This window comes from Panthera onca, chromosome D2, assembly GCF_046562875.1.
Source record: "Panthera onca isolate mPanOnc1 chromosome D2, mPanOnc1 haplotype 2, whole genome shotgun sequence".
NCBI lineage: Eukaryota > Metazoa > Chordata > Mammalia > Carnivora > Felidae > Panthera > Panthera onca.
Window position 1 is genome coordinate 4,619,041 of NC_138349.1, and position 284,892 is coordinate 4,903,932.

General features: G+C 51.8%; 3 protein-coding genes and 3 long non-coding RNA genes across 23 annotated transcripts; 4 read left to right on the top strand and 2 right to left on the bottom strand.

The window, feature by feature from the left end:
• The first annotated feature begins 13,254 nt into the window (after positions 1-13,254).
• On the top strand, positions 13,255-42,103 carry MKI67 (marker of proliferation Ki-67). Of its 6 annotated transcripts, none has more exons than XM_078434966.2 (15): positions 13,255-13,457; positions 13,953-14,132; positions 16,970-17,048; positions 17,159-17,274; positions 19,517-19,583; positions 22,248-22,293; positions 22,770-23,837; positions 25,274-25,455; positions 26,607-26,925; positions 27,013-27,131; positions 27,238-27,409; positions 30,801-30,959; positions 31,922-37,227; positions 38,077-38,517; positions 40,801-42,103. In XM_078434966.2, the coding sequence occupies exons 2-15, from the start codon at positions 14,041-14,043 to the stop codon at positions 40,864-40,866; spliced, it is 8,232 nt and encodes a 2,743-aa protein (XP_078291092.2). In that variant the 5' UTR covers positions 13,255-13,457; positions 13,953-14,040; the 3' UTR covers positions 40,867-42,103. The 6 variants fall into 6 exon arrangements, with proteins under 6 accessions (XP_078291092.2, XP_078291095.2, XP_078291093.2 ...); XM_078434969.2 differs by having other exon boundaries at positions 25,274-25,443; XM_078434967.2 differs by having other exon boundaries at positions 13,255-13,449.
• Positions 42,104-46,943: 4,840 nt separating this feature from the next.
• Positions 46,944-209,529, bottom strand: PTPRE (protein tyrosine phosphatase receptor type E). 13 transcript variants are annotated; one of them, XM_060641199.3, is made up of 23 exons: positions 208,663-208,913; positions 172,840-173,046; positions 145,224-145,246; positions 92,028-92,146; positions 85,725-85,824; positions 85,363-85,436; positions 83,323-83,459; positions 77,295-77,385; positions 73,580-73,656; positions 72,644-72,680; positions 70,774-70,871; positions 66,887-67,006; positions 65,500-65,663; positions 61,515-61,650; positions 61,043-61,192; positions 60,617-60,710; positions 59,273-59,349; positions 58,303-58,437; positions 55,387-55,512; positions 54,507-54,673; positions 52,579-52,714; positions 49,893-49,919; positions 46,944-48,286 (listed from the first exon to the last, which is right to left on the bottom strand). In XM_060641199.3, the coding sequence occupies exons 4-23, from the start codon at positions 92,137-92,139 to the stop codon at positions 48,149-48,151; spliced, it is 2,196 nt and encodes a 731-aa protein (XP_060497182.1). In that variant the 5' UTR covers positions 92,140-92,146; positions 145,224-145,246; positions 172,840-173,046; positions 208,663-208,913; the 3' UTR covers positions 46,944-48,148. The 13 variants fall into 13 exon arrangements, with proteins under 13 accessions (XP_060497182.1, XP_081646562.1, XP_078291091.1 ...); XM_081790436.1 differs by lacking the exon at positions 208,663-208,913 and adding an exon at positions 176,059-176,166; XM_078434965.2 differs by lacking the exons at positions 172,840-173,046; positions 208,663-208,913 and adding an exon at positions 209,428-209,529.
• Positions 142,497-145,216, bottom strand: LOC144613213 (uncharacterized). Its single transcript, XR_013550596.2, has 2 exons — positions 143,154-145,216; positions 142,497-143,054 (listed from the first exon to the last, which is right to left on the bottom strand). It is a non-coding gene; the product is annotated as an uncharacterized LOC144613213 (long non-coding RNA).
• Positions 196,736-197,290, top strand: LOC132684758 (uncharacterized). Its single transcript, XR_009612779.2, has 2 exons — positions 196,736-196,908; positions 197,052-197,290. It is a non-coding gene; the product is annotated as an uncharacterized LOC132684758 (long non-coding RNA).
• A 179-nt stretch (positions 209,530-209,708) lies between the features above and the next one.
• On the top strand, positions 209,709-211,463 carry LOC144613212 (uncharacterized). Its single transcript, XR_013550595.2, has 2 exons — positions 209,709-209,863; positions 210,857-211,463. It is a non-coding gene; the product is annotated as an uncharacterized LOC144613212 (long non-coding RNA).
• A 12,040-nt stretch (positions 211,464-223,503) lies between these two features.
• On the top strand, positions 223,504-237,645 carry CLRN3 (clarin 3). The gene is made up of 3 exons (XM_060641205.3): positions 223,504-223,928; positions 230,259-230,438; positions 235,678-237,645. The coding sequence occupies exons 1-3, from the start codon at positions 223,700-223,702 to the stop codon at positions 235,956-235,958; spliced, it is 690 nt and encodes a 229-aa protein (XP_060497188.3). The 5' UTR covers positions 223,504-223,699; the 3' UTR covers positions 235,959-237,645.
• The last annotated feature ends 47,247 nt before the right edge of the window (positions 237,646-284,892 follow it).

The following is a 284,892-nucleotide window of genomic DNA, read 5'->3' on the forward strand; positions in this document are numbered from 1 at the left end:
TCCTTTAAGCTGGACACTGAAATGAACATGGCACAATTTCTGATCTCAAGAAGGTGAGTTAATAAAATCTGGTGCCTCCCAAAAAAGACAAGAAAAGAAAAGAGAAATCGGGACTTCCTGAGTGTCGAATCTATACTAGGACTTGGGAGAGCCATCGCGTAAGTCTGCTCAGGAACCACAACAAAGCACACAGAGAAGACAAATGACAGAAATGTGATTTCTTACAGCTCTGGAGGCTAGAGGTTCAAGGTCAAGGGGTTGGTAAGGTCGGCTTCGTCCAAGGCCCCTCGGATGGGCATGTGGACAGCCTCTTTCTCCCTCTGTCCTCGCGGGGCCGTCCTTGACATGTGCCTGTGTCTTAGTCTCCTCTCCTTCTGAAGACACCTGTCATACTGGGTTGGGACCCACTTAACCTCGTTTTAACTTAAATTACCTCTTGAAAGACCTTAGCTCCAAATACAGTCACATTCTGAGAAACCAGGAGTTAGAACACCAACGTACAGTGTTTGGAAGGGATACAGTCCAGCTCGTAACAACCGTTTGACACATTTTAGCTCATGTAATTCACAATAAACACCAGAAGTTGCTATTATTTTTGCCTTGAGAAGTGAGTTTTGAGATTCCTTAGATGACTGTAATCATTGTTTTAAAAAGAGGATGCTTCTGGGTCTCAATTGTCCATGTGATGGCCAAGTGCCCCTTTGGTCACCAGAGGCTCCCCTTGGGAGGGAGAAGTCAGAAGACGCACAAGAAATACCTCGCTCTCCTGGCTGTGAGCTCCTGGCAGCCAAGGACACGCCTCCTCCCGCCGCACCCCTGTCCCAGCCAAGGACATGCCTCCTCCCCGCCGCACCCCTGTCCTAGCCAAGGACACGCCTCCTCCCGCCGCACCCCTGTCCCAGCCAAGGACACGCCTCCTCCCCGTCGCATCCCTGTCTCAGCCAAGGACATGCCTCCTCCCCACCGCACCCCTGTCCCAGCCAAGGACAAGCCCCCTCCCCGCCGCACCCCTGTCCCAGCCAAGGACATGCCTCCTCCCCACCACACCCCTGTCTCAGCCAAGGACATGCCTCCTCCCCGCCGCACCCCTGTCCCAGCCAAGGACACGCCTCCTCCCCGCCGCACCCCTGTCTCAGCCAAGGACAAGCCTCCTCCCCGCCGCACCCCTGTCCCAGCCAAGGACAAGCGTCCTCCCCGCCGCACCCCTGTCCCAGCCAAGGACAAGCGTCCTCCCCGCCGCACCCCTGTCCCAGCCAAGGACAAGCGTCCTCCCCGCCGCACCCCTGTCCCAGCCAAGGACAAGCCTCCTCCCCGCCGCATCCCTTGAGAAGGTCCATAGTACAGGTAAGCAGTAAAGAAGAAATGTAAATTCAGGTCCACAGCTCTCCAAAGCTGCTGCTGACTTGTGACGATGCATTTCCACAACAAAAGAAGATTTATGGATATCATGCAGATATGAGAAAAAAAAACAAAAACCTAAATGTTTATCACTTCGATCACGTCTCAGAAATGAACCTGGTCATTATTTGTAATGGGAATAAACATCCGCTTACAAATGGACATTGCTGTTGAAAAAAAGAGTACTTCCAGAATGTTAATGAAGTGGTCATTTTAAACATCAAGAACCGCGCTAGACGTTCTGAGTTTCTAGGTGCCCGTGTCATGGAAACGAAACGGCGGGCTCCTGGGTCCAGCCATTTCCCTGAGTCTGTTCTGAGGCGGGTGGAGCCCGTGACAGGGGGCAAACCCTGGTCCTGGAGGTTCTGGCTTCTCCTCAGTCATATTCTTACCTTCTGGCAGCGTGATTAACTTAGCACTTACTTCCGGTCTTTCCAGCTCACCATGAACCACTTCCACACCCCCCGAGAAGGCTTTAGTGGAGCATTAGCCCAACCACACAAGGCGGATGAGACAGAAGCAGCCTCCTTCCCTTAGGAACGCAAGAAGACAGGGCTCCTTTTACACACATGGGAGCCGCAGCGAAGGTGCCTGGAGCAGTGGTATCCCAGAAAGACCCCCATGTCACGTGCTCTGCCGCAGATTGCTTACATGACGCCGACCGAGTTACTCGCTCTCCGAGCTCAAATGCCCATCTGTGAAATGGGGATCATTCCTCCTGTGTGACGTTGTCACCAAGGCTAGTGAGACTGTGCGTGAAATGGAGTGTTGTCATGCCTGGCTCACGACACGTGGGAGGCACGGCTGCGGTTTTCAACGTTATTAGCATCATTATCTGTAATACATAATAATGGGAAATAAAACTTCAGTTTTTGATAAGCGTCGGAGGCAAGAGCGGCCTCGGTGGGGTGGAGACAAGAGTGAGGACTGATTTCCCGTAGGGCAGGGCTGCTGTGTGCGGCCAGGCCCCGTCCACAAGGCCACAGAAGCCTTAACCCTTAGGTGGACACTCAGCCCCCAAGGCCCAAGCAGGGACTCACAGCTCGGGCCACCCAGGCTCCCCCGAGCTCCTTCCCCACTGCTTTGTAATCAAGTAAGCTTCCAATAGTCGAGATACCTGGGGAGGGGAGGCAACTGAGCCTTGAAACAAAAATAAACACTTCGGGGAGCCAAAAAAACCTAGAGCCACAAGAAGAAACCGCATAGCTGAGGTGTTAAGAGTAAGGTCGCCGAAGTGAAACAAAGCCAGAAAAATTCCCCAAATTCTGTGATGACACACAGAAGCATAATGAACCTCCTCCGTGCTCTGGTTTCCTCATTTGTAAAATCAGGGCTGGATGAGAGAGGCACCTGTGCAGGTGGAGGGTGGGGGGGGGGGTGCAAAATTTAAGGAGGTGCTCACTCTCGGGGTCACGCGAGTGAAACTTCAGCAGCCCCCGAGAGTGAACACATCCTGAAATTTCACGCACGCCTCTGTCCCCTGACCCCGGTGTGGCGGTATCTAGGGCACAGCAGGAACCTGCAATGCTGAGCGGAGTGCCCGACATAGGGCAGGCCCTCAATCAAATGATAATTACAACTCTGTAAGTTCACACAAATACGTTCTATCATCCCGCAAATCTTTCAGTTCAACCTTTCTCCAAAGCTCACCTGGGGATGTTTCTAGCAGCAGAGAAATAGCACTCTAACAAATGGGGTCCACTCCCGTCCATATCGCAGGACATGGCTACTGCTCAGGGTGATTACTGAGATCGTCCCCTAGATGGGTACTGCTCTGTCACCACCTACCATGGGGAAGCGGCCGCGGCATGTGGCATGCTGCATTAGTGAGTCTCTTGGGTATTGTCCCCCAAGGATGGTGTGCTATTGACCACATGGGCTGCCTTATTCACCTTTTCCACATGGTGAAAGCATGAACGGGGGAGGGTCAGAGAGAGGGAGACACAGAATCGGAAACAGGCTCCAGGCTCTGAGCGGTCAGCACAGAGCCCGACGAGGGGCTCGAACTCACGGACCGCGAGATCATGACCTGAGCCGAAGTTGGACGCTTAACCTACTGAGCCACCCAGGTGCCCCTCAAACTAATACGTTTATAATAAAAAGTTAAAAGTTTCCAAACAACAAGTTATTATTATTATTTATAGCAACAGTAAATTGATCAAGACAATTAGCTCCACATCGAAATATGGATTCAAAGGTTTCAGAAGTCAGAAGACGTTCCTCCGAAAACATTTGGAACCGACTTGCGCTTAACTTCCTACAGAGCTTTTCAGATGATGACGGTTTATGTTCCCATCAATCCTACTCCAGCCGTGCTTCGTTTGGGATTTGTTTTGAAGACGATCCGTGATTCCAGGTGTGGTGCAGACAGGACGCTCGGGGTTTCCGGGGCCCCTGCCTGGGCACCGTGCTGCGGGCCAGGAGACACAGTGCGGTCCCCCGCCTCAGCACAGGCTGTCCTGTTCCCATCCGCTGGGCTCTGCAAAGCTCTGCCCAGGGCCGTGCCCTCAAGCACAAAGGTCAGGTGGAAACACGGAACTGTCCTCCTCCTAAAGCGGCACGAACGCTGCGCTCTCTGGTGTGACCTAGGACACAGGGAGTTGGCAGCAACCTCCGCGCTCAGGGCGCAGCACAGGTCCCCGGCCTGTGCACACTTGGAAGTCACCTGCCCAAAGAGCGGGCTTTTCCAGGCGAAGGGCGCGCTGGTCCGACCTGGTCACCAGGTGGCGCTGCGGCCCCAGCCATCGCGCTCCGGGTCCGCGTAGGCTCAGCGGCTGCCGGGCCCCTCTGCTCCTGGGGCGGGCGGGAGGCACCGGGAGGGGACGCAGAGGCGGCGACAGGGCGGCTGCCGCTCTGAACCCTGGGCTCCGGCAGATGGTGGAGGCGGGCCTGCTGGAGGTGGCCTGATGTTTTGCCCTTTTAAAAGAAGCGGAAAAAGCTGAAGTTTTGTTCGAATTGTTGGCAATTAATGTCCTTTACATTTTTAAATAGAAACCCCTTTTCTGAGAGGCGGGCAGGGCTCGGCACAGGGTCCCTCTGGCCGCGCAGGGGTGTGTCCTTGAAGATGCAAACGGTGGGCCTGGGGCTGCCGAGGGGCAGGAAGGGGGTTGGTAGGTCCAGTCCATCGCCCAGAGCCTGAATTTAGCAGAGGACCCAGGCATTTCTTGGTCAGGAAGGGGGTGGGTTTCCCCTGGCCTCTCCAGGCTTCGCCCACTCCTGCCGAAGAGGGACCCCCTCCCCCATGAGATGCTTCCTTGTATTCTCACTGTTGGCTACACTTGATTTTGAATGGATAAAGAAGATGTGGTTTATATACACAGTGGAATACTACTTGGCAATGAGAAAGAATGAAATCTGGCCATTTGCAGCAACGTGGATGGAACTGGAGGGTATTATGCTAAGTGAAATAAGTCAGGCAGAGAAAGACAGATACCATATGTTTTCGCTCATATGTGGATCCTGAGAAACTTCACAGAAGACACGGGGGAGGAGAAGGGAAAAAAAAAAAAAAAGGTTAGAGAGGGAGGGATCCAAACCATAAGAGACTCTTAAAAACTGAGAACAAACTGAGGGTTGATGGGGGGGGGGGGGGGGGGTGGGAGGGAGGGGAGGTGGGTGATGGGCATTGAGGAGGGCAGCTGTTGGGATGAGCCCTGGGTGTTGTATGGGAAACAATTTGACAATAAATTATATATAAATAAAATAAAATGAAATGAAATAAAATAAAATAAAATAGAAAAAAAACCTTTGTCATGGGAAAGCTTACACATATACAAAAGTGGTGATAGTGACATAATGAATCCCCAGTACCCATCCCCCAGCTCCAACAATTAACATCCATGGCCATCTGGGGTCAGCTGTGCCCCAGGACACTTCCACTGGCCCCTCTGACCCCCTACTGGCTTATACTAAATCCCAGATATCCTAGCTCCTCCTCCATAAATATTCCAGTATGATTCTCTAATAGACAAGGACTCCTTTAACACAATACCTCTGTCACAATAATAATACAATTGTCGCAGCACAAATAGCTCCTTAGGACCATCAGGTATTCAGTCTGTGCCTCCATTTTTCCAACCGCCTCATAGAAATGTTATCAGTTTATTTTTCTAAACCGGGTCCAAAAAAGACTCATCAATTATATTTGATTTTACAAACGCTTTCTGGGGGCGTCTGGGTGGCTCAGTTGGTTAAGGGTTGGACCCTTGATTTGGTCTCAGGTCATGATCTCATGACGTCAACACATTTCAGTCGCCATGTGCCGTGATCCAATACCTCGTTCTTTTTTTATCCCTTTGTAGTACGTTCCACCGTGTGAATGTAACACAGCTTATGCCATAACGTATCCTGCGAGGAAATACCCTGTTGATAGATGCTGGAGTGTTCCCAGGTTTTGGATAGAATGAACCAAGCTGCTTATCCGAGTCCTTTTGTGGCAATATGCTTTCATTTCTGTTCGGCAGATTGTGAGTTGTGGAGTTGCCGGATTGTGGGAAAGATGTGTAGTCAGCTTTACAAGGATCCATCCAGGAGTTTTGTGCATGGTTGTGCCGCTATGTTCCCACGAGCAGTGATGAGCTCTCCGCTTTCCCCCCCCCGCCCCCCCCCCCCCCGCCAGTATTTGCTGTGTTTGGACTTTTTAATTTTAGCTGTTTCGGTGGGCATGTAACGGTATTTCGGTGTGGTTTTAAATTGCATTTCCCTGGTGTGTTGGCAATGAGTTCTAGTTCTCTTAGTTTTTATTTATCTGAAAGTGTCTCCTTCACCCTTGCTTTATTTAACAGGATGTGTTCCCTGGATGTAGACGGCTAGGTGGACAGAGTTTTCTTTCAGTGGCTGTGTCCTGCCAGGTCCTGCAGAGTTTCCCTGCACCTGTGCCATCCAGCCCTTGGCTAAGGGCCCAGGGCAGCCCCGTACCCCCCAAATCCACCCGTCTCAGCCTCCCCAGACCCCAATCACTGCTCCCTCCGCAAGGTGAGATCACTCCTCTCCCCCACGCCCACACCTCCCACTACTCTCCCACATGCCCTGCAGGAACTGGGGTGGGACGCATGGGCTTCCTTCTCTCAGGGACAACAGTCTGTGCGGCCCCCTTGGCCAAGTTCCTGCAAAGAGCTGCCTTACATAGTTTGTTCGGTCTTACAACTGTTGGCAGTGGGAGGTCTGAGACCTGTTTACTCCATCATGGCTGAAGCCCGTGACCTTCCAATCCGTTCCTTAAGTATGTGGGGTCCCTCGTCCTCTTTTTTATTTCCTTGCATTACACTAAAGACGCATGTTCATTGTCGTGCAGAGTTGCTGCAGTCTGGATTTCACTACTGCATCCCATTGGTGCTGTTTAAAAGGTTCTGCTGTCCCACCTGTTTCCTGTACACTGAGCGCTCCCTCTGGGGGCCTCTGGGGGACAAATCCCATTCCAGTTTATTTTCTCCGACCATTCAGACAGAAGTCCGGGTTGCAGGCGAGGCTGTCTCTTTTTTTGTGACAAGTAGCCCCGATGATCATTGCCTGGATTTATGTTTTCATTAAGGGTGTGTTTAGTTGGGATATTCTACTATATTTTCCTCTTTTCCATGCATTTATTGTCTGTTATCTACAAAGAGAGACTTCCCATATCCAACCATGTGGTGGCGGTGAGGCACCTTTCACACAAGAGAGGCAGACAAGAGCTTACTTTCCTCCCTTTCTTTGCCGGAACGGGCTGGTCTTCCATTGTCCGAAGGTGTCCAGAGAGTTTCTTTTCTTTCTTTTTGTTAAGGAGTCATTGTGAACTTGAGGAATGTAAGTGCATCTTATGTGTTTCAATCCACTGTAGTTATTTTTTTACTGAAGATCAGTTTCCCCACTGTGGGCCTAGGGGTGGGGCCCTTGCCAGTGGTTCCTGGGTCCTTTAGACATGATCCCAGTCGTCCTTGAGGCACATCTTTGCTTTTCCGGGTGATGAAATGTCCTAGCATCATCCTGCATGGTCCCTGTCCCTCATATGGAGTCTAGCATTTGTACAGGGAACCTGGGTTCCTTTTAGTGGGAAATAGCATCAAGCAGCCACAATCTAGGTGGTAAGGAGACCCATAACATTGAGTAAGTTCAAGGTCTTTTCAGGGAATGTATCAGGAAGTATTACTCTATTCTTAAATTTTAAAATAGATGATTCAGCATGAGTTCATACTGACATATCCAATTCAAAATTTACTTAATGTAACAGGGAGTTGGACTCGTTGTTTGAGGTTTGACTGCTGACAGCTTTGCAGCCCACCCCTCGCTCCCCTCCGCCCCACCTCTGGGTGAGCTGGTGAGAAAGCCCAAGTCCCCCCACCTTCAAAGAGCCAGCCCCTGCCACCAGCCCCATCCTGACCACGATGAAAACCTAGCCAGCTCCTCTCCCTACTCTCTGAAGCAAGCTCAGAGCCGCCCTGCTCCCCACAGAGACCTCAATTATGAGGATCATCAATCTTTTCCTCTTTTAAAAAATGTTTATTTATTTATTTTGGAGGGGAGACGCAGAGAGAGAGACAGAGGGAGAGAGAGAGGATCTCAAACAGACTCCGCACTGTCAGCACAGAGCCCGAGGCTGGGCTTGATCTCACAAACCCTGAGATCTGACCTGAGCCGAAATCAAGAGTCTGGCTCCTAACCCACTGAGCCACCCAGGCAGCCCAGATCGCCAACCTTGTCATACCCTGTGATGGATGGGCATAAAGTCATCAGTCTCTAGATACAAACGAAATTCGGGGTGAGGATCCCTAGTACTTGGTGGGGTAGCCATGGAACTCTTCACTCTTGGATTTCATATTTATGTCCCTTTTTTAGGCTGAAAAAACATTCTTCCTAGTGATCTGCACAAAATGACTTACTTGCTTTATCCTATTGTCATATATAAGCTCGGAATAATGGTGTCAGTGTTACTGCCAATACAATTACTGACTAACAAGGGTTGTACCATTAAATTATTATCCAAATCACTTCCAATTATTGTTTTGTGTGTGACTGTGTTGCTGCCTGATATACGGTTAGTTTTATCTTAACATCTACTTGAAGGGCTTTCTGCTTCTTTGGCTTAATTGGTTTTATATTTGTGTAAATATTAATACGATCACAAGTCCAATCTATCAAACATGCTGGGTTCGGAGAAATCTAGCTTCTCTCTCTGTCCTCTGTCCTTCATTTTTCCATTATATGGTTTATCTTCCTATTGTTTCTTTTTCTTTTTATTATTGTTTTAATGTTTATTTTTGAGAGAGACAGAGAGAGAGGGGTAGACACAGAATCTGAAGCAGGATCCAGGCTCCAAGGTGTCGGCACAGAGCCTGACGCGGGGCTCGAACCCATCAGGACCTGAGCCGAAGTTGGAGGCTGAGCCACCCAGGTGCCCCGCTACTGTTTCTTTTTAATAAGAGGAAATAAACATGCATACCCATAAGCCCATTTCTTAGATAAGCATCACATGCTATACATAACTTTTCCACTCTGTCTTTTGTGTTTGATAATATTTGGAGGCATTCTGTGAAAGCATGTGGAACTGTTAAAACCTTTTTGTTTTAAGAGGTTAATGAAGGCCACTTAAAGGTATTAAACCAACTGATAATAGTTGATACCCGTTTTGTTATATTTAAAAAAAAAGTTTAACGTTTATTTATTTTTGAGAGAGAGAGAGACAGGGTACAAGCAGGGGAGGGGCTGAGAGAGAGGGAGACACAGGATCCGAAGCAGGCTCCAGGCTCCGAGCTGTCAGCACAGAGCCTGACATGGGGCTCAAACTCACCAGCTGTGAGATCATGACCTGAGTGTAAGTCAGACCCTCAACCGACTAAGCCCCCAGGCACCCCTAAAATAATTTTTTTTAATTAAAAAAATAATACAATGTGAAAGCAAAGAGCTGGTGGTAAGACAGGCATTCTCAAGCACGGACCTGGGTGGATAAATTGTTACAATCCTTTTTGAAAAGCAAGCAGTTAGAGGATATGAAGCAAATATTATTTGATCCAGCAACTAGATTTTGGAGGATAGAAACTAAGAACATAATCTATTACAAGGTTTCTGCTCAAGATCTTCATCACTTCATCACGGCATTATTTGTAATAATTAAATGTTAGGAAAAAACCTAAGTGTTGAAACACAGTGGAAATAGGGTTATCAGGGTGATATTCACCAAGAATGAATGAGAAAACGCTTACACGATAAGGCTAAATGAAAGCATCGGAAATAAAATGGAACGTGCATTTGTTTTCTCTGACATATTTCACTTAGCATAATACACTCTAGTTCCATCCACACTGTTGTCAATGGCAAGATTTCATTCTTTTTGATTGCCAAGTAATATTCCATTGTGTGTAGATAGATAGATAGATAGCACATCTTTACCCGTTCAAGGACACTTGTTGTGATGAGCACTGGGTATTGTATGTACATGATGAATCACTAAATTCTATTCCTGAAACCAATAGTACACTGTATGTTAACTAACTGGAATTTAAATTTTTAAAAAAGGTATGGGTACACACAGATATGTTTATTATGCAAAATAAACATTACAGAGACAAAAAAAAACGTGATTGCTTTTTTTGTTGTTCTTTATCTTAGGGTAAATTTTTCTTCCTTCTACATTTGTGTATTATCCAAATATTCTATCATGACACCATATAGTATTAGCTTCTTGATAAAAAAGAAATTTTTCGGGGTGCCTGGGTGGCTCAGTTGGCTAAGCATCCAAGTCTTGATTTCGGCTCAGGTCATGATCTCGTGGTTGGTATCCAGCCCCGTGTCGGGCTCTCACTGACAGCTCAGAGCCTGCTTGGGATTCTCTCTCTCTCCCTCTCTCTCTCTGCCCCTCTCCCTGCTCATGTGCACACTCTCTCTGCCTCTCGAAATTAAATAAACATTTTTTTAAGTTTTTCAAAATTTCTTTCATGTTTTTCGATATCATACTTTGTCCCAGTTTCTTTTTCTAAACTCAGAGAGTAGAGATCAGTGTTCGGGTTCCTCTTTTCTCCGGGTTAGTGGAGCGTAAGGATTACATTGAACTGTGGTCCCACATACGTGCTGGGGCGTAGATGGAACTGGCCTCCCTGACAAGCCAGGAAGAAAGGCCCAGGTGACCCAGTGTGGGAAGAGGTTGGGGAGTCAGGGACCGCCCAACACCATAGGCCACCTGCCCACCCACCTGCGGAATGCGGGCCAAAGAGCTGGTGAGAGGCAACCGGGGTCTTGCTCAGGGGGGCCGGGCACACCTGGCCTTGGGGGCCCTGGGGAGATAGCCCAGCTTTAGAGCCGGTGGTTGAAGCCAGGCAAGCGGCCTGGGGCTGGGTCAGTGCTTGGGTGTCGTGGCTGAAGCTGACGGCCACTGGACGTCTAGGGGTCTCCAGGGTCTCAGTGGTGTAGCTCACCTGTGAGAGGGAAGAACACGCCAGATCCATTTCAGAAGGATCCCAGCCCCACCCCTGGCCACCTGTGCTGTCCCCACCCCCACTGCAAGGCCCTCCTCTGCCCTGGAAACTAGAAAGCTGGCTGGAGGAGGGATGTGATTAAGAGACCTGGAGGGGAAGGGAAGTTAGGAAGGAAGACAGCAGTTCCGGTGATGGTTGGTACCATGACCTCTTCCTGCAGCCTTGAGGGCGCCTGTGGGCTTGGAGCACCTGACAAGGGCAGTTCCCGGGGTGCCAGGGTGAGACTCAGCCAGGACCGACCACACTTATGGGGGCGCAGCCTGCCCGGGGAGGGGCGCCTGGACCTCCCTGCCCTGTACCGCCCTCCCCCCACCTTTTCTCCTGGATGAAGTGTCAGAGATCACAGAATATACTATTTACTGGAACCCAGATGACCAAACAACACACGCATTTCAAAGGTGATAAATACCTTCTAAACATATGCCCCATATTGGAAATACACCCTCTCATCAGGTGGATGGATGTGGAACTGAAAAGGATTGTCAAATGGTCCCTTATTAGATGCCTGGGGCCATCCTCCAAGTGGATTTCAAGAATTTAATTCTTTAAAGTTGATTTATATATTTTGAAAAAGAGAGAGAGAGAGCTGAAGGGGCAGAGAGAGAGGGAGAGAGAGAACATCCCAAGCAGGCTCCATACCATCAGCGGGGAGCCCAGTGTGGGACTCGAACTCAGGAACCATGAGATCACTGCCTGAGCCGAAATCAAGAGTTGGACATTTAACAGACTGAGCCGCCCAGGTGCCCCTCCCCAAGTAAATTTCAGGCAAGTGAAGGTGGCAGGGGGGAGGCACAAGGAGAAGGGGTCCAAGGACAGGCAAGTCCCCTGGAGACACTTTCTTGGCCTGATTGATTTGACCACGGGTGTGTGAGCGCTATGAGCATCCAGCAGGGGATACCCTGACAAGCCCTCAGGCCAAAGCCTTTTCCTGCCCATCTGGGGTGCCCGTTGCTCTAACGGGGTCCCCACTCTACGCTCTATTCGAGACTCTGATGGTGTTGGAGCGGGGCTGGGGGTCCAGATGCCAGCCCTGCAGATGGGGCGTGGGATTCTCCTCACAGGAGGGACATGTGCGTTTTCAAAAAAATCTTAGGTTGTGAGCCAAGCTTCAAACCCAGCCGAAAGCCCCACCGCTGAAGTAGGCCACCAAACGGTTTAAGGGGACTGTCCTGCGGGTCTGGCACTTTGCCAACCCCCTAAGCCTTCCTGTAACTCCTGCTCTGTCTAGAGCGCTGACTCCGTGTACTGCGGAGTGTGTGTAAGATGATTTGACAGGAAGTTCAGCACCTCCCCGTTCTAATTAGGCTGCCCCAGCAAGGTCACAGAGCCGTCCCTGGTAGGAAGTAGTGTTTTCTGGGGTGGTTCAGAGATGCGCTTTCTGTGGTAGTGTAAAGGGGGAGGAAATGGAAACTAATCCCCTAAAGAAGGTTAATAGCATCCATGCATTCAAATTACCTACATCAGCCTTGTCCCAGACAATTAGGAGTTGGAGGTCCTACACATGCACGTTTCCTTCCTAGGAGCGATTCCATATTCCTGAAGGCGGTCCATCTCTGACTTACCCCTCAGGAGCAGGAAGCTTCAAAGTTCATTTGTCAATTCATTTTAAAGCAATGATGAACCCACTTCATGTTCCACAGGAGCGCCCTCCCCCCCCCCCCGCACCCCCCCCCCCCAGGCAGGTGGCTCTAGGAGGCAATCCTGTGGTTATTTTAGAAGCCCTTCTTGTTGTAAGGCACGATTGGAGAATTTGTTTTCTAAGAGGAAAATACTGGGAACCTCAGTATAAATGGAGAGCAATAGTAGTGATTAAGGAAATTATGGTTTCTAAAATCGAATGCTCTGCAGCCATCAAAAAGAAAGTAAAAGGGGAACGTGTGCTCAAGATTAATATCCACGGGATGAAGGAAGCAGAGAACACAAAATACAGAACAATGTGCATACCATGCTTTTTTAGTGTGTTTTTGAAAGAGACTAGTACCTGCATAGCTGGGAAAGGACACAAGAGATTGCTTGTAATAATCGGTTATCATTGGGGAGCTATGGGGACTTTAAAAATTTCCAAACCTTCCAGCAATGAGTCGCATATTGTGTACAACTGTGTTTGTCCTTAAAGAAAATGAGGGAAGACGGGTTTCGCGGCTGTGAGACCATGTCCCACTTCCACCCTTGTTACTCTGTCCCCTGTGTTACTCTGTCCCCGGTGAGGACCCTGAGAAAGCGCCCCAGGTGCACGGGAAGCCCGCCACCCCGCCCTCCCCCGCCCCGCGGAGCCCGCGCCCTCCCCGCTAGCTCCGCCCCCGCCCGCCCTCGCTCCTTGCCCATTGGTCTGCCTCCGCACCGCCGCGTCCAATCGCAGCGCTTAGCGCCAAATTCGAATGGTTGTTTTCATTTGAATCGGGAGAGCGCGGCGGCGGCTTTACGCGCGGAGCTGCTAACGCCGGGCGCGTCCCGGACGCAACTAGGCTGGGCCACCTGGTCGCCGGCGAGGGCGACGGCGGGGGGTGGGGGTAGTGACGACTGCGGCGGAGGTGGCCGCGGGCGGTGTCCGTCCCTGGAGCGCGGGGCGGGCTGTGGACGCCGGTGGAAGAGTCGCTGGCTTTTCCGGGTGAGGACGTAAGTTGCATCTGGAGGAGCAGGGGACTCAGGTGGCGGTGGCCGCGGCGGTGCGGGCGACTGTCCCGGGTGAGCCGCGGCCGGGGCGCCTCGGGGCTCGGGGACGGCCGGTGCGTCTGGGGGCTAGAGCTGTGGGGACTCCTCTGCTCTGCGGGAACCGGCGCCTGGAGCGCGGCCAGGGCTCCGGCGAGCGGGTGTTGGTGGGAACTCCCTGGAGCCTTGACCTTGATGAGCTTCGAGAGTTCTAGCCGCGGGTCCTTGGGGGCACTGAGTGTTGGCAGGGCGGGGGGGGGGGGGGGGGGGGGTGCTCTCCAAGGTGCAGCCCGGGGCCTGGCTGGGGCTCCCCGAGAGCTCCAGTAAGATGTGGGTCAGGGTGGCAGAAGCATGGTGATCCTATAAGCCAGCGCATTTGGTCACTTACAAGTGACTTCCTAGCTCTTTGCTTTCAGAGTAACACCCCACCTCCTCCGCGTGTTTTGTTTTTGTTTTATTCAGTGGTATGTTCCTGCATCAAGTTTGCTTCCGCAGACCTTTTGATGCCTGACCTTCCTATACCGATTACACTCAACATCTTGTTTAGAAAATGGGTCCTACAGGACGCCTTGTTACCATCAAACGGAGCGGGGCGGACGGCCCCCACTTTCCACTGAGCCTCAGCACCTGCTGGTTTGGAAGGTGAGCCCTGCATCGGGGTGGACAATTTCCTTTAAAAGACATTAATATCCTAATCACAGATTAAGAGACTGGAAGCACCCGAGAAGTAGTTCCTGCCCCCAGTTTGCTGGCGACTTTCCTACCGGTCGTCAACCTCTCATGGTTGTTTATTAGGAACTAGGATTTTGAAGACAATGTTTATATACTTTTTTTTTTTAATCAAACACATTTTAAAATTGATTTGATAAAATCTTTAAATGGAGAAAGATGTAGATTATCTTCAAATCCTGATTCACTTCATGCATTCTTTAGAAGGCCAGGATGTTCACCTGAAACCCCTCCAAACTTGGTGTTCCTTGGCTGTGGGGGGACCCTCCTGAGCAAATGAGGGAGAGCCTCCGAAGTTGGTTTGTTGGGGAAATGAAGCTGGGAGAAGTCTTGCTAGTGATTTGAGAACTTCTTTCTCTCCTGTTGCTGTCCTGTGTTGTTGTTGGTAAATAACTGTGGTCCCTGTATAACAGACACCCTCCCGTTTTCTGCCGTGTGACTCTTTTTTTTTTTTTAATTTTTTTTAAACGTTTATTTATTTTTGAGACAGAGAGAGACAGAGCATGAACAGGGGAGGGTCAGAGAGAGGGAGACACAGAATCTGAAACAGGCTCCAGGCTCTGAGCCCAACGCGGGGCTCGAACTCACGGACTGCGAGGTCATGACCTGAGCGAAAGTCGGCCGCTTAACCGACTGAGCCACCCAGGCGCCCCTGACGTGTGACTTTTTATATCAATGATAGGTCACCCTCCCTGTGGAGCCCTGTGAAGTGGGACCCACACCCCGTCCTGTCCTACCAGCCCTCTACCACGTTCTACCCCACCACGGACATTCTACGCTTTTGCTCCTCTGTGTGCTTTTAGCCAGTTTGACCTTTATGACTGGAATGTTCTCTTATCTTCCTGTGTGAGGGATTCCTTTCCACTGTCTCGATAATCATCTGAATGTTACCTAAAGAGAAGCCTTTGGTGAACACTGCTCTTGTCTTCCCTAACGCTACACAGGGCGAGGAGGCTTTGGTTGTGTCTCCCACTCCTAAGCTCTCCCAGGACAGGGACTGTCTAGTTCGTCATTATGTGCTCCGTGCCTAGTACGGGTCTGGCAAGTAAAAGGTGATCCATATAGTTGGCACTCTGTGTCTGATAGAAGCGTGGCCTGGATGTGGAATCATAAGCCACAGTGGTTCTCAGACTAGGATTATTTTGCCCTGCAGGAGACCTCTTGCAAGGCCTGGAGTCATTTTTCTATGTCACGGTGTGGGAAGCCCATGCCACTGGCATCAGTGAACAGAGGACAGGGATGCTGCTGAACAGGGTATAGTGTGCACAGATTACAGGACACGCTCTACTATAAAGAATCATTTGGCCTCAAATGGCAACAGTGCTGAGGTCAAGAACGACCGATCCATAGGGATGCTAGCCGGCGGTTCCCAGCCAAACAAATTCTCAGTTCTAACGAGATAGGCTCTGTGTGTGTGTGTGTGTCTCTTTCTGTCTCTCTCTCTTGCTGGAATATTCAGAAAATCAAATTCTCCTCTTTAGCTTAAAGTGGGTTGCTCTAGCTCCTTTTCGGAGGAAAAAGAATAAACGTTTTGGTATCAGATGTCAGTCACTCTGGTTATTATACAGAAGGGATTAAGTATCTTTTTATGCAAGATTTGACATTTCAAACCCATTCATGGGCGCCTGTCGGTTAAATGTCTACTCTTGATTTTGACTCAGGTCACGATCTCACAATTTGTGAGTTCAAGCCCTGCATCGGCTCTGCTCTGACAGTGCAGGGCCTGCTTGAGATTCTCTCTCTTCCTCTCTCTCTCTCTCTCTGGCCCTCCCTCACTCACGTGTTCTCAAAATAAATAAATACACTTTAAAAAAAAAAAAAACCCAAAACCCATTCCTAAGTGTTTGGTCATATGCCATAGGTAGAAAGAGATATTCTTAGCACCAGAATATTATATTGAGAACAGAGCAGAGAGTCTATAATTGTTCAAACTTTCAGTAACAGGGACACCAGACCCAAGGAAACTTACTAAGGACCGTTTTGATTAGTTTCTATGTGGGTTTGGAAATTCTCCCTCCTGGTGCTCCCTGTTCATGTTCCTTGTGTGGAAAGACAAGTTGAATCTAATAATGTGTATTTGTTGTTTGCATTTGTAGTTTTAATAAGACTTCTGAATCTGCCCATTAATACAGTGCAGTTTTAAAACCATGAAAAGCTCTTGAGTCCGTGGCTTTTACTGTGTGCCAGGCAAACGCCAGACGTGTATAATTCATGTACTGCTTGAACAACACCGCAAGATAGGTGCTGATGTAATTGTAAGCTTTTTGTCTGTAAAGCACGGCTGCACAGACAGGTGTTAGCAAAAAATACAGCACTCGTGATGATTAAACCTCTAAACATACATAACATTACAAATGAACACATATAAACCTTTTTTTATAGAAAAAAAGCACAGAGTATTAAAAATTGTCACCGTTCTCCAGACTGTGCTCTCTTACTTGGGTCTTATAAGCAGGTATTTCAGTAAAAGGCATTCCAGTTTTGTATTCTACTGTTTTCCCTTATAATTATTTCTAAGTACTTGAAGTTTTAAAGGTTTAGTATAGTTGGTTATATACTACTTGTCAATTGTTTGCAAAATGCATAGTTCAGGGACCTTGCCCAAGTTTTTATTCCTTTCTGTTGTTGCATTTAAGGATCAAACATATGGTCAAATGATGTTTTACTTTGAAACGTTAATGTAATTTTTTTTTAAATATGCAGGAGCTTAAAAATCTTATTTATTTATTTATTTATTTTTTTCAATTAAGGGGTATTGAATGTGACATTCGCATCCAGCTCCCTGTAGTCTCAAAACAACATTGCAAAATTGAAATCAATGGGCAGGAGGTAAGTGGGTGTTTGAAGTCTGTTTGTTTTTTTTTTTTTTAACTTTTCATTTCACTTCTTACCCATTTGTGAGTTACCTATTCCCCCCCCCTTTTTTTTCTACCTTGTAGGCAATGCTGTTTAATTTCAGTTCCACGAATCCAACACAAGTCAATGGATCTACCATTGATGGACCTGTACAACTAAAGCATGGAGATGTGATCACTGTTGTTGACCGTTCCTTCAGGTAGGTGAGAAGTCCAAACAAATCAGACTCAACGTAAATGGACCTTTTGATGCACCAGAACTAGCTTTGTAGACTTCTGTGATCTTTCTGTAATGCTGGTGAGTGTCAGAGCATCTGAGGCTGCCATGCTCACCACTGGTTCTCCATCTAAAGTCACAAGAGTCTAGAAGGGATGACGCAGGGGACTTGGGTGATCCCCTTCGAGGATCCAAATGCAGTTAACTGGGCCAAAGAGGAGCGACCAGATCCCCAAGGGGTTTTATTTTGCTGCAAGTGTTGTGAAGCCGCAAACAGTTTTCAGTTTCTCTTTCATTTGAAAGTAAAAGACGCTCATAGAGAAAGATACAAGATAAGATGCCCAGATGGGCTTATCACGAAATGAAACGAGCGCCTTTGTGATTTCCATCTGTTACGGGCTGAATTGTGTCCCTCCAAAATTCATATGTTGGAGCCTTAACCCCCAGCAACCCAGAATATGACCGTATTCGGAGATAGGGTCTTTAAAGAGGTGATTAGGTTAAAACGAGGCCCCTAGGGTGGGTCCTAATTCAATCTGACTGGTGTCCTTGTAAGAAGAGGAGATTAGGACACTGAAGAGGAAGCAGGTGTTCAGAGGGACAGCCATGTGAAGAGACGGCAGGGGTGCCCTAGAGAGCGTTGTACAGCTCGGGTGCGGTGTTCTGTCCACTTGTGTCCATTAGACTCAAATTCCTGGCTGTAGAATCATAGTAATTCACCCCCTTGATTCTTATTCAGGTAGGTTAGTTGAAATCACACATTGAGGATTTTTTTTTCTTTGTTGTTGTTGTTGTTTTTTGTTTTTTTTTTTGCGCTCTTCTGTTTTTGCTCTCTGTGTTTTGAGGCTCTCCTATGTGTGTGTTTAAATTTAGAATTATCTCCTGGTGGGTGAAGCCCTGCCATTTATCTTTCTGAGAGATCCTGTACCTTCACTGATGCTTTTTATCAGTGACTGCATTTTATCATTTTTCTCTGGTACGTTGCTTTCAGCTTTGCATAATCCTTAGGGTTTAGATGGTCTCCTGGAACCAGCTGTTGGGTACATTTTTTTTTTTAATAATTGGTTTATTTCCTCGATAGGTTGATCCTTTTATCATTATAAAATATGCTTGGTCTCTGTGAACAATTTTTATCTTAGAATCTATTTTGCCTGATGTTAGCACGACCCCTCTCTTCTGGTTGCTGCTGGCATGGTGCATCCTTCTGTGTTCGTTCTGTGGGTGCCTTGGGATATACATCGTGTCTCCTGTAAGCAGCACGTGGTGGGGTCATGGTTTTCATCCACGCTGCCAAATGGAACGCTGCCTTCCTTCCTGCCTTCGTTTGTATCAAATAGATAATCTTCTGTTTGTTCCACTGGCTGTTTCTTTCCCGTGCTGTTTCTGAATTTGCCTCCATGTTTAAAGGGCACGTTTATCGAACAGACTTCTAGCTTGGAAGTATTTGATGTGGAGTGGAGACCAGAACTTCTCCCCCAAAATGAGGTGCTGTTCAGACTGAGATTAACTGGGATAATTAAATCCCTCCGACAAAGAATGGGGAAAAGGTCTTAGGAAGAGGCACTTGACCAAGAACTCGACTACCATGAGAAGCAATTCCAGACACCCAGCTGTTTCAGATCAGACCGCCCCCTGGAGACCAAGTTCAGTATGCCCATAAAAGGTTGTTCTGTGAATTGACGCTTGAGGTCTGATGGAGCGACTTTGTATGTTGCTAAATCTCTCTACATATTAAGAAATGTGCCAGTCTTTGCCCGGGTACAGATACAGTAAGCAGGAAACTGAGGAGATCACAGCAGCCCTAAGGTCTAGGGTGGCTCTGTGGTGACCCTGCATTAAATAACATCACAAAGTGACTCAGGCCTCAGGTGCCGCAGGGCTTCCTGGGTGACCTTCCAAGTCCTCAGATGATTTCCAGGGATACAAACCAGTGGAAATCCGATCGGCCATCCTATGCACTAAGTTTTCACATAGGAGGTACTCACACGGGCTCGTCCGTGTTCAGAAATCAACCCGGGCCCCAACCTATGACGTTAGCGTTCCAAAAGAAATTTGAGGTGACCTAAGATCTCTCCTAACTACGTTTATTTCCATGAATAAGGTAATATCTTGAATGAAACCTGAAGTCTGTTCCTCGCTCCTTGGACATTAATCAGATAAGGAAGTTTTACCGTCAGTTACAGATCTTGAATCTGAATATGTGTCTGTCCTTCTGTGCACTTCAGGTACGAAAATGAAAGTCACGAGGACGGAAGGAAGTCGACTGAATTCCCAGGACAAAGACGCAAACAGGTGATGAGCAAGGGGTGGCATCCAACTTTGAGTTCTGATTCCTGTGCACGATACTATGAAATCATTAATGTGCACGTCGATGAATGGTGTCTCACAAGTGAGGATGACTGGCCAGTTGTAAGGAAGGTGTGACTGAGATCTTAAACATGATGAACTTAGACAAACTTGAGTTTGTTTGTTTGTTTATATTTCTTTATTGAGAGAGAGTGTGCGAGCAGGGGAGACGGGCAGAGGGAGGGAGGGAGAATCTTAAGCAGCCTCCATGCTCTGTGTTAGCCCCACACGGGGCTGGGATCCCACGGTCCTGGGATTATGACCTGAACCCAAATCAAGAGTCGGACACTCAACCAACTGACAGACCCAGGAGCCCCATAAATTGAAATAATTTCATTTTTTTTTAACATTTATTTATTTTTGAGAGACAGAGAGTATGAGCAGGGGAGAAGGAGAGAGAGAGAGGGAGACACAGAATCCGAAGCAGGCTCCAGGCTCCGAGCTGTCAGCACAGAGCCCGACGCGGGGCTCGAACTCACGAACTGTGGGATCATGACCTGAGCCGAAGTCGGAGGCTTAATCGACTGAGCACCTGAGATACCCCATAAATTGAAATAATTGAAAACTGTACTTCTTTTATTCACAAAGAGTGGACTAGGTCAGTCTAACATTTTGGCCCAAAAGGCCCCTTTAGCATCTCACGATCTGATCTTGCAGACCTTTGGTTAGGACAGCCCATTGCAAGGAATTAAAATCTGGGGATTACATTATCTAGTGGCTCTTGTTGTCTCCCCGTCACTGCTCTTCTCCATCTTTATGTACCTGAAATCATCACATCGGAGCTCTGGGTACCAAAGGGGTCCTGCACGGTGTCACGTGACAGACGTATTGGCGTATCAGAACGCTTGGCTTATCTCCATCCTTGGAGCTTTAGTAGGACGTGTCCCGTGAACTTCTCTTCTTTATGAAGCTACCCAAGCTGGTCTCCTGTGAGCGGGTTGCGATTCTCTGGTTTACAAGTCAGTACCCGTGCCCAAAATGAGCAGGAAGCCACTCTACCGAAGATCGAGGTGCTGCTTCCCCCCTAGAGCAGTGACCTTAATGTTGACCTTGCCACTCATCAGCTTTGGGGGAAAACTAGCTTTTGAGGTTTTCCACCTACTTGGTTGGTGGGTGTAAGGGAACCAACCAAAACGCTGAACTTTGGGTTAGATAAGTGGTCTCGGATTTTGGCTCAGGTCATGATCTCACAGCTCGTGGATTCGAGCCCCCATCGGGCTCTGCGCTGACAGCGTGGAGCCTGCTTGGGATTGTCTCTCTCCTCCTATCTCTGCCCCTCTCCCACTCTCTCTCTGTCTTTCTCAAATAAATAAACTTTTTAAAACATTGATAAGAGGTCTCAGAGGTCTATGAACTGTTCATTGTTGGGATTGTGCTAAAGCCAGTACTGAAACTAAATACTGAGAACATGTGATAGCAGTTGGGCAGTGACTTTTGTGCTGTGGAATATAATGGTACAAAAATGGGCTTGTATTTTGTACATAACTTTTAAGTTTTAATTTATTTTTCCTGTTTAGTCATAAGACTGTTGGCCAACTTCATATGGGAAATTAGAAACTGATCCCTCACAAATTTGAGAAGCAATTTTGAGAAGCAGCGGGTTAGATACCAAGAAATCTGAAACAGATTGAAGGGAAAAGTTAAATTATTTGCCCTTGGATATATTTTGTGATTTCTTTTTCCCTCTGTAGTAACTCAGATGAGATACTTTTCCTCCTTTGAAGCAACACTGAACTTTTACATCTTGCATAATTGTTATTCTTTGGTTGTTCCTTGCCCCTTAAAAATTTTTCTGACAGATTGTGAGGGCAGCAGTTGGGGGGACGGGGGAGGGAGGAACCCGGATCCGATTGTCGTGCTCTGAGGGTGAGTGCCTGTGGTGTGCTGGTTTCACCTTGGCCTCACCATCCCGGCTCTCGGGTGCACCTGCCAGCCAAAGCACACGTGCCCAGTGGGGCCCCAGCAGGTCCTGTACCCTATTTCTGACAAAGCTGAGTACTAAGTCAATAATTCTGTGCCCTTGGTAGGTTCACAGACGCTGCATGCAGATGATGTCTAATTGTAGCTCTGGCTCTCTCGTGGGGGGATGAGAGAGAAGTTTGAGGAACTTCCCAAAACTCAACTGAGGTTCAGTTTATTTATCTTGTTAATGTTTTTTTAATGATTATTTTTTAGAGATAGAGAGAGTGTGAACAAGGGAGGGGCAGAGAGAGAGAGGGAGACTCAGAATCTGAAGCACGCTCCAGGCTCTGAGCTGTCAGCACAGAGCCCGACGCGGACCTCGAACTCACAAACCTGGAGATTATGACCCGAGCCAAAGTCGGACGCTCCACCGACTGAGCCCCCTGGGTGCTTCAACTGACGTCCAGTTTAAACAATTCTGAGCTTCAAGTTTGTTTCTTATACTATCATTATATATTTTTAAAATCAGCTAAGAAATACTTGTATTACGAGCACTTGCCCCTGAGCGTCTTGGGTGAAAGTCTCTAAAATTCATATAAGGACAGTTTGGTAGGGAAGAGCCTCCCTAGCAAGAATATTTTAATAAATATGACTGCCCATGTTTGAAAAGACACCTAAATCACTGTTTTTTATTTTGCCAATTCACAGGAATCTCTGCATCGAGTCTCAAGATCTAGCCTCTCTTCCGACCCTGGTTAGTAGTTTTGTGGTTTTCTCCTGGGATCCTTCAAGGTCAGCTCTCCACGTAGCGTTACGGCGAGGAAGGGACAGCAAGAACGCCTGTGTTCTGCATTCAGCTTCACAAAAGTTAGGAGGTTGTGTTACTTCCCATGGCACACACGCAGACATCTGAGTTCACTTTTTCCTCAAGTGACTTAGAGGGCACCGTGCTCACTGGAGCATCCAGGTATAAGCAGTCTCGTTCAGTTACCGGTTTAATTGAGTAGATTAACAGCATTCCATGCCTCACATGGGTTATAGGAGGCTGACGTGACCTATTTGTTTGCCTCATAACACCAGCATCAGAATACTTCTGTTACACGTTTTGGGCATTAAATAATTTGCAGGCTAAGTGAAAAGCTAGACTAGAAGACAATTTGAATACTATAGGTGTTCATCACTGAGGAAAGACTGAACTTTCTGTTTCTTATTTCATAACTCATCGCCCAGACGGGAAGCTTCAAGATTCCGATGCCCATTCAAGAGCCTCTGAAGACAGTGTTTCAGGAAAGCCTCTGAAGAATGTCCAAGCAGTGGGCACGGTCTCTGGTGGCTGTGAGGACCGGGTTGCAAGCAGAACGCCTAATGTCGTTCGTCCCTCGGAACTTGCTGGAGGTAACTCCAGAAATACCACGGATCCTACAGGCAGGGATTCTAAGGAAGATTTCAGCATAACGTTAGCGAGCTGTAAAGGAGACCTGAAGCCTTTACCCTCTACGCGGGGTCTGGAGAATGGTGCAAACAATGAATCTCCCTTTAAGAAGCTTTACGAGTCAATGAAGGAAGAGCTTGATGCGAAATCAGAAAAAGGAGATGTGCTACAGAGCGGTAAAAAATCCGGAACGCGGAGCCATCGCCCACCAGAGAAGGAATGTTCTGGTGGTTTACAAGGCAGGACACAAGTCCCAGGGTCACTTAAATCCAGACCTAGGTCAGGTCGGAGCACCCAAATGAAGGCAGATCCTGCTTTGGGAGAACAAGGTATTAGCCAGACCGAGGACAGGAGACAAGGTGAGGAGGCTGTGGAGACTCCCAAGGAGACCAGGAGTCCCATCGTCCCTCCTGAGATGACAGCAACCAAGACCCTGGCACAACGTTCCCCGCAGACCTCGCGGAAACGTCAGCATGAAGACATGATGGTCGCCGGCGGAAGTGTGTCTGTGAATTTGGATCAAAAGGAAGGCTTCAGGACAGATAACAAGACGTTTACTCCTAGGAAGTCCTTAACCAGAAACCAAACACCCGCTAAAGTCGAAAACGCTGATAATTTTGGAGATACACCAGAAAACCTCTTTTCCAAAAGGAGGAGGAGTATTCCTACCAGTGTGGACATTCTTACGCCAGAACCAGAAACTCAGAATCACGCGATTTTAGCTCCGTTGCCCGTTCAAGTTGAAAGGAAGATTCCAAACAGTTCTGTCCACCAGCCTGAGAAAGCGGGCGCCGCCGTGGGGCGCATGCACTCTGCATTACCTGGTCGTAGTTCAGTTGATACAAGCAACTTTGGGGACTCCATCAGTAAGTTTACTTAACTGTGCATTTATCGCCACCCCCCCCCCGCCACCAAGCTCATACCTTGTATCTAGATAGGAACCGATGAGCCCTCCCTTCCGTCGGTGGTGATTTCACCACGGCAGGGAGTCTATGTGCACAAAGCCAGATGCACCGTCTGCTCTCATAGACTCGTCCTGAAGACGCGCACGACTAATCCGGGGCTCCGGAGGGAGGGCGGGTTGTCAGGGACGAACACAGCCGGGGACCTACAGGGGTCCAAAAATGTGTTGGATTCTCCCATTCCACCCACAAGAAGATAGAAAGAATAAGCCTAGTAATAAGCATAATGGCTTTCCAGAAACTTTTGAGTTCCGAACTATAAGCACTCGTATCCTGTGAGTTTGCTCCTATAAACTAAGTCCAGGGAAGTCCCTTGGGAATGTTTAAATACAGGGAGGGTGTCTCTCAGATACTTATACTCTGTTTTCCGCGTCTCCTAATAGTAGTTTGTTGTTGTTGTTGTTGTTGTTGTTGTTTGTTGTTGTTGCTGCTGCTGCTGTTTTATAAACCACTGGACTATCCCCACGGGTTTCTGTATCAGGAGCTGTTGTAGGTGTTTTAAAGACATGGGCACTTTTGATCCTCTATGCAGGTAGCAGGTGGGCCCCTGGGACAGGTATCCCTGTTAACTTCCCTTTTGTAAAACGGGAAACTGTGGCCTCCTGTCACCCAGCGAGCGGCAGGGCTATGACCCCCGAGTGGGCTCAGTAGCTTCTGGGTTTTCTCCCATACTTTTCGGAGGTGGGGGTGGTTCTGTGGGTGTTCTGAAGTAGCAGGCTTACCGTCCGGGCTCTGTTTTGCAGACGGTCCCTCATGCGAGGTGCACCCCTCTCTGCAATTAGACCAGCACGCATCCATCACTGTGTCCCTATGAGTCTCAGAAAGGGGGCATCACTCAGACAAGGGATTCTTGTTGAGTGCCGGTTCATGGGGATGTGCGGTGGGGTTGGGACTCGTGAATCGCCTGTTCGAATCACCTGGAGAAGTTTTCAAGTTCACGACTTCTCACTAGGTAGGCCTGGGCGAGGTCCGAGCTCATAGGTGTCTTTGGAAAAAGCCCTATCCGGTCACCGTGGAAGCATCTGTCTGTCATTCCCCTGCTCCAAAGTGAAAGCTGCCCCATCCACACCGATCCCTTTATCAAGCTCTGTCCACGTGGGCATTTTCAACCTTTCCTAGGAGATCTTTGTACTGTCCGGTTGGGATGTGACGCTTTGTGGGTTTGTCCCTGGGTCTTTTCCTGAGCTCCAGTTCCGTGAGCGTTACAAAAGGATGAGACGCTGTGGTGTTAGTTTTCAAGGGGGCTTTTCCATTGGTTTGTCTTTAACGGCAACTTGAAACACGTCTTAGGTGTCCGTACATCTTCCATTCCTTCTCCACGTTTGTATTCGTTATTTCAGATAAGACTGAGGGAACACCCCTGAAAAGAAGGCGGGTCTCCTTCGGTGGTTGTCTGAAGCCGGAGTTATTTGATGAAAACTTACCTCCTAATACACCTCTCAAGAGAGGAGAAACACCCAGAAGGTCACTTGTAAGCCACACTCCACCTGTCCTGAAGAAAATCATCAAGGTAGGGTCAACGGTCAGTATTCTCACTCCCGCCTAGGACACATCCTTTCCAAACGCCCCACGCCAGCACAATGGCAACGGAGACCTTTTTCTTTCTAAAAACATAGTAAAGACAAAAAAGTGTAAAGGACGGCTCACTCACTGAGGGGTGGAAAATGGACCCCTGGGCTTGGAACCCCGATTCTCACGTGGCTGAGCACAGCGGAGGCCTGTGAAGGCCTCTTCGGGCAGAGGCCTCCTGCCAGCCTTGCTTCCAGAAGACCACTCAGGCTGGGGGAGGGGGCGGGTTTGGTAAAAACTACCAATCAGAGGGGCGCCTGGGTGGCTCAGTGGGTTGAGCATCTGACTTTGGCTCAGGTCATGATCTCATGCTTCATGAGTTGGAGCCCCACGTCAGACTCTGTGCTGACAGCTCAGAGCCTGGAGCCTGCTTCAGATTCTGTGTCTCCCTCTCCCTGTCCCTCCCCTGCTCACGACGTGTCTCTCCCTCAAAAATAAATAGATAACCATTAAAAAACAAACAAACAAACAAACTACCGATTAGAAAGAATCTGGAGACATCATGACACAAACCGTAAGGTGGTTTGTTTGTTTGTTTTCTTTTAGAATTATAAGGTGAAAAGGAAACCCTTGAATGGCAACACGCCCATGATTTCCACCATCAGCTATTTAGAACTTTGTAATCACCTACCCTAGGCTGTGTTGTCCTCCTGAGTTTAGGTCTTTAAAAGGTATGGCCACCCAGCTCACCCCCCTCAGAGGGCCTGGGCAATCTTTCATTTCTTTTCCTACCAAAAGGAGTATAAGGTATGTGTGGCTCCCTTTCCATTTTCTATTGGCTCCCAGAAATGAGCGGCCCTCCTTCCACGTAGACCAAAGGGGATTAGATGCCCACAGGTGGTGTTTTTTCCAATTCAGATCAGAGCATGCTCACTCCTCACTTAAGACTGGTTTGCTGTCCCCCCACCCCCCTCCTTCCTTTTTCTCTTACATGAGGGGCACAGACTCCCATCTCTGCCTTCCACTTGACAGACAGCGCTTGAAACGTTTTGGTGCTTCCAGATTGAAACAGCTAAAATTCTTTAACTGGGCAGGGTTTTCACATCCACTACAGAGACTCTGTGTTGGCGGTAAGGTATCTTATGAACATTTAAATCTCGTCAGGACCGTCCTCAACCATCGGGAAAAGAAGATTCTTCCGGACTCCATTTGGAAGTGACCGCACAACCGCAGTTCGCGGGATCTCCAGCTCGAGATCCGACCAGGACTTCTCCAGGTGCCCGTGACCCACGTCGCAGGTCACCCAAGGCGTCCTCGGTCTCTGGCGGCAGCAAATCTCATCACACGGATGTTCCGAAGAGGGGAGGCAGGAAGAGCGGTGGCTTGCTTTCAAAGAGAACCTCCATCGACCGGAGCCAGCATGACATCTTGCAGAGGATTTACTCCAAAAGAAGGAGCGGAGCTTCTGAAGCCAATTTAGTCGGTTAGTGTCATGTTCGCGGATGTCTTACGGTCGGTTTTCTCACTTACGGGGCTTCGGAAACCTTTCAACACGTTTTCCTTCTGACAGTGGCAAAGTCGTGGGCGGACGTAGTGAAACTCGGGGCCAAACAGACCCAGGCTAAAGCGGTCAAACACGGCCCCCAGCGACAGCTGAGCAAAAGGCCAAGAAAAGCAAACACTCCGAAGGTATGAACAGCTCCTTGGCCACGTGCTATGATGTAAGGTCGCGTTGGGTGGGGAGGTACGCGCTGACGTTTTCTTCATCTTGTTACATTTTTTTTTTTTTTTCCAGAAGCCTGTTAGCGGTGTTCACAGTGAGTTTAGTACAGGCCATGCCAACTCTCCTTGTACCATAATAATAGGGAAAGCTCACCTTGAAAAAGTAAATGTGCCTGCCCGGCCCTACAGAATGCTCAACAACTTTGTCATCAACAAGAAGGTGGACTTCAATGAAGATCTGTCAGGTAAAAGCACAACCTCGAGGCTTAGAAACCGTAGCCCTTTGATCCCCCTACACGTGAGAACGTGGACGGATGCCGTAGATGTGTATGGTGGGGAGCAGACGGGAGGATCAACGATCTAGTCAGCTCCTGGGGTTCTGGTGGTTCAAGGAAGAACTTGCTGGGTTGGACGAGAGCCGGACCTCGACCGTATCGGGGGTCGTGAGTCCCGCACGAGGCAGGTATGAGCGGTAAATGCACAGCTTTGCCTCGGATGGCAGCATCCGTGTAGAGTCCTGGAGTCCGCTTCATGGTGAAGAGAGCAGGCTCGCTCTTATAATCGCCCCTCCCCTGCATTTATACTAATCGACCGCCCCGAGGTTGAACAATATTTTACTGCTTCAAGAGTTCCTTCCTTTCCATGACGCTTAACTGTTTCTAGAAATGAAAGCCTGTGAAGAGGCCTTCCCTTAAGCATGAAAAGTTGAACCAGTGTTTCCATTCTCAGTGACGGTGGGATGTGACTTCCTTATGGTTGTCCTAGATTAGCACCAAGACAGGAACCTAGGGCTGGGATTTCACGCTCCATGGTTTGACCGGTGCTTTCTGCCTTCAACACTTTTGGAGGGAGGGGAGACTTGATTCCACCTCCCATTAGATGGGGTCTTTTTTTTTTCTTTTCCTGGCGTAGTTTTTTAAATGTTTTTGTTTGAATGTTTATTTATTTTTGAGAGAGACAGAGACAGAATGCGAGTGGGTTGGGGTAGAGAGAGAGGGAGATACAGAATCTGAAGCAGACTCCAGGTTCCGAGCTGTCAGCACAGAGCCCAACGTGGGGCTTGAACTCACGAGCTGCGAGATCATGACCTGAGCTGAAGTGAGATCGGATGCTCAACCGACTGAGCCACCCAGGCACCCCTATTTCCTGGTGTATTTTAAGATGGAATAGTTCTACTCCTCTGTATAACCCAAATAAAGTCCCCTCTGAGTACTGTCACAATAGGATCACTACACATAGTTTTTTGGGGCACCTGGGGGGCTGTCAGTTAAGCGTCTGACTTTGGCTCGGGTCATGATCTCACGGTTCATGAGTTCGAGCCCCACGTCAGGCTCTGCGCTAACGGCTCAGAGCCTGGAGCCTGCTTCGGATTCTGTGTCTTCCTCTCTCTGCACTTCCCCTGCTTGTGCTCTGTCTCTCAAAAACATGTAAACATTAAAAAAAATACATTTAGCTTAAAAAAAAAAAAATACCTGTAAAATCGCAGAACAATTGTAGCCCATTTTGATAGCAAACTCAATGAGAAAAAAGTTTCGAGTATGTACCACCCAATATGCAATCATACGTACATACGTGTACATTATGTAAATTATGTTCATGTGTGAGGGTTCTAATGTCCTTATGTTACAAAGCATTAAAAACCAATCCTCAGGGGCTCCTGGATGGCTCAGTCGGTTGAGTGTCCGACTTCAGCTCAGGTCACGATCTCGTGGTTCGTGGGTTCGAGCCCCGTGTCGGGCTCTGTGCTCACAGCTCAGAGCCTGGAGCCTACTTTGGATTCTGTGTCTCCCTCTCTCTCTGCCCCTCCCCACCTTGTGCCATTTCTCTGTCTCTCTCAATAATAAACATTAAAACAGGGGCTCCCAGGTGGCTCAGTCGGTAGAGCGTCCAACTTTGGCTCAGGTCACGATCTCGCAGTTCGTGAGTTCGAGCCCCACGTCGGTCTCTGGTGCTGACAGCTCAGAGCCTGGAGCCGGCTTTGGATTCTGTGTCCCCCTCTCTCTCCGCCCCACCCCTGCTTGTGCTCTGTCTCTCTCTGTCTTTCAAAAATAAATAAACATTAAAAAAAATTTTAAAAAAAACACCGATCTTCAAAAATATTTTTAAGATAAAATTAGTAGAAATTTATTTTTATTTTTTTATTTTTTTTTTTTTTGTGACATTGGGAAGTGATTTCTGCCCAGTGATCCAAGCATCTGACATTCTGATAATCTAGAAACCCTTTAAAGTCTTGTATTCTAAATTTCCTTCATTTCAACATTGTTTGCCTTGGTTCTTTGTTTTTCAGATGCTTATGTTTAATTTTTTTTTTTTTTTTTTTTTCAACGTTTATTTATTTTTGGGACAGAGAGAGACAGAGCATGAACGGGGGAGGGACAGAGAGAGAGGGAGACACAGAATCGGAAACAGGCTCCAGGCTCCGAGCCATCAGCCCAGAGCCTGACGCGGGGCTCGAACTCACGGACCGTGAGATCGTGACCTGGCTGAAGTCGGACGCTTAACCGACTGCGCCACCCAGGCACCCCAAAATTAGTAGAAATTTAAATGCTCAGTACTCAGACAGTGGATTTTCCCAACCTCCCCTCCAGACCCCTTCCTAGAGAGTGCAACAATTTCCACCCCTTGGTGTGAGTAAGTTTCATGACAAAACAGCAGTCTGTACTGAAGCCTGGATCCTGGCTCTTTAAGGGGGGCCTGAGTAGCGGCAGGAGGAGGAGACTTTTAAGTGAAATGGCTGGTTCGAGGGCCTCCGGAACAGTCTTCTCAAAGACAGTTTGCAATCAGATGCCAGACCAAGAGAGCATTTTGATCCATTGCTGGCAGGATGAGAGTAAGACGAAAGCGGGATGACGTGAGTGTTCTGGAAAGATCAATCTTCCCTTCAAAGAACTGAATTGTGCTTTTCTTTGAGATGATGTTAATACTACTTTCTGGCGTTAAAAGGAAAACATGGTGATGTCGCCATTTGACAGTACTATCGATGGGCAGTCTTTTTTTTTTTAATTGGGAAGGTTTTATTTGGACATAAGCCCCGGTCTGCCTCAGCTAGGGCTTTTCAAGGCAGCATGAGCGCACCGGGTTTCTGGATGTCTGGCTGGGGGCGCCCGGGGTGGCCTCTGTCTCCCGGCTGGTGGTCAGAATTGGGGCAACGTTGCAAGACTGAGATGTCCCCTTCCCGTATGTGATTTTCTCACCAAGAGGAAAAGCAAAGAAGACGAGATGCCATCGCAACTTCTCATTGCGCTTCTTCACAAATGAGTTTGTTATTTTAAAAAAAATCTTTATTTATGTTTGACCGAGAGAGAGCGTGCGAGCAGGGGAGGGGCAGAAAGAAACGGGGGCAGAGGATCCGAAGCAGGTTCTGCGTGGACGGTAGAGATCCCAGTGCGGGGCTCGAACTCAGAACTCACGAACCGCGAGATCACAACTTGCGTGGCAGTCAGGCGCTTAATCAACTCAGCCACCCAGGCGCCCCAAAATGAGTTCATCATTAATACATGACTGTCTCCAATGAACTCTGGGGAGTGATTCACTGTTCCTTCTCTGCCACTTCCTCTGGGGTCTGTGCAGACTGGCATGGTTGCTGGCATGTATGAGCGATGTGTTCATTGCTTTTCCCATATTTTCGTATACCAGGGTTAACTGAAATGTTCCAGACTCCAGCAGCGAAAGTGAAGCCACAAACAATGAGCCTGCGTCCCAGCGCTTTCTCAGATTCAGAGGACGTTGTCAGAAAAGAGTTTCAAGTACCTGATTCGGGAGAAAAACCTCTGCTATGCATGTCAGAAACTTTTGGTTGGTTTACTTTTGTTTTTTCCTAGCACTTTAATATTTTCAGTAGGAATTGTAGGTGGTATTTTTTTTTTTTTTTTTACAAGAGATACACTATTATTTGTCTATGACGGATACTCCTGAAAAAGTACCATTTCCAGGCTCTCTGTTTTGTTGTTTTTAGGGGAACTTCCTATTCGCAGTTGAACTAACATTGGCATTCAGCGAGTTGCGTAAAAAAGAGTACTTCTTTAATAATTGTAAACTGCCTGTGCACATTTCTGCTTTCTTTATTTAAAGGGGTTGACCAGCAGAGAAGTAGAGTGATCTCTCATCGTAGTTACATAAATTATTGCAACTCAAAATTGCTATAAATAACCCAAAAGAAAGAGAATGTGTATATTTAGTGCTGCGAATCTTCTAGAAGGCCTGTGCCCCAGTGTGAGCCCAAGATGGGATGCTCTTGCACTGAGTACTGGTTACCCAGGGCCTGGCATGAAGGGAACAGCTTTACTATATGAACAGTGCATCCTGTGCTGAAAAGTAGATGTTTCCTGTGCAGTTAGGACCCCACACGTCCTGACGATAAGCCCTGTTATTGTATTAGTGGTTCCCCAGGAGAAATGGCTGTTTGCTTCTCACGTTTGAAGGAAAGAATGTCTGCATTCAGGTGACTGAGACACGGTGCGGTAACCTTCGGGATCCTCTTCTTAAGGAATTTTTTTTCTTTTATCTGATCTCTGTGGATCCTAATCACCTCCTAAGTGTGAACCCGCCGTATATCACCAGGTAACGATATTCTTAGGTGCGTGTGGCTCACGTGCAATACAGATTTATGGCCATGTAAGTAGCCTCATATGCTTAGCCCAGGTGGACAGGAGGCTGAACTATTGGGTTTTACACAATATCTCATAAGGAAAAAATACCAGATTGGCACAACATACTGAACAGAGTAGATTTCTCACGCGTGTTTTTATTTCCTGTAGGAGAGAATGTATTCCCCGTGACTCAGGATGGACCGCAAGAGCCGTCTGATAAAAGCCTTGCGAGCCCTGTCCTCAGACGTCAGAGTATCAGAGTAAATGTGAACATTGAGAAAACTCCGGGATCGGGGGCTCCGAAGGCCACGTCAAGTGCCAACAGGCTTCGAAGGTCCGTGGGGCCCAGAAGTATACAGATGCCAGGAGCAGGGCGCAAGGACGAAGAAGCCAAGATGGACGCTGTGGAGAATGCTCCGGGACGACTTCTGAGGAAGACCCCGCAACGAGAACAGAAACTGGAGGGAGCAGCGAAGGAACAGCAGAGCTATTTTGAAGCGAGTGAGAACGATACTGAACCAAAGGAAAATTCTGAAGAGGTGGTCGCAGTGAGGAGATCGAGAAGATATTCAGAGCAAAACCAGGAACCAGCTGCAGACCTGACCCCCCTCAAAACAGAACCCAAGGAAGACCTGGGAGGCATCCAAGGTCTCCTCCGCACGCCCATTTGTGCGCTGGAACCAAAGGAGGCTGAGAATAAAACCGCAGAAAAGCGCCAGAAATCTTCAAAGTTGGAACTAGCTGGCACGCCAGCCGCAATGAGCGTACAGCTTGAGACCCCTCCCCAGAAAGTGGACCTGGAGGAAGGGCCCCTGGCTCTCGGGAAGCCCATCCAGATGCCGGGAGGAAGCACACACTCACACGGAGAACCTGCAGGTGGTGATAAAAACAGCGGATTGTTTAATAGAACTCCAGAGCAGAAGCTGAGCCCTGCAGAAAAAGTACCTGGAAGCAAGAGGAGGCCAAGAACACCCAAGAAAAAGAATCATTCTCTAGAAGACCTGGCTGGACTCAGAGAGCTCTTTCAAACCCCAAGCCACACAGATAAACCAATGACTGGTGACCAAACCACCAAAGCACCCTGCCAATCTCCACTACCAGGACCAGGCAACACGCCAGCGAGTCAAAAGAGGCGGCTCGAGACCCCTCCCCAGAAAGTGGGCCTGGAGGAAGAGCCCTCTGCTCTCAGGAAGCCCACCCAGATGCCAGGGGAAAGCACAAACTCACACAGAGAACCTGGAGGTGATGATGAAGACATCAACTTGTTTAACAAAACTCCAGGGCAGAAACCAAATCCTGCAGTAACTAAAAGCAAGAGGCGGCCAAGAACACCCAAGAAAAAGGCCCATTCTCTAGAAGACCTGGCTGGACTCAGAGAGCTCTTTCAAACCCCAAGCCACACAGATAAACCAATGACTGGTGACCAAACCACCAAAGCACCCTGCCAATCTCCACTACCAGGACCAGGCAACACGCCAGCGAGTCAAAAGAGGTGGCTCGAGACCCCTCCCCAGAAAGTAAGCCTGGAGGAAGAGCCCTCTGCTCTCAGGAAGCCCACCCAGATGCCAGGGGAAAGCACAAACTCACACAGAGAACCTGGAGGTGATGATGAAGACATCAACTTGTTTAACAAAACTCCAGGGCAGAAACCAAATCCTGCAGTAACTAAAAGCAAGAGGCGGCCAAGAACACCCAAGAAAAAGGCCCATTCTCTAGAAGACCTGGCTGGACTCAGAGAGCTCTTTCAGACCCCAAACCACACAGATAAACCAATGGCTGATGACCCAACTACCAAAGCACCCTGCAAATCTCCCCTAGCAGAACTAGTCAACACACCTGCAAGTCGCAGGAGGCTGTGCAAGACCCCTCTGCAGAAAGTGGACCTAGAGGAAGAAGCCTCGGCTCTCCAGAAGTCCACCCAGATGCCAGGGGAACGCCCACACGAACACAGAGAGCCAGTAGGCGGTGATGAAGACATCGGATTGTTCAAGGAAACCCCAAAGCAGAAACTGGACCCTGCAGAAAATGTAGCTGGAAGCAAGAGGCGGTCAAGAACACCCAAGAAAAAGGTCCAGACCCTAGAAGACCTGGTTGGCCTCAAAGAGCTTTTCCAAACCCCAGAGCACACTCCAGACCCTGTGACTGTTGACCAAACCACCAGAGTTCCCTGCAAATCTCCACAAGCAGAACCAGTCAACACGCCAGCAAGTAGAAATAGGCGGCTCAAGACCCCTCAGAAAGTGGACCTGGAGGAAGAGCCCTCTGCTCTCAGGAAGTCCACCCAGATGTCAAGGGAAAGCCCACACGAACACAGAGAGCCAGTAGGCGGTGATGAAGACATCAGATTGTTCAAGGAAACCCCAAAGCAGGAACTGGACCCTGCAGAAAATGTAGCTGGAAGCAAGAGGCAGCCAAGAACACCCAAGAAAAAGGTCCATTCTCTAGAAGACCTGGATGGACTTAGAGGGCTCTTCCAAACACCAGACCACACAGATAAACCAATGACTGGTGACCAAACTACCAAAGCACCCTGCAAATCTCTGCTAGCAGGACCAGGCAACACGCCAGCGAGTCAAAAGAGGTGGCTCAAGACCCCTCCGCAGAAAGTGGGCCTGGAGGAAAAGCCCTCTTCTCTCAGGAAGCCCACCCAGATGCCAGGGGAAAGCACAAACTCACACAGAGAACCTGGAGGTGATGATGAAGACATCAACTTGTTTAACAAAACTCCAGGGCAGAAACCAAATCCTGCAGTAACTAAAAGCAAGAAGCGGCCAAGAACACCCAAGAAAAAGGCCCATTCTCTAGAAGACCTGGCTGGACTCAGAGAGCTCTTTCAGACCCCAAACCACACAGATAAACCAATGGCTGATGACCCAGCTACCAAAGCACCCTGCAAATCTCCCCTAGCAGAGCTAGTCAACACACCCGCAAGTCGCAGGAGGCTGTGCAAGACCCCTCTGCAGAAAGTGGACCTGGAGGAAGAAGCCTCGGCTCTCCAGAAGTCCACCCAGATGCCAGGGGAACGCCCACATGAACACAGAGAGCCAGTAGGCGGTGATGAAGTCATTGGATTGTTCAAGGAAACCCCAAAGCAGAAACTGGACCCTGCAGAAAATGTAGCTGGAAGCAAGAGGCGTCCAAGAACACCCAAGAAAAAGGTCCAGTCCCTAGAAGACCTGGTTGGCCTCAAAGAGCTTTTCCAAACACCAAGCCACACAGATAAGCCAATGGCCGGTGACCAAACCACCAAAGCACCCTGCCAATCTCCACTACCAGGACCAGGCAACACGCCAGCAAGTAAAAAGAGGCAGCTCGAGACCCCTCCCCAGAAAGTGGGCCTGGAGGAAGAGCCCCCAGCTCTCGGGAAGTCCACCCAGATGCCAGGGGAAAGCCCACACGAACACACAGAATCAGGAGGTGAGGATAAAGACATTAAATTGTTTAACAAAACTCCAGAGCAGAAACTGAAACCTGCAGACAACGTAACTGGAAGCAAGAGGCGGCCAAGAACACCCCAAAAAAAGGTCCAGTCCCTAGAGGACCTGGTTGGCCTCAAAGAGCTTTTCCAAACCCCAGAGCAAACCAAGAAAACAACAGCTGTTGTCAAAACCGCAGTAGTGCCCTGCAAATCTCCGCTAGCAGAAACAGTCAACATACCAACCCACATGAAGACACGGCTCAAGGTAGCTCTGGGGAAGGTCACCATAGAGAATGAGCTCTCAGCTGTCACGAAGCCCACCCACAGGCCAGAGGAAGCCACACGCACACACAGAGAACCAGTAGGGGAAGATGAAGACATCAGATTGTTCAAGGAAACTCCAAAGCAGAAACTGAAACCTGAAGAAGATGTAACTGGAAGCAAGAGGCAGCCAAGAACACCCAAGAAAAAGGTCCAGTCCCTAGAAGACCTGGTTGGTCTCAAAGAGCTTTTCCAAACCCCAGACCCAGGGACTGGTGACCAAACCACCAAAGTTCCCTGTAAATCTCCACGAGCAGAACCAGTCAACACGCCAGCAAGTGGAAAGAGGTGGCTCGAGACCCCTCCCCAGAAAGTGGACCTGGAGGAAGAGCCCTCAGCTCTCAGGAAGCCCACCCGGATGCCAGGGGAAAGCCCACACGAACACAGAGAACCCGGAGGTAAGGATGAAGACATCAACTTGTTTAAGGAAACCCTAAAGCGGAAACTGAACCCTACAGAAAATGTAACTGGAAGCAAAAAGCAGCCAAGAACACCCAGGGGGAACATCCAGTCTGTAGAAGACCTGGTTGGCCTCAAAGAGCTTTTCCAAACACCAAACCACACAGATAAGCCAATGACTGGTGACCAAACCACCAAAGCACCCTGCCAATCTCCACTAGCAGGACCAGGCAACAAGCCAACCAATAGAAGGAGGCGGCTCAAGACCCCTCCCCAGAAAGTGGACCTGGAGGAAGAACCCTCAGCTCTCAGGAAGCCCACCCAGCTGCCAGGGGAAAGCCCACATGAACACAGAGAACCCGTAGGTGGTGATGCAGACATCGGATTATTCAAGGAAACCCCAAAGCCGAAACTGGAGCCTGTGAGAAATGTATCTAGAAGCAAGAGGCGGCCAAGAACACCCAAGAAAAAGGTCCAGTCCTTAGAAGACCTGGCTGGTCTCAAAGAGCTTTTGCAAACCACAGACCCAGTGACTGGTGACCGAACCACCAAAGCACCCTTCCAATCTCCGCTTGCAGGACCAGGCAACAAGCCTACCAATAGAAGGAGGCGGCTCAAGACCCCTCCCCAGAAAGCTGATCTTAAGGAAGAGCCCTCAGCTCTCAGGAAGCCCACCCAAACGCCAGAGGAAAGCACTCACTCGCTCAGAGAATCAGGAGGTGATGATAAAGACGTTAAACTGTTTAATAGAACTGCAAAGCAGAAACTGGGTCCCACAGAAAACGTAACAGGCAGGAAAAATCGGCCAAGAGCACCGAACCCCAACCAACCCTTGGAAGACCTGGCCGGTTTCAGAGAGTCCTTCCCGAGGCCAGATCACACCAAGCAACGGGGTGATGCTGGTAGCATCCAGGGAGCTCCAAAGCAAACACCAGACGGAGGGAAACCTGTGAAACCCCTAGCAAGAGTCCGTAGGGCCCCTCGAGGAAAGCCCGTGGAAGATCTGGCGGGCCACCGAGACCCTGTAAAAACTCGGAGTGAAAGCAGCGTTTCCCCGTCCCCAAAGAGAAAACGAGGAAACGAGGGAGGTGGCCCAGGAACAAAGAGGCTGCGCTCTGTGACACCTGCCCAGGCCACTGCCGAAGAGAAGCCTCCCCTGAAGAAAAGAAGGGGGGCCCCCAGAGAAGGACGTGACCCCCCTGAGCCCCTGACCGCGAAGAGAAAGCTAAGGATTGTAGCGGAAAGGATGGAAGTCCCGGAGGACCTGACCAGCGGCAAGAGGGAAAGCAGGACAGAGGGGCGAGAAGTAGGAAGGACGACGGCCTCTCCACAACAGGTGATGGCAGATGTCACTTAGTCGCTGTATGCCATCTCGGATGGTGTTCTCCATTCGAGGCTCTTATCCGGTATAAACCGTTCATAGCTTGAATCTATATGCGAATATCTTCTCCCAAAGGGGTCTGCATTCAGCACAGTGAATAACTGCAGACAAGTTAAAGAATCCTTTGGGGATTTATAGAGAGAATAGACTTCGTGTGGGAAAATAACAGGTCAAAATTCTTATGACCAGTTTTGACGAGAGTTTCTCAGGAACTGAGTGAGTTATGGTCATCTGCAGAGGTGCGAAAGGTGTCGAGGAAAGGTAGGAGCTCGGTCCTGTGTTGTCCCAGAGCCCATAAGCAGGAGCGCTGGGTGGGCGGGGTATCGGGGTCAGTCTTTACGCGGTTAGAACAATCTGCGTGGCCGTCCGGGTCCCGAGGAGAGCCCACCTGTCACGGTTGTGAGGCAGAGAGTTACTCCTGCATGGACAGTACTTTGTACGTTCCGTTCCAGAAACCCTGACTCTCCTGTCCTGCTTGAGCAAATGATTGCGAAAGGCTTAGGAATTCATTTACTGCCTGGAAAGGGGGCGTTTTTCTAGAATGCCCACGTAATGCTTGTTGTAATCGAATTTCCCATATATGACACTCAGGTGTTGTGAAGGAAATTGAGCCTGGAAATTCATGGTTTGTCAGTAGAGAGGATTTCACCCTGGAATGAAGTGATTGCTGGCCTCTTAAAACAAACGTGAAGTTTTCACATGATTTTTTTTGGAAATTCCCTTTGATTGTTTTCTTCTCTGTGTTGAAGTGTGAGGTTTGTATTACTCATGATTGGCGTGTGGCGGCTGTCTTGCTATTTTTAGGCGATGTCTCTCCGCTCGAGACGGCCAAATAAAACCAAGCTCGAAGAGCAAAGGCCCGAGCCTGTTAAAGCAGCAGAGAAAGTGAAGACAGACAGAAATGACAAGAAGCCCCGGAAGACCTCCCAACAGACGAAGCCACAAAGCCCTGAAGGCAGAGCCAAGAGTTCTACACCTGCGGGCCGAGTCCGTGCAAGCAGAATGTGTCTACGGTCTACAAGACCGAGGAAGGTGCCCTTGCCTGACGTGGCAGAGGAGAAGCAAAGGGAGAAAGGTGTGGGTGTCCACGTGAAGAATCAGGAGGAAGAAGTAACACAACGTTCAGAAGCCATGTCTTTGAGATCCAGAAAAGTTAAGATCCCTCCTGGAGGAAATGCTTTGGAGAGTGAATCCCAACAGCAAGTAACTCGGAGTGCCAAGAGATGTGCTGGAAATGTAAAAAAGGTACGTAACTCACTGGTCTTCTTTCCTTTTTTCTTTTTCTTTTATTTTGAGAGAGAAGGAGCGAGAATGCCAAGCAGGCTTCGAGCTGTCAGTGCAGAGCCCCACACGGGACTTGAACTCACGAACCGTGAGATCATGATTTGAACCCAAATCAAGAGCTGGACGCTTAACCGACTGAGCCACCAGGAGCCCCTGTTTTCCTATTTTCACGAGCAGAGGATATTTCAATCCGATCTTGCCCCATGTTCAAAAACAAACAAACATTACATATAACTTGCTGCCAGGTCCCAGTTACACTAGTGTGGGAAGCATGAGTGTGAACCACGTATTTTGTCATCGTAGTTGTGTTTAGGGGATTCCACTTCAGATAGAAAACTGACATGAAGATCCCATTCAGGAAGAGGAAGCACTTACTGAAGCAGAAGGGTGGTCCTGTCTGGATCTCCTGGGATTTGCTTTGGAAAGCTAGACCGGGTGAAAGTCAAGAGTGTCCATAAGACGAGTGGTACCACGTGCTTGCTAACGTGGCATCACGTTCAGGAGCCCATGAGCCGTCTGTCATTTGGATAAATCCACGGTGCATGGTTAAATTCAGTCGGTGTTCTTCTGGGGAATACTTGATGTTGTTAGTTTAAAAGTAGGGAGGGGGTTCAGTAGCTCCCTGTTTGCGAGTGGTGTAAATTTCTTAGCACACGGTTGGAGATCTCCAGAGGCCGGTGCCGTGGCCGCCCCTCTGATGTGCGTGTGCGAACTTACAGCTTGACCGGCTGGTCTGATTCAGTGCGAGCGGCGAAGGCAGAAGGGGTCTGTTCACCGCGTGTTGGAATGATGGTGACGGTGCCCGCGTACGTCCCCGCCCGGGACGTCACTGGGTGCCCCCGCCATCCTTTGAGCCGTGAGGGAAGAGGGACAGAGCGGGTGTGTGTGGTCAGCAGAAACCGAATGTATCGCCCCCAGCCCCTGATTAGCTGGTAGAGAGCCCATTCTACTGTCCTCTGCGGTGTGGGTGTCCACCATGACACTTTGCCGATACTCCGGTCATCGGACGGCCATCTGCGCTGGAGTAAGGTGATACCTTCAGTCATCGTTCAAGGGGTTCAGGGCGCGTGCATTCAAACTGAGCCTTTGGCTTTTTTAATTCTTGCCTTTTGTTCTCCTGACCCTTCCCTCCCTTCAGGTGTTAAAGACCACTTGGTAAGGGGGACCCCTGGGTGGCTCAGTCCGTTAAGCGGCCCGACTGTTGGTTTCAGCTCAGGTCATGATCTCACGGTTCGTAGGTTCGAGCCCTAAATCGGGCTCCACGCTGACGGTGCGGAGCCCGCTTGGGATTCTCTCTCTCTCTGTTTCTCTGCCCCTCCCCTGCTTGCGTTCTCTCTCTCAAAATAAATACACTTAATAAATAAATAAATATCACTTGGTAAAGTCACTGGTGGGGTCTGCTTCCGAAGTATCCTCAACATGACATACTTTTTCTGAGGGGCTGTTGGGTTGGGGGACAGCGTAAAGTAGGAGCAGACACCCGACTTGGTTCTGAAAAGGCAGATCGTCCTTTGTTTTATCTCGCTGTCCAGAGGGCTGAGCCTCCTCTCGGCTCCTTCTGGAGCACACACAGCGGGCGGTCTCCGGTCACACGCGCTGAGTGTGGAGAGATTGTGCACCTCACACCAGAGATGAGTTAGAAAACCCAAAAGATTTTGTCCTGTTGATAAATTTGAATTCACTTTTTTGAGTGGCTTTTTTTTTTCTTAAGTTTATTTATTCATTTATTTCGAGAGAGAGAGAGAGCGCGCGCAGGCAGGGAGGGGCAGAGAGAGAGCGAGAGAGAGAATCCCAAGCAGGCTCCACGCTGTCAGCACAGAGCCCAACACGGGGCTTTAATTCACGAATCGTGAGATCATGACCTGAGCTGAAACCAAGAGTCGGACGCTTAACCGGCTGAGCCACCAGGAGCCCCTTGAGTGGTATTTTTTTTTTTTTAATTAGTGAAAATGTGTGTATTTGCGTGGCAGTTTTCTTTCTTTTTTTTATTACTGTCTGAACTTAAAAACAGGTTACAGAGCTTCCTGTTTAAATCTAAAAAAACAGATAGTAAAAACATTTTAAAGGACAAAAGCAACGTTCACGGGTTACCTCCTAAAACTCATTTCCAACCTTAAAATTAATTTCCTAGAACTCCAGGCGTGCATCACACCTAATCAGGCTTTGGGATTTTGCAGAGTGGGGTTGGTTACAAAAATTGTTCTCTTCAATTACTTAAGAGTTCTATTTTTTCTTTCCAAACAGGATGAGGACAATGCGTGCATCAAGAAAATAAGAACCAGAAGTCGTCGGGACAATGAAGATGTTTAGCTAAGACGTTTAAAAGGGCTGGGGGGAAGCGATACATTCCATTTAGTGATATGTTGTAGTAGCATATTTGGGTCAATTTAAAAGGGAGTTGTGTAAATAATGTTATTCGGGTGTTTAAGAAATCTTAGAATTTTCTATCTCCAGATGGCTTATTCACAGAGGCCTCGTGGAGGTCATGGAGAAGACTATCCACCATCACTCACAGAGTGATAAAAACGTAAACCTTGGGTTGGGGCGGGTGGGGGGCTTGGGACCTAGAAATGGCTTTCACCTTGGCAAAACGAGGCCCTGAAGTTTATGACCCGTCCGTCCTTGTCAGCCGTGTATGCCAGCACGTGCCGCACGGCTCTGTAAATGCTTCGCGTGGTCTGGGTCCCACATCAGAATGTGAAAGCAGGGGCTTCTGTCTCTGTGTCCCCAACACTGGGCAGGCACTCAGGAAACGTTAGGGAATGGGCAGATTCGAATGGATTAATGAGACGTGTCAGATATTTCTTTACAATGGGGGAGGCATTTGGCCCCGCTCGCCACGGCTCTTGGCCAGCTGCACAGGACAGCCCTCTCCTCGGTGTCCCCAGCACTGGAGGGAATACAAGTGCGACCTGGAGGAAGCTGGTGGCCCCACCTTCAAGATGGAAGGGGTCACTGAATTTAAGGACCGACTGGGAGGGGGCCTGCCTTCTTCGCTTGAAGAATATTCGTCTCACCTGGGACTGCTCACATCTGATAAGGCCTCCACCCCGAGCCTCAGGGCCGTCGGCCAGGGCGCCCCTCGTCCTTGAACAGTGCGGCCTCTTCCGGCTACTCGTGCTTTCTGTCCCGTCTTTTCCCTTTTCCCAACCTTCTGGATCTGCGCCTGCCTGTGCCTTCTCAGACCGCACCTGTCGGCCTGCCTTAGGGCCCCGCACGCCACCTTGTCCAGAAAACAGCACAAACCCTCCTCCTAAGGAACGGCCGTGATTCCCGGGCTGTCCTCAGACCCAGGCCGCTGGGCATTTCCACCTTCTCGTGTTCTACTTTGTCTCTTTCCTCTTTCTGTGTCCCCTAAGTTAGAAGGTAGCACATCCTCCCTCCGGTCACCTGTCTGAGTCTTCCCCACTCGTCCAGCCGTGTCGAGGCGAGGATGGGACACAAGACAGGGTAGCTGTCCCCCACGGCGTCCCTGTCTGTCCATTCTTCTGTCATTGTGTCTGGCGTGGAGCCAGGTTCACATAATAAAAAATGTTTGCTGAATGAATGCATGAATCTAGGCGTGTCTCTGGGTCACTGGGAGTTGTCTTTGCCGTTGTGGCTGCCGTAAGAACACTCTGAACAGTGTCCAAAATCGCACGGAAGAGTGACAGCTTGGGGAGGGCGGTAGGTTGGAGCGGGGGTAGGGGGACATCCGAGAGTCCACAGACCAGGTGATGGTTGAACTGGGCCAGAAAGGGGTGGAATCTCGGGGAGCAGAAGAAGGGAGAGTAGTTTAGGAAGGGCAGCTCTTTTTTTTTTTCAGAAAAGGCACTTTTTTTTGAAGGTGCGAGTCATAAATGTGTCATTTAGGTAGCAAAACACAAGGAAATGTAAAATAATAGGATTTTCCTATGATTAAGTTGTTCTGCCGACACTTCAGATTTCGTAGTAATTATGAACCTCGCACGTAGAAAAATTTCAATTAGCCATATGCCTGGGGAATGGAATATACTGGTTAATTAAAAACCCCTTTAGGGTTCAATTCTAACCAAAAATCTCACTGCAATATATCAGATTTCCTCACCTTCGTAAGGGTACAGTATTTTAAGAGCACAGTAAGGGTGGTTTTCATTTTACCGTAAATGCTGCGTTAGAAAAGCTCATTCAAACAAGTGTTTGATTAAACATGTCCGCAGGACACAGGTTTCGCTTAGCATTTAAGCATCAGACAAACATTAACCAGCTAGGCCAACTCTGTTTGAAAACAGGGTTGCAAGAAATAAATACCTACTTGCTGTGTGGTTTGGTGACTTCTCTGGGCCTCGGATTCCAAATGAGTAACATCCATCTGACAGAAAGTTCTCGATGAACAGAAAGTACTTTTTTTTTTTTTTTTTGCCTCCAAGCTTCTGCGTGATCTGCCTGCCAATCTCTCTTTGCCTTTCTTTTAGGTTTTTAAATTTATTTTGAGAGACAGACAGAGCACAGGCAGAGGAGGGCTGGGGGGGCGGGGGGGAGAGAATCTCAAGCAGACTCCACACTGTCAGCGTGGAGCCCGATGGGAGGCTTGAGCTCACGAACTGTGATGTGACCTGAGCTGAAATCCATCAGGTGCTTGGGGCACCTGGGTGGCTCGGTCAGTTAGGCATCGGACTTCAGCTGCTTCAGATTCTGGGTCTCTCTCTTTCTGCCCCACCCCTGCTGTCTTTCAAAATAAATACACAATAATAAAAAAAAAAGTCGGACGCTTAACCGACTGAACCTCCCAGGTACGCCGCTCTTTGACCTCCTTTACTCGAGTTTTGTACCAGCCAGCTTTTGACTTCCTTAGGCAAGACCCTTCCACACATACACCCTCCTACACACACTCCTACAACCATATGCTACACGTGCATGTGCACACACACACACACACACACCACTTGTCCCCACCTCCTTCCTGCCTCACAAATGATTTCCTCCAGTCCTGAGCTCAGCTGTGGTGAGGCTCCCTCAAAGAAGCCTGGGTCACCCCTTTCCCAGGCCGGGTTGGGTCCCCGTTTCTTGCTCTGGGGTCATCCTGTGCTAACTTGTGACACGCCGTTCTGTGGAAACTGGAACATTGACTGAGAGCGGGCCTCCTGTCCCAGGACAAAGCTGTGGCCTTCCGTGAAGGGCAGACCGGGTATTTACCATCGCCACGTGTCAGTAGTGACCCCAGGCAGAGGAGGTACCCAGCCGGGTATCCTTGAAATGAAATTTTAAAACCCAGGGGATTTTTATTAAAGGGAGAAAAGGAAAAAGGGGGAAAAGAAAAAAAAAGGCAAACTCAGGAGCCAAGAGGGGGGAGCAGCAGACCGGGGCTGAGTCAGAAGGCCTGTTCTTCTAGACTGTCTCCATTTCTACAGCTCTGACATGAAGGGACGGTTTTCCTCCTGGCCCGTGAGCCATCACGTTAACTCTGGGAGCGGCCCTCACGTGTAGGGGGAGGGGACTCCTGGAAACCCTAGTCATATATCTGATCAGTCTGGGCACGAGTTGTGTCCAGGGACAAGGACTTGACCCAGGGCCACCAGAGATGGCCAGGAAGGCTGAGGTTGCTCAGTCTCTTATCTGGCTGCCCAAATAGGTCCTGGATCCTGGGAGAGAATGTGTGGGCAGGTCTTGGAGATAGGGGCCAGGGGTGAGTGGGATTGTCCCCGGGAGGAGGTTTTCTGTCGGGAGGTAAAGTCAGGTGTCTGGGTGTGTCTGGAATCTATCACCACGTGGAGGGGCTGAGGAAGGAAGGGAGGGAAGGCCTCCCTCAATCCTACACACAGATCAGGACGGAATCTAGGCTGTCACTGCCTGGCCCCTCACCTGGCCCAGGCATCCCGGGTTGTCGTGGAAAGACTCCTTCGCAAATGTCAACTCCATAAATTCTACCTCTTCACTAAAAATGATTTAAGATATGTGGCTGGGATCCCAGGTTTTGCTGGGCTTTCTAGAAGCTTCCTCTAGATGCGCTGCTGGAGTCATCTTCTAGGAAACAGATCTGGTATTCCAGCCGCAGTTCCCGGGACCCCGATTCCAGTGCTATGCAGATGGCCCAGGCCCCCGACGTGCCTCCAGGACATGGTCCCAGTCTTCCCCCTCTCGGTGCCACCAGCACGAAGGGCCATGCTGGCACAGAGCGTTCAACAATCTGTAAACTGGGATTGCATGAATGTTGCTGTTTACAAAGGAACAAGATGCCCATGACTTGTTCCCATGAAGCCCCTACTTGTGTCTACGTTCCTGGGTCCCAGGAATGAAGGCTCGATTTGATCCGTTTATTGGCTATCGCCATGCAAGAGCCACAGAGGGCCCTGCTGTGGGCAGCCCCGCCTTGTGCTCATCAACCCAATCTAGAAGCTGGCGAGCCCCAAAGCTTCCTGGACAAGGGGCTTTAACAGCCAGCACTGACAATCTTTTATCAAGCATGGAAGGGAAATATTCGTAGTAAGAATAACAAAGCGTTAGTGTCCGTGCTATAAAAAGAATCACCGAGGAATCAACAATAGATTGAGGAAATAAACCAATGAGGAAAAGCCAAATGACACAACTTGGAAAATGGATAAAAAATATGAATTGGAATTTGACAGTAAATTTCATATATTAAAAAAATAAATAAATAAAAATATGAATTGGTGATTCGCAGATGAAATATAAATACTAAAAGCATGAAGAGATGCTCAACCCAGTAGAAGTTAGGGAGATGCAAATTGAGATGACGTATTTTTTTTTTTTTTTTTGGCCTCTCAGTTTTGCACAAATGAAAGGGATCTGCTAACACCCAGGGTTAGTGGCGTGTCGGGAAACGGGCACCCCCCGCACCGTGGGCGGTGAGGCGCTGGGGCACTTCTCGGCGGTGGCGAATTGGCAATTCCTATTTCTATCGCACGTGCATTTGCCCTTCGCCCCGGAAACTCCACTTCCAGAAAGCTCTCCCGGAGAAGCGCTTTGCAGCTGAAACGCACACGTGTGCAAGCGTTTTCCTCGGAAAACGACGCGGGGACGCCGTGAGCCGATGCCCACCGTGGAGGAACGGCCACCAGAGCTCGTTAGGTTTGGAGAGGGCCAAGCAGCCCTCGGAGACCGGATGAGGAAGGTGTTCAAGTGCCGACTCGCCCGGATGCCGAGACAGACCTTCGGGCAAACAGGCAATTCACACAACGGCACACCGGTGGCATATATGTCGTCACGGCAAAGACGCCAAGTTTCCATGTATTAATGTCTCAAACATTCAGATGCAGCTCACCGTTGAGCCCTCCGCTGCTAACAGGTGCATTCCTGACCCACACCATTCAGTCCCAGGGAGGTGCTAACCTGCCTCGGAGGTCGTTCAACCCGCCTGTCTGTCCGAGGTCGCTCGCACCTGGTGTCTTGTTCGAAATGTTTCCATTTGATGGGGGGCGGGGGCGGGGGCGGGGGGTTTCCTCTACGGCAGGCCTGGCGCATCTTCCCTTCCTGAGGCTGTGGGCTCCGGCAGGTTGGCTGAGCCACCTGGTCCCTGGTTGGCTGGTTGATGCCCATCTTTGAACCCCCCCACCCTCCCCCAAACCTCCTTTCTTCCATCCGTCCTCCCCTGTCTGCTCTCTCCCTTCTGTGGTTCCCCTCTCCCCAGTGGAAGGGTCCTGCTGTACCTAGCACTGCTAAGGGGCGTGCAGACAGACAGACAGACCCATAAGGAACCGCCAGTAATTAAGCAGTCCGTACGAGCATGTGGCATTTCACAGCAGGTGACATTTTTCAGAGGGAGGAGGGGAGAGGAGAATAAAAGCTTACGAAATCATCCATTTTAACAAATACAACAAGCCTCATAAGATGTATTAAATAAATGCAACCACTAATAACAAGCGTGTGTTTACACTCCACGTGAGGCCTGAAATATCTCGCGGGTGGGTCCGGAAAGGGGGTGGAGGCGGAAGGAGCACAGAGGCAGAGTTGGGGGGTGAGCAGAGACACGCAGATGTGCGAAGGGAGGCCTGACAGGGTTTCCGATTTTAGGAGGGAAATCAGCGTCGGAAGGACTTTGTGACTCCGCCTGGCCGCAGACTTGACGCGGTCTGTCATCTTCCTTGGGGACTCCAAGAAACCACCGCTCAGAGCTCAGATCCCTGTCTGGACTCCAGGAGGAGCACGGCTCCCAGAAGGGCGAGTTGTTAGTCTGTGCTGCACGCACGGCTCACGCCTACTGAGGAGCAGCGGGGAGCTGGGGCCACCCCCGGCCGGCCACTGTGCCCACGGTCGGGGCTGCTTCCAAGCCAGGGCGGAGCTACATTTTAGAAGTCCTAAATTAATGGTCTACATGAATCGATGTCTACCTCCTAATGAATGTCTTGTCTAAAAGGACATAAGGCACAGGAATACAATGAAGAGATTTCATGGAAGAACGAGACGCAGGCTGGAAGTCAAAGTAAAGATTTATCCTTGCATCAGACTGTTTTAGATCTTGCAATTTGCATATACAAAGAATTCAGCAACATTCACTGGCATTATAATCAGAGCAAGATCAAATTACAGATGTAATAAAAGAAACTATGATAGTTGAAACGGGGACTACAGATGTATATTATAAAGATTGCACATAAATTAAACACGATTTAGTTAAACAAAAGTATCAGGAACCACACATCTTAAAAATCACATGGGCATGTCTTCGAATGCTGAAACAGACGTGTCAGGCTCATTTAAAAAAGTTTTTAAAAACACATAAAAATACCTTTCAAAACACTGGTATGCATTCTTCATTCGTCTAGCACATGGAGAGAAACAGTAGAGTGAGTCACACAGTGACCGTACAGCTTGTCGATCAGAACGGTAGGCTCCTAATCGCTATTTGGCATTTGGATGCAGCCTCATGTGACACACAAAAACGTGAAGGTAAGAATGGCCTCGTCAGCCCCGTCAGCGGGGCGCTGTCATGTCCATGGACCTTCTTTGACAGAGGGGGAAGGAGAGGTCAGCTTTCCCGGTTGCACAGAGAGGGTAGCGCGTCCCCAAAGGGATTGTTTGGACTGGGTGGGTCGGGGGGGGGGGCCTGGGCAGAGGCCAGGAGGCTGCAATTCCCAGGCCCCTAGAAAGGCAAGTACTGCCCTCGACTGGGGACAGGGGTCCTGTGCCCAAGGGGTCGCGGCTTCTGCCTTGTTTCCAGAGGCGGAAGGACCAAAGCCGGTGCCAGGATGCCTGCAGCGGACACAGGGAGACAGAACAACGCACAAACGGGGCACTTTCCCGAGGGCACCCCTGGTAAGTTCGACCTGAATCGCCACACAAGAGATGCCAGGTAGACCACTGAGGGCCCGACAGCTTCTCATGAGGGCTCCTGAATTAGACCCAAGTCCATTCCCTTGACTTTGACCCTGAATCCTCGGGTACATTACAAATCACTTTCATCACCACGTAGCCAGCTCGGTTTCTAGGGTTTGGTGCCAAATGAAAAGCTTGGTTCTCTCTCTTCTCCTTCAGTCACAGAAAGGCTTTGGTGGGGGGGGGGGGTTCTGACAATGAAAACATATGGGACCAGCTGGTGCGTCTTGCAGAGCTGCCTCCATTTTCCTCTTCGACCCGAACGTATCCTCATGGTCGCGGGAAGGACGGAAGGATGTATTCAGCACTGTGTGTGCCCAGGGATGCGGCTGGCGGCGGCGGCATCGGTCACAAAGTTGTGCTCTCGCCCTTCCGGCTGGCACCCCTTCTGCCATGGAGTGGAGCTCAGAGGAGCCACGGAGACTTGATCACCGTGAGGCTATCGTTAGTATGCAAGAAACCCTGGGGTCACATTATGCACACCAGAAACAGACACGGGATGAACAGTGCAATAGGAAGGTGCAGTCACTTCTCGGTGGAAATGTCAAATAAGGCCTTTATATTTCTTTTTAAAAGCAAAAAAACCCACTGTACCCCAAATGCACATCTTAAGTGCTTTTAGTATGTTAGAGCAGGTGTCTTTATTTTTTATATATTTATATATATATATATATATATATATATATATATATATATATTGTGCTCATATGCTCATCTGCTACCTAATGGCCACAGAATGATCACCGTCATTAAATTAAACTTTTCTACATTCAACCTCCTCCCTTTTGTCGCCCCATAAGCCAATCCAGTCTGGCAGTGAGATTATTATTATCCAGTGTCAAAGGTCTCAGTAGTATTTCCATTCAAAAATAAGTTAGCCTTTAGATTAAGGATTTCTCTCTCTGTGTCTTTTATTTAAATATTGAGGAGGGGGACTTTAAAAAAAACTGTATAAATCTAGATTTTAAGGTTTCTTTTCTTACAAACAATCTTAGCTTGTACAAGATTTAAAAAAAAAAAAACAAGCCAAAATATTCTCAGAAAGTTGAAAGCATCAGTGCTTGTGGTGGTCTCCCCAAGCGTGTGCTCTTGGCATCTGCGTGAGTCAGACGTTTGGCTCCCTCCGCACGTTAGGATTAGGAAGTGGTTTGTGTTGAGCCTCTAGGTAGCTCGAGACCAGAGGCAAGAGTGAGAAACGCAGTTGGTTTGATTCTCAGAGACTCCTCTGAGCCAAACACTCAGACAGACGGACAGCAAGTGGCCACGTGGGAACGCAGCCTGATAGCTGATTTTGCCGTACCCAAGGCCACGGGTGACCATGCCACCAGCACCGACATCTCCCCACTTCTGGCCCAGACAGCACGGACCCAGCCGTGAGTAAACGCACGTGTATCACTATATGGTCACCAACTGCGCTCGTGCATTTTATACCTGCACGCAGGCTGTGACGCCCTTGATCTTTAAAATGTAAAAAGTAAACCACATGAGTTGAGACGGAGGACTTCACAGGATCCCCTACTTACAGTGTATCTCCATGAACATTTTACCTCCCGCAAAACGCCACTGCGCAGGGCTGTAAAAATCAGCGTCTGGACAGGGAATTTTCAACTGATTTTTGAGTCCTCGACCGCTTTCTTAACAGCGGGCTCTGTGTTTACTCTCCTGCGTCAAGCACACATTGCATATTAAGATTTTTAACATTTAGACGTGCTGAATGTGTGAAATTATAGGATATGATGAATCTAATGCAAAATTAGAATATTTACCGATATTAGCAGAAATGCATTTTACGGGATATTACTTGACCTTAATACATTACTCCCGTTTTTAAAAGGGGTATTTAAGATTTAATAACTTTATAGCAGTGGCCTTGAAAGCGTAACAAAATATATACAAAGAAATTAGGACGGGTATTAATGTCAACTATGAAATAAATTAACATGATTTTTATAAAATATACTGACCATTAAATTAAAAAATATTTTAAGGCAGGAATTTCATTTGAAATTAGCATAATCAGAAAATATATCAATAAAATCTTGTACCACTTTGTAGCAGAATTCATACTGTTCCTGAAAAAAAAAAAAACAAGAATATATTAAAATGATTTTTTAAATTCCATTAATTCAATTAGGAGAAACTCATAAAAAGAAGCCAAAAAAAAAAGTCTGACTAGTTACATACTGGTTACACAGAGACGTTTCCAGGTAAAACTGTTTTTATAATAGAAAAAAATGTCAGTGATTAGTTTCAACTTAGCGTATTTGAGGAGAGTCTGAGTAAAAGGTCTTCAGTTTTCATACTTAAAATGGAAAACAGGGGCGCCTGGGAGGCTCGGTTAAGTGTCTGACTTCGGCTCAGGTCATGATCTCGTGGTTCATGGGTTCCAGTCCCGCGTCGGGCTCTGTGCTGACAGCTCGGAGCCTGGAGCTGCTTCGGATTCTGTGTCTCCCTCTCTCTCTGCCCCTACCCTGCTTGTGCTCTCTCTTTCTCTCTCTCTCTCTCAAAAACTAATAAATAAACATTAAAAAACTAGAAAACAACTATTTTTGAAACAAAATTTAAAAAAACCAGAATATTTAACTTCAAATAAACTTCATAATGTAACAAAGAAGTAACCTATGAAAGTTAAAAAAGATGAAAATCTAGGGTATTTTTAAGCCTCAATTTACTCCAAAAAGGGACATTGTTTTATATAAATTTTAGAATTCAAAAAACATCGCCTTCTATCTAAGGCATCTGACTTATTAAAACACTCCTGTGCATCATTTGACTCTCACCCTCCTCACAAATCGTGAGTTAGTTGAGCATCCAACTTCAGCTCAGGTCACGATCTCACGTTTCATGAGTTCGAGCCCCGCACCAAACTGTTGAGGAGTTCGAGCCCCGCGTCGGGCTCTGTGCTTACAGCTCAGAGCCTGGAGCCTGCTTTGGATTCTGTGTTTCCCTCTCTCTCTGCCCCTAACCCACTTGCATTCCGTTTCTCTCAAAAATCAATAAACATTAAAAACAAACAAGGAGGTGTTTGCATGCTGAGTCGGATAAGAAATGTTCTTTGCTACAATCGCTGGGAGCCTCCCTGGGTCAGGCACTCACGGGGCCCCTGAGGTACAGACATAAAACAAATCTGCATGCCAACTGAAGGCAGGTGCTGTCGCCCCATTTTCCACAGATAGGGAACTAAAGTCCGGAAAGTGGAAGGAGCTTGTCCAAGCACGTCCAGCCATGATGTTGGGATGACCTCCCAAAGCCCAAGCAACAAAGGGACGCCATGACTTAGCTTTTATACTTAACTGGGGGCAAGACAGGACTAAAGCTATTCATTCTGCCTGGGGAAGCCGGGAGTGGACTCAAAAAACAGGAAAGAAACTGAAAGAGTATGGCTCATAGTTAAAAACTGAATTTCTTGGGACGCCTGGGTGGCTCAGTTGGTTAGGTGTCCCAACTTTGGCTCAGGTCATAATCTTGCAGTCAGTGAGTTCGAGCCCCACATTGGGCTCTGTGCTGACAGCTCAGAGCCTGGACCCTGCTTCAGATTCTGTGTCTCCCTACCTCTCTGCCCCTCCTCCACCCACATTCTGTCTCTCTCTCAAAAATAAACATTAAAAATTAAAAAAAAAAAAAACTCTGAATTTCTTTTTGCAGGTATTCCTGTTATCATTATTATTTTCATCTAGAAAATCTTCCACGGAGTGGTCTGCTTCTGTTTTTCCCATGCCCAAAGTCGTTCAAGTTCACGATGCCTGTAGGAGGTATCAGCTGTCAGCAGGCAGGCATAACCTTTAGAAGATGCCTCTAGCATCTTCCAGAGCCCTAGCAAGGACGGTCCGCGCTGGGACCAGGGCTCTAGGGAAAGCAGAGGAGCCTCAGGTTTCTGCCCCAGTCATGGCCCGAAGAGGGGCGTGGCGGGGAGGAGGGTGGGGGGCTGGTAGGCACACCAGTTTTCCTTTACTGATAGTGGCTCTCGAACCTGTATTCACTTCGGGACCACCTGGGAAGGCCAGAGATACGCCGATGCCAGCCTGGCGCCCACCCCCAGCAAGTGTGAGGGCAGCCTGGCAACGGAGCAGGACTGTGAACACTCTCCAGGCCAGGCTGGTGTGCCCTCAGGGTGAGACCCGCGCTCTCGCCCAGCCTGGGGGCGCGAGGCGAACCCCGTTCTGCTCAGGCGATCCTAGCGGCTGAGCTGTCCCTGCGACGGGAATGTGCTGGAGGGGCCCTCCCGGCACCTTCCATGTGACGGCCTGCTTGCCTGGGCACCCTGTGAGTATAGAGAAGGAGCGGGCGAGGAGGGCACATCTACAAATAGGAAGACTTGAGAAAGAGGACGCGTGAGAACATTTCTTGAAATTGCATTTACTGGGGCCGAATGATTACTTGTTGAGGAAGCATGTCTTCTGCAAACCAGGAAGCGTGTGTTTTTGTCACAGAATGAAAGAGGATGGCCCTAGAATCTGGCGGAATGGTCACGTGACACAGAAAGCTGGGGTATTCAGTGCCTCTGTCCAAGGGGTCTTACAGTCTGAAGTCATGGCTGCACCTCTCCTCCAGCGTCCAGCCCAGGGGACCGTCCCCAGCCAGACTCAAGGGAAGGAGAGGGTCCGTGGAGCTTCACCGGGGAGAGTGCCCTGAGTTCCGTCCCCCGAGAAGCTCGCTCTCCTCCCTCTCCCCACACTCAGCACAGACAATTCTCAGCCCTTCCGGAAACACCCTCGACACTCAGTTTCTTACCAGGGTTTGCACCATATGCGGTCTCTGAAGTCGTAAACTCTTCACAGCTTGGAATACGTCTAAAAGGCCCTCGGCTTTCACTCGTTCCAGAATGTTGCTGAGCGCAATGAATGTACCTGTTCGCCCGGCTCCAGCACTGTGGAGGAAAAGTACTTAAGGGAGACGACGGGGCTTGCCCGTGGGGACGAGACGCGGACAGCCTGCAGCCCATCCCCGCACATCAGCACAGAAGCAATCGCCCCCGAAAATGAGCCAGGTTTGGATTTCCAAAGATCATCTGCGTGGAGCGAGAGTCCGCAAACGTGACATTCCTAAAGCACTGGCCCAGGTACAGCAGACAGGTAGCTCATGAGTGGGATCAAGACCCGGCACAAGCTTTCAAGCTGCAACTCGTGTAGGCGGGGGGTTCTCCGGGTGTGGTCCCCGGGACCAGCAGCATCAACGTTGCCGGGGAACTTGTCAGAAATGCGAACCCTCCTGCTTCAGGTCTGGGGAGAGGTAACTCGGCCTGGATTCTCCTTCTGTGCGAGGGACCTGCCTTCTGAGAGGCGGTGGCTCACAAGGTGTGATGTTAAGACAGAGGGCGTCCCCTGCCAGGGACGGTTAGATAAGAGACACTTCCCAGCGATGAAGATCTGGGTCCACTCCACTTAAGACGGTCATTTTCTTGATAAACTGGATAAACCCCACAAGAGCAGAGCCCAGGCAGCCTTAGGATAGACAAGAGGCCAGGCCCAAAGTGGGCGGGCTCAGCTGGCTCCCCCCAGAGAGCCCTCCAGGCCCCAGAGGCACCCCCCACCCCGCCCCACCCCGGGTGGGCTGATTCTCAGGCTCCCGTCCCATTTCAGTGACCTGTCCCCACATCTGCCCTTGTGGGATTTGTTCGTCTTTGCATCCCTGGTGTCCTACACTCAGTCCGGGCCTGGGGAGGCGTGCACTCGTTTCCAGTTTATTCTAAAGGACTTCTACAAAGCCCACAGGAACTGAAACCTGGGGCGTGTGCTCCACCTGCTGGCCAGGCCAGAAGCGCACCCAGGCCCGTCCCAGGCAGAGAGTTCCAATCCCCCCAAGCGAGGCCCAGGCTCTGGTGGCTACAAGGGATGGGTGGGGTGGGGCAAGCGGCAGCCACGCAGAACGGAAGCCACGTGTGGAAAAATAAATAGAAGGGCAGCTTCAGAAGCAAATTAGCACCCCCGACAAAGAAAGCACCCCAAACTCCTGTGAGGAAGAGATTTGCTTTGGTGGCCAGCCCGCCCCCCTCCCCTGCCCCCGCTGCTGGCACGGGGAGGGGCTCTGGCGTAACCAGAAGTGGGTCAGCACAGAAGGAGGGTGAGCCGGCACGTCTTTAGATTGGGCCAGATTCACCCTTCCACACTTGTGATGCTGCTAATCAAGGACCTTGGTGGGGTGCCCAGCTGTCTCCAGGGGCACCCCCAGCCACGTTTCCTTTGGCCTCCCTTGTGCCTGCCTTGGGAGCGGGGCTGGGGTGGGGCTGCAGGCCTTGGGCAGCGATCCCAGCCTGGACATCCTCGAGTGGCTCAAGAAAACCTTCCTGCCTCGAGGGTGTGCTACAGTGCGGACTTGGCTCCCCAAGCCCAGAGGAGAGGACAGGGAGGGGCGGGCACATCAGCCAGAACAATCTTTCAAAAGGAAGGCCAGCAGGCCAGGCTCAGGAAGTGGGTCTGTCAGAGCTGTGCCTGGAGGGGTTTTTGAGGACTTAAAAGGCATACGGAAACGTGTGTTTGAGCGGGTTCCCTGACTCCTCCCCCCAAATGCATCCTGCAGGTACAGCAGATGACGTTTCCGCATCCCTGTGACGCCCTCTGTGTACGGGGAAGGTGAAAACTACAGTCCAGAGCAATGACGGCGTTGGGGGCAGTTAACCGGGCGTAGGGTCTGGCTCGGCCCCACCTGCAGGGGGCGCCCACCTGCAGTGCACAGTGATGGGGTGGTTGCCGGTCTGTTGCTGCTGCTTCTGCACGGCCGCGATGAGGTCGAGCATGCCTTTGCCCTCCGCTGGGATCCCGATCTCGGGCCAACCGTGGAAGTGGAACTGGCGCACCAGTCGGGTCTGCTCTTCCTGGCGGGCCAGGGGCTGCGGGCGGGGAAGGGCGTTCAGGACCCTGGCCACCGAGGAGCGGGACCCGGGCCCACCCGTCCTCCCGGGGACCCGCGCCAAGGCTTGGGTCCCTCCTGGGGCCTTCGAAGGCCAGCACGGTCCCCACCTGGCGGGCCTGAGGGGCCTGACCAGGCGGTCTGTGGGCTGTGTGCACCCTAAAGGGCAGGGATGCCAGTATTTCTTTCCGAGCGGGGGCAAGACATCCAGAGGATGTTCCCTGGAGCCCCTCGCCAGGGCCCGCCAGATACCTTTATGGGATCCCTGGCAACTTTGGAGACAACACGATCATCTCTTTCTTAAGAAGCCAGGACCCCTCCTGTCCTAGGGGCTCTGAACAAGCCTGGACAGGCCTCTGTGGCTTGATCCACGGCCTTTCCTCCTCCTGCCCCCCCACCACTGCCATTTCTCCCGAAAGTGGAGGTGGTGGCCGTGTGACGCCTCTAGGAGTCGGCCACTCTGTTCCACCATCTCATGCAGCAAGGAGGCGGGTGACCCCGAGGGTGCGAACGTTGTAGGAGATCTGCCCCTTTGTGACATGGCTCCCTACTCACCGCACTGAACGTGGGTACTAAGGTACCAGTTAGAGGAGGTGGAAGGAGCAGGACATTCTGGTACCATCGCCAGCAGATCCTGAGGGATGCTGTGGTGCATTCTGTCTACAAGGGTGGAACGCACTCTGGCGACAATACCTGATTGAAAGTGACCAGGAAGTCCCGTATGCTGATGGCTTCGGAAAGCGTGTCACTTTTTATTTCGATTGTTATTTCGCCGTGAGTCACTGAGCCCTCTGTTGGCCAATACTGGTAGCATTTATCCTTGGGGTAAAAAATAACATGTTAAGTCTCATAGCGAATAACTTGCTGTTAGCAGTTTGAGGATATGAGGCAGAATCACTCTCAAACCATTTAACGTACTTCATCTGACCAAGTAAATCACATATGAATACGAACATGAATGCCCGTTAATACCCATTGACCAAGGGAATCCAGAAACAGACATGCATGTGGTTGCAACTCAGATACAGGACATGATGGAAAGAAAAGATTCCATAAGTGGAATTGGAAAAACTGGTTTTCCACGCAGGAAAAGCACTGGGTCCCTGACTCACAACCAACCAAGCTTGATATGAACAGTCCAGCCCTCCTGGAGTTGGGCAGTGCACAACCTACACTACCATATGCAGTAGGTTTGAGTCTTCATAAAAATAAACCCAGATGGGTTAATACTTAAAATTAAAAACAAAACTGTGAAGGCCTTAGGAGACAATGTCTTTCCAGTCTGAGGTGTGCAGAAGGACTCGTTAAGCAAGACCCCGACAGAGCTAACCATCCACGGCGCGAAGACTGCAACATCAGATGACAACACAGTGAACTTCACTCCATCAACAAACATTCTCAAAAGAGTGAAAAGACATGCCATCAGCTGGGACAAGACATCTGCGGTACGTAAAACCCGCCAAGGGTGAGTATCAAGAACATGTAAAGAATTCATGTAAGTCAAGATAAAAAGAGCCAACAACTCACTAGCAAAACGGGAGAAAGGCATGGCCAGGCGTCTTGCACAGAGGAAAACGTCCATCTATACATATATGAAGCGAGGCTTGACCTCACAGGAATCAGAGAGATGCCAATCAAAGCTACAAAGGGATGACAGGTACTCGTATTCAACGAACAAAAGTGAGGGTGCCTGACGGTACTAGGGGCGTCGATCGAATATCTCTCTCATACACCGCCAGTGTCCGCTTTGGGAAACGGAACCACTTGGCAAAGCAGTGAGGAAGTATCTTGGAAACCCAAACTGTCACATGCTCTCCAATGTGGCGTAATGTCCCTCTGGAGTCTGCTCTTCATTGTGCAGCATGAGACACGAAGGAGAATGTACCAGTAGGTAGCACCACGTGTAAAACAATAAAGGGGCATCATCCCAAATTCCCATAGCGGGAGAAGGGATAGAGAAGTGGGTTTAGGATGTCCAGTTTGTATCGTGGAACAAAACAGAATCACGATGAATGAACCACAGCGATACGCATCAGGGTAGGAAAGTGTCAAAAGCATCATTCTGAGCGGAAGGAGCAAGTCCCGGCAGAACACGCGCTGTAATGATACCCTTTGTATGAAGTTCAAAAGCAGTAGTTGCTTCAGACACACACGTACATGATCTGAAAAGATTTCTGGAAAAAGCAAAGAACACATCCACTAGGATGGCTTTAAAAAGACCAGTGACAATAAATGTTGGTAGAATGAGGAGTCACTGTAGCCCTGGTCCACTCCCGGCGGGAATTCAAACCGGGGCAGCCGCTGTGCAAGGCAGTCTGCAGTTCTCCAAAATGTTAAGCTGTATGAGTCTGCACGACAGAGTTATGATACGGCCCGGTAATTCGGCCCCTAGGCGTCTCCCCAAGAGAAATGAAAACACAGGTCCGTGTCAGAACCTGAACGTGAATGTTCCCACCATAATGCGTAACAGCCCAAGAGTGGAAACAACCCAAATGTCCGCCAGCTGACGAACGGATACACAAAACATGGCCTGTCCTTACAATGGAATATTATCTGTCAAGAAAAAAAGAGCTTATTCCTGATACTACACGGTTAAACCTTGAAGACATTACACTAAGTGAAAGAACTCGATCACACAAGACATGTTGTAGGAACTCATCTTCATGAAATGTCCAGAAGTGGCAAATTCATGGTGGTTGCAGAAGCTAGAGGAAGAAGGAATGGGGAGTGGCTGTTCTTGGGTGTGGGGTTTCCTCTGGGGGTGACAAAAATGATCTAGAATTAAATAGTGGTGATGTTGCACAACGCTGTGAGTATATTAAAAACTGCAAGGTGCCTGGGTGGCTCGGTTGGTTAAATGTCTGACTCTTGATTTCGGCTGAGGTCATGGTTCTCATGGTTCGAGAGTTTGACCCCCCAAGTCGGGCTCTGAGCTGACAGTGCAGAGTCGCTTAAGGTTCTCTCTCTCTCTCCCTCTCTTTCTGCCCCTCCCCAGCTCGTGCACACACGCTCTCTTTCCCTCAAAATAAATAAATAAAATTTAAAAAATATCGCCGAGCTCTACCCTTTGAAAGGATGAACTGAATAGTATGTGAATTGGACGTCAATGTGCTGTCTCCAAGAAAGCAAAGGAAACACAGATTCAGGGTAGCGGTTCTATCTGGGGTAACGTACAGGTAGATGTACACTACTGGTAAGGTTTGGCTTTTCAGTCGGATGGTGGGTTCACGAGTATTTACTGTGTCATTCAATAAAAGACACAAGAAGGCCCTGGACGGGTCTCTGGGGAAAGGGAAGCGTTTGACTCATTCGGCCCACCCAGGACAACACCTGTAAGGTACACATATGTCAACGCCTACGTCCTTATGTCTTGAAGACAGTTAAGATAGGTGAAATGAAATGCCGGCTAAGAGCGAAAGCCAGTGGGCGGTCATGGCTGAGCAAGAGTGGAACCTCTTTCATCTCCAGCCTGGCTCCCTCCCCAGTCCCTGTGGCCTCAGCAGCTGACGGCTGCCACGGGGTGGGACCTGTGGGTGGCGGGGGGCCGCCAGGGGCGCCGTGGGTTCTCGGGAGGCCCCCGCAGGGGGCAGGGCGGCGGGCGTCCCTGACCTGCTCTCGCTCCTGGACCTCCGTCAGCATCACGACCGTGTGGCACTTCCACTCCCAGACCATCCGCCAGAAGTCCTCCACCGTGTGCGCCAGGGGCCCCTGGGTGGCGATGAAATAGTCCTTCTGTCGGTAGCCCTTCAAAGGGGGAACAGAGATTAGAGTCTGACTCCCTTTCCCCCTGGCTCCACTATGGACAGCGGGGTGCAGGAGAGGCCAGGGCCCGGCCAGGGAAAACGTTCTCCGGCTTCCAGGGCCGGGCTGGGCCCCAGCAAACCACCTGCACGCAGCGACAGCCCGAGATGCCCATTCCCTCTGCCACCCAGCCACCTCCTCTGCAGCGCCTGGGGTCGCCTCTGAGCGGGTGGCATGAGCCACGCTGGCCCCGGCCACCTGAGAGAGCACCGGTGACTCTGTTCTCGTGTGTTGCTGTGTTTCGGCTCAGTTAGCATCATGGTGGCGGGCTGGGGGCGGGCTTAGAGGAAGTGGATTCAAATCCAGTTCCTCCATGCGGCCCAAGTGACCTCTGGCAACGTTTTCTTATCTGCAAACGGACGTACTAATGCAGATGTGGCCGCAGCGTCCTTCCCCAACCATTTCTCAGCTCGGCGCACCGTGCGTGGAGACAGGCGATGACGGTCAGCCCGGAGTGCACAACCGCTCCATCCACGCGGAATGGACAGGAGGGCACAGAGACTGCAGGACAGCCAGCCGTGCAAGGGCCCATGTGACCCTGGTGCGTATTAGAGACGTCAAAGAAAAAGAGCCGTGCCTCATAAAGCAAATTCCTTAGCAGTGCACCTGTTACCTCTGTTTCCAAAGTTCATTGTTCGTGTTTTTTGCTTTTTAGAAGCAAGTAATTCTGCTAACGAAATGGTTGGGATTTCAGGACTCCTTCCTGATCGTGAAAATGAGTTAATGAAGAGTCTGCGATCACAGATGAAGGTCACAGTCATCTTTGCAAAGCACTTACGTCGATAAAGGAGGCGTTGATGTAGTCTGTGTATTCTTGACCCCTTTTCATGGAAAGGATCACCCGATTGAAGTCATCTGCAAAGCAGTATGATCCCTCAGTCACAGCACAAACACCGCCCTGCCTTGCAAAGCTCACTCTGTGGCTACAAGCTTCCAAAACACAAAACTTGTTAATAAAATCGTGGAGTCGAGTCAAGTCCCTGGAAGGTTTACTTTATAAAGTAGGTTAATTAAATTGGCCCAGGAAATTGTGTTTTGGTAGGAAAGCTCTGAAATTACCCCAGTTATCATTTTCGTGTGCCATGAATTAATGTAATTCATACCAAAATATGAGCATTAAAAATACTGCATTTCAGGAGTAAAAGGAATGTGGCCCGACAGGTGACCTGGAATTATGGCTGCAGCCGCACAGAAGCCAGTGTCTCAGGCCGAAACAGGCTTCACCCAGCATTCATGCACTTTTTTTTTCTAACTTTTTTTTTACTGTTTATTTTTGAGAGAGAGAGGGAAAGAGAGACAAAGCATGAGCAGGGGAGGGGCAGAGAGAGAGAGAGGGAGGCACAGAATCCGAAGCAGGCTCCAGGCTCCGAGCCGTCAGCATAGAGCCCGACGCAGGGCTCAAACCCACGGACCGTGACGTCATGACCTGAGCTGAAGCCAGATGCTTAACCGACTGAGCCACCCTGGCGCCCCAGCCTTCACACACTTCTGATTCTCGGCAATCACTAAAGCATGTCAGGAACCCTGAGTCCACATCTGCAGTGAGGTGCTCTCTCTCTCTTCACCCTCTCCCTTCCTTTCCTGTGGTCCCTCTGATCTCTGTGGAGTCTGTTTCTTTGCCTGCACTCAACAAACATGGGCACCCCTTCCTCTTTCTCCCCCTTACCTGGGACCTCGGGGCAGGCCAGGGTCCCAAATCTACCCCTGCCCATTCCAAGGCCTTTCAGGTCCCCTGGCCTGGAGCAGGGCCCCCTCCTCCATATACAGGCTTGGGGGACTCCTGGATGAGATGAGAACCACGCAGCCCCAGAGTCACGACCAGAGCAAATCTCTCCGCTTCCAGGAAGTCCTCCCTCTGTCTTGCCACCTACATCTCGTATCACATGCTGCCCGCCTGACACACAGGACTGTCTGGGTCGCTCACTGCTTCACAGGTGGGTGTTCTCTCACCTACCCTTGACATAGCCCCCCAGGAGCCCTTAACCCCAGGCCCGGGGGCTGTCCTGCCCTTGGATCCTGGCTTACAGAGGCGGGCAGTCAAAGAATTCTCCCAGCGTGCCAGCCCCAATCCCGTCCTGCCTTGGGGTTTCAATCCCACGGGGCGGCCCCAGGGCTGCCTTACACGGAATGATCTGGATGACTCTGGCCTTCTTCATGTTGGCCGGCAGGTTGCCCGTCCTCATGTCCTCCTTCATGATCCGGACATTTGTCAGTTTCTGCAGTCAAGGAGGACACGGGGTCACAGCTCCAACACGGACTCTCCCGCGTGACTCCCTCAACCCCGGAACAGCACCCCTGTCAAGGGTGCCTGCTGACCCGCAACAACGGCCCGTCTCTGACCCCGGACGCTTCCCGAATGTTGGGAAATGAGAGCCCACGCGTGACGCGCTCCCCCACATGGGCCCCTGCTCAGCTCTGAAAGCCCCCAAGAATTCTTCCCTCTGCGTCACCGGCGGGAGGGCCACCCTGCTTGTTCCGGGCTCAGGCCAGAGCGGGGGTGGTGATTGAAAGGGGACTCCTTTGGCCGGCTGCCCGCCTTCCCACGTACCCTGAACTCCTCCTCCAGCCCGATCTTGTCGAAGTGGGTGGCGGTGCCGTGCAGCGTCTGCAGGTGGTTTTCCAGAGAGGACACGTCCAGCTCGGTGTCCCCGTAGAGGTAGTACTCCAGTAAGGCTTGGTAGATGAACGTGTACTGCATCTGTGGGGAGACCCAGAGCGCCCGCGCCCTCGAGCGTGCCCGGCCACCACTGGCCCGGCCACTGCTCACAGCTCAGCAGCAACCAACTCCACGCTTTGCCAAGGTAGGGAGGTTTGGGAGCAAAAGTCAGATGCATGGCCGTTACCAATGGCCGCTTATGGCCTTGAGTGAGGACCACATGGCAGCAGGCATTACTGAGCACCTTCTCCCCGCCAGGCACTGTTACCCGTGCACCGACAGCCCGGGGGTGGCCCAGGTGTCTGGGTTTGCTCTGTGCAGCTCTCCCCAGGGCGAGGGGCTGGGCTGGGGGAGGGCTACTCACATCTGTTTGAACCATCTGAGGACGCTGGTTGCGGATTCTCGACACGAAGTCGAAGACGTCGACCTTGTGCTCGGCGTGCATCATGTCCATCATGGCATCGATCACTATGAAGGTGCCCGTCCGGCCCACGCCGGCGCTGCCGGGGAAAAGCAAGAGGCCGAGTCGTGAGCCACGGCACCCGCCCCCCCGCCCGCCAAAGCTGACCTGTGCACCCGGACCGAAGGACACGCTGCCCTCAACTGGGAGACACAGCCCATCGCTTAACCGAGCCTTTGCCTGGCAAATGAAGAGCAAGTCTACGGGGAGGCCACCAGAGGGCACCACAATCTTCGTAAAATTATCTGACACTGTTCCTCTAATAACTAGACACTGTTGAAAGGCATGTCGAAAAAATCTGTCGTAGTCGTCTCACGTGAGGTTGTAATCGTCCTCTCTTACCAAATGCCGTCTTCTTGTTGTGTGTGCAAGTGGAGTTTTTCCAACGTCACACTGGAAATGGCTTTTCCAAGTTCGTTATAAAAAGGAGGCTCCCCAGGCTGCGTCTGTGCGCTCTTGAGCCAAGGCCAGCCCTCGTGGGAGGCACTGGGTCTCTCTCTGGCGCCCCGGCCCTCCTCCCGCGGCTGGCTGAAGCCAGCTGGCCCTTGGGGTCACAGCTGAGCAGTCTCCTGGCCAGGAAGCTGCCCCACTGGCTTCCTGGGTTTGGCTTTCCTTGTGCCGCCGGGATCCCGGTCCCACCCTCCCCCTGCCCGCCGTCCTAGGTACATCTCCACCAGACAGTGGGGCCATACGTGTTTGTTCCCCGGCCCCCAGGACTCAGTGGGCACAGAGCTGCACTCAGCCAACATCTGCTGAAGGAGGAACCCCCTAGTGACCCAGACTCATCTATGCAGCATGAACCACTCCCTCCAGCCCCTGCAGCATTACCCTCTTTAAAAAAAGAAAAGAAGGAAAGAAAGAAAGAAAGAAAGAAAGAAGAAAGAAAAGAAAAAAGAAAGAAAGAAAGAAAATGAAAAAAGAAAGAAAAAAAAGAAAGAAAGAAAGAAAGAAAGAAAGAAAGAAAGAAAAAGAAAGAAATCTAACAAAAAGACTCACGACTTAATGAGTCAAGTCCCCCGCTTTCCCCTTTGTTTTTTTTTTTTTAATTTTTTTTTTAACGTTTTATTTATTTTTGAGACAGAGACAGAGCATGAACAGGGGAGGGGCAGAGAGAGAGGGAGACACAGAATCGGAAGCAGGCTCCAGGCTCTGAGCCATCAGCCCAGAGCCCGACGCGGGTCTCCAACTCACGTGAGATCATGTGAGATCACCCGAGATCGTGACCTGAGCCGAAGTCGGATGCTCAACCGACTGAGCCACCCAGGCGCCCCCCCCCCCCAACTTTCCCCTTTGGGTGGGTGGGAGACACCACAACGGGGCTAGGACAGCGGCGAAGACCGTCCCCTTGGGCAGATCCCCTCATTCAGCGGGGAGAACAGGTGAAACGTGAGAGGTCTTCTGGGAGTCTTAGTTCTTTCTCAGATACGAAGTCCGAGAAAATCATCAGGTGCAGGGCCAGGTGAGACACTACCCAACAGGTATGAGAGGGAGGCCACAAAATAACCCCCTGCAAGGCTGTGAGGGTCCCTGAGCCGCTTACAGGACCCCCCCCCCACCTGGCCTGGGGTACATGTGCGAGAAGCCACTTGGTCCCCCATGGAAAGGCTGAGGCCGGCTGACCCGTCCTGGCCGCCTCCGTGGGGACGCTGTTCTCAGGGGGACTCGGGCACAGAATGTCCTATTAAGTGATCAAGAACCAAACGCTGAGGATGAGTGTTTCAGCAAGGATGGCCATCAGGAAGTCAGAGCCCCGGGGCGGGGGCCGTGCGTGGCCGGGAGCTGAGGAGATCCTGTATGAAAATGAACTTGGGGGTGGGAAGGTGGAGTCAAGTCCGCCCTGGGTCTCGGGAGCTGACAGCCAGTGTGAGCCTTCTCCCTAACCCTGCTGGCTTCCGGCACGCCTGCCCTCCTGGCGCGAATTCCTGCCACCACATCACCGCCAACAGGCAGGCGCCCAGAACCGCCCATCTGCCCACACCGGCCTCTCAGGGGGCCTCAGCCCAGGAGGGGAAGGATTCCTTCCCCCAGAGAGGAGGGGGGCTTTGGGAAGCCCGAGTCGGAGGGCGCCACTGCTTCCATTTACTGTCCATTAAAAACCCGGTGACAGAAGACAGGAGAACGTGTCTTCTGAGTGACGGAAGACAGGAGAACCCGGGAGCCCCAGCAGCTGAGCCAAAGGAACACAGAACCGCAGGGAGACGACCAGGCGCTCAAGAGCGAGAGCTGAGCCTCACGGCCACGGAGGGGGCGCCCAGCGCGAAAATAAGACGAACGGCGGACGCACCTGCCCTGGGCACCTGTGGTTGAGGGAGAAGGGAGCAGAGAATGGACAGTGGTCATTCGCTGAGATGTCACAAGCACGACAGATCTGGAGGGACGGGGACAAAGCAGAACGGAGCCAGCTCCCAGCGGCTGCCCTCCGACCAGACACAGAGGCCGTCTCTTTACCTCCCGCCATGCAGGGTGGAGCGGGGCCACCACCACAGGGAGCAGGAGGCAGGGAGCCCGCAGCGGCAGGAACGGTCTTGTAGAGCCAAGAGGACCTGGATGCGGAGACCCCCTGCTACGGCTTCTCCCGCTGAGGGCGTCGGACCCCGGGGCCTGGGGACAGGCTACTGGGGAAGCACCCGCCGTCCCTGCTACGGCAGGGCCCCGGATCTCTGATGGGACTCAGGCCCCTCCGGCCAGGCTTGTTCCCGCCTCCTGGAGGGCAGGCCCTGCTCACTAGGGCGTCCTCAGGATCGTATTCGTTTTCGGCTGTCAGAGCCAGGTTCGTTCTGAGTATCTTGGCACTGACGAGGGACAAAGGGGACGAGGGACGAAAGGCACCTTCACACAGTGATACTGATGCTTGGAACCGGCCACACCGGAGTTCGGCAGAAGCGGCACAGAGACTCAGTTTCACGAAGCCTGGGCAAGCACGGGAGCGGCTGACGGGACCCCCAGCTGCGGCCGCACGGCATGGGCCTCCACCCCTTCCCCTCTCCAGGGCACCTGCTGGGAGGAACTCGTAGGCCCGGCAGGTGTAATCCCAAGGATGCCACCTCACTCGACGCACAGATGCTCCAACGTCCCTCAGCTCCCAAGCGGCAGGTCCAGGAGTCTATCCCTGGGCGGATGACAGGGGCCTCCCCTTTGGCCCCCAAACTGTCTTCAGGTTCTAACTGAGCACCCACCGGGAGGATGAGCAGTTTGGCACTGCTCCCCACTGTGCCTTTGTCTTCAAAAGCAGAAAGGGCACAAGCCAGTCAACCAACCTGAAGTCCGAGGCCTTTTCTCGTACGTGACTTTCTGCACCAGCGGCCACGCTGGGCAGGCAGACATAAGCCCCAGAGGGAGTTAGCCCACCCTCAGAGTCGAGTCCCGGGCCCCTCCAGGACTGTCCCTCCCACTGCAGACCAGGAGATCGCAGCTGGGAGGGGGGACGCCCCGCCCTGGACAGCTGCTTCTGGCCACTATTGGCTGTTCCTGGGCCACGGCCCCCAGCCCCTCTGAGCCTCGCACACTCATGTAGAAAGACTTGTGGGGGGGGGGGGGCTCTCCATAGAAGCATGGTTTCCACCTCTGTCCCCGGAGGTGACCTGGGGTCTGCGGGGGCAGTGAACCTGCCAGAGCCCCAGTAGCACCATCAACCTGGCCCCTCGGCTTTTGTCTGTTTTAAGAATTGGGGATCCCGCTCAGACGCTGCTGACGGACGGGTCCTGCTGTCACAGAGTGGGCTGAATGTCCCTCTGGCTCTCACCCCCAGGGATCCCCCAAGCTGTCACTAGTAATTGTGTTCACAGCGGGCAGGGGGGTGCTTTCACTACGCCCCTACCTGTCCTTCTGCCCACCTTGGGACCGGCCCAGCCACGAGGGCGAGTCCTCCGGGGGCCCCGGCCCGACGTACCTGCAGTGGACCACTATGGGCCCGGCATGGGCGGGGTTGAGGGCCTTCACTTTCTTCAGGAACTTCAGCATCCCGATGGGGGTGAAAGGCACTCCAAAGTCGGGCCAGCTGGTGAAGTGCAGCTGGGAGACCAGCCGCGGGGCTTTGCAGCCATCGGGGAGCTGCTGCGGAGAAGGGGGACACGTGAGTGGGGGAACAGCGCCTGCCCCTCCCCCAGCATCACGTCCTGAGGATGCTCGCCGCCCCCACCCCTGCCATCTAGGCCCCGGGCCGCCGTGGGTCCACCGGCGGCACGATGGCTGCTCGCGGGGTCCGCACAGCAGGACCCACGGCACCCGGCCCAGGCCCCCGGCAGCCAGACGCATCCCTGAAGCCGACCCTGGAGTTCACAGACCCCACTCGTGAGCGGGGAGGCCACATCTGGGTCTGCCTGCGTAACTGCCAGCAGCCAACACTTTCGCTCCCTAGAGGCTCAAGATTGAGGGGAAAGATGTGGCTGGCCCGTTACAGGACACCCCACCCCACCAGCCCCGCTCAGAGCCTCTCAGGTTTCCTCCCCCACAAAGGCCCATGGGTGCGGTTCTCTGGCCGGATCATGGAAGGCTGGATAGTGTATGTGGACGTGCCTTTGTGTGTGTGTGTGTGTGTGTGTGTGTGTGTGTGTGTGTGCATCAGTGTGCCCGGGAGGGACACAAGCAGGGGAGAGTAAACACCATCACCATCAAGCTCATCCTCTTCCCTTCTTTGCTGTGGCTTCTAGGAACCTCAGACTCCTATTCTGCCATCTGACTATGCCAATCCCTCCACCTTTGACTCCTGATTGCATGATCTTCTGGTTTTCATATATCTTAAATCTCTATTTCATCTGCTTTGTCCACAGGCATCTGTGCCTTACATTTTTCTAGGCAGGGATGGAGTAGGGACAAGTAGGAAATAAAGGCAAAAAATACTGAGCAGGTGATAGATCAACTTTTGAGACTGTTAAAAAAAAAAACCTCACTTCATCACTTCAGCGTGTGACATGACATCATGCGACTGAGTGGGGGACCCCAAACCCCGTGCCCCCATGCAAGTGACCTGCCTTCTTCCACCCAAAACAGTGACTGGGGCCCAGGAGCATCCAGAGCTGTCTGAAGACTAGGGGTGCACCTGTCTCCTCCCCTGTAGACCCGACCTCAGTCCACGAAAGCCCAAACCCACCCCCACCCCCACCCCCGCACTTCCTCCCTACTCAGCCCCCCCTCGGCCAGAGCTGCTCCAACACTGCGGGGAGGCTGTGGTGGGGGTGAGGCTCTTCATGCTAAAAATAATGACACGTGTATTTATTCTTGACCCTGCTCTCTCAAAGGGTTGCCTTTCCAGAAAGTTGGTAACTCAGAACGCTTACCGACTGTATGCAGAACTTCCGGATGGTGTAGTCGACCAGAACCACACAGTCCTCCACGCACACGCGGATGTTTCCGTAGGTCCAGCATCCCTGGTCCGGCCAGTACTGATAGCATTTCTCCTACGTGGGGCAGTTGAAGAGAAAGAAATAGGTCTGGGGCGCCCGGGTGGCTCAGGCAGTTGAGCGTCTGACTCTTGGTTTCGGCTCGGGTCACGTCACGGTTTGTGGAATCGAGCTCCGTGTTGGCCTCTGTGCGAGGAGCCTGCCTGGGACTCTCTCTCTCCCTCTCTCTCTCTCTGCCCCTCCCCTGCTCATCCACATGCACTCTCTCTCTCAAAATAAATAAATAAACTTTAAGAAACAGTAAATAAGTCTGTGTGTGCCCTTCAGGCACATCAGCACCCTCACCCCCTCACCCCCCCATCAACACAGGGCCTCACACACACCAGGTTCCCTCAGACAGTTCCGGAGCTGGGAAAGAGCACTAGGAGGTGTGGAAGCTGGGAGACTGAGGCCACAAAACAGCCCTGAGCCTATACCTGGGCCCCTGTCTGCTTTCGACACCAACAGAGGCTGGGCCTCACGGGAGGACGGCGTGTCCCCAAACGCTTCCCACTGGACTCAGCAGGGTGTCCTTCGGCTCGCGGAGGACAAAGCTGGCCAGCCCACCGCGGAAGAGGGGTCAGCTTTACGCTCCCCACTTATCTCTGCCTAGGACAAGGCAGATGCAGAAATCTGCAGAGGACGGGCACCCCGCCACGCAGAGCCCCACCTCTTTACCTTCCCTCCCTCGAAGCTACAAATGGCTCCATCCGGGGACAGAGCGCAAGGGGCCTAAAGGGCAACAGTCTTCCCTGAACACGGGGCACAGGAGTGTGTGAGGACCCACCTATGGGGGCCCAGATGTGCTCAACAAGCCTTCTAAACGTCGGACAGACAGGGTGCCTGGGTGGCTCAGTCAATTAGGCATCCGACCTCGGCTCAGGGCATGATCTCACGGTTCGTGGGTTCGAGCCCCGCGTCGGGCTCTGGGCCAACAGCTCGGAGCCTGGAGCCTGCTTCGGAGTCTGTGTGTGTGTCTCTCTCTCTGCCCCTCCCCCACTCACACTCTATCTCTTTCTCTCTCTCAAAAATAAACATCAGTTTATTCTGGAAGCTGCTCACAAGTGGCACAGCTAATAAGTCACGAGGATTAATAGTCTTATGAAAAAAGGCAGCCTGGCACTTACCAGGCCCGGCATTTATATTACGACACTGCAGGACAACTTCCCCTCCCTACTCCAGGGCATCTCTGAGGTGCCTTGAAGAGAAACAGTTACCCAAAAGTGCTAATCTGGGCCAGTCCTGGCTTCCTGGGGACCCTCCAGGACCTCCTGAGATTCTCCCCTTGAAAGACTTTGGCCCGGGGCCCGAGGGCTGGTTCCGAGGCCCCCATAGGGCTGTGGGTGTGGACACTTCTCCACCCTCTGACCTCTGGTCTCACCCGACGCCCAAGGTGCCCTCCCTCCGGTCAGATCACGAGAAGTCAGGGCGACCGCATTTCACAACGTTCAGCCAAGATGTTGAAGCCGGGAGACAACGAGAAGGGTAAGCACTTAAGAAAAGGGAACTCTACTGAGAAATGGTCTCATCTGAAATGGTCAAAATCAAGATACAGAAGAGGCCGGCTCTGAGTCACAAAAATGGAAAAATCCAGTAGGAGGCTTCAGAGAAAGATCGGAGATAAATGTCGAGTAACATGATGACGGCGGCGGGAGGGGGGTGCAGGGGGGGGGTGTCTGAGTCTCCCTGGGTCGCATGTGTGTAAACAAGCCCCCTCCCCCACCCCCTTGCAAGTGGCAGCTGTGGGGCCGCGGGTCCCAGGGGACCCAGGGCTCCCGCGAAGCTCTGGGGGCCGGGTCCTGCCAAGGCATCTGCTGAGAGTGTGGGAAGGGTTCAGGGCTCCTGCCTGGAACCCCCCGTCTCCTGTCACTCTTTCCATCCACAGGACAGGATTCGCCCCATGAGGGTGACCCTTTCCAGCTCTGTCCCAACCGCCCTGGTAACAAAACAAAAACTCCATCCTACTCAACCGGAAACAGTGACTGGAGGCTTTTTCCTGTGCTTTTTGGAAGGCGTAAAACAAACCAGTGATGGTGGCACGGGGGGAGGGGAGGATTCTGCCTGAGGGCCAGTGTCTGCCTAGGGCCTCAGCTGAGCTGCCCCAGCAGGCCGCCTACTTCCATCCCGGGGGACAGCCCTTCCCCTTTCCCTTTCCCAGAGCCCAGCTGCCTGGGGGTCCCCTGCCACTGTGCGAAGACAGGGCCAGGGTGGAGACCAGCACCACGTGGGGACATGGCAGGCCCAGACAGGGACCAGGAGGACAGACGTCTCCCACCACACAGAGCCTCCCTCGCCCCCGGCCAGCCCCCCCTTGTTCTGGGCCTCAAGCTGGAACATGCTAGAACAGCGTCCCCCTGTCTGGCAAGCTTCCTTCTAGCCTGCGATTCTTTCATGCTGGTGAACACTCACTTCTGAAAACCCAGGCCCTGCTTTCGGCAGAGAAACCCTCCCCGGGCCACCTGCCTCAGACTGTCACCCGAGACCCCAGCCCGAGACCCCAGCCCAGTTCCCTGACCCATTGCCAGCGGTTCTGGGGGCACTAGAGGTGCGAGCCCAGCCGAGTACTCCTGGCTTTATGATCACGTCACCCTGCCCCCGGAGCTTCTCTCGGGCTGGATTTGGTCAAGTTCCCTCCAGCCTTTCAGACATGGTGCCACTCCTGCCCCCACCCTGACCTACACCCAAGGGGGACTGCTCCTCCCTCTGGGGTCCCCTCCTTCCTGCTCTAGAAACCACCATCACGCCTTTGCTCTGCCTTATGCAATACGGGTCTGTGCCCCTTAGGTAAAAAGTCAATGGCTGGAAGGCAGGAGAATGGCTCCACGTGCCCCAGCCCCAGATGCCCCGCCCCTCCAGTGTCCCAGCCCCAGATGCCCCACCCCTTCCCAGTGCCCCAGATGCCCCGCCCCCTCCCAGTGCCCCAGCCCCTGAAGCCCCGCCCCCCAGTGCCCCAGATGCCCCGCCCCCTCCCAGTGCCCCAGCCCCTGAAGCCCCGCCCCCCCAGTGCCCCAGGCCCAGGCCCCTAAGTCCTTGTCTGCCTGGCTCACTTGGCCTCCCTGCTCATCAGCCCTTTCCTCTCCATTATTTTTTATGTCACCTCCTGGCACAGTTTATGTTTATTTGCTTTCTGTTTGGCGCCTGCCCCTCCCAGCGGCACTTAAATCACAGGAGGCGGGGTTTGTGTGCTGCCCCCTGCACACTCCCCTGCGGCCGCCTGTCCAGCAGAGCAGACCAGGAGGAGTATCTGTCCCCTTAGGACGTGAATCCGCTTGACCTTCTTTATAGAGGCTTCAAGTTCCTCTGGTGTCCGTGCATTACGTTTTAAATTAGAAGTAGCTAATTAAATCCACATTCCTTCAGTATACCTTGTGTTTCAAATACAGTTCTCTAGTCTGGATAATAAGCAGGAAATCCACTTTTATTGGTCGGCCGAGGCCCACCGTAGCGTATGCCCAGCACGCTGAGCCTCTGAGTGCTGAGCTGCACACGGCCAGCACCGGAGAGCAGCCACACTGGGGCTGGGGTGGGGGGCTCTCGGCTGAAGAAAGAACTAACCCTGTGACATTTGCGTGTCGCCGCCTAGAGCAGTGAGATGCTTGGAACACAGAATATTTGTTTCGCGATAAAAATGCTGTGAGCCCCTCGTGGTTTTTTTTTTTTTTTTTTCGTCTTTTTCTGCAGCGATAAGAAGGGAGAGGGATAGGAAAAGGATGTGGTGAGCACACCCCCAGCCAAGCCCCAGAAGCTTAAAGAGTAGAGTCTGTGAGTCAGAAGGCTTGGCTCACCTCCTTCCTTTCTTTCAGGTTCGTCAACATGACAATGGTTGCAGACTTCTGTTCCCAGATCATTCTCCAGAAGTCATTAACTGTCTCCTGTTTAGGGCCTGTATGCAGAGGAGGAGCCCAAAGTCAGACCCGAAGAGGGTCTCTGGCCCCTGTCACCCTGGCCTTGGGGCCCTGGGACCGGGCTCCTCCCAGGCACAGAAGGGCCGACTGGCCCACTGGGGAGGGGGTGCGGCCTCCCCGCCCCACCGCCCACACCCCTGGCCACCCCCTGGGGCTGGGATGTCCTTGGGGAGGCACACAGCAGCGTCCAGGGGGTGACCCCATTCGCAGGCAATCAAGGGTATTCAGATGAGGCTGGGGTCTGAGCCTGCCTGTCCAGAGTGCCGTGCGGCCGCTCAGGGGGCCCCTCAAAGCCTCGGCACGCCAGCACCCGCTCCAGAACTGCACGAGGGTCTGTGTGTGCGCGACAGACAGATGCAGACAGAGACGCAGACGGGCTGCGGGCCGACCCACTCACCCTCCACGTCTAACCCCCTTCCCTCATCTCTCAGCTGCCCTCTCAGCTGGCGATGATTCAGTGCCGTCCAGCGGGGTGTGGGCTGAGGTTCCTGGGGAGCGGTCTGAACCAAAGACAAAGCGTCCCCAGAAGAAAGTCCTCTGCCCTTTGCCCTCCTTCCTGCCTGAATGCAGACACAGGGCCTGGAGGCGCAGCCATTTTGTGACCCTGAGGGAGACAGTGACATGCCACGGAGGGCGGAGCAGGAAGATCAAGAGGTCCCTCTCCTTTGAGCCACTGCCTGGGCCCCGGGCTGCCCCCCCTTCTCACGGGAGAGAGACTCCTCTATCTGTGTCAGCTGATGTCTGTCGGGTTCTCTGAGGCTGTACTCTGGGTGTATGCGTCTGTGTGCTTCCCTATTTCCTAAGAGATGTACATTTTTAATAAGCTCTCAAGTGATTCCGACGTGCGCTGAATTTGGGGACCTGTTGTCGGAAAGACTGTCGCCTGCGAGGGAGGAAGCCCGCGAAAGCCGCTGTGGGCTCCACGTCCCCAGCCACCTCTGGGCTGACGGATGGCAGGTCAGACCTCGTCCGTGCAAAGTGGATCGTGTGCAAGGTGAAGGGCGCCTGCGAGGCGCCCCGGGGGTTAAGGCCTTGATCTGATAAGCGACTCCCTCCCTTCCCCAACCGCCTGGAAACAACCGCAACTGGGAGCCACACCCGAGCTCGGCCAGCTGAGAGAGGTTCAGGGTTGTCTAATGAAAGAATCAGCACGTTCAAATGATAACCGTTAACCTACTGGGTGCCCTGTCTTTGCACCATGCATGTGAGGGAACAGGCATGTGTCTGTCTGTCTGTCTGTCTGTCTACACGCATGCTTTGCGTGGATGTACGTCCAATGTGCCGGCTACACCTACTTATAAATGATGACACCCTCCCCTGGCTGCCCGACCGCGGAAGGGGGACCTGGGCTCTCGGGCTCCAACTCGTCTGTTCTTTTGAAGCTCTGTTTGTACAACACGCTTCATCATCTCGTGGGGCAGAGCTTTGCGAACGAAGGCACAGAATGACCCGAGAAGGCCTGCTGAGAGGCAGATGTGAACGTAGCACGTCTGAGCAGCTCCCAGGACATGCTGACACTCAGGGTCAATGGAGCGCCAGCCTCGAATCGCAAGGCTCTGTGAGATTCGGGACACCCCCGCGTGGCCTGTGCTCAGGGACAGCTTGGACAGACTGCAAACAGGCAACACAGACGGGGCCGTACAGGAAGCCCAGGGGAAGCCTCGGGATTCCTGGCAGCAGATAAGGACCAGGTAGCCTCCCACATCATGTTACCAAAATCCCGTTTTGAAAAGAACAGCAAGAAGCTTACCTTGAGCCGCTATGAATTTATTCTTCTCCTTGTAACCCTAGAAACATAAAATCAGGTTTGTAATTCTTCCTCGCTTTCTTGGCTGAAGGCGTTTGCCGTTGTGGTTTGGAAAGTAACGCGTATCAACCACGAGAAAGTTGGAAAACACAGAAATAAGAAGAAAACTCACTAGTCCTTTTGGAGCCAGGGCTACTTTTGTTGGCCCCGCCGTAGATTTTTCCTGGGAATACTTTCCCAGTCGCACACGCACACACACAAGCAGACACACGTTCAGATACTTTGAACTGGTTAGTAAGTACAAATTCTCCTATGTTGTATTTTTATGATAATTTTATAATTTATATTAAACGACATTTTAAGGTTCACTTAAAGTGAACGCTTAAATCTTTTTATCTTTATGTTTATTTTTGAGAGAGAGAGAGAGAGAGACAGAGAGAGGGAGAGAGATAGACTGTGACCTGGGGAGGGGCAGAGAGAAGAGAGAGACAGAATCTGAAGCAGCCTCCAGGCTCTGAGCTGTCAGCACAGAGCTGGACGCGGGGCTCGAACTCACGAACTGTTACATCATGACTGGAGCCGAATTCGGGTGCTTAACCGACTGAGCCCCCGGGCGGCCCAATTAAAATGAATTCTTAATCCATTGCATTATGGTTCTACCATAGTTTGTTTAGCTGATCCCTCTTGTCCTATTTGGTCAGTAATGTAACGAATGCTGTAACAAACATCTTTGTGCTTATCTGTTTCTTGAAAATGAATCCCTGGACAGATGCTAATTCAAAAGCCCCGGGCGACTCTGTGCTCTCTGCGCTGTGGCCAAGCTGCCCAGGAAGGTTGTGACCCGGCCCCAGAGAGGAAAGTCACGATTCACACTGAGTCCCCAAATGGTGCAGGTGTGTGCATCAGGCCCGGCCGGGGACAGGAAAACGGCAGACTTACATCTATGTACGAAGCATTAATATAGTCTGAACAGGGGGCTCCATCCACTTGGCTCAGAATCACCCTGGAATGATCATCTGTTTAGAAGAAAACAAAAAACCATGATATCAGGATAAGGAAATCACACCTGCCATACATTTCTTCCATCTACAGCATTAAACACGGCACCTGACACAACCGGGTCTTGCGTGGTGATCACCGGGACAGAGGACGCGTCCTTTTCAATGTCCTCATGAGCCCCTCTGTGTCATGAGGATGGGAATACACCTGTTTCACTGAATGAGCACTGCATCTCAGCACTGAGGACAGTGCCCGGCCCTAACCAGGTGTCCGGTAAGACCTGTGGGCTGACAGCAAAGGCATGAATTTCAGCGTCCAGGAGTGGGGGCTGCTGGGCCTCACATAGAAACAGAACAGCAGCACGTGCTGGGGCCCCGCAGTGAGATCACCATATTCTCCGAAACCCCAGCTGGGCCCCCGTGTTCACAAGGCCCTTGCGCACTGAGGAGAGCCCCGGACGGAAGGGCTGGGGTCCACGCTCCCGGGCTTTCCAGGGAAGGGACAAGCCGACTCCACACCCCGATCCCCATCCTTCCAGTCGGCCCTAGGGCTGGAAGGTGGGTGGAACTCACGCTGACCTGAGCTGGGCCTGGCGGGCCACCTGCCTGGAAGATTCTGGCCTGCTGTACAAGCAACTCTCTAGTGAGGGGGCTGACCACAGAGAGCTCTGTGTGGGTGTGTGATGTGTACTTCCTCCGTGTGGGGGCGGGTGGTGTGCAGGTGTGCGTGGTAGGTGGGGGTGCGGTGTGTGTTTTCTCTGTGTGCGTGGGTCTCGCGTGTATGTGTTTGTGGAGTGTGTGTGTGTGTGTGTGTGTGTGTGTGTGTGCACGTTTGGGGAAGTTTCAACCAGGGCCCCCACTGTGACCTTGGTGGGTCCTCGTCACTCCTGCCTTCATGGCCCCTTCCTCCATAAAAGAAAAAAGTAAACATTTTATTTTACAACTGTGTTATTAGTTAGTATAAAGCTTACTGTAACCAGACTGGATTATGGTGTTGTTTTTGTTTTTCTGATTTTAAAGGAAATCAGATGGTGTCATGGGCCCTTCAAAGTGTCATGGCCCCAGGCCTGGGTCTCCTACTTCTAGCTGTACAACAGCTAGCGGAAATACTGAGGATGACCAGACCGGGCCCAGGGCCAGGGTCAAGAGTCAAAGCTGCTCCAGGGGTGGCTCACACAACCCCGGGCACGGGGCTTGGGACAGAGTGAGCACTCCATATGTATTTACCGCGTTCTATCGTCCTGCTTTGTCCTGCTTTACCCCCTGCTTGTCCCCACAGGTCTGAAACTAACTGAGACGTGTGTGTTTGCGGGGTGGGTCTGCGGCAAAGGAGCTGTTGTCTTCCGCATTCTTGGAAGGCGCTGCTGACCTCAGACACCTGTTGACTAGACACGGTATCGCTGGGCCCGATCTATCCTGCCCCCAGCAGCAGAGGCCACTGAGGCTTTCAGGGAAAGTCATGGCTCATATGGGGCAGCCAGGGTGTCAAACCCCAAGCGTACAGCCCGATGGCCTCCTCTACGACACCCTCGTGCTCAGGGGCTGACAGCCCTAAAGCAGATACGGCTCCGGCTGAGCATGTGTGAAGCCAGTTGAAAATAATTTGGAACCATTTTACGCTTTGAGAACAGCTATAGAAAGCCGAGGGTAGAAAATAGCATTCTGGTTAGATTTAGAATCTTGCAGTTTCGGAGAGCTTCCTGTCTTTTTATTCTGAAAGTCACACTTCACTGTCAAAACATTATATTTTGAAATTATTGGCTGTTGCTGTTTTTTTTTTTCCCAGAGTAGAGGATGCTGTCTCCCTACCAGTCACCAAGCTTTTCCGAAGCCCAGCCTCATGGACACGCCAGGCATCTTGTTCTCTGTCATCCAAGCTCCCTAGAGCCATTTCCATGCCTGGGTCGAGGGGTTTCTTAAAAATCTAGTAAATTTAGGGGTGCCTGAGTGGCTCAGTTGGTTAACCAGCAGACTCTTGATTTCAGCTCAGGTCATGATCTCACAGTTTGTGAGACTGAGCCCCACATCAGGCTCTGTACTGTCTGCTTGGAATTCTTTCTCTCTCTTTCTCTCTGCCCCTCCCCCGCTCGCTCATGAGCACTCTCTCGCTCTCTCTCGTTCTCTCTCTCTCTCTCTCTCAAAATAAATAAACTCACTTTCAAAGAATTTTAAATAAGGGTTTTAGTGAGTAAGAGGCAAATGGGGGCAGGACCCTAGAAAAGTGCTGGGGCTGGGTAGGTAGGTCCTCAACAGATACATTCAGTAGGTCAATGCATAAATTAAATTAATTAACGAAGCTAATTAGTCAAACTAATAGTAGATAATAATACTAATTTGCAAATATCCCGATTTTTATTTGACACAAAATATTCCAAAGATCCCCAGCCTCCCCCACGGTTCTCCTTTCCCTCGAGCTGCTCCAACCAAGCGGCTTGCCTCCCTCCTTCTCTGATAACCCACCCCAGATCCAGCGGCAAGCCCTCCCGATTGGACCCCCACTGCGTGTCCAGAGTCTAACCCTGGCCCAAGCCCCTCGTCACTGCACAGCTTCGTGTCCCATCTCCCTGCGGCTCCCTTGGCTGCCTACGCAAATGTGTTTTAGCCGAAAGACTATTTGGTTAATTTCTCATCGTAGTTGGATCATAGTCTTATAGGGGCCTTTGGAAAAAAAAAAAAAAAAAAGAGGTGTCAATCCTATGCTTGTAAAGTGCAAAAGAATTATTTCTATTAAGTGCTAAGAGTCCAGAGACCACACAAATTGGGGGGACCACAGCTTCTTGTGCCCCTGAAGAGACAGACTTAATTCCAATCCTAAAAATGCCACCAAGTGGACTGAGGCCCACTGCACAGGCTGGCTCCCTTGCTTCCACGGAGGCTCTGTCTGAGAACAGGGAGATTCTCTGGCCTGGGGCTCAGGATTTAAACCCTTCCCGGCTGCCTTTCTGTTAGCCTGATGGGCAAAGCCCACAAGAGGGGTCCAGCTGAACGAAGAATACTGCAACCCTCCTTGGCCAGCTGACAGCTTGGAACATTCAGGTTTGTCCTGGCACCAAGGTGGGCTGTGAAAGGCACCCCCGGGGCGAAGCCTGTCCAGCCACATCCCTGGACAGATCTGTCGGCTATCTGGCCTGACAGCCTCCCTGGACCCCACACCCCGCAGCCCATGGCCCCGTTTAGCTGCTGGCGTTGCTAAGCCCTCCCACGAAGCTGCCAGATCTCTGCACATTTCTCATTCTGTCATTTCTGCCCCTGGTCTGGGGGACACACGGCTGGTGGCCGAGAGCACTGAGTCTGAGATGCGGAGATGCCCAGGGCTGCTGGCAGCACAAGACTGTGGCTCAGGACTGGGCCCAGGAGCAGGCCCCTGCCAGCCTGTGCGGGGGGCACTCCCCTGGGCCCCTGGGCAGCCCAGGTCTCAACATCGAGCGCAGGCTTGGTGGCCAGACCCACGACAACAGAGGTGGCCTGAGCCCGCTGTGGGAGATGGCCACCTAGACCTCCCTGGACAAGCGCCAAGCAGCGGTGCTGGCCCGGGCCCTCGTCCCCTCGTCCTGGGACTGTTATGCTGCCCGGACAGGTACAGTCCCCAGGAGCTACAAAGGAATGTTGAGTTTACTCCACACGCTACCAATCATGCAGAAAAAGTAAAGTCTTACTGGGAAGGATGTTGGGATATCTGTTTTTTTCTCTATTTTCTTCTTTATTAGCCAGTTCAAAAGTTCCTTGTATGTGTCCAGATGGCAACGACTAGAAGAAAATACACAGTTAGCACTAAACGTGATGAATCCGAACACAGCGTTTACGTCCACTTCGCTAACGGGCACAGGAATTAAGGAAACCCCGGCCTAGCAAACTACGTGCAGTCCACCGCCCTCCCTGCCCGGCGGGCTGTGCCAGGGGCCGGGCAGACACGTGAGGAAGACACAGGCCCGCCTGCCCTCAGGGCGCTCTCGCCAGCGGGCCAAGTGAGCTGTGGACGGGGTGACGACCCCACCGTTGGGCCCTCAGCTGCATGAAGGCGGGGACTTGTCTGTGCACTGTCACCAAAGCCCTGGGAGCCACAGGTCCTGCCCCGGAGCAGGGACTCCACGGATACTTACAGACTGAGCACAGGAGAACTCTGGAGCAGGAGAGGGCAGAGCAAGGGCACCTTGCGGAGGGGCTGTGGAGGCCAGCTGTGCCCGTGGGGCTGGGCTCGGGGATGGGCAGAGGATGTTCGAGCAGCTTAGATGTGGGCCTCCTGCTTGAGAGGCCGCGCGCTCGCGGGCCAGCGGGTAAGGTCCAGCTGGCCTCTTGTGGGAAGCCCAGACTCCAGCCCCAGCCCGGATCAGCGCAAGATCCCCAGGGGTCCTGTGTGCGCACCTGGCTTCAGGAACTCTGCCCTATCCCCCCCGCCGCCTCGGATGAGGACACCGACGTGTGAGACGCTAGCTAGCACCCTGTGACTGATGTGTGGCTCCGTGGACACGAACCCGGCTGACCCTGGGCTCCCTGACTTCTACTGATTCTAGTCGTCCCCCCGCATTCGCTGGCTGCTGGGACGCCCTCCGCACGTAGGCAGGCCCCGTGCAGTGCACTGTGGGAAAGAGCCTTTTGAACCCCCAGATCACGGCCTTCAACGTTAACCTCAACGTTGACTGGACTGGGGAGGGGACACTGGAATTCGAGGAACGAGTGTCAATATTTACCAAGCCGCTGAGATGTGCCAGGCACTGGAGGAGGAGCGGGTCACCTGCCCCAGGCCATAGCTCAACCTATTACAAGAGGACACTAGCATCACCCGTTTTCCAGATGAGGAAACTGGCCCCCAAGGCTGCTGGAGATTTGTCCAGGTTCACCTGGCTGGCAAGCGGCAGGCACCGGGGGAGACCTTCAGTCTGGCCTGGAGCTGGCCACCAAGACTCCCCTTCTTCAAGTGTGAAGTCCCCGGAAGACGGGGGCAGACCTCACAAGTGCTGCGTGGCCCTAGGCTTATTCACACCATGAGTCACGAGGGCCGGACTCACCGCCCACAGGGGCCCAGAGCCTCCCTCTTCTGGGGCGGGGGGCTTCTCCCTCGCAGACTGAGCCCCTGCCAGCCAGTGAGCTCTTTCTTTTGTTTTCAGTTCACCAAACTGGACGGCCACAGGCAGAGAGCCTGGTGGGTGCCTTGGGGTCAATGTCTTCTCTACCCAAAATTCTTGCTTCTCTCTCTATCTCTCTCTCTCTCTCTTTTTTTTTTTTTTTGTTAATGTTTATTTATTTTGAGAGACAGAGGGAGACAGAGCATGAGCAAGAGAGGGGCAGAGAGAGGGAGACACAGAATCCGAAGCGGGCTCCAGGCTCCGAGCTGTCAGCACAGAGGCCGACGCGGGGCTTGAACCCACAAGCGATGAGATCACAACCTGAGCCGAAGTCGGACGCTCAACGGACTGAGCCACCGAGGCGCCCCTCACAATTCCTGGTTCTTATCAAAGCTGTCTTGACACTGATTTTCTGGACCTAACCTAAACAGAGAACCTGTGGCAACATTCTACAGACTTCTCTCTTTCTATACTCAAAAGCTTTTTGTCCTCACCCCTGAGAATAAAAACGAGGTATAACACTGTAATGGTGGGCGCATGATGTCATGCATTTGTCTGAACCCACACAACGTACCACACTGGAACCCCAGCTCTGGACGTCGGTCAGTTAGTGACAATGAGTCAACATCAGTTCTCATTTGGAACACACGTAGGGCGTGAACACGGGACACTGTTGATTTGGGATACTGTGGGCTAAGGGGGAATGCTGTACTCTATGCCCAATCTTTCCCTAAGCCTAAAACGGCTCTAAAAATTAAAATCTATGCAAATGATTAATTGAAAAAGAAAAAAAGAACCCAAGAAACCTCGGAAGGTGGGGTGGCTACGGTGCGGTATGTGGGGAGGTTGGAGGGTTAGGTGTCGAGGGGGGACCCAGCTCTGCCCATTCCCGCAGTGGCCTGAGACCCGGGATATGAAGTTGGGGTGGCGATCCCGGCTTTTTGGGCTGTGCGGGGGGCCACTTGGGGTGAGGCCAGGTGCTCTGTGTAGAAGGCATATCTCCGTCTCCAAGCGCACAGAATGACTGCCACCCCTCACTTTGTCCCGCTGTCAATCTGCCTGCAGACTCGAATCTCCGAGCTGCTCAGTGGGCACAGGGGAAACGGGGCAGCACCCGGGGAGGGCTCTGCCGCGACCGGGTCACCCCCACAGCGCTGAGCGGGAGCCGTGCAGGTAGTGATCGGTCAATAAATACCTGGCAATTGAAGGTGCAATTACATAAATTGGCCGAACAGGGTCGGCTGGTGTGCTTGCTTCTGGAGGTGGGATTTCATCTCGGTGAGCACACACAGGAGCCACAGGTCACGTCCCTGCCCCTTCCTCCCTCCTCTGCAGTGCTGGGCAGGTGGTAGCCAATGAGAAGAACAGAGAGCAGCCGGGTGTGGGCTGGTCCAGCATGCTCCAGGGGTCGGGTCTGGCTCACGCCTCCCCTGCGCCTTTCTACAACACGCATGCTAGGGCTGGGGCAGGGCCCCTGAGCTGGACAGACTCTGTCTGGGGAGGGGGTGTTCCTGCCCTGAATGGCACTCACTGGCCGGGGTTTCACTGGGGGGCCTGGGAGAGCCTCTGCTGGGATGGCACTCTATCATGGCGGGCGGAGACTGTGAGACTGGATGTCCCCAGGAGTCGTCCTAAAATGCATGGCAGCCCCAGACGCCTCTCCTGCAGACACTGGGCGAAGCTGGGCACACATCTGCCTCTTTTACGTGTTCGGACAATCCTACGGGGACAGGCAGCGTCCTTCTGGTACAGGCGAGCAATCCGAGGCAGGCAGAGGTGGAATCAATGGACCAAGCAAGCGCCCCAGGCTGGTAAGAGGCAGGCCGGCCAGCATTCACGCCTCGACCATGCCACCGAAGTGACCCAGGGCCAAACTCCTTCAGCTCACGGATGCTCTGGGTCGGCAATACACAAACGTCCAAACTCGTTTTGAGACTCGTCCGTCCCTTTCATCGTCTCTGGGACTGGAACTCAGGACATCAGGCGAGGAGGAGGAAGAGGGGAACAGCTGTCTAACTCAAGCGGGGTCATCACAGAGCCAAGAGTGGGCGGGTCCTGGAAGTCTCCAGGGCGCTTAGGAGACAGAAGCCACACAAACACGGCTTGAGACACAGCCAGCTGAGGAGCGCATGGGTCGCTTAGTCAGTGAAGCGTCCGACTTCGGCTCAGGTCGTGATCTCACGGACCGTGGGTTCAAGCCCTGTGTCAGGCTCCGTGCTGACAGCTCGGACCCTGGAGCCTGCTTCAGATTCTGTGTCTCCCTCTCTCCCTGCCCCTCCCCTGCCCGTGCTCTGTCTCTCAAAAATAAAACAAACAAAAAAGACAGGGCCAGCTCTCACTGGCGAGAGCAACAAACTGGGGTTCAGAGACTACAAGCAGCTTGTCCCGGGTCCCCCAGCGCCGGAACCAGACCCTCCTTCCCTCTGCAGATCTACTCATCCTTCACTGCCCAGAGGCCTCCAGTGGGCAGCTGGGCAGGGCAGGGCAGGAAGGGTGACGTACTTGCTTCGGGGGCAAACTCTGAAGTGGCACCATAAACCCAGGAATCCAGGTAAAATAATATCCAAATGCAACATTGAAAAAATTTTAAATTCAAAATTGAGGCATGATGTCGAAAACACCAAGCCTTTAAATAATGCCAGGACAGGTGACGGTGGGGTGACAACTCATGGTGTAGCCTGGGACCGCGGGAGAAATCAGTCGGAATGATCTTGTCTTCATTTACTATTTCGTTCGGCATGGATGGCCTGCATTAATTTTGATATTTTGGGGGCGCCTGGGTGGCTCAGTTGGTTAAGCATCCGACTCAGGCTCAGGTCACGATCTTGCAGTTCGTGAGTTTGAGCCCCGTGTCGGGCTCTGTGCAGACAGCACAGAGCCTGGCTGGGATTCTCTCTCTCTCTCTCTCTCTCTCTCTCTCTCTCTGTCTCCCTTTTTCTCTGCCCCTTCCCCACTCTCTCTGTCTCTCAAAACAAATAAACAAACAACACAAAAATTTTTTGATATTTTTGAATAATTGAAATACTATTTATCCCGACTGAGCTGCTCATGCCTGGGGCAGGTGCGTCGCCTGCCTGACCCTACTTCCAGCCCTGCTGCGTTGGAGTCGCCCTCACTTTAGAGATCTCAGCGGAGCTGGCTGGTTCTGACTCACGGTCCTCCTGCTGGCAGAAGGCCGACCCCCACGTCCACACGGGGAAACACAAGCACAAGGGGAAACAGGACAAGACAGGAGGGGACAAAGTCACACCGCTGCCAACTTGGGTAGTTACTGTGAACGCGGAGAATGAACTTCTCTCGCCAGGCTGACAGATTGCAAAACAATACTGCGTCGAGCTGTCTTTCAAGATGACCTAATTTCCCCAAAATAGAAGACACATTTGGAAACAAAGGGAAGCAAGGCAAAGGCGGGCGAGGCTCATGTTAAAAAAATAAGCAAAGTACCGATGCGACGCTCCGTCCCCTCCCGTGCCCTCGCGGGATGCTTCCGTGTGAAAAGCCACGCGTCTGCTGGAGTGCCGTCTCTGGATTAAATAGCTACACCGCACGCCGCTGGTTATGCGGCCCGCTGCCCAGAGCCCCTCTTAGAGGCCGGCTTAGAGGCCGGCTGCCCAGACGTTGGCCCTTGTGCCAGGGCCTGGGGCGGGGGGGGCAGCAGGCTAAGCAAGGCGCGGTCAGCGTCACCGGCCTCTCTTTGGGGCTCAACGCTGAGCACACGGCTGCGTGTGACGTGAGCAAGACGCACAGAGCTCACGAGGAACATGGTCAGGGGTAAACACTGAACGGCTAGACCCCAGATGAGTGTCCCCGGTGTCTCTCTTACCTGCCCCCCCTCCATGTGCCTCCCTCTCTCCCTCCCCCCATCCCCCAAATCTCCGTCTATCCAACAGAGTCACAATTCACAGGACATTGACGGAAACTTGAATCGCACGAGGCGAGGCGTCACGGACGCACCTTCGTGGTTTTTGTGGAGAGCTGGGGGAATCGGCTTGCTCCCGTGGGGACCGTCACAGTTGGTTAAAGCCGTGCTAGTTGGCTGCTGCCGTTGCCAGGTCCGCAGAGGCGATTCGCCCAGAACGGCAGTAGCTGGGTGATGCCCAGGAGAGGCTGGGGCACAGGTCGAACCGAAGCCCGTGGCCCCTCAAGCGGCCCCACGGCTGTTTAAGTCACGCCATGAGGGTGGTTCGCAAGAGGGACGTTTCCTTCACCCGTGAGATGCACGAGGTCTCCAAGGCCCGTTAGAAGGTGGGGGTGGGGGGGGGGCTCCACCGCTTTCCACACAGAACTGTCACCCTGCCGCCCGCTCGGGCCCTGGTCTTCCACATCAGGGAGACCGCCGTGTCCCTATCACGCTAGATTTTGGGACTCGGCACTACTCAGAGTGTCTGCGCTGGAAGGGGCCTTCGGGAGCCTCTCGCTCGACCGTCTCATCTTACGAATGAGCAACGAGGGGCGTGCGTGGACCTCGCAGGAGAAGCCAGGCGTCCAGAAACCCCTCTGGGACAGTGTGGTGACCCACGCGGGTGTGTGCGGTCTTTGGGACTATGTGCCCTGAAATGCGGTGCCACGTTTCCCAGGCCCCGACCCCACGAAAAGAACAGCAAGGAACCTTCAAACTCACGTTGAACTCCTCCCGAAAGCGCTTGCAGTCATCCGCCGACCGGACGCGGATCTCCTCCTCCAGGTGTGCCACGGGGATGGGGAAGTACTTCTTGGGCCCGGAGGGGGACCTGCTGAGAAGCATCACTCTTTGCTGCTCTGTGGGACCAGAAGACACATGGGGGCCACTCAGCCAGGTTTCCGGATGGCTGACTCATGAACCGGACGGACCAAGGGCACCCCGGAGGAATGACACAGCCAGAGGGTGGACGGTGCTCTCCGAGCGGGGCCCCGCGCAGCGGAGCGCAGAGGTCTGCCCCCTGCGATAACATCCACACCAGAGGGGCATCCCTCTGGCCGGTGTGACCTGCTCTCACCAACCACAGTCACCTCATCTTCCAGCTCAGCCCCCAGCCCCTGCTCCCTCCACCAAGGACCCGGGCACTCTCACACTCCAACTCACTTTTCCAGGCTTGAAATAGGGAGAAACGATTGCACGCTAATCAATATGGAAGAATAACTTTGGTTCAGGCGGGAAAGACAGGGAATCGGTTAGGATATGCGTCTCCCTCAGCCCTGTCTCCCTTGTGACAAATAGTCTGCTTGCTGAAACCCCACAAGCTCCAGAAGAAGTAAGAGAAACCCTCCTGGGGGCTCCTGGGTGGCTCAGTCAGTTAAGCATCTGACTTGGACTCAGGTCATGATCTCGCGGTTCGTGGGTTCGAGCCCCGCGTCGGGCTCTGTGCTGTTGGCTCGGAGCCTGGAGCCTGCTTCGGATTCTGGGTCTCCCTCTCTCTCTGCCCCTCCCCCCCTCAAATAAATAAATGTTTAAAAAAGAGAAAGAGAGAGAGAGAGAGAGAGAGAGAGGGAGAGAGAAACCATCCCTGCTTTGCGGGGAGCGGGCAGGGAGGCACTGACAACGAGGACGGGCCTCAGGAGAGATCCTTCCATCAACTCAGAGTGAGACAAAAGGAGAGATCGCTGGCAGGGGCTTCTCTTCCTGCAACGTGACTGATACTCTTGACAAAGTCCACGTGAACACTCTGCTGTCACTCCTGCAAAGGGCCTGTCCCCACCTGCAGAGCCTTTCTGAAGCCCAGCCAAGAACTCCTCACAGGGCTCGTTCCTCTGAGAGCAGACGCGTCAGAGTGAGTCTGGCTGGGCCTCTGGGCCTCGCCAGCCACACCTTCTTCCCTCCCTTTCAGGGCTGTTGAAACGTGCAGGGAGCGAGCTGGGGCAGGAAGGAGGCGCCCGCAGGCCACAGCGGCACCGAACGAGGTTCTCGGTGACGTTCAGGTCCCGCCAGCACCCCAGGACTGCCCTCCAGCCCCTTGCTAGGTCTTTTGGGGCTGACGTTCTTTTTTATCATCTGGGGGTCGATTCTACAATTCTGTTTGAAGGCTGACCGTACGTTTGCTCCCCCAAACCATGGAACTATTAGGTAGCAAGCTGACTAGAGGAAGTTGCAGTCACTGGTGTGAACCAATCATTCTGAAAGTCTCTGCCTCACCGAACTTTCTCAGCCACCTGCACTTGTGGGGAAGAGAAACAGTGTGCCTTGTAAGTAGCATTGAGGCACGGAACTGAGCCCAGAGCCTGAAAGACAAGGCTGGGAATGCCCTCCACGGGGACCTTCCCTGCCGCACACATTGGGGGATCAGCTCTCTTCCAGCGTCAAGATCCGAAAACGGTGCGAATTTCAGGCGAGCCCTTTAGAGCGTGAACCAGGCTGTCTCATCGTAGGGTGATTTTAAAGGGCTTCCTGAAAACTGTTACACGTCAAAACCCTGTCAACAGGGCAGGATGTGAACAGCGTTTCCAACAAAGCCACAAACGGAAAGTCTCCAATGTCTGTTTCATGGCCGAGGGAAAGGAGAAAAGTTTTGAAATGGTAAAATTCTACCATGGCAAACGCCAGCATTACACCGGGTAAAGGGAGACCCAAGTCTCAAAGGCGAAGGGGTTTAACGTTGCAACTAAGAGGCGGACGACGGCCCCCAGCAAACCCTCCCGGCAGCCTCCCCGCCCCCCCCCCCGCCGGCCCCCCGGCCCCGCAGGGTACCTTGTTCTTCCAGGATTCCGTTGGGCACCTTCTTGTCATTGGCGCTGACCACGGCTTTCCTCTGCTTCCTGAACCTTCGAGACACAGACTGGTTAGCCTCGGGCACAGGGAAGGTCCCCGGGACGCGGGGCCCTTGCGCGAGGATACCCACCAGGTGAGCCTGGAGAAGCTCTTTCTGCCGCTCATGGCTGGACCCTGCCACGCCGGCCCCCGGTCGCCAGCCCCGCTCGTCCCCGGCCCCTCCGGTCCCCAGCCCCGCCGCCCTCTGCCTGGGCCCACACCCGCAGTGCGGCCTGGAGGAGATCATTTCCTCATCAGAGCTGGTCGGGGCAAGTCCGCCCGCGCCCCGGGGACACTCCTACCTGAAGAAGTAGGCGGCGAGGAGGAGGGAGACGACTAACAGCAGCAGAGGCAGCAGCAGCCAGGCCAGCAGGGGCTGGGACGCGCGGGGGTCCGGAGGGCCTGCGGGCAGAGCCGGTCCCCATCACGATGGGACTCAGACGAAGGGGAAAAGGGGGTTTGGGCGAGGAAGGAGCCCCAGCACCAGACCACGCTTCCCCGTCGGCAAAGCAGGCCACCGCCCGGTGCCTTGTGCTCTCACCACGGATGAGATGAGCCGCCGTGACATGGGGGACAGAGCGTGAACTGAGGGGCCGGTGACTTTGACCCTGGTGAGGGCTGAGGGGCAGTGAAGGCATGACAGGGAGCTCCCTGCCCCCCTCAAGGAACCTGTTTCCCCGGGCCCGGGGCACCGGGGAGGGGGAAGAGGGTGGAGGGTCAGATGCCCTGCTGTTCTGGGGACAGCGTGGGGAGCTGCCAGGGCCACGCAGGGGCTCAGGGCAATGGGGGTGCAGCCTGGCCCGTGGGCTGGGTGGAGGTCTGTGGCCAGGCCACGACCAGGTCCCCTGAAGCTTCGAGCTCCCGATCTTACGGGTCCAGGCTGACTTTCCTCATTCAGAAGGACCCGCATCCCTGGACCAGGGGCCTTTGGCTGCCCAGGACCTGCCCAGTAAGCCCAGATTCTGAGGGGGCTCTGACAGGCTGGCTGTTCTGACTTAGCCCCTGCCTCCCCAGACTCCCACTCACCAAAATGCCCCCACTCCCAGGGAGATCTCGAATGCCCCCTCCTCCAGGAAGCCTGCTTGGCTCCCCTTCTGTGGATCCCAGAGAGTCTCTGTATGCCTCCAAGCACAGACCCTACTCTCTCGGAATGAACAGACCCTGGGGGCGACCGCCTTCACTCTGAGTCAGTGGACGTTCCTCAAAGACAACAATGGTCCTCCCATAGCTTTGTGTCTTCCCAAAGCTGAGCCCAGTGGGGGCACCGCGGTCCTGCAGCTTCCCTCCCCTGGCACCCCGTCCTCTTGTATCCTAAAGGTCCCTCCCCACCCCCGTCCAGGTTGTAAGCAAACCCCCCTCCGGGGCCTCACACTGGCTCTGGCACCTGTCAGTGGCCAAGGCACGTATTTCTAATAAATGCCAGTTTTTACTGATTCGAGTGACCGTCTGATGTAGAGGTGCACTGACTGAGAGACACCTGGTCTGTGATGAGGTGGCCCTGGATGCCAGAAGCCTGGCCAAACAAGACGCCCTCCTTCCAGGCTGAGCCAATGCCTCTCCCATCTGGCCAGGGACCAGTTCAAGTTGTAGGGCAAAGCCAGGGTGACACCAGGCAGAGCCTCTAAGAGCGTGTGCCCCAGTCCCTCTCCCCTGGCCCTACCTGCTGCAGAGCTCCCCTGGGGAGCTGACCCCGCGGGGGGGAGGGGGTGGGGTTTTGGGGGGGGGGGAGCTTCCACACTCGCCCACCCACGGAGGCCCCGCCCTGCTCTGCCAGGCCCTTGCAGCAAACTCAAGCCCGCCTGATGGGGAGATGCCTGACCCCGGGGGGCGGCGGGGGCCTGGGTGTTCCACTCCCCGACTGGGGTCCATCCCTGCCCTGCCAAATGCAACCACAGGGCACAGGCGGGTGCCCTTCTCTCGCCCCCCACTTCTGCATTTGCACAGACCTTGGCTGCCCCAGGCCAGCGTCCATCTTGGCAGTGACCGAGTGGTGAGCAGCCCGGTCCGAGGGCTGGCTGCACCTGGCTGAGGGTGTGGGCACTACCCGGAGCCTTGACGGGCACCTGGGCCACAGACAGCCCATCTCTGGGGGGCCTCATCAGGAGGCTCCAGGGTCCAGCCTCCAGGCTCAGAGGCTACAGTTACAGATGTGGGCTTTCCACAGCGTGCTCCTGAGGACCAGGCTGAATGACCCGAGGCCCCAGCGCAGGGCTGTGTGCATGGGCAGAATCAGGACAAATGTCAGCAGCTGCCTCTGTTCTCGGGGTGTGGGGGGGGAGGGGGCAGAGAACAGGTAAGATCACTCAGGGGCCGGCAGGCCTGGTGGGGCTGGGAGAACTGGGGAGTCCGTGCCCCGTCTGCAGGGGCGGCCCCACTGGGGTCAAGCAGAAGGTGGGCCCCCCACACCGTCCAGTTCTCCCGGCTCTGCCAAAAAGAAGAAACTCGTAGCTATTGTAAAACTTATCTGATTTTTAAATTCTGATAGGTAATTCAACCTAAATGCCATTTTGTGAAACAAAATGGTCCAGAATAAAAGCTCCGCGGGCTGGGCCGTGTCCCCTGGGCCAAGTGGAGTGTGAAAACACCGCAACAGCAACAAAACGGACGCCGTCCTCTATGGGGCCAGCTCTGTGGCTCGGCCTTGTCGCGCGGTCGTCTGTCTTGGCGAGCCTCTGGGTCAGCACACGCAGCCTCTTCGTCCTGCTTAACGGCTGCTTAGACTTCCACTTTCTGAACAACCCGAGATTTCGACAGACATTTAGGTTCTTTCCAGCTTTTTTTTTTTTTTTTTTTTTTTCTGTTACTTACGATTTCACATCGTGTATCTTTCTCTCTGGGTATCTTGAAAGTGCTTCCGCAGAAAGCTCCAGAAGGACACTTTGTGCGTCAGTGGGCACACACATCAAATCGTCATAGAAACTGCCAAGTTGCCCCCTGCAAAGTTTCCACCATCCGTGCTTACCTAGACTGGATGATGGAGCTGATCCCCCCTGGCTGTGAGCAATGCTTTTAAATTTTGCCAAACAGCTAAATGAAATGATACCACTGCAACCTGCCTTTCCCTACTTTCTACAGAGTAAAGCATCATTTCGTGATTAATAAAACAATCAATTGGGTATTTGCACATCGTTTGGTCATATATGCTTGCTTTGCCACTTTCCTACTGGGCTGTCTTTTTCTTATTAATTTTTAGGAAGCCTTCCTGCAATATGGACAACAGCATTTAATTGTACTGTTTGTGAGTATTTACCTCCAGCTCCTGCGTAAAGGAATGTCTCTTGATGATTATTTGATACATTTTGTTCAAGGAACAAACAGGGCTTCCGGTTATTGGCACATTGTGGCAATGTGCTGTGATCCCACCAGATGATCCTTCTTTCAGGGAACAAAGTTCCAAAGGGCACTTCCCGCGGGTCAGGCTCCCGTCTGGAATTCTAGGCCAATGGAGCCCGTCCACCTGCTGTCACCGAGACCTTGAACTGGAGCCAGCGTGGACTTGCCTCCTGGTTGTGTGACCAGCAGCCACTGCCAAAGCCGTGAAGCCCCGGGCAGAAACTGTAACAAGCTGTGAGGGACACATCTGTTCTCAGGGGCACGAGGTCGCTTCCCTGTCCCCGAAAGGAGCGCCTGACACCCACAGCCACCTTACTGGCCAACCGTTTTCTTTCCAAGTGAAGCGAAGAGGCCCAGGGGTGAGGCTGAGTCACCCTGACGGTGCCCTGGGTGCTAGCTAGGGAAACGCCCACGCAGCTCTCTTCTGGCTTCTCCGCTTTGGGGCAAACGATGCTCTGCCCGGTAGAATCGGGACACACTGTCCTCGGGACAGGTCTGCAGGGTCTCAGGCTGTGGAACAGCACCAGGGACCCAGCACCCAGGGGCCCTGCTTGAGATGAGGACAGTGACACGGGGCACCTGGGTGGCTCAGTTGGTGAAGCATCCAACTTCGGCTCAGGTCATGATCTCGCGGTTTGTGAGTTTGAGCCCCGCACGGGGCTCTGTGCTGGCAGCTCGGAGCCTGGAGCCTGCTTGGGATTCTGTGTCTCCCTCTCTCTCTCTCTGCCCCTCCCCCGCTCGCCCTCTGTGTGTGTCTCTCTCTTTCTCAAAAATAAATAAGTATTTTAAAAAATGTGAAAAACGTACATGAGGACAATAACAAATGCAGCTTCTGTCTGCTAGGGGCTCCTGTCTTTCCTTTTTTGCAGTTCTGGATTTCTCTGGTTGGCAATGTGAGGACAGGGCTGCTCCGGCCATCCTCTCTGGGGTCTTGCACCAATGACTTGAGCCCTACTTCGCCCTTCTCTTGGGGGCCAAGGGTGCATTTGTAGGTCACGTGTCTGGGCTCAGAAAATCACGTCAGGCCCTTGAGCTGCATGGGGGTTGAGTCCCTGATCCCAGCCCGAATGGGGCACTTCTAATTATCTCACTCAAGCTTTTTCTTCTGGAAGGAAGTTGATAATTTTTGTTTACCCAGCGCCTTGTGATAATCAAGTGTGATGCTGAATGCCAACCTAGCTGAGCCACGGGGTTTCAGATACGTGGTCCAACGCTGCTGTTCTGGGTTTCTATGAGGGTGCTGTTAGGATGAGATTCAGCATTTAGATTGGTGGTCTCTGAAAAGATTACACGCCTCCCCATGCTCCACTGTGGGTGGGCCTCACCCAATCAGTCGAAGGCCTGCAGAGACCAAAAAGGCTGGGCCTTTTGTGAGCAACAGGGAATCCTTCCTCCCTCACTGCCTTCCAACTGGGACATCACTCTTTCCGGTTCTGCAGCGGCAGCCTGCCAGCCTTCGAGCTCAAACCGGCTCCCTGGCCCTACGGATTTTGGACTCAACAGCCCTAACAGTCCTGTGACCCTGTTCCTTATAATAAATATAAATACAGACATAGATACAGATACAGATATAAATGAAACTATAAGCACATGTCTTACTGATTCTGTTTCTCTGGAGAACACTAACCGATACACCAAGTAATACCTTATCCGAGATGCCTTGAGTTTTATGCCTGGGAGTCTTGGGGGATGGACAGGGAAGGGACAGGGCAGGCGTGTAGGGACTGGCAACAGGCCGTGATACAGACTCAAGGGACCAGGCCTTGCTGGTTACAGGCTCCTACTAAGCCGGCCAGGGGACAGAGCTGGCAGCCACAGACGGCCTCTGGTCTCCCAGGGAGGCGTGTGGCGTTGCCCAGGGAGTCCGGGCCTAGTCCTTGGGGACCCTGAACTCATCAGTTGGGCACACATCCAAGAAAGAGATACCAAGGGACATTGAAAGGCCGCGTTTCCGGGCTGTAAGCGACTGGCGGGTGACGGGACTCCCCCGACACGTCCAGCCATCCACAGCAGTGGCCCACGTGGACGAGCCTCTGTACCCAGCTCGGCGGTCTCGTTCATGCTCACAGCGTTGCGAAAAGGAGGCACTGTTATTACCTCCGACTCACAGATGGGGATACTGAGGCCCGAAGAGGTTCAGGAACTTACTCCAGGTCACCTGGCCAGGTCAGCAGGAGCTGAACAAGGGTCACGTGATTCAAGAGCCCCTGCTCTCTCTGCCGCTTCTCCTCCCCTTCCCGTCAGCTTCGCACGGCCTTTAGTTCAATTCCGTGACGCCAAATCTACATTCTACAGAACCCACCCGTTTTAAGCAGAAGATCCAATGATTTTTAGTTAATTCCTAGTTGCCACTGCCACCACAATCCAGTTTTAGAATCTTCCCGTCCACCTCTCGTCCACCTGAGGTCACCTGGCCTTTGCCACACACCCCGCCCCCCCCCGCCCCCACCAGGCCGGCCAAGCGCTCAGGTACCTTCTCCTCCGTCACCCTGACTATTCCGGGCATTTCCTGTCAACGGAGATCACACAACACGTGGTCTCGCGTCTGGCTTCTTCCACTGAGCGTGTTTCTGGGGTCCGTCCACGCTGTCACACAGATCTGTTCACTCTTCCCCAGTCTCCACTCTAACTTTCAAACCACGGAAAAGGCAGGAGCACGGAGCGGTGACCCCCACGTATCTGCCACCGACTTTCTGATGGGGACCAGGCAGCTGGGTTGGCCTATGGCCCCGCCTACCTCCTGCTCCCCAGGGGCTCTTTCTCGAGCGGCTCCCCGAGGGAGGGTTGCTTCCCTCAGAAGGACTTCAACATGCATCTCTAGACACGCGTGGACTCTTCTTTTAAAAAAGTGACTCCAGCCACGGTACCAACATCATGCCTGAAAGGACTCACACTGATTTCTTGACTGGATCAACTGCCATGTCAGTGCCTAACTATCCCCTAGGCACTCGTCCACGTCCCCACTTGTTGAGGATCGCTAGAATCGGCTCCCCACGGCGGGGTCGGGACTGTGAACCCCTGCTCCCCCGCTTCCCACCGAAGCCGATACCAACTCTGAGCACGGGGTTGTGTTTGCCGCCCCCCGAATGCTAAGCTTTGTTCTGGTCAAATTCCCAAAAACTGGCTCGTGCGGCCAGCCTGCTTTTGAGAGGCGTTCCGTGTTCGATGCTCCTTCTCCTCCCCCAGCGGGGTCATCACCCCCGGTCTTGAGACCCTACCAGGAGGGTGGGGGATGGCAAGGGCAGGTGAGCGGCAGGCAGCTGGGTCCTCACCTGCGGTCGTAGAGGTCAAGTTGCTCTCCGCTGGGGTGGTCTCGTTGCCCTTGAGAGCCTTGGCGAAAGGCAGGCTAACACCTGCCAGGAGGAGCAGACAGAAGGGCTCCATGGCGAACCTGCAGGAAGCAGGGACAGGCTCAGAGTGCTCCCCGCCATGCGCCTGGGGCTGCCCCTCCTCCCCCCTGCCCCAGCCCAGGAGGGAACCTCACGTAAAACAGGGCAGTGGCGGGGGGGGGGGGGGTGAGGAGGGAGGGGATGACGGTGGGAAGGCTCTGGAGCACTGCTTAGCGAATCTGAGTCCGGGAGAGGGGTCTGTGCACACGGCTGGCACAGTTCACAGCTGTGCCATTTCACTGTAGAACGAGCCAGGTTAGTAACTCCGTGAGCTGCTCCCAGGTTATAAAAGCTCTCGAGGTTCTGGTTAACTTCTTTTTTGGTTTGTTTGGTTTGTGGGGGGAGGGGGGGAGGGGAGGCGAACAAGGATGTGGAGGAACCCGGAGAGGAAAAACCCTGAGCACACAAACAAGGAGATCTAAGATTCTGAGCGGCAGCCTCACGGACACTCAGCGAGGCCCTTGACCCGTTGCTTCTAGGTCGTCGCACGGTCAGGGCACCTGGGTGGCTCTGGTTCTTGATTCTGGCTCAGGTCACGATCTCTCAGTTCGTGAGTTCGAGCCCCGCGTCGGGGTCTGTGCTGACAGCTAGGAGCCTGGAGCCTGCTTCGGATTCTGTGTCTCCCTCTCTCTGCCCCCGTTCTCTCTGCACTCCCTCCCTCTCCCTCTCTGACCCCCTCAAAATAAATAAACTTGAAAGAATAAATTGCCACATGGCAATGATTTGTTCAACATTTGGGGAACGTGGGAACATTCTCTCGTGTCCACTGTGACACAGGTTAGGGTTTCCATTTGCATCATGAGAGCCCAGGGAAGAGCAGCCCCTGGGGAGCAATCTTGGGCTCAGGAGTTAGGCTACCCGGCGTGTGGTCACAGGGCCAGGGCCAGGGGGTTGGGGGTCCAGCCCACCCGCACAGGGTCCACCTCTGCTGTCCCCCTGGCCACAACCCACACCACCGGCCCTTGTTCTGAGTGCCGATCCTCACTGCCTCCCACCTGAGCCTCGGGGCCGGGGGGAGGGCAGGCCCCGGGCCCATGTGTCCCATACTCCGGAACCCGATGAGCCTTTCAAAGGCCAGCCAAGTCCTCCCGTCCTGAGGAGGCAACCACGAGATTGGAGATGGGCAGGCCGGCCTAGTCAGCGTTCTTCCGAGCCTCGCACTTGGCCTGTTCTCAGGAACTTCCCGCGTGGCTCTGGGGTGAAGGCCTTGCCCGTGACTGTTCTCCTGTCTGCGCTCCCAGGTGAGGCGCAGGGAGGCTCCCTCCCCGCCCAGGAGGGGCCACCTTTAGTTAGCTCATCTCTGAGGAGCCTCTTGGGAATGGAAGGAAGTCTTTACCGGGTGGGTGGGGACATGCACGGAGCAAACCCGGGTTGCCACGTGGCTCAACACGGGAAAAAGCAATCTTTCACCCAGGAGACCTGCAGGGCCACCACGGATCCCTGCCTGGTGCTCCAATTTTGCCAAAATACCTTAGGTCCTCGGAAAATGTGGCAAGGACCTCTAGGGGGTATGGGAGAGTCACCTCAGGGCAAGGCGTGCGGCTTAGTGAGATCTGGTGGTGACTGTGACTGTGGGCTCCCTCCCTCCTGACGCCCCCCTCCGTGGTCCCCTGGGGTGCCTGTCCCCTCAGACGTCACTTTCCTGCAAAAAGCCTCCCCGGGGCACATGGATGGACCGAGGCCCAGAAACACTGGTTCCTTGTAATTAGAGGAGACGCTTGAATGAGCACAAAAAGTCTAATCGCATTTCAGCAGTCACCACTGCTGAAATGGAACCATTCTGAGCAGACAATTATCCTAGAGCAACCATGATGGCCACAATCAATGCTTCCAACCTCTTTCCTCTTGTTTATTTCCCAAATACATTTTAGATTGTTAAAGTGAGCCACACACACGCGCACGCACGCACACACACGATAGCTTGTATCCCGTGAGCGCCTACCAGTGCTGGGCCCTTCCTGTGGACACTGCCCCACGACAACCCTCCAGGACTCAGGAACAGGCCCGAAGCGGGGGCAGAGGGGATGGAAGAGGCGTGAATGGAACCCAGGACCACCCGAGACAAAAGCTCTCAAGCCCTGACGGTCAGCTCTGCATAGGCTGCACCAGACAGAATCTGTTCTTGAACGACACTTTTACACAGTTGAATACACTGCAGAGTAAGTGATTAGGAAGTATTAACTGGTTTAATACAACTCAGAAATGCACACTTCCTAGTTGAAGCATTTGTCTTGCGATATGCATTCATTCAAGACCCTCCTCTCCAAATGCTCAACGACCTAAGAGAAAGTTGACACTTTCAGGCCGACAAAGGCCATCTCATCACCCATCAGACACCCAGGGGGATGGGTAGTGCCCCCTGGAGCAGCAGGTGATTTGCCCGCTGTGGCCAGCAGAGGGCACTAAACTTTGCAGAATTCAAACCCCCTTGAGTCCCTTTATTGCGATACTTATATTTCCAAGCCAATGACAACTTTCCTGTCCCTGGCGATTCACCCTCGGAGGGTTTGCGCAAGCTACCAATAAGCACAGACACGAATCGGCACAAAATAGTCCTTGAAGTAGTTTAAACCCGTGGTGAATTTTAAGGACTTGTATTGAACCTACCGCATGTTAAGTACTGTGGGCATACAACACGTTGCGTCTCAGAACAGAGATTATCAAAACAGTTTCCAACAAAGCAGCTTTTGTGTTTATTCTTATCAAAAGTCAGCCACCTATCAGTTTGGTTAGCACTGTTTTCTTATTCCACTTGATGCTTTTTTAATACTCTGCTGGGCCACTCTGGAGCAGGCCGACTGTCGGGTCCCAGAGCCGCGAAACTAAATACGATGCCGGTCCTGCCCCAACGCAGATTTGTGGAGCTGGAAGGAAGAGTGGAAACACAGCATCCCCTAGGACCCCCTGTCCGGAGATGAGTGTCCACAGTGCCAAGGAAGGAAGGTGAGTTAGTGATGATTCACTCCCCCCGGGACCGAATCGAGAAGGCCCTTGAATGTCGCGTTAAAGAGTTTGGGTTGGTGTTACAGGCTCGTTTTCCACAAGCAACCTACATTATTAGAGCCACTCAGAGGTATTATAAGAAGATGCCAATTCCTGAGCCCAACTCCAGACGTATGAAATCCAAATATATGGAGAGCGAAGGGTGTGGTATAGACAACCTTGGCTGTGAGCAGCGAGCTGCCACTGAAGTTTCCAGAGAGAGTGCCGGAAGCCGGTCACAAGCCACAAGAGGCACGGCGTAAGCCTTTGCCTCCCCAGAGTGGTTGGGGGCATGGGCATCCCCTGGGAGCATACTAGGGATGCCGCATCTCAGACACAGCGGGACCTCCTCCTACGCAAGATCTCCAGGCGGCTCCCATGCACATCAAAGCTGAGACGTGCTGGTTACACAGCAGAGTAGGAAGGTCTGGACTAAGCCAGGACAATGGGAACGGCAAGGAGGGAGGGATTTGAAAGGGGCTTCAGAGGTAGAATCCGTGTGAATGGTAGTCAGCTGGACGCGGTGTTGACTGGGGCACCAAGGCACTGGGATTTCCATCTTGGGAGATGGAATGCCATGGGGCATCGTTCGTTAGCTGAGATCTGGAGACTGGGGTCCCCAGTCTGGGGATGGAGTGGATTTTGGCCTGGAGTATACAGCAATAATACAAGCTACCATTTACTGAACTCCCCAGAAGTGTGATAAGCTATCTGAACTTCTGGGATAAGTTACCCTCACCATCCCTCACCGCAATCCTATGAGAGATGCCCTGCTGTCTTCGGAGATGGCCTATTGACTCTCCGGGTCCCGAGAGCACTCTAGCAGAGTGCCAACAGGAACTGTGTCGAGGACCTGGGACCACTCTGGGGGTGTGTAGAAGGGCAGAGGCCAGGCCTCGGTGCCCAGCCAAAGGAGGCCATTACCCTTGGGGACAGGAGTAGAGGAGTTGGGCTGGGCGTCTGGCAAATGGCGGCCAGGGAACAGGAGAACAGGAGGCAGGTGCAGGTGGAGACCCCAAGGCAGGAGAGGGATTCTTCTGACCCGTCTACATCCCCCAGCCCTTGCTCACATGCTTCCCCTCACCGGATGACCCCTGTCCCTTCTGCCTTGATCCCACCAACCTTTGAGGTCCAGCAAGCCAAAGACACTCTCTCTTCCTGGGATCAGACCGCCCGGAATTGTTCAGAGTCATTTGGACATTGGGTCTCCCAACCAGACGTCGAGCCTCCTGGGGACTGGGGACATCTGCCTCCTCCAAGCTGGCTTCTCCAGCTGACAGGGACCTTCAGGGCTTTTGAGGGTATGGAGTCCTCCCTGAGCTAGTGTCTTTGAGGAAGGGCCACCCTGCTGAGCCTTCCGGTGTTGGGTGTCCCGCAAGGACTGAGCCAGACTGCCCCCTGCAGTTCCAAGATGGTAGTGTTTTCTTTCTGCAGCTCAAACCCATCACGAGTGGTTCACACGCCTGCTGCTTCTCAATTACAAGACAGACTCCGTTCCCTCACAAAGGAGCAGAGCTAAATATTTGTTCTACCCTTAAAGGAGAGCCCCTGGGATGGGCCACGTGTAATTTCTCATCCAAAACAGGACCTCCGAGAGCAAAAGAGAGGCTGAAACAGTTAAAGCCATATGCTTTCCTACAGTATTTCATTAGTGGTCAGCATTTGGTTTTATTAAAATGGGAACCCACTAAGTAGTTTCTATGCAAAACCTATCTTTAAAAATAAAAAAAAAACACAAACAACCCTTTCTAGAAAACAAAACTAACCTACCAGTGCACATTAGAGCCATGGTTTATTTTATAAAAAACGTTTCTTGTATTGATTATATGAAAATAAAATGAGAACATGAACAGAACACCTACTCTTGGTACATATTCACCTGCTTCAATTGCCTTCTCAGCCTTGTCTGTTCTTTTAATTTTTTTTTAATGTTTATTTATTTTTGAGAGAGAGACAGAGTGTGAGTGGGGGAGGAGCAGAGAGAAAGAGGGAGACACAGAATCCAAAGCAGGCTCCAGGCTCCGAGCTGTCAGCACAGAGACCGACGTGGGGCTCGAACTCACAAATCGTGAGACCACGACCTGAGCTGAAGTCTGACACTTAACGGACTGAGCCACCCAGGCACCTCACCTTGTCTGTGCTTAATACATTTCACTTTTAATATATTTTCAATATCCTTAATATTTAAATTTTTTCACAAAATTGTCTGCAAAGTTTTCAAAGGAACATCTTGTGAGCCCTCATCATTCTGTTTGCTTTATTCTTTCCTTGCTTTCATAGAGAAAGATTTTAATGTCTTCCTGTTCATAACCTATGTTTTCATCAGTTGTAATTGTAAAACTTTAAAACGCTGAGGGGTTTTTATTGGTGGTTGTATTTTCCGGTTGCATTTACTTTTACTAAATATTTCTGACAAATTCAGAATGACAGGCAACCAATACTTGGAGCCTTGTTTATAGAAACATTTGCCGTCTTTGTAGGATACTTAGATTGATTTACTGAGCGACTTTTTGAAGCCCCAAGCATTTCTGAGCTCTGATGGGGCGGGAATAGAACATGCCTGTTCCCAAGCTAAGTATTTTTCAAAATTCAACATCAGCTTCATTACATAATATTTCAGTTTAATTCCCCTGCAAGCGTAGCTGTTGCTAAAATCTGACATCTACAGCCTCTATCTTCTCTGCCAGAATATTTACTTGGCGTGGGCGCAATTAAAAATTATCTGTACATCACAATCAAGTCCAAGTGTGGGACGTTTACCACAAACGCCGAGGTCCGCCAGCCCTTATATACTTCTATTATCCCACCAAACAAATGCACGCGTCCTCGGTGTTGAATTCTTTCGTGGCATTTCCGGTGACATTAGCAATCAGGTCAGGTGTTCACCTTTCACAGAAGGAGCCTCCCACTCGTCGTTGGATTCCACGAAGCGGACGAAAAACAACGGCGCCACTACGGGAATTAACTCGTTTTCCGTTTGCAAAGGGCACCGATATAAAACCGGTTATCATCTGACGGGTTGTGAAATGCACCTGCTATTGGGAGCACTGATGGCGATCGCTTCACCTCCCGTAAGTGCGCAATGAGACCTGGAATTGATAATGATCTTGACTCGCTATGAATAGTCATCTGATCTAAATAAACAGCCCTTGCTTCCCAGGGCCGTGTGTAAAGCCCCTTCAATCCATCATCCTGGGGCACAGAGGTCGTTGAGTCACCCTTCAGGGGAAGCGGTTGCTTCTCTTAGAGGCTTTTTTCCCTCTCACGGCTTCTCTGTGGTCAGCGGCACCAGTTCGGACCCCGACACAGAAGGTAAATGCTGATGGATATTTTGTGCAAATTGTAGCCTCATCATCAACTTTCTTGAAAACAGAGACTCAGTGCTTAACGTGTGCCCTTTTCCACACTTCATTCCTGACGGACGGGTTTAGGGCAAATTCATAAAGTGTTATTAAAAACTAATTAACGCAAAAAGATGTAGATTTACGCCCGACGGTAAATGCCCAAGCAAGTGTCGTGAGAGTTCAGACTGTTGTCTACAAGTTTTATGGCAAAACTCTTTTGCCTCTGTTTCCTGCAACTATGTCAAAATCCTGTAATCTCTCATTTTCCCCATGGATCCTGATGACCAGTGGCCCCTGCCATGGCCTGGCCATGACCAGGGGCCATGGCAGGGGCCACTGCTCAGCTGGCGGGTACCACAGGTGGCCTGCGGGGGGCCTCAGCCTCAACTACTTTTCCCACCACACAGGGGTCAGAAGGAGTTAGCACCCAACCCACTCTTGTCCAAGCTCATGCCTTCTTGTCCAGCCACGTGGTGTCCTCCAAAGGGCACTGCTGTCCCCACTGGGCTAGGGGAGGGTGGGACAGAGTGGAGAGCATGGCTGCTCGTGTTTCAGAGGTGATCGCCCCTAAAGAGAGCCCATCCCTTCCCGTGGGTCCCTTGCCCTAAGATGAGACCCTGGAGAAAGTGCGATAGCCAAGGGGACAGGCCACCAAGCCCTTCTTGGGCTCCTTCAGTGCAACTTTTCATAACTAAAATTCTCACTTTTAATTGCAATGAGATGGGAAATGTGGAAGAAACGTGAACATGGACAGGATACAGGGACAAGAAGCAAAGAAGCAAAAATAAAAAAGCAAGTAATGAATAATAAGAGGCCGTCGCAGCGAGAGAGGTCACTACGGGAGCCTGGAGAAGACTGTGGAAGGAGCATGCACGGAACGTAGTAGGATGTTGGGAATCAGCCCGGACTCTCCAGGAGTGCGATTCTGAGGCCAGTGTCATAAGGACGAGTCCTTGTTCTTCCTTCTCTCACCAAAATACACCGCGGGGCTCACCCTATCCAACCTCTTCCAACTTCTTTTGTCCTGAAGGTCACAGCTGAGCCGGCTAGTGAACACAACCGTGTTCACACCTGACTGCTGGCTTGACCCCCCCTCCCCCCCCACCGCATCTGACAGTCACACTCACGGGTCCTTCATGCTCCCCAAAGGCCTGTTTGCCCATCACCCAGAGGAGATGCGTTTTATCAGAGGACCACCGCGGCGACCCATCAGGAAGGTTAATGTGGAGGGGGCGCCTGGGTGGCTCCGTCGATTACGCATCCGACGCCGGCTCAGGTCATGATCTTGTGGCTCCTGAGTTCGAGCCCCGCGTGGGGCCCCGTGCTGACAGCTCGGAGCCTGGAGCCTGCTTCGGATTCTGTGTCTCCCTGTCTCTCTGCCCCTCCCCTGCTCGTGCTCTGTCTCTCTGTCTCTCAAAAATAAACGTTAACCAACTTTTTTAAAACACAAAAAATGAAAGGAAGGCCAATATGGAGGGAGAATCCCTGCCCAAAGCACCTGAGCAGGAAAACAGGGGCACCCACACGACAAAGCCCCATCCATCGGACTTTGGGACTCGGCAGTAGTAGCTGAAAGATGGCAATAAAAGTGGGAAACGCGCGGCCCTCTCCCCACCTCTTCTTCTTAATAGGAGAGACACCCACGCTGAGGCTCACCCCCTCCGCCGACCTTCTACTCAGAGGAGTGGACAATGGAGGGGAAGATGGCGGACCCCAGGGGCTGGAACCACCAGGACACTAACACCAGCTGGCGACTGGAGCCACTTGCGGGACGCCAGCCCAGAGGGGTCAGAATCAGAAGGCTGCCTAGGGCGAAGGGGTCTCTTCTCAGGTGAGCAGCCGAGCAGTCCAGGGGGTAGTGGGAGAGGAGGCAGAGGCAGCATGAGCTGGGGGGGGGGGGGGGCAGCGGGTGCCAGGGGCAGAGAACACGGCGCCTTCAGGAAGCCCCCGAATCTGCACAGGAACCGGGAGACCCAGTGTCTCTGGTGGCAGGACTGACTGATGATGGCAGCGTTTGAGGACGTCGGGGTGGAGGGTGGGGGAAGCCTTCCAGAAGGACTGCTTTGAAGCGGAAGCTAACAACACTGGGCAGAACGATCTACGCCCTGGGGCTTCTTGGGGGCGGGAGCCGCTCTCAGGCACGTCCATCTGGCACAGCGGAGAGGCTTGATGAACGTTCTTGAAGGAAATAGGTCATCAGGGGCGATCGCGGCAGATTTCTCTCCATCTCATCAACCCAGGTCGGTTTTCAAAGAGAATGGGGCCTCCGAGGCTGGGCTCGTTGTGCTTCCGTCTCCCTGTCTCTGTCATCCTCTCCTGCCTCCTTCTCTCCTCTCCCTGGGCCAGGTGAGAGCCTTCGCCAGAACACTTCACCCCTGTGACCTTGCTTCCCGATGAGTAAGACAGGAGGACCCGTGAGATAATGTGCATAACTCTTGAAACTGGGCTGATTTTACTTAAACCACTGGGCCCCCCTGTGAACCAGGCACCATCGTGCTGCCAGCACCGACCGAGAAGGCCTGCTCCCCCATCATTTCCTTCTGGAAGCAGCCAGGGCTGTGGGGGAGCACCTGCTGTTTCCACAGTGGAGCCCCAGTCCCAGAGCCTGGGCCCCACTCTGCGGCCCTGGCCGGGAATGTCTACACCCACGTCTGCTCTGTTCTCTTCTGGGGAGGTCGGGTCTTCTTCTGAAGGGTTGGGGGAGACAAGGGGCCTCTCCCTTTGCAGATGAACAATTTCAGAGACAGCCCTGACAGATCTGACCGTGGCCAGGCAGATGCCTGAGAGTCGCCAACGAATGCAGGTCGGTGCCACGATGTCGGCAGCTACGAAAGCCCCAGACCGGCCTTAGAGACACCTTAGACGAGCCCAGGCTCCGAATCCAAATTCAGCCCCAACCTGGACACACACTGTCGCTTCCTCGCCCTTTGTGTGAACGGCTCGTGATTCCACTGGAACACGTGTGTGATTCAACACATTTTTCTGGAGTCAGAAATAGACTAAAGCTTCTGTCGGAATCTGGCATCATGAAGAAAGGAGACGCACAGGCCTTAAGCGGTACACCCCCCAGAAGGAAGTGCACCCAGGGTCCCTCCACATCCATCTGACCTGCAGTGACTGCGGTCAAGGACAGCGCCCTAGGGCAGTGAGCACTCATGTGACAGGTCAGCTGTGCCTCCTTCTTCCAGACGGCCCGTGGGCCCAGAGACTTCGGTGTGAATGCCCACGCCGGACTTCGCTCACAGTAGGTGCTCAGTCAACGTTGGTGGCCGGTGATGTCCCCCAGTACCATGGCCCCACCGGGTGCCAGGAAAAGGTAGAGCTTGGGGAACTATGTGGTTCTGCCGTAAGTCTGACGTAAGTCTCTGAGAACCAGCCTAGGCAACCTCGGAGCTGCTCCCTCTGGCTCAGACACCAAGTCACCAGGCGCTTTCGGCACGGGCACCCTGTGGGCATTCAAGTCAACCATCACACAGGTCCCTGGCCAGGCTCAGCGGGAGGAGTCCAAGAGTCAAGGATGGAGACGGCCAGGGTCTTATCTCTACCTCCGAGAATTTGCCATCAAGAGGCCTGCAGGGTAGATAGAACCGCTGGACGGCTTTTAGGTCAAAAGGGAAAACGGAGTGGAAGCCAGTCCCCAGGGGCAGTTGTGACCAGGAGGAAAGCCTGCCAGGGGCACTTGCATCAGCCAAGGAGAAATGGAGCAGGAAGGGCTTTTCCAGGAGCAGCTTCGGCAGGAGAAGAAGCACAGGGGCAGGGTGGGGGGTGATCCACGCGTGGGCGGCCAGGGCCTGAGGGCCACAGGACGGATGTGACGGCAGCAGGGTCTCCAGGCCTCCCAGTGTCGGGGGCTTTTTCCCGGAGCAGACCCACACTTCCAGCCCAGGTTTGCTGCTCTGTGAATGAAGGCGCCAGAAGCTGACAGCCAGGAACCTTGCCTTTCTGGCCCTGGTCCTCCAGCGGGTCACTTAGCCGTGGCGGGAGACAGTCCCCGGGAGCAGAACGGGCTGCCCCTTCTGCTCGGCGACAAGCTTCTTCCAGCCGGGCAGTGGCCAGCAGCCGTCTGAACGTTGCCCGCATGCGGGGGCAGATGCAGAACCGAGCACATTGTGCGCCCCGCTCCCCCAATCTTTCCCGGGAATGTGGGTCACAGTGACCTCCAGGGGCAGCTGGATAAAGAAGACAATGGCGCACTCAGAGCCCAGGCAGGCAGTGGTCAAATCCCCGAGCGCGGCTGCTGGTGCGCCTTCCAGAAGAGAGGTCACCTCACGTCACCGAACGGGAGGCAGGCACGCCACACGGCCGTGAGATCCCTTATTTACCTGCGGGGGGGGGGGGGGGGGGGGGGGCAGCTCCTCACTCCTCCCCTGAGTCTGCAGAAGTGGGTAAGAATGTCTGCTGCTCCTTTCTAGAAGGTTCTGAGGATAATGTATGTGACAGGCTGGTGAAGCTTAGCGTTCCCCAGGAATCCAAGGATTCACATCGTCACTGCTTCTGGTCTCCAGAGCCAGAGGGAAGCCCCCAAGCTCCCGGTCAAAGTCAGAGGCACTCCAAGGTCGCTGACAGCCCTGACATGTTCCTCTATGCCATGGCTCTCGGCCTCATCATTTCTGCCCAAAGTCCCGCCCCTTAGCAGCCACCTCTGCCTACCTGGCAGGGGCAGTATCTCTGATCCAGGCTGGGCCCTCTCTCTGTGCCGGCTTTTCCAGGCCTTTTCAGAGGAGGGCAAGCAAAAAGAGAAAGACCAACCATTAACCCCTTTCGGGTGGTCTTCAGCTGCTTTACAGACCCTTCAGGTTCATCTGTGGACCAGGAAATGCAAACTGGAGCTACACTTTCCCCAGCCCCCGCCACCCCGCACCCACCCGCTTGCTGAGGCTACTGTAATTAGGCACAGACGCACCCCCACCTTCTGGGTTAGGAAGCAAAGCGAAGGCCAGGAGACCCAGCCAAGTCCTTTTGTTTACTGAGAAATGTCAAGAGCAGGAAGTCAGTCAGCGGCAACCCGGACGATGACAAATGGGGACCCTTAATGTTCCCAGAAAACGGCCAAGTCCTTCTCTGCACCTACAGGTGGGGGTTTCTCCTCGACACCTGTGGGGTTCAGGTCTGCGAGGGGTGAGTCCTGGGGCACGGGAGATCCCTCCGCCCAGCAGGCAGCCGAGAACAGACGGTTCTGGGAAGACAGTCACGGCAGGCACAGACGGGTGGGCGAGCCTCGTCAGCCTGCTCCCTCCGGAAACAGACTGGGAAGGACACTGCCAGTTTGCTGAAACCTTGGCCGCAAACACAAGTCAAGCACGTTCTGCCACCAGGCACCAAAGTAAGCCCCCCCCCCCCCCGCCACCAGGCCCCTGCCATCGTGTCGGCCCCCGGTGAATCCTCCAGGAACCTGGGACCCCCCTGAGCCTCGGGGGGCCTTGCCTGCCCGCATGTCTCGTACCTAATGCCACCGTGCCTGTTTTCCATAAAATCAGGGCAACATTCCTCACAGGGCACGATTATCATTTTGTCATGCACTGGGGAAGCATAAAACCTCAAAGAACAAAGAGGTGTCCTCACGGTAAAGGAGAAACAAATCTAGGCCTCTTCTGAGCTTCAGGTATGAATACACTTACATGGTTGAAAGACTCAAATAATAATAATAAAAGCCCCGAAAGCAGTCAAACTTGCAGCCTCAGCACATTCCAGATGCACCCACGGTGAGCCTGCCTTTTTGGAGGTTTTGCTTGTTAAAAAGAAAATAAAAGATGAGAAGGGCATATGCTTTTTATCCGAGTTGGGGAAAGGCTGGAACTTAATTGCTTTTGAACAATTAAGCAACTGCAAACATCTAAATGTGAAACCATTGAGACATCACGGAAAAGAGAAGGGCAAAGAAGTCCACTTGTTAGGAGAGAAAAAGGGGGAAAATCCAGAAAGAAATGGCAAGGAGATGCCCGCAGGGGTCGGCGTCACCCACGATGCCCTCCAGGGTCCTCTCGTCTGACCCTCCTCTGGCAGCCACCGAGAGAGGCAGGGGCCGCCTCTGCCTTGACAGGCGAGGACACGGAGGGCAGAAACAGTGTGGTGCCCGCCCACCAGCCCCGGGCTGTCAGGGCAGAGAGCTGGCTCCTTTTGGAGACCGAAGCACCCCCCAGGCTCTGAGGGGGTGAGACCGCACAGTTGCCCACCGCGCACACACGTGGAGTCTGGCTGGGGTTCTCTGGCATACGCAGAACCCCCGGGGGGCCAGGAGAAGAACCCTGAGCCCATAGAATTGTGCGGTGGGACCCGCAGAAGTCCTGGGTTGTGGGGTGACCCGTGGAAAGAAGCCAGGGACACCCGCCTCCCTCTCCGTACACCCTTGCCTCTCATACCCCATATACACAGGCCAGGTGTGTCCAGAGATGGCTGAGGTCCCTGGGGAATACACAGCATGCCCTGGAGGAGGGGCCTACCCGGAAGGCTGGGGGAGCTGAGGAGGCGTGGAGCCCCCAGATTCCCTGCAGCAGGTCGTGGGGGAAGTCTGGCTGGACGCCCAGGGCCCTGCAGACAGCACCGCTCTCGGCTCACATGGGCAGAGGAGACCTGGGGAGGCAGGTCTCCAGAGAAGAAGGGGCTGTGACCTGCAGGTCAGCGTGGGGTCCCTCAGGCGGCTGCCGGCCCATCCGGGGGAACCGGTCTCTGCTAGAGACTGTGTGTCCCCCACTGAACCTCAGCTAGCTCCGCCCTGGGCCTGGGACCATCGGGTACCAAACGCACCGAGTCCGGGACAGACACACCAGTGCAGTGACAGCTTAGAGGACATTGAGATCAAGTTCCCTCCTCAGTTAGGAAGCTACGCACAGGCAGTCAAAGAACTTTCCAGAGAACTGCACTTTTGTTTTTTTGTTTTGCACTTTCTCACCATGCAAGTACCAAGCGACATTTTTTCTTAAACGAGAGCCGAGGAGACGCAAATTATTTTCACAAGTTGGAGCCGATCACATTGTACGTAAATCACTGGGCACGACGCAGCAGTGGGATAAACTAAGAACAAACGGTATGTCTTAGAAGGTCTCGGTGGGCCTTCAACGTGGAGCGTTGGAAGCAAAGTTGTTTTCAAACAGGCGGCCTCCCTGGCTGTGAGCCCCTGCACCGGTGCCCCGCCTCCCCTCCGTAACCGCAGGCTCAGTGCTCCCCAGGTGGATGGAGTTCCCAAGGAAGCTGCTGGCCATGTAGTCAAAGCAGAGGTTAAGGGGGGCTCTTTGGGTTCTTGATGCTGCTCTTCCTCAACATGGGGTTTATGAAAAGGCAGTTCTGGAAGCAGAATCATTAGGCCCTCCTCTCCGGGTTCATCAGGACCTCCTGGGCCCCTGCCGCTTCTCGGCACAACCCTGAGACAAAGCATGTCCCGAGACAGGGCGCATCCCCAAGACGAGGTGCATCCCTGAGACAAGGCGCATCCCCAAGACGAGGTGCATCCCCGAGACAAGGCACATCCCGAGACAAGCTGCAGATAACTAAAGTCCCCAGAGGGGCCACACATGGTTCCAAGTGAGTAGACCAGTCTGGGAGGTGGGACTGCCCTCATGGGGTGAGGCAGGGAGACCTCATGGCTGACACTGAGCTGAGACATGAGTCATGTCTCCAAGACATGAGATGGCCTCAGAATAATAGGCCCGAATATTGGGGCCATTAGTTCTCAACTCATTAGGAAAAAAAAAGAAAAAAATGGCTCTGCAGCAAATCTCATTACTCTTCCTTTTAACTGGGGGAAATAAAACCACATCAGCTCATGAAATAGCATCAGAAAATGTATTTTGCCAGGTAAAGGACAAAAGGATATTTCTAGAAGACAAAAGGGCTGCCTGTTTTAGGTGCAAAAGGCCTTACTCCTGTGCTCCCTGTGAGTGGAAATGTGTTTGGAGGTTTCCAAAGTCAAAGGCTTCACGAAGAGAAGTGGCTCCTGGGGAATCGAGAAGTTTTCACTGCAGAACGGGAGGTCTGTTTGAAACATCTGAGGCTTGGTTTTGAGGACTGCTGGAGGTGAACTTAAAGTCTTCAGAGGAATCCTGTTAGTAAGGTCAATAGGATTTGGCATTGTGATTGGACATAGACCTTTATCCACTCAATTTTTTCTTTCCTAACAAGCAGGTAACTTGCTCTCCGTGACGGGGCAGTGGCCACATGGTATTCAATTTCACTTTCTCTCTTGTCCTGGTGGTTACTCTTCTCTGGTGTCCATGCAGTTTTGGGGACTAGAAGGGGGCCAGGGGTGGGGGGGGCATCTGTCGGTGTCGAGGTGGCCCAGATGCACCCCGGGGAGCGGCATGGGGAGGCCCTTGCAGGCGCCGGGGGCAGAGAGTGTCTCTTCACTCCCAGGTCTGCCCCTGATTCGTCAGCTTACTCCTGTGACTGTAGTCTTTCCATTCAAGAATCGGGAACGATTTGTTAAATGAGTGGCTAACTTTTACGAGAGAGAGAGAGAGAGCAGAAAATGTGGAAGATTTGAGTCTGGAAGGTTCAACCTGTGCCCAACTTGACTGGTCTCTTAGAAACTCAAGTTATTAGATTAGGAAAAAAAAAAAAAGAAAGAAAGAAAGAAACAAAAAAGAAGGGGGTGGCTGCAGGTACGATGTCTCAGGTTACTCTTCCATAAAGTAGGACAGGAAATATCTATTGTTATGCCATCCTCAGTTGGCCAGGGGCAGAACCTACCTCCCTTATGGGGGCTGAGAAGCTGGAGAAGGGGTTTCCCTGAGCAAAGGAGGGGTCCGTGAAAGGAAAGGACAAAGCATCCTAAGCAAAGAATCCCCCCTGGGAGTTCCGCTGACCCTCCGCCCCGATGCTGACCTAGTAACAGAGGGGCAATTGGTCTTGAAAGAATTTAGAAAATCCTTTGTGTCTAAGAGTAAAAGCCCTTTATGATTCATTTGAGTGCTTTATTATAAGCACACTGCTAAAGTCCTGTGTGCACATTTCTGGATTATATGCTGAAACTGATTTCACGAACGGATTTTTTTTTTTTTAAACCCCATACCTGCACACGAAAACCATAAAGCCCCAGTGTATCGCAACCTCTGATGTACTGGTCTGCTCCAGGCTCCCTGCCGGCCCCTCCCAAGCAGGGCCCTGGATCAGCACAGGCAAGGGACCCTCCTGAGGACGGGGTGGCACTCTACCTGGGCCCTCGGCAGGGACCTGTAAGAATGCTGGCGTGTCAGTAAGTGTGTTACGGGATAATTTCAGTTTCGATTTCCCATGGACCGTGCACGGATTTGCATCATTCCAATTATGCATCTTGCCCTCTTGAAGCTGAATAGGAAGTAAAGAGCTTATTCTGGAAGAATGAAGTCCTCCCTCACAGTAAAGACAACAGAACCACAGATTGTTAAAGATACAAGGAAGTTTCTCAAAGGCACACTTTCACCCATCCTAACGCCATACTTAACTTTGCTTCATCACCACCAACAAGCCCACCGACCACTCACCTGTTAGAGAACAGGAAACTTACCGTGTTTCTATGGCTGGGGACCAAGAAGACAGAAATGAACTATAGCTGGGCTTGACAGATAAATCTTCCCCCTCTTGAAGAAAATCCACCCTTATTTTCAAAGAACAAATGAAGGAATCCCTAAACGCCTGAAAATGGTAACTCTTCACTCCTGAAAGCATTCACATAAAACCAAAGAGGATGATGAAAGTTTTGTTGCCGAATCTCGAACAGCGTGAATGACGTACAAGGCCTCACAATCACTCATGGGCTCCAAAAAACTACAAAGTACCAATAACTAATTTCTTTACCCTTGTAGGAGCTTGTAGATTTCCATTTGACAGAAGCTAGACCTTCACCGAATTCTTTATTCATGAAAAATTACCCCTCAGCAGTGACAAGACAGTTCTGTTTGGGATAGTGTTTGGATTTCACCAAAACCAAATTACTATCATAGAATAGACTGTAACTCAGACGGAAAAAATGCCCGGAGGACAGCAAGTTAACCTCTGCAGATATAAGTAAACATTAATAGAAACCAAGGACCTGCCTTCAATACGTTATCAGCTCTTGTTACCTTTTCAGCCAGAAATTGCCACGGCCCTGATGGAGGGCACCAGCAATTTATTTGTAGCAAATTTGAATGGTGATCTTTACTCCCTGGGAAAGGCATTCAGATTATTCTTCATTCGCGTCCTGGTGCATTTTAATTTCAATGGAGATGTTCAGACGACGGCCTGCCAAAGCAGTATGACTGAAAGGGGATCCTGGGGCGAAGGTAGCGTCTTTCCATCCCAACTGTCATCTCCTGACCCTTGCTCACAGGCTGCCCCGGAGGCACATGCCAGCCTCGCCCACGTCGCTTCAGGGTCTCACCCACATCCAGGGCCCTGCACCTGCCACTGCCAAGGGAAGCCCTTTCTCCACACCAGTCCCCGGGCCTGGAGGTCTGGGCCGGCACCCACAGCTGGTGGTCCCTGCTCCACAATGCTTTCTAGCTCCTCCTCCTTCTGAACTTGGACGTGAACTCCTAGAGAGCCAGGATCAGCTCATGGCCTTGTACTTCCTGGAGGGGCCCGGCAGGCGGAAGGCAGAGTCTGCAACAGTACCCCATAAGCCTGTAGGGGTGTCTTCAGGACAAGACTTGGTGGAAGGCTGACTGGGGAGGCAGGACAGCCTGGTGTGGGAAAGGACAGGTCCCGTGTATCTCCTTCTAGGGGACCATCCATCCTCAAACTGTCGGACACCTCCTTTCCTGGACCCGGGTTTCACTAAAACCCCGAAGAATGCACGGAAGGAAGGTGGTCGCGGGCACAGATACCGTTTTCACAAAGGCCTGCCCTATTTTCTCACTCGGGCCTGGGGCAAGGAGCAGGTGTGCCGACAGCCCTCGGGCGCGAAGGTCCTGCTGATGGAGGGAGCTGTGCGTTAAGTGTGGTGGCTGAAGAGTTCTCTGGGGCTTCAGAATATGGTCAGAACGCCTTCAAGGGGGGAATCAGACAAATACCTTGTGACTTTCGTCAGGGCCCTGTCGGTAAATCGATTTTTGACATCCTTCAAACAGGATCCATAAATAAACCAACACTCCTATCCCTGCCTCCGGGGGAGAAGCCGAGGTGGGATGCTAAACCAACGTCCTCTGTCTAAATGGTGAATCCTTGTGCTGCAACCTTGGGTGAATTTCTCAGCAAACATGCCAATCGCCTGGGCACGCAGCTCTATCAGAGATCAATCCCTAAATGCCTATTCTGAGTCGTTCCTGAAAACCGAGGCTGATTACAGTGGAAATCAAAGCCCTTGGAAAGGAAACGTGGAATCGACATAAAAGTCAAATAAGGATGCTCAACCTTCACCTGAAAGCAATCTCAAGGGGAAGCAAATGGTAAGAAACCTTGGACCCGTCTCCTCTCCTGGGCAGGAGGCACCTATCACGGGTTGTGCCAAGACTCTTGGGGGGTGGGGCTGACAACAATAGCTTTACCTTCTTACCAGTGCTCTGACTGTGCTAATTCTGGAAACAGCCCACGTGCCTGAGCACCCACTCCCAGGAGAAGGGTGGAGGTGGCCCAAAGACGGGAGGCCGCCCTGAGACCCGCGCGTTGCTGTGGAACACGGGCGCCAGCCGATCCCGGGGCCTTAGCTTCTATTAACTTCAGCCCGACTGGGTTCAGTGAGCCTCCTCCCAACACGTGGGGGTGAGCTCATGCCGCAGAGGCTCACAGGCTGTCCGAGAGCCCATCCTTGCCCACCGGGGTCACAGTCTCCTCGGCGGCCAGGACGGGATGCGGAGAACGGATGGACGCCCTTGTCACTGGAGACGCGGGGTCTGCGATGCTGGCGGGCGTAGTAGCACTGCCTCGTGGGGTTTGCGACAACCTCACCTGAAGACACACGCCACACTGGCAGGGATGCAACGCGGCTCAAGCGCCCCTGTCCAACCACAGGGCTCCCGCTCGAGTTCATCACTGCCAGTGGAGCCCATGCTAAAAGCCTGGAGATGGAACCGCGGCTGCTGCTGTGACGATGCTCCCTGACTCCACCCACGTGACACTGGAAACCCAGGGCACCTGCTGGGTACTCACGGCGGGCCAGGCAGCTGCAGAAGCTACTGGCCGTTTTGTTATTGCAAAACCAAATAGTTTGGTTTTAGGTATGTATTTGAACATATATCTATATATCTATACACACACACACACACACACACACACACACATATTTTTCAAATATAAATTTAGTGGGCGCCTAAGTGGCTCAGTTGGTTAAGTGGCCAATTCCTGATTTGGACTCGGGTCGTGATCTCATGGTTTGTGGGGGTTGAGCCCAGCGTGGGGCTCTGTGCTGACAGTGTCGAGCCTGCCTGGGATTCTCAATCTTTCTCTCTCTCTCTCTCTCCCCCTCCCCCACTCGCTCTTTCTCAAAATACATTAGCTTTAAGTAAGTAAATAAATGAAATGAAATAAAATAAAATAAAATAAAATGAAATAAAATAACATAAAATAAAACCGAGGAGAGAAGAGACCCAGAACTATCTAGCTATGCACGCTCTAAAACCTAGCTACTGAGCCACGGTGAGACTAGCCAGTGTTTTATTTTATCTTATTTTATTCCATTTTCTTTCATTTCGTTCTGTTTTGTTTTGTTTTGTTTTATTATTTTTTTTAAATGCTGAGAAGTCCTGAAGTAGATTTCTGTTGTGGTCAACCAAACGGCAGTAAGTTAGTGCAAAAACTGCTTATATTTGAGATCTGATTATATACTTGAACTTGAGACCCAGAGACCAATCAGCAAAGACCAGAGCAGTTAGAAACGGGTTTGCATCAGTGCAGGACACAGCCCTGGAGCCAGGACCAAGGGCAGGACAGCACACTTCACGACACTGCTCACATTCTGACCCTTCGGTAGGAAGGTCCACGGTCCGCCAGCAATTATCCTTGCTTTGAGCACAGTTTCTCTGCCTCGCCGTCAAACAGCTGCCCTCTGCCTCACAGTTGCACAGTCTCCACCTCCCCACCTTCCCCGGGGAGCCCCAGGGAAGAATCTTCGTCCTCCCGAGAGGACTCTCGTGCGCCCTTGCAAATGGAACAAAGGTTCACACAGGGAGCGTCGCTTGGGGTTTGGGCAAAGGCAGACGCTCCCTCCTGACTGTCCATCCTCACAGCACAGATGCAGCGGGGAGGGGTCCCCCAGGAGGCACACTGCGTGCTGTGCACCCTGCACCCAGGACCCCAGCATGGCACCCCTGCCGATCCCCACCTCGACTCACCACTCTGGCCTTGGTCAGAGACCCCTGCCCAAGAGGGGCCTGGGGGACAACCCCAGGGCGCATGGTAAATTCTCAGGAATGTGTAGAGGACAAGTGATTAGATGAATGAATGAATGAATGAATGAATGGACTGTGCTTGAGCAGGACACCATCAAAGAGCCACAGAACGGCAAGCCCACCTGCCACATCTGCCCAGAAAAATCTGGAACAGGGTCTGGTCCTGACCGCTCACTCCCCAGAGCTGTAGGCCTGCGGGAAGCCCAGGACGAGGCCGCAATCACGACCGGGGAGGCCTTCTGAGCTCCAGTGAGTGGCAGGGCTGGGATGTGAAGCCAGAACACCCAGATTCCAAAGGCCTTGCTTGAACCACTGCACAGTCGTGCCTGGGAGGTGGCAGAGGAAGGAGGCGCCCGGGGACAGGGTGAGGTCCCTAGAGCCTGAGGGGAAACGCCCTCGGTGTGGCACCTGTTAGAGTCCCTGGTTTCAACGTGGTGTCTCCCTGGTGCAGTGTGTATGTTACACAAGTCATCCTCCAGAAACCCACTAAAAATGGTCTGTGTGTGTGTGTGTGTGTGTGTGTGTGTGTGTGTGTGTCTGTGTGAGAGAGACAGAGACAGAGGGACACAAGAGAGGGATCCAGGTGGCCTGAGTGGGACAGCACACCCCGGAGGCTGAGAGGCCCCCACTTTCCAGCTGTCTTGTTTTCTGACTTCACTCATCCGGGAGGAAGCAGACTCTGGGGAGGGCTGGTGGGGGGAGCACTCATCTGGGAGGAAGCGGACTCCGGGGAGGGCTGGGCAGGGGAGCACTGGCCAGGGGCAGCTTGAGGTTCAACCCACAGGGGTGGGGGTCCTGACTGCAGAGGAGTGGGAAGCTACAGGGAGGGCATCTCCTGTCTCATCAAGGGACGCGTCCACTTGGCCTCTCATCTTACTCGGCTTCTAGGAACAGAAGAAACGCATGCCTCACCGAGGCCACCTGAATGCAGATCTTGGCGGGGGAGGTCACTGAGACCCACTCTGAGTGCACCTCAAGATGGGAAATTCAAGAGCAAGGATGGCACGGGGCGCCTGGGGGGGCCCATCGGTTGAGCATCGACTCTTGATCCCAGCGTCGGGTTCCTCACTGAGCGTGGAGCCCGCTTAAGATTCTCTCTCTCCCCCTCTGTCCCTCCCCCCAGTGACTGTGCTCCTCGCCACCATGCAGCCTGGCTGACTGACCTGTCTGTCTCCCCTTGCCTCTGAGCCCCCTGACTCTGTAGTCTGATGGGTATACAGCAGGTGCTCTATCCATGTGCACATGTGTCTGCCTTCCGTTTTTCAGATGTACAGTATTCTCATTCCCTAAACACCTGCAGAGTCAAGAAGGAAAAGGAGGACCTCACAAGACACCAGGCTGTTGGGTCCACGGCAGAGATGGGGCATCATGCCCTTTGTCTCCGTCCGCCCGAGACCCCAGCTGGCACAGGCACCTTCCAGCAACGGATCTTCCCATCAGGAGGACAGGAAGGCCGATGAGCCTCCACCATCTCGGTCTAAACAAGGTGAGCACGTGCCTTTAACCTTGCATTTGAAAAAAAGACCAGGAAACGGCAATAAATGCAAGGCGGTGGCGTTGCAGGGGCGGCTGGGAGGGCAGCTATTTGGTGGGATCAGAGCTTCCTGCTTGCCCACCTGCGCCTGGTCATACCACACAGACACCTGCTAGTGAGGGACACGTTTCTCCACCTGCAAACTGAGGGGCCCGGAGGAAGCAGATCCACACAGAAGTTAGAGATCAGAGCCTACGGACCCAAGGCGACCCACGGACAGCCTGGGTTTGACCTGGGATGTGTTTCGGAAGTTTTTCCTTTTTGAAAAGGTACAATCACACACAGTCCATGTACACGCTTTACGCCTCTGGGTTGGAGCCCCTGCGACCCCGGCTGCCGCGTCAGTCTACCCTTCCCCCGACCCCAAGAGGCGGGCGCTCTTCGGGTCTCCGTCTCCAGGGATGATTAGCTTTGCCTGTTCTTGAACTTCCTATAAATGGAGCCACACCGCACGTACTCTTCTGAGTCTAGTGTCTTTGATTCAGCGGGTTCTGGAGACTCGTGCACGCTGCTGTGTCCACGTCTTTCCGGCGTGAAGAATTTTCCAGGGTATGACTGCCATAACTCGCTTCCCCCGTCTGCTCTCGATTGGGTTGTTTCCCACTTTTTGCTGTAATGAGCAAAGCTGCTGTGAGCTTGGTTACAAGTCTTCTTGTGGACAAATAGTTTTCATTTATTTGGGGCTTAATGTCTGTAAGTGGAATTGCTGAATTCAAGGAGTGGGTGCACGCTTGGGGTTTAAAGGCTTTTAGATTCGTCTGAGATATTGAAAAAGGGGAGAGTCTACATACAAAGGCTGGAGATCTGGCTTCTCGTGGGAAAACCAGGTCCGGTGCGCATTCCTGCGTGGCTGCAGAGGTTGGTCCCGAACATGAGTTTGGATTTGCAGAGTGCCACGTGGCCCCCACTCTGACCCCATTCCCGCTGTGTCAACCCCACCTGGCTCCTTCGTGACACAGCCTGTGGCTGCCACCCCACACGTGGGCACTTGGCCCCAGTCTCTGGATTTCAGGTGGTTCTCCGTCACCGCCACCCTCACTCAGAACCCCACCGGAGGATGCGGACGTGGGGTGGGGGGCAGAGGGGAGGGGAGACGGGGGGGTTGCCTGAATGTTCTCCTGTCTCAAGGCAAGAAGTTTGACTAATTCCAGGCGAGACCTCTCTTCTCAGGCCACCACTCTCCACTTTGTGGGAGGACTTCAATTTGGTTCGTTTTTCCTTAATATGCTGTAGATACACAGGTTTTAATCTTCTTTTATTAAAAATAAATCCACCCCCATCACTCCGGTCTCTTGTGTAAATATCTAATTAGGCCAGAAGCTCAGCCCAGCCCAACAGGGTGTGTCGCTGTCCCTCAAGGAGAAACCGACTTCAAGCGTTGCCCCCCGTCTTCTGAAGAATGTTAATTGGGCCAAACAATGAGCATGAATTATTTATAACCACACCTCTGGTTATTTGGAAGAAAATCTGCCTGCAGATTGCAACTAAGGAAAGAGCTCTCACCATTTCATGACTCAAAAAGCTGCTTCAGACCCTCCTTGGACACCCAACCACAAGGTGGGTACACAACCCCATTTGTGCCTGAAGGGGACAACGGGGGCCAGGGTCCCTTCTGAAGGCCTGGCCCTCTTTAAGTCTGCCCTGGGTGGCATGGCTCATGTTTCCCAGGCAACATGGGAGGTGCACGGGCTCCTGACAACGTCTAGGCTGGATGTTTATGGGATAACTTTGCAAACGGGTATCCCAGGTCTTCCTGGGTGCCAGGAACATTATGCAGTGGGCAATTTCACGCCCCCCTGCCCCCCTGCTCTGCCAATCCGGAAAGGAGAAATTAAGATCCTTCTCCTGGAGCGGAGATGACCACAACCAGAGAGTGAGAGCAATTCGGCCCAAGTCACATGGCTAGAGAATGGCGGAGGCAGGTTCCCACCTGAGTCTCGTGGAAGTGGTCTCCCGTAGCTTCATTCATTCATTCATTCACTCATTCCTTCATTCAACTATTTACGGGCACCTACTGTACGATGGTAAACAAGATACACATAGCCCTGCCCTCAGCGACCTCCCTGTACACACCTCCTCTGTCGGCTGTGGGGCTCTTCACAAGACTGCTTTCCTCAACGGGCTGCACCCCATAATGTTGACCTCGATCAAAATCCTTTCTACTACCAGCGCCCAGGGGCACTCAGAAGTAAGACCTCCTTCCATTCCTAAATTATCCCAACACCTTTCTTCATAGAGCCCCTACCTGCTACGTATTTTGACCACACAAATCCAGACCTCCAGATCATCTCCCGGTCTCCTCTTCTTACAGTTCTGGGGGAGAATATTCTCTTTGCCACCTTCGACTCAGCTAATTGATTAGTTTCCATCTGATAGGGCTAAACGCTTGAAGTAATATAGTTCCAGGGTAACATTTTTCTTTATTGGTGCTCTGTCAGTAAACTACCATCAACACCATATAATTATGGAAAATTATAACAGCAGCACACCAGTAAACCAGAAAAAAGCGCTACCCTTTGGGAATATTAATAAATAGAGACTCTTCTCTTTAATAGAAAATTCACGCCTATTTCATAAAATGCTTTGCTCTCACACTGGGAAACATTATGGCACTCATGAATTTTTAAAGAAACGCTGATTTTCGTACGACCAGGAGCCAGTAATAGAGATTTGTTTGTTTATTCATTCAACAAATATTTACTGAGTATCTTCTGGACAAAAAGCATGGAAGGAGGCCTTGTTTAATCAACAACATTAGATACAGATGCTGCCTTCGTGGGATTTTTTTATTCTGACCAGGGAGACCAGTTGTCCCCTGAAAAGAATTTCACTGGGGTCAAGGTGGGGGCGTGAGCTGTGGCTGGAGCCAAACCACTTGAAAGTTTGCCCCAGTCTTTGCGTCCACATAGATACACCCGGTGCTGGAGATGCCACAGGGACTAAAACCCCATTCCTGCCTCTGGGAAGCTGCCACAGGCAGGAAAGGCTACCTCTCCCACACCTAGCGTGGGGTAAGCGTGCATGACCACCACTGAATCGAGGAGAAACGCAGACGGTCAACGATCCGGCTGTGGGAGGAAGCGGAGTATACAACCATCTTCTGAGGTCGCGCTCTCTTGCTGTTCCTGCCTTGGTGAAAAGCTTTACTTGCTTTCAGCAAAGCAAGGAAGGTGTCATATTTTAAGTGTTTGGGCTCCTGGGGTTGCTGTGTCTGCTCTCAGACACAGGACAAGTTGGGTTTATGGGCCAGGAAACTGCAGAGCTGTTGGGTGACCATGACCTCAGAGTTATCCTCAGGGCCTTTTACTCCCCCCACGATAGCCCTTGAACTCACCGGGAGGTTCCAGAAAGCAGCCAGCCCAGTGAGAAAGGCCTTGACACAGGAGACAGGTGGCCCTGGGTTCACACCTGGGCTCCTCTGCCTGTCACCGGGTCAAGTCCCTTGCTTCCCAGAGACTCTCCTCGCCTGCAACCTGGGGGCACAGTGCCTGCCTGTCAGGATTCATGGGGACACACGTAGATTCTCAGAGCTGCTGGGAAGGGCAGCAAGGCCACAACCCGGTGCTCAGGGCACCGCCTCTGCACTGAAATGTAGGTGCCACCCATAGTCGCTGAACTTCTCCTGCTGCACACCAACCGAGACCCCAGGAGGCTCCCAGCCTAACGGGGCAGGTAGACACATGAAAACGAGCATGCTGTTAGAAAGGGGAAGCCGAGTGGCAGGAGTGTCTGAGAAGGGGGTTTCAGTGATGGAAGTATCATAGTTCACATTTCACGGGCTCAACTCGCTCTCCAATTTGGAAACATCAGGGATGCAGGCCAGCGGAGGGCGGTGGAGCCAGGCGGGCCGGGCCTCCACGCATGCGCCTTCGTGGACACTTGGGTGCGATGGCAGAGATGACCAGCAGGTGGCGCCGTCGGGGAAACCAGAGACCCGTCCACTCGCACCTGCCTCGAGCTCCGGGACCCAGACCAAAATATTCCCGACTCCCGCCTCCTGCAAGGTCAGGCTCTCACACACCCAGCATCTTTCCTGCATCTTCCCGGAGGTGTGGTTTCTGGTCCCCGCACTGCCCCAAATAACAGCCCCGCCGAGGCCAGGACAAACATTGGTTCTCCAGTGACTTCCCTCCCCTTCGTGACGTTGAAGCGATGGACCAGCAGGCAGCATTAGGAGACGCACCTGAATTCTCCCTGACAGGCGCTCTCACACCCACTCTCCAGCCTGGAATTTTATTTTATGATCTGTGGCTCCATTATCTCCACCACAAGCAATGTGACACTCGAACGGCCTTTCCTGGCCTGAAACGAGGGGAAAACTAATAATACATCGGATGACAAGTCACATCCAGGGAGCTGACTTGGTTCTCCCGGTAGCCACCATTCATATTAAAATTAATTGTACCGGACACCGCAACTCAAAGTATGTACAAATAAAGCTCGGCACAAGGACAGAAGGGGGTAAGTAATTAACACAGAAGACTTCCGGGCCACTCTTGTCCTTGGCCTGCCTTCCGCCGAACGGACCAGTTATCAGTCACGTAATAAACCAAGTGATGACAGCTGTGAGGTGTGCCGTTTGCATTCAGGGAGCCTCAGGGGGAGAAAGAAGGAGAGAGAGAAGAAGAGGCAGGAGGGCGGGGAGGGAGAGGGCGTCTATGTGGGGAGGGGAGGCCAGAAGACAGGCTGGGTGGACCGCATGGCCTTTCGCTGCTGTGCTGTGTCCCAGGGAGGGGAGCGGCTCTTTTATTGGTCAAAGGAAAAACGCCAGTGCCCCCAGCCAAGCCTCTCTTGCCCCCAGGGCACGCGGCAAGGACCCGCTTTGGGAGGCCCCTGGCTTTGCCACCCTCCCCCACCCCCCACCGGGTGCAGGAGCCCAGGCAGGCTGCCTCTCCTGTAAAATGCGGAGGGGTCCCCAGTTCAAGGATCACACGAGGTCATGAAGGACCAAGGCCAGGTGTCCAATGTGCCACAAACACAATGGGTGACGGAGGCTGGGATGGGTCGGCCTGTTCACGACCAGCAGAGGACCCGGCACCGGGGGGCTGCCCGGGGCGGGGCGGGGAGGGGGGCTTGCCGAAAGAAAACGGAGTGGATGCATGAACGACCCCCACGGGCTGTGGCGCCTACTTAACAGAGTGACCACGTGCCCACCTGTCCTGGACAGTCTCGGTTCGTGCCTGCTGACAGCACGATCCTCTTTCTCTCACGAAGGCACGGAGGCCTGGATGCTCCACTGTGCGCCCGCCCGCCTGGGACAGATGGGTGGACGTGAGGTCACCGCGCTCAAACAAGAGAGACATCTTGTGCCTCAGTACGAGCCCTCACCAGTCAGAAATGTGCTAAAGGAATCCCCCTCGGCATAACCGATCTGTGTAAACCACTCGGAACCAGAGAGACCCAAGTGTGAACGCCAAATGGTTGAGTTCTTCTCAACATCTCTTGAACTGCAGCAGCTCTCCCGGCAGCACAGGTATTAGAAAGAGCCTTGGTCACCAGTTCAGGGAGAGACCCGGGCTCTGGCCCATTGTCTGTGTGGCCTCGGGTCAGCTCTTGCCCTCTCTGAGTCTGTAAAAGCAGCAAAACGGTGACCTCACTGAGCCCCTGGGGAAAGCCTGCGAGATAAGAAGAAAGCCCTTCACCGCCTTTCTGGAATGTGAATAAACACTTTGAAATATGTTCAGCTCCAAGACAGCCAACCAAGAAGCAAGAGAATCAATTTTATTTCTCTTATAATAGACTCTGCCATTCCCAGTCGGGGAAGGGAATCTGGAGAGACCTCAGGTTTCAGTCCCGGAGACATAAGCCTTCAGAACGACCAGGCGGTTCTGGCACAGTGAGAAGTCTTGGGTTCATACACCCGGTAGCATTTATGGAGCCGTGGCTGGGCCCGTGCCCTCCGCTGGGCCCCCGAGACCCTGCCAGGAAGCTACGCCTCTTAGACACCAGGAGAGGGCTGCTGTGATGGCCTGGATGGGACAGCATCACAGAGTAGGTGACAACAGTGACTCCCTAAGCCACCCCAGATGGAGAAGCTTATGCTGGTAAGATCGGCAGACGACACGTGAAGCGTGGCCATGCCAGGCGGACCAGAGACCTCCCCTGTCTGTCACCTCTGAGCTTAGCACTGTGCCTGGAACTCACACAGGGTTTGCTGACTCGTATGTTGGCTGGACGCGTGAGCCACTTAAGGAGCAGAGGGATGTGGCAGGATGAGACCACAGCGTGGCTGCCTTGTGCCTCTGGAAGCCCGTCTGCTTCTGAGAAAGGGCCAGAATCTTCCAGCCCCTGCTCCTGAGTCTCCCTTGCTCTGTCTCCTTCTCACACCCCTGGCCAGCAGCAGGGGTCAGGACAGAATGTCCGGAGAAGCTGTGACCTCAGCCTGCACGACCTGAGGAAGACGAGACAGCGGCTCCTCCCCACATCGGGACCGCAGGGGGAATCCTTGCCTCCCACTAGCCCGGGCTGGCTGCTGCCTCCACTCCAGAGTCCCCCAGCCCACCGGGAGGAAGGACACTGCACAACTTGATTCAGAGACAACAAGACTGGGTTTGGAGGCCTCCATGTCTTTAAAATTCCCCCTGGCTCCTGAAAGTTGCTAACAATCTCTAGGATTTCTTCTTTCCTTCCTGAAATGAGGCTATTTCAGGCACACACAGAGAGAGCCCTGCCTCATCCCCTGGCAGGTGCCCGGGCCAGCGGACTCTGCAGGTGCCCCTGGCCCAGAGCTAGTGCTGCCTCCCCAGCTGGGAAGGAAGCCTTCTTCCTGGGGAGGCGGGGGGCTGCTCCCACCCCAGTGCATGCCTGCCCCTTGCAGACGATGGGGACGAATGTGAGTCAGCACTGGGATTCAGGAGGTCTACCTACGTAGGAAGTGGGTACCTGGGACAGAACATGCACCCTTATTTCAGAGACAACCATTTCCAGAAGCAGGGCAGGCGAGGACAAGCAAGGGCACTGGTGATCATGACAGTGACATTTCCAGGGCACTTGCTCTGGCGTGGATGGTGCTGCACAAACTTTACATCCTTGGCCATCCCAAGTTCTGGGAGACTCCCCTCATGCCTGTCTTACATTGGGGGGGGGGGGTCAGAGAGGTTAAGAAACCTGTCCCAAACTTGACAGCTGGAAATCGGCCCACCCTGAGTTCCAACCCAGGCAGTCTGAACATGACCAGACTTTAGCAAACCAGGCCTCCACCATCACAGCGAGCTCATCAGACCCGGGAATTATTCTGAAACTCCGTGAGATTTTGCCGGGACAAGCGTAAGGAGCTTGGGACTCTGTGTAAACTGAAAACCAGTTCCTTGCAGGAAAAACAGAACACATTCTGTAAATTCCAAAAACTCACTGAAAATATTTACTTTCACTCCCGCCCCACCCCCCAAAATCTATGAATTGTTTTTGGCACTAACCCACGTTAGCATTTTGTGGGTTTCCGATTCCAAATATCTTTACTCAGAACTTCATTTCCATTCTGTTCTACCTGGGAAACGCCCTTGCCTCGTAAAACAGGCACTTAATAAATATTTGTTTAGTGAGTGAATGGAATGGCAGAAAGGTTTACCAAAAAAAAAAAAAAAAACAAAAAACAAAAAACAAAAAACAAAAAAAAACCCAAAACCACAACCAAAGCCTGAGTTGACTTTGTTTTTCCCCAACCAATGTCTTTATAAACACCAGCTGTGTCTCCTCAAATATTTATCAATATAGAGTCACAGAATTTTATGCCCTTTGAGAATTCCTTGTTGAGTTACCAGGAGGAAAAAAAAAAAAAAAAAAAGGTAAGGAAAGAGACCTCAAAGGAAATCAATGTCACAATCTGCCAGAAAGTCAGGTAACAGGAAAATAGGAAACAGGCCGTGAGAATTTGGGTTTATTTAGCAATGTTCGGGCCAAATCAAGGTTGGCCTCGTTAAGAACAGTCAAACTGGACATCGGCTGTATCAAACCCTTTTGAGTACAGAACGCTCCTTTATTTGAAATCTGATGACGATAAGGGAGGGGCGAGGGGCAGAGCCGTCCCAGAAATGCTTTTTCTGGTGGAAGATTCCTTCATGGGGCCTGACACAGTCTCTGGGGCTGAGGAAGGCTCCTTCGACGGCCCTGGGGTAGGCTTTCTCCATTCTTTTGGCCACCCGAAGGCTGACGGATCTCCCTTCTGCTGTACCCCCAGTCGGGCAAAGTCAGGCCGTCAGAAGAAAAGTCAGCTGCCTTGCCACTCCACGCAGGGAGCCTTTCCACAGGGACGCTTCCCAGGATCAACACGGCCTAAAGACTACTCCGTCTCTAGTTTGTTTCTAGAAACTACGTAAACACAATTTAACCAACTTGAGACACTGTAAGCCTCCCAGTAATTTCTATTTGGCTCAGACAGGAGGAAAGAGACTTAAGCAGTCATTTGCATGTCAAAATCATCGAAGTGTGTAAGGGGCACCTCCACGTTGATTCTGGTGCTCTGATTTAACCTGGCCCGTGAAAATTCACTTTCTCCTTGGTCTGGGAAATTGCACCCGGGGACCCTGGTGGCGCAGACCCCCACTGAGGCCAGAACTCCAGAGAGGAGGTGGAGGCACTGGGTTTGGTCTTAGGAAACCCAACGGTATCATTACTACCCCCCAAGACCTCCAGCAGAAGGGGAGAAACCGCCAACTTCCATGGGTTGAATTGTGTTCCCTGCAAGATTCGGGTGCACTGGGAACGTGACCTGTCTGGAAATAGAGTCTCTGAAGATGTAATGAGTTAAGTGGAAACGAGGTCATGAGCGATTAGGACGGGCCCTGAATCCACTGACTGGTGGCTTGTAAGAAGAGAGGATACGGACGCACACGCACAGAAGGCCACGTGAGGACGAGGTGGAAAAGGGCCAATTGCGGCCATAGGCCAAGGAAGCCAAGGGTTGCTAGCAGCCATCCAAGCTGGAAGAGGCGGGAAGGACTCCCTCCCAGAGCCATCAAAAGCGGTGTGGCCCTGCTGACACCTTGGTGTCACGCTTCCAGCTCCCAGAACTATGACAGAACACGCTTCTCTTGGTTTAAGCCACCGAGTTTGTATTAATGTCTTACAACAGCCCCACCGGACTCATACAGGTGCTGAGCTAAGAAAGGTTTCTAAAAATGCATCTAGTGATCTAGTGTCCTGTCTGCCCATGTCTCCCTTTGTTGGCTGCTGGATCCTTCCAGATCCTTCCAGACCCGCCTCCCTCATGTGCCACATTCATCCGTCACTAGGTCCCACCACATCCTTCTCTCAGGCAAATTTCACAGCCTTCCTGTGCTCTGTCTCTTTTCCCGGAAGGTCAAGACCTTCTTCACCTCACCCAACGGCGGTGAGAGCTCAGGGAGGAACAGGGCCTAGTATAACCCCGGAACGCGGCGTGCAGGAGCCCGCGGGGGCAGGCCTGCCCGGCGCTGTCCACCCCCTCTGCACCCCATCACCAGGCTGGCGGTCCTCACGCACCCCTCACCTGCCGCCTGCTCAGGGACACCCAGGGGCTCTCTCACCGCCTTCACAAGCTTCCTCACATCATCCACTCATTTTTCTGAGAAAATCAAATATGCAATTTTTAAAAAAAATTTTTTTGAATATTTATTTTTGAGAGAGAGAGAGAGAGAGAGAGACAGAGCATGAGCAGGGGAGGGGCAGAGAGAGGGGGAGACACAGAATCCGAAGCAGGGTCCAGGCCCGGAGCCGTCAGCACAGAGCCCGATGCCAGGCTCAAACTCACAGACCACGAGATCATGACCTGAGCCGAAGTCGGACGCTCAACCGACTGAGCCACCCGGGCGCCCCCAAATACGCAATTTTAAAAAGAAACTTTTTTTTTAAGGTTATTTATTTGGAAAGATGGACACTAGGGGGAGGGCAGAGAAGGAGAGAGAGAATCCCAAGCAGGTTCTGAGCTGACAGCCCAGAGCCTGACTCGGCTTGAAGTCACCAACGGTGAGATGGTGACCTGAGCCGAAACCAAGATTTGGATGCTCAACCGACCGAGCCACCCAGCCGCCCCCAGAAAGCAACTCTTTGTCATTAGTGTAAATGGAAGAGGCAGCGTTGCTCACCGGATCCAGAACTGACCTTCACGATAAACTCAAGGACCGTGGGGAAGGGGAACTGTGAAATGAAGGCTCTTGGGTCAAAGCCTGCCGTCCTTTCGTTAACAAGGTAGACGAGCAAGCTGCAGAGATGTCGAGGGCACACTGGATCCAAGGTGAGCCTCTCTCTGAGTCCGAGGAAGACAGCAGGAGAATAAAGAAGGGAAGGACTTTGTCTCTTTGTGATTCAAAGTGTTTCACTGCGGAGCTCAGTTTCCACCGAAAACCCTCAAGGACTTCTGTGCATCAAAGGATACTATCAAGAAAGGGAAAAGACAACCTATGGAATGGGAAAAATACTTGCAAACGACGCAGTGGGTAAGGATCTTGCGTCCAGAATGCACAAAAACACTGTTGTTAGCTCAGCAAGAGAAAGACAAGTAACTCAGGCGAAAACAAAATGGACAAGGAACTTGAGTGGACATTTCTCCAAAGAAAACCTCTGACTGGCCAGCAAGCACACGAAAGGATGCTCAATACCACCGATCGTTGGGGCAACGCACGTCAAGCCCACAATCACATAACTGCTTCACGCCCACTAGGGTGGCTATCATTTTTTAAAAACAGAAACTAAAAAGGGTCGGTGAGGGAGTGAAAGGGCTGGAACCCTCATACGTGGCTGGTGGGAACATAAAACAGCGTGGCCACTGCAGGGGACTCTGGCAACTCCTCAGAAAGGTAAACAGAGTTACGATGGCCCCGGTAATCCCAGCCCTGGGTATACACTGGAGAGAACTGAGAACGGCACGCCCGAACACAACGTGGACCCGAATGGTCACAGCAGCACCGTCCACAATGGGCAGAAGGCAGAAAACTTCGAGATCCACTGGTGGATGAACGGATAAACCGGATGTGGCCCATCACCCAATGGGCTGCTATCCAGCCACGAAAAGGAAGGATGTATGGACACATGCTGGGCCGTGGATGATCCTCAAAAGATACTGCTAAGGGAGAGAAGCCAGACAGAAAGGTCACAGATTGTATGATTTCGTTTCTGTGGAACAGCCAGAATACTAAATCAGGAGAGACAGAATGCGGATTACTGGTTGCCTGGGGTTGGGGGGGAGGGGGAAATGCGGAGTGATGGCTACCGGTTGCCGGGAGTTCCTTCTGGGCTGAGGAAAATGTGTTGGAACTAGGAAGAGATAGAAGCTACACAACCTGACGGATGCACTAAGCGCTCCTTAACTGTTCTCTTTAAGATAGCTAACGTTACGGTACACGAATGATATCGCCGTAAGGACAGATCGTCCGAGGACCACCGCACGCTGTACTTTGGGATAAAAGGCACCCTCCCCCCTTTGGCTTCCAAGATCTTCCTTCATAGCCAAGGACATCTGCAGAAACGAGAGTAAGCAGCATCCACTGAGTACTGTGCACTCAGAGCTAAGTACTAAGTGCTTTCCATCTGTAACCCATTCAACCCCTGCCACAACAGTAAGAGAGTGGGGCCATTCGGATCCTCACTTTCCAGGAAAGGAAACGGCACAGAAACACGGAGTGACGTGTGGCAGTCGTGACACAGCTTCCCGAGGCCGAAGGGGCGCACACCCGGGGTGGGGGCGCCCGGAGCCCCGGAGCCACCGCTGCAGATGGGATGTGCCAGCAGGCACAGGGGGGCCCCACGCGGGCTTCCAAGCTCTAAACCTTTCCCCTTCTGCATTCGTCATGTCTCCTGATGAAATTCTAGTCTGATATTCTGCTGGTCCCTTTGTGCTGAATTACATGGTGAGCAGGTACTGAAAATGACACTCATGATTAGAAGTTACGCGGCGACATTCACATTAATTAAGTTAGGTCTTTTTTTTTTTTTTTTTTTTTTGGACTATAATCAGGATGAATGTAACAAGGTATAGTTTTTTTTTTTTTAATTTTTAAATATTTATTTTTGAGAGAGAGGAGAGAGAGAGTGCATGCGAGCAGGGGAGGGACGGGGGGGGGGGGGACAGAGGATGACAGCAATGAGCCCGATGTGGGGCTCGAACTTACCATCTGTGACACCGTGACCTGAGCTGAAGTCAGATGTGCTCAACCGACTGAGCCCCCCAGGCGCCCCCAAGGTATAGTTTTAAAATCCAAATCTTATAGTCTGCTTCAGAACTGACAGGGCTCATATTCTATAATGCATTAGAAAATATTTTGCAAGTTGTTTTTTTTCGTTTTGTTTTGTTTTGTTTCGTTTTGTTTTTGCCCTAGAGCCTGGCTGGTTTTTAAAATTTATTTCCCAAGGAAATACAAATCACTGCTCTCCGGGGGCATCAGGAGAACAGGAAGGCAGAAATAACAAGAAGGGTAGTAACAGCGATGTTGCCTGGGCCCTGCTCCCAGGCAGGTGGCATGGCCGTGCATCACAAGAGCGGTCTCATCTGGGCCCCCTGGGCCCTGGCTCAAATGAGGTCTCACAGTGACATAGTGACAAGCCAGGATTCGAACCCAGTGTCTAATTCCAAGGCCCATGCTGCTTTTCAATACTCTACATTATGTAAGTATATATGCACGGTGGGTGGAGAGGGACAGAACATATCATATATGACAAACCTTGCAAAAACGAGTTGACGTTGCCTGTCATTTCGTTCACTTTTATTTACTCATAAAATACTTTTTTAAATGTTTATTTATTTTTGAGAGAGAGAGAGAGGGAGAGAGAGCGTGGGGGAGAGGTAGAGAGAGAGAGGGAGACAGAATCGGCAGCAGGCTCCAGGCTCCGAGTTGTCAGCGCAGAGCCCGACGCGAGGCTCGAACCCACGAACTGTGAGATCATGACCTGAGCCGAAGTCGGCCGCTTAACCGACGGAGCCACCCGGGCGCCCCAGGAATGACTTTGTGAACACCTGCTCTGTGCCACGGCGCTGGGAAGACGGGACAACGGACTTCTGCACGCCTGGGATAACGGACTTCTCCTGCCAGCAGCCCCATTGGTGCCTCCTCCCTCCTCAAACCCGTTTCTGTCGCCGGGGCCCCTGGACTCAGAGAATGAGTCCCAACTTACTCCTGAAGCGCATGCTCTTCCCTGTGCTTTTCCTTTGGAGCTGTCCTGCAGGTGGCCACCTGGGTACTAACTTCCTGACCCCGCGGTCACCACCCGGCGCACACCTGGGACAAAACACCCCGCACAGAAAGCTCCGGTTTCACCCGCGATGCGCCCTTCTCCAGCGCACCAGCAGCCCGACGTGAAAGGAAGCAAATGGAAAACCAAACGCTCCTTGAGAACTTCTCACGTGCACGCGGCGCAGTACCCCTGACATTTTCCTGCATGCTGTCCCGTACACGGGCACGCGATCAGACTTCTCTTGAGCCAAGAACAGTCGGGATGGTTCATAGTTGACTTCGAGGCAAGGGAAGCCCGTTCACGTCATCGACAAAGCACGAGTAAGTTTTCCCCCTCGACTTTCTAACATGAAATAGTCTAATGTTCTCTCTGATGCAAACGACATAAAGCAAACATATTTACCGTGAACTGTGGATGCACTTGCCACGCTCTGTGCAGAGGCCCAGATGCACAGGGACCCCTTCTCCCTGGGCTCTGAGGGAAGCTGGCCGGGCAGCTCAGCTTCCTGTCACCTCTTGAGGTACGATGAGGCTCTGCTCTGCTGAGCACTCAGGGGGCAGGGATTCTCAGGGTAATGGGGCGACGACCGTGTCCTTTGAGTGGAGAACAGAGCTCAGGGGGCACCAAGGAAAGACTGACGTTCTGGGATAAACTGGTTGAAATAAAACACCGCATAGGGGCGCCTGGGTGGCTCGGTCGGTTAAGCTCAGGTCATGATTTCGCGGTCCGTGAGTTCGAGCCCCGCGTCGGGCTCTATGCTGACAGCTCAGAGCCTGGAGCCTGTTTCAGATTCTGTGTCTCCCTCTCTCTGACCCTCCCCTGTTCATGCTCTGTCTCTCTCTGTCTCAAAAATAAATAAACATTAAAAAAAAAATTAAAAAAAAAAAACACCGCACAGAAGGCAACCTATTCTTTTCTTCCCAGCAGGAAAGGTGTTCTCACCATACGTATCAAAAATAATTCACAAGTGAGTTGTGTCTGGGTTTACCCAGGTAGTAGCGTTAGTAATTGAAAAGTCATTCGTGCATTTATCAAATACAGTCTCTATGAGAACATGTGCTGCTCACTATTATGATACAGCCTTCGGGGCGCCTGGGGGGCTCCGTCAGTTAAGCGCCGACTTCGGCTCAGGTCATGATCTCACAGTTTGTGGGTTCGAGCCCCGTGTCGGGCTCTGTGCTGACAGCTCGGAGCCTGGAGCCTGCTTCAGATTCTGTGTCTGCCTCTCTCTGCCCCTTTCCTTCTCATGCTCTGTTTCAGTCTCTCTCTCTCAAATATAAATAAACATTAAAAAAAAAAAAAAATGTATATATATATATATATATATATATATATGATACAGCCTTCAACCACAAGCCGTGTGGTAGAAAGAAAGAAAGAAAGAAAGAAAGAAAGAGAAAGAAAGGGAAAAATCTCTTCCTCTGGTTTTATCGTGTAATGTTTCAAGTAATTGGTTAGTCAGCTTTCAGGTCAAATTCCTCCTAAAATGCCTTTATAATTTTCACATTAGTTGAAAGACGCATGTCCAAAATTTTAAGTATGTTCTCGCTGCTTAAAGTACATTTGGTTATTGTATTTCAAGTGAAAGAGAAAGCACTTCTATATTAAATAGCAATTTATACCGAAGGAGGAAGGCATAAGACTGGCGTGAATCACGGAGGGTTGATGGGAGGGGGCGGGGGAGAGGGAGAAATGGGGGATGGGCGTTGAGGAGGCATTCGTTGGGATGAGCACTGGGTGTTGTATGTAAGTGGTGAATCACGGGAATCTGCCCCAAAACCAAGAGCACATGTACATAGTATTATGTTAAAAAAAAAAAAAAGTCCAGGATCTAGTCACCATTTGTACATTATGAAAATGCTTCTTGAATCTGTTCATATTTTCATTCTAAGCCCTATTTGGGGAAAAGAGCTCCAGTATGGAATTCTTTTTCCTTTTATGTATGCTTAGAATTCTTTTAATAAAATATAGCAAAAACAAAACAAAAAAGCAAAACAAAACAAAGCTGCGGAACCAACACCTACAGGGATGTTACGTCTGACCAACTGGTGGCATAAACTCACACAGGGGCTTGGCGAAGAACAGAACGGCCATGACATCCCTAACTTATCAGGGAGAAGCAACATTAGATATTAAACTCTAAAAGCCGGTGGAGAGTGCATTTTTCCTCACAACCTCCATGAGAGACAGGAGGAACTTTCTGGAAATCCCCTTCCGTGTCTGTATTCTGCATCCATGGATACTTACACAGCATTACTTTGTAAGCAGCCCCTAGGTGATCACCTTGCTCAAACCCACGTTCACGGCGCTGGAGTCTCACCGGCTGATAACGTGAACATTTCCAAGCGGGCTACAGATGCGAGAGGTGATACATTATTTACGCGGGGTTTTCCCTTTGCAATTCTCCTCCTGAGGCTGCCGGCCGCAGGCATTCAGACGATGTCATCAGAAACCAGAGCCGAAAATCCAGCAGGGAAAAAGTGACAGGAGAGCGTGCTCATCTCTCGTTGAAATCAATACTTAAAAATAAATTTATAACCGTAGTGGTGTAGTGACATTTTTTTTTTTTTTAAGCTTAAAATAAATCAGTAGGACAGGCAGCATACAAGCCAGTCTGGCTGCTGGCAGCGGAGGGGGCTGGGGGTGGAGGACAGAGGAAGGGAGAGGACCCGGGGCCCGCAGGCAGAGGGGAGGAGAAGACAGGGTCAGCCCCGATCACAAACCCCCACGCTGCACATGCAGTTTTCCAGCAAAAGTCACTGCTCATGTTATACTTTCAAAAGGGTTCTTTCAAGGCAAAAGGAATTTGAAATGCAAATACAGTGGAACCGGGAAAGAGGCTCCCTGGCACATCCATTAGGAGTCCTTTTCCCCCAAATAGGGTGTAAAGGTACATTTTTTTCATTCTAGAGTTTTCCACTCGGCTTAAAGAGCAGTTCTATTTCAGGCACGGTGCTGCTCTGCAGAGTCAAGTCCTATCAAAAATATCTCTGTTTTCTTCCACAGCACTTCCTAAACTAAAAAGGGAAATGTACCCACAAGATTACTCTCTCGTCTGTTATCCGAAAAGCTGAAACTCTCTGCTGCTTGTGTATTGCCTGTTCTTACCAAGTTCCCCTTCCCTTGCGACAAAGTGGAAGCTTCTGGGTTTCACGTTCTGTGGGTTGAACATCCCCGGGGAGGTGGTGGCTTCATACAGAAAGTGCCCTTCCCCGAGGATGGGGCTGTGAGTGCTGGCGTCACAGGTGCACGGACTGTTCTAACACAGGGTCTAGTGTTTCAGGGAGACACTCACATAAACCCACCAAAGTGGCCCGCGACGTTGGAGGATGGTTGGCTGTACTCTCTTACTTTTTTTTTTTTTTTAAATACTTTTACAATCCCTCTGACCAGCCCCAGGCACTGACTTTCATTTGGTCCTGAGCATTTGATCCGAAGTACTGTTTACTGAGTACTTGCTATGTGCCAAGGAGGTGCTAGTTATATACTCAAGTTCCTTGAATTCCCAATTATGTCTGCCTCCCATTAAAAAAAAAAAAAAAAGCCAGCAATGATCCTGCGCGGCAGGGCCAGTGACCAGGCTTCGAGCAGGCACGGCGGTGGGCACGGGACATACCCGTGGTATTCCCTCCCCAGCTTCTCAAATCCCTGCCCTCCTGTCCTCGGTGACTTAGATTATCACATGGGTTGTCTGCAGATGCATTTATTTTCCGAAAACGCCGCCTCTCATTCAGGGTCTGTTGATAAGGACATTTCTGAAACAATCACCGAAGACCATCTCTCCCGCAGACAGCCAGCGCGGCTCGATCGCAACAGGATTGAGATCTCTTTTATTCCCGAAGGGGGCCATTATTTCCATCGGTTGCCATGGTGACGCCACCGCACGGCGGCCGTGGGTTCCGCCCCTCCCGCTGCAGCCACGCCACACGCTTACCCCCAGCCATTTGTTTCACACGGCACGGGTTTTTCATACAACAAACACCTGACTAGGTAAAACTGAGTCAATAGAAGCCCCAGCTCCCCCTCACGGCGGGGATGAGCGGTGACAGCCGAAAGTGCCCTTGACCCAACGGCCGAAACACGCGCCACGAGATCGAGATCGAAAACAAGGAGACGAAACACCTCCACGGTACCACCACGTATCCCCCTCTATGAACTTCAGGAAACGTTTCTCACTATTCCCAGTGACCCGAGGAGAGCTGCTCGGAAAGCAGAAGTGAGAAAACTAGAAATCGGCCAAAATACATTTTTGGGGGGGCAGGAGGAGGGGGGCTGGGAGTTCCCTTTAATTGAACCCCTGCCATGTTCGTTTTTGAAGCATCGGCTGAGCATTGTGTACGTCTCCTGTCTTGCTTGTATTTGTCACCGGTGCACACGCACATTCACACACAAACACATACACATACGCTTCTGTGGGCTCCTGGGGGCTCTCACCTGTGAAGCCTGGCTTCACACAACAACAGCAATAACAATAAAACAAGGCAGGTACTACTATTCGAGTGCTGAACTCCACTTGAACTCGCGGAGGCTGGTTCCCTGAGGCTCCAGCCCTGGAGTCCAGGCTGGAAGAGGGTATCTACCCTGTGACAGCCCCACAGCAGAGCAGGGACGTGAGGGATGGCCTTGAAGACGACAGGTGGAAACCTCCCTTTGGAGCACAGGGGCTTCACGGCTTTACCTTCTGCAGACCCCGAGTTTATCTGGACACTTGGCTGCCCTTAGCTCTTTTTTTCTTTTCTTTTTATTTTTTTAAAATTTAATATTATTTATTTTTGAGAGAGAGAGAGAGAGCGAGCACGAGCAGGGGAGGGGCAGAGAGAGAGGGAGGCACAGAATCGGAAGCAGGCTCCAGGCTCCGAGCCGTCAGCACAGAGCCTGATAAGGGGCTCAAACTCACGAAACGTGAGATGATGACCTGAGCCGAAGTCGGACCCCAACCGACCGAGCCACCCAGGCGCCCCTGCCCTTGACTCTTATAGCAAAATGGTCTTAAGGGCTGGCTTGGCCTCCCAACAAGATGGTGTCAATCAAACGGGGAGAAATAAACCTGGAGTGGACCTAAAGGTGGTAATTAACTAAAGCCAAGCTTCCAGGAAAATGTCAAATCTAAATTTGGCCCCAAGGGGCACCTGAGTGGCTCAGTCGGTTGAGTGTCCGACTTCGGCTCAGGTCATGATCTCAGAGTTGGTGGGTTCGAGCCCCGCGCCCGGCTCTGTGCTGACAGCTCTGAGCCTGGAGCCTGAGCTTCGGATCCTGTGTCTCTGTCTCCCTCTGCCCCTCCCCCTCTTGTGCTCTGTCTCTCTGTCTGTCTCAAAAATAAATCAACATTAAAAAATTTTTAATTTGGCCCCAAATCATGAAGTTAACCTGAGTTTGAGCCAGGTTATTTGTGCATGCAAATGAATGCAAATTCCATCACTCCCGCCTCACCCCCCCCCATCCCCGCCAATGCCCTTTATTTGTTTTTTGGTTTTTGCTTTGCTTTACTTTTTTTTTTTTTTTTGCCACGACTCTATTAAGATTGGCCAGGCTTGAAGCTGAGAAGCTGTTGTTTTAGGAACAGAAGGAAAACTCTCCCCACACAGGAAAGAATGTCATGGGGGCCTTACACCGAGGCTACAACAATGAATAGACACACTTCTCGCAACACCCACTCCACAAAGAAATGGGGGGCGCGGCATTTACAGTAACTCCCAACAGCCAGGACTCGCCAGCCCGGTTTCTGTGACTGCAGAGCCTGAGGGCATGTGGGTTTCTTCACTGGAAGGAAGACTTTTCGTGAGCTGAGCTGCCGACATTCAAGGAAGCGGACAGCGGAAGCTGGGGCCGGGGAGGTGGGGTATCCTGGACGGATGCAGTTGCGCAGACATGGGTTCCATACTGAGGGGCCACACTTAGGAAAACAGGGGTGGCCTCAGCGGTGAACCTTCGGGAAGGGGCTTCTTAGGCCAGAGATTGTACAGTTAGAAACTTGAGCAACTCGATGTGCTTTATTGCTAAGTTAGTATGATGCAGAAGAATGGGGCATCGCTGCACTGCCCGCCCTCCCGGTGCGCCCACCGGTGTCCGACCCGCCCGGATCTGTCCTTTGCTGCTTATTTTCCACGGCGGAAGCAATGATTTGAACAGGGCAGGTGCTGCGATCTTCCCCTTTATGTGCCACCCGTACTAAATGGGCTTTGCCCATTTACCTGCCTTTGGTGAAACACAGGTGAAATTACACGTTGCTGAGCAACGGAAGCTTCCGGCATCGCGTGTCCTCCTCCGGCTCTCTCCCCTTCCAAATCATTAGACATCGTTCATGGCTCCACGTCCACACTGGGAATAACACACGAGACTTCACAGCATCTTGAAACGAAAAGTGAGTGGCGCTGCTTCCTGGCAACAGGATGTCCACGACGTGAATTTTCCCAGAGACACTAGACTCTTTAAACGCCAGGGCCGTCAGCTAAGGCAGACGCAGGTGGGGTGCGCGGCTCGCTGAGCTCTCACAGAAAGCTCCCTGCTTCCTACTAACACACATTCTAGAAAGAGAGGTCACATCCATTTGCTTCAAGGCGGTCTGGGGCTTTTTCTTCCCAGCGTGTGTGCGCACGTGTGTGGAGAATGAGTGTAAACATGGGCAGAGATGCTAAATGGGGGCGGGGCGTCTGGGTCGCTCGGTCGGTTGAGCGTCTGACTCTTGATCTCAGCTCAAGTCATGATCTTGAGGTTTGTGGGATCGAGCCCCTCTGCCGTTAGCAAGGAGCCTGCTTGGGATTCTCTCTGCCCCCACTGTCTCTGCCCCTCCCCTGCTCGTACTCTCTCTCTCAAAATAAATAAATAAACTTAAAAAAAAAAAAAAAAGAAATGACAAATGAGGCATGTAAGAATGATTAGGTTCCTGACCTGACGGTTTTCCCCAACGCTCAGCAAACTCTCAACCACTCCAGGCAATGTTTACTTCAGCCATTCTGCTATGCCATCCAGAAGAACTCACCAAATATTGCAGTGTCACAGGAAAACAAGGCTTTGACGTGTTTATAACAACCTATTGCATGAAGCTATTTATGAAACCCCAGAAAGCCTCGGGGGCCGTCCACTTTCAAACCCCACCGCAGGCTCTGGGCCATTAGCCGAGCTGAGTAATCCCGTGGTGTGATTCTGGATCCGCCGACCCTGAGAATTTAGGGGCCTCGGGGACCCGTCTTAAGTCCTTCAAATGGAGGCCCCAAAAGGCACATGACTGTTTTGCTGTCGTCGGTCTCCTGGCAGGTATGCCCGAGTTCTGGCAAGCCCCCCCACTCTGCACTCTGCATTTCGGGGTGCCAGTTGACTTCATTTGTGTATTTATATCCACCTTGCTCCAAAAAGGATGTGAGGCAGCGTAAGGAATAATAAACACACACTCCCTCATTGTGCCCTCGCTGGTGTGCCTACGTTCCCGCAGGGGACAGAGTGCACCCTCGCACTAGGGCTTGAACGACAACATAAAGAAAGTGAAACAGGGCTGCAGAACGTGACATGGGCTGGGGGTTGGGTAGCGAGGGCTGTTTCAGGGAAGACCTTCCCATGAACTAACGATGCAGAGAGAAATAAAACACTCTTTGGAAATGGACTGCGTTCCTCGGGAACAGAAGTCCCTTATTACAAAATCCAGGAGTGAACATTCCAGCGCTCTGACCATCATTTCTTACGGCCGGGCTGCTGGGGGGGGGGGGGGGGGGGCGGGGGTAAGAGACCAGAGCTGTCGCCCAGAGACCCACACTCAGAAGGGCCCGGTGCATGGGGTTTCACGCCCAGTAGCCGCTGTCTTGAAGTCTGTAATAACTTTACCTCTGAATTTCTGTGTTTTGAAGGCGCAGGCTGATGGGACAACGGTGCAGGGCTCCGGGACCCTGCAGCCTTACACCTGGCCCACCTGCTGCCACCTCCCCCAGGGCTGGTTCTTGACTCCCTGCTTCCTGCCCCCTGATGTGTGCACTTCCTTACCAAGTCGTGGGGCACGGTCTGGGGCATCTGTGACAGTCTGTGCTGCCTAGAGTACCCCCGTACCCCAGGGACCATGACACTGAATAGAAGGTAAAAAAAAACAAAAACCAAAAAACCCAGCATGACAGGTCCAGAGAGAGACCACAGAAGGAAGAAAAAGGCTTTTTGTCCTACACTTTGAACAAGCAATCCAACAGCTTCTGTAGCTGGCCCCGTTCACACTAAGTGCCGCCCAGGCACCGTGGAGAAGGCACAGGTGGAGTTTTCTTTCTGCCCACTGCCTGCTCTCCCCCGCTCCCCGTGCCCGACCACTCTTGCACTCCCCCTCCTTCCACAATCGTTCGTGGACCTGGGGAGCTGCTGGGTCCCAGCGAGGACACTGGCCGCGTCCCGCAGGTCACAGTCAGGCGCGGAGCCAACTCGCTTGGTCTCCGTCCCCTTGTCTCCTAGCCAACCAGGCGACCGTTCCAGCGATGTTTTCCATATTCTACAAATCATGGAGAACAGAAAACAGGAGTTCAAGAAAAGACGCGTTTCTACAGCCGAACCGGGAGCTCTCTTTCATCAGGCCATTCGCTTAATTTGACTTTTCATTTCCCAAGACGAGGATGTAATTAATTCTCTTTTACCCACATCCTCAAAGAAAACCCTTTCCTGTGGATTTAAGAAACTTCCCACCAGGATTGCCGAGACCCCGCCGACACTGGTTCTTGGTCTTTCGCGGAATCTGGATTAGAGACGTCACGAAAAAGCTTCCTCAGCCATCCACTGAGCCTCGCTGCGCTGTGTGACTAGGGGCGACTGCCAACTGTTTCGTATCTCCCAGGGTCACCCCGACTCAGACAACAGACAAGTTTCTACAAACTGCATAGGAGCCCAGCTGAAATAAAAGTTGCCTTTTTTTAACTTTTAAAATGAATTTCAGAAAAGGGGCCACACATTCTAGGGAAAAATGAGGACCCGACATGCACTACAGTGACAAATGCTCAGACGTGGTACTTGGGTTCCTAAAGAACCCTAAAGAGGCATTTGGATTTATTTTATTTTTTTTAAATTTAAACTCAAGTCAGTTAACATCTAGTGTCGTATTGGTTTCAGGAGTAGAATTTAGTGATTCACCTCTTACATACGACAGCCAGTGTTCATCCCAACAAGTGCCCTCCTCAATGCCCACCCCTCACCCACCCACCTCCCTCCATCAACCCTCGCTTTGTTCTCTGTACTTAGGAGTCTCTTGCAGTTTGCCTCCCTCTCTGTTTTTATCTTATTTTTCCCTCCCTTCCCCTATGTTCATCTGCCGTGTTTCTTAAATTCCACATAGGAGTGAAATCATCAAATACTTTTGCACTGTTGACGAGAAGTATTTGGATTTCTTACGTGCTACTTGAATTTCTAACCAGGCACTTGGATTTCTGACCAGGTATTTGGACTTGGAGTACAACACCTGCATTTCTGCCATGGTATCTGAATTTCTAGAAAAGGTACTTGGAGAGCCGTCTTGGGAACTTAGATTCTTGATGTAATATTTGTATTTCTGATGCAGTATTTAAATTTTTTTAATGTTTATTTTATTTTTTGAGAGAGAGAGAGAGAGACAGAACACAAGCGGGGGATGAGGAGGGGCAGAGAGAGAGGGAGACACAGAATCTGAAGCAGGCCCCAAGCTCCCCATTATCAGCACAGAGCCCGACATGGGGCTCGAACCCATGAACCGTGAGATCGTGACCTGAACCGAAGGCGGACGCTCCACCGACTGAGCCACCCAGGTGGACCTGATGTGCTATTTAGATTTCTGGGGGCGCCTGGGTGGCTCAGTCGGTTTTGCACCCAACTCTTGATCTCCGCTCAGGTCTTGATCTCAGGGTTGTGACTTTAAGCCCCGCGTTGGGCTCTATGCCGGGCATGAAGCCTACTTAAAAAAAGCAAAAAAAAAAAAAAAAAAAAGATTTCTGACGCGGTCCGACTCAGTACACAAGCCCCACGCTGGGGTCCTTGGTGCCAGGCGTGGGGCACGAGCTTGGCCGGCTACGCCCAGGCCAGGCAGGAGTGCCTCACTGTACAGATGGAGGCACCCCCCACCCATCTGAAGGAGCGATGCTGATCTGCCAAGGAGTGGAAGCAGGCTGGCAGGGAGTGACCGTGAGACAGGAGCTCAACAGCTCTGGTCCCCAAGATGCGCGCCCCCCACCCCGCCTCCCGGTGCTATTTTCCATTAAGGTTATGGACCAGAGGCGGCACATGAGCCCAGCTGGGTGGACAGAGGCCGCTTGGAGTAAACAGGCAGACGAGGAGGAAGCTTGAGTGAGTGGCAACTGATTATATTACTGGGCTCTCCGGGAGGGAGACTGACCACGTGGCTTTCCAAGCAGAATGGATTTGTAGCAACGTGAAAAAAAGAATTTTTTTTTTTTTTTTAAACAGCTACACGGCATTCAACAACATTTGTAGAGAAAGGAGGGTCTGGGGATGTATAATGAGGTCCGACTGCCTCTACCCTGGAGCAGCATAGTCACAGGATGATTTCATCACTGCTGTTTCATAAGAGTCCCGGGGAGGCTAAATGCCTCCCCTTTGTGGTATCACCATGTCCCCCTGTCCCAAACACGCCAAGCACCACGGTACCCAGATGATAGCACAATTTTTTTTTAAAGGAAACATGTCTTAATTCTCAGCAGGAGGAAAAACAGACAGCCATGGGTTGTGAATCACTCATTAAAAATTAAATAAATCCACCCACAACAGGAAACAGCACAACAGAATGTCGGCGGTGACTTCACGTTGGAAGGAAGCCAGAAACAGGACTTGGAAACAGTGATGGCTCTGAGGGTGATCTTGCCCACACCGCGTGCATTCAGGACGCTAACTTCTTCCCGCGACAGGCACTTTCCAGCCTGTTCTTCTGCTGAGAACTCGCACCAGAGGGAAGCAGAGCGGCCCCAGGGGGTTTCCATGGTTTCTGAAAAGATTAAGCAATCTGCCTTCCCAGGGAATCACTTCTTCGGGTACCACAAACCATCATGCAACCCCCAGAACCATTTGCCAGAACGGGTCTCAGAACGGTGGGGAAAGGGCCTTTGTTTTACTAACTCGTGTTTCTGCTCAAGTTTTAAAATCAGAGCCGAAGGATTCGCAGTCTTTAATTTGTGCAGGTGCACATCATGGGAAGAAGACTGCCCTTCAGAAATGTTTTCCCACTGGGGCACCTGGGTGGCTCAGTCGGTTAAGCATCCAACTTCAGCTCGGGTCGTGGTCTCTCGGTTTGTGGGTTCGAGCCTCGCTTCGGGCTCTGGGCCAACAGCTCGGAGCCTGGAGCCTGCTTCGGATCCTGTGTCTCCCCCTCTCTCTCTGCCCCTTCCCTGCTCGTGCTCTGTTTTTCCACCTCTCTCAAAAATGAATAAACATTAAAAAAAAAATGTTCTCCCACTAATAAGGCCCTGCTTTCTATGCTTCCTGGTTCTTTTGGAGGCAGTGGGAGCGAACATAAACAAGAGCAGAGGCAGAGAGAGCGGCAAAGGACGGCTGCTTTCCTTCCCGAGCGAAGGTTGTAAAACATTTACATCAGGAGGTATAGACAGACATCCTCCAGGGAGGGAAGGAGATGGACGTAACTGGTGGATTCACAGCAGTGGCTCCTTTAGGGAGATTCCTGTGTTAATGCCACATCCAGACAGGCATCGCCCTAGATCATCAACTTCACGTCTAGAAGAGACCTTAAAGAAATTGTCACCCAGCCCTTTACTTTTTTAGACCAAGAAGGTACGGCTCAGGGCATGAAGGGGCGTGTCTGAGTCACTCACACTCTAGGTCTGTCCAAATTCCTCTCCTAGGGTTCTGTGCAAAACGCACAACCCCACCTGCCAAAAGAAAGGATTCCGACATAGGCCCTATCGGCAATATTTGCTCAAGCCGGAAACTCGGACCTACCACTTGGGTTTTGAACACCCGGCACGATTATGGGCCCACAGGGGCCGCCTGAGGCACACCGGCGGAGGGAACAGACAAAACCTGCGAGGAAGCCGGGCAAGTGTGTGCAAAGAGATTAGAAAACTGAATTTGGTCAGCACATAGCATGTGGAAACACTCGGAACGCTGGCCAAGATCAACTCAACTGAGCGTAAAGTCGTTCCAAAATATAATTATCTACCAGCACGCCGTTTGCCAGACCCGTGGGACATGTCCTCATTTATTGCTGTCCTCTATGCCTCGCATAACTGCAAAAGGATAGTTTTTCATGATGGAAAATGTTGCTTTCTTTTCGGCAGGGCTGCGTCCTCACTGCGGGGGGGCGGGAATGAGTGCGGCCCGGCTTTTCGGTTTCAGAGGGAACCTGTGCCCCAGGGCGGGGGCCGCTGCACACGGGCGGGTCCCTTCCCACTGTCCTACCCGCTCACTTCTCCCAGGCGGCCTGGGTCTCTGTCTTCACTTCTTCAAGGCGGAGGTGAGAACGCACGCCCGTGCTGCCTCCAAGGAATCTCGGAGGCCCGAGTGAGGTCGTGAGCCGGAGCTCTGCAAACTGTAAAGTGCTCTACGTGCGTGTGCGTGATTATAAACGGCACAAGGCATTTAACTTATGTGGCAAAACAGGAAATAGATCAAGTCCTGTTTTGGTGAATAATAATTTCCACCAACATGACGATTTTAAAAAATTCATTTCTCAGCAGCAGCAGCAACAACGTGGTAACGGGGTGGCTTTCAACATATTTTTACGTACAGTATTTGAACACAAAACCTCTATCATTGCTGACAGCAGACCAGTCTTGGTGGGGTTGTTTGAGATCAGTTAAACGCCACCAACGTATTTTTAAAAAGTTGTTAGAATCCAATCAGTCCCCATCATAAAAATCACACAAGTCCATTTTTTTTTTTTTTCTGGCTTGTTGCTTATTGCTTGTTTCCACTCAAAACAAGAAGGAAAACTACTCAGAGAATCCGTTACAGGACGGATTTTCGTTCAGCAATTCCACAGAGGGTTTTCCGACATCTTAAATATTTTATACCAAACTCTGTACCATAATAAGCTGTTTAAAAAAGTCACCTCAGAGGGTCAGTCTTCGAACAGAATGGATTTATACTCCTGTTGCCCAGTGTCCCAGTTCACGTGGGGACATCCCCCAGGCCGTGGGACTAAAAGTTGGGGGCCAGCGAGTTCCCGCATCGAATGGGGGTCCGTCCCGGCTCCTAACATTGTGCAGACCTCATTCCCGATTCTGTGGCCCCGGGGGTCTCAGAAATCCCTCTGTAAGTCACACACCCGGGGGGCACCTGGGAGACTCAGTCGGTGAAGCGTCCGACTTCGGCTCAGGTCGTGATCTCGCAGTTCGTGAGTTCGAGCCCCACTTCAGGCTCTGTGCTGACAGCTCAGAGCCTGGAGCCCCCTTCCGATTCTGTGTCTCTCTCTCTCTCTCTGTCCCCTCCCCTGCTCATGTTCTGTCTCTCCCTCTCTCTCAAAAATAAATAAACATTTAGGGGTGCCTGGGTGGCTAAGTCAGTGAAGCATCCGACTTCGGCTCAGGTCATGATCTCGCGGTTCGTGGGTTCGAGCCCCGCATCGGGCCCTGTGCTGACAGCTTGGAGCCTGGAGCCTGCTTTGGATTCTGTGTCTCCCTCTCTCTCTGTCCCCTCGCCTGCTCATGCTCTCTCTCTCTCTCTCTCTGTCTCTCAAAAACAAATAAACATTAAAAAAATATATTTAAAAAAAAGTCATACATCCCAAAAGTTTGATACACCTCCTGTCCTCTTCCCCGCAGTGTGACCGACGCCACCGTCAGGCAGAGGACGCCGTCTGTTTCCACACCGAAGTGCACAGGCTGGAAAGCCCGGCACACAGAACGCCAGCCCTGCCTCGTGCACCTGATCACAAGCTCCTTGAAGGACCAACTCACTGTCCTGCAGACCAGGTCCTTCCCACGTTCTCACTGTGTCATTTTGAACTAAAATGCCACTGCACAAATCTAGCTGATAAGGCAAGTTAGGAGGGTGGGTCTGATTATAAAAAAAAATAATAATAAAAAAAGGAAATGTCCCATTTAGAATGACTGGGATTCTGACGTGTCACCCAGTCAGCCTGGGGCCCCAACAACAAGTGGAGATTGTTTTCCTAAAAGGTGGACCTCACCGTGGATTCCTGGCAGTCGGACAACCCGCCGGCCCTGAGGCAGCCGGCTCTCCACGGCACCGTCCCTGGGCACCACTTGGCCCGGCTGCGGTGGATTAAAACAGTTTCCTGAAGCATAAATCCCAGATTTCCTGCACGGGGCTGGACAAAGCGAACGGAGGCGCTTGCCAAATTTTCCCTTAACGACCGCTTCCTGCTAATACTCTTGCACTGGATTTTTAAACGCCTTAGGAATTATATCACAAACAAGCACGGCCTAAATCCCAAGCGACGAGGAAAGTTCCCCTTTCCGGCGCCCCTTTACCTCCGGTCCTACGGGGATGATGCTGGGGAGCCATCCCGGCCCGCGAGAATCCATGGTTTCCTGTCAGCTGGAAAAAGATTTGTGGAAGAATTCCAGCTCTGAACTGGGTCCCCAGGAGCTCAGGGACGAGACACGAGTTTATATAGAAGAGCTGTGTTCCTATTTCCTCTAAGTGGAAACCATGACCGCTTAATATCCATGGCTTTGGCATATGACAAACAATTACCCAGCGGACCCTTTTAGGTGGTACTTCTTGGAAGAATGTTGAAACTTTCCTGGGGGGAGGGGGGTGGAAATGGAAACAAATGAGGGATGAATCTGTTTGTCACCAGCCGGCCCGCAGGCATTCTTCCAACGTGCCGTCACCTTCCAATCTCAGTTACGGGAGAATAACTTCTTCGCGGTTGGGAGAAACACATTTTGCTCGGATAGGAAACCCAGAGGATCCGCTGATGCCAATAAAAACCCAAGAACAGGGCAAAGGCAGGAAATCGAAGTCAAATATCTGAGAAAGTGTTCAAGTCTTGTGAGCTCTGCACATCATACATCACGCTTGTCATTTCTGAAGACGCAGAGCCCAGCAGAGAAACCACCTGCAGAAACGGAGGCCCAGCTGAGGTGGTCAGAAGGCATGTTCCGAGGGGTCCGCCCTGCCTCGCCAAACACAGGCCAGGCCCCCGCACCTCATTTAAAAACCTTCAGATGCTTCTTTTCTTTTCCTGCCCTGGTGGCCATTTCCGCCAACACCGGAGAAGAAAAGGGACTTCGAAGAGAAAAATCACACATACGGAAACTGATAGAGGAGGAAAGATAGATCACTAAAGAGGAGACAGCTAGCGAATGAATACCGCAAGTTAATTTTAAAATAAAATTCACTGTTAATATCAGCACTTTAATTTCATTGCCTTTTATCCCTTTGGTATTTCCAAGAACCAAAGTGAAACAGCCAAGTTACAGTATCATTTAATTTTCCTCACTGGTGGATACCCTTTGGTATAACAAAACAAGACCTCCCAGAGCCTGGAGAAGATATTTAAACCTTAATTACGTGTCTTGCATAAATTCTTAATTCTGACATTCCACTGCATTATTTAAAGACAAGGCAACGGAGACCCACAGAGTCATAAGCGTTGTCGGGTTGAGGGACTTTGGTCATGTTCAATGGTGGATATGAATTATAGTATTACTTCCCCAGTCTGTATTTACATAGTACAAAGAGGAGAAACAAAAGAAAACCAGGGGGATGGTGGTCATGCTAAAAAGGCCCCTCTTAATCCAGTTTAACAGGGGAAAGTGGACTCTTTTTTTTAAGGCCAGATATTAATATAGAGCGTCTTTTTTTTTTTTTTAATGAAAAATCAGGCTGTGTGGCTAGAAAAAAAGAACTCCTTTGCTCTCTGTTACAGTCCTGGGACATACATCACTACCCACTTAAATGCCCGCTTGGTATTTTTACTTTTTACTTTTAATTGCAATTTTTTAAAAAGTTTATTCATTTACTTTGAGAGACAGTGTGAGCAGGCAAGGGGCAGAGGGAGAGGGAGAGAGAGAATCCCAAGCAGGCTCCACGATCAGTGCACAGCCCGCCCGAAACCACGACTGTGAAATCATCTGTTAGTCGGATGCCTAACAGACTGAAGCAGTCAGGTGCCCCTTATTTTTATGTTTTTATCTTAAGAGAGAGAGAGAGAGAGAGAGAGAGAGAGCACGCATGTGTGCAGGGGGAGGGGCAGAGGGAGAGAAAGAGAGAGAGAGGGAGGGAGGGAGAGAGAACCTTAAGCAGGGTCCATGCCCAGGGTGGAACCCACGGCGGGGCTCCCTCCCACAATCCTAGGATCACAACCCGAGCCAAAATCAAGAGTCGGATGCTCAACCTACTGAGCCACCCAGGCGCCCCTAAATGACATCTTTAAACGTTGGAAACAACTGCCATAATTTTGCGATGATGTTAATTACATCAATTTTATTACCTGCTAACTCGGGGTGAGCTCATTTATACATTACAATGACCCCGGGAAGGGACTGACAGCTGAGAGCAGAGGGGGCGCCCGGGGCTCCTGGGTTCACCCAGCAGGTGTCTACTGGGCTCCTGCAGCCACCCCACCACCTGAGCACCATGGCTTGGGACAGTCACCGACCTCAGGGGGCTTGTTCTCTCCTGCCCTGCCCAAAGTGAGCTGTTTATTTAGTTCTAGCTGACTCCAAACCAAATTTCTAAGCCCACAAATTAGAAATAATTTCTAATTCTAATTAGAAATTAATTTTAGAAATTAATTAAAATTAATTAAAATTAATTTAGAATTTTAGAAATTCTAATTAGAAATTAATTAATTTTCCACTAATTCTGTTAGTGGAAATCCTGAAACTCTGGGACAAGACTCAAATGTTTAGCAGTGAATGTTTAGGCTAAGAGAGCCATCCGATGTTCTAACCCTGATGCCCCCAGCAGCAGATTCCAACAAAGGCTTTCAATGAGGTAGCCACCAAAGCAGGGGCTTATGCTTGGAACAGACTTTCCTCACATCGAAGAGAAAATTCCTAAAATAAGCAGCCCTTGTTACCTAACAACTCATAGCTTCCGAGAGCAACCTTTACTTTCCTCCTGGAAGGGAGGTGAAGCGGGGGCTGGGTGGCTCCATCAGTGAAGCATCTGGCTCTTGACTTCGGCCCAAGTCATCTCACAGTTCTTGGGTTTGAGCCCCATGTCGGGCTCTGTGCTGACAGGGGGGAGCCTGCTTAGGAGTCTCTCTTCCTCTCCCTCTCTCTCTGGGCCTCCCCTGCTCACATGTGCTCTGTCTCTCTCTCTCTCTCTTTCTCTCACAGAATAAATAAATAAACCTTAAAAAAAAAAAAAAAAGAAAGAAAGAAAGGGAGGTGAACGATGGGACCTGGTTGAGTGACATGGCCAGGGAGTAGGTGGAGTTGCCAAGAGGGCAGGAAACTCTGGAATGGGCAAATGGCAAGACTGGGTTTGGAGGAACCGGTGCGGAGTGAAGAGCCAAGGAGGGTAAAGGTCAGATGTCATAACAAATCATAACCCGGATCTTGTATTTGGGGAGGGGATGAGTCTGTGGGATGAGACCCTCAAATGTTTCATTCCAGCAAGATAGGGAGCCCGTGCTCCTGACGAACAGCATGTTTAATATCCATTGAAACCAATATGGATGAGCCAATGCCTCTCGCTTAGGATTCTGAGGCACTAAGGGACTGAAGACTTCTTGTACGTAAGTCTCTACCCCTGGATATGATTCCAGTAATATTCCCGCTCTTGGAGCCCACTGTTGACTTTTGCTGAAGTAGATCATGCCATTGAAAACTGATTCACATCCGATGATGATGGCACAGAGAAGAGGGTCAACGCAATTAGCTTAGCAGGTGACAAACGGAGCCTTCCCCATTCTCTATCTCGATAAACCGCTGGCTGTATCTGCATTCCTCTGAGACGGGGAGCAAGAGTGCATACAACCCACACGCATTCGATCGCACCGGGACCACCGTAAGCATTTACACCCAGACGGAACACTGTCACGAGACCAAAAGGGGGGGAAGCCAAAGCCAAACAATCGACCCAGCGACCTTAGAATAATTCAGGAGGGAGTCAGAGTATTTCATACAAGGTGACGCATGTGAGAAATACAACGTCCTGGCCGCCTACATCCGGTGCACTCACCGAACTTGAGCACACGCACCACCGTGCCCCCAGAGCCACCTGCCCACATACTGCGGCCACTTCAAGAGCTCTTAGATTTTCTTCCCTTGATCTCTTTGGGGGATCTGAACACCAGTAAGTCGACTGAGTAGAACACAAAAAGGCGGTGGTGTTTCCTTCTCTAAGTACTAGGACATCAGGGCCGTGGAACATTGCCTCGATCTCAAAAGGCATAAAACGATGTGACAATGACACTGTTTCTTTCTTTCTTTTTTTTTTAACCCAAAGTGCATTCCAGAAAAGCTCCTTTTCAGCAGTTTCCCCCAAAGCAGATCAATTTAAGAGGCAATTACCATCAATGCAATTACGTGCCTCTGTGTTCCCTAATAGTCATCCAATGTGTTCAGCGAGATAAGGAGAGGCCCTTTGAAAAGTACAGACAAATCAGTGAAAGGAGAGCAGGTTGAAATTGTATTCTCAACAATATAGTTCAGGAGACTGAACAGCAAAGCCAGATTTCAAACACACACACACACACACACACACACACACACACACACACACACTGATGTAACCAAAAGTATGATATGAGCCTCTTCAAGTAGGTTAAGGCGTAACATTCAAATACACCAGCTGATCATACTGGCCCTCTTTCTCTAGAAATAATGCTTCGCTAACAACGAAATCCCATGAAATTCCACACCCCCCTTTTTTTTGTTAACTACACATCAGAAAAAAAATGTTTAAGTTTTGTACTCACCCAGGGAAAACGAAGGCTATAGCCTGAAAAAGAAAGGGGAAAAAAAAAGAGAAAGAATTAGTTTTCTGGTTACCTGTGTTAGTTAGTTGCTCATTCTAGTCACTTCTTGGTCTACAGCTCTAGTTGGATGTGCTCATTTTTGCTTCGTTGTTGGGGTCTTCTTGAGGCCTCTCTATCTATCTACGTGATGATGACATTTTTTGCTACAGTCATCAGCTTTCACAAAGTGCCCTGCCCCAAGCTCTCCTGTGATCTCTGGTTGTCAGTGTTGGGGGTGGGGGGTGCGGGGGCTGACCTGGATCAGAAGCACTGGGTGTCTACTCCCCAGCCTGGGAGCCCCCCTCTTCCGAGGCGGTGCCCTCTGTCCCTCTTCCCAGACACCGCCTCTTAAAACCTCCATGGCTTGGCCCCTCATCCAGGTTTTCCAGCTACATCATTATCCAGCCTGCTCACTCCTCAATAATTTAGCTTTTATGTCCTTTTCGTTTTTAACAGCTCATTAGGATATAATTTACATGCCATGAAGTCCACCTGTGTACAATTCAATGGTTTTTAGCATAACCACAGAGTTTTACAGCCACCACCATACCTAAATTTAGAGCATTTTCATCATCTCAACAGAAACCCCACGCCCATTAGTTCATTTTAGCTCTCCAGCCCATCCTCCCCCCACCCCCTCTCCCCTGGCAACCACCAATCTACTTTCTGCATATGGATTTGTCCCTTCTGGACAGTTCATAAAAATGAGATCCTACAGGACGTGGCGTTTTGTGATTTGCTGCTTTTACTTAGTACATTTTTGAGGTCCGTCCATGTTGGAACATGTACCAGTTCTTGGTTCCTTCCTGTGGACGAACACTCTTTCATTTCCCGTACACCATATACCGTGCTCTGTCTATCCACTCCTCAGCTGGCCCTCGGGTTCGTGGACGTGGCCCTCGGGTTCTTGTGTGAGCGGCTAGTAGGGAAGCCTCACGCTGGAGCTAGAGACCATGAAGAGTTGTCACCATGCATCGGTGCCGTGAGATGTTTCGATCACCACTATTTTTAAGCAGCTAATGAGGTGCCTGGTGCCTTCCACCAAAATAGAATACTTCTTATCTTAGTCATGGCCAGGCTAGATATTTGACACCAAAGACAGCACTCTCCAGCACACAATCATAACAAGTTGTTGCAGGAATTAAGAAGCTGACCCGGGAAGTAGGTCGAAGTCAAAAAAAAAAAAAAAAAGCAGAAGAAATAGTTCTCCTAATGCTAAGGAATTTTAAATCTAGTTGGGCAAGTCTACAGCTAATGTAATCTTCAGTAGGGAAGACTGAATGCTTCCTCACTAATACTGGGAACAAGGCAAGAATGTCCACATTCACCACTCATAGATAACATTGTACTGGTCAACGTAATAAGGCAAGAAAAAGAAATAAAAGACATTGAAACTGGAAAGAAAAAAAAGTAAGCCTTCAGCATTCTCAGATGACATGAGCATCCACATCGAAAATTCCAAAGAATCCGCCAAAAATCAACTGGGAACCAGTCTGTTGGGTAACATATAAAGTCACAGAGTTCCCAGAGTGCAGCAGGGCCCGACATAACACAAAGCGAATGGCGGGAAGGTGAGGGAGGCACTGATTGTTGGGCCGCTGGTGATCATGGGAGGTGAGGGGAACTGCTTTTCGTAAGAATAATTGTAAGAGTCCCCTCCTTCCAATCCCCTAAGAGAGCCTGGGAAAATGCTGGGGAGAGAGACGTGTGTGTTTGTCTGGGGCCGAGCATGGTGAGAAGCCAGGAGCAGAAAGTGCCCTTGACGGTTCCGCCTTCGTTAGAAATGCTCAAAACTACCTCCCAGTGTAATGTTCAGTCATTTTATCATAAAATAAAACCCAATGATATGCAGAAGCAAAGGTGCAGGCTTGAGTCAAACCACACTGAAAACCACAAGGGAGAAAAGCCAAGAGTGTGTAGAACCAGGCGGGGACCCTGCCCAACGATGGTTAAACAAATGAATAAGCATAATTGACTACATACCAACCAAACACACACACAACCATTTTGAATTCAGCTTTGAACTCAGGCTGTTTTAGTTTTTAAACTAAGCAAGGATACACGGAACTGTGGGCTGGTCAAGTAGATCACACACTTCATAGCACAAAACCACAACTATCAGTTTCTCAAAGAACAATTAGAACCAAACCCCAAGCAACCAGAATACCCTCTCCAGTCAACCCTCGGCACACGAACACTTCCTTCAGCCTAAGGCCCTGATGCAGACTGCAATTCTAATACTGAGCACAAGGTCTGAAAAGATGAAACAAGGGCATTTAAAGCTGGGGGTGGGGGAGGTCGGTTCGCGGGAGCAGAGCTGCTCCTCTCGCCAGGAGGGTGTCTCTGAGCTGTTTGCATGGCATCATTCCACACCTGGAAACCTTTCTGGTCGTGGCAGGAATGGTGCCACCCTCCAAACAGGGGAAGGAGAGGAGCCATTGGATTTTGGATCCCGTCCAGGGCCGCTCACGGTGTCTCTCCCGCAGCCCACAGCCAGTCCCACGAAACAGGCCAGGCGAGTCCCATTTGGAAGAAGGGAACACGGAGGCTCGGCGAGCCCCTTGACCAATGTCACACAGAGCAGGGAGGCAGGGAGGCTAACCCAGGGCTGCTGAGACCACTCTTGGCTGGGCCGCACGGGCAAATCCAGCTTACCCTGGAGTTCATTTACCTTTGTTCGCTGGCTGTTGGTTTTTCTTTCTGTGTCTCCGTCCCCAATCCCCCCCGCCAACGAAGCCATAATTCTTTCGGGGCAGGGACAGTTGGCCTTTTCTTTACATTCCTGGCGTCTACCACCAGCTGCCAGCAGGAGGACCCGTGAAAGGCATCGGTGGGGCACAAGGCTGCCACAAGCAACTCCCTCAAATCCCTCCGAGCCCCCAGGGAAAGCTGCGGCGAGGTCTGTGTGCGGAAGACCTGGAAAGGCTCAGGCTGGCCGCACACGTCCCGGGCTGGGGGGGGGGGGGGGGGGAGGGGGGGGAGATGTGTTTCTGTGGGAAGCCTGAGCCAGCGTGACCACGCAAGTGTGGAGGTCTGTCCCTGGGGCGTCCAGACGCGGCCACTCTGCTTCCAGGGCACAGAGGTGGAGGACGCCTGCCAAGCTAGACCCTGGGAAAGAGGAGGTGTGAGGACGAGGGACAGGGGAAATCCACCGAGAAGGGGGGGGGGAGCCGGGCGGGCGAGGTCAGGAGGGCGGGCACGCCGGCAGGAAGTGGCCCCAGGCTGCAGGGCTCGGTCCTGATCGCTCACGAGATATGGAAAGACCCAGCAACGTTACCGTGTATCCAAACCTCACAAAGAAGAAAATAAAACTATGACGTTTAGACTCCATCTGCCGGGGCTGCTTCATTTAGGGAAGGAGGTAGAATTATGCTGACTTTGTCCAGCTCTGAGAGGGACGGAGCCGGACAATCGTAACAAACTCAGAGAAAAGTAAAATGTCTTTTGCACACTCACCCTTGGCCCGAAGCATCCTAAACATCCAAGTGGGTGGCCTGTGTGTTGCTGAGGGTGTATTTACAAGCTACTCTTTCACGTGGGCCGGTGGGCAGCAGCCTTTCAAAGCAATTTGGATGCAGGGGTGCCTGGCTGGCTCAGCAGGTTGAGCCTCTGACTTTGGCTCAGGTCACGATCTCGAGGTCCGTGAGTTCGAGCCCCGCATCAGGTTCTGTGCTGAGAGCTCAGAACCTGGAACCTGCTTCGGATTCCGTGTCTCCCTCTCTCTCTGCCCCTCCCCCAGTTACGCTCTCTCTCTTTCTCTCTCTCTCTCTCAAAAATAAACAAACGTTAAAAAAATTACAACGTTTCCGTTTGTATTTCCACGTGTATAGTCTATCTAAATTGTGAACTTTTATGAAATTTTGCAAAGCAAGGGCACACAAAAAAGCAAACTCGTGCAATCAAACACCATGAATCTGGGCTTGCCGCAGTCTTATCAGCATGGTCAGACCCCACGGAGAGGACGGCCACCCTGGCCGCATTCTCCTGGATCCCAGGGTTTCCGGAGACAAGGAGTTGTCCCAATCGATCAGCTGTCAGAGCACTTGGCACAGCAGGAGTGTCGCTCACCCTCAGGCACAGCGACTCTCAAGACGAGGAGCAGGGCAATCCATTTAGGTGGGTTGCCCAAAGATCCTAAAATCCACTTACAAAGGAGCAAACGACGGAAACCGCATCACCTATGCGGTGAGCAGCGCAAGTGCAGGGCGCCCTGGCCGTGGCACGTCGGCTGCCTCCGCATCCCGTCAAGGAACAAGTGCACTCTGCCTCCACGCGGCAACTCACGCCATGGGACACCGTGCAAAATGCTCCCGAATCACCTGGGCTGCAGATTCTACCTGAGATCAAACGCTGACAAAGTATCACGGTCTCCTTGCCTACCTTCCTTCCAGGCATCCGCAGAGCTGTTAATTTCTGTATTTTGTAACCTACAAAAGAGAGGCTGAGAAGGGCTGCTGACCTCACCCGAGGCGGGAAACCTCCCTGAATGACGAGCTGGGGAGAATCCATGATATTCTGCCCACCCCACAGCAAGCCGCCTGGAAGAGGTGAGAGCAGGGGTCCTTCAAACAATGTTGCTAAGGCTGGAGAAAAGATCTGTCTTCCCAACCAGTTTTGCCAATCTGTGACCAACGAGCTGGACTTCTAAATATCCGGCAAATTTTAAAAATGATTCAGGGACAGCTGCTCAGCAAAGACCCACGTGCGTCCCTGCCTGCTTCTTGACACTGTTTCTGAAGCTGGATCCCCAGTCTCCCAACTGCACAGACGGGCACCTCCCTAATTACCCCACAGTTGGGGGAGGGGCCTCTTTGGATTGGAAAACTATGCCCATTAGGAAGCCAATGACTCCATATTGACAAGTTCAAACGGCTGCTGGCTTCTGAACATCCATGCCCCTCTCTGCCATTATCCTGTGGGAACACAGGACTTTTTGTTTCCTTCTGAGGCACAGGGTGCTCTCCCAGCCCCAGCCTGGAGGGTGGCCCCGCCTGTGCTCCCCTCCCACGGGCCACGTGCGCAGGTTTAGAACAGGCACGTGCCCCTTCCTCTGCCCGGAGCCAGCACGAACCTGGCTGTGGCAGGTGCAGGATGGCACCTGGTCCTTCTGCCCACCTCTTCACCGGCCCACCTCTTGCATTCGGCACAAACGATTCTCAAATAGTGACATTCGTCAATGTCATACTTTAAAAGCCTTTGCCCCAGAAGTAGCATCTTGGTGAAGGTTCTTGTGCTCGAGGGCTAGGACAGTGTGAAAACATCCTTGGAGAAAGTGTCCACTGTAATGACAGGTAGTCCACACCAGAGATCCCGTCAAGTGCACACAGGGATCACTGAAGTCTCTCAATGCTCCCATACAGAGTCTGGTTTAGACCTACTTTGCAGATGGGAAGACTGAGGCCCAGAGAGATTAAGTAACTTGCCACCGGGCATCCCACGACCAGGCGGTGCAGTGGGACTCGGGACCTGGGCACAGGCTTCCTGGAGCTCCCAGGGAACTAAACCAGCTGCACTAGGGACTTAAAGACAAAAGGGCTCTCTGCCTGGACTGTGGAGCTTACCCGGGCTGTGGGGTTTGTCCACGTCCCCAGGTCATTCTACAGCTGTGTGGCCCAACTGGGGCTCTGAGCAGGGCTGGGCGCCCACAGCATGCTCAGCCTCTACCTGGGCCCTGAAGGCGAGAGGAAGGTGCTCACCTTGGGACCCTCCCTCCCCTCCTCCACTCACCCCCTAGCCAGCACCGGGTGGTAGGTTGACTGCCCTCATGCGCGTCTGCTTCCATGAACCTCTTTTTCTCTAACTGTGTGGATTTTGAGCACGGAAGCGGAGGTGAGGAGACAGGGCTCCCCTAATACACCTGTTCCCACACGCCCTCCCCTCCCCCAGCCAGCCCACCTGGAAGAATCTGAGGGACCAAAACAGGCGTCTGAGACTCAGCCTCTGACCCCCCCCACTTCCCCTGGATGCTCAGTCCCACCCGCGTCCAAAATCCAGTCCTGACACCAGGGGTCCAGCTTCCCCCGGCGGGGGGGGGGGGGGGGGGGGGGACATTACCCAGGGCTCCCAGCTCCCCGGGTGTGGGAGGTACGGATTTCACATTTTCCTTCAAAAAATTTCATGAGGGAAAAAAGTCGCTCTTGGTGGAAATGTACTGGCCTCTCAAACCCACGCGACCCCTGCTCTATAAACGATGGCTCCTTCTATTCTGCAGTCGTGTACGAATGAAAATTTCTAATAGATGGAGAAAACCTGGGAGCCCTTGGCTTGTCAGCAGGTGGCACTGGTTCAGCCTCCACGAGGCCTGCTACGTCATACTGGGGTCATCTGTGAGTGTGCCCCTCCCTCGCTCCGATTTTAGTCACACATCGAGCTGCCCTTACTCCACCATTCTCTTCACAGGAAACAGGGTCTCACCTTGAGCCTTGGCCCCAGAGACCTCTCATTCCCTGGCTGCTGGCTCCTGACCCCCCCCCCCACCCCACCCCATGTGGATACAGTAAACCAAGTCATGCTCAGCCACGTTCCCAGACCATGCTGACCAGTTCCCTTCCCCACCCTTGTGGACCCCAGGGTTCTGGTCTGTGAAATGGGCTCTGCACCCAGGGAAACCCGGGCTCCTCACGTCGGGTCCGGGCTTGCTGTCTAGAAACAGCAGACATCAGCATCTTTTTTTCCAGTTTGCAGGAAAAAAAAAAAAAAATCAGTAGGTTAATCCAATCACTTTCCTTTTTCCACTACCGCTTGCTTACTGGCAATAGAAGGACTGAAATATAAATTAACCATCAGTGGGAAAATGGGGACCAGCCAACCCCGGTGGCTCTCTGGGCCTGTTTTGGGGGCCTCACGAGCTTAGAGGTATCCTTCGATGTGCACACGCAAGGCCGTGTCTTTCCTAGCGAACGCGGAGAGGAATAGCCCACGCGCTTATAGCCGTGACTGGCCCAGGGGAGGCATCCACACTGAATGGGCGGATGAATTTCACGGTATTCGGAAGGAGGACCGAAGGACACAGGGACGATAAACCTGCACCTGCCCAGGCATGTCTGAGGACCATCCTCATCATCATCCAGGTGATGCTGTAGGTCGAGTTGGACCCTCAAGTCGGTGCTAGAGGCCAGGTGTATCTGCCAGGTGCCGGCAGAGAATGGAGAGTTCCACAGACCACCTCTGAACACGACTAAATGTGTCCGCCAGCTGGGCGAGGCAGGGAAGAAGGTGGGACTGAGAACTGGCTCAGAGAGGGAGCGAACCTCATCCGAGCACTGCCTCCCCTGCGGGCCCCGTGCTTCTCGCTCTCCGCTGCCAGAGCCTTGATCGCATGTGACCTGACGCTGTTTCTCCTGCCTCGGGCAGGGTGGATGGAGTCCGCAGGGCTCCCTGAAAGCAAGGCCTGTTTCCCTCCTCCCCCTGCCTCCAGCCTGTGAAAGGTACTGCCGATGGCTTACTGGGTGCACGACGCTAATGGCAACTGAAAACCGGATCGGATTCAAAAGATGTCGTTCTTGGTCTAATTAAGGTCCGGTGAGCCTCAAAGAAAACGATTTATCTCTAATATCTGGATCGTTAACGGATGTTTGCAGGTGCTAATTTTTAGAATGCCAGTTTCGAAGGCCCCTGCCTTTCACCAAGGGGCCCCAGGCTTGTGATCAGCCTTAACCGCCAAGGCTTTGGCTGATGACCCTCACGCTCAGCTGTGAACAGCAGCGAGCTGCGGAGGCCTGGGCAAGGCGAGATTTCCCAAGGCAGAGTAAGGGATGAGCCGTAGCGTTAAATAACTCTTCAGGAGGCCCATTATTCCCGTGGACCCAGAATGAGAGGCAACTTATAACGCGCTTCTTAATTTTAAATTATCTATCGTTGCTGTTAATTAAAATGCTAGCTACTACCCGTCCTATACAAATGGCAAAGGGACCAGCAAAACATGCCAGTTCACCAGTGTTAACAAACACAGTTTTATTATCATATAAGAAGAGCTACCGTTCACGAACAGAGAGAAGAGCGTTTTTCCCATCAGACTGGTAGGGATTGGAAGGGGGGAATGTGCCGGAAAACCACCGTCTGGAGAGCGTCACAGAGCTTGGAAGTTTCCGGGGAAGAGCCCCAGCAAGCCACCCACACGCGGTTCACGGGCACGGGCACCCTCCTTCTCCAGGGGGCCCCTTCCCACTTCTAACATCAAACCCCCCTTTTGCAGCCCCGCCAAAGTCACACTTTGGCGCTTCCTCTCCACGGTGTCCGGAGCAGGAACCTTCCAGAGGCGCCTCCCCCACACGAAACCGTTTCCGCTGTCCTCTAGACACATCGTGGTCTCCCCGTCCCCCACTCTCCTCACGCTGCCCCGGCCCGGCAAGCGTTCCATCTCAGCCCAAACAGCCAGGAGCTCATCATACCCACACCGTCCTCGACACCTCGTCCGAGCCTCCGGGCTCCCCTGAGTTTGTCCCTCCTGGGCCGCCGTCCTCCGCTGCCCCATCCGCCTCGGTCTTCCTGCTCCAACCACACTTGCACAGCCACATAGTATCGGCGGGCAGTGGATCAGGACTAAGTCGGACCACCTCTCCGCTGCCCTACGGTGCGGGCAGGCACAGTCCACCGAAGGTTGCCCATGACAACAGCAAGGTGCACACACTCACCCAAAGATACATAACCGTAGCTAGTTTGGTGCTTTCTGCTGGGAAATCCTGTCATCTCTACCTTGAACTTCTTACGTGAACAATTCTACGCACGTATCAGCAACTCAGAAAATACCAGTTGGGTCCATGAATAAATGCACTTACACCGGTGGCTACCGTTCGTGGGGTATCTACTATGGGCTCGTGCTGTGCCAAACGCGGAAGGTCTAGGGATCAAAACAGACACACAGGCAAACAAAACACAAGCATAGGAGCGCTAGGTCACCCCCTCTGGAATTCCCAAAGACTGGCTTATAATCAGATCACTGATATGCAGGGGTGAGTTCTGTGGCCACAGCCAGCCTGGGGGCTTTGAAACGTGGAAGCAGTGAATCTAACCTGTGTTTGGCCAAAGTCAGGGCATCTTCCTCAGGAATGAGATTCCCAGGCAGACAGGGAAGCCAGAGAGTACATGGAACATTCTGGAAATGGCAAATAATTTAAATCCTGGCTTTGAACTTGGAACAAGTCACTTAACCTTTTTGAGCCTTACCCTCCTCACCTGGGAAATAGGAATCATAATCCTCACTGTGCTGGGCAAATAAGAGAGGTAATCCACGCGAGGGACCCGGCGCTGAACTCGGTATACAGAAGATATCCAATAAATCACGAGTACGGGTCTGGAATGTGAGGTGTGCTGGGCCTGGGATGCTGCAAAGGCGTTTGGATTCGGGCAGAAGCTGCAAGGGGGCTGCAGACGGCTGTAAGCCTGGACATCCCTCTCTCTGCCAAAAGGAAGGCCACTGTGGTGGCTGCACAGGGGAGAAAGACTGAGCGTGGACAGCGGATCTGTGAATAAATATGGAGGCCACGCTGAGTCCAGGGGAGGGATGGGGAGGTGCCCCTGGGGCGGCGGCAGGAGGGATGGAGTTGGGGATAGGTGGCTATTTAAAGATCAAGGGGGCTGAGCCCACCAGTCTTACAGAATGTAGAGGAAGGAAAAAATCAAGGGAGACCTAGGCCTGACTTGGGGGCCTGGGTAAAGGGGTGGCCATTCCTCCAGACGGGGTCCTAGTCTCAGAGTTCCAAGGAAGTGAGTTATGTGGGCATCCCGCACAGACACCAGAGGAGGCTGCTGAGAGACTCAAAAAATATATTAGCATCATAATAAAAGGAGAAGAACCACTCTAAAAATGGCACAATTCTTTTCCAGGAACCTGATATCCGGAGCAGAAAAGATGTTAGCTATCCCTAAGAAAGACTTTTTTTTAAAAAAATTTTGTTTGTAATGTTTATTTCTTTTTGAGAGGGAGAGAGAGAGAGAGAGAGAGAGAGCATGAGTGGGGGAGGGGAGGGGAGAGAGAGGGAGACACAGAATCCGAAGCGGGCTCCAGGCTCTGAGCTGTCAGCACAGGGCCCGGCGCGGGGCTGGAACTCGTGAACGGCGAGATCATGACCTGAGCCGAAGTTGGAGGCTTAACCAACTGAGCCACCCAGGCGGCCCTCCCCCCCAAAAAAGACTTTGAAAAGCAATAAACCAAGTGAGGAAAGATCGGTTCATCAACCAGTTATTTTGCCCAAATAACGACAAAAAGAAAGAACAACAAAAAATTTCAAAAAACACACCAAAACCCTGAAATATTTTAGTTTAATAACTTCCCCCAACCAAACTGTCGGATCTGACCCATTAAACCAGGTCAGTACTAAGAATGCATGTAACGTGCGCAGAGCGAAGGCTAGCTTTAAAACATGGTGATGGGGCACGTGGGGGGCTCAGTCGGTTAAGCGTCTGACTTCGGCTCAGGTCACGATCTCGTGGTTCGTGGGTTCAAGCCCCACGTCGGGCTCCGCGCTGACAGCTCGGAGCCTGGAGCCTGCTTCGGATTCTGTGCCTCCCTCTCTCTCTCTGCCCCTATCCCGCTCACTCTCTCTCTCTCTCTCTCTCTCTCTCTGTCTCCCTCTCTCAAAAACAAATCAACATTAAAAAAATTTTAAACAATGTGAGGTGGCAAAGACTACCTTAAGCATCGAGGTAGCATCTTAAAGTAGAAAGACTAAGTATCTCCATCTAGTGCCGAGTTCGTAACGAAAGGTGAGCTTTTGGAGACTTCATACGTCACTGAGCTATTAACTAAACTGTCTCCAGGCTTCCGCATATACTCTGCTGAGGACAAGCACCTATCTCCCCCGGCTGCCGCCACTGAGAAAGTTCCGTGAACTTGTAATGAATCCCTCCTCCACATCGAAGAACACTGCAGTATTCACTCGGAAACAAGAACAGCATTATAGCACAAATATGCCTCACCCCATTCTGGAACAATGCGCCGTAACAGAAGTGTGATGTCGGACCTAGAAAGGTCTACCTAGAAAGGTCAGCCCTCCTCTTCCACGGGGAGGCAGTGCGTCCGTCGTTCTCAGGAAAAAGTTTTCGTTGTTTGTTTGTTTTTTTCTTTACGGCTCACGGAATCATCTTAAAATGCACGGGATTGCGTTGCTTCCGCAAACAGCCTGCGTAGGGTCAGGCATTTGGGCCAACGTGGAGATGTCAGAGGCTGGAGGGAGAGCCGAACTAGGATGTCTGCACACTTTGCAGGGACCCCTGGGGCCTCACCTGCCTCGTGCGGGGCTGGTGGTCTGTCCTGTAGCCCAGGTCCGAAGGGAGGGAGGGAGACCCAGTGTGTGTGTTCCCCTGGCCAGAGCCCTGCACACCATCGCAGTGGAAGGGTGGGTGACCTCGGGCGGGCCTCTACACAGGAGGTCACGGGCAGCTTCAGACGATGGTCCGAGGACACAGCATCGTATGAGCGAGCTTGTGAACCGTGAACGAGAGACGGTGAGGTCCAGAGAAGGGGCAGTTCTGGTAAGGACAGAAAGTCCAGGGCCATCCCCTGGGGATGGCAGGGGGGTGGGGCCACAGCACAGGGGTCAGAATGGCACTGACGATCCGAAGGCACAACACTGGACATTCCTCACACGGGAGCCCATCTATCCTCACAAGGACCGTGAAGCAAGTTGCAGGAAGTCGAGTGCCCAGGAAGAGCGAGGGCCTGAAACAAAACCCAGCAGGATGCGTGCCTTCCGCCCCTGGGCGAGAATGCCCCCAACATTAGGAAAACTCCATACTCCCGGTGCCCAGGCCAGAAGTTACTTCCCCGGGAGACAAGCTGTGTGCAGAGGAGTGCTCCCCCAGGACCACGGTGGAGGAAGTGGTCATGACCCAGCGACCAGAGGAAGGACACTTGCAGTGAAGCTTCCTCATGGTCAAGAAGCACCACTTCCTGGGGCGCCCGGGTGGCTCAGTCAGTTGAGCGTCCGACTTCGGCTCAGGTCATGATCTCACGGCTCGGGAGTTCGAGCCCCGCGTCGGGCTCTGGGCTGACAGCTCGGAGCCTGGAGCCTGCTTGGGATTCTGTGTCTCCCTCTCTCTCTGCCCCTCCCCCGCTCACACTCTGTCTCTCTCTCTCTCTCTCAAAAATAATAAATGAACATTAAAAAAAAAGTTGTTTAAACGCGCCATTTCCTTAAAAAGCCAACGGTTTATCTGGTGTGTCCTGTGAGGACCCCGAGATGTTATTTTCCCCCTAACCCTAAACTCAGCTCTAAGGTTCACGAGCAAATGCAAAGGAAGTCTGGCTCATTGAAAGCAGGGCTGGTTTCTGCAAAGGTAAGATCTCTGGAAGGTGAGTTTGGGAAAACTGCACCGAGCTGGACATCCGCACTCGGCAGGAGCCAAAGGGAGCACTGATGGAAACCCCACGGTCTGGCCATCCCAGCAGGGGTCCCGGCCAGCCTTCTGGAGACACCCGCCCTCCTGGCCCACATCTCTGGCCAGTTGAGAGCTGCGAGTCTCATTGCAGAGCCACCGTATTTCCGACAAGTGTCCTTCCGCTTCGACCAGACTGGAAATCACGGGCTCTTGAGGGTTGGCCCGAGAATCACCTTGCATTCGCCTCACGACTGGATGGGAACCTCCGTACCCAGGTGTTCATTCCGTCAAGAGAACCGAAACGCACCGTAGCCATGACGACAGCAAGGCCACGGCTACCGCACACGGGCTCTCCTGCCACACACACCAGGCAGACAATCATCTCCAAGCTCTTAGCACGGGAGGGGGGTGGGGGGGGCTGGGAATGACCCTCCCCACCTCACAGAGAGGACACAGAAACTCCAACGACGGAGGTGACATCCTTGAAGTCCACGTCAAACCTTGTTCCCACCCCAAGTCTGTTATTCCAACACCTGTGCTCCAACCGTTCCCCGGTCCCTCGGCCTGGGCGGGACTCCCTGTGCCCACGAGGGTCCCTCTGTATGGCGGACGTCAGTGGGGTGCGAATGTCTGCACGCGCCCCAGAGGTGTGGTGAGTGCCACATCAGCAAGGCGAACAGAGCCCACAGCTCGTGCCAGACGGGCAATCTCTGTGACACTCCAGTTCTGTGTGATATACTGGCAGGCCCTCCGCGTGTGACAAGGGACACAGAGCTCTTCGCTGCTGTGTGTTAGACGGTGAGCCCTCCATGCTTGTGTCACAGATAGGGGACAGGATGATGACTCAGTCGCTTTTGCTACCACAATCAGTTTTAATAACATAGAAACCTATCTATCCAACCACTAGCCCCAGATAAGTTTCACCAGGGGTGGGGTGGGGGGAGAGAATGGTTTATTTCTGAAGTGACTAATTATTCAAAATATTCATAATTAAAATGAAATGTCCTTTCTCCAACACACGATTCCTCTAACAAGAACAGGAACGTCATCCGCCTAAAATCTTCAGCAACGAGGGGAAAATGTTCACAAAAGCAGCTCTAATGAAAACTTCAGCGTCCATTGGTAAACTTAGCCCACTGTGGGGTTAATGAAAAAATAGTTAGAATAATCAAGCTTTTGAGTGTAGAATAAAGAGTTTGCGGGCGACATCCTTGCATCTGAAGCTATATAATATGTAATCGGGTGACAGAGGATATTTACGGAATGTCTGCTACGTTTGATGCATTTGTACAACAAAGTACAACACGTCAGTTGTGGATGGTGGTGAGGGGACCCGCCCCCACCGGCCGGTGAGGGGGCAGGGACAGGCAATGAGGGTACAAAAGATCAGCAGTTTTAAAGGGTGGAAATCCAGCCCTGGGTGGTCAGAGACCAGGAGGAGAGCTTGCTCTGGTTCCAAGGAATTCTGCAAATGCAGACCTTTCATTTGCAAAGCGATGGTTATTGTGATGGAGTCCCTCACTGTCCTTGCATCTCAAGGGCCAGCTCTGAGGCCCAGGGTACTCTGGGTGCCCTGTAACAGCTGGGTTCCTGAAGGCCCTTGGAGGACAGGGTCCCCAAGAGCCCCTTTGTGAAGTGGCCCCCTACCCTTCACATCTCCCTGGACTTTGTGTGTGCTGAATTTCCTGACCATTGAGAGCTGGGGAAACACCTTGGTTACATGCTATTCTTTGCGTGTGTGTGTGTGTGTGTGTGTGTGTGTGTGTGTAAGTTCCTCTATGAAAAAGCAAATAACTGGGGCACGTGGGTGGCTCAGTCGGTTGAGCTTCCAACTTTGGCTCAGGTCATGATCTCATGGTTCATGAGTTCGAGCCCCACGTCGGGCTCTGTGCTGACAGCTCAGAGCCTGGAGCCTGCTTCAGATTCTGTGTCTCCCTCTCTCTCTGCCCCTCCCCGGCTCATACTCTGTCTCTCTCTCTCTCTCTCTCTCAAAAATAACTTTAAAAAAAAACATTAAAAAAAGAACAAAAAACTGAAATGCTTTGATCATTCATGTCGAAGTTGCAAACTCATCCAAATTCTGAAGTTTCCAGGCAGGTGAAGAGAAGAGACCGCCATGCCTCCCTAACTCGGGCAGCCCCACAAGGCTCCGGGCTCTGGATCCGACCCCCATGAGCCCTTGGAGCAAAACTCTGCGCTCACAAATCAGAACGAGCACAGTTGCACAAAGCACCCACGGCGTGTGTCAACGGCTCACTCGGCTTTTGATTAATCAGAGTTTACACTCACACTGATCCTACAGACATGTGATTTGATAGCAGAAAAGGCTCCCAGCCTGATCCCTTCCTCTACAGATGCCGATGCCACAGGACACTTGCATGTACATCACCTCCACCCTCACAGACACATGCGCCATCGGGGGCGTCAAAAACCAAGCAAAGGAAGGACTCCCTCCTGTCACCCCAGGCCCTATGCCCTTTTGTTCTAGGTTGTAAAGAAACCGAGAAAGAGAACTCACTCAATCCTAATGGCGACGCATGAGCTCTCCATACTTAATTTATAGCCTCGGGAAAGTATTTTTTAATTAAGGGATTCAAACATGCTATGGAGATAAAAAGGTGATTTCTTCATCTTCTGGCAGAAAAAAAAAATGGTTGCAAACCCCATCAACTGAATTACTCAGGCTTTCAAAAGAGAGTTGCCTTCGAATCTAGCTCCAGGAAAGTGTTTATATTTCCTGAAAAACTGGGAACATTCTTTTAATCTGACCAGAACAATACAAGCCATTGTGTTTTCATTTTTGCCTCGTCAGCCAGGAAGTTTCGGACCGAATTTTAAGGCACAGTTGCAATCACATCTTATCTCCAGGGAAAGGGAGCTGGTATTTATCGGATGCCTACTTGTGCAAGGCGCTCCCACAAAGTATTTTTAATTGAATGCTTGTAACCGCCCCGTTATTATGATTCCACGTTCATGGAGTAGAACACAGGGGGTGATGAGGAAGAACCCCGGAGCTCAGTCATTCAGCTAGCAAGCGGATGAAAAGCACAGAGTATCAAGACATAACAAGGGTCATGCCAGCCTGCAGGCCGGAAACGGCAGAAGCTTCCAGGCACCGGCCGAGGGCTCCCAGGACGTTAGAGGCAGGATTCATCGGTGGCCAGGATGGACAAGCATGTTGTTGGGCAGAGCCCGGGGCTGGAAGGGGACCGTCTGTTGAGACAGCTGTGCCTTCACATCAGGTCCCCGCCGGTGGCTGCCGGGGAAGGTGACTTTGGAAAACCTACCTCCCCTCACACCTACTAGCGACTTCTCTTTATTGTCCTGACTTGTTTGCTCGAGCCCAGAGTGCACAGGACCTCAGCATTCACAAGACCCCCCAACGCAGAGGCCGCATGACTCTGCTGAACTCCGTTACGGTGAGGCTTACATGATTGATTTACCCCGTGGCAATGCCTTCCCGAGCACGCACAGTACGGGTGAGCCGGTCATCGGCGGAGTGTGGTCTTCTAGGACTGGCCTACTCAGACACCTCTGTGACCCATACGGGACACACAGGCTTCCATAAGAGCATGCTGGGATGCACTCGAAGCCAAGCCATTGACAGTCATCGAAGATCTACACAGCTCCTTGTGTATCGTCGGTATTCAAGAAACCTTAAAACAAAATGGACTTTACACCCTCCATGATTCCATTTACACAGAGTTCAGAAGCAGACAAACGGAATGAATGAATGTATGGTGTTAGAAGTGGGGACAGTAGATGTCCCTGGAAGGGACTGGAAGAGAGCACCAGGAGGCTGGGGTGGGGGCCTGGGCATGCGGCATTCCTTCGCTCCGGTGCTGGTTACACAGCTGGGTCACTTTGTGGGAATCTGAGGCGTACACATCAAAAAAAAAATTTTTTTAACATTGATTCATTTTTGAGAGACAGAGAGAGACAGAGCGCAAGTCAAGTCGGGGAGGGGCAGGGACAGAAGGAGACACAGAATCCGAAGCAGGCTCCGGGCTCTGAGCTGTCAGCCCGACGTGGGGCTCGAACCCACGAACTGCGAGATCATGACCTGAGCTGAAGTCGGACGCTTCACCGACTGGGCCCCCCAGGCGCCACTCAAGGTGTATACATTTAAAGCTTACGTGCACTTCTAAGTTTTAACTTGATCGACTGTTTTGGATCATGGCTGGAATTGCTTTTTATCCTGTATAAAGAAACAGACAAATTAACTAATTTGTCTTTAAAAAGTCAACTGAGGAATATTCTTGCATCATGCACTCCTCACACAACAGGGCGACAGACGACCGACCGTCAGCGTCAACAGACTTAAGGCTGGAAAAGGAACCGTGCCGCTGGCCTGACCTTGCCCTGGGAGCGTCTGTTCCTTTGCCACCGAAAGCCTGATTTCCAACAAAACAAGCTTGTGTACCTTTAGGCATGAAACTCTGTTTAAAAATAATTTTCTGGGGGCGCCTGGGTGGCTCAGTCGGTTAAGCGTACAACTCTCGGTTTCAGTTCCGGTCGTGATCTCATGGTTTCGTGAGGGGCTTTGCACTGAGAGTTCAGAGCCTGCTTAGGGTTCTCTTTCTCTCCCTGTCTCCCTGCACCTCCCCTACCTGTGCTGTCTCAGTCTCTCTGAAAATAAATAAACTGAAAAAAAAATTTTTTAATAAATTTAAAAAATCATTTTCTGATTTTTTACCATTTCCTTTTCAAAAGGGAATAGGGATCTCCAATTTGCACTTCAATCTTTCTTAAGATGTTGGTCATATGGATGCCCTTGAGCCTTCAGCTATGGAAGGATTGCCTCTCACGGCCGTGACCTGGGCACTGCCGTCAGGGCGTGAGGATGTGGGGTCTGACCCGTCTTGGTCTTCCTACCAGACGAAGAACCGGGCTGCTGGCCTTGCTTTCTGAGTCATGGGGTTTCCACTTACAGAACGAGAGACGTCTGCCTTTACCCCGGGGTGGTGCGTGGGGTGACCATTCTGCCCCGCTTTGCCCAAGACTGTCCAGCCTCACGCTGAACCCCCCGCGTGCCGGCCAACCCCGGAATGCCTGGCAAAGGGAGCGGCTGGTCGCCCCGTGGCGCTGTGGGATGTGCACGGTGACCTTCCTAACAGGCGCCCTCTCTGGGGTCCGGCACACGTCACGTGCTCAACAAATACGGACGTTTTAGCATTACCACGACCACAGCCTTCTCCAAGAGGCTGGTGTGCATGTGTTTGGCTGTGGTATCTGTCCGAGGAAGCTCCCGCTGTCCCATCTGACCCACCCGGAAACATAAGTGATCGGACCTTTGAGCAAGTCTCCAAGTCCCTCCGGGACACGAGTGTCCAAGGTCCCCGCACTCCTGCCGAGGGGCTGTGCGGAGACCTGAGGCAGCGAGTCCAACCGACTGTAGACCCGGTGCGTCTGGCCTCCCGAGCTTCCACTGCTCGGGTCCCAATGAGGACAGGACGTCCACCCACTTCTGGGGGCTGTTGGAGGTGGAGTAAAGACCGGTGTGCCGGCTCATGCTGCGTTCACCGCCCCGTTCGATGCCTGTGGCGTCCACACCCAACCGGGGACACCCGCAGACCACTGGGGAGACCGGTGACCGCACGGAAGCCTCCGGGGGCCCGGGGACCTCGGCAAGAAAGCCGGGAGGGAGGCGGTGCAGGCAAAGGGGCCAGTGCAGCAAAAACAGCGCGGGTGTGCGGCCGCTGCCCGTGAATTCAGCGCCTGCTGTCCCGAACGGGACACGGCGCGAGGCCGTGGGACCCTGCGCTCGCCTGGGTCTGAGGAGCGGGGGCTCCAGGCTCAGCGCCTCGCTGCACCTGAGGAGGGGTCCCCGAACTTAGCTGAAATGAAGCCAGCTGCGTTCCTTACGTTTGGCCACTCACATACATTTATATTTACGCTCTAACACAAACCGGGAGAGGAATATAAAACAAAATCATTCAGGGGCGCCTGGGTGGCGCGATCTGTTAAGCATCCGACTCTTGACGTCAGCTCAGGTCACGATCTCATGGTTCGCGAGTTCGAGCCCCCATGTTGGGCTGGACCCTGTCAGCACAGAGCCTGCTTGGGACTCTCTCCCACCCCCTCTCTCTCTGCCCCTCCCCCACATGCCCTCTCTCTGTCTCTCAATCTCAAAATAAATAAATAAGCTTTAAAAAATCATTGATATATTTTTGTTCTAATATAAACTGTAAAAGGAATGCAAAGGGGAATCACGATTTCTTCCTATTTTCAGGGAAGGCAAGCACTTCTGATTAGGATCTGGCTCTCGTCTACCGCAAATACCAGGCAAGGTGTGGGGAGACCACGGTTTGTAACAGAAAAACCCCCCAAACTCCTGGCAGAGTGGACGTACCCAATCCACGCTTTTTTCACATTTCCACAGGGACGTAAACCAATTTAATTACTTAAAACAGCCACAGAAAAAAGATCCTTGCCACTCCCGTGACGTTTGGAATGATAACATTTAGGGGATCGGCAACTATTTCCTGCCGTTTGATGAGCATAAACTTTCATATGGAAGTTAAGATTAAAGAAGCTTCTGAAGAAGTCAAACCCACCCGCTGCAGTAGTGACCTACCTATTAAGGAAACGCATCTTAGACCGAATTTCGGAAGCAGAACGCAGGCTCTTCGGAAGGTTCTGAGAACCTGGGACGAGAGGCATTTAAAGCCCAAACGTGTTCACGGCATCTCGGTGTGAGAACGCAGGAAAGGCTGGCTGGCTGCACCTGTCATTTAGTTCCAGGGTGAGCCAGGGAACGCCCCACGCGTCCAGCAAAATGCTGACATCCGGGAGACTGCGGACAAGCCCGTGTTCTGAAAATTATACAACCGACCGTGAGTGCCCGGTGGGAAGGAAACTCTTCGTGGCACTCACTGGTGCAGACGCGTTTTTAAAAATCATGACTTGAACAGGGATCACGGGCCCCAAAGTGACATTCCCGAGCGTCAGCAACCTGTACCTTCGCGAGAAGAATTAATCGCCGTACAACGCGGGCACCCTCGGAAAGAGGAAAGAATCGCCGAGGCACTTAGGTTTCTTAATAAAGAAGTCAATCTTTCCCTTAAAATTGAGAATTGTCCACAGTTGGCCAAGGGCTGAAAAAACGGAATTAAGAGCTTCATTAATTCTTAGAGACAGCTAGAAGCATCATCTATCAAAATACATTCGTGGACGTTTAAATTCAATAGAAGAAAAGGATACCTTGCAGCCAGAGTGGGCGATGGGCTGCAGTTACACTGGGTTCCGCTTCAAATAATTAATTTTGCAAGGAGGAGGGTCTCGGCAGCAAAGAGGCTGACGACACCAGATTTTAAGACCTAGGGGTCAATGCTAACCCTGACTCTTGCTTTACCAAAGGAAAACTGAACACTGTCACCAAGGGATGGAAACTTAGATGAAAGGTATGAGGCCTGACTTCTCCTCCAGGAGGGAGATGCCATCCCTCTCTCTCGGGCACAGAGGGACAGGGCAGCTTGGAGACGGATGCTCGGCCCAGAGCACAGTCTCCTTCCTTCTCTGTGCACAGCTCGTGGCTTTCCCGGAAGGCGAGCACGTGTTGTGCTCAGCACCAGGGCCGGCGGCCACACGCGCCTGCAGGTCACCCCCGGCCCTGTGGCTTCTATGAGAGGCAGGACAACACTCCACTGCACTCACCCTCCACCTTCCCGGGACTGGAGAAGCGTCCCCTGGCCCAGTCTGGATGCGTCACCTTGTTTGGCCGTTCACGCAGTGCAAAGAGGACTCTTTCTTAGGCATCGGGAACAAAGCGTAGTAAGTTACAAAACACTTCCCAACCACCTACTATGTGCCGGGCTCTGAAGATAGATACCCTGATGGGCCAACTCAGAAGCCCTTCTGGCTCTCGGGACGTTTCTAGGGTAACGGGGGAGACGGACATTCATCGCACGTTCTTTGAGAGAAGAAACATGAACACACATAGTTCTTTGAGAGAAGGCAACCCGGGCGGGACTAGCAGTCAGGGAGGGCTTCCTGTAGGAAGCAGCCTTGGCTGAGAGCTAAAGAAAGAGTGGGAGTTGATTAGCTGCAAGGGGGAGCATTCCAGACGCTTGGGCTGGCCAGTGTGTGCGTGCACAGCACGGACAATGGGCTTGCACCACAGGCCTTCAGCTGTCTGCTGGCCCCAGCAGAAGGGCAGGAAAGGACCCTCAGTATCACGGGTCAGCTACGTTTCCACATGGCTCACTGGGGCGTAGCAGCCATCATAATGGTCCTCCGTGGACCCCCTTCCTCTGATGCACATCCTTCCTCCAACATCAGCGAATGTTTCTCGGCCCGTGACCCCCGCCCCTCTTAGTCGAGGCCTCTAGACAAACATTTCCGCCTCTGCCTAGGAATCTGAAGGCACCTCGGTCTGGTGTGTGGCCCCAGTCTAGCTCCTCCCCCAGGCCCTGGTTCCGGTGGACGGCAAGGTTCCGTCCTTCCTCCCCTTCCAGACGTCACCTCAGCCCAGGGTCTCTCGGCTTCGGCAGGGTGACATTTTGCACCTGAAGATCCTTTGTCACGAGGGTACGTCCTGTGCTCTGTGGGACGCTCGGCACCATCCCGGGCTTCCACCTGCTAAATGCCAGTGACTCCGGCCCGCCTCCCCAGCCATGACAATAAAACACGTCGCCAGGGTTGGCAAATGTAACCGCTGCCTTGGGCCGTTCCCGACCGACACACAGCATCCCAGTCTCCTCCCGCTGGTTGTGGGCCCGCTGGGAACCCGCCTTTCCCGACCAGCTCTGGTCTCCGCTCTGGTCCCTTTTGTCTGCGTTCAGTTTAAAGGCCCTCCCTCAAGCCCTCAACGCAAGCCTGGTACGTGATCCGTGTGCGATGGGAGCACTCCTACAGCAGTACCCCAAATCCATTCCACGCCTCAGGCCTTGGCCCGTTGCTACCTTTTAAGATCGGACCGTGCCACGACCTTGCTCTAAAACATTCTGTGGATCCCCACTGACGTCTCAAGACACCAGGCTGGCGAACTACTTTTCCAAACCACGGCCGACTCATCGCTGTGTTTGCCCTCCACTGACCTGAAACCAAAATGAGCTGCACACCTTGTCTTTCGCTGGTGGCAGCTACCTGTGATCCCAGAAGGAGCGTGGGCAGTGGCCTGGCACAAATTTACGGGGGGGTGGGGAACGCAGCGGGGAGGACAGGGTGCCCGATGGCTCTCTAGTGTAAAGCTGTGAGGGCCTCGGGTGGGCGGTGAAGACGAGGGCTTCACCCGCTCTAGCTGGCCGGGTAAAGGGAACGCACAACCGAGGGCGCTTTCTCGGCCTGGACCTGTTACATGGGCAGCATAGACTCTCCCAGAGGCTTGGCCCCAGAGTCAGACTACAGGGAAAAAAAAATCAACCCTCTTAATAACTAGCATCGTTAGTGTCCAGGAGACAATGATGTGAGCGACCAGAGGGCTCCTTGGGGTCAGGGTTTCGTTCCTCCTTCCCTTACAAAATGTGACGAGCCTTAACCCTGGGCACAGCTCCCTACCTGGCTGGGCACTGGAGCAGGTCGGGGCCCTGAAGATGCAACTGTTTGCTCGGCCTCAGGGCCCCCGGTGCTGGGAGACCTAACACAGTCCCCACACCCCATGGGCGCCGGCCTGCGGGCAGGTGCAGGACGCCGTATCGGGGGCCGCCTCCCCCGAATTAGGGGCTGGCGCCACGGGCCGGGATGGCCAGACTGCCCACGACCCCTGCGCCCCAGCAAAGAGGAAGGACCGGACGTTTACCCTGTTTCCCTGTTGTTACGTAGAACTTCAAGAATAAAAGAGATAATGCATGCTTGTTGTTGAATGAAATGAAAACGACCCAATAATTCCTGAAGGACAATCGAAAGTCTCTGTGCCACCTCCCAGAACGAGCATCTCCCCAGCGACTGCATGGGAAGTGTCACACAGGGCGCGTCTCACATCATCTTTCTCCACTCGTTCATCCGCTCATTCATTCACTCGCCCACTCATTCATTCATTCCGCGGCAACCTGCCAGGTCCCCACGGCACGCCTGGCCCTGCCGTGCCTGGACCAGAGTGTGCATACATTCACGGCCACCAAGGGCAGTGACGCTAGGAGGGGACAGACGGTTAGAGACGCTAGGAGGGGAGAGAGAGTCGCACAGCGGTAAGGATGCCAGTCCCAGGGGCCGTGCGCTCTCGCCGAGAGAGCACGTGACAGATAGCACAGAGCACGAAGGGGCGCCCCCCTTGGTCTCCGCACCATGTGCTGGCTTGAGGTCATTGTCAGGAGCCAGGGGGGCCCCACACCCCATCCCTGGGGTGTTGACCAGCCCCCAGTCCACGGTTGGCCTTTACCAAGCAGCCCCCCTCCTAAATACAACCCCTGCCACACAGAGAGGCCTCTGAGGAAGTATTCTCAGTCCCCCCACCCCGGGTGCGCTACGAACGCCCCAACAAGCCGAGCGCTGTTCTCCTCTTACCTCCCGCCTGCCCGGCTCCAAAAAGGGGAGGCTGTCACCAGGAATGCCACGAAGCGGCTACGCTCCAGCTGGGGTGTTTCACTGAATGTCTAATCGCTCGCATTTGTGCGAGCTGAAAAAAGCACTTATGCGCCCCAGAGAAGGCCGCACACACACACTGGGCACGTGCAGGATAAGCAGAGACGCCTCCGAACCCCCGCTCGGCCTGGAGGAGCCGATTCGTTGGCATCGTCTGAATGCACACCCCCAGCAGAGAGGAGAGCTGGGAGAGCCACGGGCTTCTGTAGAAGGAAAAGTCACGTGTGGGGGCTAACGGAGCCGAGGGGTCACACATTCGGGCGAGGCGCGGGTGACGGCAAACTCACGCGTGTGTGGGTTAGGGTTCCAGAGATGATCTGGACCCACTGCAGGCTCCAGGCAGACAAAGTCACGGTGTGTGCGTGTGCGTGCGCTCCCAGGGGCTCAGGGTCAGAGGTGACCCAGTGAAGCCGGGGCTGAGACCAGACCCCCACGAGACAGAACTTCTGGACGTGGATGCAGAGGAGCCAGAAAGAACCCCAGGGGGCCCAGTGGGTGAGGGAAAGAAGGCACGCCAAGGCCCAAGGTCAGGAAAAGTTGATAAAGGACCATTTATTTATTTATTTATTTATTTAATTTGTTTTATAAAGATTTTTTTTCTTAACGTTTATTTCTTATTGAGAGACAGAGCATGAGCAGGGGAGGGGCAGAGAGAGGAGGAGACACAGAATCCGAAGCAGGCTCTAGGCTCCGAGCCCCACGCGGGGCTCGAACTCACAGACCACAAGATCATGACCCGAGCCGAAGTCGGACGCTCCACCGACGGAGCCACCCAGGCACCCCTAAAAAGGACCTTTTAAAGGAGCAGATAAGAAATCTTGGCCCTCAGTTAGAGGAGGCTTTCCTCACTGTTCCTTTCTCTTGAACTACTCCCTCCCTGGAATCCATCCCAGCATTGGCTTATGAGGTGTTTGCTCCGTGTGGGGCACGGTGTAGACGCTGTGGACCGACTGGAGGAAGGCCCACGCTCCTGGGTACATCCCACTTTGCCCTCAGAGTCCACTTCAGAAACCGCCATCTGACTGTGTAGTGACAGGCATCCAAATCCCCAGACGCCAGGATGCAGGACTGGACGAGTCAACACGGTCAAGACATCAATTCTTCCCAACGTGATCTACAAATTCAACGCAATTACAATCAAGATCCCAGCAAGCTATTTTGTGGATAGTGACAAACTCATGCTACCATTTGTGCAAAGGGGCAAAAGACCCAGAGTAAACAACACGATACTGAAGGAGAACAAGGTTGAAGGACAGGCCCTACCGGGTTCAAGCCTCACCATGAAGCCACAGTCATCAAGACAGTGTGGTGTGGGCACAAATATTAACAAATCGGTCAATGGAACAGGACAGAGAGCCCCAAAATAGACCCACATAAATACAGTCAACTGATCTTTGACAAAGGAACAAAACCAAAACAATGGAGGAAAGACGGTCTCTTCAACAGGTCACGCTTAAGCAACTGGACGCCCCCTTGCAAAAAAAAATGAACGTAGACACAGACCTTAAGTCCTTCATAAAACTTAGCTCAATATGGGTCACAGACCTAAATGCAAAACTGAAAACTATAAAACCCCTGGGAGATCACATAGGAGAAAACCTAGATGCCCTTGGGTGTGGCGATGCCTTTCTAGATGCACCATCAAAGGCACGGTCTGTGAAAGAAAGAACTGGTAAGCCGAACTTCGTGAAAATTAAATATTTCTGCTCTGCAAAAGGCAATGTCAAGAGAATGAGAAGATAAGCCACAGACTGGGAGAAAAACATTTGCAAAAGACACATCTGATAAAAGACTGTTACCAACAATACACAAAAAAACTCTCAAAACTCAACAAGACAATAAACAACTTGATTAAAAAACAGGCAGGGGCACCTGGGTGGCACAGTCTGTTAAGTGTCTGACTCTTTTCTTTTTTTAATTTTTAATTTTTTTTTTTTTGAGAGAGAGAGAGAGAGAGAGAGAGAGAGAGAGACAGAGACAGACAGGGCATGAGCAGGGGAGGGGCAGAGAGAGAGGGAGACACAGAAACTGAAGCAGGCTCCAGGCCCTAAACTGTCAGTACCGAGCCCAATGCAGGGCTCGAACTCACAAACTGAGAGATCATGATGAAGTCTGACGCTTAACTGCAAACGCTTAGCCACCCAAGAGCCCCGAGTGTCTGACTCTTGATTTCATCTTGGGTCATGATCTCACGGTTCATGTGTTCGAGCCCCATGTTGGGCTCCATGCTGATAGTGAGGATCCTCCTTGGGATTCTCTCTCTTTCTCTCTTTCTCTCTCTCTCTCTCTCCCTCTCCCCACCCCTCTCTGTCTCTCTCAAAATAAATAAACTTAAAATAAAAATAATAACTTCCAATCCTTAAAGAAAATGAGCAAAAGACCCAAATGGCCACGCCCTGAGGAAGTATACAGGTGACAGATCAGCAGGAGAGAAGACGGTGCACACAGATGTCATCAGGCAAATGCAAATTAAAATGGAGAGATCTCACCACCCACCCGGTACAAGGGCCCAAATCCAGAACACTGACAACACCAAATGCTGGCAAGGATGTGAGGCAACAGACACTTCCGTTCGTTGCTGCGAATGCAAAACGGTGCAGCCACTTTGCAAGACGGTCTGACATTTTCTCACAGAAACCGTAATTTTATCATACGATCCAGGAATCGCGCTCCTTGGCGTTTACCGCAGTGAGTCGAAAACGTAACGCTGACACGGACAACTGCATACGAATGTTTATCCATAATTTTGCCAAAACATCGAAGCAACCAAGAAGCCCTCTGCTAGGGGGATGGATGAGTAAACTGCGAGGCGTCCAGACAATGAACTGTCATCCAGCACTAAACCCAAGTGGGGTACTACCAAGCCAAGACGCGAAGGACCCCACGCCCGTGCCGAGCGAAAGAAGCCAATTTGAAAAGGCTACATACGTGTACGATTCCAACTACATAACGTTCTGGCAAACGTTAATGAAGACAGAAGTCAAAGGCAAAGCCATGAAGACAGTGAAAAAATATTAGCGGTTGCCAGAGATGAGGAGAGAGGGAGGGATGAATCGGTGGCCCACAGGGGATTTTTAGGGCAGTGGGACTATTCTGCAGGACGCTAAAATGATGGATACGTGTCATGTGCATTTGTCAAAATCCACAGAATGGATGTCATCAAGAGTGAACCCTAATGTAAACCATGGACTTGGAGACGTAATGGGGTGTCTGTGTGCCTCTCTGGTGCCAGACGTTGATAGAAGACTTGTGTGTGTGGAGTAGGGGGTACATAAGAAATCTCTTCACTTTCCACTCGATTTTGCTGTGAAAGCGAAACTTCCCTAAAAAATAAAGTCTACTAAAAAAGAGGCGATGGGGGGGCGGTGCATGTTCTCAAACTCTCTGTTGGTGTCCTGAGTCTACCTTCATCCTCCTGGGCTCAAAAGGCACGGTCTCCTGGCCTTCCAGGATAAAACCCAGACCCTTGGGCATGACCATTCCCCTGAACTCCAGGGACCCGCCGTCACCATGTTTCTGCCAATCCTGGTTTGGAGGTCAGGCCGATTCAGTTTACTAAATTTTCGAAGTCAGGTGCTTTTCCTGAACACGTGCGCTGTTGTACAAATACGTGATGACCCACTCTGTGTCTCTGCACACCTTTGTTCTTGAACACATAACCGCATGTTCTGAGTGATCTACGTGGTAACTTGCAACGTGTCTCAGCACGTCGTTCGCCGTGCCCACGATTCTCGACAGCCGAGTGCGCGCAGATGTAAACTCTGGGGACACGACACGCACGAGGCATCTTGCTCATCCCACTGATTAACGAATCGCAGAAATCCCACCCTGTTGGCCCTTATAGATCTGAAGCATGCCTCTGATGGGCTGCAGATCGTTCCATGACCCGTAAGTGGAACCAATCTTTTTTCAAACTTTCCGTCTTGATGGGTCCTCATTTTTTTTTTTTTTTTTTTTTTTGCCACAATCAACATCTCCATGCATATGTCCTTTATTTACTGGCCCTGGAATGAAGGCAAAGTCTGAATTCTCCTCTCCCTCCTCCCAGGGCCCTGAGCAGCATCAGCCACGTAGTAGGTGATCAATATCAGCTGAATGGTAAATGCATGGACGGCCATTCTCCTTCCGTGTATTTTAATGCACGTTTTCTCTTTGTGCTTCGGCCTTGGTGCAGTCTCCAATTAAGTAAATACATTAATTTATTTAATCACTGAATTAAGTAAATACATATATTTATTTTAATTTTTTAAAAAATCTTTATTTCTGAGAGAGAGAGAGAAAGAGAGAGAGAGAGAGAGAGAGGGAGAGGGAGAGGGAGAGAGAAAGAGAACATGAGTGTGGGAGGGGCAGAGAGAGAGGGAGATACCGAATCCGAAGCAGGCTCCAGGCTCTGAGCTGTCAGCACAGAGCCCTACGCGGGGCTCGAACTCACAGACCGTGAGATCATGACCTGAGCCAAAGTCGGATGCTCCACCAACTGAGCCACCCAGATGCCCCCATATATTTATTTTCAATCACTTGAGGGTTTCAGTGCATCTTATGTATTTATCCTTTAGTGTAAATATAAAATCATTTAGAAGGAAAACTATCATTTTCTTTATAGCACCACAGTTGGTCCCAGGGACACATTTCCCAACATAGAACACCAGCAACATTACCACATCTTGGGGATGGAATATTGAGAAAATGGAAATGTCTTTGAGGCAAGATAAGGAAAGTGTGGGAAGTGAAGCCTTACATTGTGGGTTTGCTCAGAACGCTCTGGGCTCGTGGAATGTCTCTAGCTGGAGTCTGACAGAAGCCCTCCACGAACGGCAAACTCCTTCATTTTGAAGGTCGGTCGGGGACCCCATCAGTCGTCTGTGACTGTCTCAGATGAGCGAGGGGAGTGAGCATATTTCTGGAGCGATGGTAAGGAAGAAGAAGGTCCCTCTTTCTTCTGTTCCTGCAGGAGAATTAATCACCTTGGTTCCCCTTCCCAAGCAGGTTGTTGAGGGACCCATTCTCCTTCCTGAGTCTGAAGGGGGAAGCCATCTTCCCGCGCCCTTCGCCCAGCCTCCCTGGTTCTGCTACGTTCCTCGCAGGTCTATCTTGGGCCACCTCACCACAGGGTGATGCCTCACCACTCACTGAGGCCTCTCAGAAACCTGTGGGAAGCGCCACAGGGGACACTCTGTGGAGTCACGCTAGGTCGCGAGCAAACACCCCACAGAGGTGATCTATCACCTTCTCTTCCTCAACTACAAGGAGGACCAGGAGAGAGCCCAACAATGGCAAGCATCTCCCAGGGGTCAGCTAGAGGCGAGACACAGAACGCGCTTCTGTGTTCATGTACCTCAGAGCCAGAGGTGCGGACGCGGTGGGGATGACTAATCCTGGGAAGGAAACGCATCACTGGCTGGAAAACAAAATGGCTCCTGGCCCCCACCCCTTGGAGCTTTGAGAAAAAGAAAGCCCTGCTCAGCGCAGGGCTCCTTGGCCTCTGTGACTCTCACTCTCCTTGGCCTCTGTGACTCTCCTGGGGACACATGACCTACTTCCCCGAGGACATGTTGTAATAGTGAGTCTGGTTGATTGCCAAGCCCTGTTCTCACGGGGGAAGGCAACACACAGTCTGTCCACATCAGCTTCCTTTGCAACAAGGGTGACATTCAGTGTTTGTGACACTTGTCATGAGAAAGGGGTTCCTCAAACAAGAGCCTGGAGCTATGAGACACACAGGTGCCCCGGGAGAAGGAGCCCGAAGTCTGGCTGGCACTTTGCCTTGGGCTTGAGATGCTGCCCAGACACGGAGACCTCTTCCCCACAGCCAGTTTGTTCTGGAAGCTTCTCCACATTGACCTGCCAGTTCCTCAAGTCTCCCTGCCGTGCCCCATGTCACAGGAGTGACACAGCTCTTCAGAGACTGTCCAATCCCAGCTCCATGTTTACCAGTCAGACCAACAGCCTAAATCCGAACCACGAACCAGCGCTGAGCTAAGTTCTGGGGTTGCAGGGAAGGGGCGGGGCCTGCCCTCGGCTCCAGCGGAGGAAGCGTCTTGCAGACAGATGGGTGCCACCAAGGGTCACAGGCACTGTGACTGACGGGATAATCCCTCCCTCTTCCCAAACGTGACCCACTTTCCGTCCCCTACCCTGACGGAAGGTGCTGCCATTCCCCCAGCTGCCTAATCAACTAGGGGTCATCCTCGGGCATTTCCTCTTGTACCCCAAATATCTAGGTCGCTGTTTCCTGAGAACGGTGTTCTTTAAAACTTCGTGGAATTCACCCACTTTCTTTATTCTATTGTCACTCACCTAATTTCAAGGCACTACAATCTCTTCCTGCAGCTGCCTTCCAAACGGTCCCTTTGCATCCAGTCTTGCACTTTCACCAGCCCATTTTCCACATGAAATCAGAGCGATCTTTCAGGCACACAGATCCATTTGTCACCCTCCTCCTTCAACTCTTTCAATGGCTTTCCACACTATGCTCAACTCCTTATAAGGCCTTCGTGGCCTGATCTTTGCTTACTTTTCTAGCTTCATCAACCTAGGCATCCATGGGTAGGTCACCCCCCGCCCCACTCAGCCTCCCATCCATCCACCCACCCATCCACCCACCTTTCCATTCGCCCACCTATCCTTCCACCTATCCATCCCCCAACCCATCCACCCATCCAGTCAATACTTCCCGCCTACCTTCCAGAGTTGCCCATCTGGCCTTGACCCACCAAGTTGTCACTCTGACCCCATGGCTCTGGTCTTACTTTAATCCCCAGTCCCGCTTTATCCTTCAGTCTGTTCCTGGATCCTCATCATACCCTCTGCACAGAAACTTACCCTGCAACTCAGGCTTTCTGGCAGCGGGGCCCCAAATTACTGCCGCCCCCCACCCTGCCCCTGGGGCTGACACGTTTGCCCGAAGGGAGCACTTCACCTGCTCTTGGGGTCCACAGGGCCGAGCTCCCCAACTGTTGTGGCAACCCCGTTACTCCTCGTTAGACTACGCAACCCAATACCAAAGGGAAACTACTCCCTCCTTCTGTCCCAAAGTCTGCAGCCAGGTCAGAGTCCCCCGGCCACCCCTCCCCGCCCACCAACACCACACACACACACCCCAGCCAACACTGCCCAGCCCACTGAGGAGGCCCAGCCCCGGGCATGGTTCCTCCCCGTCCACCTGTCTAATCTGGGACTGGAGAATGTGAGCGACTCTGTGGCAGGCAGGAGGCCACAGGCTGTCCCCAGCTACCCTTCCGTGAGACCAGGAAACTCAGGAATTGAAGAGCCCCAGAGGAATCTCTGACACCCTGCATGCCGGGGAAAAGGACCAGCAAGTCTTCTTCCTCAATACAGAGGTCACAGAGGGGCAGGGGGAATATTTTGAAATCATCCTGATACGGTCCAGAGTTTGAAAGATGAACGTAGACCGCTGGCGATTCAGAAAAACATACGTTTTCAGAAGTTAATAGAGACACAAGCACGTTTTGCTCTAAACTACACTCGTAGCGATGGTTTCCTTAAATACCCTTCTCAAGTTTACAGAATCCTATTGTTTTCCTTAGGACAGGATGCGGTGATGCCTGGCGGGTCAACAAGAGAAGGATAAAATTACGTAAAAATGGCTGTGGTTTCTGTTAGACAGACGAGATAGAGAGATAAGTCACCGGGTATCCTGGCCTGCGTGATAAGACAGTACTTCCGGGTCTCAAAGGTGTCTTGGCCTGCGATCACAGATGCAGTCCTCAGGTTCCTGCTCTTGTAGGACTGTTTAAGTTGTGGGGAAACCTACAGCACATAAAACTTGCCAGTTTCGTGCCTGTGTGAGTGTAGGGTCCAGTGGCCCTCTATCCTGCTCCCAGAAGGAAACTCTGCACCTAGATGAAATCAAACAACGACTCCCCCACCCCCCTCTCCCGCCTCCGCGACCTCTGTTCTACTTCCTGTCTCTGGGGACTTGACTACTTCTAGGTACCTCTTGTGAGTCGAATCATCCAGTATTTGTCCCCCTGCGACAGGCTGATGTCACTCAGCATCACGTCCTCCGGGTTCACCCATGTGCAGCACATGTCAGCATCGCCTTATTCTTTTTTTTTTTTTTTTTTTTTTTTTATTTTTGGGACAGAGAGAGACAGAGCATGAACGGGGGAGGGGCAGAGAGAGAGGGAGACACAGAATCGGAAACAGGCTCCAGGCTCCGAGCCATCAGCCCAGAGCCTGACGCGGGGCTCGAACTCACGGACCGCGAGATCGTGACCTGGCTGAAGTCGGACGCTTAACCGACTGCGCCACCCAGGCGCCCCAGCATCGCCTTATTCTTTAAGACCGAATGATACTGCATTGTTTGGATGGACCACGTCGTGTTGTTCCATTCATCTGCTGGCGGGCACTTTGCACGATGTGGTTTTTCGATCTAAACTGAATTCGATCAAACGGACCTATCAAGGGCATAGGCTCGCGAGCTGATTGGCTTTTCTAAACCAAGGATGTGGTACAACTTAAAGAAAAAGTTTCGTTTTCTAAAATTCCATTTCAGAGAGGCAGGAGCACCGCACCTTAACCCTGACTTCTTCATTTCCTCAATATCCTGTCATTGCTAATGACTTTTCACAGCCTCGGATCGCTGGCAGGTAGAGCAGGGTTCCTCGGTCCCCCTTGCTTAAAATATCTCCCTGGGAGTCAAGACTCTCTTTCCATTCGCACTCATCCTCATTACTTCTGACATGGTGATCGCGAGCTTCCTGGCACGTCAAACGGCCCATCTACACGCTCTTGATTGGACTGCGGGAAAATTGGCCTGCATTTGGGGCGATGCTGACCTATTTTTTCCCTGTGAGATATTATAAAAAGACACGCAGCTTTGCAGAGAAGCACTGACATTCTGCCTTTTTTCTTTGCCTTTTTCCCCACTGGTGACACAACCTGGGATGTGTTGATGAGACCAGTGTGTTTCCACGTACTCGCCATGGCTCTGCCCTCGGCCCGGAGGAAGGACTGGGCTGTCCCATGCCTCACCTCCTCCCTACTCTGCAGATCACCTGGCTACAGGTGAAGGGCTCCGGGGCCAGAGTCCATGAACCAAGGGAGCCTAGACATAAAGACGGAGCCTTCAGGTGCACCCGTGGGGACTTGGCTCACGTAGTTCTGGCAAGACGGAGAAGGTGGCGCTGTGTGGCATTGGAAATGGAGAGCTCTTGGAAGTCAAGAAACGAACCGAGATGCATCAGTTGGGGTGGAAAGCTGCCTGCCCGGAGACCAAAGGCAACGAGAAACATACCCTCTTTAGCCCTTCTGGTGTAAAAAAGAATGTACTTCAGTCATCCACATTTTTTAATTGTAGCATTTCCCAACCCAGTCTAGATGTCCGGTTTCTCTCGAACAATCCGAAGGCTTGCCCACCGGGGCTGCGCTCCGGGCACGGACGAAGGCCGATTCGGAGCAGCAGCGCCCCCTGTGGCCACGGCAGGTACTGCTTCTCCTAGCTGAGGCCTGCGGGGCTCTCCCGGTCCCTGGACGTCGCCTGCCTGGCATCTGTGTTTGTGACTCCCCCGGGGCTGCGGTGCCAGTGCACGGAGCAGAATGGGCACTCGGCAGGCATGTGTTGTTCCCACGACTGCTGCCGGGCAGCCGTCCAAGAATCCCCAGACGGAGGTGGAGGAGGAGGAAGGTGCTAGCTGGAAAGAAGGTGGAATCTGAAGTTCTTGATTTTATCATCTGCAGACCTTCGAGACCGGAGCACCCCTCCACAACCTAGGGCAAGCCCCGCCTTTTCAGTGGCACTGGCCTTGGCCTCTCAAACACGAGAGCCTTGCCTTCGCCAGCGTGGTGCCTCCCCCTGGCTCCACCTTCTGCTTACGTGGGAAGGGCTTCGTTCGTTCATTCCCGAGCACACACTGATGCCCCTGTGAGCGCCGGGGGCCGCCGGGCCCAACAGCCCAGGGAAGAGGGCGCAGACTCTGAGGCGCACGGAGAAGGGCCCCAGAGAAGGAGAAGTGGCCCAGTGACGGAGAAGGGGCGTCAGCTCGTACTCCCTCCTCCCGGCCGGAGGTATAGCAAGACTCACTGAAGGAGGGAATGTCCTGGGTGCAGGGGGAGCACTGCTCCGTGGGAGAGGGAGGAAGTCCCTGAGGGCTTCCTGGAGGAAGGAACGAGGTGCTACTTGAGCAAAGACTTGGATGAGGGGTGCGTGTAGCAGGGACGTGCCAGGCTGCGCGAGCAGCATGGCGAGCAGGTGTGGTTCACCAGCAGGGGTGTGAGCAGAGCACCTCTGGAGGACAGCAGGACGGGAGGCATCAGAGGTAAGCTGGGATCTGGTAGGGGCCTGTGTTCTAGGCTGAGCAGGAAGAACTCTTGCATGAACACAACAAGGAGCTTCCAAGGCATTCAATCAAGGAGGCACCCAAGGCAGGACAGGATTGTCAGAAAGATATTCTGAGGGCAGGTGTATAGAATGGACCAGAACCACAGATGGGCTGGATTGTCAACCCACAGGTGGCCTGCCTCCAGCTGCCTGTCCTTGGGGACCCATCCCTCCCCTCTGCTCATCTGGGCCCTGCCTGCACCCCGGTGTGTGGAATACGTCCCCTTGGGGTTGCTCGTTCACTTCCCATTGTATCTGCCCTTCCCCCCGGACTGGAATCCCAGGGAAGACCGAGCCACGTTTTCTCTCTCCACGCATCCCCCTGCCACCACCCCACATGGCGATGTGGTGGCCTGCACCCAGCTGACCCTTCTAAAATGTGTGCTGCAATCGCTTACAGTAACAAAGAATCCTGTGTTTGGGCCTCCGGCTTGTTTTTTTTCCGGAATAACTAGACCTACAACGCGAGAATCCTGTTTGGAGACGGCAAAATGAATGCATCTTCCAAAGACAAAACTTAACGTTGTTCTGGATGCTCACCGTAGGAAAATAAGAAGTTTAAAAATTTTTTAAAATGATGAAGGAATCCAAAAACGATCCTCGGAAGATTTCTGCAATCAACGGAACGATTGCCAGTACGGGGGGGAACGTCCTAAAGTCCTATTTTACTAAAAAAGCTATAATGTGAACCACAAACAAATGATTTCTCTTGCTGAAACATCTGGAGAGACATTTCACTGGAATGTTATGCTATTTAAAGATAATGAATGATGGGATTGGTTCATAGCCTTTGTTCAGAAAGGCATTCATAAAATTGTGTTCCAAGAGAGGGAAGGAAGCATTTCTCTGCAGCAGCAGCTTTTACTTTTTGGGGTCCTCCAGTTCTTTCTGGAAGATCTGAAACACAACGTCCTAATTCACTCCGGTGAGTTAGCGCCCTGGAATCTTCAGGTCCGGGGGCCGGGGTTGGAGAGGAGAGATTTGGGGCCAGAGGATGGAGATGTTGCCTTCTGGCTCCGTGTCTGTTTTTCTAATTCCAAATAGCTACGCCAACCATCACCCTAATGTACAACGCAGTACAAGTATAGACATTATATACACAGTGGAGTCTCATTCGGCTTTTCAGAAGAAGGAAACCCTTCCACTTGTAACAATATGGATGGGCCTGGAGGCCATTCTCTTGAGTGAACTAAGCCAGACACAGAAAGACAGATACTGCATGATCTCACTTAAACGTGGCATTTTAAAACGTCAAACGCACAGGGGCAAAGAGTAGAATGGGGGTAGCCAGGGGCAGGGACGATGGGGAAAAGGGAGATGCTGCTCGAAAGGCACAAAGTCTCCGTTATAGGACCAGTAAGTTCCGGGGATCTAATGCCCTGCATGGTGACAACAGCTTATCACACTGCACTGGAGAGGCGCCTGGGGGGGGCTCAGTCGGTCGAGTGTCCGACTCTTGATTTCTGCTCAGGTCACGCTCTCACTGTCGTTGGCTCAAGCCCCGCGTTGGTCTTCACACGGGTGTGGAGGCTGGTTAAGATTCTCTCTTTCTAGGGGCGCCCGGGTGGCTCAGTTGGTTAAACTTCCGACTTCGGCTCAGGTCACGATCTCACGGTTCGTGGGTTCGAGCCCCACGTCGGGCTGTGTGCTGACAGCTCGGAGCCTGGAGCCGGCTTTGGATTCTGTGTGTGTGTGTGTGTCTCTCTGCCCCTGCCATGCTCACGCTGTCTCTCTCTCTTTCTCTCACAAATAAAACATTTGAAAAATTTAAAAAAAGATTCTCTTTCTTTCCCTCTGCTCCTCTCCCCTGCTCCCCGACCCCACCAAAAAAAATAAAAATAAATAATATAATGCCGCACCATATACTTGAAACTTGCCAAGAGTGTGGATCTTAAGTATTCTCGGCACACGCACACATAAAGGTGAGGTGACAGTTGTGATGAGCAGCTTGATTGTGTCATCATTTCATAATTCATAAGTGTATCGTGGCCTCACTGAGTAGCCCTCAACCATATGCAAGAAAAGTAACATCAATTCTAAAAATAGTTTGGATTGAAGAAAATACAAACTGACTGTTCTAAAAATGTCTGTTTAAACAACAAATTGAGTCAGGGCTGAACAGTACTCTGTAATTAAGACCAGGAGCACCCCAGCAGCCTGGTACAGGACCCCTCACTGAGGGGCTGCTGTGCCGCCTTGTTCACAATGATTATCTCATTTAGCAGGGGTGGGGTTTTTTTGTGAATTTCTGTAACAGTAACTAAACAGAGTCTTCAACAGAAAAGCGATTTTGCACACAAGTAATGGCAGGACATGGGGAGCGTGCCGGTTTCCTGACGTTACATTTTTTTAACATTTGTTTATTTATTTTGAGAGAGAGAGAGAGAGAGAGAGAGGAGGGGGAGAAAGAGAATCCCAAGCAGGCTCCGTGCTGTCAGCAGAGAGCCCGACGTGGGGCTCAAACTCACGAGCTGTGGGAGCATGACCTGAGCAGAGCCCAAGAGTTGGGCGCTTAACCAACTGAGCCACCCAAGAGCCCCTTTTTCCTTTCTTTAAAAAAATTCTTAAGTTTTTTTCATTTATTGTTTCTGAGAGAGAGACAGACACACAGAGCACAAGCAGGGGAGGGGCAGAGACAGGGTGAGATGCAGAATCCAAAGCAGGCTCCAGGCTCTGAGCTGTCAGCACACAGCCCGACCCGAGGCTCAACCTGACAAACTGTGAGATCATGACCTGAGCCGAAGGCAGATGCTAAACCTACTGAGCCAACCAGGCACCCCTAAAAAACTTTTTAATGTTTATTTATTTTTGAAAGAGAGAAAGAGAGAGAGAGAGAGAGAGAGAGAGAAGGGCCTCCTGACTTTAAACTAGCATTACACCCTACTAGGTTGGTACTCTGAGATATAGGAGAATGAAAGCTTTTTTAAAAACCATATCATATCTCATTAAAAAACACATGAGATAGCATTATCTACTTGAATATTATTCATACATATTTATTAATATGTTTAAGTAAGAGTCACAGGGTTAACACATACACACACACACACACACACACACACACATAAGCAGTTTATTAAAAAGAGTGTAATTCAGGAATCCCCCCTTTTCTCACTACCAAGGTACTGATCCTACTCGAATGAGAAAGGGCCCCAGGACCTCTGTTTTTCATCTGCAAAATGCCATTCCTGGTTTTGGCAACTGCTAGAACCCCTTTCAGCTCAGAGAGTCCGGGATTATAATTGTAAATCACACTCCTGATTTCATTTGGGCAAGTGTAGAGGTGCAAATCACCCGGTTTTCAACGATTCCACAGTGAATGAGCTGTACAGAGTGCTGGAGAGGAATTTTAATCAAATGATTCATGAGAAGGTGCCTTTTTATTTCTTCCTGAGGTGGGGGAAAATGCAGATTTTTAAAAGGGCATTATCACGTGCAGTACAACTCAAGTCACGGATTTAAAACCTCAATCCCCCTAATAAAAATGTTGCGGCCAAGTCACTGGGATCAGTGCCTTCGTTCCTGCATTTTGTTTGTTTTCCAAGTATCGTCAGGAGTAAAAACATCAAGAGTCCTGCCTGCAGCAGAACGTAACGGCCTCTGGACACAGAAGCACGTTCCCGCAGGGACTGTGATCCAGACTTCATTCTCCTGTCAATTCTAACACTGGCCGCCTTCACTGTAGCAAGAATCATTGAAAAGGACGGCAACCACAAACACTTGGTCATCTTTAAACTGAGTTGGCATTAGAGACGCTCGGCTCATTAGCAGCTCGAGTATCAGCGGGGGTAACAGTACGATCGTCCGGTGAGCTGGGATCACGTGGTTCTGGGGAGTCGCACAACACCCACTGGGCTGGCTTTCAGAACCCGTGCTTCAGTAAGGTTACTGACCCGGGCAAGTCCAGGCAGACAGACACACGCATAAACCAGCCACCATTCGTTAAATACCACAAGTGTTGACTCAATGGCTCAAATAATGTCCGATTTCAAAGCCATGCACGCTTACCCAACAGTCTCCACACAAACTTCACTATTGCCTCTGCTGGGCCATGATTGGTGAGGCTCCACACCTTTTTTTTTGTTTTTTCTTATGCCTCTTTATTTTGAGAGAGAGAGAGAGAGAGAGAGAGAGAGAGAGAATCCCAAGCAGGCTCCACACTGCCAGCACAGAGCCCGAAGCAGGGCTCAAACCCACGAACCGTGAGATCATGACTTGAGCCAAAATCAAGAGTCAAACAAACGCCCAGCCGACTGAGCCCCCCCAGACGCCCTCCCCCAAATTTAAATTCTAGCTGGCACACCACATTACGTTAGTTTCAGGGAGGTACACGACCTAGTGATTCAACTTCTCTATACTCTGCTGAGCTCCCCACGATGGAGCCACCACCTGTCGTCCTGCTACGATACCATTGACTCCATTCCCGATGCTGTGCCTTTCATTCCCGGGGCTTATTCATCCCACAACTGAAAGCCTGTGTCTCCCATTTTGCCCTTTAAGCTTAAGGCAGACATCAACCTCTGGGAGGCCTCACACATGGAGAGTCATTTTCAAACGGAAGTGAAAACTGGGGGGGGGGTGCGGCGTTCGGGGGAGTGTGCGGGGCTGGGCTGCCGCTTGGGACGCGGCACCGTGGGCGTGGTTTGCCCCGTGCACAACCTTTTGTCGTGCAAGGAGAACGTGTCCCCGAAGCTGAGACCTGGGACTCAGGGGCCACTGCCGTCTGCACATCAAGGAGGAGGATGAGCAGGGTGGGCAGAGGGAGGACGCACGAGACCGCAGAAGCCATAGGTGTCTGCCTCACGGCCTCAGAAAGCAATTACACGGTTTTGAGGCTCAGTCCACACGACCCACAACAGGAGCTTTTTCCAGGAGCTTCTACCTGGGTGACCGCCTGGGCTCTTAGCAGACCCTGTCTTGGGCCCTGGTGGGAGGCCGCAGCCCTCGGTGGCCCAGCATGACCCTGGAGGGCTGCTGGAAGCTTCTCCAAGGCAGCGTACTTTGCAAAACAGGTCAGAGAAGGTGTCCTTAGGTGGAGATGACTGAAGAAGGGCCCCCCCCCTTTCCCCGGGGCAGAAAGGTGCAGGGCACAGACATCACTCGGGCCGGAAGGGCCTATGTCATCAACAGCTGCCCACAGAGCAGCCGGCTGGGTCTGGACACAGTGAGCATCCGTCATCAGTAGGCAGGAGAAGGAGGGCCCAGGGTATCCTGGCGCAGGCAGGCGGGAGATGATCTCCTGGGCTGCTGTTCGTAACAAAAGCTCCACCCTGCCCGTGGTCAAACCGGGAGCCACCTGCCAGGGGGCCACCCCTGTACGTGGCGGGGGTTGGGGGGAGGCGGGAAGTCTCAGCCACCCGGGCAGAGGAAAGGGGAGGGGAGACCCACACCCTACAGCATTCAGAGGGGCTGCTGGTGGGCCTGGAGACGACACCGTCAGCTGGACGTCCCCGCTGCCAGCCTCTCCATGGAAACCAGAGGAGAGGAGGGCACTCGCAGATGGGAGCCCCAGCCGATTAAAGGGTTCGCAGGCGCCACGGAAGTGCGCGGAGGCAGCAGTGCTGGTGGGGAGGGCGGAACTGGGGGGACGCAGGGTCGGCAGGAAAGCCTCTGTCCGGAGGGGATGTCCTAGCGGGGCCCCAAACACCAGCCCCGCGCTCAGCACTGCCAGCGAGGGGCACGGCGGTCCTCTGCGTAGAGGTCTAAAGGAGGAGGCCGCCTGGGGGTGCAGTCCCCAGGGCCTGGAGGGCCCTCCGAGGCCGTGTCTTAGAGACGGGCCCCACCCGACAGCTAGGGCGGCAGCTCCCCCACTTGTGTGCAGAGCCCCTGCACCCCAGCGCCCCAAACCACCGCAGAGTGCCGGGCCGGGGGGCGGGGACCACGTTGTCCTCCTCCCCCGTGAACGCGCAGGTGGCACAGTGCACAGGTCCCACGGGAGATGGGCTGCGCCACGGCTGAGCCGGGGAAGCGCCAAAGGTCCAGAGTCCGGCGTTTCCGAATAACGCGGTTATCCTTGGGGAGGAATGCAGCATTCTGGGAAACTCCGAGCTCCACAGGGTTAGCCAGGAAGCAAATGAGGCCTGCCCGTCTGGAGAGAGGGCCAGTTGCCATCTGCGGGGGGCACCTCACGTAGTTTCTTGCGGGTGGATTTCAGAGACATGTCCCCAAAGACAAATGTGTGTGACTTTCTCCCCAACGCAAATAAACATTCTAACACTGAAGGACAGGAACATCATCTTCACAGAACAGCACTCACACTCGGGCAGGTGACGGCGAAATAATCAGATGGGGACCAGCGAGCTGAGACTGTGTCTGCAGGAGGGGCTGGAGTGTGGCACCTCCAAAAACCCACCGGCAGCTCTAAGGAAAAGGGGAAGGTGAGGGGCGCCTGGCGGCTCACTCAGTTAGGTATCTGACTTCAGCTCAGGTCATATCTCACAGCTTGAGTTTGAGCCCCGTGTCGGGCTCTGTGCTGACAGCTCAGAGCCTGGAGCCTGCTTCGGATTCTGTGTCTCCCTCTCTCTCTCCTCCTCCCCAACTCACATTCTCTCTCTCTCTCTCTCTCTCTCTCTCTCTCTCATAAAAAAGCCGGGGTCGGGAGGGGAGGCGAGGCTCATCTTTTTTGCTTTTGATTCCAAGATTATCCCTTCATTTCAGAAACCTCATTGCTCTATAATGGTTCCAGAATTTTTCAGAACAAGTGTGAAGAAAGTAAGCTGAGTCCCAACCACTAGTTTCTCTCTCCCTCTTTCCCTCTGTGTGTGTGTGTGTGTGTGTGTGTGTGTGCGCGCGCGCATGTGTGTTTGGTTGTCTAAGTAACCAGTGTCTAGCTCTCCCTAAGTTACAGATTATTTTCTTAGATTATTTTATTCGTTAAATCCTACAAGAAAGATGATCATCCCCACGACAGGAACACAGAGGCTTGGGACCACAGAACTTGCCAAAAATGGCCCAGCTTGGAGGGTGAGGACTGGGGAGACAAGAGACGGAATCCAAACTCTAAGCCTGAGCTTCTGTTCGCCACCACATAGGGTCGATCTGTCTTTCCCGGGCGACAGAGGTTGTCCTGGGCAGCCCCAGGGAGGAAGATAGGACGTGTGTTTAAAATTACTTTCTCTGTTAAAGGCCAGGGAACCTCACATACATTCTTGGTGTCATAATCAAATAGCCTTTTTTTTTTTTTAACATTTATTTATTTTTGAGAGACAGAGTGAGACAGAGCACAAGTAGGGGCGGGGGCGGGGGGGGGGGGGGGCGGACACAGAATCCGAAGCAGGCTCCAGGCTCTGAGCTGTCAGCACAGAGCCCGACACGGGGCTTGAACTCATGGCCCGCGAGATCATGACCCGAGCCGAAGTCAGACGCTCAACCAACTGAACCACCCAGGCGCCCCTCAAATAGCTTCTTAATATTAATTTGTGATGACTCTTGCACAGAAATCCCTAGGAAACCTAAAATATGCTGTACATTTGAGCACGTTTTTATCTCTCGTGCATCTGAATCCTCCCAGAGTTTAACTTGGCTCGTGGTATAAACAATTCCTCGTTTCCATCCAGAATGCGCAGCATGTTGCCATGTTTTCGGGAAGGAGAAAAATCATCTTAATTTATGTAAAGAGAATTCCTAAAGATATGTATAATGGAGTCCGTGAGGCATAAACACCAAATGTGTAAATATCACAGAATTAGCTCAGCACATATTGTCTCAGAAATGGAAACAAATCCCTTTGCTGCAAACAGTCGCTCAGGAGAACCTTGAGTTTTGTTATTTTGCTATTAATGTGCACGTGTAGGGCGCTGATAGGCAGAATTCCGAGCATATCCCCCAAGATTCCCACCCCTCGGCTTTCTCCATCAAACGCTCACCTAGGTGCTGCCGCGAAGGGGCTGTGCAGATGGAATCAGGGTTATGAGGCAGCTCCCCTCGACACAGGGGAACATCCCGGATTGTCGAGTGGCCCAGGGCAGTCCCACGAGCCCTCATGAGCACCAGTGAGAGAGATGTGGCAGCGGGGGGCACGCAGAGACCCAAATAGGAGAGGGCCCCCCAGACGCTGGCCTGACGCTGGAGGACGGGGGCCACGAGCCAAGGAGAGGAGTTGCCGAGACCCGGGGGCCGCCCAGCCGATAGCCAGTGCGGGAACGTGGATCCCACCCAGTGACCTCGGAAGTGACTCATCCCAGAGCCGCCGTCAAGAAGCACAGGGAACCTGCGGATACCCTGATTTCGTCCTGCGAGCCTCTACGCAGGGAACCGGCCAGACGCAGAGGCTGTGTTGGGTGCTGACCTTGGGAACGGGGTGCAAGCCACGGGTATTGCTTTAGGCTGCCACATTTATGGTAATTTGTCACAGCAGCAAGAGGAACCTGATACGGCTGAGTGGGAGAGTGGCCACAAGCACACACGTGTGCAAATGCGCAGACGCGCCTTCCCCACCCTGCTTTCTCTGCAGGCTACGAGCTGAAACCGCCCACGTGAGTTCACAGGACTTGAAACGGACTCAGCGAGAGGCACTTCTTTGTCACCGTTTCACTCTTTGTGCCCATGGAGATCCTCATGTGCCCAGAGGGACGGCCCACAGCTGGAAGGTAAGGAGCTATTTCATATCTCCTACTCCCTACGCCAAAAGCACTTAACATTCGTTTGCATACGCTCAGTGAGCCAAGTATTAAATTTAGGGTATCTACTTATCACTAGCATTCATCCTAAAACAATAATGAACAAATGGCACAGTTCCTCGCCGTGGCATATTTTTATGTGTGTGCCAAACGTGGATTTTCAATATATACATTGCATTTAATTCTCTTGTTCAACTGCTGTTTTCTTTCTGATGGGGAAGAAGAGAATCTTCAGGAAGACCTTTCGTTAAAGTAAAATAATGTAACACAACATTTCTCTGCCTTATATCTTCCCTATATTCCTTCATACAAGAAGTACCAGACGAAACTAATGTATTGGGCATAAATAAGCTTATGGTTCCTGAAAATACTAGGCATTGAAGACTGTATTGAAATTTGACTCATAGATTCGTTTATGACTAAGTCAGAATTTAGCTGTCCACTTAAAAGGGTCCATAAGAGACTTTTTAAAAATATCACAGTCAGATAAAAGGCATTTTTGCCGGGACGTGAGATTCGCTGAGAGGCTGTGACAGAAACACAGAGATCGGGCAGAAAAGATGTTAATCCACGGTGCCATACAGATGGCCCACACACTCACGCTGTTTCCCTGCATTAAGACAGAGCTCTTAATTCAAAATCTGGAACAGGACCATTCTCCTGGAATATGTTGGTTCACATTTTTCCTTCAAATTAAGATTCCTTCCATTTGAGTAAAGAAGCAAAGAGGGCCAAAGAATTTCATAAATAAAAATAGAAGCCGTGCCTTTACCGCTTGCTGAAGAGGAGGGAGGTGTAAGGAAACCCGCCCACACTTGAGAGCGATATCTTGAAAGCGCATTTTATGTACCCGGAACAGAAAGGATGATGGGGGTAGCGGCATGTTCTAGCACGGGCAAGCTGCTACCTTGGAAATGGTGTGTGACAGACTGGGAACCAGGGGATGTTCCACAAGAAGGTGCAAAAGCATCAAGAATAAAGATATTTTAAGGATAATGTGTCTCTCAAGGGCTTTTAACCTTTTTGGTGACGTGGCTCCGTTGGGCCATCTAAGAAAGCTCATTCCCGTAATAATACTTTTAATGACCTGAGAGAAAATACATAGGACTAACAACGTAACTTTGTAAATGGATGAAAGGTTTAAACAGACGCTACCAAAGTTGTATTCTGGGCACATAAGCACATGAACAGACGCTCAACACCACTGGTCACTGGGGACACGCAAATTAAAACTGCGGTGAGATCCCACAGCTCACCTATCATAAAGGCAAAGCATTTTTAAAGGAAAAAATTGACACTATCAAATGCTGGCAAGGGTGCAGATTAAGGGGAACATTCACACTCTGGAGGTGGGAACACAAACGGTGACACCCACCGTGGAAACCAGTCTGGAAGTGTGTTATGAAATTAAACATACGCGACGTGCAATCCAGCAATCCCATCATACTTACTTCTCCCAAGTGAACTGGAAACCTAGTTTCACACAGAAACTTATGTGCACAGGTCGTAACCATTTGATTCCTAAGTGCCCCAAACTGGAACCAGACCGCACGCCCCCCAACTGGGGAAAGACTAAACACACAATGGTCCTTCCATACGACAGAAAATGGGACGAGCCGTGGACTAGAATGATTCTGAAATCCACATGCTACGTGAAAGAAGGCAGACTCAATAGGCTACATCCTGTAGGAGTCCGAGTATATGACATTCTTGAAAAGGCAAAACTGTAGGGATGGAGAACAGATCAGTGGTTGCCAGGAGTTAGGGGTGGGGTTGGAGGGTCTCACTTTAAAGACACAATACAGGAGGATTTTTCTTTGCGGGGTGAGGGGGTAGGCAATAACACTTCCGTGCCTTGATCGTAGTGTTGGTGACACAGCTCTGACGTATTTGTCAAAACTCATGGAGCCATCCCAAAAGAAATGACTTCTACCGTGTGGAAATTTGAAAGTCAAATTCTAAGACGAAGTTGTTTCATTGTCTCCCCCATAAAAAACACTTTTTTAAGGTATGAGGAAAATAAAAGTATGAAGGAAGACAATTATATGGAAATAAAGAGGTACATTTTCTCACCATCTAAATTTACAGACCCTCTGAATTCTACCCGAACACTCACAAGAGACCCCATGTTAATAATTTCAGAGCCCAGGGGCGCCTGGGTGGCTCAGTTAGTCAAGCGTCTGACTCTTGATTTCGGCCCAGGTTTGTGAGATCGAGCCCTGTGTCAGACTCTAGGCTGATTCTCCCTCTCTCTCTCTCTCTCTCTCTCTCTCTCTCTCTCAAAATAAGTAAATAAACATTTTAAAAAATTTCAGGGGTGCCTGGGTGGCTTAGTCGGTTAAGCATCCCACTTCAGCTCAGGTCATGATCTCGAGCTTCGTGAGTTCGAGCCCCGGGCCAGGCTCTGTGCTGACAGCTCGAAGCCTGGAGCCTGCTTCAGATTCTGTGTCTCCCTCGCTCTCTGTTCCTCCCCCATTCATACCCTGTCTCTCTTTCTCTGAAAAGTAAACAAACATTAAAAAAAATTTTTTTAATTAAAAAAAAAAAAAAGAAAAAGAATTCCAGAGCCCAGACCAACATACTCGGGAATGTGATAGAGAGAGTCCTGCAAACAGCTGGTGTTCCTGAACTTCCCAAAGGGTACTCCCTGCAGGCCGCAGCCCTCATTTGACCATGCCTGGCAGAAAACCCTGGGGCGCACCTGTCCCAGGGAACCTTTTGGGAAGGTCATGCTAGATTAGCAGGTTCTTGAAGGCCGTGACCATGTGACCTTTCTGTCCCTAGCACCTGGCCTAGAGATTTGATAAATCCCTGTATTTGTTAGACAGATAAAATATCTTTGCTGATTTCTAAAAAGAAATCAATTTTACCTATTTGCCATACAACTGATACTTCCATGTAATTTACTTAACATACTTTATTGCATTAATACTAAGGATTTAGGTAGCAATTTAAACGTATAAAGGGATGTGTAACTTTGTTATTTACACGGCATACACCGTGGAAGAAATTAACCTGAAAAATTACAGTTGACAGAAGCTAATTACATAAGCCACCATGGACAGATGCCAAGGACCTCCTAACTTTATCTTACGATGTATATTAAACTCCTTCCCCCAAACAGAAATGGCTTAACGTTGTAACCTGAAGTGTATACCAACCCAAGGTTTAATTTCGCTTTTAGGATTAAGCAGCACATGTGTAATTTAAAACTGATGTGAATCAGCAAACAATGTCATCGGGCTTACAACTCATGAGGTTTTGACAACTGCAAACAAACTGAATGCATCCATCTAGTCACAACGGTCGCTGTATTTCACAAACATGTCACTTCGCTGGCTATTCAGCTCATTCTCCCTTCGCAGGATGAAGGCTGATGTGTGCTGACCTTGACCTCTAACACAGCCACTCAGTGTTTTGCTCGGCTATAAAAGTTGGGCTCAAAGGCCGACATGAAACCAAATGCTACAACTGTTTTCTGATGGGGGTGGGGGGTGGGTGCAGCCCTTAGCTACCAAATACCGCGCTTTCCAAAATGTCCTTTTGAAGGGAGACACACATTTCTACCACATACCGCAAAGTCTGCGCCCAGGATGGGACGTTTACCAGTTTTCACTTGGTACTCAGGCAGCCTCGCAGAGGGATCTGGGATCAGACAAGCATGCTCACCTAAGCCAGCGCAGCAAATCTGTCCCACAGCCAGAAGAAATGGTTCTCGGGAGCCTGGGTGGCTCGGCGGGTTGAGCGTCTGACTCTCCATTTCGGCTCCGGTCATGATCTCACTGTCTGTGGGTTCAAGCCCCAAGTCCGGGCTTTGCACTGAGCGTGGAGCCTGCTTGGGACTCTCTCTCTCCCTCTGCCCTGCGCCCCTACCCTCGCTCATGTGTGCGCATGCTCTCTTTCCCTCCGTCTCTTAAGAAAGAAAGAAAGAACGAAAGAAAGAAAGGGGAAAGAAAGAAAGAGAAAAGGAAGGAAGGAAAGAAAGAAAGAAAGAAAGGGAAAAGAAAGAAGAAGGAAGGAAAGAAGGAAGGAAGAAAAGAAGGAAGAAAAAGAAAGAAAGAAAATAAAAGAAAGAAAAGAGGGAGGAAGAAGGAAAGAAAAGAAAAGAAAAGAAAAGAAAAGAAAAGAAAAGAAAAGAAAAGAAAAGAAAAAGGAAAAGAAAAGAAAAAGAAAAAGAAAAGAAAGAGGGAGGGAGGAAGGAAGGAAGGAAGGAAGGAAGGAGGGAGGGAAGGGTGGGTTCTTGGTGCACAGAGAAAGACCATCAAAACGTGAAAAGAGGAGCGGACTCACACTGGAAAACTCTCCAAAGAGGGTGGATGGAATCGATAGGGAGCAATGATCCAGTGTGCACGTAAAAGCAGTTACGGAACCGCGTTATCTGCACTAAGTTTTCTACTATTTCCTTCCTGCTCAGAAAGTCCGGGCTCGGAGGAAACACACAGAGGCCTGTCAGTCAGAACCAGCGCAATTCACAGACAGAGGGAGCAGCCAGGAAGTGGGCGCAGCCCAGACACCTAGATAAGCAGAACCTGAGCAATCAGAGATTGGCTTCTTTGTCAAATCAAGGGGATTTTAAAGTTTGTTCAGATGCTGCGTGTAGTAGGTTGGGAAATAAGCAAAACACCCAGCAAATCTCCCAAATAAATCTTCTCTGAAGTTCCGCTCTACCCATAAATCTGAAGGTTACCACTAAGGCAATACACGAACCTGGAGGAAAAAAGCAATTCAGGATTACTGTCTGCAGGCAATCAATATTCTCTCTAATAGTTTTTGTAGAGTGCATCAATTTTCTTAGCTGAAACAATGATGGTGCTTTCTGTTTTACAGCTAAACACAGTATAAAATATGGAAAGAGCCACCTAAAGGGGAAAAAAAAGCCATAATGCTTTAAATAATAACAGTAATACAATAATAATAGTATGTTAAAATGCACCGGGATTGGCATTTTGTCTTAAAAGTAAAATGAAACCAGGAAAGTGATTCACTTTATGCCCTAGCATGGAATGAGTCAATCTGATGGAAATGACTAAAATAAATCACTGAAAAATGTTACTTTTTGTTTTTTCTTTAGCCACGTATTTTATGCCAAGACGCGACCATCTCAGGATCACGGTCTAGCAGGCCACGAGGAGTCGCAAACAAGCCGCCTGGCCTCTGGGCGGCTTCCCCCCAGGCTGCTCCTCCCCGGCGAGACCTAGCGTCCAGGTCTGGCGACACGCCCCAGCTGGCACGCACACGAACCCGGCCTTGCATCCCAGCTCGGCCACTTCCCGGTTATGTGGCCTTGAACAGCTCCTTTCACTGTCCGAGTCTCAGTTTTACGAACCATAAAATGGGCTGGCATCTCACACACGTGCCGCTCTCAGACGCAAGACAACTCAGCCCCACTAAGGGAACCCGAGATCTCCTCCTATGCCCTCTCCGCGGGGCATCCACAATGAGTAGGATCCTAGTAGTTCAGGGAATATGTTTTTTTAATAACGCAGCCCCTGAAAATATAAGCCACTATTTCATTTTATCAACCAATGAGCCCTATGGGTTCTAGTGCTGGAGGAAGACGTAGCCGAACTGGTCTCCGTGAGATATTAATGCCCTCCGGGCCTACAGTGTGACAGCCCCCGAGAGGCGTGTGCGAACCCACCACGGCAGAGGCCACGCCACTATGCCTGCCTGGCTCTGTGCAAAGAGAGACAAGAGCACCTGACACTTGGAGGTGCCTGAATGGGAGCCATTACTGGGCTCTCTCTCTCTCTCTCTCCCATCTCTTTATTAGGTTTTGAGAGCGGCTGCCCCACTGGTCTCCCTGCCTGCCTCTAGCTCCTCACCTGCTGGTTATCCACGCTCCCGTGGCCATCAGGACTGTTCTGGACGCGCAGAACCTGTCGCCAGACTGGAGCGGAGAGTCTATCTACTCTCTGTCTGGCTCACCAAGCCCACCCCGTCCAGGCTCCTGCCCAGCTGTCACCTCGGGGCCCCGCTCTGTGATCCAGGAAACGTGAGAGCAGCTCTAAGAAATGGAACAAAATATTCCCGCTGTAATGGGAAAGCCTCTCACGGGAGGAAAGAAATGAATGTTAATGGTGAATCTTCCAAATGTGACCTACCAGGTATAACAACTAAAAACGCCTGCTTCCTCCCTCATGCAAATGCTCCAGTTAAGCTGGCTCCTTAAACAGCCTTATAGGTAAGAGAAAATAAACAGAAGCTGATTAAAAAGTTTAATAGCCCATACTTCCTTCCAGACAAGAATCTATTACAGCAGAGGAAAAAAAAACAAACAAAAAACAAACAAACAAAAAAACTCAGCTTCTTGTTTTCACACAGCATGAGACATTACAAGGAGTTATCTACAAACCTGAAACATTTCCTCACTCTGAGCAGAAGAGAAAACCTGGACGCCCGATACTCTGCCTTGAGAAAACCCAACATAGGGGTCTGGATCTTTAAACATAAAATGGCTAAGAAGTGATCATTTGTTCTGTAAAAGGATTAGCTGCTTTACAAAAGGATTATCTGCGTTTTTCTAAAAGGTACTAAGCTTAGCCAGTGTATATAAACCGCAATTCGAATCAAGGTAACTTTTCAGGACTATGTTAATGCTGTGATACTGGGTATATTTGAGATGAAAAATAACCCTGGAGCTCAGCACAAACCAGGTGGCTGAACGCCTGCTGCTTGGGGGCTGCCCTCCGCATCTATACCCTCTTCCTACGTCCTGGCATCCCTCTTACAGGTCCCAGGGCAGGGTCCCACCTGCCGGCCCCGCCCTCCATGCACCTGTAGCCAAACTTCAACAGGGAGGTGATGTAGGCTCCGACAATCAATCCTACCCAAGCCTTCAGCTCTTCGGGGTGAGTCACAGACCCAGGGACGTTTCGGAAGTGTCCGCAGAAGCCACAGCTGTGACAGGCCGGTGCCAGCAATGCCCAGGAGCTTCAGCGCCACGGACCACAGGCCACATCCTTACCAAAAGCTTCCCGCGGCTGGACTTTAATTGTGGTTGAGAGCCTCCCGGGCTCCTGCCCCCTTTCTGAACCTTGTTCTCCAGACTTCCGGTTGATTCTGAGAACTATCCAGTAACTTCTGTCCAGTTCCTTTTCTTGGTAAGTTAACCAGAGTCAGATTCGGTGGCATCCAGCTAAAAGCCACAACCCACACACCCAAGATAATGAAAAATGAGGGTTCCTCACCAGCACGGACCCTCAGGAAAGAGCCGCTCCTTCTTCCCCACATGAAAAGGGCCAACCTGTGTGACCCACAGGACACTGTGGGGAAGACAAGATGACTTCTGAGGTCAGGTCCCAAAAGAGGTTGTGGCTTCTGCCTCACTTCCTCTGGGATCGCTCTCTCTGGGGAAAGGCAGTTGCCGAGACAGGAAGATGCTCCCGCGGTGCTGTGGGTGGATCCCCGTGGAGGGGAACGGAGGCCTCCTGCCCCACCACCAGTGTCACTTTGCCGGTCATGGAAATGGGTCTTCTTCGAGTGCCGGCCAAGCCTGCAGGGGTGCTGGCTTCGGGCAGGTGAGATGAGGGAGAGCCGCCAATTCTGTCCCGGCGCTCGGAAAACCGCATCAGCATAGTTGACAGGAGCAGCCTCTTCTGTGCCTGGGAACGTGCATTTCCAGGAATCCCAGGGACTCCTCCACATGCAGACACATGGTGCCGATGGGTGAGGTGTTCTCGATCTGTTTATACATCACAACAGCGACTCTGTCGCAAGCTCACCTACAGTTGTACCAACGCTCAGTAACTTCTAGATTGAAAAATTATGTATTACCAAGGGGGTGCCTGGGCGTCTCAGTCAGTTACACATCTGACTTCGGCTCGGGTCATGATCTCACGGTTCGTGGGTTCGAGCCCCGCGTTGGGCTTTGTGCTGACAGCTCGGAGCTTGGAGCCTGCTTCGGATTCTGTGTCTCCCTCTCTCTCTGCCCCTCCCCTTATTGCGCTCTCTCTCTCTCTCTCTCTCTCTCTCTCTCACTCACACACACACACACACTCACACAAATCAATAAACATCAAAAAAATTATGTATTACCAAGAATCTTTAGGAAAGCCCCAAGTTATGTGGGGCATGTCAATTCTCCCATGTTCCGTAACCTAATGGGACCCTCTTGAACATCTGCCCAGGTTGTCCTGGGTAATCTTGAAGGTTTTATTGCTTGGGTCATTAAATGTTCCCCAAGTACAGCGAGGGAAGGTGGGCAGAGGACAAACATACTGACGGCAGGGCGACGGCGAAACCCCACTGACAAAGCACAACCCACCTGCTCCTGGGTCTCAACAACATGTCGCCCACCTTCCCTTGGCCTTTCTGGTGACAAATGTCATGCCTGTGCCCCTGTAACTCATCCCCATTAAGAGCACAAACTCTTTCTCAATAAAAGTGCTTCAGAGTTTGTCCTCACACCTTCCGGTAATTTGTTCAGACACCCAGTTTCCCAGAGACATCTTCGGCCTCGCACGGGGCTTAATGTGATTTTTCATGCATCTCGACACAGTATTTAACCTCCCCCCGCCCCCCACCAAATGCACCTTGCACGTGATGTGGATATCTTCCAGCTGAAGCCTGCAGAGAAGTCATCCCCCTCCAGCCGGACAAGATCTGCTCGCTCGGATCCACTCTGCTCATTTAAGGGGCTCAGCCCTCACCCAGCAGAAATCAGGCAGCGGGAAATGAGTGCCAGGCCGTTAACCCCCAACCCCAGACTCAGCCAACTCTTGCCAGAGATGCCCGGAGTGAAATGTTTGGATACCGCATGAAAGAAAGATCGTGATGCCAACAGACGTTGTGGGGTACCTTGAGAGGACTTGGCTCGAAGCAGAAAGTCTCTATGGGGCCCTTCAAACACACTCGAAATGATTTTCGGTCAGAAGCAAAGGGGCAAATCGTCCCATCGTCTGGTTCCTCAAAGGCTTGCACTTCTCCCCCCGGGTCCCGGACAGACCCCTGAGGCAGGGCCAGGGCCCCATGTGATGAGGCCATCGGGCCATCCCCTTGAGACTTGGCAACCGCAGGGGGAAAATACTGGACATTTCTTGGACCAGCTTTGCTATTACTCATGTGAAAAGAATGGCATGCCAGCCGCTCTGACGGGCGAAGCACCAGCTCTCAGGGCCTCTGGCCTGGGCAGGGGCACGTGGTGGGGCGGCCACGGCTGCCGGCAGAGCCGCGGTCAGTGCCACTGGGGCCGGGGGCCGGGGTCACAGCACTCGCTCCACTAACTCGAGCGTCCCCAGCGGACGGGAAGGAGGGAGAGCTCAGTGGGGTCTGGGGCTCTGGAAGAAGAGGCCTTGGTGGTATCTGTGGGTGGGAAAACAAGAGGAGGGTGGGTGGGAAGATGGGAGCCAGGGAGAGAGCTGGGGGGAGGGCAGGCCCCGACCGCAGCCGCTCTGTGTGATGCTGCTGCCCAGCCCCCTCGGCCTGAGTCCAGTCTCCTCTCTACGCCGTAGTCAGGAGCAGACTCACAGGGACCACACGGACTCCGAGACAGATTTCGTCCTGTGCTGCTCGCAGCTCAGTCATCAAGGCCTAAGTAGCAGCAGGGCCTCAACGAACACACGCCCGGCAGGATCCACACAGAAGGGAAGTGGGACCCACACAGTTCCCAGCAGGAAGGCCTTCCCGGTCCCCCGTGGGGACCTCAGGGCCTCGGGGCCACCCACGATGACTGTCCCCGGCCCGCACACCACACACGGTCTCCAGAGCAAGGCTGAGCTGGGCACTGCTGGCTTTTCAGGGGAATCTCAGGGGCAGATGGACAGAAAGACAGGGACACCCAGGCCCCAGGTAAAGGACACAGGGCAGGACCCGTGGATTTTGTTCCTCGCTGAAGCCTCAGCATCTGGTAGGTCTCCCGTTAGTATCTGTTGAATGAATGAATGAATGAACGAACGAATGAAAGGGCTGTGTAAATGACCACGCCCGCAGCTCCCAAGGTCCCACCATCAGCCGACAGAAATCTGACATCAGCTCTCTTATTTGGTTTAGGTCTCGTCTGTCCCAAGCTGTCCTCCTTTTAAAAGCCACCCTTTGGGGCGCCTATGCGGCTCAGTCGGCTGGGCGTCCGACTTCGGCTCAGGTCATGATCTCGCAGTTCACGAGTTTGAGCCCCGCATCGCGCTCTGTGCTGATAGCACGGAGCCTGGAGCCTGCTTCGGATTCTGGGTCTCCCTCTCTCTCTCTGCCTTCCCCTGCCTGCTCTCTCTCTCTCTCTCTCTCTCTCTCTCTCACGCTCTCTCAAAAATAAATAAGCATTAATTTTTGTTTTTTTAAAGCAACACTTTGAGGGGTACCGGGGTGGCTCAGTCCGTTGAGCAACCGACCGACTCTTGATTTCGGCTCAGGTCATGATCTCACGGTTCGTGACTTCCAGCCCCGCCCAGGACTCCGTGCTGACACCGTGGAGCCTGCTGGGATTCTCTCTCTCCCTCTCTCTCTGCCCCTTCCCCTGCTCATGCTCGCTCTCTTGCTTTCTCAAAACAAATAAACTTAAAAAAAGCAACCTTTTTAACTGGCCGAAGTCGCTAACACCAGGTGGCGGACTAGTCTGGCAGCTGCCCGCCTGGACAGAAGGGACAAGTCTCTCTTGGTCGAGGCACTCGGGTGGCGGTTCTGTGCGTCTGCGGGCTTGGTGGCTCTCGGGGAGGGGGGGGCGGGGAGGGGGGGCTAAAATGATACTAGGTCACAGAAAAGGGGTCAAGGATGCTCCTCCTGTCTGCCCGGTCCAGCCACCAACCCGGACAGAAGGGAGGGGCCCCGCCCGTGTGCAGTGCGGGGGTTCGCGCAAGCTTCCCCGGAGGCTGCACCCCAGCCTCAGCCCCAGCCAGTTCTGAGGCTTCTCCGCCCGCCAAGACGCCAGGCCACTAAAGGAAGCATAATCTCCCCAAGACTTGTACAAATCAGTGCTATAGAGAAAAGACAACAACGGAATCCATCACAAAGCAGAATAACCTGAATCGATGCCTTTGATCTCCGCACGCCCCTGACCGTCCATTCAGGGGATGCATTTCAACATGACAAAAAAAAAATCATGCGCTAAACAAAAGCACGCCACGCACGGCACATACACCTGCAACGGCCTTCTAAAATACACCTGGAAGCCAGTTTCCAGGCAGGAACCACACCCAAGGAGAACAGGCCGGCGTGACCCAGGCCAAGGGGACAAGAGATAGGTGCAGAGCAGTGAGGTCTCGCCTTCCGGTCCCGCTCAGGGTCGGGATGCACCTCCAGCCAAACAGACAGGTGAGGTGCTCTCGCCTCCCGGAAGCAGGCAAGGGGCCTCCACGTCCTGAGACCCTGCCACACGGACGGTGCAGACACGGCGGGACGAAGGGGTCAGCCCACCAAGGCGGCCAGGACAGGAAAAGAGGCTCATCTGGGTCAGGACAACGGTTCCCGGGGCAGAGGCTGTGACCCTGGGCCGGTCCCACACTCCACATTACAGCTGGCCACCCGCTCAGACTCCACGAGGGCGGTCAAATTGTTCGCCAAACCTCAGAGAAACCATCTAAAGTGAAAAGGTACGAGTGGCTTTGGTTTTTGGTAAACTGGAAGACTTGTGCAGAAAGCATATTTTTGGTCACCTAAAAACGTACGAGGATGGTTATTAAGAAATACCTAGAGGGGCGCCCGGGTGGCTCAGTTGGTTGAGCTCAGGTCACAATCTCGCGGTTCGTGAGTTCGAGCCACACGTCAGGCTCTGTGCTGATAGCTTGGAGCCCGGAGCCTGCTTCAGATTCTGTGTCTCCCTCTCTCTCTGCCCCTCCCCACCTTGCACTCTGTCTCTGTCTCTCTCAAAAACAAACATTAAAATAGGGGCACCTGGGTGACTCAGTCGGTTGAGCGTCTGACTTCTGCTCAGGTCATGATCTCGCAGTTCGTGGGTTCAAGCCCCGCGTCGGGCTCTGTGCTGACAGCTCGGAGCCTGGAGCTGCTTCTGATTCTGTGTCTCCCTCTCTCTCTGCCCCTCCCCCCATTGAACTCCGTCACTCTAAAAAATAAATAAAACATTAAAAAAGAAAGAAAAAACTGAAAGTGATTAAATGCCTTTTCTTTTTTTATTCGATGATAATAAACTCTAGAGGTTGCTTTCCAGTGTGCAATGAATTCAGTTTCCTGAGCACAAACGTACAGCTGAATTGCCAAGTCCTGTGTCAGTCCCGGGAACTGCTCTGCACAGAAAGGTTGCCAGGGTCCTGCTTGACTGTACAACGAAGGGAGAAAACGGATATTTAATGCAATGGGGGCTAGGCCATCATCTAGGACCACCGTGACGTTCGAGGATGTTCTACCAGCCCGAGAACCCTCAGGAAAACTTCCTTCCCCCAGAATGGAAGACAGAACTGTGATTCCCACTTGGTCCAGGTCACTGGAGTTTGGAGGAAGGCTCGTGCTCGTCGAGAAATCGGCAAAGGGGCTCGACCCGGGTCAGAAACTCCTCCAGTCGCTCCTGCTGTAACTGCGTGACTTTCCCCCCACTCTGCCAGGATGCTTGGCAGACTGGGGCCACGCGGTCGTAAGTCAGCCGTCCCCCGGATACGGTGTGCATCGGGGACCACGGCTCCTTCTGCCCGTCCCCCAGAGGAGCAAAGTCCGTCCCTCTGATAACACATTGTTTCGTACGGATTTTCTCCATTGGAAACGGAAATTTAAACGTGGTGCTCCAATTTCCGAGGTCCGTAAGGCAAGAGTTGTGGGTGCCTGAGAGGGAGCGGGGCGACTCCCAGTTTGGACGTGTCAGAGGCCAATGATAACCAGCCACACTGAGCTTCATAAGCCCATTCTTACCCCACATCCGGGAGAGCTGGCTCTCCCAGTGACACAGCCATAATTTAATGACCGATTCCATGTTACTGTATTGGGAATACTGCCCGATACCCACGAATGTTCTCTGTAACTGAAGTTTTCATAAGAAGACAATAGAACAGATAGCACGGTGAAGCACGGACGTGGTCATGGCCACTCTGAAGATGAAACTCCCACCGGACAGACCTTTTCTAGTAGAGTCAGCCACCTGTATTCAAGAAGTCCATTTGGCTCTGCTAAGGCACCTCAAACTCAGCCCGCAATCTGAGGCCGTCATCATCTCTTAGATCCATGTCTGGCCCGGATGTATGTCGTCTCCTCAGTCGAAAACTGTGGGGCTTTGGTCAGGCAGGATTTTCTGGAAACCGTAAACACCAAACCAAACCCAAAAAACCTGTGTGCCCACATGCAGTTTTCCAGGAACGAATCCATCCATATTCTTCCTCGGAATCTCAAAGGCGGCCATGATCCGAATCTCAAAGGCGGCCATGATCTCAAACGGGTTCAGAACTGTTGGTCCATCAAGTGGACCCACACTCCTCAATGGCTTTCAAAAGCTTGGAGAAAATCTCAAATGCTCCAGCCCTCTTGTCTCTTCCCGTCCATCCCTGGGCTCCAGCTCCACCCACACACCCTCCCCAGACAGAACAGGCTACTTCTCACTGCTGGGCAAGCACATGGAAGGCCGTCCATCTGGAATGTTCTAGACGTGTTGGCTGCCAGGAATACCTCCTTGGAAACCAAGCCTGTTCTATCCGGTGAAGCCCCTCTAGGACTCCCTCTGCAGCCAGCGTTACATTTAACACACCCTGGGAGTGATGCATTCTGCCTCCCACAGACGTGGAGCACCCACAGGGCAGGTGCCATGACTTTTTTTTGCTAACTCCAGTACAAAAACAGAGCACGTACGCTGTGGGTACCCAATAAATGTTTAACATTCCTGTCTCTTCTCAATGACCTTACAGACTTGTAAACACTACGCGCATTTGATGAAAACCAAGAAATATCCTTTGAAAGAATATCATTGGCTAGCTCAGAGCGGGCCTAGCTTGGCACGGTGTGGTACCAAATTATTAAATTTCTGGCTTTTGCATTCTTATATTACATTGGGCCAAAATCAGGCTTTTGCTCAAAGGAATCTAAACGGGTGGACGGATAACATCTCCAAGAGATGACTGAACTTCAGCTGATGCTTGCCACATTAGCAAAAAGTAATTTATTGAATTCCTGATGCACTTAATAAAGTACTGCCACAAGCTTGGGGAGACAGAATGCTGAGTCAGCCTGGCTTCAAAATTAAGGACGGGGCTGGGCTACTGTTTCAAAGTCTCTTTACATCCGGTACTTAACCATTCGGCTGTTTATGAAACCAAGGCTCCTCCGGGAGCCAGAAAAACCATATACTGAAAAAAACGAACAAACAAACAAAAAAGCGTTAATGATAAGAAATTGATTTGACTGGTAACCATGCAGGTTTTGAGATGATTTGAAATGACAGCAGCAAAGGCCAGTTTCATTAACGGGTGTCATAGTTCAGCCGAGATTGCATAGGGGCTTATTCGCACCTAGTTCAGAAGCTGGAATATTTCTACCTCTTTGGGAGATCATTTACATGTTTTCTAGTCATTAAAGCAAGTAGCGCCCGAAGGCAGCATTTTGTTAGCCCAAATAGAGTTCCCGGAGATCCGTGCACGTAATACAGAGACACAAGTTTTCTGGCTTTTTGTTCGTTCACTCTGGTTTTCTCCTGTAACCGTGGGAGACGACAGGTCCTGCGTCAGAGACTCCCAGGGCCTGGCTCTGAATATTAGCTCCATATGCTGACGGCCACTAGCCATGCCACCCCTTTGCCCTCTGAAACTGTCCCAGGCCACACGTCTTGGCCACACGTGTCCAGGATCCCCGGCTCCCACCCGGGGTTTAAAGGGAAAGCGGAGGCAGCCTCAGATGACAAATCCTGGAAGAAAAAACACGTTAGTGTCTGAGAGTCTGTGTGTGTGTCTCTCTCTATGTCTCTGACTCTGTTTCTCCCTCTCCTCTCTTACTTTCTCTTCTGTATGTACCACAGTGGAGAAGTATGCTGAGGACAGGAAAGGTCTGGAAAGAAACACGAACATTTGTAGGAACAGATGCTTGGCTTAGCTTAATTCACTAACACTCATTTCTGGAATCTAGAAAATCAGCAGAGCATTCCGAAGGGAAGATCTATTTGTCTCCATGGCAGGACACGGGGTCTCCGAAGGCCCATCCCCTCTCACCTCAAAAAGAGCCCTGCCTTTCACTGCAAGTGGGTTTTGTAACACGTTTGCTCTTCTCCTCCTCTGTCTCCTTAAACCCTTCACCCCAGGCCCCCCACAGGAAGCGAGTCAGCCCTAGAACTCAAACGTGAGAGCCCACACTGAAGACACAGCCCTTCTCACCGAGGGATTTCCACCTGTGCTGGATTTCAAACAACAAGATAAAAGCTTTATCCCATGACGAGAACCCAGACAAGCAGGCTGCTAGGGGAGGTGGGCATAGGCCTCGGGGCCGTGACATCAGATCGGACAAGTGGGTGTCCACCTTTGAAGCCGGCCTTTTGAACTAGAGAAGAAAGGAAGACCAGAGCGCCCGCGGTTTAATGAGGAACCTGCCGGGGCAGGACCTTCCACTCGCCCGGGCTCTGCTCCAGCGGGGGCACCCCCACCCCCCCACCCCCAGGGCACTCAAGTGTGTTGGCAAAGGAGTACGGGCCAGGTCTGCTGAGAGCCAACGGAACAGACTCACGAAAGTCCTACTACACAGACACAGCCTGAAAACTGCAAAGTCCTCTTGGAATAGGAAACAAAATAAAAAGGCTGCGTTCAAGGATCACGTTGAATAATACATTGTAATCAAGTAGTTATGTGATGGGACATTCTGAAATCTCGGTTGAGGAGAAGAATGGAACTCATTTGCCCCCCCCCCCACCCCCGGTACAAAAATCGGTGACTAACATTCAGCTGGAAACGTCCAAATAGATTTACAGGCACTGATAACTGGAAATTATGTCCGCGTTTATAGAATGGGAATTAAGTGACTTGCCCTGAGGACAAAGCGAATGTGGCAGGAGAGAAATCCAAGCCCAGATTATGCCAATCCTTGGACTGAAGGCCAGCCACCCCCTTGACTCCCGGGCACAGGAAAAGGCCACTGACCGGTTTGGCAGGCACTACACTGGGCTCCCTACACGTGACCTCAGTCCAGCCACACGCCAACCCAGTCTGGGAAGTGTCACAGTCCTCATTAGAGAGACCAGAAAACACTGGGAAAGGGTCAGTCACTTGTCCAAAGCTTCCGTGCCATGAGTCTCAGTCTGACCCCGCCTCTCTGCTCCAAAGTCTGTGCTCCGAGCTTGGTGTGGAAAAAGTAAGATCCTCGCTGGGAGTGCCCTCTACAAGCAGCCTCTTCCGCTGCCCCTGCCTGGCTCCCACTCGGGACTATCATTTGCTTCCTCCAATGTCTACACTTCACTTACAAGAGCTGGATGTCCTGTGAGCCCCAGGCGTCGCACAGGCGTCCCCCCATCCCCAGAGAGGACCGTGCAGCCACACGCATGTCTCGGGAACACGGCTGCACCCTGCACACTCGTTCCACCATAAGCCCACCTACTGGGTCAAATTCAGTGTTGCCGGCACCCCAGCCTGGGGCCCGCACAAGTTTTCCTATCCATTCTCATTCTTCACCCAAGAAACACTGACATCAAAACACCTGCCCAAAACACTTGAGATTTTTAGCGCATAATCAAGGGTCTTTTTTTTCCCCCCTTCCTCACCTCCTGATGGAGTTTTTATTTGCTTCTGGGTGTAACAAGACTTTTTCACCCTTTTTGGTTTTCTCATATAAGATGCACGAATGGGCTATATTAATTGGAAAGTCTTGATTTGTATTGGGAAGATATTTTTAAGATAGACAGCCTTGAAAAGTACTTATTTGGTTCCTATTGCGATAGGAATCGATATAAAAGTTGTTTTTCTGAAACACGGCGTTAAAATTTTTCTATTTCGTAAGCGTGATCAGCCCTTTTGAAGTATTTATGTAGTTGAAAGAAAGGCATTATACCCACATTTCTGGCTCGGAGCCGGGTGCTGTTCAAGTTCAAAGAGGCTGTGAACCACATCAAAACTCCCTGAGTACAACACCTGGATGGGGCAGACTTTGACTAATGACATTTGGGGAACAGCAGCGAGACCAAGAGGAGAAATGAAAGCTGGCTTAGTAAGCCCTGAACTAGGGATCTCCGTGCCCGCGTCCGGCAGAAGCCCCGCACGCTGTGCACCTGTGTTTGCTGGAGAAGTTAGTAAAATTCAGTGAGACCCCATCACCTCGGATGTGGCTGGTCCAAAACCCCAAGCAGCCGGAGTATTATCCAGCACCCTGCTCCGGGGGCAAAACTCCAGACGACAAAGTGACGAGAGGGCTAACCCTCCAAGATACATCTGTGGCGTGTCTGGGGTCCGTATTCGAAACAAAAGCGTGCCCACTGTGCCCACGGGCCACATCTTACTTTATGGAGACCCGGTACCCGGAGCGGAGACAGGCGTGGCTGAAGGGAGGAGCCGAGAACCGGAGGCAGCCGGGGCCCTGGATCCGATCCGATCGTGCACATTGGGCGGTGCTGCCTCCACCGGCTGGGGACAGGGTGAGACTGGTCAGGGCACTGGCGCTAGGAGGGGCTCAGAGACGGCCTGGTGCCACACTTCCCTCTGCGGAGGTAAGAAATGCTAAGTCCTGAGCGTGTCAGGGGCAGTCCACAGCTCCGCGGTTTATATGTTCTAGTCCACAAGCCGTTCCAGTTCTAGATCCAGGATCTAGACCCTGGGTGCACACACCTGGTTCTAGCCCACAGTGCGTCCTGGTGCGGGTTTGGCTCACTTGCGTGTTGTCCCGCCCACAGACTGGCTTAATTCAGTCCACGAGCACAGGTCAACGTGCAAGAACCACCTCTCTGCCTCACAGACCACTCTTAACGCCGCAGCGTCAATGGAGTGCGTTGAAGAACGGGCTTGTTCTTGGAGCACAGGGAAGCGGCGACGTCACGAGATTAAAATACTTCATCACACAACGTTTACATCATCCGCCGGATGATCACCAAAAAATAAAGTTACCTAGCATGTCACACCTTACCCATCTGACCCAGCGCTCCGGATGGCGAGCGAGATGTATCTGTTAATACGAGTTGTGACTTGGTTAATTCACTCCTTCAGACGTCACTGGTTCTTTTACCACACGCAGGGCACAACTTCAGGTGTTGTAGCCCGGCCCAGTTTACTGGGTGCCAGTCATCTGCCTTGTACTTTCCACGTATCATCTGACACTCTCAAAACAGCCCCGTGAAGGGGCGCCTGGGTGGCTCAGTCGGTTAAACGTCCGACTTCGGCTCAGGTCATGATCTCACGGTCCGTGAGTTCGAGCCCCGCGTCGGGCTCTGTGCTGACAGCTCAGAGCCCGGAGCCCGTTTCAGATTCTGTGTCTCCCTCTCTCTCTGACCCTCCCCTGTTCATGCTCTGTCTCTCTCTGTCTCAAAAATAAATAAACGTTAAAAAAAATTAAAAAAAAAAAAAAAAAAAGCCCCGTGAAGTAGAGATCATCGCTCCCATTCTACAGAGGAGAACACAAGGTGTCAATTTTGAAGAGCTCAGCCAAGGTCACAGCTGAGCCAGGATTTATGTAAATCCATACCTGAACTCGAAGCCCAAACTCTCAGAGACACATCCTCTACCCTAGAAGCACTGACCACCTAGTAGACGAGATAAACTATTTGGACAAGCCCATTGGAAATCAAAATAGGGTCTGATAAGTGCTCCAGAACAGGTAGAGTTAACCTTCTGTGGAACTGAAAGAAAGAGAGATTTTTCTTAGGTAGAGGGGTCAGGAAGGCTGTGGGGAGCCCTGAGGCATTTGAAGTGGGTTGTGAGGTATGAGTAGGAGTCCCTCAAGATGGAGACAGAGGAGAAGGAGATTCAGAGCAGGGGTGGAGCAAGGGTCTACCTCCGAGGCTCTGGAAAGCATGGCAGTGCCCTCAGGGAGTAGCGAGCCATGGGTTCACTAGGACGCACCCGCCAAAGAAGAACTGGAAATGCTCGTGAAGCTCACAGTTTTCTCCTTAGTGATAATCAAATATTAAGAAGGCCAGTCTTGATCACAACGGATACATCCGTTCCTGTTTCGACAGCAGGCACTCTGGGGGTGGAACTCCAGTGCAGGAATGAGGAGAGCTGCCTCGGTGTCCCCTCACTGCTCCCAAGCCTGCCTCCTCGGGGGTCATCTGGAGTCTCTGTGGTCCAGCCCCGTCCACAGCAGGTGCGTTCGGCATCACCAGAAGAACTGGCGATGTGACCAGTCCAATCTACCCCAGCAGGATGTGTGGCCGCCTACCAGCCCCGCTGACGCCCACTGAGAAGACACGAATTCACCTGCTTCAGAAGATGGGCTCCTAAAACGTTTCACTTCCTCATGGGTTCATGCGCCCGATGACAGTTATGACCAGCCCACTGTCAGGTGCTTGGCTGGATGCTGAGGGTACGACATCGTCCGCAGGGAAACTACAATCCAGCCTGTCTTTCCATGGCGGTGGGCAGGCTGGTGCCATCAGACGGGTAAGGAAAACAGGGGGACAGTGTTGGGCTGGTGGGGGCGGAGGATCAGAGGTCTGACTTGGGGAACCTCGAGCTGGGGCACTGATATTCCAGGAGAAATGTCACGGGGGCAGCCGGGAAGGAGAACTGCCAAGGGGCGGTCTGGACTAGAAACTCCCCTCTGACCTGCAAGGAGGGAGTCTGATAAAAGGGGGCAGCCTGGGCTGCGATGACCGCAGTGGACACAGAGCCAAGCGGACCCACGGAGGCGCAGTGTGAAGGAGGCCTAGGTTTTGACCAACTGAAATTTGTATTTCGGCTTCATTACTAACCACCCGGCAAATGCCGTCGATTCCTCAGGCATCCGCCCCTCCGACGCGCCTTCCCCCGCGGCTGTGGCGGCCCCTCTCAGGATGGATGGTTTGCACACGCTTTCAAGAAGTGGCCTCTGTGCACAGCATGGGGACCAGGCCACGCTGCTTCCGGCTCACTCTGGGCCTCCCAGGGGCCCCAGGGACTGTAATTCCGTCATCCACTTCCCACACTGACTCAGCTCCGGGGGGAGGGGGAGTGGGGGGGGGGCGATGCCATAGATTTTGATATGTTTTCAATCTAAAACCTTCCCTTCTGTAGGGACAAAACCAGCTCCTGGCTCATGTCAACACGAGGGGAGTCTAGGGTTGTTGTTGTTTTCCTTGCGGGGGGGGGGGGGGTACCGACGCACGGGTATCACTCACCCCAGCGATCGAAGACCTCTCTCCCTGGGGTCACAGTCAGAGGCACAGCCAAGTCTGAGAAGGGCCGGGTGGCCTACAGGCTCCTGACTGAGAACACAGACCCATCTCTTGGGCCCGGTCCACATAACCAGCTGGCCTTTTCCTCCCTGAAGGCCTAGAGCTTGTGCTCAGGGAGCACACACCCCGACGCTATTTGCACACAAAGCTCTGCCCCATCTCAGGAGCCAGCCGTAGCCACCCACGCCACCAGCACCCCTCCCCCACCTCCCCCGCATCGAGGCCCTCCTTGGGCTTATTGCACCGGTTTGGGAGAGACGCCCTCCCCTCCCTGCCCCCTCCACTCACACTCTGGATGGGCGTGGGTCTTTATTTCACAGAGACAGCATTTCACCCATCATGGAGACACAAAGACCTCCAGGCACTCTGGGTCAAGGGGCACCCGGGGTCAAGAGCGGACTGAACAGGGAGGCCGTGATTTCTAAACCAAGCGACCGGCAGCATTCAACTCAACAGCCTTCCACTCTAAAACACAAGCACAGGGCCACGTTCTTCTTTCCTTGAGTTTCCTGCGTTGAAACTCGGCTAGAGTGGTCCTGATTCAAGACAAATTAATATAATTGGGCAAGCATAACGTTAACCTTTCTGGAAAGGCTGGCCACGCCAGGAAGGAATTTAGGCCAGGTCCAGCACGGTCTGGCAGGGCTTGGCTCTGCGTCTCTCCCCGTGGGTCTGCCAGCCGTCCCCAGTCGGGCCCCCCCCCCCGAGCCCGCAGGCGTGGCACCTCGCTGACCTCTGGTCCAGGCGCTCTGACAGGTCACCGCACCGCCACTGCGGATCCTGGCAGTCCTGCCTGGGCCCGCCCGGCCTGCCCGCCGCCGGGGGTGGCCCCGCGGCACCTCTGGGAGCCCTCCGGCCCTCCACGCTCCCCTCCCTGCCAAGGCGAGGGCGCGGGACCCTCGGGGCGGCATCCGCACGGCGGCCCGCGCCCCTCCCAGAGTTGGCGCAACTCCGAGTCACTTTCTCACAAGGCTCCCGTCTCCACGCCTGCATCGTGTGGCCCTCCACACACCCCGTGGGACCCCCTCTCGGTCTCGGCCGCTTTCACCTACGTCCCTGTCGCCGACCCACGGCACTGTCGCCACCCGCAGACACGCGCTCGGGGTGCGGGTTTCCCGAGAGGGAGCGCGGGAGCCGCCGAGGTGGTGGCCAAGTTGGGCGGGGGGGAGGGGAGGGGTCCGAGGCGCCGAGGCCGGGGTCGCGCCGTCCCCAGCCGCCGGCACCCGGCGCGCCGCGGGGCCGCTGGGGACCCGGCTCCGAGACCCGGCGCCCGGGCGCGGCCCCTCCCTCCCGCCGCGGCGGCCCAGGCGGCGTCCCCGGCCTGTTCCGGCCGCCCCGGTCGCGCGGTCCCCGGAGGGGCGCACGGCCCCCGCCCGCACCCCGCGCGCGCGCGCGCGCGCTCACCTCGGGGGGGCCGGTCCGGTCGCGCCGATCGCGCCGCCGCCGCGGCGGCTCCGCATCTCCCGGGCGCCCGCCCGCCGCCCTCCGGGGCGCCCCTCGGTCCCCGCCGGCGCCAAGGAGGGTCGTGGGGACGCGCGGAGGCCGCGGGGTCCGGGCGCCGCCGGCGCAGCCTCCAGCCGCCCGCAGCCGAGCAGGAAATTTGCCGGGTCCCGCCGCCTCCTCCGCTCGCGCTCGGGCTCGGGCTCCGGCTCCGGCTCCGGCTCGGGCTCGGGCTCCGCGGCGGGGGCGGGGGCCGGCGCAGCGAGGAGCGGGGGCGACGCCTGCCGTCCGGCGCGGGGAGCGCACCCCGGGCGCCAGCCCCACCTGGAGGCGCCCCGCCGCGCTCGCTGGCCGTCCGTCTTCCCAGGCTGGCGCCCCTTCCGGGGAGAGACCCTGGCCGGGGTGGGGAGGGGGGGCGCCACTGCCCGGAGCCGCGCGCCCACCGACGGGGACAGGTGTGACGGGCGCTCTTCCGCGCGGGAAAGGCCCTTCCTACCCCGCCTTGGCCCCGGGCACCGGGAAGTGACCTGGCTGGGGACACGCTTTGGGTCACGCAGGGGGTACAGGGGAGCGCGCGGCTGGTACCGCTTCTGGTTCCGAGAAGTACAGAGAGAGCCCGGAAAATCTCCCGAGCCGGTGTCCTCCTTTCGGAAGAGGGGATGGGGTCACCACTTGGTTGGTGAGGGGCTTGGTGGTCCAGGAGGCAGAGCCCGGCAAAGGGAAACCCACCTACACGGAGGAAGAGCCGCTGCCAGGAAGGGTCGGGACCTGCTGCTCTCGGGGACTGCTCTCCAGGCGACCCGCTGTGCGCTAGGTAGGGAGGTGTCAGAGTCACGGGCGTTCCAATCCGGAGGGCAGAAGGGATACAGGTAACATCATTGGGGTTCCGAAGCTTGGCCCAAGACCTGGCCTTCCTGAGGGAGATTGCATCCCTGCCGTGGGGACCTCACTGCTCCGGGTTTGTGAATGCGGGAACCAACTGGAGAAGGTGGCAGTGAGGTCACAGAACCCGACCTTGCATCACAGCCCCCAGGCGACGCCTGGGGCAGTAGGGGCTGTTGCCCACAGAGCTGTCGACCCCAAAGACTGAGGAGGGATGGGGCACCTGCTGGCTGAGACCGTCCACAGTTGACCTGCCCAGAGTAAAGCTTCCCTTGCACAGGAGGTAAAGAGGGTGCAACAGTGGAGATCTTGAACTCTGCTTCCCCTTCCTGTCCCGCCCCCACTGTGCCTGGGGGATCGGGTCCCACTCCAGGGCTCCCTCCACCACCCGTATGCAGAAGACTCAAATAAAGGAGAGCTTCTCCACAAAGCTCTGCCCCTTCTCCCACCATCTCAGGCCAGTCTTGCTCTGACTCAGCCTCTCCACGAGCATCCCCGTCTCTACCTCTCCCCCCACCTCGGATTCACCTCTGCCTGACATCTCGGCTGCTCTGGGCCCTCACCCCTGTGCCCCTTCCCTGTTGGAGCCCAGCTCTTCCCCACCCGGGCTGTTCCCCTCTGCCCCCGGAAAATCGCCTGGCACTCCCGTCCTCTGCTACTCTCTCTGAGATGTAGCCATTGGTCTGGTGTCCGTCATTCTGGTCAGCCACTAGCCCCCACCCCACCCCGATCGCGTCGGGGCTTTGAGCCCCAAGACGGTCCGTGCCATGCGGGACTCCAGCACCTCTCTATCTCCGTCTCAGGCTCCTCACACAGCCCCGATAGCCAGGAGGAGTCAATGAAAGCATGTGGGCTGGCAGCTCAGAGGAGGAGGGGCCCAGCAGGCAGCACCAGGCAGACTTGTGTTCGGAGCCCAGCTGGACAGGCGGCTCCCCTCCCCCTGCCCCGCCCCCCCTCCAGGGTCCCTGCGGGGGGAGCAGCCCAGGTGGGTGGGCCCAGGTAGGCCAGTGACATCACCCAGGTCTCAGTGTGCCTGCTGCGGTGGCCTACAGAGCCAGGCTGGTGTACATGAAGGCCACCGTTTCAAAGCCCCGGGGAGCACGGTTTTGCTTGTTAACGCTGCGGGGCCGTGGAGACAGAGACCGTGATGCAAGAAGAGAGGAACAAGTCGCCTTTGTCAGACATCTGCTGTTGGAAAGTCAACAGCCCTGGTAACATGATGAGGGACAGATGGCTCCTGTCTCCTGGTAACATCCTCTCTGTTGGATTCTTCCAGGAATGAAGCAGCATCCCTTCACTTCTTCTAGAGTCTGAAGACATCCGTCATCGTCACGCTGAAGCATGTTGTCAGAGGCATTGAAGCCGGGGTTGTGCTGGTTCCCGTACGGAAGCCCCTTGATCCTTCTTACCCTTCCCCGTTCGGCTTCTCTTCCCGCTCAAGCTTCTCACACCTGAGACCGCTCCCCTCTTCTCACCCTAGGCTTCAAGGATCTACCCTCCCTCTTGCCATCCTGCCCACTTAGCCATCTTCCTCTTTTAGACCCAGGCCCCAGCGCTTGTTAAATCAGCCCCCATCAGCACTTCCTGTTCAATCCCACCTAGGGAGCCCTGCTCCCCCCCAAACCCTGCAGCTCCCTTCCTGTAACGCGCAGGAGGCTGGAGGCAGTTTTCCTGAGACCGTTACTCTTAACCCTCGCTGTGTGTCTTGTCTTCTGTTTATTTGAGGGCTGAGACTTTGGGCTCGAGTTCAGGGTAACACAGATTATGCTCATTGACCTTAAAGGCCCCGGTAGATGTCAGCTAAAATTAAAACACTCAGGCCAGAAATGCTCTCTAGGAGGATAAACAAAACCAAAAAAAAAAAAAAAAAAAAAAAGGCAGAATTGGTATGGAGGAAGCACATCACAGTTTGCTTTTAAACACTGTACAGAGACATTAGCATAAAATGACAGGACTTTGGGAGATAAAATCGGAACGTCTTGGTGACTGATTGGCCACAGGGCAGGACAAGCAAGGAACACTGACTTTAGGACCAATGCCCACAAGGAGGAAAACACAGGATGGCTATTCTGATCTCTAGAGCGTGCCAGAACGAATAACTCCAAGGGGTACAGAACTTTCTATGTTTACATTACCCAATTATCCTTCCCGCTCTTTCTCCAAGTTATGCCCAAGTATTAACAGTTATTAACCAGTGAAATCGAGAGAATGGGATTTTTGCAAGATTTCTCCAGTCTCCCAGGAAAACAAGTAGTTGTCTCCTCCTTCAGGGGGGTCTCGGAGCATTTTAACTCTTTTTTTTTCTTGCATTACTTTTCATTGATGAATAATATAGGTGAATTATACAAATCTTAAGTGTACAGTTTTATGAATAAAGACAAATACGTAAAAAAGTGTCCCAATCGCATTTCCATCACCCTGGAAAGTCCCCACATGTCCCTTCCCAGAAAATTCCCGAATCCCACCAAAGCAGCCCCTGCTCTGGTACTTTTAACCATGGTTGTTTTTTGTGTTTTCTTTTTTTTAATTTTAGAAAGAGCTAGAGAAAGCGAGCACCCAAGAGTGGGAAGAGGGCATAGGGAGAGAGAGAAAGAGAGAGAGAATCTCTCTGGTGGTAGGCTTGATCCTACCACCCTTGGATCATGACCTGAGCCAAAATCAAGAGTCAGACACTCAACGGACTGAGCCCCCCCAGGAGCCCCACTGCCCAGGGGCCCCACCATAGGTCGTTTTAACTGATCTCGATCTTCACATAAATGGAATCATACAATGAACTTTTTCACTTATGGTTTCTTTCACAGAGCGACATTTGGTGGGGGGGGGGGGGGCATTCATGCTTTACTACCTATATCAGTACTTTAGGAAATGTATCTTCTTCCTCCAGCTGCTTCTAAGATCATCTCATTGTTTTTTGAGAAATGTGATTAAAATCCTATCCCCCCTCCTTCCACAAACTCAGAAGTGTATCATCAGTCACTCCCCACAATCCCAGGGCAGCTCTTTCTGCCCATGGGTCCTGTCCCCGTGCTGTAACAGAATCACCTTTTTGCACAAAAAAAAAAAAAAAAAAAAAAAAAAAAGAATAAATAAAATAAAACGACACGTCTTAGTGTAGTTTTCTTTGTGTCTATCATACTTAGGATGAGCTGGGCTTCTTGGTTTATAGGTTTATAGTTTGCATGAAATTTGGACATTTTCAGCCATTTTTTTTTAATATTTTCTACTTTCTCCCATTTCTGGGACTCCAACTATATGTACGTGATATCTCCCAATACTATCCCATGGGTCACCGAAGGTTTCCAAATCTTTAAGTCCTTCTTTGTCTCTGTGATTCAGTCTGAGTAGGTTCCTATAGCCGAATATTTAAGTTTGCCAATCTTTCCTTCTGCAGTGCTTAATCCTCTGTTCAGTCCCTTCAGTGTTTCCTTTCAGATATTGTATTTTTAGGTCACAGAATTTTTATTTGGTTTGTTTTATGTGGTTCGTTTTTATTTGGTTCGTTTTTATTTCTCTGCCAGGGGTCCCCGCGTTTTCTCATCTTTTCCTTTAAGTTCTCGGATGTACGTCTAATGGCACCCCTGAGCTCTTTGCTAATTTTAACATCCGTGCCATCTTTGCATCTATTGATGCTTTTTGTCCTGATTATTTTCCTGTTCCTTTGCACGTTTAATTTTTTACATATTTATTTAGTTTTGAGAGGGGGGAAGGGGCGGAGAGAGAGGGAGAGAGAGGATTCGAAGCGGGCTCTGCGCTGACCGCAGAGAGCCTGATGTGGGGCTCAAATTCACGAACCGGGACATCGTGACCTGAGCCGAAGTCGGACGCTTAGCCGACGGGGCCGCCCAGGCGCCCTTGCACGTCTAATTTTTTAACTGTCTGCATTCTTGGGAGTCTAGATTCGTTTCCACGTTATCAGCTTAAGCTGCTAGAAGCCCTTCCTCCAGAGCTCCGGTAGCCCCAGTCATAAGCGTGGTTTTTCTGAGCCCAGAACTGAACGCCTAACGCATCTGACGAGGTCTTTCCACCCTAGCTGGTCGGAGCTCCTGGGATCCCCTCCACTCTCACAGCCCCCCGTAGAGGCTTTAGGAAGCAAGGTTTTCATCCTGATGATGCACAGCTCACACGAGAGGGAAGAGTTCAGGGCTCTCGTGCAGAAAGCCGTTGCTTCTTTTCTGCACAACTTTTCTGCTTCGGTACCCTCCTCACATGCTCCAGCCCTCCTGGCCACACACTGGGAGCTGTGTCCTCCGCTCAGAAAGAACGCTGCTCTCTGAGTGACTTTGCTTCTCCAGGCTGCCGTTCAGAGGTCGTCCCTGCCAGCACGCAGGGTTAATGGGACCGTCTCCCACGCCCCGTCCTCGCCAGGTTCATGGTCGTCCATTGACCCAAAAACACCCTTTACCACACACTTTTTTTTTTTCCTGTTTCATGCCTGTGGATGGCAGGAGGCTAAATTTGGTGTCTATTACTCTGTCATGGTTGTAACTGGATTTGCCACCTTTATTTTAACTGCTTACTGCGTTGGTCTCGAGCTGTCTCCATGGATCCCTTCCCCAGAGGCCGAGTCCCCATGAGTGTTGCATCGTCAGCACTCAGCGAGCACCTTAAATGGCACCGAGTGAAAGATTTTTGAAGGAAACGTTAAATGCACGGCGCACACATAGGTAGCAATTCGAGTTCTATGCTATATGCTGTTCAGAATCGCGGTTAGAATGTGGAGTCAAGTTATGTGATTCTGTACTTAAATGGCAGCTGACATCATACCTAAAAAAATAAGGAATGCGCACACACAGCTCAAAATACAAAACGTTTTTAAAAATGAAACTGAAAAACCTAAGTCTCGCTGACTTCCTTATTCCCCTGACAGCCGGTTCGTCTCTCCTGAGACAAAGTCAGTAGCCAGTTTCTTCCCTATCCTTCCAGAGGAACCTTGGACATTTACAAAAAGATACACATAGGGATTTTCTGCCGCCTGAATTGTTGTGCTCTGTGGATATGCTTCATACAAATATTCATTGTAGCCACTTGAAGCCTGTGGGTAGATACACCCACATTTATTCAACTGCGCTTCTGTCCTAAGCCACTTAGGTTGTTCCCAACTCTTTTCTTTTCTATTCTTTTCTTTTCTTTTCTTTTTTTTATGGTTTATTTTTTTATTTGGTTGGAGAAGAGGGAGAGGGGCAGAGAGAAGGGGAGAGAGAAAATCTCAAGCAGGCTCTGCACTGTTAGCCCAGAGCCGGACGCGGGGCTGGAACCTATGAACTATGACATCATGTCCTGATCCAAACCAAGTCACGAGTCGGACGCTTAACCAGCTGAGCCCCCAGGTGCCCCCCACCTGTTTTCTAAGACAACTATGCCGCGAGGAGCATCCCTGTCCATATGTCATTTCACACAGAGGAGAGTACATGTAAATAGGGAATGCAGGTGGTTTCTTTTACAATACATTGTGTATGTGGGGTTCTTTTGGAAACAAGTTCACGTATGTACGTACCAGGACAGGTTTTTGTTCCATTCACAGTAACAAATCCATTAATTACTTTCCTTCTTTTTTTTCTTAATGTCTATTTATTTATTTTGAGAGAGAGAGAGAGAGAGCATGAGAAGGGGAGGACAGGGAGAGAGGACCGAGAGAGTCCCGAGCAAACTCCACACTCAGTACAGAGCCCAACGCGGGGCTCAATCTCATGGGCCAGGAGATCCTGACCTGGGCTGAACTCAAGAGTCAGACCAGACACTCCAATCACTTTACTTCTTGCGTGATTAAGAAAATTTGATTTAAGCCCTTGATAAACTGATGTCCAAAAATTATGGTTGGTACCACTGGGAAGCCAAACAATAAAACAATCCGGCACAGAACTTCTGTGATCTGCTTCAAGTGATCTCGTAATGCATGGAATATCTTTTTACACCTCACTTAAAAATCAAGTGTCTCAGAAATGTTTACGCTTTAGCAAAAGTGTGTTTTTCCTTCAACTTCTTTTAGCAGAAGGGACTGATTTGATTTCCTTGTTTGTCAGCATGAAATGTGTGCGTGTAATCCACTGAACGTTATCACGTATGGAATAGTTTCTTATCCACCCGGCTTTTGCCTCATATGTATTTTCACTTTGCTCTAGGGATGGAGGGAAAAGTTGGTGATAGGACATAACGCGGCACTGAGATACTCGGGAAACACTCTTGGCACATAGGATTTAGGTAGCTATTTCTGATAGTTATTAAGGCAGGATAAAAAATATTAAATGTTTGACTCCTTGAGGCATTGTAATGTCAAGAAAGGCTTTTATGTATTAAAAACTCGCCTCTCTCGTGGAAAATTAGGATCACATCAAAGCAGTCTTTCTCCTGAAATGTCCCGAAGTACATATAAACTACACGCATTTCATAAGAAAAGCATGGATGTACATGAATTAATTCAAAGAGTAAAATGAACGCTATTATACACTGTAGAGGTCTGTGTGACATAAGGTGCCTTTGTGGTTTTTTTTTTTCCAAAAACCACACACACAGTGACCTGCGTGATAAATGGAAAAAGGAGTCAGCAACTTCAAATTGCAGTGAAAAAGAAAAACAAGTTAAGAGCTTGTCCCGCTGCATTATGGCAACACAGGGAGCACGGTCTTCTTCACATCGTTCAGACCGTCATTTCCCAGAGTAAGATCCCATTAGCAGCGATATATGTCGAGGAGGTGAGAGACGACTGTGGATGGCAGATAGTGCAAGAATGGCCATTTTAAACATTTCATATGCAAATTGCATGTTTATTTTCACATACTAGGAAAATATTATTGGTACATCATTTGACATTTTGTTACAACTAAGCTAAAGTAAATGGTGTCATAGCCCATTTATTTAGACACAATTACTTTAGACCAAAAATACTCAGGGATTCGAGATGTTTGTGTTAAGAGTCATAACAGTGCAGCCGAAATGACCCACTCAAAGCCACCTGCTGGCTGCTCTTGTGACCCTCGCCCCGGAGTTTGCTCTCGCCCTGGCCCCCACCTGTAGGGGACTCATGCCCCAGACCGTGTTCTGTGTGCAGTGGCCTCTGTGCCCTGGGCCCTGACATCTCCCTCCCCTGGCCCCTCGCCCAGTGTTGGTCTGCCCTAGCCCGTCCTAGATGTAGCCCCTTTCCTGGAGGGGTTCCGGGCTTCCTTGTTCCCCGGACAGGAACAGGACAGGTGACACTGTGTCCCTCTCACACCCTGGGAGACTCCCAGACATCATTGTGGAAGGTTCTGGACTTGCAGCAAGGTCGCAACTTCCGCCTCCCCAAACTCAAAATGAGTCCAAAGCAATTCCAGTACCTCCTCCCCCAAACACTAGGCCTGTGGGTCACAGCCTGACCACATTCGAGCTACTAAAAAATGCCAACAAATTTGTCAGCAGAGGCACGAGGGGGGTGTCGTCACTGTGTTTTCAGGTTTGTTTTTTATTGTTCTCTTTTGTTTTGCTCTGCTTTGCTTTGTTTTGTCTTGCAGTAACTTGAAGCTGACATGATGAACGTTCTGGAAAAGGAGGAGAGTCTCTGGACTCAGGAGCAGAGCCTCAAGAAACACAACCGGCAGATGGAAACAGAGCAAGATGAGGAGACCGCGTTTGAGGCCCTGGGTCAGGTGATGCGTGAGGCTGCCATTGGTCCAGATTCACACGAGCTTAAGCTGGTCAGAGCTCTCCCTGTCCATTCTTTCCCTCCTGGGTGCATTTGGAGCAAAAAAAGATCGAAAGTCGTCCCAGACAAACACCGAAGCTTGGAGAAGATACAACCAAGTAGCCCAGAGGAGGTGAGCAGGGTGTCAGGGAGAAACACTCGAAATCCGTTAGAACAAACCAACGGTTGGACAGGACGCCCACTTTCAGCATAAGCAGCGGGGGAAAAATGCCAAGGGAACTTTGCAAACATTCAGCAAAAGGAAAGAAAAACAGCGAACCCTCTTCAGGCTGGGAGAACACTCGGTCCCATGAACAGAAGCAGTTTCCCCTGTAAGAACTTATAGTAAGAAGAATTTGATAAAACAAAGGAGTAATAGAGAAATAGTAAAACACCAGAGACGAGATGAAAAGGAAATTTCAGAGCAGAGAAAACAAATTAGAACTCCAAACCACACAATTTCAGATTTACATATTTCCTATTTTTATACAAATTAGAAAAAGGCTTGGCTGAAAGACAAGTTCTCATTATGGAGGGAGGTAACAGTGTATTCAGAGAAAAAAGATCAGAGGCGAAAGCAATCAGAGAGAAATGGTGGGTCAGAGATAACCCAACTCAAGAATGACTGGTGTGCCTGAGGGAAGATTTCAGCAAAGGGAGCTCACAATTCACAGATATGATACAGAAAAATTTCCCCACGATGAACTGAATGGGAAGACTGGAAAGACAACCCATGAAGAAAAAGAAAGAGAAAAAGAATTATACAGAACAATCTATGCAGAAATGTATCCAGGTTACCAGGTGACTACATTTCACCAATGAAGCCTTTTGTTGCTATGCTGTTGGGACAAGTAAGTCCCAATCAGAAGCAAAAAACAAACCTTGGACTTTCCCACAACAGCCTTCAGGGTCAAAAGACGACAGACCCGTATGTACAAAAGTCTGAAAGGAAGACCATGTGGCCGCCATGTTGCCATTCAAGAACAAAGCCTCCTTTGACCATGATGGAGAGTAAGAGCGACCAGATTGGCCCTCCAGGCTTAAAGAATCAATAGAACAGAAAATGGTATACGAAGAAATGGTCTCTGCACACCAGACATCTGGCAGTATAGGACTGTGATTCCGGAGAGAAAAACAAATGAAGGGAGACTGACCACAGCCCCAGGTAAATTCCAAGGAAGAAGAGGAAGCCATAAAGAGCCCAAAGAGAGGGAGATCAGAAACTGGGAAGCCAAAAGCGACTGGAATTTGTGGTATACTCCTGGTGGACAGAGGACACTGTAGACGGATCCCTCGAATCTGTGGTTAAGTACTGATCCACACTTGTTAGAGGAAGCTGCCTGGGGCCAGCAAGAGACCCGCAGAAAAGCAGTGTGACCAACAGTTCCCAGAGCTTATACAGGGCTGGGAAGAAAGACCTTGTAACAGAGAATCCAGAAAGAAACCCACACAAATGTGGTCATCTGATTTTCAACAGGAATGGCAAGGCAATTCGTCAGGAAATAGGCTTTTCATGAAATCGGTTGAACAGTTGCATATCCACATGAGTAAGGATGAGCTGCAGACCTTACCCCATACTCTATACGGAAAGTAATGCAAGATATGCGATAACCATAAACGTAAAAACTAAAATTATAAAACTTCTAGAAGAAAACATAGGAGAAAAAGAATCTTTACAATCTCAGGTTAGACAAAGATTTCTTACATATCTCACTTGAATCACAATTCATAAAATAAAAAGATTGGTACATATGACTTCACCAAAATTTTAAAAAAAAATTCTCTTTGAAAAATACTGTTAAGAAATTGAAAAGACAAGCCAGAGACTGGAAGAAAATAGTAGCAAAGCATGTATCTCATGAAGGATTTACATGCAGGAAACACAATAGAAAGAACTCACAGAATTCAACAGGAAGAAGACAAACCATGGTAAGAAAATGCACAAAAGATTGAAATGGACATTTCACCAGAGAAGGTATACAGAAGTGAGTGAGCACATAAAAAGATGCTCCATAATAGTGATGTTAGCAAAATGCAACTCGAAACCATCGTGAGACACCACTAAGCACTCATTATAATGCCAGATTTTAAGGGACTGATAATAGCAAGTGTTGGAGAGGATATGGAGCCACTGGAACCCCACACTCAGAGCTCGTGGGAATGCACGTTAGCACAGCCCCTCCGGAAAACATCCCGTCAGCTCTTCTAAAGTTAAATATATTTACCATACGTCCCAGCAGTTTCTCTCCTATGAATCTATGCAAGAGAAAGGAAAGAAAATATCTGCACAAAGACTTGTACTCAAATGCTCCTAGTAGCTTTGTTCATAGTAGTCAATAACTTGAATCTACCCAAGAGTCCAATGGCTGAATGGATTAACAAATTTGGGGTCATTCAGATGAATCTCAAAGCAAACCATATACAAAAGATTACATACTATATATATCATTTCTATGAAATTCTAGGAAAGGTAAAACTATAGTGATCACAGAGAGGTAGATCACAGAATTGTTATGTAACAATTACCTGTATTACCGATAACAACGTCTAGAATTTAAAAACGTAATAGCCAGCCTTTCCCAGCACTATAGGAAAGAGAGCTTTCCCATATGTTGTTGTCCAAATGTCCAAAACAGAACATTGTTAAAAGAATGATGGTAGGGGCGTCTGACTCTTGATATTGGTTTACGTCATGGTCTCACGGTCGTGAGATCGAGTCCAGTGTCGGCGTCCGTGCTGAGTGTGGAGTCTGCTTGGGATTCTGTCTCCCTCTCTCTCTTCACCTCCCCTGCTTTCATGCCCTCTCTCTCTCTCTCTTTCAAAACAGATAAATAAACTTAAAAAATAAATGATGGTAAGTCCATAAAATGGAATAGCGTCAAGTGACATGAAATGCTACAAAGGTTTATATAAATGGCTTAGAAATTGACACAGAAAATATCAATAAAATGCAAAGAGTAAACATCGCAAGACTACATTCTTTTATCAAAATTATAGAAAAGCAGAAGTAAATAACAAAAAATAGAAACTATACTATCATATCACTATTTTACAAACTTATTCCTCTTTAAGGAAGAAACAAAAATTGCAATTTCAAAATGTTACATGTCAGTTTGCAAAAGACTCTACCTAAAACCTATGGGACTTGGCCAAAGTCCTACATTGAAAGGAAAATTCAGTATTAAATACTTTCACTATTAATCCCGTAACAAAATAATTAAGGAAATGAAACATTTATTTTTAAAAAAAATTAGGAAGAGGAAAGCAAAATAAGTGTAAGGACAGAAATCTGATAATGCAAAAAATGACACTTAATATAGAAAAAATAAACCCAGAAGAGTGGAATATATGTAGAAAGGAGCAGAGAAAATGGAAATTGCGAGTTTGGGGTGAAGTCCTGAGTTCTCACTGTCCCCCTCCCCTGGGAACTGTGATATAACCATACAAAGTGCATCCCTTTTCCATTTTTAAGAAAACTTGAACTGGTTTGAATATGCAGAAAGCCTCATAACTTGGGAGTTGAGATATCAAATCCAGGACAAATAAGACAAATATTTGGCTGACTAAATAGACATTTTTTTTTAATTTTTTTTATTTTTGGGACAGAGAGAGACAGAGCATGAACGGGGGAGGGGCAGAGAGAGAGGGAGACACAGAATCGGAAACAGGCTCCAGGCTCCGAGCCATCAGCCCAGAGCCTGACACGGGGCTCGAACTCACGGACCGCGAGATCGTGACCTGGCTGAAGTCGGACGCTTAACCGACTGCGCCACCCAGGCGCCCCTAAATAGACATTTTTAACTTCAGGCAACAAAACATTTACAAAGATGTTAAAAAAACAAAAACCCTACAAATATGTGAAATGCAAACACTGAAATGAATGTATGTATGTATTCGTGTACATCTGTGTGCCGTGTGGAGTTGACACGGGTTAATACCCTTACTGTACAATCAATCACATACAAAATAGCATCTCTACATACAATAAATGAACCAACACTGCCAATGGAAAATGTGTGAAAACGAAAACACCAATGAACGATCAACATACTAACATAAGTTAATCATCACTGCTTCTTCTTGTAAAATAACACCGATAACCTCTTTCTCCTCTCCCAGCTTGTAAAAGGTTAAAAGGATCAGTACTAGTGTGTGGTGATGAGGTTGGGGTAAAATGAAGTCCCCACACAAAGTGCACAATGTTTAAACTGGCCCAAACTTTCTGCTGATCTGCACCTATTTGTTGCCTCAACAGCTCTGTGTGTCAGAATTCATCAGGAAGAAACACCTGGAAAGGCTAACAAAATTCAACACGTAAGGGATCTCATCACATCGTGGGTACAGCAGTGAAAATGCAACACAAGTGTCCCCCCAAAAAGACACGTGTAAGTAAATTATGGTTACCTGGTACAAGGATAAACCTGATTGACGAGGAGTCCCATGAAAAATTGCTGAGATTTGTACTAGCACATTTTATTTTTTTTTTTTTTAATTTTTTTTTCAACGTTTATTTATTTTTGGGACAGAGAGAGACAGAGCATGAACGGGGGAGGGACAGAGAGAGAGGGAGACACAGAATCGGAAACAGGCTCCAGGCTCCGAGCCATCAGCCCAGAGCCTGACGCGGGGCTCGAACTCACGGACCGTGAGATCGTGACCTGGCTGAAGTCGGATGCTTAACCGACTGCGCCACCCAGGCGCCCCTGTACTAGCACATTCTAGAGGTCAACAGAGAGTAGAACTTGGTTTTAATATGAATGCATGTATAGACATGAAGGTGTGAGGTAAAAGTCTCTGCCCAAGGCTGACCAGAATTACTTCTCCTAGGGTGAATTTTTAATCGTAATTGCTTTTGTCTTTATTTCCATTACTCCTATTTGATATAGTTTTTGTAATGAGCATATCTCATGTGCATATCCCGATACAAAATTATGTTCAGAAAACGGGCTAAAAGGAAATTCTGTCCCACCCCTTAACATTCTGAAGTTGTAATTTTAAAATTCTGAAATTCTGTCCCATCCCTTAAAAATGTAGTCAAAATAAATAGACTTAATTGGGGGGAAAAAAAACCAGTTTTCCCGATACTGTGCAATGCTGTGAAGCTCAAGTAAAGCGTGCCATTCGCTGTGTGAAGAGGGGGTGGTCAGATCACTGCAAATTTTTCTAATGAGCAGCTGGGCAGCAAAAAGCAACAGCTTCGGTAAAAGTTCACGTGCTCTGATTCACTTCCAGAAATCTAAGCCAGGAGATACCCAGAGATATAGACAAGATTTATGTAGAAGGATGTTCATGCACGGTATAAATATATGTATATATATTGGCCATCGTGAATTAAAAACTGAAACAGCATACGTGTCCACGATAGTGGAGTATTTGTTTTTGTGTCTCCAATAATTCACTTAACCAATATGGGCTGAGTCTGCTCTTTGACAGACCCTGGGGTCTAGTGTTGAGCAAAACAAATACGTCCCGAGTCCTGAAGCCCCCACAGCCCAGTTCCTCTCAGGAGAAAGACAGACAACCGACTCGTTCCACCACAAACAAGTTTGGTGCTATTCAGAATAGCACTGGGCACGAATGTGCCTACACAATATTACTTTGTAATAAGAGAGCACAATAAAAAAGAGGAAGACAGACACGTTGTGGACATCTTTTTATTATCTCGAGAAGTGATCTGCTTGCAGCGTGGGGGAGTGTCTCTGAGAGACAGAAAGGAACATTGGTAAACCATTAGTTGCTTAACAGGGAGGATGGATAGGTGGCAGAAAGCCCTAATGCCAGAATGTTCAGAACCATTTCCATCAGAGCACGCGAGACAAATAAAGATGTACCTTCTCAAGTTATAATTTAATTAACGTGCAAATATAGTCTAGTTTGGAAGAGGAAATTTCAAACGTGCACCTCTCTAGCAAAGTCAAAAACTAAGGAGCTTGTAAACTTTTCTCTTTTCGTTCCATAGAGCCTTTAGCAAAGACTTAATCTTCTTAGGGTTCTTTTTGAACTGTTGTTAGGGTCAAGTCCTTAACCAGTAAAGCAAGTCTATGTTGTTGGCTGCTAGAATCAGCAACATTTTTGAAGGACAGATCCACATTTTTTTAGGGATTCTAGTCCTGTCCTGACATGGTAGGCTGAACTTGCTTCGAGGGCACATGGCAAAGAGTTATAAATTAATTGTGTGATCCAGGAAGTCCTTAGGAAGACCATGCCTAGCCCTTGTTTCCACTGGTTGGCTGTAACCATAGCAACCCCTTACTCCAGACCAAAGTTCAGGTGCTGTAAATCTTTATGGCCATGTTCATAGTCCAATGGTCCTTGGTATATTCCTTCCTATGAAGAGCAAGCTTTCATATTTTATAAGAAGCATTCGACTCCATTTCTAAATACTGGACTCCAAGTGGGTCCAAAATTATTATCAAAAGACCTTTGATATTTTTTTAACCTTAGGACCCCTACTTTCCGGAGAAGATGCCTACGAAGAAGAAAACACTGATGTTTTTATCCAGCTTCTTTACAAGCTTCGGGTCATTCATCGTAGTCTGCTCCATGCTTGGGACTCAAGAATGGGTCAGCAGTCAAATTGCCATCAGTGACTCGTCTTCAAACGGTAGTCTTGTTATCACCTATGGACTTTTTCAAGGCAAGAGTCACCAAGAATTCAGTCATGGACTTGAGGAATCACAAAAAGGCTTTGAAGGTAAACGATAAATTAATCTGAATGGGGTGCAGTGAGACTGTGTTAGCTGGGTAAGACCAAAGTCATCCTCCTTATGGGCCAAAGAACTGTTCAAAAATGGTCTCCTTGTAAGCGTTGAGATGGCTTGCAGGTATGAAAATATATCTTTAATTTTGAAACTTCACCACACTATTGTTTTAGCTTCCTCGGTTCTGGTTGTATCTATGAGCACCGTGGTCCACACAATTCTGGCAGAGGCGAGGTGTAAGTGATATCACCAAGTCTACTGACAAGTAACTAATTAATTAAATATATGTAGCAGGAATATGGTATCCAACATAGGAGGGTAGTAGGAAAAGTGTGTGTATGGATGGTGGATTTTTAGATGGGGTGACAGTCCCTGTCCAGAACTTCGTTAGTGGCAAGGAAAAACTAAAGTGGAAAATGTGATCAGGTTCTCCTTCCTAGATCTCCAGTTCATTTCTTTAATCTACTCGAATTTGAATTTTTACCTCCAAAACATCTCATTTTTGTCGGACCTGGTACTAAATTTCTGTTAATTCTATTAATTGCATATTTTGTAGGAATGCCCCATTTTTTTTCTGATTTCTTATATCGTAATGCTCTCCTCTCTTCATGGGTGGAACACAAAAATTCACTGAGAATGCTAAGTTGAATTCAGCTACCTATTGGACTTTTGAAGATTGAACATATACCACTACGTTTTCAAAAATTAAGAGCGGTCTTTGTAACTTATTCAGCACCTTGACCTTGCATTAAACAGTGTGGCATACAGGTAGACAGGCATTATCAGCCCGTTACAGTCATTACCTCTTGACTTGTAAATGTGCACGGTTTTCTATCTCGTACAAATGTAATATTTAGTTTGAGTTGGAGCCTTAGACTCAAGCCTTTAGTCTGAGTTTGAGCAACGTGGTTGTATTTCCAAGTTATAGAATTTGTCTTTTAAGACATTAGCAAAAGCAACGTCTCCTCCAGCCTGGCAGTAATGCCACCTCCCTCCCCGTCCCCCCCTCCAGCCCTGACCTCAGCTTCTCAGGGAAAGGAGGAATATTCCCTTTGCGGCACCCAGAAGCTAAACTTTCCAAGATTCAGTCACACATTCAGAATGTGCATAGCATTTTCAAAACCAGAATGTGTCATAGTTCCTGAATCTCCAGACACATTTAAAATTTTTTAAAATATGTGATAGCAGCCTGCGAATTTTTTGATTTTCATGCTGTGTCTGTTTGGAATCAGTCGGCTCCAATTTGAGAGACGTGGCTTCAGGGACAGCCCTGCTTCCCTGTGTTAGGGAACCTCAGAGGCCGCAAGGGTAGGTCCCGGCCTGGCTCTGCAGCCCCGTGTGAGGGAAGTGGGCACCATGGAGTGGAGAGGGCAGGGGTGGGCGTAGGCTGGGACAATCCTGAAGGCTCAGGGCCCACATTTGCCTTTGCTTTTCCTGGCTCTCTGCTTTTACTCTGTTACTGCAGAGCCGGGTTCCAATGTTGTGAAGTCACTGCCAGCCTCTAGGTGCCATAGAAGATAAACCATGTCCTGATCAGTGAAGGTACACAGTTCAGCTGCTCCAGCTCAGGTCTGCTAAGGGCTCCCCAGAGCCTATGGGGGCTTCCTTGCTGATGGTTTTTACAACCCTTGAACTTGGAGTACTCAACATTTCTCCAAGATAGGGAAACGTCATGTAACTAGGACATATATCGTGGTGTTCAGCCGCTGCAGACCCAGGGATGTTTTCCCTGGAGAGCAGAATTGGAGACTGAGGAAGGGGTGCTGCTCTGCTGGTTTCTCATGACCACCTGGGGCTCATCTCAAATCAGCAACCAATCATCGGTGGTATAATAGTATCTGTATAGATGCCACTTCCTTCTCCGGCAGCGAAGGGCTAACCTCTCCATTTAATAAGATGTCAACCATGCCAGCTTCTTGGCCTGAAGATCTCCAAAGAATAGTTACTATTGCCAAGCTCTGCTATATTTCTGCATGGGATTGAACATATCGTGCCGACGGGGGCTGTAGATTTGGAAATGACAGCACAGCATAAAGGGACAATGGCTGATATCCACATGCCAGAAGAATCCAGCCACCAATATGTCAACTGGTGGGGGAAATATTCAGCCAAACCTGGAAAGCAAACTCTCCAATGTGTCGCTAGATTATTTGGGCAGCTCAGCCTGACCAGGACATCTCCTAGCTTCTTCTAGTGGTCTCCAGGTTTGTTCAATATCCAGATGAAGAGTTACAGGCCCTGTGTCTACCAGTAAGCACCTGGCTTTTGCTACTCCAAAAGTTCTGGATATTGAATGTCAGTCCAAAACACGTCCCTGAGCAGCTGCTTCATGAGGGAGGGGCGGGGATATGAGAGGCGTCGCACACGGCTGCTGGCCTTGGTCAACTCACCATAGCTTCTATCTAGAGAAAGGCCCCCATCGGTTAAATCAGGTGGTGCAGGTTGCTATGAGAGCAAGGGAGAATCTCACCCAGTCTGCAATCTTCCCCCACCCAAAACAACAACAACAAACAAACAAACAAACAAACAAACAACTGGCCCACCAGTCTCTTTTCTCCACCTACCCAGTTTGTTCTCAGGGGACCCAAAATTGCACTATTGGCCCAAGCTACCAATAAATAGAAAAAGTAAATCCGCTGCAAAAATCAATGAATCGCAAGGAGATGAACAAAAGAGGCTTATTTCTTCCTTAATACTCCTACTCGCCTATATACATCTATGCTTTTCCAAGGACGAGCAACTTGTTACTTGTCCCCAGAGACATGACCACGCTGGGTGATGGAGCATAAGGGTGGAAAATGCCCTCCTTCTCTCCCCGAGAGAACCCAGATACATTTCCCAGAGGCTCGACATGCCAGCTGGGACTTTTTGGAAGATCTCAAAGGCCCAGCTTGTTAGGGGTATGCTGTGGTCCACGGGCTGAGGCGTCCACCAGGCCAGGCTCCCTGATGACCAGGTGTTTGAGGAGCGGGTGGTGGCGGTTCCCACCCACCCACAAAGCCACTGGCTCTCCCCTGAGTTCTGAGGACTTCTAGAAAACCAGAGCTAGAAGGACCAGATGGCTAGTGGGTCCCGAAGGGTTAAATCTCCATGCACAGAAAGCCCGGATGTCCAGATGACCCATTTCTGCACACTGCCCGCGGCCCCCAGCACATTTCTGCCTCCCAGCTGTGGGGGCCATGGCCTCTTTCCTGAGGTTGCCAGAATCTGGGCAATTAGTTCCAATTGTGAGGTGGTTTTCCTGATTCCAACGCTTGGCCCTGAAAAGGAAGAGAAAAGAACGGAATGTATTTGCTAATTTTGTAGGCAGGGAGCAGCTGTCAGATGCTATGGGGGTTTATTCTATTTCGTTCTTGCTAACTTTCCCCAAATTTCCAGCTTCCATTGTCTGAGTTCTGAGCAAGGAGGGGGCTGGGAGATATAGCTGTCATACCTGCGTGGCAGGATATTCAGAGGCTGAACTAGAATTTTAAAATACGGCAGTTAAAATTAAGATAAATTGCTACATCAGTACAAAGAAAAGTCTGAGTCAGTAGGCTCCAAATTGACTCCCTTTTGAAAAATCATGTCTGTTAGATCTTACCAAGAGTCTAAAACAAAGCCTAACCTGTCACTTTGTAGTTTACTCTGAACAAGAGGAATGTTCACCATTTGCAAACGTACATCCATTTACGGCATTTACTAAGTGTATAAAGCAGAAATATTCTCCAGGGCACTTCAGAGATGGCATTTTCCCCACACTGAAATGTCTTATTTTCTAGTTAAGTATCCAAATTATTTCTTATTGGCTAAACACCGAGTTTGGTCCCCAGCACATTTCTGATTAGACCTTCGAGCTTCCTCCTTGGTGTCCAGGGAGGAGCAATGCTTCCTTGTGGTGACGGCTGGAAACTCTCCAGACCCTGCACCGCTGAAGACGTGTGTCCTTCTTCCCGTTTTTGTCCTACTCCTGCTCTGGTGTCGTCATCCACCAGTTCCAAAGCAGGTGTGTGCTACCCGAGAGCAATGAAAATCTCAGCCTGAGCTCAGGGCCCTCAGAACAGCCCGACCCCAGTGGCTGCCCTGGAGGGCGTGTGGTGCCCGGAGGGCAGGTGGCCATCGGACCCTGGCCGTCCCCACCCAGGCAATCGGCGGTGGCGGGAAGGACCACATTTTTAGTTTAACCTGTGTCATTAGATTTCTTACCTGGGATGCGTCACACAGAGAGCGGTGCTAAGGACTTGGCCCTGCCCGTGGGTCATTAGCAGAAGTCCAGGTACCGCTGGGCACAAGGGGACTGGCCGTGTGGGAGGTGAACTTTGCTCTCAGGCCCGCCTCTCACCGAGGAGCAAAATGTTCTCCAGCCAAGGGCGGTGACGTCATCGTGTCTATGTCGCTGGGCTGCCCTCTGTGCTCTCTTCTGCCCTCTGTGCTCCCCCACAGGGCTCCCAGGGCTGCACGGGGCAGTATCCAAGTCTCTGCTCTTGTTTTCGCCAGTTTAGTTTCTGCAGCCTCTCTCTGTCCACTGTCTGGTGACAGGAAGTCGGTCTCCCTCCTAGAGGACGGCTGATTAACAGCCACAAATCTGAATTCACAATGTAGATGTTCGGACCCCGGGAGAGCTGTGCCTTCTGGCCAGCGTGTTTTGAAGCTTGGAGTCAGAGTAAAGTGTGTACAGAGCTGGGGTCAGGCTGGCAGGAGCTTTGGAATCATGCCTGACAAAGAACATTCCGGAGACACGGGCTGTCAATCACACTGGGGTTTCGATCTCTCTTCAAATACCTGAAAGGCTGCCAGGCAGAGCGGAGCAAGGGTATTCTGTGTTGCTCCAGAGGAAGCATCAGGACTCTGGGCAGAGTCCTGGAGATACGCATCTGGGCACAGCACGATGAAGAGATTTCGAATAATGGAGGCGACACGGTGATGAGAAGGAGACACCTTGCAAAGAGAGGGCCCCTTGCTGCTAGGACGCTCCTCCCTGGTGCACACAAGGCCCTGGGGCTCCTGTTCTTTGAAGCATTGGGACCAGAGATAGAGATAAGGGGCCCCCCGAGCCCTGGGACAAGGGATCTTTCCTGGCCCTTCTGGTTTCTGTTCTTTAAAGCTGCTCTGTGGTGAGGCTGTGAGTGGCTCTCTGCTCTATCCCAGGGGCCTGAGAAACAGGAAGGGAAAGAAGAAGGCTTTTACTTTCTCTTACCAGCCCCCTAGTCACGGTTCTTACATCTGGCAACTCCCAAGGATTTTGTTAGTGTGTTACTAGGAGCTCGGAAATCTTTTTCCCCGATTATTTTTTTCTGTACGTCGCCGTGGCTTTCACAGAACATCTTGGTAAACCCTTTAGTCAATGTGGTGGCAGTCACCAGGGCCCCAAAACGCACCGGTAGCCTTTGGAGACATTCTGTAAGTGCCTGGCTGGGGTTACAGGTAAGCGTGGGGACACACGCCTCCGGTCACCGGTCGTTTGGTGTCGTAAACAGAGGAGCGAGCAGAGGAAGCAGGGACACGGGGAGGGTGGCTGCTTGCGGTTAGAAACAGCAGGATGGCAAAAGCAGGAACTGATGGCTAGGGGCCCAGGGCATCTGTGTTTCGGACACGAGTGCGTATTTATGTCTGGAGCCCCTCTGCACGTAAGAGATACGCGCGTTTTATAAAATGCTGTCAGGACCCAGAGGAATTCAGCTCGGAGAGAATTCTGATGGTTCACCCGAGGTCCACCCTCCACATGCATTCGAGCCACGTGGGCCCTGGGTCCTCTCCGGCTCCGGGGAAGTGAAGTCGGGAAGTGTGGAGACACCTCACTTGTCCACACAGCAGTCATCTGCCGGTCTCCAGGGCCAACTACCTGGTCACCATCAGCTCCTCTCCTCCTGGCCTTCTCTGTAACGGGCCGACCTCCGAAATCTCAGCCTCTACCAGATCCTCTCTGTCACAGGTTTTCAGAGTGGCCTCCCATAAGTTCCCCCAAGTGGAAGCATCGTAGTGCTCCGAGCGGGGGGGAACACTGTCCGTGATGATGTGGAAATTTCCATGGCAGGTGTCTGAGGCCACAACGCACTGAGGAGGGCCGTCCAGCCCTGTAGCGGCTGTATCGAGGAGGGCACCCTCTTTCCTCTGGGAAATTGAAATCGGGACGGTCCTGTGGTTACACACATTCAGGGGGGGCCTGAGCATCGTGAGGCCCCGCCCCTTCCTGCTCCCGCACCCCGAGATGCCCCCTGCAACTCCTAACCCCGGTGCCCAAGCGGATGGAGTCCAAGAGCCCCCCGGGTGGCGGGGAGCGGCCCTCCAGTCCGCGGGGCTGGGGTTTGCATTTTGCGCTCCGTGCTGACCCAACGCTGCTTTAGTTCTAGAGAAGTTGAACAATTCTTCCCGAAGAACGCTGCACCTGATGGCCGTCCTGCTGCTGGTGCTCAGCCTGTGCACGTCGCTGCTGAGTTCCGGGTTCACCTTGTACAACAGCATCAGCAACCCCTACCAGACGTTCCTGGGGCCCGTGGGCGTGTACACCTGGAGCGGCCTTGCTGGTGAGTGTCCCCGGGAGCACCCGGCGCTCAGCTGGGAGGCACGTCCTCGGCGTCTCTGCGTCTCTGGCTTTGGCACACACAGGAGCCCACGTGGCCACCGCCGGGCTGTAGAAACTGAGGAGACCCAGTAGGTGCCAAGCTGCGTGCTGCGGCCTGGGCTCTCCTTCTGCCCATCTGCAGCGTCGTTAAGCATCCTGGGAAATAAAATGGTTTTGAATGCACCGGTGAGAGGCAAGGGGCCAGAGGAGGGCAGGGTGTGACGTGTTAAAATGCGTAACAGATGCCAGTCTCTGCTCTCGAGTGTAGAACGTAAGGAGTTAAACATGATGCTTCTAAGTCCACAAAACGTTCATCTGTGACAACAAAACTCCTGTAGCGTGTTTAACTCCAAGTGGGGTTCCGTGTAAGGTATAGAGGTGCACACACACACACACACACACACACACATTCATACACACACAAGTGACAAACACACATACATACACAAGTGTGCACACGCATGCACATACCTACATGGATATGCACACACATGCATACTTACACAGTTGTGTGCACACACACATACACAGGTGCGCACACACACACATACATACATCGGTGCGCACACACGCACTATAGGTGTGCACACACACAAATGTATACACATATATGCACACAAGCACATACTTCTACATGCATACATGTGCACGTATGATCACACACATACGCCCATGTGCATGCATGCACACCCACACATATGCACACATCTAAACACATACACACAGATGTGCACACACACAGAAGTGCATGCATGCATACACAGATGCACATACACAAACATGTACACACGCACACACGTACACACAGTCACACACACACACACACACTTATTTACTCTCCTTCTCACCTCCAAGTAACAACAGTCAATGTGGGCTAGAACCCAAACATGACACCTCTGTATGGCTGTGCCACAGAGAACCGCAAAGAAGGTCGTTTAGAGGATCTGGGGCCAACACCCTTCTTGCGGGTGATGTGTGAGCCCCGGTTGATTCTGTGCAGTGTGACTGGCTTATTTTACTTGTTTATTGGTCCAGGCTGGGGTGGGGGGGTGCAGCGCAGATGGGAAGTGCATCCCAGCTTGAGTCACAGCGTGTGTGGCTCTCGCTGGGTTTTCGCCAGGCTCTGCAGCTGCCGTAAATGCCCAAAGGCCTGCTCAGTGGGGGGCCTCGTTGCCCTCGCCAGGTGGCCAGGCTTCTGCTTTCTCTCTCTCTCCACCATGAAAACCTGATCTCGAGAAAGGATCTGAAGAAGTCTGTCCTCCCCTTGGGAGGACTCTGGACGTGGTTTCATCTAAGTTCTAGGTAGTGCATTTTAACCCCGGGCCCAGAACTTTCCAGCACAGGAAGGGTGGTCTGGTATCAGGAAGCCCCAAGGAGGACTCGGGGCTGCTTCCTTCTGTCCTTCTGTGAGAGGCCATCCTTGCACAGGCCGGATTCAGGTGGCGGGAAGAGGTCCCCGGGTCTCTGAGCTGTGGCTCTCAGCAGTGGTGTGCTGGAGAAGAACAGGGCTCTTGGGGGGCGGGGAGGGGGGGGCGGGGAAGGACGCCCTGGCTGGAGCCCAGGCAGCTCCAAGTGGTAAGGACACTTCTGCCTTCTTCACACTAATAGTTGAGGAGAGCCAGCCCCAGACGGCATGAAACAGGGGAAATCCATGCAGCTCGACGCTCACAAATGGGATGCTCTTAAGAGTGCCATTCATAATCGGCAAGCCAGGCCAGAGGCGGGAACCAGGAACGCCTGTACGGCCACACTGCATACCCACCCCTCGGCTCTGAGGATTGGGGTTGGGCTGCTTTAGCCACATTCATGCATGACTTGCCCTTTCCTTTCTCCCTGTGGTTGTATTACCTGGTGGTAAAAACAAGCCAACCCCCCGAGTTAAAGGGCATCCGCCGTGGGCCAGGCCCCACAGCGCTGTGGAATGAGTGTTCCTGCATCAGCTTTCCCCAAGAGTCATGCTAAGGGACTCACTTACAAACTCAGATATCCTCACCCAAAGGCCAGGCTTCCTTTCCCCAAGCTCTTTCTACCACTACAACTCACCTCAGTCAAACCAAGGGCAGGGCCCATTGGCACTCTTTGCCAGGGTAAAAAAAAAAAAAAAAAAAAAAAAAGGATTCTTTTAATTTTTGCTCAGGTAATTAAGAAACTAAAAAAGGTGGTGGCTTCAGGTGCAGCTGGATTCTGGGTCTCGACCCACGCCCTCAGAACAGATGCCTTGCAGGTTGCTTCTCTCTTGATTTTCCCAGTGTTCTCTCTGATGTTAAGCAGCACACAGGTCCCCTTAAAGTCAGGATGTTGGCCAACAACCCCTTTCTTCTGAAAGGACTTCTTTTCCCCCAAATCTGACTCTCCCTGGAATTGTCCTTCCCCGGCCCTGGAACAGCCTCCATGGAGTTGAACTCACTGGCTGACTCAGCCAACGGCTGGGGCGCCTGACCCCTTGGAGCGGGGGCTGGGGGCGTCTTCAAGAGGGAAATAAGGAGCTAGTGTCAGAGGAAGATTGGATACGGGGTCGTAGGGACAAGACGGGACGATGTCGCCACTCTACAGCCTGCAGGCCTCAAAGCCCATTGCCTCGTAGACCCTGTTTCTGCAAAGCTGGAGCTTTAGGCTCTGTCTCCACAGTTGAGTATGCACTGGCTCTTTACATGGAGGAGGCCGATGCATGTTTGTGGAAGAAAACAAGGAAAACACCAGGCCGGCGGCCTTCCCCTCAACCCCTCCATCCCCACCTACTTGTAACAACAAAGCTTTGTCTGACGGGGAGAGAGTCGCGTGGCGTTCCTTTCCCGGCTTGGGGCAAGTTCGAACACACAGAAGAGTCTGCGGGGGAGGCAGGAAAACAGTCTGAGATGATATCCGTGTGTCAGGAGGAGGTCTGCATTCTGGCAGAGGTCACAGGGAGAGCTTTGTGGCGTTGGGCTTTGAGTCTGGCCTCCTCTGAACGCCTCCCGTGACTTCTTGATCCCAGAGCTCTGAGAAGCCAGGCTTTTGCCCCAGGTTTGCCTCTGGGGACTCCCGATCGTCTTCACATAGGCTTGGGCTGTGCGGAAGGTAGTGAAAACTCCTTTTCCGTGAGTCTCCACCTGCAGTCACCTCCCAGGCTCCTATGTCCCCTGACCCCAGCCTGCCCTTAGCACCACGCCGGCCCAGCATGGCCCAGCCCTGACCATAGCGGGTATAACCATAGGAGAATGTTGGAGCCTGACAGAACTCTCCAGATTGTCTTCCCCCACACATTTGATCCTCAGCCAAGGAACCCAGAGAGCAGAAAGTGATGTGACAGGTCCCACGGCCTGAGGGTGACGGGCCAGGACTGGCGACAGTGTCCTGAGCCTTCGGGAGATCCCCCTTCTACCTCGGGGCTCCCTTTATCCCTCTGTGAATCCCCTGTCCCCGAAGGCTGGAGAGGAGACAAGGAGAGGCATCTCCTTCATACAGGGGCTCACGTCAGCACCTGTCTGCAACAGCCCCTCCCAGTTCAAACCAAAGCCAGCACGTTCCATCGAATGAAAAAATGTGTTAACCCTGTGTTCACCCCGCCCCTTTGTGACTAAGCTTTCATAAGAACTTTCACAAGAGCGCAATGAAGGCTAATTGGAGTGTGAGACGCACAGAGCATCAGAGGAGAGGGCTCTCAGATGTACAAATTATTGAGCAGTAAAACCGTCACACTGAGGATGAAGGTCTGCCATCGGGGAGAGTCAGAGCACTCTTCTCACACAAAAGCCCGCAAGCTAGAGCCTTTGGAGGCTTGGGGAAAGTCCCCGGGTGTGGGCTGCAGCCAGGACACGTCGACCGCTCCCCCCAAGTCTGTCGAGTGTTGGGTACATGTTCCCAGAGATGTGCAAACGCCACCTCCGTCGGCCTTGGAACGTTGCATCAGTTCAGAGAGAACCCCGTGCCCTTTGGCCGTCACCCCGTCCCCACTCCCAGCCCAGCCCTAGTTCAACCAACCATGAATCTGAATCTTCTCTTTGCCTGTAGCTGACCCCCTCTGGAAGGCTAGGAAAGAGGTCCAGGGAAGTGCACAAATCACCCGGGGCCAGGAGGCCGGAGCCCGGGAATCCACTTCTCTCTGACCCCAGGACTCTGTTCTCCATGGGGGCCAAGGTGGCTGTCCAGAGTCAATACCAAGGCACATTCTCCAGGGGAGGACATTATGAAGAATAAAAAAGGGACGATAAGACAACCAAAACATTCTAAAATGAGTTTATGGGGTGCCTGGGTGGCTCAGATCGGCTAAGCGCCTGACTCTTGCTTTCGGCTCAGGTCATTATCTCACGGTTTTGTGAATTCGAGCCCCACGTCGGGCTCCAAGCTGACAGTGCAGAACCCGCTTTGGATTCTCTGTCTCCTCCTCTCTCTGCCCTTCCCCGACTTGCACTCCTCTGTCTCTTTCAAAATAAATAAATAAACTTTAAACAGAATAAAAATAAAATAAAATGAGTTTAGTGAGAAGACCCTTCCCAGTGAATCGCCACACTCCATTGTGTGCAGAATGAAAGTCTAGCCTCCGAGCCAGTGTCTGGGGCTCCCTGCGGTGATCTCCTCCTCTGATATTCAGTGCTCAGGACCCTCGGAGCGGCTCCCCATCAGTGGGGTCCTCTCTCACAGTCCCAGCTGCTCTGAGCTCACTGTCCCCCGGGTGGGTTTGTGTAGGCCGTGTCTTCTGCTTGCAATGCTGTGTCCTCCCAGCCTCTTTGTATCCTTGTCATCTATCCAGACCTCTCTAGAAAGCTTCCTGCTGACTCTCCTGTCTCCTCATTCCCCAGTTCATTCAGCACAGCTCTGTGTGCACTGGGAGGGGCCACGTGACGTGCCCTCAGCGGAGCAGACCCTTCGGGAAGGGCTTGAGCTGCGTGTTTGCCCTTGGCCGGATGCTGCCTGCACCGTCTTTAGCGTCCCGCGCCTAGGATCTAGCTCGTCTCTTACATTTCTTTTACACCCTAACACCTAGAAGACCGTCACCTAGCCATCCCATAAATGCCCACAGAGCACGTGTTCCATTGAGAAAGAAAGTGACATGTTATATCTAAGTGATGAATCACTCAATTCTGCTCCTGAAACCATTATTATGCTGTATGGTAACTAACATGGATTTAAATTTAAAAAAAAGAAAAGAAAGGAAGGAAGCAACATGAGAAAAATGCATCACAACACTTCGTATTGTTCATGAACCTGAATCTTCTTTCCAGCGTTGTTCGTTTTCCTGACCATGATACTGTTCGTGGCCAACACACAATCCAATCATCTCTCGGAAGAGCTGGCCCAGATGCTGTACCCGCTGTATCCAACAACCACCTACAGAGGAACGACCCACAGCTACGGTTACTCGTTTTGGCTCACGCTCCTCGTCATTCTTCTAAGTGCTGTCACCGTGGTCATCATCGTTTTCTACCAGAAGGCCAGGCACCAGCGGAAACAGGAGCAGAGAAAGCCAATGGAATACGCTCCCAGAGATGGAATTTTATTCTGAGCTCTATGTTACGTTGTCTCGTCATTATGTCTAGTCTGTTGTACGTAAGCCCCCGAGAGGTTACTGGCTAGCTTGTCTGGACAATCCGCATGGTTAAGGGCAGCCCTGGTTGGCTGTCACTTTGTGATAGTTTTGTATCTCGTGACGCTCCCTAAACGATGTGCCCTTGACCAGGTTTCTTCCCTCTAGGGTGGGGAAGAGGAAAGGGAAATGTCTGTAGGCCATGCAGCGTTCAAAGCAGTAGAATGATTCCAAGACCATGGATCCTTCCAGCCCGGTCTCACTCCCTAAGATAATAAAGGTTTGTGGTACACACCTTTACTTTAAGTAGTTCAAAGCACTTTAGCACCTAGGATCTCCTCCTCAGGAGGGACCAGGTATTTTTTATTCCACTGTCTGAACAAAGACTTTCAGGTACAGAGGGATTCAGAACTCATCTTTCCAGGACCAGGTGTTGGAGGCAAAAGGTGGGTGAGACTTTGGGGTAAATTCCCTGGTCCCCGGGACCCCTAGTTGCTGACATAATTCAAAACCAGTGGCGGGAAGGAGTATTGATATATGACCTGCAAACCCATTTTTGAGGCGGCAGGGTGCAGTTTTTATATGGAAGAGACTAGGAAGTGAGAAGATTAAGAAAGACAAAAATTATAGCCCTGCAGCCTTCACACTAGGGAAGCTAAATGTATTTTTGGTCTAGAAGGATTGTGGTGAATTAGTCAAAACGAAAATGTCACATTGCAACAAGTTCTGGTAACCGACCCTTTGCCATTGACACAGTCTGGTTGCCTGGATGGGAGTGTGTCAGCCCCAGCAGAATCCGGCCCAGCCAGAGGCCAATAAATGGCTTAGAGCGCCGTGGCTTGCCGGCATTCCCCGAGTCGAGGCCAGGGCAGACGCGGAACACAGATGCTGGTTTGCCCTCTAGAACAGGTGGATGGAATCGATTCACAGTCTCATGAGAACACAACAGGCAACTAGGAAATTTTTGGAGAGCTCCCAAATGGATTAGACCTACTTTGCCAGTACGATATTCTTCCAGAACATCCCTTTGAGGATCTTTTGAGCTTGAATATCCCACTAGTCAGTCAGAGTGAACACGGACAGGATTCTGAAATAATAACTCTGTCATGTCTTGACGTAACCAAAGCCAAACAGAGCAGAAGTCTCTCGGTGTAGTTTACAAAATGTCGTGTCTTTGGACGGAAAGATATATCCTTTATGAAGCTATTAGGGATTCTTGACCTTCTTGTCTACTATTTTTTCACAATCTGTCTTAGAAATAATATTTTTTCATTCAAGAAACATGAATTGAATACCTGTGATGTGATCAGTCCTGTGCCAACCGGGATACCTGCCCCCCACGGAGCTTACTGTTGAGAAGTCAAGACAGACATTGCAAAAGCAGGTGTTACATTCCACTTAAAACAGGTACTTAGTCACAAAACTGTGCTCATTCTCTGAAAAGTCAGTTCTCTATAACCACCCACCCCCAAAGTCAAGGTTACTCCAATAAATTAACTTGTGCAACTTTGAGCGCATTAAAAATATGATTCTCAACAGTGAAAATGTTCTAAATTCTTTGAAGCTAAAAACATTTATGTTCTTTGAAGGTTTAATTTTATACCAGAGTGTGATAATGCAGGCAAGTCATGGAAGAGAAAACAGATAAGGGTAACAAATCCATGCAAATGGGGTTAGTGCAAAGGACATTATAGGATATAAAGACTGCATTTATTCCTCTCAACGTTTGAGCAGAGCCTGGTTTCGTTAGGGGACAAAGTATCTCAATCCTTAAATCGCAGATGACCTATGAGGAACCATTCAAAACAGGAATCTAGTACAGGGAACTAGCTTGCACAATTCTGGAGATAAAGAGCATGGCTCTCCCACTGTGTCTGAGGTAGAAGGTAATGAAACTGTGTGTGTGTTCTTTAGAAATCTTCTTAAGGAAGAACAGAGTTTGCAGACCACTCTTGGACATAGACGTAATTCGCTGTTCTAAAATCACTTAACATTGGGGCGCCTGGATGGCTCAGTCGGTTGAGCGTCCAACTTCGGCTCAGGTCATGATCTCACGGTCTGTGAGTTCGAGCCCCACGTCAGGCTCTGTGCTGACAGCTCAGAGCTTGGAGCCTGCTTTGGATTCTGTGTCTCCCTCTCTCTCTGACCCTCCCCCGTTCTGCTCTGTCTCTCTCTGTCTCAAAAATAAATAAACATTAAAAAAAATAAAATTAAATTTAAAAAAATACAATAAAATCACTTAACAAATGTGCATCACGTCTGTTGTAATGGACCCACATGAAACACTATGGAGGGCTGAGCTATTCTACGGAATTGGAATGTTTCAGCGGTCATGATACGAGCCCCTAATTAACCCGTGTGGTCCTGTTAGGATGAGCTAGATGGCAAGGTTTGTCCACATTTGCAAAAATAAAAAAGTCACGCAGAATATTGTGCTCCTCCATTTTATAAGAACATAGGGTCCACGATGATAATTTTAGGGAAATTAATACTTTGCACTAATGTCAAAGTGATGAGGCTCCCCTCCCCCTCCCCAGTGAGTTGTTTGCAAAGCACTCTGGGAGGCAGGGATAACCTCCAGGTAGGCTCTGCTATCATTATTCTAATTTTATTTGATTATCTCAACAAACCCTGTGGATCAGGCAGCGCAGGAAAAATGGTCTCCTTGGACGTGACACTTTTCAGGGTCCACAGTGTTCTTACAGCCAGCCCCACATGGCCACGCAATACCGGTGTTCCCATAAGTGACACGCGGCCGTGCGGGCAGACAGATCGGCAGCCTTCTCGGCCTCCGGGAGAACCTGGGAGCCTGCAGATTCTGTGAAGGACAGGCAGGCACTGAGCGTACTTCCTGAGTAAGCTGGGCTGCCTGCATATCGCCCAACGTCTTTCGCTGACACCTGCCCCAGAATGTAGACGGGCGGCCAGTCTGAACGAGGCATCGCATGTGTGGGAGGGAGGGGCTCACAAGCAGGAACCTTCCTCATTCTGAAACTGCAGCACAGAGACTGGTCCTTGGTCCCTGAGCCACACTCAGGGTGCCCTCCTGACCCCGGAACCCAGAACCCCCAGGGGCCATGGGCAGGCGAGTCCTTCAGTCGGCGTGAAAGGCGGGTCCCTCCATGGCAGCCCTCTTCCCCGTCCTCACCCCCACACCCCCAGCACCCAGAGCGAGGAGACACAGTCAGAGGCCCTGTGTCTCAACTGCTCTGGCATCTCGTAGCTGACCCAGTGACACCCCCTCCTGAGCTTCTGTTTCCTCGTGACTAAAAAATAAAATACAAATAGCAGAAATGACCATCAGTGTAGGATTGAGCAGGGAGGTTCTGGCATCAGGCTGCCTGGGGCTGGAGAAGTTACTTAATCTCAGGGAGCCTCATTCCAATCATCTGTGAAATGGGATGACGATCGATACCCAGGATCTGCTCTCAGTTTGTGGGAGGAGCCCTGACAAGGTGTGCAAAGGGCTCCTGGCGGCCATCCTCCTCCTTCGCAGAAACCTGCCGTGTGTAAAAACTGTAATAAAGACTAAAGGTGAGATCATGAGCTACTGTGGGCCACATCAATCCTTTTGCTTTGTAAATGAGCAAGGAACAGACACCTGAGACCCAGGAGGTTAATGAACTTGACCAAGCATCCAAAGCCGGCAAGTGGCAAAGGAGAAGTCAAAGCAGCACTCAGACACTTACTCTTTTTTTTAACCTGTTTCTGACTCAGTTCCATAAACGCTGTTTGCCTCAGGCGGCTGGCACAGGCCTGGGGCTTGGGGGCACAGAGACAAAAGTTCGAAAGGAGCGTGGTGTCCACAGAGAGTGTGGCCTTCTGGGTGTGCCTGTCACCTTTCACGGCACGTGTGAGGCTCACGGTGGGTCTCGTTCACTCGGAACAAGCAGGAGCGGCTTGCTCAAGCAAAGGCACCCGGTTTGTTTCACAGAAAACCTTCAGCCCGGCTGGGTGCTGACCTAAGCTGGAGAGGGTGGGGTCTCGGCGACAGGACCTGCCCACACATGCCCAGAGAAGGTGGCACATCCTGTGACCAAGGGACTTTGTGCTCCTTAAAATAGAAAGAAGGCCGGGTTACTCATGGTGACCCGGGTCACTGGCTTACCAAGGCTGCTCTCGAGCAGGAACTGAGGTATGAGTGACGTCTGACGCGTTACCTGCCTGCCCGAGCGGGCCGGCCCCAAAGGATGCTGAGGATTATTCCTGTCCCTCATGCTCTTCCCGCGTTGTGTCCTCACTCTGCCCAGAGACCACTGGAGTTTCAGATGACCACCCAGTTCCTTCCACCATGCGTTTGCATTTGGGTCAGGCTTCAGGCCATGAAAGTTTTATTTGCAAAATGTTAAGTTGTTTAGTAAAAAAAAGAGAAATTGAGACAGAAGTCTATTGTGTTTTAAGACTATTTGTTTGGAACAAACTACTTTGCAAATGAACACTCCTCCCAATTCCTACCTCACTCCTGACCAAGAGGGTTAGGCTTTTTTAAATGTTTATTTATTTTGAGAGACAGAGAGAGAGAGAGAGAGAGAGAGAGAAGGAGCAGGGAGGGGCAGAGAGAGAAGGAGACACAGAATCCGAAGCAGGCTCCAAGCCCTGAGCTGTCAGCATAGAGCCGGATGTGGGGCTCGAACCCACGGACCATGAGATCACGACCTGAGCTGAAGTTGGATGTTTAATCGACTGAGGCACCCAGGTGCCCCCAAGGGTTAGACTTCTCATGTTTAACCGGGACCCTTTGTGAAACGCTCTGCTCATCTGATTACGTTGAAGCACCCTACTTCCACAAAATGTTCAGCTCATAAATCAATTTTCCAGAAGGAGGAGTTTCTGCTTTTCTGGTTCCGGGCACCGCAGTGGTGGCTGGGCTGTGGTCCTCGTGGCTTTGCCAAGAGCAGTGGCCACGGCTACCATTACCTCAGTGTGCCATCTCCTAAATGCTCTGCAGGAGGCTTCCCTGGATCCTCGCGGCCAAAGTCTGGGTTGGTGTATGATTAATCCCACTTTTTAGGCAAGTGACTGAGGCTTAGATTGGTTAGATAGCCTGTCTGCCATACCACACAAGGGAGAGGCTGAGCAGACCTTCCATCGCAGACCATCAGCCCAGGTCTTCGGAGAGGCACAGAGTGGGACCGATAATCTTACGGTAACACCACGCGTGTTTTTTAAAGGGTTGGAAGAGGTCTCAAGGGCAAATCCAAGCATTAGACCTTGGCCTCCATGGGCGCCCCCCAGGCATGTGGCATTTGGGATTAACTGAGTTTGCTAGATTCTCAAAGTGTCTAATTGGGTAATCGTTCACCTTTTGATTAAGAACGTAACTATTTTCACACACCGTGTGTTATCTTTATGTACTTAAGATAAGACTAACCTCTTGATGGCCCTATCACAATGGTGAGTGGGGATTAAGTACTCCATCAAAGGTAGGGCAGAAAGCACAGGCTTCGGTCTCAGTGAATACAAAGTGCACAAATGTCTACTGAGTGCTTAGTCTACTTAGCACACAAAGCAGGAGCACAGAACGCAACAATGTGCCCCAGACATGCAGCTTCCCATGCAGCTAGGCAGGTAGGCAAGTGGAAGACAAGGCGGTTTTTGAAGCAGTCCTCCGGGTTCTGTGGGAGCATCCCGAAGGAGAACCTGAAGGCTTCCTTGAGAAAGACACGGCTTTAGCTCCTCTCTAAACCCTGTGACCTTAAGCAAGGACAGCAATAGACCTTAGAGGGGATCTAACGCGACCCACCGGTCACACGTTGGAGTAAAGGAACCTCAAATATAGTGAGCTAAGGCACGGCTTCCTTGTCTCTGCTTCCTCACTTGAAACATAAAAATAAAAGGGTAGGAGAAGATTTGGGAACCTCTAAATTCTTTTCTTTTCCTTCTTAATTTCGCGGAGTTGATTTCTTGAAGAAGCATTTACGTAAACACCAAATGCGATCAGGTCAAATTTTCAAGTATGGAGGACCCGTGGAATAAGTGTGTTCCAGAGAATGTTCCTATAAAGTTTTATTTCCATGCTTTTATTCCACAAGGGATATAACGAGCTTACTCTGTGGGGATCCTACTTTGCTGCACAGTGTTGTTGAAACATTTTCCTCAGCTTTTGCTTAACAAAAGCAAATGGATGAATGATGACACTGGATAGGATGTAAAAAGTTCATTTCATGCTCCAGAATGGGGGGGGGGGGGTTAAGCTAAAACAGCCTATTTTCCAGACTCTTCCTTCAGTTTTCACTTATACTTAGGTGACAAAGAGCCAGTGGTACATGTGCCGTTGAGGCAATTCCAGGGTTATCCCCGTGGGAGCTGCACGGCTTTTTACTGAGGATCCCAACCCAGGACGTCTCATATCCTGCGCTAAATGCAGCTCCTTGGCAAGACTTTCATAGCTATTCTCCGACCCTAGTCAACCAATGCCACATCGACTGATAAATTGCTGACTTCAGTATCACCCAATGTAAATTGTCTAGCTTAACACCTTCATGAAGATGTGTCCATTATGGACTCGTTCAATCAAATCAAAACTTGTAAAGAATTTTGATAGCGGGATAGATGATTCATCACCCTTTGAGAACATTGTAGAGGTTGATGGCATTGAAGTGGCACCACGGCCACAAATCAGGAGGCCTCAGGTCTATTAGTCTCAGGACCATGTGGCACCACATGGTGTCTCTAATGATTAAAGACCCTGAAAAATTTTTGTTCATTTGGGCTGATTCTGCCAATATGTACCACATTAGAAACTAAAATTATGAGTATTCACAATAAAATGTATTTACTTATTTAAAGATAACTAAACATATTACAGGCTAATAAAACATTTTAATGAAAAATATGAAAAATTTTAAACCAAAAAGTGTGAATCTCATCAATATTTGGCTTAAAGAAAGACAGCTGGATTCTCGTGTCTGCTCTGTCTTCCATCTGTCATGATAAGTTGTTTAAAAAATTTTTTTATTGTTTATTTATTTTTGAGAGAGAAAAAGACGGAGCATGAGTGGGAGGAAGGGGCAGAGAGAGAGGGAGACACAGAATCAGAAGCAGGCTCCAGGCTCTGAGCTGTCAGCACAGAGCCCGGCATGGAACTCAAACCTACAAACCGCGAGACCATGACCTGAGCTGAAGTCGGACACTTAACCAACTGAGCCACCCAGGTATCCCATGATAAGTTGTTTTAAATCCAACCACCCATAGAGATATAGTCAGAAAAGGGAGGAGCATTTTTTAATAATTTTTTTAATGTTTGTTTATTTTTGAGAGAGAGAACATGAGCAGGGGAGGGGCAGAGAGAGAAGGAGACACAGAATCCGAAGCAGGCTCCAGGCTCTGAGCTGTCAGCACAGCTCGAACCCACAAACCACGAGATCGTGACCTGAGCAGAAGTCTGACACTTAACCAACTGAGCCACCCAGGCACCCCAAGGGAGGAGCGCTTTAATGGTCTTTTTAGAAAACCATAGATATTCTCCTATGACACTACACCAAAACTTGACAAAGTGTCATTGCTTAAAGGTCAGTTGTGATGTGAAATCGGAAACTATGTGAGTGAATTGTTCTCTGTTACATTAACACATTGTATCAGTCTCTTATGCTGTGACGGGACCTTTCACCCATGTGTGGCTTTGGAACATCAAATATTGGTCGCTTAAAAAATACTGGTTCCCTGAATTGGGCAGATCTTCCCAAAGTTGATGATAAATTCATTACAAACATTGAAAATTCACCTTCGTGAATACTGCCCCCAGTCTCGTCAGAAAAGGCGGCACGTATCGGGGAGCCGGGGAGCTCGGGATGGCAGATATTGCAAGTTTTCCAGAATTCCAATCTTCACTCGAAAGCTCACATTTTATCATTGGCAACAAATACTGTCAGTTGTTTTCCTTGAAGTGACAGACTCACTTTATTCCTTTTTGAGAAAATGTTGCCAAATACTCCATGCTGAATAACCATAGTTGGTTTGTCATTCTTCCAAATGAAAATGGAGTTCACGAAAAAGACAGCAGAGCTCACGATTCAACCAATCCCACGGTGCCGTTCCCGGAGACGACCACGCACTTCAGCACGCAGCGCACAGGCTGTAAGCACGTCTTTGTTTCGATCAAAGGTGGTCCTAACGAAAACTGGCCTTTTCTTCCCCACTGCCAACCTGTGGTGGTGAAGACCACAGGACACCCAGTGCTGTTTGAGGCATACACCTTGGTTTGTGCTAAGTTGTAAGCAATTTTACCCACCGTTGCTTTCCCACCATCAGCCCAAGCATCGACTGGCTCAGTAGAAATGGCAAATAACATCTTAGTGTTGTAATGAAAGTGGTCCTGACCTCGCAGACCTCCCGCGGGGGTCTCAGGAACCGCCAGGAATCTGGGATCACCCTTTATATTTCCCGTCAAAACCCTGCCACTTGAGAATAAGTGAGCTGGACAAAACATATTAAGGAAGGGCCACACACCTGATTTGGGTCTTTCCATCGATGAGGTTTCAGTGTAGGATTGATTTCCAGGAGCTGAAAGGGCTCTGGATCTTTAAGAAAATCTTCTGTTTAGTTTGTTACTGTCCAATTCCCAGCAGGTAAGCATCTTTGGGCCTTTGGGCAAAGACCCTTTCCCTAAAGGGTGATCCGTGGAGAGCAGTCAAGAATTCAAGTTAGTTTGATGACTCAGAGTTTATATGTCCATGAAACAAGGATTTGGATAGTTGGTCACTGACTTAGAGAAAATCAACTCATCATTTCATGAGTTCTCAACAAGGGAGTTGGAAGTCAACATTTCCAGTGGGTCAGGTGTTCGTCGAGTCTGTGGGTGGGTCTGCCTCCAGGATGTTGTCAATCTCTGTGTGTTTACCACCCAAGGCCCTGCTCTGTAAATTAGAATTAATTTTGTCTTTGAGGGCTTCATTGTGTTTTTACAAAAATTCGTGGTTTTGCAAAATATTTTCAATCATATTTCCTTTGTCTTAAGGAACTTGTCATGAATTCATGGGAAGCATATCTAGTGATGTAGAAGCAAGCTGTGTTTCACACGTGAAACCTGATTTTAGGCTTGAAAATCACAAGTCATTTTCTGTTGGAACAGACACTCCCTCTGGGAGGTTCACCCAAAGACCCTCTAGCACAAGATTTTCATTTGGTCTTAAGGGAAATCTGCTCTGGAATGTTCTCTGAAGCCTCTGGCTTCAGTAAGTTTAGTTTTAGGCTGAGGTAATCCACAATTTTCTGTATTTCTATCTTTAAATGCAGGAAAATGAAGATGACAAAGAAAGGATTGTTTTCATTGTCCCCTTGAAATGCAGAGAAGGTTTTGAAGGAAGCTAGGCTGGGTTTCGAACCTTCAGGCACTTTGATCTTGGACTTTCAGCCTCCAGAACTGTGAGGACTAAGTGCGTGCTGTTTCAGCCCCCGAGTCTGTGACACGTTGGTGCAGCAGCCTTAGCGGACTACGGCAGGACCCGCTCACCTAAGGAGCCATGGGGAACTTGAGGAGAAGACAGGCTCAGAGGTAACTGTTTTCCATAAGCACCAGTGGAAAAGTAAGTAGCTGCAGGGGCAGGAAAGTAGTGAACCGGCCAGTGACCCTTGAGTAGGGTGGAAGGAAGAGGAAGGGAGCTAAGCTCAGGTGCGTATCCTCCAGGGACGGACAGATTCTAGCAAAGAAGGAAGAAGAAAATGAGATGCGTAGATGGAAGGCTAGCAGCACATTCCCTGGGTCTGGAGGCTGGCACGGACTCGCCTGGGTCGTTTAGAACACATCTGGGTACTGTTCTCTCTCCCCGACGACTCAGCACGGGTTCAGGAAGGGCGGTCGGGGCCCAGGTCAGGAGAAGAGTGATAAGGATAAGACGTGTACAAAGACCACCTGTCTGAGCTGTGAGCATGTGAACAGGGCAGAGCACAGGGCTCGTGCCTGCCTGGGATCCAACCCGCGAAGAAAGGAAATCTGGCAAGAGCCTTCGAAGGAGACTACATGTCTGGGTCACCATTGGCTAGACATGAGAAAAGACAGCCACAGCCTTTGAGGGACCACGATACCAACGGTGGTGGCAGAGGGAGGCATCTTCTACAGGGAAGAGCTTGTCCACCCCAGATGTGAATGAATGAGAGCCTGGGGACACTGAGGACACCTGCTCCTAGAGGCAGTCCTGCCTCCCTGCCCAAGACCTACCGTCAGGTGGAGGGTTGCCAATTACACTTCGGGGTGTTCCCAATCGGCCCGACTTCACCCCCACATGATGCTCACCTGCCCTTCAAGGTCAGGTGGAGTCCAGGCTCGAGGGGCAGATTTAGCAGGCCTGTCCGTGGCCGTGACAGCTGGTGTTTGACTGCCCCACAACTCCCACACGCCCCTCCTGTGCAGGGACTCGGAAGAAGTGATGGCCAACGCTCTCCCCGCAGGACCCGCCTGATGTGCATTCGCTCCGGCGACCCGAGATGGCACAGAGGCTCTCCGGGACTGGAGGAGCCCCGAGGGACCACCTCCACTCTGCGCCCCCTCCCCAGGCATCCACAGACGGAGCCCCAGTGCCCACGGACGTCCTGCTCGGTGTGAGTTGGAGCAGGCCCCCGCAGTGGGCAAGCTCTTGGGGGTCTGTGTGCAGCGGCTGCCTTGCACTCCATCCCCTTCGGGGAGGCTCAGCGGGGAGGTGATGGGCCTTGTCAAGGTTCTCCAGTCGAAGCTGGACCGCGGGGCCAAGAGTGTTGTTTGGAACAAACAAATAAAGAGAAACAAGACATTTTCAAAAAAGCGTTGTGCCGGCTTTGGCACCGACATACAGCAAACAGTGAGGTGGGTGTCGATCGCCCGGAATTTGGGGTTCTGCAGCTCTGACTGTGACCCCTGGCTCTGCCCCCGAGAGCCCTGGGAGGTCCCAGAGGGATGCCCTTGGTGTTCCGCCATGGTGGCTCCCTTTCGTCGTCTGTGAAGAGGTTGCAACGGCAGGCCTCCTCGGAACATTGTGCGTCGGACAAGGTGACGTGAGATGGTCCACGGGGAGGCCTGGCCCGTGGCCGGCACATGACGTGGCAGGACTGTTGTTACCACCTTATGTGATCACGGGAAACCACAGCAGCTCCTCGTGTGAATCAGCGAGCCTCCAGTTGACTCATTTCCAGATGGGTCTGTGTCGGAAGGAAGCAGGGAAAGACGGAGGGCAGGACACAGGGCCAGGTGGGGCCGGAGCTCTGGGGGGCTGGGGCCGGACGTCGTCGGGAGCCCAAGCGGGGGCCTCCTGAGGAGGGCGGGAGGACCGTAGTGCTGGCTCCTGATTGCCGAAGCCCCGGCTGCCAAAGGATCGTCCTTCCCTACATGCCTGTGGCTTGGGGCAGGCCGCGGGGCCCGTGGGGGCAGGGCAGAGATGCAGCTGGCAGGTGCCGTTGGGCATTACAAAAGCCTCACTAAGCGTCCTTATGTTTGATGACGTCCTGGTGAACTTCCGGGGGAAGTCTTGCTACAGGAACTGAAGGAATGACCTTCTGTCTCAGGACGACAGCCGCTCGGGGGGCTCTCGGGGCTGGAGTCCCCGGGGAGAGCTGCCCTGGCCTTCCTCGGTGAAGATCTGCTGGGGGCAAGTGTGGGGGGCAGCCTGCTCGGACCCCAGCTCCTCCACGGGTAATACACCATCCCCATTTTCTAAGGGCAAGCTGTGCATAGAGCCTTTGGTAAGCAAGCTAGTAAGCGACCCTTTATTCATTCATTCATTCATTCATTCATTCATTTTTTTGTTTGTTTATTTAGAGTGAAAGCAGGAGCAGGGAAGGGGCAGAGAGAGAGAGAGAGAGAGAGAGGGAGAATCCCAAGCAGGATCCACACTGTCAGCCCAACAGGGAGCTCAGACTCAAGAGTCGGACACTCAACCGCCTGAGCCCCCCTGGTGTCCCCCTAAGCAACACAGTTTCAGTATGAACACACAGAAAACAAAGGGAATAGTGTGCAGCGTGTGCCTGCTCTAACCACTCAGAACTTAAAATGTTACAAGTCTTTGCTCCCTGGCGTTACTCGTCAGGGAAATACAAACCAAAACCGCATTGCGAGACCCCCTCATCCCCTCTAGCTCGGCTGGAATCCAAGGGATCAGACACTAGGGAGTGTTGCTGGGGACGTGAGCCATCAGAGCCCTCACGCGGTGCTGGCGGGAGCGTGAAATGGTGCAGCCGCTTTGAAAAAACAGTCTGGCAGTTGTTCGAACAATGAAACAGTTACACGCAACCCAGCAGTTCTAGTGCTGATATATAGATACATATATATACGCGTATATGTATATATATATATATATATATACACACACACACGTATATATACTTATCTATCTCCAAGAGGACTGAAAACCTGTACGTGAACGTCCATGGCAGCATTACTCATAACGGCCAAAAAGTGGAAAGCATATAAATATCCATCAACTGACGAACATATAAACAAAACATACATCTCATCTGTATAATGGAATGTTAGCAGTCCATAAAAAAGAATCCACAGGGGCACCTGGGTGGCTCAGCGTGGGGGGATTAAGCGTCCAACTCTTGATTTCTGCTCAGGTCATGATCTCACGGTTCGTGAGTTCGAGCCCCGTGTTGGGCAGAGCTATCAGCACAGAGCCCGCTCGCGATTCTCTCTTCCTCTCTCTCTCTCCCCCTCCCCTATATGTTCTCTCTCTCTCTCTCTCTCTCTCTGTCTCTCAAAATAAATAAATAGACTTAAAAAACAAAGAATTAAGTACTGACACCTGCTGTAATGTGGATGCATCTTAAAAACGTGATTCTCAGTGAGAGAAGTCAGACCCCAAAACCCACATACTGTGTAATACCATTCATATGGGATGTCCTGAATCGGGAAATCAGGAAAAACACAAAGTGTTTTCTCAAAGCGGGGAAGGGGTGCAGGAGAATCGGGAGTGGTAGCCGAAGGCACTTTGTGAGGTGATGAAAATGTTCTAGAATTAACTGTAGTGAGGGTTACACATCTCTGGGAAAACACTAAAAACCACTGAATTGGACTCGTTCGTGAGTGAATTGTATAGTATGTGCAATATATCTCCATAAAGCTACTTTAAAAGTCTGTTACGTTGTTTTCTAATATTTTTCACATAAAACAAAACATTACTAAACATGTGGAGGTCCCCTTTCCATCCCTGCCCCCCCCTTCCTGTGTCACTGAGGCCACCGTGAGCACGGATTTCCCTTCCAGTCTGCTTTTGATTCTGTTCCATGTGGCCCCGTCCCCTTTTCTTCCATTTCTCATTGAACCACCCTGAAAGTTCGGAGACCACGCCATTGCTACCTCCACCTGACAGATGAGCAAACTGAGGTCATAAAGGTCAAAATTGAGCTACCCAAGATCAAAGAACCAGGCTGACCCAGGCCAGATGCTATGGTTCCCTCTCTGGGTTACAAACCCACTTTCTCATTCCCTATTTTTCCCAGCAAGCTTCTTTGGGAAAGCCTCACAAGTGATCCCACTGATCTGTTTCCATGAAAAGAATGTTACAAGTAACATCAATAGCGAGTACGATCCATGCAGAGATCTCAGAACGCCTCTGGTATTTCCCAGGAAGCGTGTGTATATTCCCAAGGTGATTTTAGAAGTCCTTGTCTAACAGGTGAAAAATGGCGAGTCTGAACAGCTCGAGCAGACGGTCTAGATTTCTGAAGCACAACTCAACTAATTCTCACGTCCCAGGCCTGCAAATGTCACCAACCTCCCAACAAGCCTTGAGAATGTTACTACTTTTGTTGGCAAAGGATGAAAAGCAGAGAGGAGCTGAGGTGCTCTGAATTTCAGACACTGCATCAAGGGAGAAAACGGACCTTCGCTGAACCATGAAATAGTTGCCAAGAAAAAAAGGGACAAGTCAACAGATAACCTCTTCCGGAAGGCTAGCCACAGGGAGCCTCAGATCCCTCCAACCCCAGACGCCCTCCTCCCGCTGCTTGCTTTGAGAAACCAGCTGGTGAGCCTCAGGGGTGAGCCGCTGGGCCCACTGGCTTTTCTGGGGCCCCATCGTCTGCGAAGTGTTGGGACACGCAAAGATGAACAACATCTGGCCCTTGCCTTCAGCGTGAAATTATTTATTAACTGATGCTGAGTTGTTTCTTACTGAAAGTTGGCCCATAATAGTGAAAAATAGCAGGTTTTTTTTTTTTTTTTTTTTTAGATGCTCTTTATATCCGGGAACAGACACACAAATTAACTGGTACATCTCAGGCCACGGGGTTTAGTGGATGATGTAGTGGCCGTAGTACCCAGCCACACTCCAATGAGAGCGATCTAGGTGAGACCCTCCCTGTTACAGGTTGAATTGTGACCCCCAGAAAGATAGGCTGAAGTCCTAACCCGGGTACCCGTGAATGTGGCCTTATTTGGAAATAGGGTCGTTGCAGGTGTAGTCGGTTAAGATGGGGTCAGACTGGAGCAGGGTGGGCCTTTAACCCAACATGACTGGTGTCCTTATAAGAAGAGAGAAATCTGGACACAGAGACACACACAGAGGAGACTTGCCATGAAAACACAGATATACAGGGAGAAGGGAGCCATGTGGAAACAAGACAGGGACTGGAGTGATGTGGCCACAGCCAAGGGACCCCTGGGGCCACCAGCAGCTGGAAGGGTCATAGAAGGACCCTCCCTTCTCTTTGTTGAGCACGGGGTCCTGGACCTCGGTCTGGCCTCCCTTTGATGTTCTAGGTTGCCCTCTGCTCCGAACCCTGGGATACTCCCAGTCTGCATGAACCTAGCCTGGCTTCACCCCGGGATCCTCAGAGAGCCACAGAGACGTGCTCTTAAGATTCTGCTACCACAGACCCTTGTGTGTGCACTCTCTCTCTCTCTCTCTCTCTGAGAGGCTCTGTCAGTGATAGGACACAGAGCTGAGTCCCCTCAGCCTCCAGACTTATCACAGCATCTAAATCTAGGGTCCAGACAAGTACCCCCAGGCCTGTGGACACCGGTTAGTTATTTCTAGGAGGCTCCGAGGCTCGTGGAAGGAGCCCACCCCATGACCCCAAGGAGCCTCCCTACGTCAGCCAGTCCCAGCCCCTGCAGGACCCATCTCCGTGCTTCCTGGTCCCCTGCAGCCCCCTCTCTTCCCAGGAAACAGGCCCCAGGGTTTGTCCAGGCCCCTGAGACCAGGAGGGTGTGAAGAGCCAGGACGCTGGGACCTTCGGGCCTCCTGGCCCCCATGATGAGGTCCCTGTCCTTGATGAGCCTCCATCTGGCAGGAGTCTCCTCCACCCTGAGCCTGGGGCCCTGCTCACCCTAGTAGTGCTCATGTAGTATGTCCTGGGAGCTCTAGCAGGGCCGACGTCCCTGTGACCCTGGGCTGGGAGCTTAGTGATGTCCCACGGCCACTCCCGAGGACACACTTCACAGCAGGGGAGGCGCAGAGCCAGCAACTATGATGTCAAGGATAGTCGCAGCATGAAGTGTTGTCCCGGGCACGAGGTCCTGGGTTCCTGGGAGCCTCCTGAGCCCCAGGTGGCAAGCCCCAGACCCCAGGGGGCCCCCAGAGCCAGCTGGGCTGACCCTGGAGCTAACACTGAGGCAGGCTTGACCCAGGCTCACATCAGCCTCGGGGGCTCAGGCTGCCTCCATCCACCATGATGCGGGGAGCGGGGCTGAGAGTTTGTCAGCCTTCACAGCCATTCGGCAGAGCAAGCGTATAACCGTTGAATCTAATAATGTTCGTTACACGTCTCTTCGTCTCCATTTCCCCACTTCCATATTTACTGTATTTTACAGAACTATCAGCCCATGATGAACTGAAAAAAAGAAACAAAACTGGCCCCGAACCGCAGATGGTCTGGGAGGCACTGGTCTCACATCCAGGGCCAGGAGCAAGCAGATCCCAGAGGTTCAGGGGTCCCTGGTGCTGAGACTGGAGGGCCTGGCCCCATCGGGCTCTGTCCTCTGGCCCTGGTGCTGAATGTCCGCCGTAGGCCCACCCTGTGGACACAAAGAGCAGATACCCTGGGGATCAATAGACACAAATAAGAGAGACCCAGAGCTGCCCAGCGTGGCTTGTTAGGCAAGCCAGGATGGCTTGCTGTCTTGTTGTGGTGCCTTTCTGGGATAACTGGCAGAGCCCTTGGGAGGCTCCACGCCAAGCAGGAAGGCTGTGGGGTGGGGCAGGCATAGGGTCAACAAAGGCCAGAATGAACGAGCGGATAGATGAATGAGTGAATGCGTGTTGAGGCGGGATGGAGGGGAACTGGAGGTGTCAGAGTTGAACACGCACCTTCTCTTCGCACCCTCCTATCCCCTGTCCTTCCCCCTCTACCCCATCCCCCCTACCTACAGCTGAGAAGTGACAGCCTGGGGACTAGGGAAGGAGCCAGGCAGAGTAGGTGGGTTTGCTGTTACTTGGTCAGGATCTCATTTCCTAGCCTTGGCCACTTTCTGCCACCCCCTGCACTCCCCAGCCCCAGTCTCCTTACCTGTAAACCGAAGGGGCTGCCCCAGACCAAGGGTCAGTAAGCTGCGTTCTGTGGGCCAAATCCAGCGAGGCACCTGCTATTGTCAACAAAGCTTTATTGGAACACAGCCATGCCTGTGCTTTTATGCACTGTCTGTAGCTGCCGTAGGGCACCTGGCAGGGTTGAATAGTTTTGTCAGACAGCTTTTGGCCTGAAAATCCGTGTTTACTCTGACCCCTGTTCTAGAGGAGTCTTTCTCAATAGGAGCAACACTGTCTCCTAGCGGGCAATTTGGAGATTGCGTGTCTGCTGAGCCCATGAAATACCCATTATAATATCTTCTATAAATACAATTGCTGAATCATTATGTTGTACACCTGGAACTAATATAACACTGTATTCCGCTGGGGCATGGGTTAAATAGGTTAATAGTTAATCTCCAGATTAAGGCGTGCACTTGTCCTGATGAGCACCCGTTGACGTATGGAAGTGTTGAATCACTATATTGTACACCTGAAATGAATATAACACTGTAGGTTAACTAACTGGAATTAAAACTAAGACGTTTTCAAAAAAGGGGGAAAAATTACTTTCCTTTCAGTTCTTGTAGTCCCTCTTTATATTAGAGTTAAAAAGGCATCATGCTTACCTTTTTGAAATTTGGAGCATGAGCAGGTGATATTCTCTATGGACGTCATTACGGAGATATTAAAGAGTATTTCTTATAAAACCGGGGCGTCTCTTCTGAGACAGCAGGGACGCCGTCCTTAGGGGACACGCAGCCCAGACTCCGCATCAGCATCAGCGCGGCCGTTTCAATGCGACACCACTAGAGGGCAGCATACGCCTGCGTGTGCGGCTGGAGCCCGGGCAGAGCACCTGCTGACCCACGCTGGGCCCAGGAGGGCTCCAAGAACCTTTGTGGCCTGGTTCTGAGCTCTAGGCAGGAGTCTCCGGGCGGGGGGTTCAAACCATGGAGGGATGATTCCAGTCTGTGAGACAGGCGGGAGCAGAAGGACACCTGCCTATATTTGGATGTCTCCTGCCCCTCCCCCCCCACCGCCTCTGTGTTTCTGGGGACACACTAATCCTCAGAGAGGCTCCTGCAAACAGTTCTGCCTTCCCCATTCCTTCCTGCAGGCAAGGCACGCATTTGCCTACTCAAGGTGCCAAGAATTCAGGCAACAAAGAAATCTGCCCACTCAGCTGAACTGACCCTTTCTCCAACTTAGTTGACATTCGGGTCCTCTGTGCGAGCCTGTGTGCGTGTGACCATTACCTCGACCGCGAAGCAAGCGTTGGTAAATGCTGACTTAGCATTCTGGGGGCTGCTCCTTTTCAAAAAGTTGGATCCTTGTTCATTTTCAAGCCATCTTTACCAATAACGGGAGTGGGTTTCCCCAAGCAGGGGGGAGCAGACTCGGGGCAAAGGGGTGTGCGCTAAGAGGGAGAGTGGGGCTCGGGGATTCTCAATGTACTGGGACCTCCTCTGTCATAACGATGGGTGAGTTTGCTTCTGATTCCTGGGGGTCGCTTAGTTGTCTGGGGAAACGGGGGGTAACCGACCAAAGCAGCCGGAATGTTAAAAAACTATCACCCAAGAGAGCAACTTAAGAAACACAGAGACCCCAAACCACACGGTGCCTGGCCCCTCCTCTCCACGTGAGGCTGTGCATCTCCCTGCTGCACCACGGGCTTCTGGGCTGGGGGCTGGGGGCCCTGTCCATCCCCGGCAGCCCAAGGACACGGCCCCCGGCAGTAGAACGAGGGCAGTTGGTGAATGTTGCCCCAAGAAAACGCAAGCCTCCGTTGCCCTCATGCTGGCAATGTCACCTTGATGCACCTTGATGCGGCTAGATGCACCTGACACCTCCATGATGCGGAAGGTCACCTGCCACAATGGACCCCCGGCCAACGAGAGTCCCCATCCTCACCGATGACTGTCACCCCACTGTTGACATCTGCTGAAACCCTTTCTAACTTCCATGCCTATTACATCCTTGGAGGGGCTAAGTGTGGAAAACCCCCCCACCCCCAACCTCACTCGCCGACCCCTAACAACCTAAGCTATTTAATTCACCCGCCTGGCGTTGGTCAAGGGCTGAGATCGAGCCACCTCCTTCATGCAGCCCTCCAGAGTGCCCTGTGCTGCACTCCCTCAGCATTTTTTTGCATCTCTTGGGCACTGTCATCCCACCCACCTGGCCAGCATGGAGGGTCCCGGCACTGGATCCTTCTTGCACAGGGTAAGTGGGTTAAATGAAGCGTGCGTCAATGACATCATTTGCTTCCCCTGAAACCATGTTACCTCTGAGCAGGGACACATCCTCACAGCTGCTCAAAAGCAGCCCGGGTGTTGACAACCAACAGGAGGGTGGTCTTCAGACCCTGGCAGGACTGTGCATCGATGCACTGGGCTCTATACCAGGCCCTCATCCCTTCCCACCTGGACAACCTCCCCTTGGGTAGGTTCCCTTTCCGGAGCTACACGGACCCCGCCTCATGCAGGGGTCTCAGCTGGTCTTTATCCGGCTCCTCTCTCTTGGGCAGCTCTTCCCTCCCTGCCTGGCCTCTCTCCTGCCACTTTCCTGTCTGGGGATCCATCCGCCCCCCGGCCTGGTCCTGCCTGCCTCTCCCAGGAGGCCCTGGCATCTTCCTCTGTGACCCCTCTTGCTGGCCACAGCTTCGTCCTGCCTTCCTGCACCTCCTTGGACATCCCCATCGAAGCAGAGGCCGGTCACCTCTTGTTCCTCTGGAGAAACCCCCAGCTCCAAGTCGAGATTAGAGGAGTCTTGGAAAGGTGAGCCAACCTCTGCGCCCCCGACAGACCCCGATCTGTCCAACCCGCCTCCTCTTTCCCGAAACCATTATGTCTCCCCACCTAGTGGCTCCCACGCCAGCTTTCAGCATCCTCCAGCCTCCATTTTCAAGGCAAGTGTCTCATGCCCTCCCCTCCCCCCCACCCCCTCAAGGGGCATGAGCCACCCTCCTGCCTTCATCCTGCCCTGCCCACAGCCCTGCCTCCACCAGAGATCCCACAGCTTCCTCATCACTGCCTCCTGTGGCCTCTACCCCTGCTTCTTCCTGGCCGTCTGGGCTCCAGCCACCCAAGAGTCCCCAACTCTGAACACTGGTTTGGACCAGTCACCATCCTGTCTGCCTCTCCCTCTACCTCCCTGAGCCTCATCGCTAGTTACAGCCCCTGGGGTGCTCCTGGGGACAGTCTGGAGGCTGTGGCTGTCCCTCTGAGACTTTCTGTAGGCTGGCTCCTCATCTGCACGGCCTGCCCAACACGCTACTTCCAAAGCTCTGCCTTCAGGGACTTACCGCCCTCACCTTCCACCATCCAGCCCAGCTGAGGTGTGCCCCCTTACCTGGCCAGGTCCCACTATGCCCCTCGGACAACAAGTGACAGAGCAGTCAGGCTTTACAGACCACACTTCTGAGTGTGCACGCTCCGAACCCGTGGCTTGAAGCTCACACCCAGTTTTGAATGTTCTCTTTGTCCATCTCAGATAGTGACGTTCATAACAACTCTTCTCTCCTCTGCCTTGAAGAGTGGTGGCCACGGCTGGTACCCGGCCCTCTGGCCTCTGAGGTCACTGCCTCCCAAGAAGCATACTCACCCTCAACAAAGCCCCTGCCTGCGGCCGCTCGGCCTCAAGGATCTCACCCCCTCTGCTACAGATCTCCCCCGCCAGCCAGGGCATCGCCAGAAGAAGCAAACTCTCTGGCGGTAGAAATTGAGATGTAAACGTCGATTATTTTATTGGGCGTAATAGGAGAAGAACCACAGCCAGCCGACAGGATTTGTTGTCAAGGTTATTTTCAGAACGAGCTTTCATTCCGTATCGATTGTGGCAGGTTCGGTGCAGGGTGGGGGGAGGGATCAGTGTCTTGGCCCTTCTGGAGATTTCTCGGAGTCAAGGCGTCCTGTCTCCTTGTTTTATAATTAATCCATTGCTCTTAAAGAAAGCAAACAGGAAGAATCTCCTGAAGCTGGGGGTTTCCCTGAATGCAATGTTCTCAGAGGCGTTGCCAGTCTTTCTAGAACAGATCAGAGCAGCCCTAGGCAGGTGAGTGTGAGCTGAGGTTAATTTGAGGCCGCTTAATCCCTCCTAGAGTGGAGACCTGTTTGCATTTTGAGCAAACTTCCTTCCTGGGCCTTGAGGGGCGGGGTGGAGGGCGGTCACGCTGCCTCCTTCCACCCGGTCCCCCTTTGATGGGATTAGCGCAGCTCACCCAGGACCCATTTCACTTAAGAGGCTCTGACCAGCGGCCTTTGGCGGGGTCAGCTCAGAAACATCCCGGGGCCTGAGGGAGAAACATTTCTTCTCCTTGAAAAATGATTTCTCACGGGCCATTGAAATTCTTTCTCAATAGGGATCTTCCATAAAGGTGCCGCTCTTGGAGATTATCAGTCTCTAAATGAGATTATCCTCCTCTCAAAGAAACTGTAGGATGGAAGGTGGATTCTTTTTTTGTTTGTTTGTTTCTTTTTGGTGCTCTTCCTGTTGGATGTTCAACGTGTGTATTTGGTTTATTGGAATTAATAGGTGGGAATTAACAGGTGGGTTAAGACAATGGTCCCGTGGAGCCAGCACTGAGGTCCTGGAGCAGATCCTCGTTCGACCCTCGAGCGTGGGAAAGGCATTGGCTTTGTGTGTTTCTCCGCACTGTTTGGAGTCCAATGTCTTATTCGAATCCACGTGCTGTGAATATCAGAGGTCACCGAGCTGGCCCCGGGGGGGATGTGGGGACCGACTCCTGCGGGGGCTGCGGGCTCACCCTTCCACGGGCTGGGTGCTTGTCCCGGTCAGGTCTCGGGGCAGATGCGCCTCCTCCCAGACCTCCCCTCCCCTCCCCACCTGCAAAACCTCCCCCACTTGCTCACGGTCCCTTACCCCTCCTCGCTGAACCCCTAGCACATTCTTTCTTGGTTTGTCTGCTTTCCCGTCTCCACCTTCCTTCTCTAGAACTAAGTTCCGTGAGGGCAGACCCAGGGCTGAACGCACCTGCTACAACCCGGGGCGTGGCTGGTGCCCACAGAGGCTGCTAGGGGAGTGAATGGGGGACGAGAGGGGATCTGCGGTCTGGTTCAGGTTGGGCTGCATCTTCTGAACCTCCGGGGAGCGGAGTGGCATCCCGGGTCTGCCCTGCAGGCCTAGGAGGTGCCTGGTTAGCTGCTCCCGAGCCGACCGTGGGCCCTGGCGGATTGTGGGTGTGATGGACTCCTGCTCCCCAGGTCCAGGGGAGAGGCGTGGAGCTGCAGCCCTCCAGCCCAAGCGCCACGCAGCCCGGCGGATGCTGTGCCGTGGGGCGGCGCCTCCCGGTTTCCCGTGCAGGTGGATTCCAAATAAAGTTTATTAGAGAGAAGGAAGCGGGCAAAGCGTCACTTGTTGAGTGAGACAGAGTTCAACAATTGCTGAACAAAAGCCGTCTGTGCACCTGACACTGAAGTTTGAGAAGAGTGGGTGGAACTTCCCAAAGATGCGGGGACACGGCGTCTCCCCCGGCTCCACCGTGAGCAGGTGCTCCACGGAGAACGTGGCTTTTAGGTGACGGAACACAAGACCTCAGAACTGTGGTTTTCGAAGCCGGAGCTCCCGGCAGCTCATCCTTCTCACATGCCTGTACTACATTTACATTCATACATATATGAAGTTTATATTATGTACAAGTATATAGGTAACATATAATACAGATGGGCTGTAATAAACCATTTTTGCATATGCAAATATAAAATAACATAGTGCACGCACGTATATACACGCGTTATCCCAGGGTCTCAGCTACGCTCTTAAGTGCATAACTTGTTTAAAATGTTTAATTTGAAAACATGATTATCCTGTAGGCTGCAGTGATGTTAACTCTGGTGGATTTTTCCTCTGAGACATGGTCATGGGGTCCCTGACTCCCAATCTGAGAAGCAGCAGGTCTGTGGCCTGAGTGTGTGAGCCCCCACTTAGATGAACTGCGTGTGGGGCAGGATTTGTCTGCTACCCTTTAGGGAACAAACGGGAAAAGTGAAGCATCAGTGGGGGAAAAGGAGGGTGGGATGGGATGGAGGGACGTATCAGAGAAGGCTTCGAGGAGGTGGTGACCTGAAGGCCAGCGGGAACTAGCCAGGCAGTTAAGGGAGGGAAAGGCATTCGGGTAGAAAGGAGCTGTAAGGGGCTCCATGGGGTGGGGGGTGGTGTCTGGGACACAGGTGACAGGAAGAAGACCGCGAGAAGGCAGTCCTCCCAGGACACTGTAGGGGGCAAGGGGTGGGGGGCACCCTGCCCCCCCCAAGGAACTTTCCAGTGCTGGGCGCCTCCTCTCCCCCCACCTGACCGCCCTGAAAAGATAAATCCGAAAATCTCCCCGGATCAGTTTCAATACCTGGTGAACTGAGTGCCCAATGGACGACTGACAGGCCGTGATAGAGATCTCTCCTTGTTTACCCGGCAACAGAAACCCTCAGGGCCCTGAATACCCCACTAATCTCTTCCTCTGCTGTCCCTTCATTTAAGCAGAAGACAACAGGGATTAAAAGGCCCCAAGAGACATGAGAAGCCTGGGGCTTTGTCCTTTCCTGGGGGAGACTTGGGTGCCTGGAAGCTCCCATCTCTCTCTCTGTTTCTCTCTCTCTGTTTCTCTCTCTCTCTCTCTCTCTCTCTCTCTCACACACACACACACACACACACACACACACACACGGACTTGATTCCAGGCTCTGACCTGCACATCTGCAGCCCCCACCGGGTCTAGTGCTGAGCCTTGGTCGTGGACAAACGGACACGCACACAGCCTGTCCTGTTTTCCAGAGAATGATAAAGACGTGGCCTGGTCCCCGAGCAATTACAGGACTGTTTGTACCCAAGGGACAGTCAACTGGTCATCAGGTCGGTGAACCTGGGGGTGACAGCACTGGAGAAGCTGGGGAGGGAGAAAGCTGGTGGCCTCTCAGGTTGGCAGAATGCCTTGTAGAACTCAGTCGGGGTGGGGGCTCCCTCTGCGGGGTGTCTGGGCTCCCGGTGGGCGGCCTCCCCAGGGAGCCCTCTCTTACCTCCACCAGGTGGGATGCCCTGGGACACAAGTACCTCTCTTTCACCATCAGGGAATAGAGAACACAGGGGACGTTTGCAGTGTCTCAGGGGGGTCTCTGCTGGGCTTCCCATGACATGGCCACACCCTCTTTCATGACCATCCCCTGAAGGGGTCACCCCGCTGAGCTGACCGGGGACCACCCCACAGAGGACAGCTTGTCTGGGCTTGAGATGTCTTTCCACAACTGAGCCTGCTGGACACAAGGCCAAGCGTGGTCAGCCCAGGCTTCCCGGGGACGAGGCAGGTCACCCACCACTTGTTTCAAAACTGTAACAGCTCCTGGTCAAGGCCCCTGGGGACTTTGTTAGAGACACCCTGTTGGGGACAGCAGTGGCTGGACACGGGGCACCCCTGCCATCTTGTATGTATCTGTGCACATGTATCTGTGGGCGTGGGGACTCTGCTGATGACTGCTTTTACCCCGAGGATGCCCAGTGTGGGGGAGCGTGTCTGCCTGAACTTCTGGGGCGGTGTATTTCTAAAAGGTCAACCAGCGGGGATGACCCATCTGCCTGTGGACTTCCAGCTCTCACTGGCATCTTGGACCTGGGAAGACACTTCACATTTTCAAAGGATATGCCATCAACCTCTCCAGAGATTCACCTGAGGATCCTCACCCCTGAGTCCACCGCAGAGACCCAAGGAGCCACACCTCCAAAACCCAGGGGCAGGTCGTAGCCCCCGCCTTCAGCTTACGGCCCCGGCAGCCCATCAGCACCCCCAACTGTGGTTCCTGAGACGGTTTCCCAGCTGAGCCCTGGGCTCTGGGTCTGTGCCGTGGAGATACCTCCCTGCCCAAAGTGGCTTTTGGGGGCAGGCATGACGCGGGGAGGCGTGGGTGCTCTCTGGACACCGACTTCCTCCCCACTCCTTAATTCCCCGGCCCCATTGACGAGGACCGCCATGATCTGTCTGCCCCCTGCTTCCCACCCATCTCATCACAGGCAGCATGTGTGGTGGTAAAATGCTTTCATGCACTTAGTTTATTACTTCTGTATCACGCACACTACCGACAGCCAGAAACCATCCCTTGTCCTCAGCTCAGCCATCTAGATTGCCAGACCCATCCAGTGGGCAAGCCGAGAACAGGCTTATTTTCACCTTACAGGGAAGGCACCAAGCCCCGGGAAAGTAACTGACTTTCCCGTGACCACAGGATGTGGGGAGAAGAGCCAGAGGCAGGCTCTGATCTGGGTGCTGAGGATTCCAGGGCTTTTCCCAACACAGGGTTAGGATGGAGCAAAGGAGGGATGTGGAAAGTTCCCAAGGACGCATCAGGTGGCTCTCAGCCCTCAGCACAGATGAGTGGGCCCTCCGCTCATCCCCTTGTGTCCTCCGGACTGGCCAGAGAAGCCGTGACATACTTCAGAGGGAACGAACCTTCCGTGTGCTCACCCTTCGTTGAGGGCCATCCCCTGGGTACGCAGTACTAGGGAGGACACCAACGCACTAAGACACGGCTTCTCTTCCGGGGACCTTATGGCATCACACAGTTGCCTTCACCCTCTGCACGCTCACCGCCTTTCCAGGTTCACGGAGGTCACCAGAGCCAGAGAATAAAGTCTTAATGGAAAAGCACCCTGAGGAGGCAGAGCTTGCAAAAGTACACAGAGACACGTACGTAGGCACTCTGCACTCTGTTTTACAAGTCACTTCAGGGTTCCCCAGAAGACGTAACTGTAAAGTCTGCACCTACATCATGGCGTTTCCAAATGCCACACTTATTTCGATCTAGGGACCCTCGTCTTCCTTCTTCCAAAACACATAGTCGAGAAACAGAAGGAGAAAAGTGACGTTTCAGACGGAGGAGTGCTCCTCAACACCTAAGACTTGGTCGATCAGGACTGAGGTCAGCGCACATCTGAAGTCAGTTTCCCGCAGCCAGACCTCAGTTAAGAAGGTTCCGTGTGCTCCCCACTGGCATCCAAGTGCTGCAGAAACACGAGGCCGTGGGAGGGAAGTGTGTCACATTAGGTGCTCTCAGTACGAACACCGCTGAACGCGCGCACCATCTTCAACAGGACCTGTGTGGCTTCCCCACACCACGATACTCAGCCACGGGTGACCACCTCCCGGAAGGACGACACTCGAGGATGATGGTTCACCAACTCCTGAAAGCAGGCTTTTTTTTTTTCATTCCCATGAAGCTATCACCTTGATAGCTTGATGATGGGATGATATTTACAATCGGGCCCTGAACCCCAAAGCCCTGATGCTAGCTGCAGGTAAAATCCCCAGAGAGAAGCAGGTGTTTACGGAGTTCTCGGAGACTGTGGGTCATCTACCTGGAAAAGAGTGGTCTATGAATTGAAACGGGGCCTGTGACCGTAGGGAAAGCACCGTTCTAAAATCTTGGTGCTATTTGCCCAAAGATACTGCTGGCTCCCACAGAGCGTTTCTAGGGTCAGGAGGACCCGGGTAGGGTTTTGCAGCGCAGAGAAGGAGGCCATCCATGCTGGGAAGGTCCAGGATGGTCCCTGAGCCTGGCGCCTGGCCTCGCTCTGCCGGCTACCCAACCCGGAAACCTCAGGCACATCAGTTCTGGTGTATTTTTCCTTGTATGTCATTAAGGGTCAGTTTCAGCAGGGCCGTGCTCTTGTCTGGTTGATGCCACTAAATCAAACTAATGACGGTTGACAACAATTACACAGCACCTACTAGGTGCCAGCACCGTCCTATGCGTTTTATACACGATATCACCTAGGTGCTATATGCGAAGGACATGCTCTACGTATCCCCACTTCCCAAATGGGTACATTGAGGCCTACGGAGGAGAAGTAGCTTGCCAAGGGCCACACAGCCTCCACACAGGTAGCAGTGGAGCAGAGCAACAGCAGGCAGTCTGCAGGGCTCTGTCTGTAGGAGCCAGAGCGGTGACAGGCAAGGGAGGAGTAGCATTGGAGTGAATCCAAGGGAACACCCAAGGGACACCCAAAGCCATTGTTTTTTTTTAAAGTAGGCCTCACACCCGGTGCGGAGCCCGAGGTGGGGCTTGAACGCACAACCCTGAGCTTAAGACCTGAGCTGAGACCAACAGTCGAAAGCTTAACCGACCGGGCCACCCAGGCTCCCCATCCAGAGCCATCTTTGAATTCTTGCCTCGTACGCCCTTCTGCACCCCTGCTCACTGCTCCTGCGGGGGCCCGTGTTCGGCATACCCACTGCCCAGGCTCCGGCCGGCCACACCACCTCCCCAGGGACCTCCCGCTTGTCTTGGAAGCTATTGATCTAAACAGGCTTCGTCACCCCAGGATCTGGTCCAAACTATGCCTTTGGCAAAACACAACCAAAGAAGGTCAGCTCTTCTCTCCTCTGCTCTGGGGGCGTGGTGGGCCTGAAGTCAGCCCCAGGGGTTGGGGCCGGGGCCAGGCGTTGGGGGCGGGGGCAGCTGACCTTCAAAGCCAGGTGTGTGGCCCCTGGTTGCTGACAGCATACACACCTCACACGACACCTTCCAAGGAATATTCTCGCTTGCAGCAAACGCCCTGTTTCCCCCGAATGTCATTCCAGAGCAGTCAGGAGCTGCCCTTGCGAGAGCAGCACTCACTCCCAGACCCGCTCCTGAGCTCCGGAGCCCAGTCCGGATCGCCACCCAGGTGAACAGCTCTTGTGTGCGGGGCTGATATTTTCTCGAAGGCGTGAGCCCCAATCCTGGGGATGTAATCCGAAAGTGCTTCCTTTTCGGTACTCTCAGATGCTCCCGGGGGACCCCTTCCCCACCTGGTCCTCAGGACACAGCAGGTACTGCTCGGGCGAGGTGGCAAATACCGACCGAAGGCAGGTGGCAGGGATCCAGCCTTCTTTCTCGGCTTCATGTTCTGGAACAACTCACCTTCCTTCCCCTCGGTCACTCTGCTGAGCTGAGTAAGCCTCCCGCGACGGACCTGGGTGCTTGGCTTCCTAATTATTTAGATGTGCTAGCAGCCCGAGAAAACCCTCGATGACCCGTCTGGCCGACAGTGGCATCCTCAGTGCCTCAAGGCTTATGGAAATGCGCTCCAGCTGAGTCCTCGGGGAATGAAGTTTTATTTATATAATAAGGTTTAGAAAATAAACCCAACTAAAAGCTGTGGAAACTGATAACACCTCCCGTGGCACTGATGGGCAGGTGCGGTTACCAGACAAATGGCTTCTGGATGAAGAGCCAGGGAATCCCTCCGAGGTCCTTATCGACCTGTGCTTTTTGATTTACCTGGCCGCCTGGTGAAAGGCCACAGCGTGGCACCTTAAATCAACCTGACCGCAGGACCTGCCAGCCCTACCTCATCAATCTTCATTTGTCTTCCGCGAATGCCGGAGAATCACTCAGCGCGCAGGGTCCCCAGCTTATCCCGGCTGCCCTTGCTAAGGGACTTTTTGAAGCCCTCCCAAACAAAATAAAATAGAACTTAAAAAAAAAATGTTTTAATGTTTATTTTATTTTTCAGAGAGAGAGAGAGAGGCAGAGAGAGAGAGAGAGAGAGACAGAGAGACAGTGTGAGCGGGGGAGGGACAGAGAGAGGGAGACACAGAATCAGAAGCAGGCTCCAAGCTGTCAGCACAGAGCCTGACATGGGGCTCGAACCCACGAACCAGTGAGATCGTGACCTGAGCTGAAGGCGGTCGCTTAACCGACTGAGCCACCCAGGAGCCCCCAAAACAAAGCTTTTGATGGTAACTCCTCACATAATTTCCCAGCTTGCACTCTCCTGCTGACAAGAAACACATTCATCTGAATGTTGGGATCGTTGACACTGAAATAAAAATAATCCCTCTCGGGCCGATAATTCCATGTCCTTTCTTGTTTCAATCTTTAGGATGTGCTCTGCTATCCCTGTTACACATGGAGAGACTAGGGAGGTTTCTAAAACATTTAAACTTAGGGCCGCCCGAGTGGCTCAATCAGTTAAGTTTCCAGCTCTTGGTTTCAGCTCAGGTCATGATCTCATGGTGTGTGAGTTCGAGCCCCACATCCGGCTCTGTGCTGACAGTGCAGACCCTGCTTGGGATTCTCTCTCTCCCTCTCTCTCTTCCCCTCTCCCATTGGTGCTTGCTCTCTCTCTCTCTCTCTCTCTCTCTCTCTCTCATCACAGCTAACACATCCTAAGAGAAAGAAACACGAAGCCAACCTTTCCAACTCCAAGCTCTCCTGAGTGAAGATCATTCTGCTGAGACATCGCGTGAAGAAAACTATTTCGCAGAGCAGTGACCTCTTTATTTCAGAACAAGATCAGGTTTTTGGCATTAGGACACCGATATGAATACTTTGGAGCTAAGAACCTGTGGAATGAGAGACGTTTTAAAACAAGAGCAGAAGCCAACGTCCTGCCCAGAGCGCAGTGTTGCAAGAAGAGTGGCCGCGGGGGGTGGGCAGAGACCTGCACCTGCTCCACGGAAGGGGATGGGCTGACGCAGACCCCGCCGGCTGCGGAACAGGGTGGGCTGGTTTCGTCGCTATTAGGTGTCACCTTTTGACAACCCGGTGGGCTCCCTGAGTCCTCTATTTGCCTCAAAGGAGATCCAGACAGCTCCCTCACAGGACGCCGCAGCTGTGGGGATGCGGGCCGGCGTTCCTTTCGAGCTGAAGTCATTCCATCCTCCGTCTGGGCGCCAGCCCTCCCGCTCGCCCCGCTCCGACGGCACCTCCTGTCACCCCAGAGGGCACGCAACTTCCTCGGACGCCCCGTGCTCCAAGAAAAATACCTAGCCAAGGAGCCGTTTCCTTCCCGAAAAGGGACGGCTGGCGGCGGGCGTCCGAGGACCTTTCTGTGGCACAATTTCAGTAGGACAATTTCATCAGCATTTCTCAACTGCTATCTTGAGAATTTGAAAAGCCTGTTAGCAAAGGAAAAGTAAAAAAAAAAAAAAAAGAGAGAGAGAGAAAGACTGGAGGCTCCTTTATGGTGTATCTCCTTCAACAAAAACCAATCATCACGAACCTCCGTCAGTCCAACTGAGCATCTGTCCCCAGGAATACTCTACACCTCCAGCCTGCAGAAATCAGGAGGGATTGAATTTCTCTTCCAAACTTCTCCAAATTAAACGCCCTTCTATGATTTTTAAAATACGTCTGTCACCTCAGCACAGGAAATTGTATGCTTCTTCATCGTTGCTTTCCTCTGGGATCTCAGACGTATATGAGGAGGCGGGTCCCCCTCTAAGAAGGCAGAATATTTCCCTTAGCACAGAACTGCTTGGTGTCCGTCACGGGCACTCAGAGCTAGGAGACTCCTGTGAGGGTCCCCACAAGAGCAGAGTGTGACTCCAGTGAAAACTTAGCCTAAATTACCGAAAAGACACATTTTGCCATCTGTCAAGTGACATTTCAGTTGTCTTTTCATTGTCATCCGTCTTTTAATGTTTGGGTGTATCGGGGCGCCTGGGTGTCTCCATTGGTTAAGTGTCCGACTTCGGCTCAGGTCATGATCTCGCGGTTCGTGAGTTTGAGCCCCACATCGAGCTCTGTGCTGACAGCTCAGAGCCTGGAGCCTGCTTCCGATTCTGTGTCTCCCTCTCTCTCTGCCCCTCCCCTGCTTGTGCTCTGTCTGTCTGTCTCTCTCTCTCTTTCAAAAATAAATAAAAATATCTTTAAAAAATCAAGTTTGGGGGTATTAACTGGTGAACGTGTTGCACCCCAAGTGTGGACTCCAGGTTCCTGTTTCTGGTCTGCGTGTGAGGGCTAATACGGTTACGTCCTCACACATGGGCCTCTCATGCATGTTCCTGGTTTCCTTCGTTACTGGCAGCTTTTAAGCATTCCAAATGTGCCTCTGCTATAACTGTCAGCATAGCCAAAGGGGTGTGTGTGTGTGTGTGTGTGTGTGTGTCCCTACAGAATCTTTACTTACTAAGTGGATGAAACACAGAGAGCTGCTTCACCAAAAACAGACAGCTTTCGGGGCGCCTGGGTGGCTCAGTCGGTTAAGTGTCCAACTCTTTTATTTATTTTTGAGACAGAGACACACACACACACACACACACACACACACACACACAGAGTGCAGGCAGGTGGGGAGCAGGGAGACAGGGGGACATGGAATCCGAAGCAGGATCCAGGCTCCGAGCTGTCAGCACAGAGCCCGACATGGGGCTTGAACTCGAGTTACCACGAGATCATGACCTGAGCCGAAGTCGGACGCCCAACCGACTGAGCCACCCAGGCACCCCAAGAGTCTGACTTTTGATCTTAACTCAGGTCATGATGTCACCGTTTCATGAGTTTGAGCCTCCAGTTGGGCTCTATGCTGACAGCAAGAAGGCTGCTTGGGATTCTGTCTCCCTCTCTTTCTGTCCTCCTCCCCCCCCCCCCCCCTTGTTCTCTTTCTCTCTCTCTTTCTCTCAAAAATAAATAAATGTTAAAAAAAAAAAAAACAACAGACCGCTTTCGTGGGTATCAGTGTTAACTGACCCCAACAGCAGACGGATGGTTGACAGCATTGGGTTGGCCCAGCCTGCAAAGCCCACAGGGACATGGCCGGTCTTTTACCAGAAGTCTGGAGGCAGCTTCATAATTTTAGAGCAGGGTTTCTAAGCCTCAGCACGGTGGACATTTGGGGTCTGAGAATTCTTTGTTGCAAGGGGGAGGGGACTGTCCCAAGTTATAGGCTGTGTGCCACCGTCCCTGACCGTGCTTACTGGTTGCCAGTAACACTCTCCCGCCGCCTAAGTTGTGACCACCCGAGATGTGTCCAGACCCGGCCACATGTCCCGGAGGGGTGAAGTCACCCCGAGTGAGGCCCACTGGTATAGAGGGCTGTGTGTGTGCTGCTGGTGACGGGGAGACACGCGGCCACACGTACATCCCAGAGAGCCCTCCAGGGCATCGATTCCAAGCCATCTGATCCTCGGAGGGATAGTGGTTCTCAGCACAGGAGTTTCTTTTTTCCTGTTTACCTAACCAGACAGGTGGACAGCTGGTGTTTTTAGAAAGATTAACGACTCCTCTCGAAGAAGCTGTCCTCACTTTACCTTCGGGGTTCTGCCTGCTGCCCCGCTCAGTCCCTCTCCCGGACCCCCGTCTGGTCCAGGAGTCACTGAGACAGTGGTGACAGGAGTGCCGACTGCTGAAGATCCAGGAGTTCAGGGGGCTCTGTGGGTCATTCCCAGGAAGCTGCGTCTGTGTCCCTGGCCTCGGCCCTCACCCACCCAGCCAGTTTCCTGCAGCCCCTGACCCCACTTTCCTGATCAATGAGGGAGACTTTGCCTCGGGGACATGGCTCCTTCCTTTACATCCGTTGGAGGCAGAGAGAAGTCTCCATTCCTCAGGGATGTGGCCGGCTGACCCTATCTGCACCCCCAAAAAGGAAGGCTCTGGGCCGTCATTCTTCAGCCTCCTGGTCCCGGGAGCCAGGTGTATGCGCTCAGGATCATGCAGTGAGTGTAGACAGGCTTCCGGTGGTAGTCTCTGCTTGGCCCCCCCAAAGCCAGAAATTGGCGCCATCAACAGGTGAAGGAAGGGACAGTGAGTGTTTCCATCAGCCTCTCTTAGCTCCTGCATCTTCTTTGAGGACCTGGTCCAGAGACTCAGAGGGGAGTGAACCTTCGGTCCTGGTCCTGAAGAGGGACTACACAGTGTGCACATGGGCGTGGGGTGAGGGGAGGTGGTGGGAAGGCCCAGACGCATCTCCAAAGGCTCTTCTCATTAATCCATCTGGCACCAGCTGCATGTCACAGACCCCTTGTCTACCAAGCATTTTGCCCGACACCGGGATGCAAAAGAGATGGCTCCTTCTCTCCAGGGGTGCGGGGACAAGGGGCTCAGGGTGTGGGTGGGCCATCAGCACTGCCGTGGCCGGGTGCCGGGCCCCTCGTAGAGGTGGGAAGGCAGATAGCCCTGGCCTCTTCTCTCTAAGGAGCCCTCCCAGAGGGCGGACAGGCTTCCCACCCAGGGCCTGGAAGGTGACTCAGGGCCACAGTCCCTGGTGGGATACAGCCACCTGTTTGTGCAGGGATGAGTTTGGCCGGGCTCTGAGCCTGGTGGGTAGCGACACAGGCCTCTCTGTGCTGCCGGGGGGCGGGGGAGGGTCCCGCAGAGAACCTGTGCTATTGCCCAAGAATACAAGAGGCTGTTTAAAGAAAGAATGACTAGTCTGGCTACCAGAGGGAGTGGGTGTGTGGGCAGGTGCCCTAAATCTTCTTAAATAGTTGCGTGAAGGTTTTGTCCTTAACCCTGATCCCTGGGGGCTGATGTCTGGGTCTTGTCTGAGGCGTGGTGCCGTGGTCAGGGGACAGAGGACAGTGGAAACGTGACATCCTGAGCAGCTCGGCTGGAAAGTCTCTGGAGGCCTTTGCTAGCCAGGGCTTTGGCACTAGAGTTATTCCATTGAGCAAATGAAAGCAGAGGAGGCCAAATCAAATTTTCACTTTAGATAAACAATAACTGAGACATATCTACACTAAAGATTATTTGTTATTTATCAGAACTCAAATTTAACCAGGCGCCCGGCATTTCACGTAACACCGGCACCAAGTGCCCGGGGTCAGCCGACTCAGAGGGAAGCCCCTATTCTTGGCCCTGGGGACAGCCGAGAGCCGGGCTGTGACCGGGAGGCGGGTGTCCATCTCGACCTCATGCTAAGCTGCTGCTAAGCCGCCTGGCACGGGCCACCTGCCCTCTCAGCTTCTGCCGTTGGACAAGGAAAACTTGCCCGGGCCGTCTCCAAAATTATTGGCCTATAATTTAATTTCTCTTTGCTTTTTAAACGTACCATCCATTCTATTAAAGCCCATACCACTTGACATGAAGCAAAGCCTTCAGTGAAGCTGCGAAGCGTTTGGATCCTACATCATTTTCTTTTTCCCCCAAACCGTGGTCTTGAGGACAACAGCAAGTTAAACAAAATGAAACACACTTTCTGCCCCCAAACTGCCTTAAGAACTTGCCGAGAGGAAACGGAAAATATTCCAGAGCAATCTTTTCAAAGAAAATCTGTGCACGGAGGTGCCTGCGTAGAGCAGTCAGTGAAGCGTCCGACTTTGGCTCGGGTCGTGACCTCACGGCTTCCACATCGGGTTCTGCGCCGACAGTGTGGACCCTGCTTGGGATTCGCTCTGTCCCCCTCTCTCTGTGTCCTTCGTCCACTTTCTCTCTCTCTCCAAGTAAATAAATAACTTAAAAAAGAAAAGAAAAACTGCCTATCAACATTAAGTAATGCTTGCAAACCCCAAGTGCATATTCAACCCAAAGTAAACATGCAGTGAACGTTAACTAGGATTATTATCATTAATGGTATTATGGCCTCTAATAATTTATTTTTTAAAAACTGGATTGGCCAGCTGTCTGACAAAAATGGACTTAGTCAACAAGTTTTGATGTGAATATTCATAATAGTTGAGATTTTAGTCCATAAAATGTGGATGGGCACCTGGGTGGCTCTGTCGGTTAAACGTCCGACTTCAGCTCAGGTCATGATCTCATGGTTCGTGAGTTCGAGCCCCGCGTCGGGCTCTGTGCTGACAGCTCAGGGCCTGGAGCCTGTTTCAGATTCTGTGTCTCCCTCTCTCTCTCTGCCCCTCCCCTGCTCGTGCTCTGTCTCTCCCTTTCTCTCAAAGATTAATAAAACATTACAATAAATACATAAGCAAATAAATAAATTACATCATTTTAAAGAGTTAAAACGCATTTTAAATTTAAATTTGGATGCCATTAAGTAATCTCTAGCAAGCACTTAACTTATGCTAAGTTATATGGATTATAACTCTAAGGACTCCATCAAAAAATATTTTAAGAGAGAAAGATAGTGTGAGTAATGCCTCTTGCCAAGGCTCTTCCCAGGTGTGCTCTCCAGAGTGAGTGTGGGCAGTGAGACAACCCAAGGACCTGCCGGCCCCTCATCGGGGCAGAGCCGTAGGATTTTAGTCTGTGAAGATGTGGAAGCATTGTCGTTTGATGTGGCATTGTGAAACATAAGGTTGTTACTTCAACCAGCGCTCAGACATTGACGCAGCCCTCTGTCACCTCTCCTGCAAGAACTTGGAAATGCCGAATTACTTTAGGGAGAGGGCATACTCATATCCAATGTGGCACCTCCTTAAGGAATGTTGAGAGGAATGTTCCAGGCTAATTTTGACCGGACGCTCTTTAAAATTTGGTACTATAGCCATGATTGACCTCAAATTGAGCAATTTACACCCCAATAAAGTATTCAAGACCTCACACTGTGTCTGTGGGTCATGAATTTGGTCATTGCTTACTAGACGCCTCTAACCTGGGGTCTCTCCTGAGGTTGCAGTCAAGATTTGCAGGAATTGACAGCGATTGACAGAGATTTCAGGGACTGACAGGGGGCTGTTGTCACCTAGCTGGGGCTGGAGGAGCTGCTTCCAAGATGGCGCCCTCCCGTGGCTGTTGGCGCAAAGACTCAGCTCCTCACCCCCTGAAATTCTCCACAGAGCTGCTCGAGTCCCTCGAACGCAAGTCAGTCGCCTTCCCCGGTGCAAGTGATCCAACAGAGAGTAAAAAGAAAATCTTTGATGTCTTTCATAACCTGGTCACGTCCACCAGGTCTATTCATTAAGAGCCAGCCACGGAGTCCAGCCCACATGCGGAGGGAGAGGAATGAGGCTCCACCTCTTGAAGAGAGGAATGTAAACAAACTTGCGGACATAGCTGAAAACCACCACAAGGATAATAAATTCTTCAGCTCAAGAAATAAAACTCAAACCTATGAGGTCCGGGTCTTCAGCCGGAAGGAGGGCATGTGTGGGATCAGGGTTCCCGGAGCTTTGGCTCCCAGGTGGCTGTCCCTGCTTATCAAAGAGAAGGCGCCTCTCAGGGAAGCCTGTAACCGTGTGTCTAGAACCCCTGGACTGGTAGGAGTCTCCCAAATTTTGGCTCGGGCACCCGGGATGTAAGCTGACCTCCCCCTGGAGGGCACTGACCTGGTGGCCACAGGGCTGAAGGCAGTGGTATTGATGGCAAAGGACCAGCCACTTCGGCTCCTGGGATCCCCTCCCTTCTAGGCTCTAGAGAGCCCCCAGCAGGATAGAGGGTCCCCCGGGACCTCTATGCGTGTGGGAAAGGACATTTTGAGGGCAGCTAGGGCTTGAGACAGAGAGAAAGGGAGCAGGAAATTGCAGGAAGCTGGGTCTCAAGATCACCCGGAGGACAGTGGGGATGAAGCTGGGGTCTGGGATCCTCACGGAGACGCGTGGGGAGAGCCCAGCCTCTGAAGCCACAGGAAAGCGTTTCGAAGGGCCTTGAAGAAGACGGTATGAGGCTCCGATCCTGCGTTCTTTTCTGAGCCTCCCAGTTCCTCCTCCAGGGGGCCTGAGGTTGCCTGCAAAGCCCCTTAGAGTCGCCTCCCGGAAGACGCTCCTGGAGTCCTTCCAGGCACCACAGCGGGAATTATTAGTCCCACTTTACAGACGGGGAAACAGAGGCACCAGAAGCCACGTGACCGTTCAAAGTCACTTCCTCAGGGAAGCATAATCTGACCACCCAGGACTGGGAGGGGGCCCCTGTGAGGGGCTCTAGTACCCCCAGGCAGAGGAAAATAACTCTATGGGGCTGTGTTATGTCAGTGCTGTAAGATGGGTCCTCCTGGCTCTGTGCACCACTGTCTCCCAGCGCCTGGCTCGGGGGGGGGGGGGGGGAGTGGGGGACTGATGGAGGGAACTGAGGGAACGGACGAATGAATGCAGGAATGGACCATGCACCGAGCCAGGGTTAGATGCTGCGTTTCCATACAGAAGAAAAGAAACAGGAGCTGGGAAGCCAGGCCAGCTTGGGTTTGGGTCCTAACTCTACCACGTTTTAACTGTTTGGCCCGGACTGAGTTGCTCCTCTGAGTTCCGGTTTCCTCATCTATAAAGGAGGCTCTTTAAAAAAATAAACGAATAAATAAAAAGCTTATTTATTTATTTTGAGAGAGACAGACCGAGAGCAGGGAAGGGGCAGAGAGGGAGGGAGAGAGAGAATCCCCAGCAGGCTTCACTCTGTCAGAGCAGAGCCCGATGCGGGGGCTTGAACCCATGAACCGAGAGATCGTGACCTGAAACGAAATCATGAGCTGGTCGCTGAACTGACTGAGCCACCCAGGCGCCCCGAAAACCAATCTGTGGGGTGTTGTAAGGATGGACAAGAAAGTAGACCGTCCTGCTTTCTGTTCTTGGTCAGAGGAACCCCCGCCCCGTGCCCCTCCTCTGGATTTCTGGGTGCTGCTCTTTCCAGACCTTCACCAGGCACCTGGACACACAGGCAGAGGCAGAAAGGTGCCAGGCAGGCAGGTGTGTGTAAGCAAATCAGAGCTGCCACTGAGGCCGGACGCACCCGGGAAAGGGCTTGTCTCAGAGCGTGCGTGTCCCTAGGCTGAGCCCGCCTGATCTGCTCCTTCAGCAAATATGGGCACCAGTCTGGGGCTCTTTCAGACCGCGGGGCCCTGGTCTCTCGGACCCGTACCCGGGATGGTGTTGATGGATGCCACGAAGGTCTCATCAGAGCCCGATTTTCCAACAGTCTGCAAGTTTTAGCTACGGGCCTGTCACCGTCCCAGGTGGCTCTCAGGGCTTGCTGGAGAACACAGAATCAAGACCCCTGACCTTGAAACAGCAGGGAGTCCAATGCCAGGCCTTACGGCGCACGGCGGGCCATGAGGTCCAGGCCTCTTTTAGGGCCCTGCAGCATGTCGACAAATCTTTCTTCCCAGCCGACTTCTTCAGACACACGGGAGACCCTGAATGAAGGTGCAGCCTTGGGATCACCCCTCTCAATGATGATGGAGGAGCCTCAGAGGGGCTCCTGGGAGGCTCAGTCCATTAAGCGTCTGAGTTCAGCTCAAGTCATGATCTCACGGTTCATGGGTTCGAGCCCCACGTCGGGCTCTGTGCTGAGGGCTCAGAGCCTGGAGCCCGCTTCGGATTCTGTGTCTCCCTCTCTCTCTGCCCTCCCCTGCTTGCGCTCTGTTTCTCTGTCTCTCAAAAATGAATAAACATTAAAAAACAAATTAAAAAGAGACTTTGAAAGCCGTGCTAATCAACGAGCCCAGGGGGCTTTTGTCTTTCTCACGGAAGCATACAAATGGTGCCCACTGATTGCACGGGTCGTGGGAATCTACAAGCAAGAGGTTTGGGCCACAGTCAAACCTGTTTTCCTCAAGCAGTCGGAAAAACCCAGAGTAGCATGTCAAGTGTGACTATTTTTAAATGAAATACGGATCGGGGGAGGAAAAGACCAATTTAAGCCAAATTGGCAAAATGCGTATAATTTACAAAATCACGCGAAAATAAAAGCCTTCAACCTCCCTTCCATCAAGGCACATTCTGTGAGGAAAACCTCAGACCCCCTCGCACCCCTGCATTTGTGCTGTTAGGAACTGGGGGTAATTTGGGGCTGATCTGTAGCATTCTGAGTAATTTAACCCAGGACATCCCTGAAAACTCTCAGGGGCCAGCCTGGGTGCCACAAAGGTCGTTAACTTCTATCGGCGATGATTCTCCTTCTTCCCCTCGTGGGCTGTTCCCCTGGCAACGCTCTTCTACTCGGACCTTCCCCGGCTGGTCCCAGAGCACTTTCTCCGGAGCTGATCAGCTTGACTGTGGGCCCCAGCCAAGGAGGGTAGAGGGGCAGGGATGTCCCCTCCACTAGTGTCCCCACGAGCATCTGTCCCCACGACCAAGTGCCCCGGGCCCAGAGGACACATCTCCACATCCCTTCTCACAGTGGAAGGCAGCCATGGCCTCCACCATCTGGATTTACAAGCTTCGCCAAAGCCAAGGTGGAGACGGATGTTATTTGGGAGAACGGGGCAGCCTTGAGTGGCAGAAGCTCTCGGAAAAAAGACAGATGAATTCCTGTCTAACCTTTCCCCTCGAGGACAGCAGGGTGGAAGTTCTGGCCTCACAGAGCTTCGGTCACCGGTGGTGCCCCGACCCCATTCTCTCACTTCTCCTCCTGGTCCACTCTCAGCCCTCATGGGCTACACACGGCAGGCGCGGACACACCTGTTACCTGAGACATGGCCTCAACTTTGCCCAAACCATGCCGTGTTGGGGGCCCCATTCTACCGTCATAAGCGGTATTGTCTGCGTCTGCCCATGACGGAACATTTTGATAAAACGCATATCTGGATATTGCTCATGAGACGGTGAAATTGCTTAATTTAATCGCTTCATGGCTTTATGACTTATATGGTAGACAACATATTTTGAGTTGCTTTTTGTTTTCTGTAACAGCCATTTATCTTACGAGACCCCATTCTAATTTTTAAGTATGTTCTCTGAAATTTATGGTTCCTTGGTGAACTTAAGCATTGCTTAAATTCTACCGCCAATTCCAATCACTACTGCCTCAGCGGGGCAAGCTTCCTTCAAGTTGAACGTAAGACATAACCAAGAGTCACAGTAACTCCAGAAAGGTCGCCTAATTTGGCATTGCTGTCAATAGAATACAAAGTATGTGAAAGTCTTGACGGAAGGGACAATCGGTGGTTGTCCTGCAATGAAGGTGTGGAAAATACATTTGTGGATTCCGACTATAGAAACTTATGGATAAAACACGCATTTTGCCACTGGTCCAAATATTGCTAGCCTATCAACAGAATACCCAGACAGATAACTAAATTCAGTGCTCACTGGTATGTTGTTGGTCTCAGATATATACAACTATACCTTTCCATGTATTTTTCTACGTTGTCGTCATGAAGATAAATGCATCATAGCACGAGGATAGAACACATTTTATTTAATAACTTGTTAAGTTGATACATCACTTTAAAGACACGTGGGCCTTAATCTGTGTGCTTGCCCTGGACCTCGGGGGCTCTCTCCTCTACCATCCACTTCCTCTCTGGTCCTGCTAATTCCATTCTCTCCCCAGCCCCACAGGCCCAGGGAGCTTCTGGCTTCCCACTGTTGCTAGTTGCTGGGGCCTCAACCTTCTTGGTGGTCCCTTAACCACCGCCCCCACCCCACACACACCTCCATACCACTTCCTCCCGTAAGTGGCTTCCAAATCAATCGTTTGGAGTGCTCTGCCTGCTTGTTTTCCAGAACCTTGTGGGATACTCCTGGTGTGTTAAGAGTGTTGAAAAGCACACTCCCTTCTCACGCGTTTTTGGTCTTCCTGACATGCTGCATTTTCCTCATAACACCGACTCCCTCTTGACATTATAGGATCTGCACAGTTATGCTTGCTTCTGGTCTCTAGACTGCGAGGTCGCTCGGGGTGGGGACTTTGATGTGTTCTCCGCTGGAGCCCGAGTGCTGAAAACAGTGTGGGTCACGCAGCAGGTGCTTAATAAATATATGGTAAGGAAACGACTGAATGACCTTCAAGGGAAGAAGAGAACATATAACCAAGGTCTACAAAAACATCTCGACTCTAACATACTCTAAGCACCGGCCCAGGGCACACTTTCGTATGACAGTCAGTGACATGGGAGTGGGAGTGGGGCGTATTTCAAAATGATCTAGATGGGGCGTCTGGGTGGCTCCGTCGGTTAAGCTCGTGACTCTTGATTTTGGCTCAGGTCATGATCTCGTGGTGCGTTGGGCTCTGTGCCGATGGCCAGAATCCCGCTTGGGATTCTCTGTCCTGTCCCGTCTCTTTCTACTCCTCCCCCCTCCCCCTCAAAATAAATAAGTAAACGAACTTAAAAAAGATAACAGCCCAGACACCCTCCAATCGCACTGTGCAAGTCGGAAGGCTGACACGAGATCCCCTGAGTGTCACCCAACGCCTGGCCCACGGTGGGCATTCGATCTACCTGAGTTCTCTGTGCACCCCTTACTTAGATAGGAAGCAAGTGGGACTTCTCAAGGCCCCTGCCCACCTGGATTGCTCTTTGTTCCATCAACTACTTCAAAGACGAGGGGCAGGATGCTAACACTGGCGAGGTTATACATTGGCTCAGAGGAGAATTACAACCTTAAACCGAGAGAAACAGCTTGCAGATCGGGAGTCTCCCACCTGTCAATTAAACCAAGAGTTGCCTGATGTGCGGCTCACCCACATCCTGAGTTTGTTTCTTTTTTCTTTTTTTTTCTGTCCTTCCCATGATGAGCTGCCAGAGACTGTGATATGCAATCACACAGCAAGAGTTTGGAACCCGCAGCCCGAAGAACACAGTGCTCATTAGCTGGAGGGACTCTTCGGAAAAAAATGGATTAGGTCGTGTGAGGGTCGGGCTGCCCGGGTGAGGAGCACCCTGGTCTCTGTCACTCAAAGCGGAGCGAGGCTGGCAGCCCCAACCGGGGAAATTGCTACCTGGCCGCGTGGGGTGGCAGGCACTCACTCGGTGGCCGCCGGAGAAGGAACGAGCGTTGTCAAAGGGTGTCAGGAGGTAATTAGTAGCCCCTCGGCCGTCTGTAAACAAACACTTTTTGGTGCGTGCCGCGAAGAAATGAAGCTATTTTGGTGATCAATTTTGCACTCCCAGGAAGCAGAATTTAATCACTCCTCTGATCTCCAGCCCTTCGCCATGCCCACCCCGACGGCGACATGCCCCCACCTGTGGGGTGGGAGTGCTCAGAGGCCAGGGTCTCTGTTCTGCCTTTCCCTCGCTCTTGTCCAGCGAGGTGAGTCACCTCTCTCCACTTGCTTTTATTTTTGTTTCTAAAGTTTCAAAAACGGCTGCAGATAAACGTAGCTGAGTTCATACTGGGCACCTAGGAGGGCCCCCTGTTCCTGGGCCTACGTAGGGGCGGTGAAGACAGGAGGATTGAGGCTCAGCATCCACCCTCAAGGAGCTTGTGGGGGGACGAGGGAGGTGGCCACATCGAACACGGGCTGTTAAGGCAGAGTGTGGAAGACAGATTCATTTCCCAGGCTCCTCTTCTGTCCCTGACTCAATCTAAATGTCCGTTTATTCATGTTTTTCTTTTTTTAAATGTTTATTTATTTTGAGAGAGAGAGAGAGAGAGAGAGAGAGCAGGGGCGGGGCAGAGAGAGGGAGAGAGAGAATCCCAAGCAGGCTCCACGCTGTCAGCACAGAGCCCGACACAGGGCTTGAACTCACAAACTGTAAGATCACGACCTGAGCTGAAACCAAGAGTCGGGTGCTCAACCGACGGGGTCCCCCCAGGCGCCCCGTTTATTCGTGTTTTTAACACTCGTTGAACAGCTTAGGGCTTAGACTCTGCAAGAGATGCAAAGGTTAATGAGAACAAAACCAAGATGGTTTGTATTCGTTTAGCACTCAGCATATGGTAAATGTATAATCAAAGTAATGACTAGGGTCTCATCAGTGCTCAGGAAACCCCTCGACATAGAGGCTGTGATTGCCACCATTTGAGAGAAGGGGAAACTGAGACTGGGAGAGCAAAGGCAACGTGCCCCAAGTTATTCTACCCCTGGTGCCCCTGTGTCCTAGGCCCCTGGGCCCTGCTGCCTTCGAGATACGACGTGGTGCGTCTTCTCACGGCTCCCACTCCCTCGTCCTGGGAATGGAGAGGAGGAGCACGTGTGGACGCGGACGTAACCTATCCGCAGGAGGCGACAGTGGGAGGGTGGCCTGCGTGTGACAGTCCCTGGCCCGTGGGGTCCAGGTTATGGGATGGGGGCACCTCTTCTGGCTGCCTACTTTTGCTCTGTTCACGTCGGGGGGCGGGAGGCTGTCAGCCGGGACACCTGAGCCTCGGGCGGAGCTGAGAAATTCTGTTTCAGCCACACGGGTCCAACCTCCCCAATTTATACTCCCCTGAAAATCTGGGGAGCATTGAACCCTCCAGGTGGTGCCCCCTAACCCCCCTCATGTTAGCAAGTAAATATCTCCCAGTGGAGCCTGTCTGCCACCACGGAGGGGGGATTCGCCAGTAAAAGCTTCCACAGTTGCACGCCAGTCCCCGTTCAAAGTGTGGTCTTTCAAGGGTCCGCAGCGACACCTCTCTGCTTCTTCTGTGCCCACGTTCGCTGCCGGTCAAAATAGGGCTATACAGCAAGCCTAAATCAATATGCATGGAAACACAAACAAAGAGGACAGTTGTATAGACGCCAAAGACCCGGAAGGTATGTGAGGTCTATGTAGGGTCCATAGGGCTGATTTTCTTTTTAAAAGATGCTTTCCTGGGGCTACTGTCTCTGCACCAGAAAGTGGGACTGAATCCAAGGCTCCACGGGCTCCTGACTGATGGACTCCCGGGAAATCCCGACGTCTCCTTGATGGAGGAAGCGAGGGCTGTGTCTAAGAGCCTAGGGTCTCTGTAATGCTCGTGGCATTTATATTAATGCCACGATAAGTAGGTGCCACTTTATTGTGTGGGGAACGAGTGGGAAGGGCTGTGTAAGAAGATCGAATTTCTCAGAGTAAAGCAAACGCCCCACACACCCCTGCCCCGGGAGGTGTGCTGACAAGAAACTTCAAAAAGTTAGCGTAATTCTCAGCACATGAAGGCCGCCTTTCCTGATTACATGCCAAGCCTCCAACATGCAGTCATAAAATGATTTTCCCCGAAATCTTATTTGGAAAAACATGTTTTTAAACGGTTAATAGGGAATGGCTAAGGATTAGCTTACAGAAGCTCTGCTTCCTGGGGGTGATTGAAGGCGTGTTTCACCCTTGGGAGTCACGCTGGGGGGCACCGTGAGAGCAGACCTGGGCCAGGGGGCCGGGGGACAACCAGACAGGCTTTATCAGCCTGGCATGTCACACAGAAAGGGCTCCGGGTTGGTGTCGGGGCCCATCTTCCTCCCTCCCTCCCTTCCTTCCTCCCTTCTTCCCTCCAATCCTTCCTCCCTCCCTCTCTCTCTTCCTTCCTCCCTCCCTTCCTCCTTCCTCCCTCCTTTCTTCCTTCTTTCCTTCCTTCCTTCCTCCCTCCCTTCTTTCCTCCCTCCAATCCTTCCTCCCTCCCTCTCTCTCTTCCTTCCTCCCTCCCTTCCTCCTCCTTCCTTCCTTCCTTCCTTCCCTCCTTCCTTCCTAATGATGGTCAGTCTCAAGAATCTTCCAGCAGAGGTCACACTTGCCTTTGTGTTGATGGGAGGTATTTTTCATTTTAGAGTACAGAACTGATTGTTCCGGGCTGTAAATTTCCACAATGTTTGGAGAGATTCCACGGTGGCATGAGGCCATGGAGAGGTGTGGGAGCCCCCGTCAGAGACACAGACCCGCCCACCAGCTGCGCGTCAGGCATGGTGACAAAGGTGACAACACCCGTGCTGCCGTGGTCTGTGTGCCCAGCGCTGGCCTCACATGCGGTCACCCGCATTCGTCCCCTCTGATGTGTTGGCTAAACCAGTGATGAGGACCCCTGAACGTTAGCCTCTCCTTAAGGGTCTGAGTATCACGAGGGCTTCCTCATCCAATCTTACCTGTCCACAGATCGCAGGGTTTTCCTGAACTGCTGCATGGCCGTGGCAGGATTCTGCAGAAGGATCTGGACTCACAAGCAGCTGCCCAGGTGCTTCCAGTTTGCTGGGGCGGGAAAGCACCACGTGTGGCGTTCGAGGGGCTTCACGGAGAAAGCGTGAGACCCGAGCAGGGCTTTGGGGGATGTGTAGAAACTGGACAGGCAGAGGGGAAGTGGGAGGATACTATCATTCAGGAAGAGTCTGAGCGGCTTGCCTGGGAAGTCATGTGGGATTTTTTTTCCGGCCGATAGTCCCTTGGCTTCCAGCACTAAATACAGCCTGGAGAGCTGAGATTCAACGAGTGCTTCCTAAATCCACTTCTCTGAGCTAAGTGCTTTCCCTGCGCTGTCTTGTGTTGGTTCTATAGTTGAGAAAATCAAGGTTAAATAGTCCGCCCAAGACTGTGCAGCTTCTAAGAACCAGAGCCTACAGTCAGACCCAGATGTCTAATTGACCAGACCCGACTTTCAACTGTTTCTCTCGGTGACCTCCTTCGAGATACAACTCGGCTCACAACACAGGCGCTAACTTCACTGGGGCTGGTGAGCAGGGCTGCGGAGCTGGTGTTTCATGGGCGTGAAAATAAGACAATGTTAGTACATGGCCACCTCCCCCTTATCACCTGGGTCCTTTCAATTTCTTTACACACACACACACACACACACACACACACCTACCAAAGTTAACAATTTAAAATGAACCAGAGATCAGCTTTCTGGAGTTTGGGCTTTGGGCACTTGGCTAGTAAAGATTTGATATCATGTGTCTACCAACTGAAGGTCCCAGGGCCTCGAAGACCGACAACCGCTATGACTGACGACCGCCGTGCCTCATGTGTTTCTTCTGAAAGTCTTCATTTCACATAAGCTCGAGTAGCTCCTGGTATGGTTTTCGATCCAACTGCACTGAGGGTATGTGGGACGACAGAGTGGGAATGGTCCTTAGCTGTCAGGAGGAGGGTTTACTGGTGACACAGAAAGTGTCAGGAGCTGCCTCACTCGTGAAGCAGGAGGTCCCGTTTCCGAGGTGACTTCTGGTGTCTCCCCTGTCACCGCGGCCCATGCAAGCTGGCACCAGAGTGGGGTGCGTAGCATGTAGACAATGTTAAAGGGATCATGCTGTGTGCCTACCGAGTCATCACATGGGTCTTGGGAGAACCAAGAAATGGACTTTTATCTGCTTTCTTATCCTTTTCTCATCTGCACAGACCTGACATCAAAGTGCAGGCAGGTAGAGCTATAGCCCCAGGAAGAGTGGGAGCCACGGGACACAGAGATCTGGGTGTGCTCCTAAGTGTTTGAATTAGCTCTACCCATCGATTCTTCCAGAAACTGACCAAAGCAGAAAAGGGCTCATTTTTCAATTATTTGTAATAGTCCAATCACACCCTCGCTTACCCTATACCTCGTTTCCTCCTCTGTAGGGACTATTTCAGGTTTTTCCAGACTATTTAGGAAGTAATTGCCATCTCACACCATTCTCCCCAGAATTTAATCCCTGAAGGTTTGGCTCAGTAACCAATACTGTTGAGGTAAAAAATGTGTTTTCCTCATCATTTGTTCCTGAGCTAATATAGGTTTTTCAAAGCAGAAGGGCATCCATTCACTCACCGAATATTTATTGATCACATATTACGTGCGGGGAACGAGGTCAGGTGTAGACAACCAGTCATTGCTGCTACCAGTTCTTTAACATGAGAAAAACACGTCATCTCGCAGGTGGTGGTACGTGCTACAGAGGAAACTAAGCAGAGAAGGGGGTCAGGAGCCTCTCTGAGAAGGTGACATGTGAGTTTCAATGATAGATGTCCCCATGGTCATGTCAAGGCTTCTGTTGGCATTTGGGGCACTCGAATTTTGAAGCGAACTAGATGCAGGTCTGAGGCGTAAAGCCAATAAAAGGCTAGCCCTAGCGGGGACCTCGCAAACCCTGTTGTGCAGCCCCATGCGTTCTACTTGTGGAACAAGTTACCCGACCGGCTGTGTCTCCACTCAGCCTTGGGACCTGCGCACTGTGCCTCCAACATAGATGCTTCTGTGTAATTACCTCCCCCTGAGAATCCAGAGTCTACCTGCTCCCCTCCAGAGTTACGTAGGCTGCTATGGACCAAACTCTAATCATTGTCACGGAACAAAAGGCAAGCAGACTCCCCCTGCAATTGTGCATTTTCTCAGACTCAGAAATGGCTGGAATTCTGCTCAGGAACTTGGGGCCATCCTATGGAAGTGAACTCCAGAGGTTTGTAGGCAAACCGATTCACATTTCATAGAAGGTATAGTGCACCCTCCCCCATGTACTCGTCCCCTAAACTCCCGCCAGCATTGACCTTCGAGTGGGAGGGGAAGCACAGATCGAAGATTCCGCAAACTCCGCTCCATCTAATACCAGCCTGAGCGTCGGTGGCCGATGCGTGTCACAATGCCAAGAGGGCTGGCTCTTGTCTCTTTAGTTTTATAATGTATGTCAAGTATTAATGCCTTCTTTCCATCTGCTTTGCAAAGAGCAGATGCAGAATTTGATGTGGAAAAGTAATTGAGATTCTTCTCCTGGAAACATTATGTTCTACAGAATGGCAAGTTCCCAGTGTTGTACCAGGCAAGCCATGGAGCCTGGAGGGCGGGGCTCTGTCATGATTTTTTTTTAAATTTTTTTTTATTCTTTATTTTTGAGAGAGAGAGAGAGAGAGAGCAGGGGAGGAACAGAGAGAGAGGGAGACACAGAATCCGAAGCGAGCTCCAGGCTCCGAGCTGTCAGCACAGAGCCCGACCCGGGACTCAAACTCATGAACTGTGAGATCATGACCGGAGCCGAAGTCAGACTCTCAATGCACTGAGCCACCCAGGCGCCCCGTCTTGGTACCTTTGAGCAAAGTAAGAATATGTACTTCGATCCAACCATCAGACAACTCACAGGGTCAAAAGAAGGTATACTTCCCTCCTACGGTGAGTTCGTACGATGGTAGTATTAACGGGAATAATAAAGGCAACATACTATACTGGCCCAATCATCTTAATTCAACACACATCTTAAACACCACCGCAGATGTTACAAGGAAGAACAAAACAAAAGGAGGTCCTCACCTTCTATGGGGCTTGTAGTCAGTGTGTGCGTGAGGGGGTCAGACCTGTGAAGAAATAGCTGTAGATCAGGTTGCTAAGTGTTACAACTGCGACAAGACACAAACTCTTCTAGGGGAACAGAGGAAAGGGTACCAGCCCTGCTGGGCTTGGGGTCAGGGAAGGCTTTTTAGAGGAGGTGAAATTGAAGCTGGGTCTTGAGGGGCGGGTGGGCACCCATCAGTAAAGAAGGAGAGAGAAGGAACTCCGGGCAGCAGGAACCCCAAGCAGGAAAGCATAGGGGTTCTACAAGAGCAGGGGTGGGGTCAGAGCCACAAGTCATGGCACGTGCGTGGCTGGAGAGTGAGGTTCAGACAGGAAGGCGAGGTGGACAAAGCCACTTGGGCCCTGTGGGAAAGGCCCGACGGCCTGCTGATCCCCATCCCCAAACGTGAAGACTGTCTCGACCTGCGTGTTGGTCAGATCGTGAACTTGGAAGTCTGCACTGGGCACCTACAGACGGCCCGACGTGTCCCTTCCTGCCTGGAATCAGGCTCCCATTTCCCCACATCCCAACAGCAGATTCGCGGCCGCTCGGAATTGGGTGAATTTCCTCCCTCTTTTCCAAAGGCCAGCCTTGCACACCAGCTCTTCCGCACATCAACCAGGCAGCCCCGCTCGTCGCTAATTGCTGTGATTGTTATCATTACGATAATAGGATGGGTTCCATCTGAGAATCAGACCCAGCTTTGCAGCCGGGGAAGTCTGCTCGGCCCGTGCCCGGGTCTCCACATCATTGTCCGATGCGTCAGTGGCAGACAGAGCTAATTGGGAGCTGGCGGCTGTGACAGCTTTGCTGGCCCTGAGACACTACCGGGTCGCTGCAGTAATTTCACACGAGCGAGAAAGGGCAGCTTGGGGTGGTTTTCATCTTCTCTGCAAACCAACAGAGCTGTTGGAATTTGTCTTGGGCAGGAACAGAGGGTAGGCGAAGCTGCAGTAAATGTGATAGACAGATCTCACCGTGGAAGTCTTCACGTGCTCCCGGCTGCTGCCGGGACTGGGGACAGTTAGGTATAGAAACGCCTCCTCTCTTTCCCTCTGTCCTGCCTTCTTCCCTTCGGATTGCACCTTTCGTGTGGCGAGGACGTCAATTAGACCACGGCGGCGAAGTACCCCTGTGCTAATCCCTTCTTAAGGAAACCAAGGGTACATGTCGAATCCCTTAGAGTAAAGCTAACTGCAAATAACTAACCTCATTTAAAAAAAAAAAATGCTTGTTTACATTTTCCGAGAGTGTGGGTTTCATGGCTGTAATTAAGAAAAGGAATCTTATGAGAAACATTAGAGTCTATTAAAAAGCACACCATGGAAGAACAAGCCCACCAACACCGGCTGCAAAAGAGAGGGCTGCTTAGCAGGAAGCATGTGGGAAGGAGGGAGGTGGCGTTTTTAACGTGCACATGGAGAAGAACAAATGTGGGTAGGGGTGGAGACGTCCCAGATCAGTCACTCAGCTCTAGAAGATTTACCGAGGGCAGAATATGGAATTAGTGCATAGGATTAAAATAAGAAGAAAGTATCCCTACCCAGTAGGGAACTAAGCTTTTTTTTTTTTCTACGGCAACATTTTCAGGTCCAAATAATAAATACCATCCAAATAATGGGCTGCCTCGTGGGGGACTCTGACCGGGGGCCTGCCGCCCTGGACGGGAAGGTTCTGGAGAGCCAGCATTCTGTGGTTACTGAGAGACAAGTAGAGATTGCAAGTAAGAGAGCTCACAAGCTGGGGAGTGAGGCTCCAAGGCCCTGCTAAGGAGTTTGCAGAGGAAAAGACGAGTCTGGCCAATCAGGGGCCACATGACCAATGATGAGCAGAAGTGATCACGGAGAGAAGGCAGAAGTCCTCAGGCCCCACACAGAACCAGGGCTCCGACTGGCTGTCCATTTCTTTTTTTTTTTAATGTTTATTTATTTTTGAGAGAGAGAGAAAGTGAGGGAGAAGCAGAGAGAGAGGGAGAGAGGATCCCAAGTAGGCTCTGTGCTGACAGCAGCGAGCCAGATGTGGGGTTCGAACTCATGAACCAGGAGACCATAACCTGAGCAGAAG

Coding starts and splice junctions, on each gene's coding strand:
- CLRN3 (XM_060641205.3), top strand. CDS start 223,700: ATGCCTACGAAGAAGAAAACACTGATGTTTTTATCCAGCTTCTTTACA. Junction 223,929..230,258: donor ATCACAAAAAGGCTTTGAAG/GTAAACGATAAA, acceptor ACGCTGCTTTAG/TTCTAGAGAAGTTGAACAAT. Junction 230,439..235,677: donor CACCTGGAGCGGCCTTGCTG/GTGAGTGTCCCC, acceptor TCTTCTTTCCAG/CGTTGTTCGTTTTCCTGACC.
- MKI67 (XM_078434966.2), top strand. CDS start 14,041: ATGGGTCCTACAGGACGCCTTGTTACCATCAAACGGAGCGGGGCGGAC. Junction 14,133..16,969: donor AGCACCTGCTGGTTTGGAAG/GTGAGCCCTGCA, acceptor TTTTCAATTAAG/GGGTATTGAATGTGACATTC. Junction 17,049..17,158: donor TTGAAATCAATGGGCAGGAG/GTAAGTGGGTGT, acceptor TCTACCTTGTAG/GCAATGCTGTTTAATTTCAG.
- PTPRE (XM_060641190.3), bottom strand. CDS start 145,623: ATGGAGGTTTTAAGAGGCGGTGTCTGGGAAGAGGGACAGAGGGCACCG. Junction 92,147..145,223: donor ATAGCCTTCGTTTTCCCTGG/GTGAGTACAAAA, acceptor TGCTTCCTGCAG/GTTCGCCATGGAGCCCTTCT. Junction 59,350..60,616: donor AGTCATCCAGATCATTCCGT/GTAAGGCAGCCC, acceptor ACTGCTTTGCAG/ATGACTTCAATCGGGTGATC.